This window comes from Lytechinus variegatus, chromosome 12 (assembly GCF_018143015.1).
Source record: "Lytechinus variegatus isolate NC3 chromosome 12, Lvar_3.0, whole genome shotgun sequence".
NCBI lineage: Eukaryota > Metazoa > Echinodermata > Echinoidea > Temnopleuroida > Toxopneustidae > Lytechinus > Lytechinus variegatus.
In genome coordinates, this window is record NC_054751.1 from 27,016,482 (window position 1) to 27,258,448 (window position 241,967).

The 241,967-nt window shown below is 35.3% G+C and overlaps 7 protein-coding genes across 10 annotated transcripts; 4 read left to right on the forward strand and 3 right to left on the reverse strand.

Annotated features, from left to right (window-relative positions):
* The first annotated feature begins 2,326 nt into the window (after positions 1 to 2,326).
* Positions 2,327 to 53,818, forward strand: LOC121425018 (pentatricopeptide repeat domain-containing protein 3, mitochondrial-like). Its single transcript, XM_041620951.1, has 24 exons — positions 2,327 to 2,443; positions 6,300 to 6,377; positions 7,659 to 7,704; positions 9,323 to 9,391; positions 9,839 to 9,946; positions 10,480 to 10,600; positions 12,552 to 12,673; positions 13,625 to 13,749; positions 15,473 to 15,560; positions 16,601 to 16,744; positions 17,441 to 17,585; positions 18,440 to 18,490; positions 19,246 to 19,326; positions 20,063 to 20,091; positions 21,831 to 21,937; positions 23,942 to 24,020; positions 26,071 to 26,161; positions 26,858 to 26,946; positions 29,519 to 29,598; positions 32,662 to 32,730; positions 34,500 to 34,541; positions 51,473 to 51,536; positions 52,792 to 52,886; positions 53,686 to 53,818. Exons 1-24 carry the CDS (start codon positions 2,343 to 2,345, stop codon positions 53,726 to 53,728), a joined length of 2,067 nt encoding a protein of 688 aa, XP_041476885.1. The 5' UTR covers positions 2,327 to 2,342; the 3' UTR covers positions 53,729 to 53,818.
* Positions 53,819 to 61,247: 7,429 nt separating this feature from the next.
* On the reverse strand, positions 61,248 to 68,393 carry LOC121425621. Of its 2 annotated transcripts, XM_041621745.1 has the most exons (6): positions 68,288 to 68,393; positions 65,770 to 65,922; positions 65,158 to 65,346; positions 64,389 to 64,808; positions 62,271 to 62,639; positions 61,248 to 61,466 (listed from the first exon to the last, which is right to left on the reverse strand). In XM_041621745.1, exons 1-6 carry the CDS (start codon positions 68,382 to 68,384, stop codon positions 61,441 to 61,443), a joined length of 1,254 nt encoding a protein of 417 aa, XP_041477679.1. In that variant the 5' UTR covers positions 68,385 to 68,393; the 3' UTR covers positions 61,248 to 61,440. The 2 variants fall into 2 exon arrangements, with proteins under 2 accessions (XP_041477679.1, XP_041477678.1); XM_041621744.1 differs by lacking the exon at positions 61,248 to 61,466 and having other exon boundaries at positions 62,168 to 62,639.
* Positions 68,394 to 79,263: 10,870 nt separating this feature from the next.
* Positions 79,264 to 99,391, forward strand: LOC121425098 (sperm flagellar protein 1-like). The gene is made up of 7 exons (XM_041621073.1): positions 79,264 to 79,527; positions 90,324 to 90,435; positions 92,809 to 92,968; positions 94,089 to 94,164; positions 94,732 to 94,810; positions 97,065 to 97,191; positions 98,127 to 99,391. Exons 1-7 carry the CDS (start codon positions 79,395 to 79,397, stop codon positions 98,229 to 98,231), a joined length of 792 nt encoding a protein of 263 aa, XP_041477007.1. The 5' UTR covers positions 79,264 to 79,394; the 3' UTR covers positions 98,232 to 99,391.
* Positions 99,392 to 104,863: 5,472 nt separating this feature from the next.
* Positions 104,864 to 115,438, reverse strand: LOC121425100 (protein FRA10AC1 homolog). Of its 2 annotated transcripts, none has more exons than XM_041621075.1 (10): positions 115,364 to 115,438; positions 114,398 to 114,462; positions 113,196 to 113,285; positions 112,801 to 112,846; positions 111,092 to 111,171; positions 109,856 to 110,027; positions 109,004 to 109,163; positions 107,318 to 107,629; positions 106,253 to 106,328; positions 104,864 to 105,608 (listed from the first exon to the last, which is right to left on the reverse strand). In XM_041621075.1, exons 1-10 carry the CDS (start codon positions 115,376 to 115,378, stop codon positions 105,566 to 105,568), a joined length of 1,059 nt encoding a protein of 352 aa, XP_041477009.1. In that variant the 5' UTR covers positions 115,379 to 115,438; the 3' UTR covers positions 104,864 to 105,565. The 2 variants fall into 2 exon arrangements, with proteins under 2 accessions (XP_041477009.1, XP_041477008.1); XM_041621074.1 differs by having other exon boundaries at positions 106,253 to 106,331.
* A 2,823-nt stretch (positions 115,439 to 118,261) lies between these two features.
* Positions 118,262 to 159,585, forward strand: LOC121425101 (complexin-like). Of its 2 annotated transcripts, XM_041621076.1 has the most exons (5): positions 118,262 to 118,362; positions 133,544 to 133,684; positions 151,682 to 151,848; positions 153,980 to 154,112; positions 154,920 to 159,585. In XM_041621076.1, the coding sequence occupies exons 2-5, from the start codon at positions 133,630 to 133,632 to the stop codon at positions 154,988 to 154,990; spliced, it is 426 nt and encodes a 141-aa protein (XP_041477010.1). In that variant the 5' UTR covers positions 118,262 to 118,362; positions 133,544 to 133,629; the 3' UTR covers positions 154,991 to 159,585. The 2 variants fall into 2 exon arrangements, with proteins under 2 accessions (XP_041477010.1, XP_041477011.1); XM_041621077.1 differs by lacking the exons at positions 118,262 to 118,362; positions 133,544 to 133,684 and adding an exon at positions 139,194 to 139,306.
* Positions 159,586 to 163,496: 3,911 nt separating this feature from the next.
* LOC121425077 lies at positions 163,497 to 231,943 on the reverse strand. Its single transcript, XM_041621040.1, has 31 exons — positions 231,576 to 231,943; positions 226,876 to 226,971; positions 225,915 to 226,010; positions 223,519 to 223,692; positions 222,501 to 222,632; positions 221,379 to 221,507; positions 219,287 to 219,415; positions 218,557 to 218,685; positions 217,451 to 217,576; positions 216,266 to 216,526; positions 210,394 to 210,522; positions 209,456 to 209,544; positions 208,665 to 208,866; positions 207,739 to 207,924; positions 207,225 to 207,420; positions 206,688 to 206,788; positions 205,057 to 205,258; positions 204,503 to 204,568; positions 203,500 to 203,684; positions 202,715 to 202,807; positions 202,191 to 202,294; positions 199,827 to 199,952; positions 197,864 to 197,977; positions 183,297 to 183,369; positions 178,613 to 178,698; positions 176,657 to 176,771; positions 175,176 to 175,263; positions 174,157 to 174,639; positions 166,607 to 166,709; positions 165,491 to 165,572; positions 163,497 to 164,640 (listed from the first exon to the last, which is right to left on the reverse strand). The coding sequence occupies exons 1-31, from the start codon at positions 231,730 to 231,732 to the stop codon at positions 164,450 to 164,452; spliced, it is 4,443 nt and encodes a 1,480-aa protein (XP_041476974.1). The 5' UTR covers positions 231,733 to 231,943; the 3' UTR covers positions 163,497 to 164,449.
* A 119-nt stretch (positions 231,944 to 232,062) lies between these two features.
* Positions 232,063 to 240,639, forward strand: LOC121425316 (zinc finger protein 37-like). Its single transcript, XM_041621345.1, has 4 exons — positions 232,063 to 232,135; positions 235,342 to 235,932; positions 237,022 to 238,186; positions 238,883 to 240,639. Exons 2-4 carry the CDS (start codon positions 235,383 to 235,385, stop codon positions 239,475 to 239,477), a joined length of 2,310 nt encoding a protein of 769 aa, XP_041477279.1. The 5' UTR covers positions 232,063 to 232,135; positions 235,342 to 235,382; the 3' UTR covers positions 239,478 to 240,639.
* Positions 240,640 to 241,967: the final 1,328 nt, after the last annotated feature.

Consider the following 241,967-nt stretch of genomic DNA (forward strand, 5'->3'; position numbering starts at 1 on the left):
ATAGAAATGCAAAGGTTCCGATGATTTTAACCAATAAAAAAACAGCAAAATGTATTTCTCGCTTAAAGGACAAGTCCACCCCAACAAAAACTTGATTTGAATAAAAAGAGAAAAATTCAACAAGCATAACACTGAAAATTTCATTAAAATCGGATGTAAAATTAGAAAGTTATGACATTTTAAAGTCTCGCTTATTTTTAACAAAACAGTTATATATGAACCAGCCAGTTACATCCAAATGAGAGAGTCGATGATGTCACTCACTCACTATTTCTTTTGTTTTTTATTGTTTGAAATATGAAATATTTTGATTTTCTCGTCATTGTCATGTGAAATGAAGTTTCATTCCTCCCTGAACACGTGAAATTCCATTATTTCAACATTTTGTGCTTCAGGCAAGGAGGTCCTAATCATCAAATTCGTAAAAATTGAAATATTGTATAATTCAAACAATAAAAAAACAAAAGAAATAGTGAGTGAGTGACATCATCGACTCTCTCATTTGGATGTAACTGGCTCGTTCATATAACTATTTTGTTAAAAATAAGCGAAACTTTGAAATGTCATAACTTTCTTATTTAACATCTGATTTTGATGAAATCTTCAGCATTGTGCTTGTCTGATTTTTCTCTATTGATTCAAATCAACATTATTCTGAGGTGGACTTGACCTTTAAGCGCTATGTTGCAAGAATCGGAAGGAACTTTTTGCGGGGGAGAGCGAAAATCCTTTGCTCAACCAATTTGTACCTGAATGGAATGAACTCCATCATCAATGTAAACTGGGATAGTAAATGCAGTTTCGATTGAAAGCTTCCAAAAGCTCCTGTAAAATCACCTTGAAAATACTCCTCATAACGAGCATCCCAGGGGTGGTTGAAGTTGAAGGTGGGGGAAGGGGACACTTTTTCTGTCGAAAAAGGCAGTATCTTAAAACAAAGAAAAATGACTTATCTATCATATGAGCAAATAATTTTGAGGGGACTAGATATGTTGTATCGTGTCGAATTTATAAGAAGCTGTGAGCGAGCGAAGCGAGCAACAAAAAATTTGAATTTTTAAAACGAAAATCCAATCAGTGATAGATTTTGACAATATAATCAGAAAATAATATATATCTCCCTTCTCTCTTTCTCTTCTTTACTTTCCCCCTTTTTTTGGTTTAGATTTGTTTTTTTTTGGAAGGGCCCCTAGCGCCCCGGTACGCCACTGCTGACCTACCTCACTCAAACTTAAGACACATATAGGATTATTCTTTGAAGTTCTTTCCTTCATAACTACAACATCTAAAAACAACGATATTGTTTTCTTGTTTCAAAGGGGCACTTGTTAACCCATAAAGCAGGTCCTTCTCACAGGTGCACAGGGGCACAGAACAGTGTGAAGGGCTTTGGTTAAAAGGGGGCACTGATACGAGAAAGAGCACTACATTCAGGAGCACTTGCTAATGGCATAAAATTGGTCCTTCTCGGTAATTAAAGGGACACAGAACACGTTCGTGGTTAAGATCGAGATAATAGATAATTTACAAACCTTTTCCAAATAAAACTCTCCTGTTCTCATTTTGCCATCTGTGTCAGCATTTCGTTTCCTTATTTCCATCAAGAAGTCTTTTCATCCACATAACACGCTGAGCACAAACCATGTATTTAAATTTTTACATTTTCAAACCTCCTGCATTTTTTCCTTTTTATCTTATGACCATTCCAAAGGAAATTAAAACAGAGCTTCTCTACTTCTTTGAACATCCATTATGGTACAGACATGGAAGATAGGCCTATATGTAACAATTTTGATATTCCAAAGGCTTTGATTAACTGGATTTTCCACAATAGGGTTAAATCCCATTGCCTCCACCAGCTAACATTTTTTAAAAAAATCTTACTCAGTATTTCTTTATAATTCATTTCTTCTTTAATGTTCATATTAAGAGAAAAGTACATGTATACAAAATACTCCAAGCACCTTAATGGCCGGGAACCAGTTTTAACGAAATATCAGGCAATTAAGCTATCACTATTTTTACTACAAGAACCTAGTTTCATAATGTAAGTCATGTCCCTATTAATTTTCAATCCAGGAATATGGTAGAATAATTCAATATTATATCTAATTCTTCTATATCGTTTGTATCATTAAAAAAATAGAACAATCGTCTGCATTTATTATCTTATTTTCCATATCACCTATTCTGTATTGAAATACAAATGACTCTGGCGAAAGACAGAGCCGAGTAGTCTGGCGTAACACAGAGATACGATCTTACGTATACTTTTTTTACGTATACGTAAGCTCCCGAACATCTTACGTATACGTAAGCTCCCGAAGAGAAATAGCGCCATCATGAGTTTGGGTCTGTACTATTCCAAGATGGCAGCCTCCATGTGGAGAAAAAGTGGATCCCGAATCCAGGGAAATGTCGTACAATTCTTACGTTTTTCGAGGTACGTGTTCTGAAAGATCTAATTCAAAGGTTTTCTCCATATTTCTGTAGCTAACATGCATTACGAATAATACCACTGAATCCTATAAAAGTTTGGAATAATGATCTCCCCTCCTCAATCCTCATGTCATCAGTAGAGGTGCACGGCCAATATGGGAGACTCTCTCCTATAGGGGAGACAATCTCCCACATTGGAGACTTGCTTTGCAAAAGGACAAAAGAAACAACACCAACAAAAGCATGATTTTTTCCACCCAAAATTTTGTCTCACTGAGGTCAGAAGCCCATTTGTTCTGTGTGTGATTGACAACAAAAATCCTTATCAAAACAAAAGTAGACGGTGAATTTTTAAAGTAGACGGTGAAAGGGGTAATTTTTCATGAGGAATCTGCTTATCACATTTTTATTTGCCGCCAAGGTAATCCTTTTGCCGCAAATGTAAACAAAGGAAATTGGTCTCCAAAACTGGAGACTCACTGTCTGAAATTGGATACCCAAATACCTAGGGATACCTAGGGAAGTTTCTGAATGTAGGCATGTTATGCCTCTGTATTCAGTTCTAGGTTTTTCCTCCTCAAGATGGCTGGCTCACTTCCGGGAACAGGGCTTTCGTAGTCATATTTTATTGGCTCATTTTTCCAGCATCTATCCAGGGCAGCTTCAAAACTGTGCACACTTGGGGCAGTGACAACATCATTATTTAGGCTGTTCCATGTCTTACGTATTCTAACATAAAAAGAATTCCTATATTTTTGGGTCTTTGTCCTTGGTATGAACAATTTTTTACTGTGACCCCTGGTATGTTCACTATATTTTTCTTCTAGATTAAGTTTTGTACATTGATCATAACTATTAAAGTGTTTATATGTTTCAATCATATCACCCCTAACTCTTCGATACGCCAGAGTTGGGATTTTTAACCGTTTAAGTCGTTGTGGATAGGAAAGCTTCCTTAATTCAGGGACTAATTTTGTTGCCCTTCTTTGTACGTTCTCTAATGCATGTATATGTTTCTTCAGTATATGGTTCCACACAGCATGGGCATACTCAACTTGTGGTCGGACAAGCGACTTATATAACAGAGCAAAGTTATTTTTGTCAAGATAAACAAAAGTTCGTCTGATCAAGCCCATAAGCCTGTTGGCCTTGTTTATTTTTGATTGCATGTGTTCTTCAAAGCTGAGTTTATCATCATTTACAACACCCAAGTCCCTTTCGGAGGTGACATGTTCAAGCGCATCATTCATTAATGTGTATGGAAAAGCTTCCTGCTGGTCTTGCGTGTTACCAATAGAGAGTACACTACATTTCTTGGGGTTGAATTTCAGCAGCCATTTTTCTGACCAGCATTTCAGATGGTCAAGATCTCTCTGGAGTGAATTGCAATCATTCTGATCTCTTATAAACTTGAATAGCTTGGTATCATCAGCAAAAAGATAAACATTACTTTCAGTAACAACGTCTGGAAGATCATTGATGTATAACAAAAATAACACAGGGCCAAGGACACTCCCTTGCGGAATTCCGCTTTCTACATGACCCCAACTTGAGAACTCGCCATTCACACACACCCTCTGTCTCCTTCCAACAAGGAATGCCTCGATCCAACTAACCACATCTCTGATATAGGAGATAATCTCCCACATTGGAGACAGTCTCCAATATTGGCCGTGCGCCTCTACTGGTCATGGGTCATGGCTCATGCTCCTTGATTATTATACAACAACGATTATTTTGAACTGCCCTTCCCTGCCTAGTCTGGCAGCCGTCTGTTTCGAGGAGTTTTGAAACATTTTTTTTTTATTTCTCCTCGTACACAGATGGCTCGCTATCGTGCAGCCACCATTATTAGGGGACTTGCAGTCCTTCACGTTTATAATTTTGTGGAGCTCAATAAATCGCTCTCCTTATTTTTTTGAGGAGCTCAATTGAGCTCTTCAGAATCCCCGGTGGGGTCACTCAGCCGCAGAGGGGGACACGTATGACCGTTACCACAAATGCAAGTCAATTTCAAGGATATTTTGTGAAATTTACCCCTCTATTTTCACGCAAAACAAGGACAAAATTGCGGTAAAATGGTACCTTGAAACACCCCTAATTATAAGATTGTAAGGACACTTTTGCCCATTTCGCAAATTTACCCCTATTTACCATATTTCAAGGACAAGGCATTTACACCCTTTCCTCATTAGAGGAAATTGCAACTCAGCTAGGCGTCAGAGTGCTTCGTCCTTAAAGATGACCAAGAGCCATGTCATACTGATACAATAATCCAAAAGAACTTTATTTTTCTTGAAAAATAAGAAAAGTAGAATTCTTTCTAAAAATAAATGTAGAGTTGTCCATATAAAGATACAGAGCATGATGCGTGCGCCCTCTGCAGCTGGTGACTCGGCGACGGATTTTACTTCCCGTAATCGTTCTCCCCTTTTTCCTGACCCCTATTTCCATCAGATTGAGGACGGTGAGCACCCCTATTTTCATTACTTCGAGGAGTGTTCTGTCCGCGGACGTTTCGTGAAATTGACCCCTTTTCCCGCGATTTTGGTAACGGTCATGCGGTCCCCAAGTCATATTGAGTGACCCCACTGGGTCAGAATCGCTCTCCGTGAGGAGCTCAAATCAATTCATTACAATGCATGTTTGATTTATTGTAGATTTTTCGTAACATTGTAATGCAATAGCTGTGTTAGCTATTAATGATATGATCAATCAATCATTTAATTTCATAAACTGGCGCCTAGATGACGTCATCATGATTTGATAACCTTGAAAAGTTTCGTTTCGCATGTCCATAATGATTGCCATACATGACATAAAAATCAAGGAAATCGACATGCCCGATATTGAGATAAAGTGGTCACTAGCTTTGGCAATAAAAATAAAGAAAATTCTGACGAATATAATAGGTGATCTGTCATATACATGACAGACCACCTAGGCCTAATTAAAACAATAGTTTTGTAAAACCAATACAAAAACCGGCATTGACCTAATTAGTTTATTGATAAAATAATAATCGGGTAGACATATATCGAACTACCGTTAGTTTTTTAATTGTCAACTATAATAATATTTTAGGGATTGGTGACTGCATCCCAGGTTAAATTTGAGGCCATGCTCTTGATACTCTTGGATTATAATTCTTACATTTTATTTATTGCAGTGATGCATATTTTTGGGCACCAGTTAACAGGAACATACATTTATTTTTCTACATTGTATTGAATGAAATCTGGTACAATGAAATAGCCTTATCCTTGTTCATCAAGTTGGTATAGGGACTATCCAGGTTGCTGCATTGGGTAATAAATAATCCTATTCATCCACTTTACAGAGAGAGCAGACTGGCAGAGCCTATTTTAAATTAGGAGCTGTTTATAATATATCTACCTTGTTCGATCATTAATTTATTATTGGTTATTCTGAGTTCTTTTCTGTCAATACCCAACAGGAAATTATATGTATTCAAAATTGAATTTCAATTTACTTTATACTTTGAGTTTTTATTGAATTCATTACCAAATCATATCATATAAATTATCCAACACTTTTCATAAATTTAATGATATCGAACACATCATTCTTAGATGTCTTACAAAATTGATAAAACTTCCACCCTAAATACACAAAAAGATCTACCTACCTTGAACCTTGAAGATTAATCCCTTTTAGCAGCTTCAAAGCTATTCCATGATGAATAATATAAAGATGTAAAAATTTTGTCGAAATCGTTTTTCTTCTTTACGAAATCAGCCTCTGGTCGCACCCCTCTTTGCAAGCTCTTTAAAGCATATTATAATGTTTCTTCTTTACTAATGGTCTACTTTACTTATTTATTTATTCTTTCTTTTCAGATTGGCCTTAGCCTCAAATCACACCAAGGAATATTCAGATCAAACACAATCAGTGGTCATTCCAAATAAAGTCAAGAGGTAAAACAATGCATGAAGCATCTTGCACCCTCTGAACTCTTTAAAAACGTTGCACTAGTGATATTTGAACACCTTTATAGGTGCAACTTTACACATTGTAGAAGAATTGCAAGATTGCATCTGAAAAAGGGGCTCCAAATATGATATCGCAAGATGCCAACAAACTGTTCAATTCAACTTTTTTTTTCTTAGTTGAAAAGGTTGAGAAGTTTTGATGGAAATGTGTAACTATTTTTGTTTTTTTCATTAGTCCGAGTCCTTATTTTTATTTTGAAAAAAAAATTAACCACCTTTTATACCTGGATGGCAGGAAAAAAAAAACAATTCCCTAAAACTTAACGAAAATTCACCTGTCATATTTTACAGCTATGAAATGCCCATGTATTGTCCACATTACCTTGAATTTATTTTTGAATTTAAAAATAACCAATAAAATGAGGAATATTTCCTTCTTTCTACACTTTGAAACTAAAAGATTAAAAATTCAGCTGATGTTGTACAATAATATGTATATCTAGAGTAGCCAACAAAAATTGTCATATTGGCACGAAAAGTGTTATTCCAACAGATAATCTAAGAATTAGTCATAGGATCATCAATTTTTGACTAATTTATGCTTTTAAGCCCCTTTTCTTGTTTTACAAAATAAGGAGATATAATCAGGTCCAAAGTGGAATCATATTGCAAAAGATCATTAATTAGTACCATGCTTTTGGTTCTGATTTGATCTTTCAAGTGAAAGAAAGGAATGCAAAATGATTCAAAGAATGAGATGGATAGAGCTTTAAAGAACTGAATGGATAGAGCTTTAAGGAATGGAGTGGCTATAGTCTGCTGGGCCAACCCAACCCTTCACTCGAAATAAGGGTCTGAATGTGCAGCCTACTCATCCCTTGTGTACTGAAGGCTCTCTCGCTCAGGTATTGGAACAGCAAGTTTTGTATGTGCTAGCCTTTGAGTGGAGGCACACTTGTTGATCAAAGTTCCATTGAGGGTCTGTGCCTGCAGACTAAAATGGATATCTGAGTACTCATTTCAATATAAATATGGTCCCTGGTGGGTGTTTCATAAAGCTATTCGTATATAAGTTAAGAGCGACTTTAAGAACGACTGGTGATCCTTTCTTATAGTAAATGAATTTCAACATTAAATGTTCAATAGTGATTATTTAGCGGGTAAGAAAGGTTCACCGGTCATTCTTAAAGTCGCTCTTAACTTACGAACATCTTTATGAAACGGCCCCCTGTTCTTATTAGTTTTGATTCTTCTCTCTTTGTACAGGGATGATTTATCTGTATTGAAAGCATTAAGTCAAACTGTCAGCAAGGTGAGTTGAATGATTTCTGTTTCTTTAACTGTTTGAATTAATCGTGCTTCTTCAGTAGGCTATTCTGAGTTGAAAAAAAAAACTCCTCTGCACTGATCCTAATATTCTGATATTTAACAAAAACAAATTCCGACTTGGTCCAAGTTTGCATGGAGGACTGACAATGATCTGATTAGTTTTTTTAATACCAAGTTCTAAGACCACAGAGGACATTACTCACCCAGATTTACATTTTAACATTGGTACAGATCCTCTTAAGCAAGTGACAATATAACTGTCGAAAAATATTTCCGCTTGAGTGAGCACCACTTACTTTTGAAAAGTTAGTGAAAAATGATTTGCACAGAACTTTGAAATAGTTATGCGAATAAAAGTAGACCTTAATCACAAAGAACACGTTGCTAGGGTTAGGGTTAGGTAGTAAAATGTATTTGTAGATATCTTTTACCCCTTTTAAAGGAGAATGAAACCTTTGGAATAAGTAGGCTTTTGTCGAAACAGAAAAATCAAAGAAACAGATCAACAAAAGTTTGAGAAAAATTGGACAAACAATGAGAAAGTTATGAGCATTTGAATATTGCAATCACTAATGCTATGGAGATCCTCCCATTGGCAATGCAACAAGGATGTGTGATGTCACATGTGAACAACTTTCCTTTGATGCTTTTTCGTATGGTGATATAAACTCTTTATCCATGATGTATTCTTTAAAAATCTGTATTACATGATCTTCTGATAAATGTAATAAAAGAGGCAATTTAAGTTTAATTATACTGAAGTAATGGGGGAGTTGTTCTCCTTTAACTTGTTTCCTTGTCCAAAACACTTCGAAGAGTGCATTGTGCCCCACCCTACTCCCTCACACACCGAGGCCATCGTGACAATATTTGCTTTATCGTGTTTACAATGACCTGTGATTTACATGAAATGGCTTAGGCTTCATTTTCATTTTGTTAATCATTGTCAAGCTTGGAAAAAGTGTGGAGAAACAAGTATTAAATGAAGAATAAAATGTAAACCCACTTTAAATAATAAAAACTTAGTGAAAAAATGCTGGAGATGTCTGATATAAACTTTTGTTCAGAATAAGTTATGTCCTCAGATCTAGCTGGCACAAAAAGGTTGAGGTTGTGCTTACTATGTGTTGGAGTATCAATTCGGGTGGCAAAATTGTTACAAAATGCTTGAATATATCTGTTTTATTTCAAATGACTAAAAGTGCAAGGGAAATATAAGAGAAATGTTTTGTAGGGTAAGTTTGATTTCACCCTTTCCCCTTGACACAGCGTGAAAATGAGCATTTCTGCAAGCTTTACACAAATGGATAATGCTCACTCAAGTGTAACAAACCTTTTTTTGATATGCACTGTATACAAATCCTTCACCCATAGTGATGTAATATTTTGATAGGTAGCCATTTAAGAAGTGTATATTTTTTTAAAAGCACTGTATATAGTGCACCACGGAAAAGTCAACAAGATAATCAAGGCCTGAAAAGTACCTCGTGCATGTAAATGTAATTCCTACTAGATGATGTGTATCATTACATACTATCACTCTCGCGTTGACATCCCTTACACTGCAGTATTGTGATAAATCTCTCTTATAACCTGTACAGGACCCTACTGCCTTGCCGTATGTGTTTATAGATGACCCATATCTTCTTCCAAAGTCAGCCGCTGAAAGGGTAAAATAATTTCTTTACTCCTATTGTATTCACCAAAGAACTTTTCTGTAGATCTCGGAATAAAAAGATAAAATATTTAATCAAAGTTTATCTTATTGTTGTCCTCTTTGTCACAATACATGAATTTAAATATATTTCTGCTTGTAAATGAAATGTTTGAAGTTTTAATTTGCCATTATATTGGATTTTGTTATCCGGTTTTAATGGCACAAAGTTTATTCATTGTCTGTCTTCATCTTCTGTGTCAATCAGGCAAACAATTTGTCACTTTGGGGGCCACTTTTCACAAACTAATGCCTAAATCTGCTGCATTGGAAAAGAATTGACTTTGAGGAGAATGAGGATTTTTCTGGGCTCTTTGGGGTGAAATCACTGTGTTAATGTTTTTTTTCCCTGCTGTAGATGTTCTTTCATATTGTAACAGCTGACTTTGTTTAATTTTTGCAGAGAAGATACCTTCTTGCCAAGGAATCTGGAAGGAAATCAGCTCAGTATGTCATCAACAGCAAGCCAGAAGTATTCTTAGGGTTACAGAAAGATGAACCAAAAATTGAGGTTTGTCATCGGATTTATTCATTTATTTATCGATTTATTTATATATTTACTTATTTATTTATATATAATATAATTTATTTATCTATCTATTCACTTATTCATTTATTTATCTATTTAGTTATTCATTTATTTATTTATGTACTTATGTATTCTTTTATTCATTCATTCACTCATTCATCATTTATTGTTTATTAATTAATTCATTCATATATATATATATATAAAGAGAGAGAGAGAAACCATTAAATTCAATTTAATGAAACAAGGTTGAAACTTTCATGCTTTAATCCAACAAAATGTATATGTATATTTATGTATTCATTTATTTATTATTATTTTCTTTTTAGGGGTGGACATATCTACTCATGTTTTCAATCCACGGATATCACCAAGCACTCTACAAGTGGAACATTTTTGTAAACCATAATCCGTGTTTTTTATTGAAAACTGTTATAAGCTATAGTAGTCTTCAGTATCAATCTTAATCATCTTCATCATTATCATTATCTTCTTTGATTTGTGAACATCTTTAGGCATTTTATCCACCCATTGACCGTGCAGTGAGTGAGGTCAACGAGGCAGCCATCTTAGAAAGGATAGGTGTGAGAGACATGGAGGGCGCACTTCAGGTTCACGCCCAACTTATAGAATCAGGTACAGTTCAAAAAAAAAATCTTTGGTCGTATAGTGAGTGAATGTATCATCGACCGACCTTGTATTACCCCACGCGCACATCGTACGCGTCAGAAAATAATTTCATATGCTCAAAACTTTGCAACATCCTTAAGGGAACTTGAATAGAAAGATGATGAAAAATGGTCAAAAACACATTTTCAAAGTCTTAATATTCTAAAAAATAATAAACTATGGTCAAAATAGCTCATCGGTGATTTTGTTGTTTTCTCAATTTTTCCCATAGAAAACACACGTTCGGTAATACGATACCTTTTTCAAGTGACCAAAATATTTCACATGCGAAGAGGGTTTGATTGGAAGCTAATATCGTAAAAAAGAAAATAGATTCCTGCAAAATTTTTACATATTTTTATTTTGTAAGTAATTGTGTATTTATGGTGAAAGTTTGATGAATTTTATGAGAATAATGTGTTTGATATCAATTAATGTCAATTGATTCTTCTGAGATAACCCCTCATGTATCTCAAAGAGAGGTATAAACTCTCAGTGGAATGGTTGAAAGAATGGGTAACTTTGACATGCATTCTCAAAAGAGGTTTCAATTGTACTGTGGTACAGATTTTTGGTATAATTATGCTCATTTTACCGCATAAGCTAGGAAAAGTCCAATCATAAATGTACGCTTTTGGCAAAGGTCACTAAATTCATGATTGAATGAAGCATGTTAATACAAGAAGTCTTTATAATCCATGGTTTTGTATCATGGTACCACTGAAACCTCTTTAGAGAATACAGGCCTTCAAGTTTGGTGTTAATCATTTGGTTTCAGCATTGGGTTGGTTGATACATCAACACAGTCCCCAACTAGTCTACAAATGTAGACCCACATCTGCAATGTGTGTACCACAGCTGATTCAACGAGTCTGCATTGCAGACTAGGTCTACTGTGGCTGCAGATGCTTTGCTCACCCTTTAAGGCTGCGTTGCTTCACAAACCAGCATCAGCGCGCTGCACACGCTGAGATCCCACCATACAAGCCATTCAGAGTCTGCATACCAGACTAGTCCCCAACTTAAAATGATGCTTTGAATTAGATGGTTCTCACTAGGTGTTATCTATAATGTGAATTGGAATACCAGTATGGAATTCACATCATTATTTTGTGTAACCAGGGCCCCGTCCTACAAACAGTTACCGTTGATCCAATCAATTGTAACTGTGGAGGAGCCGTGGTGTAGTGGTTCTGACTCTCACCTTGTAAACAGAGGGTCACCGCAGTCTGGCGTCCTTTGGCAAGGCGTTAATCCACACTTTGCCACTCTCGACCCGGGTGCTAAATGGATACCCGGTAGGATGTGAAAGTCATTGTAGCTTGTCCAGTACCGTGTGCGCCTCACAAGTGACTGACTGGAATACTCCCCAAGGAGTGGAGGATGTGCACATAATATGTGCGGGAATGACTGATTGAATCCGATGACCGGGGTAATAATATATCTGTAAAGCGCTTAGACACGTCTTTCCAATGTATTAAGCGCTATACAAAAACGGATTATTATTATTATTAAATCCATCTGTGTCATAAGATTTTCTACAGGAAATTTGTAAATTATCCTAAAGTTGTAAACAAAGGAGAACACACCAAATTGTCAAGAAATCAATGAATTAATGGATATATATTCATATCTAGAAATTTTTTTGAACAAACATGCATTTTAAATCTTGACATTGCTGGCCATCCATAGTTGCAATTGATTGGATCAATCGCAACTCTTTGTAAGACGAGGGCCCAGTTTATCAATACATCATAATGTAAGTGTATTCATTGAGAGCAACTTCCTGTTTTGTAACCTTGTTGAAAAACAGTGAATTTTGTTTATTTTTACAGCTTGGTTCACTGTGATTCTTTTATAATTCCCGTTATCAAAAGAGAATTGTTGATTGACCAATCAGTCAATTTTGTCATTGTAGGTCATCATGTATCCCTGGAGGTGAATAATGTCCTTCTTGATTTTCTCTGCTACCACGGAGGTCACCTTCCAACAGATGATGCTGTTCTCAAGAGAATGTTGGCTCCGAACACTCAAAAAGAGGTAATTAGTCACTATGAGCTTGTTAGCTCCGAACACTCAAAAAGTGGTAATTAGTCACTATGAGCTTGTTGGTTTTAAACTCTCAAACAGAGGTAATTATTCACTATGAGCTTGTTGGCTCCACTTACTAAAAAGTAATTAGTCACTATGGAATTGTTGGCGTCAAACTCTCAAACAGAAGTAATTAGTCATTATGAGCTTGTTGGCTTCAAACTCTCAAACAGAGGTAATTAGTTACTATGAGCTTGCTGGCTTCAAATATAGGTAATTAGTCATTATGAGCTTGTTGGCTTCAAACTCTCATGCAGAGGCAATTAGTCACTATGAGCTTGCTGGCTTCAAACTCTCAAACAGAGGTAATTGGTTACTATGAGCTTGCTGGCTTCAAATATAGGTAATTAGTCATTAAGAGCTTGTTGGCTTCAAACTCTCATGCAGAGGCAATTAGTCACTATGAGCTTGCTGGCTTCAAACTCTCAAACAGAAGTAATTAGTCATTATGAGCTTGTTGGCTTCAAACTCTCATACAGAGGTAATTAGTCACTATGAGCTTGCTGGCTTCAAACTCAAACAGAGGTAATTCGTCACTATGAGCTTGTTGGCTCCACTCACTAAAAAAGTAATTAGTCACTATGAGCTTGCTGGCTTCAAACTCTCAAACAGAGGTAATTAGTCACTATGAGCTTGTTGGCTCAAAACACTCAAAAATAGGTCACTAAAAGAGGTGGTCTTCAGTGTAGTAATTTGTTAGCTTGGATTTCTTGATTTGATAAAGTTTAATTTATCTAACAGTACTAGTTCTAGATCTGCAGTGATATCGTAACAATCAAACTTTGTTTTACAGACTTTCTCATGAAATCAATATTTACTGCAACTACTTTCATTCATTTTAAGTTAAATATTTAGGTAAGCAAACATGCCCTCCTCTTTGATTTTGAATTGGTATGATAGGAAGGAGAAGATGGAACAGCACCAGAGATTAGTGAGGAGAGCGGCGAAGATGTCATCAAGAGTGGGAAGGAAGAAAATAGCAACCTGAAAAGATGGAAGAATAGATACAAGTCAATCCAGTGGAAGTGAGTACTTGTCGGTCATTCCGGTTTTAAATCCGGTTTAGTTTTTAGCTTCTGGGCCCTGGTCTTACAAAGAGTTACGACTGATCCAATCAATCGTAACTCTATGTAAATCCATTAGTGTCATAATTTTTTCTACAGGAAATTTGCGAAATGTCCTTTGTGAACAAAGGAAATCAAACCAAATTGTTAAGAAATCAATGTATTTATGGATACATTCATATCTAGAATTAAAAAAAAAATGCATTTTATATGTTGACTTTGCTGGCTTTTATTTTGTTGCAATTGATTGGATCAATTCTCATCACACTCACAGAGATCATCCTCGCCCCCCACCTCTCTCCACTTTTCTCTATTCATTGCATCCCTTTTCCTCTATCCAACCCTCTTGCCTCCAAAACTTGCTTCTTCCATATCTTCTTGGGTGACCATCTGACCAGCCACCTCAAACTCAGGTGCCTTTCTCAAGACGTGATCAATAGTTATGTAATAACTGTGTGGTGATAACTGAAGATTTAAAATGTTCTAATTTAACAACTGTTGTCAGATTTTGCTGTTTGAAATAAACATTTTCTGACCACCTTAAGCATTGATGATATCTCAACAAAAAATAAATTTGGCATTGACTTTATACACGAAATCACATTTTTGAGCAATTTTGGGGTTGACATGCATACATAAATAAAATCATTCAATGTCGTAATGGTGTGTCTGATTTTTGAAACAATGGTCCCAAAAGATGCGCAAGACTTGAAAAAGTTGGCAAGTGATGCAGTCACAAAATTTTGAGTGGCTAAGTTGCAAAATTTGTTGAGGGGGCAGGTTAAATTGGAATTTTAGCTGATCCCCCCCTCCCATCAACTTAGGGTTTAACTGGTTAATTGTCAAAGTCATCAATACTGAATGTCTTATGAATTTTGCTATTCATTTGGGTTTCCAGTCTGAAATAGAGTGCACCTATGATTAGCAGGATCAGTCAGGCATCCATGGTTCAACTCGGGCCTAATCTAAAGGACAAGTCCACCCCAACAAAAAGTTGATTTGAATAAAAAGAGAAAAATCCAACAAGCATGCTACTAAAAATTTCGTCAAAATCGGATGTAAAATAAGAAAGTTATGAAATTTTAAAGTTTCGCTTAATTTCACAAAACAGTTACATGCACATCCTGGCTGGTATGCAAATGAGGAGACTATGATGTCATCCACTCACTGTTTCTTTTGTGTTTTGTTATATGAAATATGAAATATTCTAATTTTCTCCTCATTGTCAAGTGATACAACGATTAATTCCTCCCTGAACATGTGTAATTACCATTGTTTAAAACTATATGGTTCAGTCAAGTTAGTCCTTATTGTCAAATCTATAAAAAATGAAATATTGTATAATTCAAACAATAAAAAAGCAAAAGAAATAGTGAGTGATGGACATCATCGACTGACTCACCTAGTTGTGCATATCACTGTTTTGTGAAAAATAAGCGAAACTTTAAAATGTCAAAACTTTCTTTTACATCCGATTTTGATGAAATTTTCAGCACTATGCTAGTTTGATTTTTCTCTATTTATTCAAGTCAGCATTTTCCTGGGGTGGACTGGAACTTTAATACCTTATGCTCTGGGGTTCTCTCTGAATTGAGACCAACTGGAATTCAGATGAAATAAACGACAGTGACATTCAGTATGCATAGAATAACAAGCTTCATTCGTTCATTTTCTTCCCATTTAGAGATGGCAATCCTGCGGATAAGTTGTTTGATAGCATGGAAGAGAGAGATTCTAGGAGCTATAATAGCATGATCAGAGGATTAGTGAAGGTGAGTAATTATTCAATACTCACATTGATCAGTACCGGCCTCACAGAAACATTGATAGCGTTAATAGAGGTCTTGGTGCACCCGGTAATTTTTCATCAATGCCTAACAACACAACAACATGTTATTTACATCTTGGATAAACATTTTGACATCACAATCTGAAAGATGTGACTGAGCCCACTGCTTGCACTCTGTTAGGCTAACAAGTATTCTGTGCAGCCGGCACTAATTTTTTCAGAGTAGAAAAGAAATGCTAGGAGCTAGGGGTAGTGCTCATTCAATATTCATGTTGATCAGTTGTTTGAAAGTATTGAAGAGACAGATTCTAAAACAGTGGTAAGCAACGCATGCTAAATGCCCCTATTGGACCCTGCAACATGATTCTTCACTCACCAGTGAGATGCTGCAAGAAACTTGCAATTGATTGCAAGTCAATTTTTTTTAGGACCAAAATGAAATGAAAGTTGTGAATTTCATTGCAAGTTTGCAATCGATTGATGGTTTACTTTTTGAGTGAACATGTCTGAATTGATTTACTTTAATATTTTAGATCTATCACTCGTAAATTTGCATCTAATATTGCAATTGATTCCAATCACAAATATTGCACTTCAAGAAAACTCATTGAGAACTCTTGGTTTTAGGAGCTATAATACCATAATCAGAGGAATAGCCAAGGTTGTTAGACTGGTGTAATATACATGTATTGGTATAATATATATTCATATGATATATAATATTTTTTTCATTCATTTCATTTATTTGACCATCTAAAATCAACATAGTACATGAACATCATAAAACAAGTATCATACAAATTAGTGAGAGTATTGTACTTTCTTATTACATCATATAGATGAATCCACAGTATATCTCTTCTTTTCTTTCACTTTGATTTTAAGCAGATTTTCTGTGTATTGAATTTTAGAATAATTTGCAACCAACTCAAACATGCAATTCAATGTGATTTTGAAAACCATTAAAACAAGGAGATGATATGAGATTATTTGCTTAATAATGGTATGATTGCGTCTTCATAGCATGGAGCTCACTCACGTGCATACACCCTTTACAATGAGATGCAGGAGAGAGGGATACAAACTGACGTCCATGCCTATAATGCGTTGATAGAGGGCAGTATCAGCATCAGAGACGATTATAAAGAACGGTGGTCTGTAATGGCAGTAAGTGATCAAGGATTCAAAATAATCACAGCTCTATTTATAAAGGCAAAAAATAATAATAAAAATAATTTCATGTATGGTTTTGTCTTTTTAAAAGTTCATAGTACATAATGTCCCATTCCTATTTAATAAAAATCACAATGAGATTAGAAATATTAGAATAAGAAATAAAATAGGCATTTATGAACTGAAAAAAGGAAATAATTAGTAAGAAAATAGTAGGGTTGAGTGGGAGAATGACATGGAATAGAAGTAGTTGACTTTTAAAACTGTTACAGTAGTCCACATACACAATGAGTATAAAAAAGACCTTTTATATGTATTAAGGAACATTCTCTGCTGACAAGCTTTTTCATTCACTCATATTATGTTGTCATAAACAAGTGTATAAACAGGTCGGGGCATACTGATTTGTCATGACAATTACGCATGCATAGGTGTACAGTACATAATATTAAGAAAACACACTGAATGGGCATGTTCATTCTTAATGACCTGTTCACTCACATTCCATAGTTAAGATCATATCACATCAATCAAATTCTTATATGAAATGGGGACCCAGCTCTGCTAAAGCCATGGTAGTTATATAGCGTTATTGTACACTGCTGAAAGTCTTTTGATAAAGTTAGTGCTGTGTTCTTTGTAAGCAAGTTAACTTCTCATTATTATTTATTCATTGCTTGCCCCACATAGCAACTGATGAAACAGATGGATATAGAGAAAGTACAACCCAATCTAGGTACATTCAATACTCTGCTTGACAATCTAAGAATCATGGGTGCCCTTGGACGTAAAATGGGCCTTAAAACGGTAGCAGAGATGAAGGCATGTGGTGTTGGTAAGAAACATTTTAACTAAATACCTTTCTATGACTTTTATTTCTTTGCAGGCAATGTTTAATTTCTATGTCTTCAGATACTCTGATCTAATCTCTGATTTAGGCCAAATTAATTTTTTTTTTATCTTCAGGCACTTTTTTTCACAACTTACTGCCTAAAATCTGCGACACTGGACAAGCTACAAGCTAACTACAATTAATGGGGATTTTCCAGGACTACATGTACCTTTTTAGGTTCCAGGGCTCTTTTGAGCATATTGAGGGCAAAATCACCCTGAGCCCCCACATAATTTTGTCCGTGCTCTGATTTAATAATCTTAGGAATTGGTGATAAAGGCAGAGGTTAATATTGATTTGACTTTAGAGAATCTGAGCTGCAAGATCCCACTTCTCACCTGGGAATGTGAAAACATTATGCCAGAAAGTTGGTATTTAGTACTCCAAAAAGTGAAATATAAAGTGACTGAAAAAATAAACATCTTAATTTCATGTCATATTAATCTCCTGAGAAGATTTAATACATGATGATTTTCCAGTCACAGATATCCTAGAAGTGTCTGCAGGAATTCATTTTTTTTTCTTCCTGGGTGTTTTTTTCTTCTGTTTGAACAAAATTAAATAGAACATTAATTAAAGCTCAGTATTTTTTAAATACAACCTTTGTAATGTGAATTACAAAGGTTTTAATTCTGCATTGATGTTATTGATCAAATTATGTAATGTTATTTGCAGTTAAAGGTTTTTTAATACTGTACTTCATTGATGCTATTGCATTGGTGTTATTGATCACAGCACAGTTTGATTGTCAAGTTACTTACGTAATAATAAATCATAATTGTTTTCTTTGTTTTCAGAGCCCAGTCTTGGAACTTACAGTTTGCTGCTTATGATCTTTTATAAAGACAGTAAGATATCACTTCTTTCTCTTACTTGGGGAGAATGAAAGAGAAGAAGAGAACAGGGAGAAATGAGGAAATCAGCTTTGGTCATGGGACATTTATATTGAAGTATGGTGGACTCTCATCTAACATTTCAGCATTACAAATTTTAGTGGCCTTTGAAGCTTCAAAGACTATATCCTGAAATTTGCAGCCCTTGTTGTAGGAGTAACGAAAATTAAGAAAAACTTAATGCAGATTTTATATCTATTACGCACCTGGTCAAAACAAATTGTAAGTTCATTCACAAAATTTGTTCTAAGAAAATAATGTTTTTTTGTGTGTCATCCTAATTTCTGTTCTAGGGCATACACAATATAGAATTTAGTATTGAATTGTGACTGCACATTTTTGGGGACTAACCAAACTTAAAATTTGCTTTAAGGAGAGAGGAAAAAGAGAAGAAGATAAAAGGAGGAGGGCAAGAATGGAGGGGAGAAAAGAAATAAGATAAGGAGGAGGAAGAGGGAAAGGAGAGAGGGGAGGGATTATGAGAAAGAAGAAAAAAGGAAGAGGAATAGGAAACAGAGGGTAAAAGATAGATATCAATGAGTATGTATGTAAATAAGTATCAAATGCCATGTAATATGAATTTAGCAGTATTTGGGAGCAATTTATGAAAATTATTACTCCATTTATTTGTACAAACATTCCAGAAAAATTACATATATATTTTCAGGACAAGAACTCTCAATAAAACTGTAAACTTTAATTTGTTTTAGGTCTTCCCCCTAGTGATATCTTGTATGATATAATGGATACGATAGAAGGACAGGAATTCTCAATGAGACATCCTAAAGATGGTAAGTGCTGCAATTATTCTTTATGAAGGAAAAAAATGCTAGGTCAAAAGTCAAAGCTCTCAGAAGTTAACTGAAGCATATTTTTGAACTGGCAATGGTAGAGGCATAAATTTAAAATCCATCTAGTTTCTTTAAAATCTAGCCAGGAAACTGAAAATACTGTTGCAAAAAACAAACATTGAATGAAATTGTGTTCAAATATTGGCTCTAGGTTTTTTTTTCACGTATTAAGATTTTTTTCCCATTGATATTGCAGTATGAGCATTTTCTGATTGTTATTTTTAAAAAATATTTTCAGTTATCAGAATTTTATTAAAATCTGAAAAATATTTAACCAATCATTTAAATGTAAATAATTAGTTTTTATTCTGTAGTATTTGAATTTGATCCTGATTAATTGAGAGTAAACCAGTTTGAAGCAGATGGAGAGTGACACATTTTTAAAAGACTTTTTTTTAATGGATAAGTAGGATAGATTATATTACATACATGAAATTTAATTTCTTAATTTTTCAGTGAAAATAGAGCACTGTAAAAATTAATATGTAATCTCTTTGTGTTGTGTCTGCCATTCTTTTGTCGTTGCCATTACATTGTGCAAAGTCTAACTTGAACATGTATATGAGATACTTTTGAAAGATACTTTTTCATATCAAAGTTGCCAAATGATGGCATCATTTTATTTCTAACAAGTTGTTCTTATTCCTGTTTATTTCCTATTGTTTTCTTTTTCTAGTGGAATTCTTCAAAAATGCCATGTCTGTGGTAAGAATTATCTTAAATTATTCATTTGTAGAGAAGTAAAAGAAATAGTATAATGGTTTTGATTGTTTCAAATATGTACCAGTTCGGTTTATATTTTAATATATCAAAGTGCCAACAAGTAAGAAGGTAAATGCATAGATATATGGATAGATTTAGTAGGTGAATATATGAATAATTTGTTTAGAAAAAAAATGACAGAAAAAGAAATATATACTTGTAAATATTGAAAAAGCGATCATATTAAATGTAATCCAGTTAATTTATTCTGTTATTAGTTATTGATGATGTATACAATTTATATTTTTCTATAAACATTGATTTTGACTGCTGCAATGTGAAATAACAGGAACTGATATGGTATGGAATTGTCACTAGGTCATCAGTGCAAATACATTTCCTTTAAGTCACTGTACAGGAAAGAAAGAGTGGCAACAAAGAACACAGTGGGAAGATAATCTATCAGGAGCAGACAGGTTTTAGGCTAAGCGAAACTGTGAGGAAAGTAGCGCAACAAGAAACGTGGGAAAGACTAGTTGTCTTGGGGGCAGTTTCATAAAGCTGACTTTAAGAATGGCTGGTGATCCTTTCTTACACGCTAAACCATCACCAATGAGTATACCATTTACCATAAGAAATGAACACCAGTCAATCTTAAGTCGCTCTGTACTTACGAACAGCTTTATGGAACACCCACCTGGTTCTGTGGTGTTGTCCTGATATATCAGACTGTGCGACAAGTAGATGGATTCTGTAAACCGTGAATGAAGGACATATCAAATATACGCTACCTACCAAAGCAATTGTATTGCACACATAAACATAACATTAACAAAACATTAGGAATGGGGGCTGCTGTAGAAGATTTTGTGAGTAAAGTGCCCCTTGATAAATTTTAGTAACATGAATGAGATAAGGAAACACATAAGGGCCCATATTCTGAAGTCGGGTTTAACTTAAACTCACGTTTAAACTTGTGGTTTAAGTATGGATAGCCAATTGTTACATAAATGACTAAGAGTAGAGATATCATACTTCAGCTCATTAGGCTCTCAAATCATTTATAATTGTCTAGGAAGTATAAATATTGTCTTCACCATCAATGAATCAGGAAAGAGCACAGTATACATAAGAAACATGCAACTTAATAAAAATTTTGATACTTTTGACTTCCCATAATTAAACTACAACTTTAAACCTGAGTTTAAGTAAAACCCGACTTCAGAATACAGGCCAAAGGGTTTTGACAAGAGAGACATAATAAGGAAACAAGATTGCACACGCAAAAAGAAGGGGGTGAAATGAAAATATAAGCCTTGTATTCAACTGTTGGGTAATAGATTTCCAAATAATTACACTTCATAGGAGGATTGAAACCCCTTGGCCCGTATTCTGAAGTCAGGTTTAACTTAAACTCAGGTTTAAAGTTGTAGTTTAAGTATGGGAAGCCAAAAGTATCAAAATTTTTTATTAAGTTTTATCTTATGTTTACTGTGCTCTTTCCTGATTTATTGATGGTGAAAACACTCATCTATTGATACTTTCAGACATTCATGAATGATTTGAGAGCCAAGTGAGCTGAAGTATGATATCTCTACTGTTAGTGATTTATGTAACAATTGGCTATCCATACTTAAACCACAACTTTAAACCCGAGTTTAAGTTAAACCTGCTATCAGAATACGGGCCCTTTTTTTTCAACTATTCAGTTCAAGTTGGTGTTTGTTTGATTGTGTATGTAGTGTTTATCACTGAGGGACGTGGAGCTGGCATACAGGGTAGACCTTCTTCTTAACACTGGAGAGAATTACAAGCTTGCCGGTGATTACACTGGTCAAAATGTCTACTAGTGAGTATCATACCAACTCAATAACTCACTCTCTTTCATTTTCATTTCTAATATTTGCGACCTTTATTATTAATCTAGAAGTAGTAAAAGTGTGTTTGATTATATGTGTTATGATTATTTCACACTACACCCAGATTATTTGTATACATCTGAATTACCATTTGCTGAATTCTACTTAATTGTTTTTTTGATATTAATTCTCATTGTCTTCCTTTAAATTATTTTGATTATTCTGATTATCACTTTCAATCATGGGTAGAAATATGTCCCCGAAGGTAGGGGGGACCACAGGGGCTGGAAGATTTGACAAGCAAAAAAAAAAGTTATCACCTAAAATGTAAAGTCAATTTAACCAAAACAAAATTGACAAGCGAAAAAGAGAAAAAAGAAAAGGTTTTCACCAAAAATGTAAGATCAAAATAGGTGTATTATTTTTATTGTGAATGATGTATTTCCCTCCATCATAAAAGACTAAAAATAGTAGGGGACATTTGATATTGTGTTCCCCCCTACTATTTTTGGTAGGGGGGACATGCCCCCCCCCCCCGGGATTTCTGCCCATGCTTTCAATTACACCTCACTGACTGAAATAATTTGATGAAAATATTGTAATTATAAATCACCCTTTCGTGTGATTTAGAATATTCTGCAGTTTATGAAGAATAGAGTTGTCATAGCTTGATGATGGTTTAGGTACTTTTTCTTTTAGCTGATATTGTTGTCAGTGATAATGAGTCAGGGTTCACGATTTTTGTCTCACCTGCATAGCAGAGTGAGACTAAAGGCACCGCTTTTCTGACGGCGGAGGCATTAACACCAAATCTAAACCGAAGGTTAAGTTTTTGAAATGACAGCATAACTTAGAAAGTATATGGACCTAGTTCATGAAACTTAGCCATAAGGTTAATCAAGTATTTCTGAACTTCCTGCCTGAGTTTCAGGTCACATGACAAAGGTCAAAGGTCATTTTCGGTCAGTGAACTTAGACCATGATGGGGAATCGACATCAAAATCTTAACATAATGTTAAGTTTTTGAAATGTCATAACTTGAAACTTGGACATAAGGTCAATCAAGTATTAATGAACAACCTGCCTGAGTTTCAAGTCACGTGACCAAGGTCAAAGGTCATTTAGGGTCAATGAACTTTGGCCAAGTTGGGGTATCTGTTGAATTACCATCATAACTTTAAAAGTTTATGGATCTGATTCATGAAACTTGGACATAAGAGTAATCAAGTATCACAGAACATTCTGTTGTGAATTTCAAGTCACACGATCAAGGTCAAAGGTAATTTAAAGTCAATGAACTTTGGCCAATTTGGGGGTATCTGTTGAATTACCATAAAAACTTTAAAAGTTTATAGATCTGATTCATGAAACTTAGACATAAGAGTAATCAAGTATCACTGAACATCCTGTGTGGATTTCAGGTCACATGACCAAGGTCAAAGGTCAATGAACTTTGGCCATGTTGGGGTATTAGTTGAATAATTATCATAAGTCTTAAAATGTATGGATCTAGTTTATAAACTTGGACATAAGAGTAATGAAGTATCACTGAACATATCATGTTAGTTTCAGGTCACATGAACAAAGTCAAATGCCATGTAAGGTCATTTAACTTTGACCATTTGGGAGGTAATTATTAGATTGCTGTCATAACTTTCAAAGTTTATTGATATAGTTTATAAAATGCAGATATAGGGGTAATCAAGTATCACTGACAAGTCTTGGGCTGCATGATCAAGGTCAAATATCATTTATTGTAAATGAATGTAGTATTGTATCTTTATATGAATGGTGTTTTTTGTGAATAATTATTTTATAGTAGTTTTCAAAGTCAACACTGCTGCTATATTAAATCATGTGATGCAGGTGTGACTGCCAGAGGCACTCCACTTGTTCTGTTCAAAACATCGTCAAATTAAGCAATGGCAATTTGGGATTTTATGTCTTTTTGTAATTAGCCATCTTTCTTTTGTTTTCTTTTCTTCTATTCAAAGTGGAAAATTCTTTCATTTAATCTGTCTGATGGACAATGCTGAATCCATGTTTGAATACTACAACAAGTTTGTACCATCAGTAAGTTTCACCTTGATTACAATTTTGTACCATCAGTAATGCACACTTTGATTTTAACCCATGTTTGATTACAATTTCGTACCATCATTAAGTCACACTTTGATTACAATTCATGTTTAATTGCTAAAACAAGTTTGTAATATCAGTGAGTAACACTATGTTTGCAATACATGTTTGATTGCTCCAAGTTAAAAATGTTAGTAAATCACACTTTGATTACAATTCATGTTTAATTTGCTAAAACATTTTGTAACGTCAGTAAGTAACACGATGTTTGCAATCCATGTTTGATTGCTTATACAAGTTTGTAACATCAGCAAGTCACATTGTGATTTTAGTCCATGTTTGATTGCTAAAAACAATGATGTAATATCAATAAATCACACTTTGATTGAAATCCATGTTTGAATACTACAACAAGTTTGTACCATCAATAAGTTTCACCTTGATTACAATTGTGTACCATCATTAATTCACACTTTGATTTAATCCATGTTTGATTACAATTTTGTAACATCATTAAGTCACACTTTGATTACAGTTCATGTTTAATTTGCTAAAACAAGTTTGTAACATCAGTAAGTAACAATATGTTAATAACCAAAGTAAGTCACACTTTGTTTGCAATCCATGTTTGATGCTACAAGTTAATAACCTAAGTAAGTAACACTGTTTGCAATCCATGTTTGATGCAATAAGTTAATAACCTAAGTAAGTCACACTTTGATTGCAATCCATGTTTGATGCCAGAAGTTAATAACCTAAGTAAGTCACACTTTGATTGCAATCCATGTTTGATGCCAAAAGTTAATAGCCTAAGAAAGTCGCACTTAGATTGCAATCCATGTTTGAAGCCAAAAGTTAATAACCTATTAAAGTAAGTCACACTCTGATTGCAATCCATGTTTGATGCCAAAAGTTAATAACCTATTAAAGAAAGTCACACTTTGATTGCAATCCATGTTTGATGCCTATAGTTAATAACCTATTAAAGTAAGTCACACTTTGATCGCAATCCATGTTTGATTGCTTAAATAAGTTTGTAACATCAGCAAGTGACATTGTGATTTTAGTCCATGTTTGATTGCAAAAAACAATTATGTAATATCAATAAATCACACTTTGATTGAAATCCATGTTTAAATACTACAACAAGTTTGTACCATCAGTAAGTTTCACCTTGATTACAATTGTGTACCATCATTAATTCACACTTTGATTTAATCCATGTTTGATTACAATTTTGTAACATCATTAAGTCACACTTTGATTACAGTTCATGTTTAATTTGCTAAAACAAGTTTGTAACATCAGTAAGTAACACTATGTTAATAACGTAAGTAAGTCACACTTTGATTGCAGTCCATGTTAGACGTACAAGTTAATAACATCAGTAAGTCACACTTTGATTGCAATCCATGTTTGATGCTACAAGTTAATAACCTAAGTAAGTCACACTTTGATTGCAATCCATGTTTGATGCTACAAGTTAATAACATCAGTAAGTCACACTTTGATTGCAGTCCATGTTAGACGTACATGTACAAGTTAATAACCTACGTAAGTAACAGTATGTTTGCAATCCATGTTTGATGCTACAAGTTAATAACCTAAGTAAGTCACACTTTGATTGCAGTCCATGTTAGACGTACAAGTTAATAACATCAGTAAGTCACACTTTGATTGCAATCCATGTTTGATGCTACAAGTTAATAACCTAAGTAAGTCACTCTTGATTGTAATCAATGTTTGATGCTACAAGTTAATTACCTAAGTAAGTCACACTTTGATTGTAATCCATGTTTGATGCCAAAAGTTAATAACCTAAGTAAGTCACACTTTGATTGCAATCCATGTTTGATTGCGTAAACAAGTTTGTAACATCAGCAAGTCACATTGTAATTTTAGTCCATGTTTGATTGCTAAAATAAGTATGGAATACCAATAAATCACACTTTGATTGAAATCCATGTTTGGTTTGCTTATCAAACAAGTTTGTACCATCAATGAGTAACACTTTCATGTATTTCTTTTTTTTCTTTGTATATAGGCTTTGATCCCCAGTAACATTGTTTATATGGACATGTTGAGATCATTAGAAACTGCCTGTGCATATGACAATATTCCTCAACTATGGAATGGTAAGTCAGTGTATGTAGAGAACTCGTGGTGCAACCTGTATAAGGATATTAAGCATTGATGTACAATGAATAAAATAGGGGGAAAAAGCAATGCTATTTCACCACGTTCTACGGTTGTCCTCCACAATATTTTGCATGGTGGGTAGAAATTATGAAATGATTTCATGATGGCATTTCTGAATTATTTTCTTTAAGTGCAGCACATTTTTAATTTTACATTTATTAAATATTTTTATATCTTTATTTTTTTTGTGTGTGTGAAATCGTGGCCCAGTGGATTAGTCTTCTGACTTTGAAACCAAGGGTCGTGGGTTCGAATCCCAGCCATGACGTAATTTCCTTCAGCAAGAAATTTATTCACATTGTGTTGCACTCAACCCAGGTGAGGTGAATGGGTACCTGGTAGTAATTTATTCCTTGAAATGCTTCCAAGCTGGAAAAAGCGAGGGTAATAATATCCAAGTCATTTGGAAGCACACAGGTGCATTATATTATAGTGTGATATGTACTATAAAAGAACTGCATTATTATTTTTTTTTCCTTTCTCTTTCACTTTATCTACTTTCTTTTTTATCCCCTCTTTCTTTTTTCTTCTTTCTCTTTCTTTTACTTTACCTCTTTGTATTTGTATTCTCGTTTTTTTTCTCCATCTCTTCTTCTCCCCCTTTTTCTCCTTCTTTATCTCTCTCCCCCCAGATATGTGTATGTATGGTCATCGATATCGTCAGGATGTTTTAGAGACTCTCGTCCAAGTTATGGCTACCTCATCCGATGCAAGCACAGAGGTAATCAACGGTCCCTTGTTCCCACCATCCCTGCTCTGATCTTATAAACATTTATATTCGGGACTTTTCGCATCATCTATGGGGAAACTCTCTACAAAGCATCGATTCCTTTGAAAATGCAAAAGAAATCACAATGTAGAGCTGAGAGACTTTTGTCGAAAGGTGGTGGTCTGGGACAGCAGATCATCCAAAGATTTGTGCCCGCCGAACAATTGCTAATATGTCATTGTCTCGAGTCAAGAGATTCCGATGCTGTCCCGGTTCACCAACTTTCGACAAGAGCCCCTCAGCTCTCCATTGTGATTTGACTTGCATTTTCAAAGGAATTGGTGCGTTGTAGAGAGTGTCTCCAAAGTAAGTGTTAAAAGTCTGGAGTATTTACAAGTATGTGATTGCATATAGCCATGAATACAGGTGGGTGTTTCATAAAGCTGTTCGTTAGATACGAATGACTTTATGCATGACTGGTGATCCTTTCTTATGCTATGTGATATCTCTATGTAATTGAGTTATTACATAAAAACATGTTCCACTCTTGCGTAAAGTTGTGCGTAACTTTACCAGCAGCTTTATGAAACACCCACCAGGAATAAATAACATCTTTGCAACAACAGTCTCACCTTCATGGCAGAGGCAGAGGCAATGCTATTCTGAAGGAAGTAGTGGATGCATCGATATGATAATCTTAAAGTGTCCGGCAATTGACAAATCATGGGGAAATTGAATCAATACGAAATTTGCAAAAAGGCCAATTGACTTGCATAATATAATCCATCTTTCATGAGCGCCCACTGGACTAATGCGATAAAAGTTCAGACAGCACGAATTTGACAGAACTCGTGATGGTTATTTACTTTGGGTCGTTGCAGTTCTCTTTTCCAACAATCCCAATTCCTGGACTCTTTGCAGGTCTCTTGATTGCTTAACCAAAATGAATAATCTCTGTGCAGTTACATGTTACAAAGTGAAAACACGCAGTTTACATTTGGTTGGTTAGTCTACTAACTAATGCTCTCCTATATTAGACCTCCCAGACATGCCAACGTCTATTACATAACACCCCCAGGCATGTAGCCGAGCGAAAGACTTGAATCCCTTCTCTGTTCTGAGATTAGCCTTGATTTCCCCATGATTTGTCAATGTAAGGTCGCTTTAAGATTAAGTTCATAACACGTCACCAGGGTTTTGCAGAGGATGAGGTTATATTTCCTAGACCATAGGCAGAATAGCAATCGAGTAGTCTAGGTGGGAAATTTAGGTCATAAAAATCAAGGTCAAAGGTCATTTTAGGGTTATGAATGTAGACTATTAATTAAAGGTTAAGGTTTTTTTATGTTAACAGTCAATGAAACTGAGACTTGGTGGTTTTTCAATTATCACCAATTATTCAAGATTAATATCTTTCACACAACATACATTTATCTTTAAAACTTCACATGCACTTTGATAATCGTGGAAGGTTGATTCCGAGATATTCTTAGGATGCAAAAAGCATATGGTTTCAAGGTCTATTGAAATGAGCAAATGCATGGGCTAGTGCTTTTCAGTAGTTACGAGAGATTTAAGGTAGCCCATTGAAATAAGGAAAGTGATATGCAAGATTTCATATAGCACTTGATACAATGTTTATCACTTGCATCGAGTGATCAAGCATTCAAGGAATTCCTTCCTAATGGATACCCTTTTACTACACCTGAGCTGAGAGTAGCAAATGTAGTAAACTGCCTTGCCAAAGGACGTCAGTGTTAAAGTGGGATTTGAACCTTAGACCTTATGGGGAAAAGACTCATCCACTGATCCACAATAGTTCTACAGTCCTAAGGAGTAGAAAAAATATCAAGCATTCAAGGAATTCCTTCCTAATGGATACCCTTTTACTACACCTGAGCGGAGAGTGGCAAATGTAGTAAACTGCCTTGCCAAAGGACGTCAGTGTTAAAGTGGGATTTGAACCTTAGACCTTATGGGGAAAAGACTCATCCACTGATCCACAATAGTTCTACAGTCCTAAGGAGTAGAAAAAATATCAAGCATTCAAGGAATTCCTTCCTAATGGATACCCTTTTACTACACCTGAGCGGAGAGTGGCAAATGTAGTAAACTGCCTTGCCAAAGGACGTCAGTGTTAAAGTGGGATTTGAACCTTAGAGACCTTATGGGGAAAAGACTCATCCACTGATCCACAATAGTTCTACAGTCCTAAGGAGTAGAAAAAATATCAGCAGTAGGGCTCAAATCCAGTGGCAGCATTTATATATCCTTTGAATTCTCTTTATATCCCTGTGCATTTATAATGATAAAAATATAGGGTATTGGTATAGCCACCTTGTTACTATTAGGTGCCCATAGCCTTTTTAGGAATTCCTTCTTTCTGGTACCCTTCAACCTCACCTTGGTCAAGTGCAGCACATTTTTGATCAATTTCTTGCTGAAGGAAATGATGCCATGACTTGTACTCCAACCCATGAACCTCTGTTTCAAAGTCCAGAGACCAATCCACTTGGCCACAATGCTCCAAGTGAAAGCTAGTATTCATATTTAGTTCTTTATAATATTTTCATACATTTTGTAGCATAAATCCCAGTTTTGCTCTGTTGCACTGGACATCATATCAGCAGCCAAGGAATCAACCTCAAGAGCAGACCAAATCAAGTAAGTAAAAATGATAATAATCATCATCATAATGAGGATTATAATAAAGATGATAATAATAATAATGATAATAATAAAAACAATTATGATAATAATAATGAATATAATGTTAATAATGATAATAATGTATTAATAATAATGATGATATAATAATAATGATGATAATAATAATAAGGTGATAATAATAATAAGGCCTGGTGGCCTCAAGTGCTATACTAGAGCTTCTGTGAATGATGTGCTGAATTGATTTGTCCCTTACATTGTTGGTGAACGGAGCAGCAAGCAAGAGGCAACCAGGCCTCACGAGCCGCAGCTGAGAATACAGATAGGTGATTTTATTCAATGTACACAATTTTATTTTTATTTTTTTGTTACTTAGATTTATATTCATTTTCTATGTCTAACAATTGTAAGTGCTGTGATTCTTTTTTGTATAGGATATATAAATAACCATTATTGATAAAGATAATGTTAAGAATATTAATGATAATTATAATGATGAAAGGAAAAAAAATTCAATATCTCATATGAGAGGCTTTAGTATATATAATTGAATGAATGATAGATCTTTTAACTTAAAAAATAGAACAGATTTAGATTTTATTGTGAGATCACAAGAAATAAACAAAAAATGAGAAAGATTGACCTCAGTCTTATCAAGTATAACATGAGAGAGAGAGAAAGAGGATAAAAAGGATATCCATGTAATACAAGCAAAATGAATGAAACAAATATAATATCTTAAATAAGTAATTATATAGAATAAAAAAAGTAATGCAAGATAAACTCAGGAACTGGTAACAACAAAAAATAAAATGTTCACAGAATTTAGCAAAATTTATACAGAAGGATGAAAAAAAATTACATCTGCCAAATAATTTTCCAGGAGAATTTTTAATTAAAGAGCAAGTGAAGATCAGAAAATGACTAAAAAATATCATGTCTATAGTGTGGTCCCACATGTTGTTTTCTGTGTTAGCTACACCAGGAAAAGCATGTGGTAATGAAATTAATTCAGTTTCAAGCAAGCCTGAAATATTTTAATTGTTCTGAAATAAGCATTCTGGTATATGATAAACACTTTAGGATTGTTTCCAACTATTTCCTGTCGAAATTAGATTTCCATTCCAGAACCCGAACTTAGCTTTAAGAAGATTTTGATTTTCCTTGATTTATTCCATAGTATGGGTCATTTGTTTTCAATCGATGTGATTGACAGTGAGGTGCAACTCTAGTTTCATATTTATTCCTGATATCGATTCAGTGGGCATTTAGGCTCAGGGTAAACATTATTCAGTGATTTTGGCAAGAGGTTTCTTTGAAATGAAAACACATTATTTTATCCACCTATCAAATTCCTGTCTATTTATTGCCAACATGCTTGATCTAATTGTTTGGTATACTTGTAGATTTATTTGTTATTCAAACTATGGGTTAAAGTTATTTTGGTTCTTTCACTTCTTTGTCAATGCCCAACATACATCCGCTTTGGATACAGTCCATATTGTTGACATAGCTGTGCTATAAAGAAACAAAAAATTGAACAATAAACGGCCTTTCTACATTTATTGCATATATTCCATCCAACTTTTTATTTCATCATCAATGTCGGAGGTTAAATCAGTGAACCTGGTGTGTAGATATAGTTTTGTTTTTTGCCAAATATTTGACCTAAATTCTGACACAGCACGTTACTCCATGAAATTGCCTTTGAATTCTCTGGAACCATATGAAGTTCTTCTCCTCTGTTGATATTGTTGAGGCCAGTGACACTTGATGTGTAATGAGTGCTAAATTAAATTCTTATTATTCTCATGTGGGAGGGGGAGGGATTTAGAAGGGATTACATTATATTCAAACTTCAACCATCTGTATATTTTTATATTAAGATTGATGTAGTAATTTATGGCCTTATGCCATATATTTTAAAATGATTTAAAAATAAACTAACACCCTGCTCAGTGCCAAACCGAAGCATTCCACTTGAACAGGAAAAAATGAAAGTTCATAAATTATTTCCAAGAAACAAGTTTGCTTTCATCTGATACCTAAGTTTTTATGTGCCAACTTTGATAAACAAATTTTATAGGGTATTGAAAAAAAATGTGAGAAATACTTGACCCCTGCCAACCTTCTCGGTCACTTTGATCACCAGACAAGATTCTTTTGGTCATACCCAGCGCAACCTCTCTCACATGGTGACAGAGCCTTTTCAGTTGTAGCTCCTACACTCTGGAGCTCACTCTCCCTTTGCTTTAATAAGATATGATTCCTTTCTTCATTCATTTAAAGCAGCACTTAAACATACTTGTATCTCTTCGCAAATAGTATTCAATCTGATTTTCACAGTGAATTACATGTAGTTAAGTCGGATATTAAGTTATTTAAGGTAGTTAAGTTAGGCAAGTTGTTGAGTTTAGTTAGGTCATATTATTAAGTAGTTTGTACTATGTAGAGTGCTTAGAGGAATTTTAATAGGTGCTATATGACTATTAAATTATCATTATTAGATATTAAATATTTCATATCTATAGTAACTATGGTGGATGAATTTTACGTTAAATTCTTTTTGATCAAATGGGAAATTTTATCTATCACCAATTTTTCTCAAACATGACTAGTTCCAATAATTTCATTCTTCTTTAATATTTCAAAATAAATCCAGGCCAAATTCTTCTGAATAATCTTCCATGAGTGTTTTATTGTTTTTGGCAAATATTCCTCAGTGCAGGTCAAAGGCCAAGGTTTATTTTATATTTCATTGAAACTGTTTTCTGGAATTCCAAATATCTTGGGCACTCATCCAAACTGTTTGTTTATTTTCTCTCATTCTTCCATTCAATCTTGTGTTACTTTATTAGATGTATGGTTATATGACATTATTATTCTGGTAAGCAATACATTATTCCAACTTAGATGTAAACATTCAATTGATTTACTCTAATGAAACTTAACTCCTCAATTTACACAACATACATTTATACCATGCTAAAATGAATTTATTTCATTATTAGTGATGCGACATGTTGACATGTTGTATTTTTCTTTGTTTTGATATTTTAGGTTTGGTTCATTGACGCTTGAATTCATCATGAGTATTTGTCTTCAAGCTAAAGAATTGGAAGCATCATGGTAAGCTGTGTTGGTATTCACTCACTAAACATTATAGAGCAATATCACCCTGACAATAAATTGAAATCAGTTTTGAAGCCTTTAATTTGTAATTGTCAATTGTTTGCAGCTAGCTACCCCATGTGTGGTCTTATGAAATAAATTTCATTCATATTAAGACTATCATTAAATTGCAAGTTTGTTTTTTTATTTGGCAAGGAAGAAGAAATTAAAGAATAAGTGTGTTTATATAAAAACATCTTACAACTTCATATACATAGGCTCCAACAAGATAACAATGCAGCCGTGACAATTAATGCAAACATTATTTAACTTAAAATTTTGATGTTCCTCCGTCTTCTTCATGAGTTTATTAGTGCAGTATCAGATCGATCTGTACATCCCAGAAAAAAGTAACCAAGAGTTATTGATGTTTTATCATAACTTAATCACAAAATGAGTGACAAATGGCATACTATATGAAAGCTTAGTCTCCTTATTCATATGATGTGACTCACATAAAACATGTTTTATCCATTAAGTAATAAGAACTTGAAAGGATATAAAAATATTATTTGGTATAAGTATCTGAATTTCAAAAAGAAAGTCACATGTATGGAAAGTTTCATATCTATTTACCGCAATCAACAGAAATAACTAAGGAATGAAGAAGTTATGTTTCTTTAAAATAATGCTTAAATTTCGTAATTTTTATGAATTAGCAATAAAAGAGCAATCAATGAAAATTCATTCTTATGGAATTAAGGAAATGCAAGCATCATTTTCAAAAGACAGAACATTGTTATTTCTTGGTTATTATTTTTATTATTGAGGTACATGTACCACATTAAAGAGCAGATGTGAAACTTGCAAGACATGATTTTCATTTTGAAAATCATTAAATTGCAATTGTGGAGTGTTGTGGCCCAGTGGATTAGTCTTCTGACTTTGAAACAGAGGGTCGTGGGTTCGAATCCCAGCCATGGTGTAATTTTTCTTCAGCAAGAAATTTGACCACATTGTGCTGCACTCAACCCAGGTGAGGTGAATGGGTACCCGGCAGGATTAATATCTTGAATGCATGAGTGCTGAAAGGCTGCTCGAGCTTAAGCTAGGGTAATAATAATAACAGCGCCTCAGAATATTTCAAGATAGATGGCGCTATATGAATGCCTGTTATTATTAATTCAGATACTGTCCAAATGACTTGGTGGTATCCTTTCAAGTTTTTTTTACTCGGGTCATGCATGAAATTGGATGTAAAATAAGAAAGTAATGATATTTTAAACTTTTGCTTATTGTTCACAAAATAGTTATATGCACAATTTATTCACATGAAAATGAGAGCATCAGTGATGTCCCTCATTACTATTTCTTTTGTTTTTTATTGTTTGAATTATACAATATTTCAATTTTTACAGATTTGACAATAAGGACCAACTTGACTGAACCATATAATGTTGAACAATGGTTATTCCACATGTTCAGGGACAAAAAACTTTGTTTCACAGGACAATGAGGAGAAAATTAGAATATTTCATATACTAAAATGCAAAAGATATAGTGAGTGAGGGATATCATCACTTTCCTCATTTGCATACTGATAGGTTCATGCATATAACTATTTTGTGAATTTTTTGTTGAGATGGACTTGTCCTTTAAATGTCATTTATGAATTGTATATGTGATAATGTTAGTTAATCTTGTTTGTACAGTATGTCTGGAGGAACTGTACATAGAGACTGAAATACATGACACATATTCATGATAGATTTCATTTCATATTACAGGAGAGCAATGCAGTATATAGAGAAGAAGAACAAAGTACCAAGGTAAGTAAAGCTTATTATTGACTATTTGCCCGTCTTGGACACAATCCCTTCTGTGACATCCTTGGGAGGGGTTTTGCATGGACTCTGCAAAATCAGCTCACAATAAACCTTTGATTGGTTTATTGTAAAGAAAAATTTGCGTACAATGGACATTGCAATGAACTCGTCACTATATATTGGGTATGACCAGAGGGCCGTTTCATAGAGCTGTTCGTAAGATAGAGCGACTTAAAGAACGTCTGGTGATCCTTTCCCACGCGCTTAACCATCACCAATGAATATAACGTTTACCACAAGAAAGGATCACCAGTCGTTCTTAAAAGTCGCTCTTACGAACAGCTTTATGAAACACCCACCAAGATGAATTGGCCAGGTGGGTGTTTCATAAAGCTGTTAAAAGTTAAGAGAGAAATTAAAAACGACTGGTGAACCTTTCTTATAGGCTATAATCACCAATGAACTTTAATGGTGAATATCATTTACCACAAGAAAGGATCACCAGTCGTTCTTAAAGTCGCTCTTAACTTACAAACAGCTTTACGAACCACCCACCTGATTCTCATCTGCTTTCTTGAACTGGTTTCCTTTAAGCCCGGCTCACACTTGAGGTCCGATGCGATGCGATTTTTTTTAAAATCGCATTTTGCATTACATAAAGTTCCAAGAAGTTAAATTATTGTATCGACATAATGTTAAGAATACTAAATCAGAATTCTGCTTTGCTGGAAGCCCTGTGGTTGGAGTAAAGTCGAAATCTGCTTCAAGTCGCAACCGATGATGACGTCATTACAATTCGGAAATGAATTTGCTTTTTTTTCCTTCAGGGAGGTTCAAACTGGACTTAATTTTCATTTCGGAAGTCCTCCTGAACTTTCTTAACTTTGATCGCTGTGATTTTATTGGTTGGAAAGTTCATATCTAATGTTATTACAATTTCTCTGAAATTCGGATCACAACGAATTTTATAGTGTGAGCCGGGCTTTAAACCAGTTTAAGGAAACCAGTTGAAAGATTGCTTTGCTAGCATCCCTATCACCATCTCTTGTTCTTGTTTCCAGAAACATTTCATGTAGAGTGGTCTTGTTGCTATGGGAACGTTCCTAACATGCATGCAATCTCATACTTCCATGCGAAGATCACTTCCCAAAGAATGGTTGTGTCCTCTCCTATGCTTTAACATAGATTAACAAGGCAAGGTGGCCTTGAAAACCACATCGCGAGGTGATTTTGCAAACTGGTTTAGAAGACTTCTTAAAGGGGAAGTTCACCCTGACAAAAAGTTTGTTGTTAAAATAGCAGAAAAAATAATAAAAAATATTGCCAAAGGTTTGAGAAAAATTCATCAAAGAATTAAAAAGTTATTAGAATTTTAATTATTTGATTTGTGACGTCATATGCAAGCAGCATTCATACATAGCGAATGGCAAAATAATGATGAAATCTCATTTTCTCAGAAAATTGAAAATGGTTTTTACTGTAGTTTTCGTATATCAATATATATCAATCATTTCACACCCGATCATGAATAGAAACAAAATTAAGTCATCAGGGCCCTGTTGCATAAAAATTTATGTCATAATGACATAAATTTCGATCATGACATAAAATCATGCATAGCTTATTCCGTTGACATAAATTTCGTTGCATAAAATCATTTATGTATTGTTTTAGCTTATGACGCGATTTAATCATCATTACATAAACTGAATAGTCATGAACGAGCCTGTTGACATAACTTGGCATAAGTTGTCATTTTTCAACCGCAGGAAGCTCTTGCGAAAAAGGGTCTTCAGCTTTCTATTTGGACGGGATAGAGGCCTATCCTGGTATGTATCAAATTTTCATTGTTGTATATCGTAGATAATAGATATATCTCACGTTCTGACCAAAATTAAAAGTTTCTAAGTATGAGGAGATGTTTTAAATAAATCATTATCGCCGTCAATTTTATGTAATGATTGCTCGGATACTCTCCGGCTGCTCTTAGCCGTACAACGCTGGCAGTGCTAGCCGGAGGTTCCGGCGTCTGACAAAGACAAATAATGCATGGAATCAACAACAACAGAACAGTGCTAAATAATCTTCACGACATTGAACATTGATTTTAAGGTTCGGCGTCGGATAAACACAAATAATTCATGGGATGAACACTGACAGAAAACAGTTTTAATTAATCTTCACGACATTTTATTGGACATTTTCATTCATTGATTTGAAATTAAAGGTTTTTTAAGAGCATCACTGTTCTTCCTGGAAAGATCTATGTTAACATTACTCGTTAGGCCTAGTGTAACGTTAGACTTCGAGCCGAACTGTCTAAGATTAGACTAGAAGTCTAGACTAGACACTCTATAGAGTCTATAGTACTATACAAAACAGCTCTGTGACTCACCGTGAGGGCCTAGCCCAGGCCTAAATAATTAGTTGTGCTGAGCCTATGTTCGGAGATTTAAAAAAAACCTTAAATTTAGGCATGTCACTGTCAGTGTCAATGCAGGGCCAGGCCCTAGCAAGTAAAAGCTTGGCCCCTTTATTAAGTGCTAGTCTAGATCTAGATCTATTGTTATCTAGTTTTCTATCTAGGACTAGATCAAGTCTAGGGTCTAATTTAGACTTAGTCTAGCTCTAAAATAATATAAGTTAAACTTGTCTTAGTTTACTTAGGTGAGCTGAGCTGGCCATACAATTTAGTCTAGACTCTAGTCTAGGCCTACCCTGGTTTGGGCCTTGGTCCTGGCCAGTGAATGAGGTAGTGCAGCCCTGCCCCTGGACTGAGTCTGGCTGGGGCTCCTTCCATTCATATTTTTATTAATAGATCAAAATCGAGACCTAATCTAGTTTAGCAATACAAGAGATCTAGAATAGATCTAGCTCAGGGCCCCAAAATTGTGTTTACATCATTAGTAAACTAATCATTTGTGGGGCCTATATATCATTTATATGAAACAAGTAACATTATAGATCTACTAGAACTACAAAAGTTACTTTAGATCTATTCTATGTCTAATCTTTAGCCTGACTTTTTAACTCTGACATCAAAATTCAAATACAATCTTGTATATGTGTAGGTTATAACTTAGACCTTTGGGAGACGAGTCCTCCGCTGCCGACGCTACGGTGATGGAGCCCCCTGGGTTTATGATAGAGCTGTGGAATAGGGTGTCTAGCTCTAATATGATATTAGTTTCTAGTGCCAGGAGTAGAGGCCTAGATGATTTATTAGTTGGTAGATGTGCACTTCAATAACATGTGTAGAGTATAAGACCTTAGCAGCGAGGGGGGGTTCCCTCTTCGTTCAGAAAAAAAAACAGCAAAGTGATTGGTGTGTAATAAAGGTGATAAAATAATTTAGAAAATCCTGGGTCACCCTCTGTGTTAATGAAGAATGGAGACTACTGAACAGGAAGGTAAAGAAGGGGGGGGGGGAGAATTACACACTGAACTAATTAAGTTAAACACTGAACTGAAAAGACATGTAACTTCACGAAAAACTGATGACTATGTTGTATGTTAATATCTAATAAAGATATTAATGTACATCTATGATGGATTAATTTCTATTAATTTTCAAATCAGTGCACAAATAATATGCTTGGAGAAAAGGCATTTCAGTTACTGGTAACTACAGGATTTGGTTTCTGATCTGTGAATAAAAATAACCATGACAAATGAAATTCTCTTGATGACTGTTATTAAGAACTCATAGTATATTCTATTCCTTTTACCTATTTACTGTAAAGAGGATTTCTTTTAGATCAGTTACTAGAGGGGTGCTTTTTTAGAAAACAAAAACTGGCAATTTGAAGTAAAGAAAATCCCTAATTGTATGAATAATAGAATTATAGGGCCTACAATTACTTATCAAAACCTATCTTCACTAGAAGTATTCATACATTGAGTGTGTAAATCATTTTTCTAACATAAAAAAATGAAGCCTAAATGAATCACTTGTACTTTCCTTAGTAAGTGATAAAAGGTGCAAAAAAGTGGCCTTGTTATTGTTTGCACTCATAAAGTTCGTTTGCCCAATAAAAGGGGCAACATTCAACCTTTTAAGGTGCATAATACTTAAAGATTAAAGATGTTCAAATTTTTAACCTCAATTATATGGTTCAAATCTGCGCCCTATATGATGATTAATATAACTTATGCTACACCCATAAAGGTGCACAAATGGGTATAATTGCTCTCATTAGCACCCCTTATTGTACCAACCCCTAAGGTTCAAATTTGAATCCCGATTCTTAGTATGTTCATCAAACCATTTCAAGGTTGAAAGACTAGACCTCATTTGCCTTAAAATAAAATATTCTGTATAACTGTACCAACACCCCTGTCAAATATATTTGACAAAATCTGTAATGATAAAAATATATTTTTTTAAAGAAGGGACTTCAGTTGTTGTTTATACAAAATGTAAATATGAATTCATTCTCATCTGTTACTATATGAAAAATTTGGTATTCACTTTTTAACAGGTGACCCACACAAACGGTGAGAAGAGGTAAAGAGAGAAAGGGGCACAGCAACTGGAAGGAGAGGGAAGTCCAGACACTCTACCACTGTCTGCGATTGAATAAGGAATTTCTCTTTGGATCAGGGGGTCAAGCTTCTAGTATGAAGGTGAGTCTTTATATAAAGTTGTGTTTATTGAATATTCTACTTGTAAATACAAGTATACTACTGTACGGTAATATTTATTCTTGTCTAATTTATTATTCTTAAGAGCAGTTGCAAATGTGATGTCCTGTTCTAGTATTTTTCAAATATAAATCTCTTAAAATTCATCCACATCTTGTAATAAATACATCTTAATTTTACTCACAAAAATGGATATCATGAATCTCGTGAATTTTTATAGAAATTCAAGTTTTAATTGGCAACTGAGCCCTCTTAATATTTCAATTAATGATATTATTATGGAATGCATTCACAAAAATATGTAAGAGCAACAACAATGCAACTCGTCAAAGTGAAAACAAAATCTAGGAAGGCTATTGGATCCATACTATTGTAACAATTATTTTCCACTTAACTTTTGCAAGAGATTCAGATTCAGTTGATTTATATTTTTTATTAGAATCTCAACAAAGAGGCTAACAATGAGAGCTTAGAAGCATAAACGCAATTTAAGTGCATTTAAGAATAAATAGTAGTAGTAGAAGGGTATATTTTCATTTTCAAGTAACACCACATATGAAAATTTTTACAAATGACTTGATTGAAATTAAATATATTCTGACTTTAATTATAAGTATATAAAAAATGATATTCGAAAGCTATTTACCCAAGTTGTATTTAACATTCTATATTTTTTTTAATTATGTCTGTGATTGCAATCTCAAAAGGCTCTTTCATAATCTTTTAGAGATACATCATACATGTAAATGTATGTGAACACTTTACTGTTATCAAGTTGAGTTGCTAAAGTTGTTTTCACTGATTCTTCTTATTTCAGATTGTTCAAGAGTCAAGACTGTTGAAGAGGTGACGTCATGGACCTGGTAGCACCTGGCAAGGGAACTAAATTATATTACTGTTCACCCTCAAGTATCCTAAAAACGGTTTAAAAATTTGAACATTAACAAAAGTACTAATTTTCATTTTTTCAAAGATAATAATCATTATATTGACATTGTGGATATATTTTATGATTATCATAAAATTATTATAATGTTAATGATGATAGGTCATAATAATACAAATGAACAATAGGTAGAAAAGAAGACAACCAAGGAGGAAGAGAAGAAGAAAAAGAAGACGGCTGGAAGAGGAGAAAAGGAGAAGAATAAATTACAACACTGTGAGTTCCTCTTCATGATATTACAGAAATCTTCATCTCTTTTAAGTGGAAATATCTATGAATAATATAATATATAATGATATGAAAAATACATTTTATTTAAATCCATGTTCCACTTTTAATCATGTTTATAAAGTCATAGGACAGGTGACAAGATTAAATTGTTTCACAAATTTCTAGTGTGTATCTATTTTTAAAGTAATAAATTTACATAAAATGTCATTCTTTTTGCTTCATCTCTTTGTTGCTTTTATTGAATGGGGGGTGGGTATGGTCAAAATATGATTTGCCCCTCAGAACACACTTGTTTCCCTACTAAAAATAGTAATTAATATTTGTAGAAAATTGTAGGATTATTTTTATAAACTCTAAATATTGTCCCATGAATTGTCAAATTTGGAAAGTAATTGATTGAGGGCGAGAAATGAAAATGAGATAGATCTATGTAGAGATGCAAAGATTACACTGTATAAGTAAAAGTGAGAAAGCGGGGGCGAGGTGAATTAGAATGGGAGAAGGAAAATGAAAAAGTTTAAATGTGAAGGAGTCATTAACAGAGATAGAGAGATGTATAGAGAATTGGTTAGATAAATTTCGTGAATGATAGTGGCCTAATCTCGGAGGGAGATAATGAAAGCGATAAAAGGATAAAGTATTTTTTTTGGGGGGTTACATTTGATGAGAGAGAGATAGAAAGAAAATGGCCAGGTGCTCAAAGATGAATAAATATAAATGATTGGTGACTGAGGTATGGATTAAGGGATACAAGTGGTATGAACGTGTCCCAATTAAGGCACAAAGCCGTGATGAGTAGTGGCCCCTCATGTGCACTCCTCTTGGAATTTGGGCAATAAGTGAGCATATTCTAAAGTGGACCCCCCCCCCATCGCCCCATCTCTAATGGCCAGTTTTTGGCACGGATTAAACCCCGTCTCTTCTTTTTTTATTTAGGCTTGTTTATTTGTTTTTTTTTTCATGTCAAATATTTTCTTGAAGAAATTCCCCCATTGTGCTTCCACGTTTGTAACCCTCGCCGCAACTGCACTGTTCCATGACATGCTTATATAATACAAAATTGAAATTATATAGAAAAAATAATAATCATTGATTACAGGGATATATGCATGGTTGTCAATCGGTGTTCATGGTTTGGGGATGACTGACACAAATATTGTTCTCTGTGAAGAAGTTTTCTTTCAATTAGGGGCTTTGGAAATCTAAATTGTTATGGGGCAGACATGGCATAAAGGACGAAATTTATAAAAACTGCGAGCGAGCAAACATTTTAACTTTGTAATACAAAATCTAACTTTGTGATAGATGTTGATATGATATGAAATAGCATATATCGTATTTCACTTTTTTTCTTTTCCTTTCTTTTGTCAGACCAAATTTTTCATGATGCTACCTTTCTTTCTCCAACGAGACTATTAACTAAGCCTAGATGAATAATGCAAGCGGGAAGCTGCATCTGAGATTTTCGAAAAGAATTGGATGACCTATAAATTATCAATTTTGATGACCTTTCATATTTCCTTTTTCTTTCCTCTTTTAAATTACAATTCGTATTTCCTCTAGGCCTACCATTTTAGACTATGAACCTGAATAAAGAAAATTAACAAAGAAAAGGCGATATTAAAAAGGATGATGAAATGAACGAGGCACGTCCTATATGCACTTTGTTGCGGGGAAGGAAAATTAAACTAGAACTATCAATGAAGGTGATAAATACCCTTGCCCTTAGCCGTTACAAACTTACAATGGCAACAGTTTCAAACTATGAAAAAAATATGTCTTGCCCATCTTTACCCAAGACCTCCACGAGCAAGACATGAGCATAACTGATGAAGTAGTTTGAACCTCAAGATTTTGCCTAATTTTTGACACATATATTGTTACCATGGCAACACGATTCCGACACATTAAAAAATATGTCCTGCACATTTTTACCTCGAGACCAATGTGTGAGTCAAATTTCATGAGAATTGGTTTAAATCAACCAAGAAGCAGGAACCAATATATTTTTACCTAATTTAGGGCAAATAGTATGTGGTAACCATGGCAACATGATTTCCGACACACACAAAATATGTGTCTCTCACATCTTCACCTTAAACTCAATATGTAAACCAAATTTCATGAGAATTGGTTGAAAATTGATCTAGTAATTAAATCTGAAAGTTTTTTTACCAATTTTATGTCATATAATATGCCGTTACCATGGCAACATGATTTCTGACACACAAAATAGATTTTAAACCTACGGGAAGCAATTCAAATTCCAATACCAACGCCAACACTGGACTTGAAATCACCCAATGTATGTACCAAATTTCTTTTTAATCACATTTGAATTAAGCACAAAAGGGGCGATTCTCGACTGAAAGTCAGAGTTATTATCATCATTTTGGGAGGTAGGGTGGTGCTTGAAAAATATGTGGCGTTGATATAAATTATGTCATCATTCTAAGGAAAATGTCCTATCCTCAACGAAGTAAACACATTAACTATTATGCTTAGGCCTAGTTTTGCTTATAAAAATAAGGGAAAGATTTATGATTGTTCGTTTTTCAAATATTGAAAGAATACATCATATGCTATCCAATGACACAAAAATTATTTCGAAAGTCCAAGTAAAACTCAAAATATCATCAAATTACAGAGGGCATAATTATAGAAAATGATCGTAAAATTACCCTTAAGTCACTTATTGCAGAAAGCCGCCGTTTATGTCTTGATTTTAATCACGACATAAATTTATGTCATTCAAATGGATTTATGTCATGATTTTATGTCGCGATTTCAGACATAAAGCTTTATGCAACGGATTTATGTCATTATTTGTGTTTATGTCATGATTTATGCTATATGACGTAAATCGTGACATAAATCATGACATAAATCAATACATAAACTTTTATGCAACAGGGCCCAGGAACCATACAAAATTTGAAATTCATCCATTTTATATTACACAAATCCAAATCTTTAAATTCTAATAACTTTCTTCATCCTTAACAGATTTTCCTCAAACCTTAGGCAATATTTTTTATTATTTTTTCTGCTATTTTTACAACAATCTTTTCTTCAGGGTGAACTTCCCCTTTAAGATTGCTTCTGAAAAGGCTTCAAGCATCCCCATTAGACGTTAAACTGGTTTCCAATAAACTATTTTAAGGAAGTGGTGTGAACGGGATGTGTGTACAAGAGACTTAATGCACTGTGTGTGTCATGTGAATGTCACTTGTGAAGTGTGACTGGAGTTGAAATTGGCAGCCCACTGTACATTGTTACTCGAGACCAGGGATTCTCGAATGGTGGCGCACAAAGCCTTGTGGAGTGGGAGTGGTGCGTGGGAGCCGGTATGAAAAGGAACAAAACATGAGAAAATACAAGTTTGATCCACTAGTAACCTGGAATTGAGTTTTGATCATTTTGTTACAAAGGGAAAACAAAAAATTTGCTCTATTTGAAATTTATATCCTTATTGATTTCTTCGCATTTTGTGTAATCTAGCATTCGATTGCCCCTATTATTGAGGATCGATGGTATTTTTTTCTTATTCATCCTATTCTTGGTGTGTTCATGTATGACTAGTACAAAGACTATGTACATGTGTTAACATACATTTTTGAACAGTGATTTGAATAATAATAAGGATAACGTTTTATTCACCAAGGGAGGCCATTTTGGTTAGGGAACTGTAGTGGGCCCTGCGTATACATGTATGCCTATGTTATTACTACCCTTCTCCAATCGAAATGCTAAGCGCCAAGCAAGAAGGCACAAGGTCACGTTTTTATATTTGTTTTGGTATGACTCGGTTGGGGATCGAACCCACGACCTCTCATTCATGAGGCAGACGCTCTACCACTGAGTCGCAATGCCCGGTTTGCTTTCCAAATATGAACCTCATCAAGAACAAATACAGAAACATAATAAAAACATTCATTTGACCTGGTCACTAATCATTGTTTTTTTTTTAAATATATTATGTAGTATGTTGGCATTTGTATTTCTTCTGTTGATATAGAACCCTTCATGGCCATTTAAACTGCTCCATAGTCAAATGCTTCACCAACACAATATTTCGCTTGTTCGCATGCTGGATAGTGGAGCAATCCAGATTCTCAACAAAAAAATTGGAGCTCCAACAAGAGTTATTGAGAATGGCTGCTCTAGACGAACAAAGCGGGCAAAGAATTGATGTGCCATATCGTCAGCTCATTTCATCTCTGTTTGAAGTCGGTTTTGATATCTCCACCCACTCACTGGACACTAGGTCATTTGCAGTATTTTTGGTTTATTTTTCCATCTGCCCATTTGACCTTTAACAGGGTTGAAGATAAGAAATAAGAATTCTTGAGGAATTCATTAATCCCTGGAGTTCAAAAGTTTGCAGAACATGGGAATTGGGAGAGAAGAAAGAGGGGAAGGTCATTGTTTGGTAAGCTATTTTGAATCTGATCACGATCCACTCCTCTTCTTAATGCCTTTTACCTTTTACTATTGAGTCCATTTGTTAAATATGTATTAAGAGAGTGCTTGTGCCGTAATAGTTATAGATTCAGTGAAGTCCTAGTAGTTTTCTGCTTTCACCCAAGTCATTTTAATTACCTCTATTATTAACTTCTATTATTCTTATCATTTTCCCTTTACTTGTCCAATCTTTCTTGTGATTTTTTTTACTTGCACCCTAATGCATCAATTTAGGAATATCTCAGTTTCAGCGAGAAAATGTACCGATTATGGTTTTCCATTAACCTCTTCATTTTAATAGCAAATATGATGTGAATATTTCACACATAGATGAGCAAGAATGATTGAAATTGTAAAATCAAAACTAGGTTGCACAGAAAAATGGGTAGGGTTTTGATAATGATGCGACGACCTTGCTAAAGAATATGATGACTCATTAGTGTATCTTTTGTATTTTATGTCAAGTTTCTTTCTTTGATGTATAAATGAGAGTAGATTAGAATCACTTGTGAGTTTGTGCGCAAATTGTTTCTGTCATGCCTCAGCATTGTTTTTACCCTGGAATGCATGAAAAATTCATGAGGTACTTGGTTATTATAATTATTATGATTTGTTTGGTGTCACCTGTGCATGGGTCGCGAAAAACAAACTGAATCACTATAACCCGCAGGTTTCTCCTCCCTATATAACTGAATCGGGGAGTGTGGGTGGGCCACTACACCAGGATTTCCCCCTTCTCTAATACAAATAGTGCAGTGGGTTCTTAACATGCAAAGGTGGTGACTCTTCTCTACTCAGAGCCTCCATTTAACGTCCTATCTGAGGGACGGAGTGTTTTCCAATGTAACATAATCTGAAACCATGGAACAGGGGAGGGGCATATTTACACCCAACCCAAGCTTCAGTCATTAGCCCAAGGTGGACTCGAACCCACGATGTTTGTTTCTACTGCCAGATGCTTAAGGACTGAGCTAACTTGTCTTCAATCACAGCAGCGATTTTATTCTTACTATTAATGTACAATTTTTGATTGAAACATATTCAAATATGATGATATTTATCTCTAAAGATGAGTTTTCTTTTTTCACGGGATGCACTTTATGTAGTGCTCCATGTAGGAATATATATTTTTCAAGTCGGTTCTGAAATTGGCTATGTAAACAAGATCAGTTTGAGATGTGTGATGCCTTATTTTTGAAAGACTTAGATATATATTGTGTAATTGAAAATTCTGAGTTTCTTGTAAAGTATTTCAAAGCTGTGGTGAATTTTGAAAATCCAATTATTCAGGATATTTTCTATCTGATTCAGTAGCTTACGCTTCTTTATATCTCAGTATCAAGACCTTTATATGTATTTTCACAATGAATCTTAAAGGCCTCTTTAGTTTTGATAATTTTCCCAGAAATCCAATGTATTACTGATATAAGTGTGTGTTTTTTAAACTGCTATGGTCTGGATGATACAAATTATTTTAGTGTATATTTCTTCTGTATTTACATGGAAATTTATTTTGATTGGGCAACCAATTATTATGTAAATAATTCCATACATTTTTTTTTTAAATTTGATTTATTCAGTTTAAAACATAAAGACAATGTTGAGAAGGTCCAAGGACCAAAATGAACATGTTTGCAAAAATTACAACATAATTGGAGATGAAAATTAATTACTGAACATCTAACAAAGAAAGTATAAATGTATTCAGCAAGAAAGCTATTATCAACCTATCAACAAAAAGCCAGTATAAGAGTAAAATTATTATAGTTTATCAAATCATTTGCAGTATTATATGTTTTACTTGAGCAGACAAAATAAAACTATATACAGAAGAATATAATATATGATAAAGGAAATAGGTGGCAAACAAAAACATGATTCTAAGAGGTAGGCGGTTATTACAAGGTATTATATATATCGGTAACGTTATCGAAAATAAAAGAATTTAGGAAAGCTACAATTACAACATCAAAGGTGAAAAAAATGAAAAATACATGGAGGAATAATGCAGAAAATTTCCCAGTCTCATTTTGATAAAAACAATATTTCAGGTGTGAGATGGGTTGAGGATGTTATCTTTGTAGCTTTCTCATATGTGATCACTAAATTTGGTAAATAAATTTTCAAAAGGCCCATTTCAAAGAGAATATAAAATACATTACAGGGAGAGAGAGTGTTTAATAGAAAAAAATGTGTAAAGTGTTGTAAGAGATGTCACGGGACAGATCATACTAATTACTTTATTCACTAATAATCATACACCAAAAATATAAATTATTAAATTTCTTGACCACAAATCCCCAAGCATACACTTAGTAATTTTGAAAAGTGACATTTTAAAGGTAAATGCCAGTTGTGGTACATGTAATGATATCAAAATGAGTTCATACAGAATCCAGTGAAATGACCACCAAAGTGTCTGTATAAGTAAAAGATATGTGCCAAAGGATTCTGAAAGAAGTTATGTAATTGCCGAGAAATTAGCAAATAACCATGGGTATTGGGTCAAGTGTTGGGCCTGATATTCAAAGCAATGATAAGACACTGTCCCACATGCGCTTATCTGTGATCTTCAGTGTGAAAGTTTTTCAGGGTAGATTTCAAGATTTCACAAAGTTCATTTTATGTAACTGTACCAGATCTAGATCCTCGATGATATACTGACAATTAAGCCTGGTTTTACATACTTTCTCATAAAATCAGTGTTTACTGCAACTACTGGTATTTCTCTTTAATCTCAAAGATGTGCTCAGTCATGCTTGACTTGACATATTAATCTTGTTTTCACACAGAAGTTAGTCAATTAGTGCCACAACTTTCTTGCCTAAATTTTATGCTAAAATTACAGTTTATCAAAAGTTATGGAATTTTTTAAAAGGGGAGGGGCTCTACTTTTTTATGTGCTGTAATATATTGTTTGTTATATTTAAGTTTTGTGTTAGCTTGGTTTCCTATGTAGCTTTTGATGATTTGATAAATATATATCAAATGCCCTCATCAAATCTTAAAAAAATGTCTTTTCTGATCATTTCAATCACTTTGGTAAAAGTTAAGGCTTTGAAGTTGTCCCCCACTTGGTTATTTGCGACGTCTTATGCAAGCAGCTTCCTCATATATCATGTAAAAAATCAATTGAAATTTGATTGTACCTTCTGTATATCAACAGACAATTTCACACAGTCCACTCCTGAAAGAAAAAAATGAAATTACCACTAAAAAAAATGACATTTATGCATTTTACAATACATATGGGGCAGCTGCTCGCTTATGATGTCACACATCAATAACTTAAAAATTCTAATAATCTTTAATGAATTTTCTTCAAACCACCAATATTTTTTCTGGTAATTTTACAACAAACTTTTTGTCAGGGCGAACTTCCCCTCTAAACTCTCAGGACCGTGATATGTCTTGGAAGTCAACAAAGGATTTAACAGTTTTTGTGCTTATTGATATTTAAAGGGAATATATGTACTTTTGAAGTTGGACAAATCTAAGGTTTAGTCATTATGGTTTTTGATGGATGATGCTCATGCATTATAAATATTTGTATGAATTTATTCAAGAGCCAAAACTAGTCTCGTTCTCTGACGTTTGCTGTGGGTGGTAGGAAGTTACATTTAGGGAGAGACAGGAAATGATTGTTTTCTGGAAAATCATAGAACTTCATATATGAACAAATAAGGCCATTGTGCACTTGGCAATCTGCTTCCTGATTTTGCAAGAAAATGCCTAATTCGATGCAAATATTGGGACAAGGAACATCTTACTGTTCAAAGTTTTAAATCATAATATACTTTAGTAAGAATAAAAGCGAATTAAATATCTAGTCATAATGATGTCATAGCAATAATATGATTGGCTAGTATTTAAAACCAATCTGACCTACATGTATACTCCAAAATAAATGCAATCATCCGAAATTGTTATATTAATATACGGACAGATAATTTGACCCCAATTAAACCCTTCGCAATGATAAATCACCCGGTATGGATAATAATTTTACTCCGAACCTTTTGAAAATGTGCTCGAATTCAATTTCCCCTGTTTGGTGCAAGTCATTTGACCATTCTTTGTCTCTTGGTCAATTACCAAAGTTCTGGAAGCAGGCTGTTTCCCCAATACACAAATCTGAATATTGTTTACTTACATGTAACTCAAACCAACATGGCGTTGTTAAAGGTAACTGTGTATTTCCCAACTGCTAAATCTTACAAACTATTGGTTACTTATCCCTGATGTACCATCTCCCCCTCCCCCCCGAGATTGATGCGATATTTCTCGATTTCCAAAAGGCCTTCGACCTAATGCCTGATGATGTTTTACTACAAAAGCTAAATTCAAGGTATTTCATTTCAAGATCATTATGGAATTGGATAAGGTCTCATGCAATAGGGAGCAAAGGGTCATTCACAGAGGTGCAGTATCATCTTGGTTCCTTGTTTTATCAGGTGTCCCACATGGAAGTGTGCTGGGGCCGACCCTATTTAATCTATTGACGACATCTCCACTCAAACTATATTGCCAATTGTACTATTTTTCGATGATACACTTATTTATAAACCCATCTCGAATAACCATGATATCCTGATTCTCCAACATGAGCTGGACAAAGTCATTGAATGGTGTGCAATTAATGAAATGTGAATAAAAAAAGGACGAAGGTAATGTACATTACATGCGCTAGGCATCCCGATATTCTCAATTTATGCCCTTGAGGAGACTATAATCAAACCAGTTTTTTATTCAAATATCTAGGTGTTGTTTTCGAAAACAATAAGCTCACGTTGCATAACCCACAAATACACATGTCATAAAGCAAAACATATGCTAGGCTTTGATTTGATAACGGGCGTGTTTTGGTCTAGTGGTTCTGACTCTCGCCTTTTAAACAGAAGGTCGTGGGTTCGAATCCTAACCTTGGCGTGACTTCCTTCAGCAAGAAATTTATCCACTCTGTGCTGCACTCGACCCAGGTGAGGTGAATGGGTACCCGGCAGGATTAATTCCTTGCATGCACTGAGCGCCGGTGATGGTAGCTCCAGTTTAATCCGGGGTAATAAAAGCAGCGCTTTGTATCCTCAGGCAAAAGGCGCTTTATAAATACAGTAATTATTATTTTTCGGTCACTAGCACCTCACACAATATTTTCTATCTATAAATCCTTCATAGGCCCGATACTAGAAAATGGTCAGCCAGTCTGGCATCTGCGCACACAACTTCTGATAAATAAAATTGAAACAATACAGCGTCGAGCTACCAGAATTGCCAGAAAGGCGCCGACAAGTGTGCTATGATGACCGACTGCCGCTCTTAAATTTGCAGTGTTTTCATTCTCGCTGTAAATATTGCCTTATCTCTTATGCTGTGAAGTCATTGTTCCATTTAATTAAATGTGTTGGGCGTGCCATTTTTGTACATACTCCCCAACTGATGAGGCGAGTTTCGTCCACCTCCATGTGCGTATTCAGCAGTTGCATTGTTAGGCAATCAGTGCATTTCTGATGTTACTGGGATGAGCCTCCTGAGTCCTTGTGCACAGGGATAGTTGAGACTTCCTTATCGAGATGGCTTGTAGCACTTGGGCTTTTGCTGTTACCTCCGCCAGCGCCCGATTTAAATGAGTTGTTTAATGTTTAATCACTTCAAAGTTAAGTCTTAATGAGTTTGATTTAAGTATTATTATACCATTTTGGGTGTGTTTTACAATTCCTTTGACTGTGTCACTTTTTCTTTTCCTTTCCCACCCACCCTCTCTCCCAACCTCTCCCTTTCTCTCTCTTTGTCACCTTCAGTTTTCTTCTCATTCCCCTCGTCATTTCCACTAATTTTCATTGTCTAGTAATTATGAATTCATTTAAAAAATGCCCATTTGTTTATATTGTTTTTGGTTTTCAGGATGTCATGGGTTTTTTTCACTCAATGTCTAATTTCAGAATGTTTCAACTTTTGGGTTTCTGTATCCCTTTTGAATTTGAATTTTTTGTTAACTCTCGAGGGGGTACGGTTATCACTTCTCTTTGCCCATAATTTGTCCATAGTTTTATATTATCACATATTGTTGTCGATCAATCATGTCGCATGCCACACCCCTTTGTATCACTAGTACTTTGTTATTGTTTAGTTATCAATATATATTGTAAATTAACCATTGGAATTGGGAGGCTATATGCCACATTGATTCAGTTAATTTTTTTTCTGTCCCTGGTGCTCCAGTGGTTGATATTTCTTATTTTGTATTGTACTGAAATATATTTGTATTGTTTGCCGAATAAATATTAATAATAATAATATAAAGATACCTTTTATTCACATTTAAAAGAGAAAAGCGAAATTTTCAAAATCCAATCGTGGAACCAGACGTTAGGTATTCGGTGGTCTTTAATCTGATTAATGAGCCTCAGACCAGGGCTCCCTTAACACAAAGGTTAGCGATTAATCGCTAATTTGTCAGACTACCTAGCAAAATGTGCATGTACATGTAAAAGTGATCTTAATAGGCCATTTTATTAAGCAATTAATGGCAAACCTTTGTGTTACGGGACCCAGGTGGTACATGTACCTATCTTGTGTATTTCTTAAGAACTAGCAGGGGGTGACCCCATGCTACTGAATTGTTTTGCACGCCTATTCCTTTTTCTTTCAGCATTGCATTATTGGAAGACTTCATCCAGCTATGTGTAGACGAGCAGGATATCACTAAAGCCTTAGTAAGTTTTATGAATTCCTCTTGGGATTTCCTCCAACCTTTTTTACAAATTCACATTCATTTACCCTTCATCCTCTTCAAGTACCCTGTGTTTAAATCCTCCCATGTCTGAATATCTGTAATTTCTTCTCCCTGTTTAAAAAAATATATAATTCGATATTGATCTTCTTGCTTCTCCACCCCAAAATTTCACTAGGAAAATATAATTTTCTGTTTACGGTGATGTCTAATTGAAATTTGTATTACTGTATGAGGATCCAAGTTTGATCACCTTCTGGTTAGGTGGGGGTTTTATGAATTAATGAGAACTTCATTTTTTAGTGTAGAGTGCCCTTAACCCTAAATCTCCCGGGGTATTTTGATTCTTGTCATTCCCGGGGGGAGGGGCCATTATGTTCCCCCCTTAAGATCTCGGCCGCCGATCGCGCGAGCGATGCAAACATTTGCACGCTGGTAGTGTGCGATGTAATCTACAAGGATGTATGGTAAAATTTTCCAAAATAATGAGATTTTATTTTATATGAATTAATTATGCTAATTTATGCATAAATCATACTTTTTGCTCTAATTCACTAAATAAAGCTCCTAGAATGCTAATTTTTGGTAAAAATTTTCTTTGTAGCATTCTTAACAATCATAATTCAAAAAACTTTGGTTTGGAAATAAATTTCTTATGTATTTTATTGTTTTATGAATGTCTTATGTATTTCTTTGTTTTTTACTTTTTGTTTTTTATTGTATAATTCTGATCGTAAACAAGGCAAAATTAATTAAGTTTAATCAGTAAAAGTAGAAATAATGATACATTTATGAATTTTGGCTAAATACGCAATTTGCATTGGATTTGTACATGAAATCACATTTATGAGCAATTTTGGGTCTGACATGCACTTGCATAATGTTGCGTAATGTCGTAACCGCGTACCCGGGCGTCACAACTTTGGTCTCAAAATTTGCGCGAGACTCGAATGTAAAAAGTCAGTGAGCTGCGAGGTGAAAAAATTTCACGCAGCGGATATATCGCGAAAAATTGTTGAGGGGGGGGGCCATTATGCCCCCCCCCCGGGAGAATTAGGGTTTTAAAAGATGTAGGATAGCTCTGTTGAACCTTGATTAAAGCTTATTCCCATTTATTTCTCATCTGTATATACAACACACACATACATATATATGTTTTATTTTGACTGAAAACTGAATAATATTTGTTGATACATGGTAAAAGGTAAATGAGTAAATTATTGATTTGATCCATGCAGGGTTGCGTAAGGTTGGCCGTAGGAAGCGGATTACCAGGATCTGTTGGGTTAGCTGACAGCATCAGAACAAATCTCAAGCTTAACAGTCAACAAAGGTAAACTTCCTCAACCTCTGCAACTTCTATGTGAAGATGGAAATAAATCTTCTTATTCTCCGTGTTTTATATTTCTCATTTCTCTAACTATGAATCATATATGGAGATGATAAATGTGCTATGCATCCATTTGATTTTATGAATAGGAAGTCCTGAATTACATTGTATCTTTGGAAAACTTTTTATAAAAATAGCCGTAGAAAGGTTTAATTTTTATTTTTATGTTGGTTTGCAAAAACAAATGCCTTTTTTTGACGAAAATGAGACTGCCATAAAATAGTCAATGTGAATCTTTGGTTCACACACAGTTCATACTTATGTTGTAATAATTATGTGTTGTTCATGAATATTTCTTTATAAAATGTTATTATTTTCTTATCCCTTTATTTCATGTTATTAAATGTTCCTATTTCACAAAAAGTTACTTTATGAAAAAGACTTTGGATACTTTCCTCATATAATTTTATTCTTTGTTCAGTGGAGAATGCAGTTGTTAATTTTACTCCCAAACTATTTTTGAAAGCTTTGTGTAGTTTTTATCAAAAGAACTGAAAATTTGATAACATACGTGATTACGTGGAGTTCAGTGTAAATCTCAGCTCTAGTTATTTTTATTTTATTGATCACAACTTTATATCTATATTTATAATCATCATACTTTCAAGCCAAATTGTTATGCTTTTCTCTTTCATCTGCAGTCCTACCTGTCATATTTGTGGTTCTCACATTTAAATTCAATGTAACTTTGATACTTCACCCTTTCGCATTTTCAAATATGTTTCCGCTTTTTTTATTCTAGGAAACTATTGGAGGATATAATGATCGAGGAGGATATGTTATGAAGCCCAGGTTTTTGACCATACCCATCTTACAAAGAGTTACGATTGATCCAATAAATTGTAAATCCATGGAAATCCATCAGTGTCTTAATTTTTTCTACTGGAAATTTGCAAAATGTCCTCGTTAAAAGGAGAACACACCAAATTGTCAAGAAATCAATGAATTCATTAATATACATTCATATCAAGAAAAAATTTCAACAAACATGCATTTTATATGTTGACTTTGCTGGCTTTCCATAGTTGCGATTGATTGGATCAATCACAACTCTTTCTAAGACAGGCCCCGGTTGTGGAATAAGTTATCTACTTGCCTTGTAAAGGTTGCTATTCCCCTGTTTGTTATACCAATGGCACAAATGTGAAAGGTAAAATTTCATGGTATGCATGCCTCCAAAAGAAAAATGTCCATCAAAGTAAATTCAGCTTTCGATGTTTACAACAAAAAAGGGTTTTGGAACAATTTAATTGCAAAATAGTCAAACATTCTGCATATTCATGCTTACTATCCAGATACATGTATAAAGGAGAATATTATGCAGAACTTGGCTGCCTGGAGGTTTAATATATAACACTTTACTTTCTAGGAAGAGGTTTGAAATGCCCATGTATCAAGGATTGATTTTGAAAACATTAGAGTACACAGGTTTTTGAAGAATTTTGTTCAGAGGTTTTTGAAGGTAAAGTATGAATTAAGAGCAAGAAAGAAAAAGGAATTGGTATCAAGAAAAAGTATTATGAAAAGAGATAGAGAGAAAGAAGAACAAGATGTTTTTAAAAATTGAAATTTTCAACCAACAAAAAGAACATTCTGAAGGTTTAGGTCAGTGGTATGTCACCTGTTATAACGTAATAGCTAGAGTCAGTGTCGCCAAGACTATAGCACATTAAGGTCCACCGTATACTTGTTCATAATTCTTGAGACAAGTTTGAAGCCTGTCTGCATGCACTGTACTGTAGCTTGGTGAAATAGTGATGTAAAGCTTGGGGAATTGTTTTGTCAATGCCTGTCCAGACCAACTTTAAAGCCGATCAACTCGGGCAGATCAAATAAAGTGTCCAATAATTTCCTCATCATACACTATTTGTAATAAGTAATTCATGTTAGGTATTGCCTTTCTGTGATGACTTGACCAATACTTGGTTGACACTTGCATGCATTGTGGTTCCCGCATAGTTTGTGCATGGGCATGCACTCATGCCGCCAATGCGCGAACTATGTGTGCCAGCTTGCAGTTAGGTGCGTGCCAGTGCATGAAATGCGTGCCAAAATTTTCAACATGTTGAAAATTTTGGCATGCTTTACAAATTTGTGAACTATGCGCAACCTAGTCGTGCCACTGCATACCACTGCGTGGCATAGAAATAGAAATTTTGTGGCGCAAAGAATAGTAGGCACACCCCTGGGCTAGTGGCACGCAGTTCACGACAGGGTCGCGCATACTTTGCGCATAGGCCAAGCATACTTCACGCATAGTTTGCGAATGATATGCACAAAATTGTGAGTGCAGATCATGTGATCAGTGTAAGTCGTCCTAATCAACAAACGTAGAGGATGTCAACACTAGAACGCTGAATATTTAAATTTGCGCTAGATACGTCACAGAATAGGGTTTCGAAAATATTTGCTGAAAGCACGTCGGGACAGTGCGTGAACTATGCGCAAACATTGTGCAACATGTCGGGTTATTGCGTGAACTGATATAGCCAAGTCGTTCCATAAAGTGTCCCGCACTGGCATGCATCAATGCGGGGCAAAGTGGGCACCACAATGCATGCAAATGTCAACCGGGCATTATTCTGGTAAACCCTCTTTGCGAGATTTTGGGGAAAAGATTGTTACTTTGTGTTTTATTATTTCCTGAAGTCATGGACACTCCAGGTGAAAGGTTTATTCTTGATGGATCGCGGTGCATTCATATAGTGGATTGTGTGAAGATATGGTTCACACTGTAAAAATGCTCATATTTCAATGTGAAGATGATTCCACACTGTGAAAACCTTTCCAGTGTGAGTATTTACAATGCATTCACACCGTGGTTTATGAAAAAGATGTGATTCACTGTGTTCAAATGCTCAAATTTAACAATGTGAAGATGATTTCACACTTTGGAAACCGCTGCAGTGTGAGTGTTCACATAAGGGAATATGTGAAGATGACATTCACTTTGTTAAAATGCTCAAATTTAACCAATGTGAAGATGACTCCACACTGTGGACAATGCTACAGTGTGAGTGATCACATAGGGGATTATGTGAAGATGTCATTCACTTTGTTGAAATGCTTAAATTTAACCAATGTGGAGATGATTCCATACTGTGGAGACCACTATAGTGTGAGTGATCACAGTGCATTCACGTAGTAGATTATGTAAAGATGTGATTCACTGTGTTAAAATGCTCAAATTTAATAATGTGAAGATGATTTCACACTGTGGAAACCACAGCAGTGTGAGTGTTCACATAGGGGATTGTGTGAAGATGACATTCACTTTGTTAAAATGCTCAAATTTAACCAATGTGAAGATGACTCCACACTGTGGACAATGCTACAGTGTTAGTGTTCACAAAGTAGATTATGTAAAGATGTGATTCACACTCTCAAAATGCTCAAATTTAACCAATGTGAAGATTATTTCACACTGTGGACAATGCTACAGTGTGTTCACAATATGTTTACATAGTGGATTATGTGAATATGAGGTTTACCATGTCTGAGCATTTGAGTATTTTAAGTGTGAATAAGATTTCACTTTGTGTTCCACACTGTAAATGCCCTATGAACACACTGGGGTAACCACTGTGGTACCCTTTGTGGAACACTGTATTATATCCAGCAGGGGTGTTGAGCTTCAAAAATGTAATTTGTATACTCCCATTTGTTGTTTAGATCTTGGGAAGGGTATCTAAATTGTGCTTCCAACACCAGCACCACCTCTACACTTGAAATCACCCAATGATGTACAGTGCTAAATACCACTTAAGTCTTTCTACACGTTGAGTCACACCTAAGACAAGATCAGTTCATACTTCAATATCCAACAATTGTCTCTTGTCTCATTTTACACATTGACAATTGTTTTATGATTAACAATCAGAAGGGGCTGTATTCTTATTTCTAAAATCAGTTGATAAATTGGGATATTTATTATGCAATGTGTGTTGTCATGTATGTATTATTTCACTTGTATTGAGAAATGAAAAATGAATAAATTGTACTAAACTAGAGCTGGTCAAAACTTTTTTCTTTATTTTGTTGATTGTATCCCATTACATTTTATTGTCTTTTATTTGTGTGTACTTCATTTTTTGTGTGCAAACTTCAATTTTTGGTGGACTGATGGAATCATTCTAAATGCATCTACTTTACCCCTCCCTTTTACACACATCATGACCTTCCACACATCATGACCTACTTCCACACATCATGACCTTCCACACATCATCAGCTTCTTCCACACACCTTCAACACATCTCTTTCCTCCACACATCATCTTCCTCTTCCTCACGTTCTTCCACACATCATCACCTTTCACACATCATCACATTCTACCACACAACATCAACTTCTTCTACACATAACCACCTTCTTCCACACATCACATTCTACCACACATCATCACCTTCCACACATCATCACATTCTACCACACATCATCACCTTCCACACATTAATTCTTCCACACATCATCACCTTCCACACATTACATTCTTCCACACATCATCACATTTTCCACACATCATCACCTTCTTCCACACATTATCACCTTCCATACATCATCACCTTCTTCCACACATCACATTCTTCCACACATCATCACCTTCCATACATCATCACCTTCTTCCACACATCATCACCTTCTTCCATACATCATCACCTTCTTCCACACATCATCACATTTTCCACACATAACCACCTTCTTCCACACATCATCACCTTTTTGTTTAACAAATTTTCGGTATTACTCCTATTTGTTTAAGATCAGTATGCTCGATCTGTAATGATAATCATAAGATCAGTATGCTTGATCTGTATGAAAATCACACATCATCACCTTCTTCCACACATCATCACCTTCATACATCATCATTTTCTTCAACACATCCAATTCTTTCTCACATCACCTTCTTGTGGAAGAAGGGGATGATGTGTGGAAGAATGTGATGATGTGTGGAAGAAGGTGATGATGTGTGGAAGAATGTGATGTGTGGAAGAAGGTGTTGATGTGTGGAAGAATGTGATGTTTGGAAGAAGAAGGTGTTGATGTGTGGTAGAATGTGATGATATGTTGTAGAAGGTGAGGATGTTTGGTAGAAGGTGATGATGTTTGGTATAAAGCATGGCATCGCTTTTTCCGCATAACACTTTCCGAACATCCTACACATAGTATACTTTTATACATGTACATTGCTCCAGGAATTAAATTTCAGTTACATACATGTATATTTCGATTTTCGTATAATTCATCATAGCACTTAATTTAATCAAAATAAATAACCATAATATTTATCATGCATATTCTCAGTGCAGTCAAACCATGTTTGGAATCATTGAGAAAAAAAATAATATCTGTCATGTCATAAAATATAAATATATGTACTATAATACAGAAATATTAAAATAACAGAAAAAATGAATGTGTGACGCCAGTTTCCCTATTTTCATACCACCCATGTTGCGCGTAATACAAATGAAACTAAGCGAGTCTTGTTTTTTTTTCTTCTCATTTTACATCTGGTTTCGGGAAAATAACATACATGTTTGTTTGGCTTGATTTATTGAAATCAAGTTTTTTAAAGGGCTGTCTTCCAGTACAAAAACGCCTTGAATTTAATTGGATTGGATCGAATTAACAGGAACACGATATCCATATGATCATGACTTTTAAATGCCACTTAAAGTCCTGAACATATGGTGATTTTCAGAAATCAAAAATGTATCTAGCCACATTCCAAGTCATTCACAAGTCCACGAGAAACTTCACGAGCATTTGCATAAAAAGAGCCCCATCCCAGAAAGTCCGATCCCTGTCCATCTCCAATCATTCTTTGCTAATCTTACACATAAAATACTTCAATTTTTTCTTTTTAAGGGATATATTGATACCGCCCGTCATTTTATCTCGCCTGCAGGGCAGACGAGACATGTATCGGAGCCGCCTTCTCTGAAGGTGACGCGTTACATCGTTAAAAGTCCAGTCAACAACCTTTGAAGTTTGAAATGTCACAATTATGAAAGCGTTGGGTCATTTTGATTAATTTTATAGGAAATATTAATGAAGTATCACGGATCATTTTACATTAATTTCATGTCACAGATAAAGGGTCAGAAGTCAATTCAGATCACTGTATCTAAAATATGATGTGGCATTGATATAATAATCTAAGCAAAATTTTAAGATTGTACATGTAAGTTGTTCAGATATTTTGGAGGTTATAGATTGCCTTTCTATGAAGCTTAGTTAAGTTATTATCATTTAATAATTTGATTAGAATTTCAGATCATGACACAGGGATTGCTAAAGGTCAGTGGCGGACCGTGACCCGGAGGAGACAATTGATTGGAGGGGCACTGTGTTCTTTGTGACCAAATGCTGTGCCCCTCCAATTCTTTGTTTCCTCCAGATCACGGTCCGCCACTGCTAAAGGTCGAAGATCATTTCAGGTCAATGAATTTTGATAGAAATCTATATAGTTTTATGGCATCAACATTGAATCTAATGAAAATTGTTTGAGATGACTATTAGATATTACAACTTACTTGAATAACATTCATCAAATCAAGGTCACAAATGTTTGAGGTCGATATACTTCCTATTATGATGAAGAAAATTATCGAAATTCGAAAGTGTACATTTCTAATTTGTTTTCATATTCTATAAAGATCATGCACATGTATGTTTCTAGTGTTCCATATGGGAAATCAAGAGTGCCACATTATTCTGGTCATAAAGTATAGGTCAAGGGTCGATGCAGGTTTTAATCCGAGGTCGAAAGTCGAATGTACATGTTTTTTTTTACATTTGAATTTGATTCCATATAATTGCCGTATGGTTTATTACAAAAATATTTTTGACATTAATATCGCGTGGTTAAAACTATTGACCTATGGAATTATTTTATGCAGGCGAGATGGACAGGGTCCAAACCCAACCCAACAGGAAGTGTATTCTAATGATAAGATAAAAATGACCAAGAATAGTGTAAACTTGATGTAAAATAAGAAAGTTGTAGCATTTTAAAGTTTTAGAATTTTAGAGAATACATGTAGTTATGCAAACAATGAGGACAGTACGCAAAATGGGAAACTGATGATATCACACACTCATCCTTATCCTTTTTTAACACTTATCCTGTACTTGCTAGTCTGATATAAATTATGGGATTTAGTGTGGGGGAGGGATGGCACGCTATACCCTAATTGTTGGATGGGGGGTTCTGTTGTACTTGTATCTATCTCCAATAATTCACCATGAAAATGACTCCCTATGATCGGGAAAGGAAATGATTTTTATTCTTTAAATAAATATTAAAGTATTAAAATATTAAGTACATAAACGACGCAATCCAAATCTCGTACATACGGTATATACTCTCAACTAAATTTCTCCCAAATCCCAAATCCCATAACACCAAGTCTCTACCCCAGTGGCGTAACAGGCGGGGGGCAGGGTGGCTAGCTGCCCCCCCCCCCCGGGTGGAGTTCACCAGGAAAATTTAAAAAACGGGAAAAGGAAAGAAAGAAAGAAAGAAAGAAAGGGAAAGGAAAATGAGAAGGGAGAAAGAAAGGGGAAAAGAACACTAAGAACTTAGGATGATATATACGATAATGTCGTATGAAAGTCTATCATAAACTTGCTAAATTTCCAAAGCTACCGGGGTTCAATCTGTCCAAGACCCCGTGCAGTGGGGGCTTTTCATCTGTAACCTTTAAAGGGCTTCTGTATGGACCATTCCTGCATTAAACTTTGCGTTGAAGCACTGGCGTACCGCGGGGGGGGGTGGTTCCACAGCCAAGGGGAAATAAAAGAAAATATATGACATGGTATTTGCTATGAAGTAAAAATCTATCACATAATTAGAATTTCATTTCAAAAGGCCATTTTCCTTTCTCGCTCGCGTCGCTCGCTCGCGACTTATATTAAACTACTTCTTGCCACACCCGCCATACTGGGCCCCTCGAGCATATAGAGCTTCACCCTGATGCGCACAATCATAAAAGAAATCCTGTTCACAGAGAAGGGTGAAAGATGATATTATCTTTTTTCTAACATTGTGTCAAAATCTATCACAAAATTTGATTTTTTTAATAAAAATGTCAAAATTTTTGCTCGCTCTCTCGCATTTTTATTTTTTGCCCGACACACCATATCACCCCCTCAAACTGTTTGCCTCATGACACCATTGCCTGTTCCATGATGTGACCTGGATTTGTTTGGTCTTGCCCCCCCCCCGGCCACCGACCCCTGTTACGCCCCTGCTCTAGCCCTCACCCCCCCCCCCTTCCAACACTGCGAAAGTTGCCTGCAAAGGCTTCAATACAATATCTTTTTCATTGAATAAATGGTTCCGAGTATTGTCAAGGTGATAAATCATGTAGAGGCAAAATAGATGTATATATCAATATCATAATAATCTTTAATAAAAGAATATGTTAATGTGATTGAAGGCATTCTTGGTTTTAATTTCTCTCTTCCTCCTTGAATCATCAGAAGTCTATCCATCTAAAAATCTTTGGCGCTCTTGAGGCAAAAGGGAGGAAATGAAAGAGACAAAAACTGTCACTCTTCGGTCAATATACACTATATCAATTGAAATTTAATGATAAAATGAGTTAAAACGTTAAGAAGATTAGGAGTCTCAGTTACATTTGATTTATTACTATGAAGTGTATGAACTATCAATGCACCCCTTATATCGGTGTGCTAAAGTCACTGATTCGATTAATTTTAACGGGCTACACATCATTCTCATCGTTTTAGCCACTTTGATGCTTCGGTAATTTTTTACATTTTTTTATTCACAGATTTGTATATTTTAATAACGTTGATTCTCTTTTAATACATACAGCAACATGATGACTATACATCATCTTCAAATAACATTTTTTTTTACCAAAGGTATTTCAAATTCCTGACAAATCAGGTCAAATTTTCTCTATTCCAAGTGAACTGGCAAGTCATCTTTAAGCGAAAATAATGCAAAGTAGTGATATAATTTTTAGAAAGAGAAATTCATAGATATTATGACGCCAACACATCTTAAAGAACATAACGGAAATTCATTAAAAGTAGATGGCAAAAAAAACTAAAAATCTCAGGGCGCCGATTTCTTATCACAACTGGAGTGACGAAAATTTTTCATTTTTATATGTGAAAGAGTGACGTGACTGAACAATAAATATTGCTCACATATAATCTTTTCCATTTTGGGGGGGTTTTACTGCAATCAGCATTATTCTGGAGATCATCAATCAGTAAATATAAATGATCACCGCCCCTAAAAGCGGTGTTAAGAAAAAAGGGATATCACCTCCGAATTCGTACCTGATAGATAGCCTTTTAGGGCGTTGCCAACCTCATCAGGCCGCTCATGGATCCCATCGCTGCCATAAGAAGGGTTGATACCACACGATTTGCATGATTGCCTCTTCGAATTTCTTTTGCTGTTATCGCTTTCTGCGGCAACACGACGCCCTCCCTCTACAAAACAGTAGCCCCGATGGCGTACAGCTATCTGGATGCCCAGTCGCTCTTGCTCTCGGCGGAGGTAACACTCGCTGGCATAAGAGAGCCCATCGCTCCCACATAGTGGGTGATATCCGTTGTCGTAGCAGGGGTGATTGGAGTTGCATCGCCGATGACCTCCCCCTGGTTTGTTCCTCAGGCGGAGCCCTGTCCTGCATCTTCCCGCCTCTGATGAAACACCAATCACATCAAAAATTAAAAGAACTCTGAATAGAATCACGCAATCTAATCTTTCAAGAGGATTTGTGGATGTCTTCCGAGTACACTCCAAAAGATTTATAAAATTTTTGGAATCTACTGTATTCCCTTACTAAAATATTGCTACTTATAAATAGCTATAAAGACACTTTGTAGAGTGCTCGAGGACATTTACTATATAGTCATTAAAACAGAAAAGAGAAATATTTTGAGTAGATCTTTAAAAGATTCATCAGAGATGCAAGTTTTGATATCTTCGGGAAGGCTATTCCTCCGGCTATTCCCCAAAGTGTGGCATGTGTGAGCAAATGATCTCCCATTTGATGAGCGTAGAAAATTTCTGGTATATAATAATTGATAAACGAGAGACTTCTGGCGCATTTAGTCACTTATAAAAATCACAACATAATATATTATGATTAGAAACAATACAGATACAATGGTTTAACGAACGGTGGAACGGTGAAATCACAACATAATATAATATGATTAGAATAAATACAGATACAATGGCTAAACGAACGGTGGAACAAAATTATTCAGAACGGTAATCCTTGTTTTGGAACATGTTAACTGCATTGAAATTAAGCATCATGAATAGAGAGAAATTCTTATTTAAATGCAATTGATTTAAAAGTTTTGTCAAAAGATATTCACGTTATATGTTTTGGTTCCCATTCGCTTGGTGGACCGGAAACGGTAGTTTCGTCCTATTGCCAAATTATCATTTGTCCAGAGCCCCGGACGAAACTGCCGTTTTGATTCATACATTTTTGACAAACATTTCTTTGTTTTTCACTGTAATGAAGGGCATGTGACAATACATTTTCTGGAATCCGTCGTGTTTCGTTGAATGGAAACTCTCTAATGTTGCACCGCCAAGAGGTCTAGGATATTGTACAGCATGGGCATATCCACATCTCCTCAGTCACGCATAGGCCTTAAGTCGGCACATCGGACATGTCGGGTGCAGGGGCGTCGATCCATTTTTCAGATTGGGGGGGCAAAATCATGAATCAATTTTCCAAAGGCGCTCGATCACACAAACACACACATATGCCTATATATATGTGTACATATATATATATATTTATATGTATATATATATATACACACACACACACACACATACACATACACATATATATATATATATATATATATCACCAGCAGATTAGGAGCTGAAAATTTTGATATTTCGATCTGAAAAAAAAATTGAGTTTAATGCATGTTTTTAATAGAGAACAAGATATATATATCCAACAAAATATTATTGCAAATCGAAGTGGGAGTTCTTTTGAGGTTTAGAACTGAAAGCGGGACCATATTCACCTATTTAATCATGGAAAGTATGGGTTTTTGTTACAAAAATGATGCGAGCGCGAAGCGCGAGCTGAAATTTTTTGATATTCCAATCTGAAAGGTGGACATTTTGAGCACGATTTTAGACGAAGAACGAGTTGTGTATCTCAATCTCGCTTGCTGATTTCTGTGTAACATTACAATCTTATTTTATTTTTAGCACATGCGGAATTATTGGGGGGGGGGCAAAATGATGTTTGCCCCCCAATATTTTCATTGGTGGGGCGATCGCCCCCCCTGCCCCCCCATAATCGACGCCTCTGGTCGGGTGACACCCATGCTTGTATAATTATTGGTTTTACTTAAGATTTTTGAGGTGCAAGGTTTGATCGGTGGATAATCAAAAGAAGAACCTACCTCTTGATGACCTTTGCTTATTTGAATTCCCGGTGTTACGACCGTCACCATCATCATCCTCATCGTCATTCATTACTGGCTCCAAGGTCGTCATGAAATCAGATGTGACTTCAGTCGACATTTCCGTCTTGTTTTCAAAGTCCATCCTTGATTCGTTGTCACTCCGTGCCATAGAACCCATCGAACCATTCAACGTCGAAGATGTCATCGTCGTCGTCATCATCGTAGATGGTGTTGCCGACATTGAATCTATATCGGAGACGGCGAGCATGCATTTCATGCCGCATGTCGACTGACAGCATTTCATGTTTTCATTGTCCAGGCAGTGGGCGTCATGCATACAATCCATTCTCAGTCGACAAAATACAAAGTCGTAAATGAATGTTGGTCGAGGGCACCTCCCTGCCCGGGTATAAGGAACTAAAGATGTTTAGAAAAAAAAAATAAGAAAATAAATTCTAATAATCATCATTTTGTCGTGCAGAAATAAATCAATATCCCACCCAAAACACGCACGAACACCTCGCACTCACACCCACACCCTCACACATTTGCATGCCAACCATAGCTAAAGACATCATGAAGGTGATGTTTAGGCGACAAGAGAACAGATTACCAAGTGGCGCAAATTTGAGTTGACATTAATATATAGAAATACTCATTTGGAGAAAAAGACGGCTTTCTTTTCACGTTTTATGTGTTTAAGTATTATTCATAAATGTGCACAGTACCTGTGACATCACCTGGATATTGTATGCTATTTGCTTACCTGTTGGGGTACCATGACACACCTGACCGCATCTCTCTGAGCACACACACTCGTATGTGACCCCTTTGGTTGATAACTCTGTGCAATCTGAATCACGCGAGCAGGCTCTCTTATCTGAACACCTAGTCATACTGACCAACCCTCCCACCTTTACCGATGGTTCATCTCCACGAGCTGGAGGGCATGAACCTAACATCAACAGGCAAGAAAAAAAAGGAACGATTAATGCTAATCATTATGGTAATTGATAATGATAAAATGATGATGATGGTGATTTTTTTTTTGCTTGTCAAATTTTCATCGGAAAAAAATGTGCCCCCTTTTGAAAAAAAAATCCTGGATCCGCCCCTGATGACGATAATAAAAATGAAAAATAACAACGATAATTATGATAATAATGATTATGATAGTATTAGTAGTGGTGGAAGTATAGTAGCTAGTAGTAATAGTAGTTTAAAACTGTAAACATAAAATATCAATTATAAAGGAATAGATATGAAAAATTTAACATTGCCGTTTAGTTACACACACACACCCTCACACACACACACACACACACACACACACATATATATATATTTACAGAAGGTTGTATAATATGTTTATACTTACACACCATACCACATTGGGGGTTACATCCACACTCAAAGCCTGGTATTGGGCAGTCACTATGTTTACTACATGAGGTATGAAGATCACAACGAGGTATCTCAGAGGAACCCACAATATGAAAGATACCGTACACTTTACAGGCAGGTAAACTATCTGAAAGATTGAACAAACATTACAAATATACCCTTACGAGTAAATGTTCTCGTTCTCTCTTTAATTTCATATTCTTAAGATCTTGAATAACATTTACATTTTTTTTAAAGTAGAGAAATCTAATTATACTGTTTAAAAAAAAGGATTATGTAATATAATATCTTGACCGAGACACCGTTGAAATTCTTATTGAAAAACATTACAATCTGATGAAAATCACTAATATGACAATGAAGGTTAAAGGGGTCAATGACACAAAACTATCAGAAATGTTTTCCTTTTTAGATCGTTTTCATGTTCGAAGGAGACAAGATATTTCATGCTTTTCTCTTAAAATTGCTTATAAAAAGTGTTATAAAGCGAGTGATTTTAGGTTGATGGAACCTAAATTATGTGAATCCAATATTTCATTACCATGGCTATCAAGATCTTTAGAGTCTGTACGGTAATGTTTGTACCTTCCATTTTGATTTACTATTCAATGTAAAAGATATGTTTGTTTTAACGAGGCCTTCTTACACTCATGATTTCTAAGCAATGTAACGGTGATTTGAACAAAAATCTTGAAAATACCAATCATGGCCATCGTGGCACCATTCATGTTTGTAAAATATTCTCTTAATCCAGGGAGTTAGGATTCACGTGTTTAACAGAAGTATCATGTAAGTGAACTGCTCATAGAAATGAAATCGACATGTTTGAAAAGGATGATGATCGTCGATCCTATACACATTAAATATGCTGTTTAATATTTTTTCATGCAACGCTGTTTACTTTAAGAACACTACATTAGTTGTTTAATAGTTGAAATACTTGATATATTGAAGACAAAATATAAAAGAACTAGTACAACATTGTTGTTTAATTTTTGCACACTCGGTTTAAACTGTTAAACAAGTACTGTAAAATTCCTGTAGTAAAACAGCGTTGCATAAGATTTTTAATCACCGATTTTACTATGTAAACTATTCTTCATTTCAGGTAATTAAGAAAAATCTTCGATCACTAACTAATACGACGTCATCACGAATCAATATAATTAAGCGAGAGTATGAGACTTAAGAGGGATAAATATTGTGCATCACTCCATTTTAATCACGACCATTTCGCTAGCGTTTTTTTTTCTTTGGATGATAGACGAAATTTGAAGACATAAAGAAAGGGAACCACATAGGTTTATCACAAGGCCATTTCATCTTGCAATTAACACCAGTATGATGGGATTGCAAGGATCTGGAGGAGCACACACTCTTTATTGTGTGTGTGTGTGCGTGTGGGTGAAAATTTTGGACAAAATGTATGGTTTAAAAACAAATCGGGATAGGGCAATCCCCTTTCCCCGCTACGTATACAGCCATGATGACAACATCACCAGCACTGTCCGATTTCTCCGTGTGTTATTAATCCATAATAGTGGAGAAATTACTACATCGATTTTTGCATGTCTTTAATAATTACATGATAGTACGGTAGTAATTGATGAGTAAGTAAGTGATTGATACGAAACTTTTTGCTCATTCAAAGAATCCATATTCGAGCTCATTAATTACAGCGGATACTGGCAAATCAGCGTAGATAAAAGACGACCTCTCAAAATGATTTTGCCTCTTAATAGAGAGAATCGCTGTTAATTCAAGCTCATGCTAGCTGACTTATATTGTTACTGGTCAAAATTTGTATATGAAGTATGAAAGCTTTAAAGTGCCATTGACTTGACGAGATGGCGGGATATTTTTATCTTGCCAAGTCGACATAATATCAGTATTGTATGACCAGATACGTTTTGCTAAGCTGACTTAAGAATCTTAAGTTAAGAATTGTATGTCGACTTGGCGAGACTCCCTCGCCACCATGGCCACGTTGACTTGTGACAAGTTGGATGTTGACATGGCGACACGGCTGTATGCAGCGGGGGGGGGGGTCAGGGGATAGTTGCCCCCCCCCCAGATATTTTGAAAAATTACATTTTTTACTGAAATTTTTCACAAACTTCACCAGAAGTATGCACTTACTCCTTCAATTTCACTTGACAAAATGCAAAAAAAAGCCCCAATAACAAGCTCGGACGCTTTGCTCCCTCACTTTCAAGTTTATTTTCGAAAAAAGTTTACGCACGCTGCCCCTATCCCCATCGAAAAGTTTCCGCGTACGGCCATGCATGGCGAGATATGTCAAAACCGACAGTACTCGGTGACCCTATTTAAAGTACCACACCATAAGGTGTTAAAATTGCATCCTAGAGTCTGAACGTAACACCAAGAGTGTTTAAGTAACGACCAAATGTGTTATCACGGGTGTCTCTCTACGTACACCGGCTAAGACCAAAGTTTTTACTGTTGTAGCACTATCAGTGTAAACAACTTACCTATTAGTCTTTTGTGGACAGGACTCTCATGAGATAAACGTAGATGATGATACATCATGAGAAAGCTGATGATGATTTTACTCCAATAGTTAATCATCGTAAACTATATCATAAAAAGTATAGAATATTGCTTTTAATACTCCAATAGTTCATCACCGTAAACTATATCATAAAAAAGTATAGAATAATGTTTTTAATACTCACATAGTTCATCACCGTAAACTATATCATAAAAATGTATAGAATAATGTTTTTAATACTAAAATAGTTCATCATCTCATAAAAAGTATAAAATAATGTTATTAATACTCAAATAGTTCATTATCGTAAACTATATCATAAAAAAGTACAACATAATGCTTTTATACTCCAATAGTTCATCATCGTAAACTATAAATCAAAGAGTTAAGAATATTGTTTTTAATACTCCAATAGTTCATCATCGTAAACTATATAAGCTAAGAGTTTTTTTGTAAGCTAAGATAAGCTAAGACCTTTTGCAAGGACTCTCATCTATCAGAAGTCCTTCTTTCCAGACACCATCAGGTTATGGAATTCCTTGCCAGATGAACTACCCAATGTCACCTCTGTTAGCCTCTTCAAACAAGAGGTACAGAGCATCCTGCTTCGCTAAGAGAGGAGCATGGTTTTTTAGCTGCACTTACAAGTAGTAACTTTTTAGTATATTTTAAAATGGCACTGTACATACTCCACACCAGACCTGCCAAATATAGTACGATAATACACCAGTCGGTGGACTGTACTTTATCAGAAGAAGAAGAGTATATATACTCTTAAAAATATTCATTATCCTATATTCATTACACTACATATAATATAATGAATTAATTATACTATATATAATATAATGAATATAATAATATAATGAATTTACTCTAATAGTTCATCGTCGCAAACTTTATAACGAAATAGTATAGCATCATTATCAATTTACTCCAATACAGTCCATCATATTCTAATGAAAGAGTTTAGTAAAATGATCTTGATCCAATAGTTTATTATCGTAAACTATATAATCAAAGACTAGAGTATCAGGATTTTCCCTAATCATAAATCATCATAAACTATAATAAGAGTTATTCCAATAGCTACCATCGTAAACTATATAATGAAAAAAAGTATATAGTATTATGATGAATGTGTATGAGTGTAGGCAGAATATTTCATGAGGTAAAAGAGGATGATCCGTTCAACAAGGCTTAAGAAGGACATTCTGTATCTCCAAATCAACAAATGTATATTAAAAGGTAAGCTGTTGAAAAGGTTAAAGAATCTCAAATATATAAACAATATAAAATAATGGTTCTTGACAAGATCACATGACTAACAATAGTTTGAAGTACGTCACATTATGTTCGTTTTTCTAGATGCTAATTTCCTCTAAAAACTTTATGAGAAGCATTATGAGTTTTCCTTCAGCGATATACGGAGCTTCCAAGAACAGAGTAAATATATTGTCAAATGCCCATCATATGATAAAGAACTATAAAGAAGTCTTTGTCGAAAATTGGTGAACTGCCGAACAGAAGTTTCGTCCTAGTTTCAGAGTTGATGAAATTTGCAAATGTATTGTAAGTCCAAAATCAAGGACAACTGCTATATAATTCACCAATATTCGAGAAAGACTTCTTTTTACCTGACTATTATGTACCAGTCTGATTCTGATAAGTTGCTTCAATTCTCATTCATGCAAGGATGCCTGTCATAATATCTGTAGGAAAAAGGTGGAAAATATACAGAAAACTCACATTTAAAGTCCGAATGCTGGTATATAGATCACTCGACGACACGCTTTAGTATGTAACTGGTCACACTAAATTGAGAGGTTTTCAGCTCTTCCTTGAATTCTTGTTAAAATCATTTGTTTTTATATCATAGGATCCATTGCCAAAAAGACCGGTATTAAACCCAAACACTCCTTTTTTGTTGCTTAATAGCTGTGAAATTTCCGAAATAATACAGGTCTTTTCATAAATAAGGTGATAATAAATCAATATTTGATTCGTACTCCACTTAGATGACATTTCTGGCATTGCTATAGTTTAATGACATATTTATGAAGCCCGTAAGAGTTGTAGAATGTTTTGAACTAGTGCCAAATAAACTATGGTGATAACTCATATAGTTTGTTAAGAATACTTAAAGACAATAGCAATTTATTTGTAAATAGAACGGAAACAATGGGACGTAGACCTCTACAAATGTTCTTGACCCAAGAGAATTCATGCGCAATAATCGGCGGAAAACAATGATATCCTTATTATTACTTGCTTTTCTCTGATTTTATTTTTACATCTATATCTATCTCTAGAGACAATGTAAGAGTTTTCGGTGTTATTTTCCCGAAAAGCGTTTCCGATTACATTTCATTCATATTTCTTTGATTCGAGTTTGTCACATGCATTTCGAACGACAATGGACCTATCCACGGAGGATTATCTATTGTTACTGGGGGTGCTGTGACAATGCTCAGCACCCCCAGTAACAATAGACTAATCCTCCGTGGATAGGTCCCTGTCAAACGACCTCTTTGACAATAAAAGAGTTCAAGAATCATGAATGAAAAACGAAAACCCGGAATGAATTAGTTTTACAGTTTGCATTGTGTTATGACAGATTGGATTTGCTATGTGTATAAAGTCCTAACCCCCCCCCCTTTTTTTATATAGGTCTATATAAACAACTTTATGAAATAACATTTCATTTTCTACTTCAAGGAATATAAGACGTATAATTTTCCAAGAGTGGAGTAAATATTGGATCATAATTATTGATATAACGCAATTTGATACAATAATGATATAATGATACTAATAATGATGATGGTGCACAATGATGATGGTGATGAGGAGGATGATGATGATCACAATGAATATGATTAAATGGTATACTTTAAAACATTTGTGACTTTATTATCTCAGAGAAAAGTATAATCATAGAAGATCGCATGAACAACAGCATACATCAGGAAAGGTAAAATGAATGAAAAACATTAAATATCAGGGGCAAAGGGGTGTTTTTCGGTGGGGGGGGGCAAAGCCAAAAGGGCATTGTATGTCAAAAGAGGCATTGTCTGCGAACAGGTATTTTCACCATCAGATAATGCTTTTGTCTGAAGTAGCTGCGTGATCCGTGGTAAAGTAAATCGAGCAAAACACGGCTCGACATGGATTCGAATCCTGGAGCTCTGGGTGGGGAAACCAAAATCTAATCCACTAAGCCTGACGCCTCCAACAATCCTTCAAAATATATCATTCTATCTTCATTTTCGTTGAATATTATTCGCCCATTTATGTCTTCTGTGTATTGCGTACGTGCCCATCCAGGGCGCCATTTCACGAAGCTGTTCGTAATAAGAGCGACTTTAAGAACGAATGGTGATCATTTCTTGTGGTAAATGAATAAATTGGCGATGGTTTAGCGCGTAAGAAAGGATTACCAGTCGTTTTAAAGTCGCTCTTAACTTACGAACAGCTTTATGAAATGGCTCTCTGGGAAGAAAAAAAGAACTTGAATGAAAAAAAGGAAGGAAATGTTTTAGTGTCCAAATTACATAACAAATAAAAGAGCCCGGTAAAAGAAATTTAATTCAGGGACAAAAATGTGCAGGTTGAAAAATTACTTTTCAAATGGAATATTTCATTTGTAAAAAAAAATCATATGGGAAGTTTTTTTTGAGCAAATGCCACCGGTTTTATCACCCCTGTAAATACATATTACCAAATTTCAAGCATTGTTGATTTTATAGAACAATAGAAGGCGATTCTCTTTGTTTTCTAAATATTTAATGTAGCCAAAATCAGTCAAGATGAATTCGAAAGGTTAATTCGTGCACGAACGGTAAAGGCGCCTTGACTTTACAATTCTTTTTTTTTCTTTTGCTGTGTGAGGGTTCATTCACACACAATGGAGAATGGTGTTTACTCCTTTTACCCCAGTAGCGTACAAATGGGGACTTGGGGGCTTTGTCCCCCCCCAAAAAAAAAAATCCTATGTCGATATGAAATGGGTCGCTCCCTCCCAACACCTAATAGAAGAAATCACTGTCTCCGAATTCAAAATAATAATAACCATGACTATTGAAAAATTAAAACAAATAAAATAAATGTTATCATACAAAATACCTGATTTTTTGAAGGCTTGAACCATGTGAAGGAGATGGCGAAACAACTTTGAGTTTGTCAACTTTGATCCTGATGGATTCTTGATGCTGAGACGTCTCTCTGTGGTTATGAGCACCACTCGGAAGCGATGAAGCCATTTTATGCTTCATGACAGGCAAGCGTTGGCGTAGACCTATTCCCATCAACAAAAGGCACGGGTGAACGTCAGCAAGATGCAGTCATAAGGCTCGGGACAATAGCTTCATGGAAATATACCTCTTTGTTCTTCTTGGGCGAAGGATGATTACAAAATTATACAGGAAGCATCAATTATTAATCATCGGTCATTAAAATGAAAGATTAATTTACAAGAACACTGGGATATTGCTTTTTTAGTTATATATATATATTTCTTAATGCATTTTGAAGAAAATTATTCATCAAAGAACAGTAAATCAGCACCAGACAATGTAAATAAGGGGAATATAATATACGAAGGTTATGATTATATAATCCCTAATATATGCAGCCTCTTGTATATACAAAAAATATATATATAATTTTTTTTTAATGTAAAAATAGTTTATCCCTTAGTAGTTTTCAACGTCAGTACAGTACTACGTCAGTACAAAGTCAGTACAAAGAAATTTTGTTAACAACGTTCGCATCCAACAACAACTAAGTAATTGTAACATGACTATAATTTCTGTGTTTGCCCTTCTTCTACACTTATTCTCTCTAATTTTACCTGTCGATTTTCTGTGACCCTCCACAAACGCTAGTCCTTTACTTTTTTTTAATTATTTTCCTAGAAAGGCAAACACTTTATTTTAACTTTATTAATGTTTGTTTTCCCTTGTATTCTTTTGTCCTTGTATGTTCTATTTTGTATCCCTTCTTTTTCTTTCTTTACTGGGGTGGACCTTCTAAGATCTAACAGATCTTTAATGCCAGTCCACACTCGAAGCCTGCTCTTTATACTTACTGTATTATCATTTTATCATTTTGTTACTTTAATTGTTTTGTTATTGCCATTTTGTTACTTAAATTGTTTTGTTATTGCCATTATTTACCTGTATATATGTTATTTTTATCGAGTGAAATAAATGAATTGAATTGAATAAAAAAACGTCGTCAACCCCTTATTGTTTCCGCTTGTAACGTATATTAAAGTATATTAATTTGGATTCACACTGCTTCATAATCTTTTGCGTGTTTGCTTGTCTGAATGTATCAACGTTATGTATGCATGCATATATATTATATATATATATCATATATATTATATATATATATATATATATATATATATATATATATATATATATATATATATATATATATATAAAACAAAGTGGGAATGTTCTGCTCGGAGTTGGTCCAATGAATAGTTAAAACAGAAATAAATACTCCGTAATGAAAATATTTTTTCACAAATTTTCGCCCATAGGGCTTTGTCAAGTGATTTATTGAGATCAAATGCGTCAAGATCAACAACATTAAAGAGCGCACTCTCTCAAGGAGCGCCTTTGATGGAAGCGCACCCGACAGAGGGGCGCTCTTACGTAACAAAGGAAAGAGTGGAGGGAAGGATGCGAGGAAATAAAGGAGAAGGGATCAGAGAATAAACGAAAGAAATTAAAAGAAAAGGTAAAACGGGAAAGCAGAAACAAGAGAGAAAGAGAAGCATTAGGAAAAAAGCAAACATAAGAGGAACAAAGAGTAGAATGAACAGAAAATGGATAATATATATATATACATATATATATATATATAAATGTGTGAAGCTATACATGTACAACAGCTTTGGCAACTCGTTTATTTAAATATTGTAAAGAAATGGATGAAGAAAACAATGGTAGACGTAGCTTAAATCAAGGTTCCCCAGAGCTATCTACCCTTTGGAAAAATTGGTTATGCCGAAAAAATGTCTCTGCCGGGAATCGTATATATATATATATATATATATATATACAAATATAAATGAAGGTCCTGTGTCGGTTGTGGTAGTATAAAGCAAAATACAATGTGAACAACCGTAGATATATATATATATATATATATATATATATATATATATATATATATAATGTATAGTGTGAAAGAAGTTGGGGTTTTGAACAATGACAAGCCGCCATGCCTCAGCTGGATCAAAGCTATTGCTTTGATACAGTACACTTATGGGAGAAATTATACGAATGTGTGAAGTTATACATGTACAACAGCAATACCCAACTTCACCCGAAAAAGGAAATTATAATTGGTATGGTGTCGAAAATCTGTCTATTTGACGGTCGATCGGATCGGGGTCGCCCTAGCTACCAACCCGTCTCTGTGGTCTAGTGGTTAAGGCACCAGCCATGCCAGCGTTCAAAGCTGGGGGCCCGGGTTCGATTCCCGGCAGAGACATTTTTTCGGCATCACCAATTTTTCCAAAGGGTAGATATCTCTCTGGGGAATCTTGATTTAAGCTACGCCTGCCTTTGTTCTCTTCATCCATTTCTTTCACACAATATTTACAAAAACCCTCAAACTCTAGTTCAGATCATGAATTTGGAACTGCTAAATTTGACTCAATGGATACGCGCCAATAAACTATCTCTTAATTCAAACAATCCAAATATATGATATTTAGTAATTCTATTGAATCTTTACCTTCTGACATTATCTTTGATTATACACCTTTACAATGTGTTTTCCAAATTAAATTTTTTGGAATTATAGTTGATAATAAGCTTTCTTGGAAACCCCAAGTTCTTAATGTGAGCAAAATATCTCGTAATATTGGTGTAATTAATAAGTTAAAACACTTTTTTCCTTCGGTCACATTACTCATGTTATACTCCTCCTTGATTTTACCCTACCTTAATTATGGAATATTAGCATGGGGAAATACCCATAATTCTTTATTGGGCAAAATATTAATTTTACAAAAGAAAACACTACGAATTATATGTAATGCACCAGTTCGTTCTCATACAGCTCAATTGTTTCTGGAACATAAAATCATGAAAATAAAAATTTTATATTTATTTCAATTAGGTCAATTCATGTATAAATACAAAATAATTCGTTGCCACGCATATTTGATTCTATGTTTCACCAAAACCAATCCCTCCATAACTATCCCACCAGGCAGTCAAATGAATATCACTTGTCCCTCCTCAGAACGCATCTAGCACAAAATACTTATATACAGGTCCAAGATTTTGGAATTCCCTTGACGATGAGATTAAAGATGCCCGTTCTTACTGTCCTTTAAAAACAAATTAAAATTTATGCTCCTAAAATCCTAATAAATTATATTCATTATTTAAACTAAAATTTTGTATCCTTTTTTTGCTAATCTTTTATCTATTTTTATACAGAACATAAAGCCTTATTTTTTTCCAGTTAGACATAATTTTTGAAATATAAAAGTTATAGCTTGTCTATACATTATATTGTACCTTTTATATTGTATATGTGTATGTCCGAGTGAGGGTGTGTGGGTGTGTGTGTAAGGGTGTATTTGTATATGTATATGTTTATGTATGTGTGTGTGTGTGTGTGGGTGGGTGCGTGTGGGTGTGTGTGTGTGTGTAGAAATAGAAATAATTGTGTAAACAGTATAATCTTTTTCATCAAACATGCCATTTTCCAATCCAGAACCAATAGTCAGGTTCCTTCCTGCCATAAAATACAAAAATATATTGCGGAACGTAGGGAGGAAGAAAAATGCTTAGCTATAAAATCAGGCAAATTGAGTTTGCATGTAAAGAAATGGGAAGAACTGAAGGTGAATGAGACATTGAATGCAAACAGGTGTGATGTGTCTGCTGGTGTTGTGAGTGTGTAATGGTATGTCCGCGTGTGAATGCGAGTGTGCAATGGTATGTTTGCTGCCTGGGAGGGGGGGGGGGGGTCTTCTGTGTGTGTGAGGGCGTGTGTGTTTATTTGTTTTGGGGGGTGGTGTATTGTGTGGTAGGGAGTGTGGGGTGCGTGAAACATATATATGTAATCTTCCTCTTGAAGGCTTGTAGAGTTTCTTATTTGATTTGACATAATTTTGATATTAACATGATATTGAGGTAATTTTTTTTTCTCTTACAAAAAAAAGTTTCATATTGTTATAGAAGAGAAATTTGGCGGTTTGATTTCATTTGTAATCATTTTTAAAATATTTGTAATCTAATTGATATTGATATAATTATTTGTTTGATTGTTAATTGATTGTATACATGCAAAGAATCTTTATTTATATGAATTGTGATTGTCAACTTATTGTTTTAAAAGAGAAAGAAAATAAAATATTATTTAAAAAAAAGTGTGTGTGAGTGTGTGTACGTGTGTATATATATATATATGTGTGTGTGTGTGTATTGTGCATGTATGTGTAGACATAATATATATGCAGCAAATTAGCTTTGCATCCCTCTCCCCATCTCTATATTTTCTTTCTATATTCTGGGCAGTTGTCATCGTAGTATTGTCCACCTCACGTTCCTGTGTTGTGTTGTTTCGTGTTATTTATCATTATTATTATTTGCCCTTTTCGTTACCTTGATGTATTACTTTACGTATATTTCTATATTCCTTGTATCTATTTTAACCATTTTTTTTACTTGTCAAAAAAAATTGTCCCTTTCTAAAATTTTTGGCTTCCGCCGCCAATGACTGTGGACCCCTCCATTTTTCTTATGATATATAATTGCATTGATTTAATTATGTTTAATGATATTGATTATATTGATTTAAACTTGACATGTATGTTAATTTATATTTAAATCACTTTCGAATATGTATATCTTTTTTTTCAATGTTGAATTTTGTTCATGGTATATTTAAATTGAATCTATCTATCTTGTACTTATTTGTATTATTTTGAATAATGAAAAATAAATTGAATTGAATTAATAAAAAACATGTTGAAAACAAAGTGTGTGTGTGTGTTTAATTTTGGAAACTCAGTTGTGTCCCCCGGGGACCCCACCTTTGAGGAGAGATTTCGATTAGCTAGCACCCCCACTGAAAAAATCGTTCCCAGGTCCCTGACTAGTATCAGATATTTTTAGAACAAATTGAATTGATTTAGAATTTATGCATGACTTTGTTTTACTTCATTTTCGTTAAGAATTGTCAAATGTATGGATGTGTTGATCACAATAATTATTGTAGGATATGATGGGGGTCGCGGGTGTCCGGACAGTTTATATTTTTGAAGCCTTCTTTTTTTTTTGTCTTTGGATTGCACTAAAAATATGAATTCAATAGTTGTAATTATCTTCTATTTTGTTCTCTATAATATTTCCTACCATTTTGTTATAAAAGTTGATGAATTTCAACTTTGCTTGTAAATTTTTCCAAATGACTTTCTAAAATTGATCGTCCGGACACTCAACCTGTCCGGACACACAACAACTGGGTATACGTTCAAAACAAGCTTTGTGATTATGGTATAATTTGATTTGATACCATTTTTAATTTATGATCATGAATGTGACATTTCAGGCGCGGATCCAGGAGGGGGCCAAGCCGGCCCCGGCCCCCCTTGGACAACCTGCTGAAAAAGTGTACTCTTTATCTTCATAGTAACTACGAAAAACAAAAAGAAAAGTAAGAAAGAGGTATAATACCCATGATGTGCAATTTACAGCCTCGTAACGGCCGGCCAGACCCCGAAAGGAAACAAGAAAAAGATGAGGGAAAGAATTGAAAAATATACTTTATATAAAAATTTTCGCTCGTGCTTCACGCTCGCATTGCCTGTGTAATGAATCCCATTTAACAGGATTAAATGACACTTCATATATCCAGTTCTGAAATCAATTTGCACGCAATATTTTAGCTCGCACATCAAGCTTTCATTATTTTGTTTGATTGACACAAATTGTTATATCAAAATTTTCAGCTCGCGCTACGCGCTCGCATTGTTTGATTTGTGAGATACCTATCCTGTTTGGAAATTCTTGCCAAAATTTGTCAAAATGCTTCTTTATTATGTCAGTATAAAAAAGAATTAAGCTCGTGCTTCGCGCTCGCATTTAATTGTTTGAGACACACAGCTTGTTGTTTATTTAAACGCGCTTATAGACTGTCCAGTTTTCAGGTCGGAATATCAAAACTTTTGAGCTCGCGCTTCGCACTATCATTATTTAATTGGTGATACTTGTATCCTCTTCATTAATCACAAAAACAGTCCTAATTGAGTCCCTTTTCACGTTACTGTAATAAAATTTCGGCTTGCGCTTCGCGCTCGCATTGTTTAGTTGGATACTTATCTTTATTCATGATTATAAAAAACTGCTCAGAATCTTCAGTTCTAAGGACATAAAATATCAAAGGATTTTAGCTCGCCTTTCGTGTTCGCATTATATATTAAGACCACATGAGATACCTTATCTTGTTTATAACAATAAAAACTAACTTTTGAGTCTTTAGTTAGGATTACCCCCTGATCTGACCCCCCCCCAAAAAAAAATCAGATTATAGCGGCCAATCGAGAAAAATGTTGATGAAAATATTTATCGGCCCCCCCCCCCCCTATTGGCGAAAGCTGGATCCGCCCCTGCATTTTACTAAGTTGAAATTTGTTTGATGAGAGAAGAGAATAAAAGATCCGAGCTAGCTGCATGATACCGGTATAGTCTGCAGGCACAGACCCTCATTGGAACTTTGATCAACAAGCGTGCCTCCACGCGAAGACTAGCAAATACAAAACTTGCTGTTCCAATACGAGAGAGCCTTCAGTACACAAGGCATGAGTAGGCTGCACATTCAGACCCTTATTTCGAGTGAAGGGTTTGCCCAGCAGACTACCGGTATGCGCTTCTACGTACAGTTACATGATCCAGCCGGCCGCGCCGTCGCGCGTGTGTGACGTCATTGTTTTGGCTAACAACAATCATGGCGACGTGAAGCTAGATTGGAGATCGAGATCAAGTGACTGAGCTCCGAGAACGAATACACACGTTGAGCTGAAGAATTACAACAAATTTATTCAAATGCCTGACGAAACAAACGCAGAGGAAAAAATGGAGCCAGATGATGAAGAGCTTCAAGAACTTTACAAATGGCTTGACGAAATTCCGTTGAGCAGGGTGAAGAAAAATGTCGGCAGAGATTTCAGCGATGCAGGTGAGCTTTCATCTACGGTCATTGACGGCAGGCCTACCGCTAACCCAGGCCAGGGGGCTCCCGGCCGCGTAGCGGTCGGGAGCCCAGGATCGTACGTGCAATTTGGCATACTCACCTGACAAGCGTGAAGTATGGTCAAAATAATTCTCCGAATAAATAGTTAAAACAGAAATCAAGCACTTACCATGATTATATGGATAAACGAGTGCAGAGATGCCAAGTTCAAAGACCAGCCTATGCGGGAGATTTTCTGTGAATGTGAGTGAGATCACAGACATTAATGTATATGGGGATAGGCTCACTCAAGGGTTCAAATCGTCTCGTGTGTGAAGGATTCATATGCACCGGTGCACGCGAATCTTTCACACCCTTTTTACTAAAATAACTATGACTTTACATCGTAGCTAAGCATTATATTTGAGCTATGACACTTACCGAACCATATGGATCGTTTTTTTGAATTCTCCTTGCTGTTTTTTTTAATAAAATAAGAGCATTTTTCGTGATCTTCACGTAGATGCCTCTTGATCAGCGTTGATATCAACTTTTGCCTAAAGAGGGCGCGCGATATTATTTCAAAGTCGGTAGGCACTTAAGAACCAAGTTTGAAAGGATACTCGTAAAATTATGTCACTCTCGCCGATGAATATTCATTAGATCGTGGTCGTGCGTGTTCAATACACACTGAGTGCATGCATGCAGAGAGTTTTTATTGAACACGCACGTCCACGATCTAATGATTATTCATCGCGAGAGTGACGTAATTTTACGAGTGTCCTTTCAAACTTGGTTCTTAAGTGCCTACCGTACCTTTGTTTACGGTGTTGCAAGCTAGCTGCATTCTAGGCGATCAGCATTATTTTCTTGCTCGTTCAATCCACTTTCATCATCATCTTGTCAAAAGATGGCGTACTTTACCAATAAGTATATACATGAGATGCAACCTGTTGATTTTTGGTACAATTTCCTATTAGGCCAAGTAAAATAAGAAAGTAGTTGATCGTCCTCGCGCGCATCACTTTTGGCCGCCGCATGAAAATTTTTGCTATTTACTATTTTCTAAAAAAAAAAAAAAAAAAAAAATTGTGTTGTTTCTCGTCCTCGCCATCTTCCCTTTTAATTGCAGCATCAACAGCATCAATTTTCTTGTTATTAACTATTTTTATGGCTGCTGAATAACGAAAAAATTCACAAGATTACTCTGAGATCTCTCTCGCAACTTCAATAACAATTGCAAAGTCCGATATCGCCGTAATTGCAAGAAAGAAAAAAATTCTGATTTGTTATTTTATTGGATTTTGAAGATACCATCATAAATTAGCGAGGAAATAAAGTTTGCAAACTCCGAAAAGATCGCGGATTTCTTCATTTTTAGTGCATTTTCGGGGACCCCGCTTACTGAATCTGAACTAATCCGTCGCATGCTCTTGAAATATGGCGCAGATAAATCAATTCTAATGACGTAATTTGTATTTCAGCGGGTTTTTTTTGGTGAGTGATAGCGCCTGTACTTAGATGTGTGTTACGGTGATTGTGTGCTTGTGACTCTGTTGGGAGAACTGCATGTGTGCTAGGATGATGTGATTGACTGTGCTGGCGTGACATGTGAATTTGTGAAATGCATTGAATTTTTTGGCGAGTTTTCTAATGTCAGGAGGCAATGCATCGAATATTCAATGAGGGATTTAATATTCAATATCAATTTTAAAAATGAATAAGAATTGAGCAGTAGTATTAAACATTATGTAAACGAACAAGCACCCGAAAACTGCGATGCGAAACCATACTACCCAGAGCTAAAAATGAGATTGGCTCTGGAAAATTGAACAAGACTCCACGACAATAAAAAAGACACCCCCATGCATTTTTTTTACCCTTACATAAATTAAAATGTTTAAATTATTCACTTGACATGAACATTCTGTTTGACAACAATACAGTACCAGTATACATCAGTAATAATACATCAATAGATTTTATTTTCCATAGATTTCCAATCAATCGTAGATATTTATTCATATATGGCTCCAAATAATATGTATATATATATTTCTAATCATTTATTATTACTATTGAGCATACATCGATCACATAATTCGAGCTTGACATGGCCTGACAATCATTTGAATAAAAAATAGCCAAAAAATAGTAAATAGTAAGGACCTCCCTCATCACTGATGTCAAAAATCGGACCGAGAAAATGCCTCCGTGTTCTTAAAAAAAATAGTAAGATAGCAAATAGCAAGGACCTCCCTCATCACCGCTCTAAAAAAACCCGGACGATCAACTACTATCTTTTTTTACTTGGCCTTATGCGCTGACGACTTGAATTGAGAATGTTCGATACGAAAAATTGCTTTTCGATTGTTGTTTGCGTACTTTCCACCGCAGTATTAAGGACGGATCGAATGGAGTATCCTGGTTGAGACTTGGAGGTAAGCGATAAAAATACTTTTATAAATAATTTCCAATTCATTTAAAAAAAAAGTTAAATCATAAAAACAAATTTCCATTAGTGGAGAAATACTGAAATGTTTGGCGTTTTTCATTCCCTCACATTCGTGTGATGAATGAAAACGTCAAAGTCCACTATGAAACCACATGCGTTGTGCGAGGTTAGTATTACTAACCTCGCATGTTGTGTGAGTGGGGATAGGCTATGATTGTTGCGTGAGACAGAGATTTGAGGGGATGAACAAGAGTCCAAAATGCTTGAGTCCCACGCATAATGCGTGAGACTTGGTAGCTCTGCGAGTGGCAGTTTTTCTGACATCTGGGCACAGACTGGAACCTCAAAAAACAAAAAGTTCTCTCCTTCTAAGACTAAGTTCTAGGCCTATCCCCGTCTCGATCGGCCATTTTTGTTATGAATTGTAACAAAATGGCCGATCGAGACGGGGGTAGAAGAAGAGAACTTTTCGTTTTTTGAGGTTTCAGTCTGTGCCCAGATGTCAGAAAAACTGCAACTCGTTAGACCATCATCCATATAATCGTGGTAAGTGCTTGATTTCTGTTTTAACAATTTATTTGGAGAATTATTTTGACCATACTTCACGCTTGTCAGGTGAGTATGCCAAATTGCACGTACGATCCTGGGCTCCCGACCGCTACGCGGCCGGGCGCCCCCTGGGTTAGCCTACCGCCGGCTTTAGCCGGGTACGGTACCGTACGTTACCGGTCCTAAGGACAGGGAGCTCCGCTGCGAAGTTCTCGAGCTCAAGAATCCAATCAGATCAAAAATTGGAAATAAATAGCAGTTTTTGCCTCGTTGATTATGCCTTGATTGGTAGATAAGACCTGGGGGCGTTTCCAAATGTAGCTGTCTGTTGCGAGGCGTTTTTATTTTTTATTTCTCCTCGTATTTCGTAAAATTAACTGGCTCGCGATTGTGCAGCCGCCATTTAATAAGCCTAGGGCGTTAATATTTTAATGCAAATCCCACCGACAGGGCTCATTGATTTTTTGTATTTATTTCATACTGGACCAAAGTAAAGATTTCTAGATCTATCTAGATCTAGTAGGCCCCCTACCGTATTCCTTTTTTGCCTGAAAGTGAAATGGATCTGCTCCAAAACAGGAAAAATAAACTGATATAGAAGTGAAAAGGAAATACAAACAAAAGTGAAATGCACCAAAACAGGAAAAAGAAACTGAAATAAAAGTGAAAAGGAAATACAAAAAAACAGTGACTTGCTTCAGCTGTCGCGCAAATTACTCCCACTTCCATGGTTTATCCGAACTTAATACAGAAATTTATGGCCATTGAGTAGAGATCAAGTTAGAACTTTGGTCTCTGTAATTGGCGAGTGGAGCCAACACCGAGTTCAGCAGAACAACCATAACAGAGATCAAAGCTTTTGTTTTGGTCTACGTGGGTCTTAACGAGTAACGTTAAACTTCAGCTATGCACCACTCTATATCGGGCGGCGAAATCAAGTGGTTTTCGGAAAACATGGTGGGATTTTGTATAAGTGAGTTTTGTGATATTTTCTTCTTGGTTATAAATGTTCTTTAAGAATGTTTGCCACAAATTAGTGAAAGATAATTTGTTAAAATTTGTTTTTATCGTTAGTAAACAAAGTGCGTAGCTTTGGGTCCCCCATCATACAATTCTGCCAAATAGTCACTCGTTCACAATAACAAATTAGTTAGGCCAATACACAAGCATAATCTTGCATTTAAAGATAAAATTGATCTGTAATCTATATTCATAAAGCAAACTGCTTTCTTTCCAATCTTTTACTATCAATAAACAATATCATACATGAATTCCTTAAATGAACAATTCATATTAAGATACAATCATAATGAAAAAGACAATTTTCAATTGTTCAAAAAGTCTTATAATGCAACTGCATGCTTATCAAATGGTATATACCGGTACCATATCAGGATCCCAAAAAATTTAAGTTCGATTTTAAGTCTAAGTATAATTCCAAAATGTCAAAAGATTATGAAAAATTGACTGTTATATCTACAAGTCAATAATATCTTTTATCAAATTTCTCCTATAAAAAGGGGTAGGCCTACTGGTGAGGAAATATTCCAATCTCTAATTCACTTTGAAATCATTAATAACATGAGTGCTCAAGGGAAACTACAAGTAATTAATGGTTGAATGCATGCATATTGCATTGAATTTATACTCAATAATCACTATACCTCAAACTATGCTATCAGAATATAACACATTATAGGCCTACAGATATACAGTGCATCCCACAAAAATAAATCGAGATTTAGCAATGATTTGTCATAACTCAATCATAAAAACAATAGACAAATGACCTACATGTACATGTACCAATGTAAAGCTTAGAATCTCCTCTTTTATCTGAAATTTCTTAGATTATTCCTCATTCACGCATGAGTGAGCAAAAACAATTTGAAGAAACGATACCCAAAACTCATTTGGCAGGGGGTATCTGAACCTCAAAAAGAAAACCACATGCCTGAAAAGGTAGATATCTGCTCTTTTACTTGATGCCATAATCACAGAAATGGTCAAGAAGTAAAAAAGTTCTGTTCCCTTTAAAACAATGCTTGTATCTCCATAATTTCATTAAATAAACGCATGTTTTACAAAAGACTTAATGTATGTATGGCTGATCGTCAACAAAACAGAGCGTCGAGTGAGTCTGGAAGTTAGCCTGTAAAACCTCTTCGTTTTATGAAATTCTAGCCTTATTTCAAATACCCAGAACTCTGTTATTTCTTGGCCATTTTTTGTAATTGAGGTTTCAAATTAAAGAGCAGATATTGAACTTTAAATTTTTTTTTCTTTTTAAAACCCTGATACAGCCCGCCAAGTGACTTTTCGGTATCCCCTCTTCAAATTGTTTTTGCTCACTCATGTGTGCATGAGAGATAATCTAAGTGATTTTAAATATAAGAGGAGATTCTAAGCTTTACAATGGTAGGTCATTTGTCTATTTTATTTGTAATTAAGTTATGATAAATCATCGATAAATTTTTTCGGTTTCGTTTTTTTGTGGGACGCACTGTATATACATGTTCTATACATTCACCCAGATTTAACTCAACACATAAAATCATAATGTCCACGAATTCCAAGGCTATTATTTTATAGAATAATTGGGCTGCCAATACTTATCGCAAACGGTCGAACTGCGTTGAACTTTCATGAGTTCACCAAGTGTTGTGATCGACTTTAAAGTGCTGATGACCGATGAACAAACATGACGTTGACAATGCCATGTCCACACAGTTCCACAAAATGGCTGTCTAAATTGTGGAGATGTAGACTGGTCTCGCTAGAGGGCTTAAATGTTGTCAACCAAGGCTTGGTGTCTACCAGGACAACTGGAGTAAGGAATAATTGAGGATGAACGGAAACAAGCAGAAACTGAAGCCTAGCTCATCCATAAACGACAGCTGTTAAAAATATTACAGAACCAAACATAATCATGACAACTGCCTACTATCCCTAACTCTATATTAATGGAACATAAATAATTTCATTACAAAATGACAAATTGAATACTCATTGTGTCCTTGGAAATAACCTTGAATATATATCAAAGTGTCAGTTTAAATATTGTAATTTCCACAAATCAGTGATTCAAAATCCATCCTATCCTCGGATTATACAATTGTCAAAATCATATTTCATTTCATTTCATTTATTTGTCCGCTAAACGGATAATTGTATAACTTGACAATTCTTGCAACAAACATAAAATTCACAGAATAACATAACAATGAACATACCAGTAACATAATAACATGAACATGAACATAATCATCGTGATTGTACTGAGTTATAAAATACATGGAATGTGTACATAAATTAAAATAGATGACTTTGGCGACAAAGCTATTGAGCATTTATTTATTTATTCAGCTATTTATTCATTCATTTATTGGTTGATTATATTCTTAAAGTTTTTATGGTATAAACGTTGTGAATATATATTATGTATTAAACATTATTTATTTTCTTCATTCTGAAAGTGATATAATTAAAGCTGTAGCTAAATCTTGGTTTTACATCTTCCTTCTTTCAAGTTAAGACGTGCGGGCGGGGGGGGGGGGGGGTAGAGAGACATAAAGGGGACATACCTTCCCAACTTTCTCATCCCTAAAACTCTACAATTATTATCGACATGTAAGTTGCGGAGTTGTCTGCTGCATTTTCTCTTTGTTTCTACAAATAAACCATACTCCTTATTCTACTGTATTTCATTGACAACTCTTATGGAGAAAGGGACAAACGAATTAATGCGGCGACTGGTTCTTGCTTTTACAGATATCAGTCTTCGTCCGCTTCTTAATTGAACATACTGGCTATTCAGGGGGTGGGTTTGATCAGACATAATGGAGAGAGCTTTCGAAAGTACTCTTTCTTTCTTTACAGATTTCATCTAGATCAACAGTGTTATTCATTATTTTGCTGGCTTGCTTAACAAGTCTTCTAAGCTTTATTTTATCTCTCTGTTTTGCATTATTAAACCAGATGATTGAATCAAAAGTAATAATACTCTGGATGATCGACTGGTAAAATAGATACAAGATCCTATCATTTACGTGGAAGTACTTTAACTTTCTGAGGAAATATAACCGTTGATTGCATTTGGTCAAAGTGCATTTTGACTTTGCATCCCACGACAGTTTACTGTCGATTTCCGTTCCTAAGTATCTATAGCATTCAACATTGTCAATAACATCACCATTTATATGTACTGGTCTATCAGTTGGTTCAAATGATTTCTTTTGCCTGAAGTCGAAGACAATTTCTTTTGTCTTCTTGGAGTTAACGAGTAAACAGTTTGCTTTACACCAATTTTCGAACGTATAGATAGTATCCATATAATCCAATTCATTTTCATTTTCAATTAATCCGACTATCACCGTATCATCTGCATATTTAAGTATGTGAGTAGATGGGTTATATGATTTACAGTCGTTGGTGTATAGGGTGAAAAGGGTCGCAGAGAGAACACACCCTTGTGGAGTACCAATGGTTGTCGTAATTTCATCAGAGAGAATGCCGTTGACCCTAACTTTCTGTGTCCTTTCATGGAGGAAATCATGAAGCCACATTATAAGAGATGGCTGAACATCTAGATTTTCTAATTTTTCCAGGAGTATATGGGGTTCTATAGTATTAAATGCTGATGAGAAATCTATAAAGGTTGCTCTAGCATAACATCGTGCCTTATCTAAGTGTTCATATAACAAATTTGTCAAGGTTAGGACTGCATCAGTAACGGAGCGTTTTGTCTTATAAGCAAACTGGTTTGCATCAAGAAGCGGGAGAACTGAACGTGTTAGTTTTGCAAGTACCAGTCTTTCTAAGCTCTTCATAACAACTGAAGTCAGCGCGATGGGGCGAAAGTCGCTATTCGTGTTGGGGCGATTGTTCTTGGGTACTGGTGTAACTATGGACGCTTTCCAACAGCGAGGTATTCTTCTTTCTGTAATCGACATCTGAAATATCTTAGAGTATGGGACGGCGAGTTGGGATGAGCATTTCTTTACAACTCGTCCATTTACGCCGTCAGGCCCCGATGATTTTCGTGGGTTAATGAACTTAAACTGCTTACGAACGTCCGATTCGTTGATCACAAAGTGTTCGCCGTCATCAATTCGATTAAGTAACAATGTTAATTGATTGTTGAGTTCTTCCTGGTGTTCTTGGTTTTCAAACCGGCAAAAGAAAGAGTTCAGTTCATTCGCTTTTTCTTTTGCATTTTCTTCGTGCTCAAAACAATTATCATGCGTTTTACTTGAATAGTCCGTCATTACTTCTAAACATCTCCATGCGTTCCTAGGATCATTAGTCATGAAACACTGCTCTAGCTTTTCTCCGTATTCTCGTTTTGCTTCGTTAACTTGTCTTTTTATTTCTCTGGACAGTTCTTTCACTCGATCATGATTTCCATTCTTGAATTCTTTTCTCTTTTCCTTCATGGTTGCTTTATTCTTCTATTAAACCAAGGCTTGCCATTCGGATAGACTTTAATTTCTTTAGATTGGATATGTAGGTCTTCACAAAATGTAACATAACTGTTTATTGTATCGGTTAACTGATGTATGTCATCACACATTTCATGAAACATGTCCCAATCAGTGATATCAAATGCAGTTTGAAGCATTTCACTCGATTCACTGTCCCACACTTTCATTACCCTTTTAATTGGCTTTTCGCGTTTAATCTTTTGTTTGTACCTTGGCATGAGAAAAACAGTATGATGGTCTGATGTACCAATTCCAGGCCTAATAAGAGACTTATATGCATCTCCGACTGAACAATAGCATTTGTCCAAAATGTTCTCTCCCCTTGTTGCTGTATCAACATATTGGTGATAGTGGGGTAAAACAGTTTCTAAGTCACAATGATTAAAATCGCCTAATATTATAACAGGGGCGTCAGCTGACCTTATTCCGAGTTCATTCACTTTTTCCTGTATAATTTGCTTAGCGTTTTCCTTATCTGAGCTAGGAGGTATATAAACTAAGAGAAGATATACCTGGGGAAATTCTCTTGGCAGATAAAATGGACGAAATGAAACACTCATGAGTTCAATATCTTTGGAAGAAATATTCGATATGTTCGTAATATTGCTGCACCATCGTTTATTAACATATACACAGAGCCCACCTCCTTTCGTTTTATTTGTCTCTTGTAGGCAGCGATCTAGTCTCGTGGAGTAAAAACCATCTATTTCAATGTTATTAGATTGAATGTCTGAACTCAGCCAAGTTTCTGTAATACATATTAGACTCGATGTTCTGTATTCATAATTATAACTCACATTTGCTCGTAGTTCGTCTATTTTATTTGTGATTGATCTTACGTTGCTAAGGGTGATAGTGGGTAATGCGGTGCGATGACCTCTTCTCCGGACCCGCTGTCTGATCCCTCCGCGCTTCCCTCTTCGGCGGGTTTCTGGTGGGGGATCATCTCTTGTTGGTACCCATTCGGGTAGGTTCGGGGGTCGAGTCAATGGCGAGGGCCTATCGGCGAGATAGAGCAAGAATTCTCTATCATATTGTATATTGGCAGCCGGCAGTCCATTTTGACAGTTTATCTCACAAACAGCACATATAACAAGCACAATAAAACATAGCCAGGTGAAGGAGACTTTTCCTGATAACATCCTGGCAAATATACAATTCAACACATCACCAAAAATCCAAATTTTGGGCCAAAAAACTCAGGAGCAAGAATTAGTAAGTATTGGTCGCTACAGTGCAGCGCCCTCGATATAAATCTAATGGTGTTTTCCTTTAATACAGACAGTTTCATGGCAAAAACTGCATTAATACACCTAGTGAGTATATTCTCCATTTTTAATTTCAAAGTGCAACTTTCAAACTTGAAATAATTTCTCTTCCAATTTATAAAGAAATCCTTGATAACTCTTTCAGGAAAATTACACATGAAATATGGAAAACATATCCTTATTCTTTCTCCATTTCTTCACAGTGAACACTCAGTAAAGTTGTAAAGAATATCAATCAATTCATCTCTATGAGAAAATGTAGAGTGCCTTTTTCCTCAAAAACTTTTGAGAACCATCGCAAAAAATATCAAGGAAAATAGTATTGGGAAAAAATCATTATGTACTGACATAAGTCTTCAAATTAAAGGTGAGTTGTGAGGAGCCTTCTCCTGGCCTGAGTGCCTGAGAACATGATGATGCCACAAGATTTGCAGCGCATCCTAGCTTTTTTTAAAACTACTCTCACAAGCACACTAGTAGGTCATCAATATCACTGGTGTTGCAATCTCAAAATTCTATGGTCGCGAAAAAGGTCATCTTTGGCGATGTTTTGACAATATTTTCACAATAATTTGTACACTACTGTCGTCGATCTAGACCTTATCCTAAAAAAATTACTCAACCAGGTAGTTTTAGGTTGCTTTTTCTGTGGGTGTTAACAGATTTTCAAGATATTTTTTATTCTTTATGTGTCTGTGAGCAAAATATGGTAGCGCGCGAATTATGGTCGCACCCTCATATTTTTTTCCCCTGTTCCCTGGTATTATTTACATGTTATCTTTGTATACTATTTTATATAACTGACGTACATGTAAATACTTAAAATGTATCAGTCCCAGTATGGCTCACATGATTACATATTTAGGCTACATGTACATATCATTCTCTGTTGTATCTGTCTCATTCGTCTATCACAATGATGCTTACAATGTATAATGATTATAATAATAATATTTGTAGGGCACTTTGAAACAGCGTAATATAAGCAAATGTTCCATTATTGTGAAAAAAAAATGCAGTGCTAATGAATATATATATATTTTTTAGTTCTCATCGCAGAAGTTGTCCATCACTTTTATCCTCGTATGGTGGAGCTCCATAATTACACACCGGCAAGCTCATCCACACACAAGATTGAGAACTGGAAATTACTGAACAGGCAAGTATTATCATCTCTCGTTTTCTCTATCTGACTCAGCTAGTGATGTCATGATACAATGAAACATGTTCATGTACGACCACTGAGCCAAGATAAGGAAAGTGGCATCAATGAGCAGGTTGGTTGCCGAGGGTGGGGGGCCACTTCCATTGATGAGTGGATACCATGCGCGACCATGAGATCCCCATAAAAAGCACCCTAAACACATATTTTTCATATTCTGAAAATGCACCCCTTAACAGGTATTGGCATTTGAAACCCTACCCTTAACAAGTATTGGAAACAAAACAATACTATTGGCAAGTATTCCCTGAACTGACCCCCTGAACAAGTTCAGTGATATTTCAATTGTTATATCACGGACGTCGGTCGTCGGTTTTACCTTTCCCTACATCATTCGGTTTAGTAGAGCCCCACTCGCGCAAATCGTACTCCAACCACGTAGTGTTGCCTCAATTAGGGCAGAAAGTACATCCTTTTTAAAACATTTCTATAGTCTTGATTTTTTATACCCTCGCAAATTTGACTCTAAACACGTAGCTTTCCGATCGAAAATAGATACCATTTTTTCAGTATTTTAGTGTTTTTGACACCTTATTACGTTACGTACGTAACGTGCCCTATCTTGAAAAAGACATCCTTTTTACTTTTTTTTTTTTTTGTCGCGCATAGTATCCACTCTTCAATATAAGTGCCCCCCCCCTGGGTTGGTTGTCCTTCATGGACAGAATCCTGTAATACTGTTTCAATGAGGAATACTGTTCAAGGGAAACCAAACTCATGGGCCTGTATTCTCAAAAGGGGTTTCAGTTGTACCATGGTACAAAACCATAGACAATGTAGATTTCTTGAACTATCGTGCTTCAGTTAGGTTCCCTTTGCCAAAAGGGCGCATCTGTAATTGGACTTCTATTGTTTAGTGTACACGATTAAATTATTGTAATTATGTACAAAAATGTCAAATCTGCATAGTCCATGGTTTTTTGCCATGATACAATGGAAAAGTGCTAAAGCAGGTGGGTGTTTCATAAAGCTGTTCGTAAGTTAAGACCGACTTTAAGAACGACTGGTGATCCTTTCTTGTGGTAAATGGTATTTACATTGTCGATAGTTAAGCGCATAAGAAAGGTTCACCAGTCGTTCTTAAAGTCGCTCTTAACTTACGAACATCTTTATGAAACGGCCCCCTGGTTTGATTGTATTTCAAGGTATTTAAAGAAAACTTCTGAAAAATGTTAAAAACTGTGATTTTACTTTTCATACAGGCCTTACTTTCCTCTTCCCCTCCCCCTGCTCTCACAGCATTGAGGATCATAATGATAATAAAAATTCAGTTCTTTTTGCATAACACATAGCCATGCATGTCCCTATGCACTTGGATGAAATTAGAAAGTAAGTGTTGGACACTGAATTGATTACATGTGAAACAGATACTTTTTTAAGGGAAGTCTTAAACTTATCTAAATCATGTATATATCTCATATAATTAGGAAGTCCATTCCTTAAGACAGAAGAGGCATTTCCAAATGAGCGCTTACCGTATGTTTTGGTAACAATGGGAGGAATAGCAAACAGCCACTTTGTGCTTGAGCTTAGAGTACCATTAGTCTGATGTAAAGTTAATAGTTTGGTCAAATATGATGGAGCTATCTCATGGAAGCATTCATATGCAAAAACTAATAATTTGAAAGAAATACAAGAATGAACAGCAAGCCAATGTAAGTTTCGTAGTACAGGGGTGATTGATTCATATTTTCGAGTCTGAGTAACTAATCTTGCAGCAGAGTTTTGGATAGTCTGTAGTTTCTTTATTTGTCGCTGTGGTAAACCGAAAATGAAGGTATATAATATATATATATTCAGACTAGGTGATATATTGAGTTATTTGCGATATATCGAGACATCAGTGATATTTTGCTTTGCTTTGCTAACATTGAAATCAAATATCAACCAGCACTAATTAAAGGTATTGTTTAACTTTGTGAGCAGCCGATTTAAAAAATTCTCAAACCAAGATGAAACATGTGTACAAGTGCATGTATTAGAACTAATAAACCCTGAAAACAACCATTATTGAGAATGAAAAGCTAAAACTACAAGGCAAACCCCGATTTTGTAAATAGGCATCTTATAGACACCTAGATAGTACACATAAGTGTATGGGATGAAATTAAGATCGTGTTTCCGGTCACTTTATATTTCAATTTTTGAAGCACTAAATAATAATTTTTTAACGCAATTTTTTCTGGGCTTCATTTTTGTAACATATCACAGACACAGGTGATAAGTGTGACCTTCTAGCTCAGATTTTTTTTAAAGTCAAACCAATGTTAACCAATCACTTTAATATCTTTCTCTGACTTTGATTTGCAGGAAAGTGTTGGCCAAATTGAATTGCCAAGTACCAGAGAGAGATATCCGTGGTTTGATAACAGCCAAGGCTGGTGCAGCAGAAGTTTTCTTGATCAAACTCAGACAAAGAATAGAAGCTTTACATTTGAAAAAGAAGAGTCAGCAAGCTAATAAGGCACAGGTAAAGTGATACTTGTACCTACTTGTAGTTAGTCCAGAGATGCATTAGTGTAGGTATGATATTGTTTTTCAAAGAAAATTTCCAGAATTATAATGGCAGTATCATGTCTTATCCGTGATACCAGCTTGATTCATGAGTAATGAAATACCTTTGTTGCATCAATTTTATTTTTAATCTGGGTGCAAGACTGCAAATCTGTTTAATGTATTATTTTCCAAACGTAGCCACTTCAGTCATAAAACTGCTCTATCAGCTGGCCCTCAATATCCGATATACATGTACTTTCTTTTTTTTATATGAATATTTACTTGTACCTTCTTACCAATTCAATCCTAATTTTGTGACCTCTATCTATACTAAATCTCATTTGTACAACATGTAGTTACTGAGCTCAATCTTGTACCCATCATGTGTGTTTGTCACATATTGAATTGAATGGAATTTATCACCCAATCTTGTTACTATACAATCATCAATGCAACATAAAACCTAGAATTTGGCAATTGGAACCTACAAAATATAGCCACATGGGAAACGCGATTCGGAAATTTGCCTGAAATGATTAATGAAAAGACGTCTCTGTTTCACAACTTCCAATGAAATATTATGCTTTGGCCTAGTGCCAATATGTAGGGGAGACGGGGGTGAGTTGGAACATGGGGTAAGTTGAAACATTGTGATTTTCTTTAAAGCCTGTAAAATAAATTTATGAAATACTGCCCTCAATTTATTGCTATTAATAATACAACAGTGTTGAATTATTATTGCAATTAATTGAAGGCAGTATTGCATAAATTTATTTTACAGGCATTAAAGAAACTTACAATGTTTCAACTTACCCCATGTTCCAACTCACCCCCGTCTCCCCTACATATCTAACAAGAAATTTACAAGATATTGACAAGATGTTTAACAAGAAACCTCTGATATTGATATTGATACTTTAACATTTGTGGAACCAACTTGCTGTGTAATGTTATGAGAGATGTCACATTCGTGATCCTTTCACTGTTCTATATTGTGTATTTAATTGTTTTGCCTGTCATTATTGTTCTTTTAATTATTTAAATTGTTCCATTTTTATGAAATATTTGATATACTAATGTATTTTTTTTTCTAGATGTCCCCTGATGGTTATCTAGATGGGATGGAGGTTGGTTCTGTTCCCGCCAGACCACCAAAAGTTCACAAACCTGGTAAGTTATTCTCCCTTTTTCTAATGGGGCCATTCCTCTACCACGATCCAAAACCAAAAATATTATGGTATGAACGTTGCAATGAACAATGGAAAATATTATTCTAGTGGGTATAAATTACAAGAGTACATGATCAAAAATAATATTGCACTCTGGGGGAAATGAGGGTTATCAAATATGGCGTATATGATGAGTTACAGATGAACGTCTGGTCAAGAAGTCAAGGTCGAAGGTCATTTGAAGTTAATAATTGAGGTCTTTATTCCAGTTAAACTTATAAATTTGATAAGGAATAACCATTATTACCCTTCAAGCACAATGGGATGAAAATATAAAGGTCAAAGGTAATTATTGTGTTGAAAATAAAACTCAAATGTTTTTAGATATCCTCTCATCCATTTCTTTTTAACTGTTTAACTTTTATAATGTATTTATTTAGAAATTCATATTTTGTATCATCAATCTTTTGTGAATGCTTCAGCTGCAGTTTTATTATTATTTTTTTTCAAGTACGATCTTGTATGATCATCGATGAATACTATTTTCTAATTGGATTGAATTCTGTAGGTGCTGGAAGACCCCCAAGGGCAGCTGCCCCAGCCCCTAAAGCTCCCACGGTGCTCAACCCTCCACCACAGGGCTTCAGGTAAGATGTGAAAGAATAAAGTAATATTTACTGGCCTCGGTGCGATACGATATATATCGCCCAAACTAGATTAATATTGCCTGAGTCGCAGACGAGGGTGATATCAATTTAGTGAGGGCGATATATGTCCTTTTGCCCCCAGGCCAGTCAATATTGCTATTATTAACCAAATCAGACATCCAGAGCAAAAATCGTAAAAAAATTAGATATTTTAGAGTTTAAGAATGGGAATCTATTTTGTCATGTTGAGCAGACTGGGCCTCTGAACTTTACCATTGTGACGTAATTGAAATGACGTATCCCAGGCCTGGGGACGCAGTATTCAGCGTTGTCTCACCTTGATTAACATCGTGACGTATAGCACTAAGCGGTTCAAGAACGCGTACAAAAAACACGTACAAAAAACACGTAGAATACCCGGATGTTGGCTCTGCCTTATTGCCTGCTACATTTCCACGCATTTTCTCATTGACTTTCCTGAGTGGGCAATAAATTGGGTCCGTGGATAAACAATTGAAAACTTATTGACCGACTGACCATTTGATCACAATCATAAGCAGCCAATAATGTATGAAAGATGCCTTGCTCAGATGTCTGCTACGGTGAATAATATACCATATTACCTCCATTGACAATAACACCCATGAAAGTACATGTAATTCTGCACCCGAAAGCAAACGTAAAACCTCAAACCCAAACCAAACTGTAACCCATGTGTGCATCAATGGTCCCATTTCATAAGAGCTTGTTATGATAAAAAAATACAATTTATGTAACAAGTTTACTTATCAGCCATTCAAATTGATTGATTTCAGTAGCTTATAACTGTTATCGCAAAGTTGTTATTATAACAAGTGTTATGAAATGGGCCCCAGGTAGTTGTTTCATAAAGCTATTTGTTAAAAAACGAATAATTTTACGCTTGACTGGTGACCTTTCTTTGTGAGTTGAATCGATACCAATGACAAATTATGAGACTATGAGAAAGGATCACCAGTCCTGTGTAAGAAACTGTAACTAAAGGCCACCGCACACCTTACGACCCAACCATTAGCCGACTGGCTTGCGACTGAGTGAGGGGAGATGAGTCGCAAGGCAGTCATAAGCCTCGACACCGCACACCTTGCGATCCGATCTGCGACTCACTCATGCCCTTTTTGCTTTTTGGCATAGCATCTGATAATTTGTGCTTACTACTGCGTATGCGCGTTGTTTATCATAATACGCGTTATGCAACTCCGCTGTCTGATTGGCTGGAGGTTGGATTGAGCTTGCCATCCAGTCATAAGGATTCAACATGTCAAATCCTTCCGATTTTCCTTGTGACTTGTCTCTGACCGGTCTGCGACTGTGAAGCTGACAAGCGCTGTGACGTCACCTCTCCCCTCACCCAGTCGCAAGCCAGTCGGCGACCAGTCGGGTCGTAAGGTGTGCGGTGGCCTTTATGAACAGCTCAATGAATCGCGCCCCCCTGATATTCTGAATCCACTACTACATGCAGGTCTTATAATTGAAAACAGAATTTTTTTGCATTGGTGTGAAAAATTAACTTGTTAGTAATGGTTTTATTATTGTTCTATCATAGCAGCATGTAGGCTGAATTACATTCTGTTTTACAAGTACAATCGTGAAAATAGATATTTTAATACATAAAATGAGTCACATGAATCACGATCTTGCATGGTATCAAATCCTGTGATAAAAAAAGAAAGAGCATTGAGCCGGGCAAGCGTGGAGGAGAAAGAAGAGAAAACAGATCATAGATGCAAGAAAATAGATAGAGTGAGAGGAAAATAGACGGTAGTGTGGTCAAGTAGAGAAGATAAATGAGGAGTTAGAGAAATTAGGCAACTGGGAGGGGGAGATAAAGAGAATTGATTTTGTGCAAAATCTACAGTTTTATGGTTTGTTTGCTATCAATTATCTGCTTTAAATTACATATTTTAACATTATCAGGGCCCCGAAACACAGAGGTTTAAATAGCGATAAATCGGTAAATGAAATGGCCTATCAAGATCATCGTTGCATGCGCATTTTGCTCTGTAGACTGACTCGGAACCAATCAGAATTGTTCCTTCAAATTAGTGATCAATCGTTAATCTGTGTGTTACGGAGCCCAGATCATCTGATTTGGAATAAAGCTCAAAGTGAAAGAATGTCAATGAGATTGGGAACATAACGCCTAGAAGGATTATTGGGTTATTGTAGTTATCAAAGATAAAATTATCAATTATTAATTATGATTTTTTTTCAGTGATCCAAGAGGAGCCTCCTATAGACAGCAACTGAATGGAGGGATTGAACCTGAGTTGGCGCCAGCCGTTAGGATGGTCATAGAACAAAAAGAACAAGCGTTACTCGCATCACAAGAAACAGTGCAGGTAAGGTGTTGTCAACCCATACAAACTGGTGGGTGTTTCATAAAGCTTTTGAGTAGTTGTAGTAAACCCTGATTTCCAAAGAAAGTCTGTAAAACCAAGATTGTCACTTTATCCTCATAGGCCCATTTCATAAAGGACTTGCAACTGTTGTAACTTTATCATAATGGCAACTACCATGGCAACAGGGCTCAGCAGCCAATCAAACTCAAGGTTTCCATGGTAGTTGCCATAATGGCAAAGTTACAACAGTTGCAAGTCCTTCATGAAACGGGCCCCTGGTATAGTGACAAAATGAATTTTGTGAAATCATGATATCTAAGCTGAAAAACGATCATGCTGTATAGATCAACAAAACAGATACTCGGTAAGCATATGTTGGATAGTAGTATTTTGCATGGAAAAAGACCCCAACATTTAGGTTGAATCTTATGCTTATTTTGCTAATTTCTCAGCAATCACACATTTTCTTCCTGAATCTTTTGGCAGATTTTTTTTATTTATACAATAACAATGATAATAATAGGCATTTATATTGCGCCATCTATCTAGAAATATTCTATTCCGAGGCAGGATGTTATGATTATCATTACCTCGACTTTAGCTCGAGCTGCCTTTCAGCGCCCATGCATTCAAGGAATAATCCTGCTGGGTACCCATTCACCTCACCTGGGTTGAGTACAGCACGATGTGGATAAGTTTCTTGCTGAAGGAAAAACGCCATGGCTGGGATTCGAACCCACAACCCTCTGTTTCAAAAATGAGAAGACTAATCCACTGGGCCAAAACGCTCCACAATTGGAGCAATCACACAATTGGATTGTCAACTTGCATTTATCTTTAAATTATCAATGTCATGTGATGCAGAGAGCTCTCTTTCTTTGTTGTTTACCTAGCAATAACATCTCATGTTCCTGTTGTTTTCCTTGTCTGATTAGATTTTACAAGCAAAGGTGAGGCGATTAGAACATCTCCTGAAACTGAAAGACGATAGGATAGAGGAGCTGACGAAATCGGTGCAGAGGGCGCAAGGACATTACTGAACAATTTATGCTCTGTCACGTCTAGCGGGTCTGAGTACAGGCAATACGGCAATAATAAATAGAATTGTTCTGCAATCATTACAGCACAGAGAGAGATAGACAGAGATGGAGAGAGAGAAAGAGAGTGGGTGCTAAGGGAGGAAAGCCTCTTTCACATTTGGTGGTGCGACTGCTAACAACTGTTGCGATTCTGTGCATCATATACTGTGACCAAAGTATTGCATACGATCACACAAACAATTGTGAAAGCCCCTTAAGACAGACTAGACATAAAATGGGGAATAAATTAGAAATACATGTTCATGTAATCCAAGGGATAGAGAGAGAGAGAGGGGGGGGGGTGCAGTAAGAGAGAAACTGAAATTGAAAAAGAATGTCTAGGACTCGGCAGGAAGGAAAGTAATGCAAATTCGTGGATTTTAAAACAAAAATCATTCAAAAAACTATTTTTTCTACTTGAAATGTATATAAAGGTTTATGAATATACTTCTGAATAGATGCTCCAAGCTGAAAATAATGTGATTTGAAATAACTAGAGTAAAATGGAATTGAAGCAAAACACTAAAACTGTTATTGAAATGAAAAAGAAATGGGTTCTTGAAGCTTTACCTTTTAAGCCCAATGCACACTGTGAGACGTGAACGAATGCAACTTTTTAATATATTGCATTTTGCGAAACATATGAAAGTTTCAAGAAGTAAAATTATTTTGTTTGAGGTTCGGCATGATGTTGGGAATGTGGTCGGAGTAAAGTCCAATTCAGCTTCAAGTAGCAGTTGAGGATGAGGTCGGTACAATATGAAATAGATATTGCATTTATTTCTGCAGGGAGGCTTAATAGTCCTTACCACTATTCTAAACTCTGATCACTAAAATTTTATGGGCTTGAATGTTCATCTCAAATATTATAACTATTTCTGTGAAATTCGGATCGCAGTGAATTGCACCGTGTGCGCCAGCCTTTACACTCTCTGAAATCCCAACATGTTTCATGTGAATTGTCTGCAACACACAAATCAATCCACATGGCATTTCATGATCAGTTTTATGACCTGTGTCCATGAAATTTGGCACACACATAGGTCTTGAGCTGAAGATGTGCAAGACACAATTTTTGCATTTGTCAGAAATTGTATTGCCATGGTAGCCACATATTAAAGAGAAATTCCAGTAGTTGCAGTAAACACTTATTTCATGAGAAAGTCTGTAAAACAAGGCTTAATTGTCAGTATATCATCGAGGATCTAGATCTGATACAGTTACATAAACTGAACTTTGTGAAATCTTGAAATCTACGCTGAAAAATGTTCAGACTGAAGATCCCCAACACAGATAAGCGCACGTGGGACAGTGTGTAATTATTGCTTTGAATGTCGGGCCCCGACACGCTACCCGAATCCTGTGCTTATTTGCTGCTTTCTCAGCAATTACACAATTTCTTCCAGAATCCTTTGGCACATAATCATACGTTTTATTTATACAGACACTTTGGTGGTCATTTCATTGGATTCTGTACGAACTCATTTTGATATCGTTACCAAAACTAGCATATACCTGAAAAGCCCAGAAAACTCATCATGGATCAAACTACTTCCCCAGTTTTTAGTCAGTGCTCATGAAATTTGGCTCAAATATTCATCTAGGGGGGTAAAAAGTACTTAATCTTAGTTGTTTTCAAAGTCTGCTCTGCTGCTCTGTTGAATTGCATAATGCAGGTGAGACTGCCAGACCTGTGCATTCAACGTGTTATTCAAATCTTACTGTTTCAGCCTGGAGTACCCATCTATGTAGTTTTAAATTGTTAAGGTTATTTGTACATTACATGAATAACTTATTTCAGGGATATTGTGATACATTCAGTGTCTGTATGCATAGAAGATTCCATAGTTGTCATGTATGTATTTAATATTAGCATTCACCTTGATTTATGTTGATGCCATTTTGGTACATGTACTCTTGGTACAGATTGTGATTAAATATTTATCTACATGTATGTCCAAATTAAAATCTATTTTAATAAGACAGATCCCTTCGTCAGGCTTAATTGTAAAGATGAATGTCCTATTTATTAGGCTAGTGATTTCATTGTAGTTATATGAAAATTTTAATATATGTACAGTTTTTAAGCACTAATGTTAAGAGAAACATATCAGGTTCTATGTCATTTGCTCTGGCGACAATTGCTCCCATAGAAAATCTACACATTAAGCTAAACCTAAACTCTTACCTCCAACGCTACATAAACCCTAATCCTTATCTTTACATTGTTCTGAATAAAAAAACCCTCTACTACACTCGTAACTCTATGCCCTCTGAGATATTAAGACCGGAGCAAATGTCGCAAGAGAAAATGTTGTGTCACTGTATAATCAATTTGGGTTTAGAGTGATTTATGTGATGGTAAAGGTATGTTGCCTCTACGATGTAGAATCCTAAATGTCTTGCCATTTAGCTTTAACTGTAGAAGTCATACAGTTACATGTATATTGAATGTGAATATGCATTTACGAAAGGCTTTATTTTAATGAAAAATACTGTAACAGCAGGATTTGAAGTATGATTATTACTCCTATTCCGTATTTCAGAAAGAGATCATCACAATAATTCATAATGAGAACAATTTTTTGTGGAGATTTTTGGCTTAATGGATACATTTCTGGACTTTGAAACCACAAGGTCTGGTGGTCCTTTTCCTAGTCATTATTTATCTATATTTGCCACTCTCCACCCAGGTGTAGTAAATGAGAACCCGGTAGAAAGGAATTCTTTGAATGTTCAAGCGCCCGATCACACTAGCTGTGCTAAACCTGGTGTAATAGTTACAGCTCAGAAATCTTACTTTAAGCACTGTATAAATGTTGCATATTATTCTTATTATCAATCATGTAATTTCTTTACACAAAAGTGAAACATGTTGGTTAACACTATATCATACAAGCAATTCCCAAAGCATGCAATTAAAGTGATAATACAAAATGATTTGTATACATGAAAATAAGAACAACAATTATTCTGCTTTTCTTTCCTACATAATGATATGTAGTTGGGAAACAATGAATTTGGATTCTTTTTTCTTAACGTTACAGATCAAGAATGATTATCTTTAACTCTTGTTAAAATTGTGGAATTTTCATGGTGTAGTGGTTATGATTCCTGTCTCCTATTCTCAGAGGTATGGGTCCAAATCATAAGCCATGTGTAAATTTACTTCAATTTATATGTATACTGCATTTAAGCAAGGTGAAGTAAATGAGAACCTGGCAGGAATTTCCATTTATTCCTTGAAATGCAGAGTGAATGCCACTTGTGAAAGCTAGGGTAATTACTATGTATAGTTAAAGGGCCCCTAGACACTTCTGCAAGTTAAAGGTATAATATTGTTTTGTTCCGTTTGCTGTATTTTCTCCTGTTTGTTGCAATTTTAACTCTACTGTACTTTGCTTGTATGACTGAAATTTATGATTGAAATTAAGTGAATTTCATGATCATATCATTTGTGTAGAATAGTCAGCAAGCCACCTGCCATATCCTGTAATTTGCTAGTCATACTCTCAGACACAATAATATATTTAAGAATTCAATGTTGACGGTTGTAAAGAAGAGCTAACAAGCATGCTTGATTGAAGGCTACACATGGGTTGAATTCATGGCGAAAATAGTCAAATTGACTGGTTGCCAAATAAAAAGAAGACCTCCCCAGAGGTTGTATAAAGTGTCATTAAAAAAGATAACGTTGCTAAGTTTTCAAATCAACTTTTTATTGGGTTAAACTTCCCCTTAAATAACAAAGATGTCACTTTGTATCATGCATATGTTTTCGGAGACAATTTTTAGTACAATCTGCAAATTCACAACTCTTCATGTTCTCAGCATAATTAAAAGTTTATACAAATTTAATTTTGCTAATTTATGAGTTATGAGCATTTTAATTTTGAAATCACTTATACCATTGAGATCCTCCAATTGGCAACATGACCAAGTTTTTTGTATCACATAAGTACAACTCTCCCTTTTTTATACTGAAATAATACCTCAAAACGTTTTTTTTTCTTCTCATTTCTAATGATATCACAAACTCCCCTGAAAAAACCCCACACCTGTGGGTGTTTCATAAAAGCTGTTCGTAAGTGCAACTAGTGGACCTTTCTTATGCGCTAAACCATCACAAATGAACATTTTGTTGGATGTCATTTACCATGAGAAAGGATCTCCAGTTGTTCTTTAAGTCCTCTTTACTTGCGAAAAGCTTTATGAAACGGCCCCAGATCTATGGATAGACGTGATAAAGTGAGAATTTGAATGAAATATATAGAAGAGTAATTGGGGAGTTGTAAAAGTGTGACATCACACATTTTGGTTGGTCGCATTGCCAGTGGCAGGATGTCCACATTATTAGTGATCTCAATCTTGAAATGTTTACACAATTTTCATATTCCTTTGTTCAATTTTTCTCACACCTTCATTGATTTGTTTCTGTGATTTTTCTGTTGTCACCCAAGCTCACTTGTTCCTTTATGAAATGCAATGGTGCAGGCTGTAATCTGCCAAAATAAAATGTTCTGTATATATAATATAAAATCATTTTAAAAAAAATTCACCTTCTTGTATGTATTTATGTAAGGTATGTACATTAAACCTTGAACAGAAAAACCTCAATTTGTTCTTTTGATTTTAGCATGTTCGGTGTTCTTGTCCACAGCTTAAATTGATTTTTTTTCATGCAGATTGCAGACAAGATATTTCTACATAGCTACAGACTACTGTCAATGTGCTTTTGTAATAAAAAAAAAAAAAACAGCTGCCCTCATTTATTTTTTAATGAAATAATATAATAAGAAAAGAACTTTGGGAAAGATCTGTACCGACTGCACAGAATAATTGTCAGTGCCAACAATGTGCTAACAGAGGCCCCTGTTACATCCAATTTGGTTGCAGTGATGCCTAATATGGTGTTTTTTTATATTGGATAAATCCTTGACATCACAATCCAGATGTGACTGGGCCTACTGTTAACCCTGTTTCACAATACATCCGCCGCGCAATTTTATTTTTACCGCATCGCTTGCTTACTTTACTTTCAAGTCTCGTGCAACTTTTGAGACCAAAATCACAACTCCCATGTATGCAGTTCCGAAATTACACATCATTCCGTGAGTGCATGCAGACCCAAAATTGCTCAAAAAAACAAATTTGTGCACAAATCTAATACAAATAGTGTTTTTAGCAAAAAATTCACAAATGAATCAGTATTTTTTCCTTTTTAGTGATTAAAACCAAATCAATTAATTTTTTCTTGTTTATGATCAAAATAAAGTCCCTGACAATTTCCACCGAAAAAATATAAAAACAGTCGAAAAACAAAAATACAGAAGAAATTTAGAAAACAATAAAATACATAAAATAAATGTGATGTTAAATTTTTTTGATACATTTGATCAGATTCCTATAAAGAGTCTGAACCAAAAATGAGCATTTTAGGGGCATTAATTAATAGAGTACACTTGATTTTACGCATAAATTAGCATAGTTAACTAGCATTGAAATTTTTTGCATAATTTGATCTTATAGTTTTGTAGATTATGCCATGGGTAACACACGTGTCAATTTTCGTCATGATGGACGGCAGAGATCATGAGGGGGACTGAATCAGCCCCCTCCCAGTCTTCTTAGGCATCAAAATAGCCCAGTCTATTTAGGGTTAAAGCTCTGTCAGAGCTAACGTTCCTGTGCGGCCGGCACTGGGCTTCACACATCACCATCACAGGCAACAAGGTACTAGTATAATCATCTTCTTTACAAATGAGAAGCTGCATGAATCAAGTTTGTTTTCCATTGTGACCTATGCCTTAAAAACCTCTTTGTATTAAAGAAGTTTTGTAAATTAGTTTGTACATCAACCTGAACTGAGACATAACAAAAATCAAACAGTAAATAATCATTTCTTTCCATAAATTCAACTTTATTCTGCATTTCATAGTAGTGTCAACTGTGACACAACATTTCCGCCTGCATCATTTGCTCCGGTCTTTAATATCTCAGAGGGCATATTGTTATAGTTAGGTTTGTAACAGTTTTTGTTACAGAATAATGTAAAATAATGATTAGGGGAAACATGTTTGAGGTTAGATTTTAAGTTTGGCTTGACGTGCATATAATTCATCAGAGCAATTGTCACTGGAGCAAATGTCTTGTAACCGTATACAGTGCTGGTAGCAGAATATGTGTGCTTTGCCAGTTTAACTACAACAACACACACACATATTTGAGAGACACTAGAATGACTGCATACAATCATGATAATTTTTATGGAAATATATTTATATTTTGTTACAAATGGGAATTTAAATACTTTCAGATATTTTCTTACAAAATTGATTGAACAGTAGTTGAAGCTCAGATGCCACATCCTCAGAGAAGAAAGATAAAAAGGTGCATTCTCCGGTAGAAAACTAAAATCTGAAGCCCACTTACATAAGACTCTGGCCTACATTCATGGTTTGAACAAGGGTTTACAGGGATTTAAATATAGTCATAACGCTACATGTAGTGCAGTTGTTGAGAAAGATCCCAATAATGTGTGAGGGGGGGAGTGGCTATTGGTTAGGACTCTGCAATTTAGGACTCTGTGTTTTCCTTCCGTAAGAAATTTACCCACATTGTGCTGCACTCAACCCAGGCTAGGTAAATGGGTACCCGGTAGGAAGAAATTATACTTTAGGGAGTATATGGGCAGCATAGCTAAAGACGGGTAATAATAGCAGCGCTTTGTATCCTCATGTGTATAAGGCGTTCATACTGTACAAAATGCTCCTAACCCATCGGTCTGACCACCATGGAGTTGAGTAGACATTCATGTATATAAAGTGTTCACCCTACAGAAAAAACGCTCCAAACCCATGGGTCTGACCATCATGGTGTCGAGTAGACATTCATGTGTATGAGGTGTTCAAACTGTAGAAAAATGCTCCAAACCCATCTGTCTGACCATCATGGTGTTGTAGACATCATGTGTATGAGATGTACTGTAGAAAAACGCTCCAAACCCATCAGTCTGACCATCATGGCGTTGAATTGAAATTTATGTGTATAAGGTGTTCACATTGTAGAAAAACACTCCAAACCAATCAGTCTAACCACCATGGTGTTGAGTAGACATTCATGTGCATGAGGTGTTCACACTGTAGAAAAACGCTCCAAATCCATCGGTCTGACCATCATGGCGGTGAATCGAAATTTATTTCACACTGTAGAAAACACTCCAAACCCATCAGACCAACCATTTCAGAGTTTAATACACATTCATGTGTATGAAGTGTTCACAATGTAGAGAACGCTCATAAGAACATATCCTTGAGATAGTCATCAAATTCATCCTCTCTGTAGAAAGACAAAAAGATAGAAACAAACATAGATACAGAGAGATAATGTGTAAATGGGTAACACTGTGGAGACGCTTTAATCTAAAGGCAAACAGATAATATGCCCGTCTGTAACACGGAACATAGAGTTATTGATCAAACAAGAAAAGTAGAAGGTGGCGACTTCACCTTTGACCTTATGGCTTCAAAATCAATAGAATAGGATCTATGCTAGTATCATACACACCAAATTATATGAGCCTAGGTTAAACTGAAGTTATCGCATTTACAAGGACTGCAGAAGGGTAAGATGAAAACATGTCACTGTGATCTTGACCTTTGACCTTTTGACCTCAAAATCAATAGGCTTCCTGGGATCCATGCTAGTATCATACACATCAAATTATATGAATCTAGGTTAAATCAAACTGAAGTTATCACGTTTACAAGGAAAAGTTAACAGACGGACACCGAGCATGATACCATAATACGTCCTGTCCTAGGACGGGCATATAAAAACAATCATAATGGAATGTACATATAACTGACGCATAAAAGGAACATAAATTTCTTACTGAAGGAACCCAAGACCATCTGTTTGAAAGGCAAGAGTCAGAACCACTAGACCATGATTTACCAAGAAATAAGGATTGAATGACGTACCTTGATTTATCTTCTGTTACAGGAGCAGGGCCAGCCCAGAACTCACTCTCAGATACATTACTTCTGTCAGTATCATCTCCTATCATTGCAAAATAAGAATAAAATTCCTTTAGTTTTATCTCATGGGATCAATATCATATTCTTCTTCCAACTCATCTAATGAAATCAGAAGTACTGCACTAAACAATGTCATGGTGTACATTGGGCTAATCCAGTTTTCTATAGGTTAGCACCCTAAAACATTTTATCTATGGGGTGTTCCACAAAGATATAAGAGTAACTTTTTTCATAAATTGCCACTTACATTGACGAGTGGATACCATGCGCAACCCCCGAAAACACGTAAAAAGGATGTCTTTTTCAAGATAGGGCACGTTCCTTGCTTAACGTAATAAGGGTGTCAAAAACACTAAAATAATGAAAAAAGGGAATCTATTTCACTAGGAAAGCTACGTGTTAAAATATTGCTGTACTTGTTTAGGGGTTTAATTCAGGAAATACTTGCCAAGGGTATCGTTTTGTTTCCAATACTTGTTAAGAGTAGAGTTTCACACACCAATACTGCATTTTCAGAATATGGAAAATACTTGTTTTAGGGTGCTTTTCGAGACCCCATGGTCGCACATGGTATCAACCCGTCAATGGAAGTGGACCCCTGGGATAATGCTTCACCGCATTGGTCAAATGATGCACATTGGACGCATACTACTGCATATCCATCAATCAGATTACGCCTTGAATAACATGTGCACATGTTTCAGCACGACTCCTTGAGAGATTTTAACAGTCTATCGACAAAATAATTATTCTAACCCTAACAGGATGTAGATTTAAATATATATTTTCAAAATCAACCGCTGTGTTGGCTCAGTCGGTAGAGCATCCGCCTCACAACCGGGAGGTCAGGAGTTCGACCCCTATTGCGTCAGACCAAATGATGTTAAAAGATGTGATTTGCTGGGATAGAACAAAAATCTGGTGCTGCTGGGCCCATGATCAATTGGGGAAAACAATTTTTTTGAAGATTTCTATTTCTGATTTTATTGCAGGATTTGTTAAAATCACCTTTAGAGCTGTGTTTTGTCCTTTTTTGTCCAAGTTCATCATCACTTAAGCTATCATCCGACTCTGATCTCCTCTTTCTCCTTTCCTTGTGGTGTTTACTTCTATGTTTCTCATGCTTACTCTCCTCATATTTGTCCTTGTGTTTGTCCTTACGTCTGTCCTTATGTTTGTCCTTGAGTTTGCTTTTATGTCTCTTAGGAGAAGGTGACTTTGAATCTCTGTCTTTGCGAGGCTTGGAGCTTGATGACCTTTTGGTGACCTCCTTGCATGTCTTGTGGTAGTTGAGCTTGTAAGAGCAAGCCTCACACAGTCCTACAAGTGAAAGTTATATACATCATTCAGTATATCACTGGCATATAGGGGGTATGGGAGGGTATTGCTTCATGAAAATGAGAAATTCTTGCTCAATGACACTGATACAGCTGTCGATCAACTTCTCTGAGAGCTGTTTCACAACATCCTACTTCCCAAGATAAGTGAAAAGCTCTCTATACTTAAACAACAAGTTCACCCCAACAAAAAGTTGATTTGAGTAAAAATAGAAAAATCTACCAAGCATAACACTGAAAATTTCATCAAAATCGGAATAAGAAAGTTATGACATTTTAGAGTTTTGCTTAATTTCACAAAACAGTTATATTCACATCCTGTTCGGTATGCAAATGAGGAGACTGATGACGTCATCCACTCACTATTTCTTTTGTATTTTATTACATGTACATGAAGTATGAATTATTCTAGTTTTCTCCTCATTGTCAAGTGAAACAATGAGTAATTCCTCCCTGAACATGTGGAATTAGCATTGTTTAATACTATATGGTTCAGTCAAGTTGGTCATATTTTCAAATCTGTAAAAAATGAAATATTTTATAATTCAAACAATAAAAAACAAAAGAAAGTGAGTGATATAGACATCATTGACTGTCTCATTTGCATGTCACTGAGTTGAGCATATCACTGTTTTGTGCAAAATAAGCGAAACTTTAAAATGTCATAACTTTCTTATTTTACATCCGATTTCGATGAAATTTTCAGCATAATGCTTATGTAATTTTTCTCTATTTATTCAAATCAAAAATTTTCTGGGGTGGACTTGACCTTTAACTTTTTTCATTGTAAGCAGAAGGCTTCTACAGTTCCGGTTTTGTCATTCTACGATATATACAATATTATACTATTTTATTGAGGGCAATTACTAGTTTGTGAGTAAGCTACACAAAATGGCTAATTTCAGGCATAAAAATCACAATTTTTTTTATTGTAAATAAAAACTATCAACAATAACCAGTCCATATCATGTATCAAAATTCTTTTCATTCAGTCCTTTTATTCAATTAACTGTCCAATAAGAAATTTTAAGAAAAAATACATTTTCTGGTTATGTACTTATAGAATTCAACTTTGTTGCATTCTTGATTTGAAGTTTGCTACTTACATTTCATATTATTCAACCAGTTTATCAAACCCATGAAATATCTGATAATAAAAATTGGGATTTTATTTAGATTTGATTTATCTATTTTTCTTCTGCATAACAATATAATACGGTAACACATATATAATAAGATAATTTGAAAATACTTCAGAGATACACATCATTGAACATGCGGAAGATGGATTGTCACTGTAGGCAAATACATACAGGTGTGTTAGGACAAAACTTTAAATTTTCAATAATATTCTTACTTAGTTTCACAAGTGCATTTTTCTTCTCTCCATGTTCCATGTAAGCAAAGTTCACTTCCCACGTTCTTAATCCTCCCTGCTCGTTACATTTCTTATTGCCACATGTGAAGTGACCTTTGCCCTCTACTACCTCCTTCTCCACTCGCCATCTCATTGCAATCTGTAAGAGAGAAACAAAAATAATGAAAAAAATGGTGATAATAATTTAAATAAAATGTAAAATATACAATGTATACAATCTGTCAAGAGTCAGAATCAAATGACCATGCATTGTATGTGTGCTTGATGGCAAGTACTGCTTATATACAAACAAATTTATTAACATATATCATATAACTCTCTGATATAGAGTTGAACTTATCAATGAAATTGACAGAGCACAAATGCAAATTGAAGATAAGGCAAAATGTCTTTTCAATCAGGAGTATAAATAATTGGAATGCTCTACCAGAGGAAGTGGTTTCTGCATCTAGTGTGAATATGCTCAAATGAGCTATTGAGAGGCACTGAAAAAAAAAACCATCCACTAAAATTTTTTACCCTACCAGAGACTATCCAACGTGACGAGGTGCAAATAAGCTACAAGCTTTACATCTCTACATCCAAGTATTAAAAGTAAGCATTCCATATCATAATCATTTGTAATCTGCTTTTATATTCACATCAGGGAACTGCCAACTACTGAGTGCAGATAGAGCATGCACCTTGTCTATCTATATTCAATTTAGGCTACAAAATAATCCCGAGTCTTGATTTTCATGAATTTTGCATTTTTGTTCAGAATGATCCTTACAAATCTATACCTTGTTGTGGCTCACTTCACCACCTTGATACTACTTATCTTTGACTCACCTTATTTTCTTTATATCGACTCAAATCAGCGATGCAGTACTCTTTAAAGAGCTTATCCCAGTACTTCTTGGCTAGCCTCTTTCCCCAGGAGTTTTCTTGCTCCTCATCCTCCGCATCCCATATGAAACGATGGTTCTCCCTAATCACATCCAAATCAGTTTTGTCCTTTGACCTTCATATCGAAACAACACACAGGCATTTGAACCAGTAAATGAAAGACGTATAATATTCCTTATTCGCTGTGAAAATTATGTAATTAATAGGATGCTAGTTAGTTTTTAATACTCCAATGGCCTAAAAAGAAGCCAGCATATGTAAGAGCCCCATACACGTATATGCTGGACAATATCAAGCCTAAAAAACCTGAAATAGAAAGTTGTCAGGGGCTGAAATTAGGCAAAAGCATAAAGGCTCTGGCCATCTCTGAATTAACTATCAAATTTACATTTTTATCCAAAATTAACATATTTCTAGCAACATTTTTTATGTGATTGACATAGAATATGTCCAAAATATGGACTTTCATTGAACAATGCAGCCATATAATGAATATAATACAGGAGTTATATTCATACAGCGTTTAATGGGAAATTCATCAGGGCAGTTAATAAAAGCATAAAAGTGAGAGAAAAAGTGAAGGTGTGACCAAAAAAAATCCATCAATGAACAACATGAATCTTTGAAGAGTTGACTACTAGTATGTGATATTACAAGCAGAAACATGAATAAATGAGTTTGAGGATATCACAAATGTGCTGATAAAACATTTTGGATTTCTTTTGAGGGGGGGAATTATATCACATAGCATAATGCATGAACCTTTTTTTGCTGGTTTTACTACAACATGCCTGACATAGCACCTTGGTCTGCTTTGATTGCTTACTCACAATTGGCTGATAATATCACTGCAGGAAAGAGATCTGGGCCCCATCTTTATTAGTATGGATAGATCTTATCAACCTGAACTACGTGAAAATCGTAAGAAAATTCATAATTTTTTGTAAACGAAATTTGTACATTGTCCTTTGTAAACAAAGAAAAGCACACCAATTTTCAAGAAACCAATAATGACTTTACACCATATCTAGAAAATATTTGCAACAACAAACATGTATTTTAGATGTTGACGTTGCTGGTTTTCATAGTTGTAGTTGATAAGATTAATCGCAAATCTTCGTAAGATGAGGCCCTGAAGACCCTTTTCTGTGTCAGAACCATCAATGGAATTACACTCACGTGTCTCTCTGAAACAGATCTTTAGTGGCCCCTGGATAATATAACAAGTAGTCATTCACTAGCTGCTTATGACGATTGTACTGTATTGCTTGGTCAAGGAATAAAAAATTCATGTTTAGCAATATATGGATCAAGGAAGCAGCAATCTATGGACTGGAATCTAAGTGTACATGTACATGATTCATCATTTATTTTGCAAAAGACATCATTAATCATTTATATAGTATTGGATGCACTCGAGTGGTACATGTATATTCATGCCGATGAATGCAATTTATCTGATATACCATGAAAGAGGTCAAATATTATTACTGTTTATACTAACAATTTTCTGTGACAACAGTAATGCATTAGTTACCCCCCCCAAAAAAAAAGAGAAACAAAAACTATTTTGATCATTGAAATGTGACTTGCAAGTAGCTCTTCATGATGTCATATAGTACCATTGCATGTTGCATTCCATTGCTTATTACACATATCTATTTCACACATAATGACCTTCCGGAGTTGACTATTATATCCCCATGGATATGGGTAGGACAAAACACATTGGACAGGTAATATGCTACCAATATTCGGGCTCCATAACACAAAGGTTGACATGAATTGCAAATATGAAAGAACCGCACTCATTGGCTCCCAGTCAATATTTTAAGCAGAGTGCGCATGCAACGATGATCTTGACTGGTCATTTGTATTTAGCGATTGATTGCAAACCTTCATGTTACAGAGCCCACGCAAGCAAACATCTGAAAGGATAATGAATTAAAGGGGAATCCAACCCAAATAAAAACTTGTTTTTATATGAAAAAAAATCAGACAAGTTGATAGGTGAAAGTTTGAACAATATTGGACAAACAACAAGAAAGATATGAATTTTTAGAAGTTGTAAATATTGGCATCACTATACCCATGGAGACTTCAAATTGGCCGCATATGGGATGTCATAGTGATGTAAGGCACGGTCTACTCTTCCATGTACTCCAATACATATTATGGCTAAAATGTCATTTTTCCCAAAAGTTTTATTTCAAATTATATTTTTCTTTCATGAGGACATAAAACAATATACTACCTGGATTATATTTAGATTACTGCCCAAGGGTAATCGGTACTTAGAAGAAAACCACAAATCACTGATAATAAAGTACATGGCCTATGGGAAAGTTGTCCTTGCCCCTTTTCATAATTTACTTACCCAGTTGCCAATTTGAAATCTACATACTATTAGTGATCTCAATTTTATAACTTTCTTATTGCTTGTTCGATTTCTTTCAAACTTTCGCCATTCTTGTTTAATTTATTTTTCTCCTTCCCAACACAACATTTTATGGCCAAGGCTGGATTCCCCTTTAATTGTATAAAAAAAGTGGCTTGTATGTGAAATAATAAGAATCAATTCACTTTTTCAGCAACAGAGAGTATAAAGGATTCAATGTTGGGTATGGTACACATACTAAATGGATTTTGGACAGCACACACAGTATTTTCTTTACAATAGCCACATCATGAATATATTACACAACTACAAACTTTGAGTTTGAAATAACGACCTCTGTGAAAAAGAAGTTGCATCAGACATCATGCCTGGCCCCCTCAAAACTTTTTGGCTCATAACGCCACTGACATGGGCCGTGCCAGAAATCTATGATGAAGACAACAGAACAATCATTGACAGTTCATTCAATCTGAAATAATGAAAAGGATACGGCATCTAAGGCAAGAAAATGGAACCGCTGGTTTTTACTCTCTTCTCTGCATATTAAAGAAAAAGAATACAGGAGAAATTCAAAATTATGACATGTTGATATACCAAATATTCATCATAATGCTGTATCACCAAAAGTAACGTAAAAAGCTATTGTATACAATCTTGATTCCTTACAGAAATACTGGTAAAAAAAATCCTTTCTTTATATTATCTTTCTTTCCTAAAAATCCTTTACCAACCTGAGTCATGAAATGGCTCACTTGAATTTAACCCAATAAAATAATCATGGACTTTGCATAAATCAAAATATACCATGTTTACAACCCGGAATACCATGGTGTTTTTGTGAGTAATAGTATAAATGTAGAAGATTAAATGAAAGTGATGTATTACCTGTCATATTCTGATGCTGCTAGACGCTTTGATGGGAGTCCACCTGTGACTGTACTCTGACCAGGTTTGGTGGCTAGATCCTGTCGAGATCTAACAAATCAAATTCAAGGTTTACAATTTCACTTCTAACATATTTCATTTCAAACATCTTCTTAAAAAAAAAGACTATAAGATTTAAAAGACATTGTATTCATAAACTACATTTCTGTCTTAGTCTAAAAAAATGTTGCTCTTTTGTTCTTTATCTAAAGATTTAAAAATATTGAATTGAACTATTGGTATATTCTACCATTCCAATCTTATTAAGCTGCAGTGACTGATACATGTATATCATTTTCCATTGATTGAATTTCCATCATAATTCCAATTCAGTATTTGGCCATTTCAAATTCATGCACAAATCAAGATTAACCTTTTTTAGGAAGGGGGGGGGGGGGAACTTGATCATAATTTTACATTTCAAACCAGTCTTAAAGGGGAAGTTCACCCTGACAAAAAGTTTATTGTAAAAATAGCAGAAAAAATACTAAAAAATATTGCCAAAGGTTTGAGAAAAATCCATCAAGTAATTAAGAAGATATTAGAATTTCAATTATTTGATTTGTGACGTCATATGCGAGCAGCATTCTTACACAGCGAATGGTAAAAAATCAATGAAATGTCATTTTCTCAGAAAATTGAAAATGGTTTTCACTGTACCTTTTTAAATCAATAGACAAATCATTTCACACCCGATCATAAATAGAAAACAAAATTAAGTCATCAGGAACCATACAAAATTTGAAATTCTTGCATTTTATATTACATAACACATGGGGCAGCTGCTCGTTTATGACGTCACAAATCCAGAACTTTGAACTCTAATAACTTTCTTACTCTTTAACGGATTTTCCTCAAACCTTCACCAATATTTTTTATTATTTTTTCTGCTATTTTTACAACAAAGTTTTCTTTAGGGTGAACTTCCCCTTTAATTACTTATCATTATGTGAGTATGTCCCTAATAAGAGAATTCCATGATTATTCATATGAAACTATTGGTATCAGATTTCAATTGATAACAGTTTGCAATTATAAAATAGGGTGGTGGGGGGGGGGCAAAGCAGACATAGAAAACAATATCAAAGAGATGATTTTGATTTGTCTGTTTACTGTTATTATTTCAGAAAATTCTGCATTAGATGGTTCCATCTTGTTCTTACCTCTTTCTTCTTTCAGTTTCACTGTCGTATTCAAATTCAGATCCATAGCCCCCTCCTGCATGACTCTAAATAAAAATGAGGAATTACAAAGAAATAAAAGAAAGAGAAAACTTTGGTATAATATGGGAAAATGGTCCCAGTCAAGCAGCACTAGACCATTAACTTGAAAACACTGAGCAAGCAAAAGTTTTGGGGTTGAACCTCAATTAATGCACAATAGCTTGTCATCTACTATTAAAACCTTTGTTTGGTCTGTATGTTTTAGGGTCACTGACCTAGTGAGTTTCCTTTAAAGCCCATTTAGCACTATGCGTGGCAATCGCACTGATATGTGATTAAAACAAAGTTGCCAATTGCATATCGGTGCAATCGCATTAGCATGCAAGCATCTCATGGCGCCTCTCCTTTTGCGCGTATGGTACGTTGTCTGTGCTGCAACAGCGCAGCAAATAGGCCATTGTCTCTGAGGACAAATTTGTCTGATTGGCTGAAAAAAGCAAAATTGCTTCAGGACAAATCGTGGACAAATCAAGACTAATTTCCAGTTCCACCTCCATCAGATCATGTCCATTCACTTTGTACACAAGTGCGCGTACGCAAATCTACGAGTGTACTTCCCAAAACCACGATTTGGCCAAAAAATACCAGAGTTTTTGCTTGCAGTTCCCTAAAATAAAAGCACGAACTGGCTACATCTTTCAGGTTCTGTGCAGTGATCTCAGACTTGTAACTTTTCGTTAGGCTTCAAGTTCAACAAACATGAAAGCGAGTGCCTGGGCCAGGGGCACGGCGTAGACGTAACGTTCGTTGGCCATCATTATTCATATTCATTTTTGGAAGGGAAAAGAAAACATATTTAAAATTGCACAGGATATAAAATCTCTCTATCTTCTTCAATCATGTTATACGTAACAGATTTATGATCAGCCAAAGGTTGCCTAAGAGATGCAAGAATCAACTGTTTACCTTCCTAAAATCCATCGCTCGGCCTCAGACAGCAATTCACCTACATTGCCGATTACGCAATTTTGGTACCGTGATCTTTATAAAGCAAATCAAACAGAGAAAGCGAATCGACATAGCTCACCCGTCCGTCCAATGCTATAAACATGTCATTAATTGTCCAATATGCTCATAAATCAGAAATATCTGCTTAATAGCTTTACATAATCGTCAATAAAATAACAAAATGATATTATATCCATTTTTGCTAACAAATGCTCTGTTGAACTAAAATAATTTGACGGTCCTCCGCGTACATGTATAGGCCTATACCTGAGTTTTTGGCCAAAAAAATCCATTAACATTAATGTTTCTACCATTTCGTCATACATGAACATCATTAAAGTCTTACAAAAGAACTTAGATAGTGGTACGGTATAATTCTTGGGTCGATGTCCAGGGCAGGTGCATAGCGAAGGGGGGGGGGGCTGTTGCCCCCGCCCCGCCAAAAAATCCCCACGAAGAAATAACAAAGGAAGGGATCTCAGCCTGGAGAAGAGGATCGAAGGCGAAGGGAAAAAGGAGAAGAAAGGTTTAGCTTTGAATGTGGGAGTTTCTTATGTTTTTTTCCCCAAAAGAATAAACAACAAAGCGATTGAGACGTACTTTTCTCCATAATTAGTCTTCGGCCTATAGTACGGTCACGCATCCTCCGGGCATCAGGCGGGAACGATAATGCCTTTTGCCTCATTTTCCCCTTTTTATTAAAGTTCTGAATCATTAAGGAAGTTTAAAATATAGATATCACAACTAGGGGTTTCCGCACTTTGCTTGAGAAAGGAAATTTCTTGCATGTAGACCCCTAGCTTCCCAGAGTTTTGTTTCCTCGTAATGATTTTTCATAGCAATTAAAGCAAAATAAGAGTGGATGAAGGGTGGGTGCCACTGAATACATTTTTCTGGGGGGGGGGGTTGAGATTAAGGTGAAGGCCAGCAAAAGATAAAAATAACTTTACATGTATTATCAAACATTTAGGTCTAAAATTGCAAGTGATAAAATACATGATATTTGATAATTGAGTTTATCACATAATAATGAACATAATACAAAACAATAATCGAAAGAACTAACACGAATCAGAAATCATCGGACATGGCATCATTCATCTCAATTGATTAATAGCGATATGAAAATCAAAGCCAAATCATGACGAAATATATAATTATGAGGGAACCTGCATGAAAAGCAAATCTTTTTCATTAGACGGTCTGCACCTTTGGTCTGCACAGTAGCGGACCGTGACCCGGAGGAGACAAAGCATTGCGAGGGGGGGGGCACTGCATTGTTTGTGAACAATGCCGTGCCCCCGGCCCCAATGCTTTGTCTCCTCGGGGTCACTGTCCACCACTGGGTCTGCAGGATCCCCAAAAATTATGAAATTAGAAACTTTTTTTAATGTTTAATCTTCATGCAAATTCTTGGTAAGTTTCCTCTTTTTTATACAATTCACAAGTCTCCAATGACAGTGAACGCCATATATTTACACAAACCAGTACATCTCCCCGGCTTTCATCGTCGCAGTTGTTTTAAGTTTTTTCTCCTTGAATACCCCCCCATTCATCACAATTTTACATACCTTTTTTTTAAAGAATTTGTGTACTAACTTAAATCTTTTGTTATTTATTTTTACACTTGTAATACTTTGTTAAAGGTCAAGTCCACCTCAGAAAAATGTTGATTTAAATCAATAGAGAAAAATCAGACAAGCACAATGCTGAAGATCTCATCAAAATCGGATGTAAAATAAGAAAGTTATGACATTTCAAAGTTTTGCTTATTTTCAACAAAATAGTTATATGAACGAGCCAGTTACATCCAAATGAGAGAGTCGATGACGTCACTCACTCACTATTTCTTTTGTTTTTTATTGTTTGAATTATACAATATTTCAATTTTTACGAATTTGACGATTAGGATCGACCTCCTTGCCCGAAGCACAAAATGTTAACATAATGGAATTCCACGTGTTCAGGGAGGAATGAAACTTCATTTCACATGATAATGACAAGAAAATCAAAATATTTCATATTTCAAACAATAAAAAACAAAAGAAATAGTGAGTGAATGACATCATCGAATCTCTCATTTGGATGTAGCTGGCTCGTTCATATAACTGTTTTTGTGAAATGAAGCAAAATTTTGAATTGTCATAACTTTCTTATTTTACATCCGATTTTGATGAAATTTTCTGTGTTATGCTTGTTGAATTTTTTTCTTTTTATTCAAATCAAGTTTTTGTAGGGGTGGACTTGTCCTTTAATTATTATTAGCATGATCTTCATTTGTATCGCCAATTTGATGCCACTTTCTTCAATATTGTGAATTCGAGTTTATTTAAGTTTTCGTTCATTTATTGTTTTATTTTGTATTAAGTCCCGATATAAAGTTAAGACATGAAGAATCAGGCCCGGCCGCGAAAACGGGGGGGGGGGGGGTTACGGTGAGGGCTTTAGCCCCACACTTTTTTTTTTCCATAATCGTGTTAAAAAACGTACAAATGACCACTTGAATATGATTTTTGTATGGTCTGCCTCTGCCTACCACCCCCACTTTCATGTCTGTTCCGCGCCCCTTGAGATGATAGCCTTGGTTTTTTGCTTGGACAATATTTGATTAGTAAATCAAGAGCTAGTATCATATTGATCATAACGTATTGTATATTCCGTTTAAAATGATTGATTTGATTTTTTTTTAATTAGACTGACAGAACTCATGCATGAGAAATAGTTTAATTCAAATTTAGTTTAAAACTGCAGTTCCACTAAGACGAAACCATATTTCTGTGGACGAAACAGAAGTGTTTTCTTCGAAATTCGAGGATACCATAACATTTTTCCCCCTAAACAAACGATTTCCCTGCCTGCAGCTCAGCTGTACACAAACAACACCCTCGTTTTGCTGTCCACAGTCTGCACAGATTGATTTTACACTTTGACTTGTGCGGAAACAGATTCAGAAGACGGTGAGTCCTTTTTTAGTTATGAGTTAAATGTAGCCTTCTTTTAGTTTCACCATGAGTTATAAATTGTAATTTAGGCTTTAGCTGATCAAGCGCCACGGCGTCTGTGATTTTGACTGCGAGTGTGATTGAGTGCCTGGGCCTGGCAGGCCTGTTGATGGCTGTTGCTTCGCCTGTGCGGTGCGATGAAACTGCCTGCATGCGCTGTCTGGCGTCAAGGCAAGAGCTTGTCGTTCTTCATCTACCGTAGATAAACTGATATTACGTTAGGCTCTTTTTGTAACGTTAGGAGTTCATGTTAGCTTTTTATATTAATTATTGTTATTATTATTATTATTTGTTTGGCGTCACCTGTGCCTGGGAGGCGAAAAGCGAACTGAATCACTATGACCCGCAGGTCTCTCCTCCCGATATAACTGATTGGGGGGAATGCAGGTGCACCACTACACCTGGGTTACCCCCTACTCTTATACGAATAGTGCAGTGGGTTCTTAACGTGCAAAGGTGGTGACTCTCCTCTACATGCTCTGAGTCTGACATATAGTGAATGCATGAAGAATTAAAGAAAAAGGCAAAGAGATCAAGGAGAAAAACCCCAAAGGAAAATAGAGTGTGGAATGAAAAGGAGAAAAATACAGAGAACGAGAGAGATCAATCAAGCCTTTTAATTTATTCAAGGCAATGCCAAGGGATGGGATTGATGTAGAAAACTTTGGTGTAACCTGTGAATGTGTTGGTGCATTTGTAGATGCGATATGCAGAGTCTGTCATCAGAGATAATATGCCTATTTTGCTGTAAGTTAATGCTGCCAGGCACAGGGCTGTTGAACTGTACCTCAACTTGTGATTTTCCATATTTATATTTTGAATTATTTGCCTCATTATACATGCAGTTCCTAAAATCGAAATGATTTTTTATCTCAAATTGACAGGCATAAAAGTCACCCATTTATTTTTTGATAGTTCAATCTTTTAATTACATGTTCTGCCTATTGCTTAGTTTTATAGAGAGGACATTTTGGACAGAATGGATGTTTGGAAAGTGAACATATTAAAGTCTGTTGAATATATGTTTTCAAATGTTCTTTTTAATATGGGCTGCTTGGTATTATAAGAAGAAATTTTGTACATTTGGATAAGACCTCTATTAAGCTTTTGTTAAGGGTATTATTCGCCCTATCTTAGAGTATGGCCAGGCTGCGTGGTTATTGTATAAGCTGGGTGAGCAGAGGCAGTTCGAAAGTGTCCAACGTAGAGCTACTAAATTGATCCCAGGTATTAAGCACCTATCATACTCTGAACGTCTTCGCCTCCTGAAATTGCCATCACTTAGTCACCGACGTAAAAGAGGTGACATGATGGATGTGTACAAATATCTGCATGGTTACTATGATTCAAGTTCTGAGCTTTTCTATCTGAGACATGGTGGTAAAACACGTGGTCATTCCTTAAAGCTTGAGAAAAGATATTCGCGTCTTGTTGTGCGTAAGTTTTTCTTTGCTAACCTAGTGATAGATGTGTGGAACAGTCTCTCAGAAGATGTAGTTACTGCTTGTTCAGTGATTGCTTTTAAGAATAGACTGGATAAGCATTGGGAGAAGATTGCCTATGACTTTGAGTAATTTTCGTTTCTTGTGTGTTTCCATGGAATTTTTCACTGTCTACGATACCCCTGCCACCCCTCCATGCCAACATAAGTAGCGCATCTAATTTTGTCTGAAGGAGAGCAGCAATAGACATTTCTACTTTGATCGATGAACAGGCTTCGTCCTACAACATCGTTGGAGTAAACTAAACTAAAACATAATCAAGTAGTGTCCAATTATATGTACCGTAAGTAACGGTGTATTAACTGCACCTTTTTCTCGGCGGGATAGAAGCAAAAGTCGGGGGTGCAGTTTATACACGGTGACGGGTCTGAGCCAGCCCGCCGTAACCCCTCCCGTACATGTACGATGTCTGCCAGTTCACAACACATCGAGTGGCCGGGCATAGCCGCCCAGGCAATGTCGTTTAGAGGGGTATGAGCGGCGGGTAATGGGAAGCAATTATTACGATCTTAATTAGATATTGTCCATAACAAACGCACCCAACTTCATGACACTAATTTTGACTTTATTCTCGATTCAAAGTAGTGAAGTTCCCTGGCTAAGTTAAAAGAGACACCAAGCATACTCGGTAATATTTTGTCACTGCTGAGCGAGAGTTGGGTGAGCTTGCGCTTAGAGAGTTTGCGTTGCTCTGAGTCTGACATATAGTGAATGCATGAAGAATTAAAGAAAAAGGCAAAGAGATCAAGGAGAAAAACCCCAAAGGAAAATAGAGTGTGGAATGAAAAGGAGAAAAATACAGAGAACGAGAGAGATCAATCAAGCCTTTTAATTTATTCAAGGCAATGCCAAGGGATGGGATTGATGTAGAAAACTTTGGTGTAACCTGTGAATGTGTTGGTGCATTTGTAGATGCGATATGCAGAGTCTGTCATCAGAGATAATATGCCTATTTTGCTGTAAGTTAATGCTGCCAGGCACAGGGCTGTTGAACTGTACCTCAACTTGTGATTTTCCATATTTATATTTTGAATTATTTGCCTCATTATACATGCAGTTCCTAAAATCGAAATGATTTTTTATCTCAAATTGACAGGCATAAAAGTCACCCATTTATTTTTTGATAGTTCAATCTTTTAATTACATGTTCTGCCTATTGCTTAGTTTTATAGAGAGGACATTTTGGACAGAATGGATGTTTGGAAAGTGAACATATTAAAGTCTGTTGAATATATGTTTTCAAATGTTCTTTTTAATATGGGCTGCTTGGTATTATAAGAAGAAATTTTGTACATTTGGATAAGACCTCTATTAAGCTTTTGTTAAGGGTATTATTCGCCCTATCTTAGAGTATGGCCAGGCTGCGTGGTTATTGTATAAGCTGGGTGAGCAGAGGCAGTTCGAAAGTGTCCAACGTAGAGCTACTAAATTGATCCCAGGTATTAAGCACCTATCATACTCTGAACGTCTTCGCCTCCTGAAATTGCCATCACTTAGTCACCGACGTAAAAGAGGTGACATGATGGATGTGTACAAATATCTGCATGGTTACTATGATTCAAGTTCTGAGCTTTTCTATCTGAGACATGGTGGTAAAACACGTGGTCATTCCTTAAAGCTTGAGAAAAGATATTCGCGTCTTGTTGTGCGTAAGTTTTTCTTTGCTAACCTAGTGATAGATGTGTGGAACAGTCTCTCAGAAGATGTAGTTACTGCTTGTTCAGTGATTGCTTTTAAGAATAGACTGGATAAGCATTGGGAGAAGATTGCCTATGACTTTGAGTAATTTTCGTTTCTTGTGTGTTTCCATGGAATTTTTCACTGTCTACGATACCCCTGCCACCCCTCCATGCCAACATAAGTAGCGCATCTAATTTTGTCTGAAGGAGAGCAGCAATAGACATTTCTACTTTGATCGATGAACAGGCTTCGTCCTACAACATCGTTGGAGTAAACTAAACTAAAACATAATCAAGTAGTGTCCAATTATATGTACCGTAAGTAACGGTGTATTAACTGCACCTTTTTCTCGGCGGGATAGAAGCAAAAGTCGGGGGTGCAGTTTATACACGGTGACGGGTCTGAGCCAGCCCGCCGTAACCCCTCCCGTACATGTACGATGTCTGCCAGTTCACAACACATCGAGTGGCCGGGCATAGCCGCCCAGGCAATGTCGTTTAGAGGGGTATGAGCGGCGGGTAATGGGAAGCAATTATTACGATCTTAATTAGATATTGTCCATAACAAACGCACCCAACTTCATGACACTAATTTTGACTTTATTCTCGATTCAAAGTAGTGAAGTTCCCTGGCTAAGTTAAAAGAGACACCAAGCATACTCGGTAATATTTTGTCACTGCTGAGCGAGAGTTGGGTGAGCTTGCGCTTAGAGAGTTTGCGTTGTAATATGGTTATAGTGCGACTTAAGCTGGCACTATTTTCGCGCCAGCTTGTTTATTTTCCTGATCTTGTTTGCTTTTCATAAGATACCATGTAAACCACACGCACGAGAGAGACGGCACGAAGCCGTAAAAAACGACTGGAAAAAATGTCAATTTCTTAGTTTCTTGAACCATCCTGTAATCCCGTATCCAAAATTCATGCTAAGACATCAAATTTCTGAAAGTGATTGTGAGGTTGTGATGCAAGAAATGTGAATGTTTCTTCCTCTTATGCTGGGAAAGACACAGATCATAATTTGATAAGATGTACTGTCATGACTGTTACTGTAACATAGTTTGCAATGTAATGGCAGTGCTGTGTGTACACTGTGACTGTGAGGTGAGTGAGTGTGTAAGTGGCCAATATTGTTGGATCCGTTCTTTTTTTTAAACATTTGTAGATGAATTGATCAAGAACAGCAGATTTCCGCATATGTAATCTCTTTGGATACTTTGAAATCTTAAACTTAGTTTTTGTTTCTTCATACCTCAAATATGCATGTATATGCAGGCCTGTGAAATCTCCGCTATTTAGTGGAAATCCGCTATTTTCATTTTTAAGACCGATTTCAATTTCCGCTTTTTTCCTGTGTTCCATTTCCGTTTTTTCTTAGTCAAAATTCCGCTATTTTATCCAAAACGGCTGGAAAACAAGTCTAGGTAAATGGATGCGAGCAGAATATGTGTGTTGTGAATATACACGTTACGGGGCCTTGTATTTTGCCTTCGCAAAGTTTCGAATTAATACCGTATGTAACTCTATGAAACTGCTGCGGATCACATTGTGCACCGTTGCCGTTGTTGGCATACAAACGCAAAGCAGCGGCTCAAATCGCGATATTTTGCGACTGGTAAATACGTCTGTAAGGATGATGACGTCATCCAAGATGGCAACTTACGTTGACCAACGAAAAGATCGAAGATGACGATGTTTGGATCATTATATCAAAGGAATTAGCGGTAACTGCGGTCTAAGTTACGATATTTCTGAATTTTGAACATTTTTTCGTAAATATGGATGTGATTTCTTTTTCATAATGTGACATTTTATGTACAAAAAATGATCGGAAAATCGGGTTTCCACTGTTAGATCTAACGTTACTGCTAAAATACGTTGTCTGTACGTACGGACCTCCAAGTTCTTCAGTCTATGTATTGGTGAGTGAGCCAACGCAGTTAATCGGAACAACCAAAATACAGAGACTGAAGCTTTTGGTCTAATACACCGTGAATCGTGATGGGCGATAGTAAATAGTAAGGTAAATTTTCAGATTTTTCCGCTATTTTTTTGAAACCCCACTCACAGGCCTGTATATGTGAGAAGAATTTTTTTTTTTTTTTTAGTCCAAAGTTGGGGGTGCGGTAATACACGGGTGTGGTTAATACACCGTTACTTACGGTATGCATGAAAATATAGAATTTAGAGAGGACATTTTTGGACACAATCAGAAACCCATGTGTGTTTGGTCCTAATAGTCACAAAAATAATGTTATTTTGGAATTTCAGCTTTCAAATAATCACATTTGAAGTTGAACAATCAATTAATTGATTAAACAATTAATAGCTTAATAGAGATGCATGGGCTTGAAATCAGAAAAAAAATTGGTCCTTACATGCCATTATTGATAACATGTAGTTTAATAAGTTTTTCTTTTGCAGGCTGCTCTGAAAGTGCCCAATAGCTTGGTATAATAAATTTGGGATTACAGTACACATAATTTCATTTTGTGTTGCACCAAGCATTTTTGGATAGGTAACCCTGATTTTAAAACAATCCCTATTTAAAAGATACACAGCTTGTTCCTTTTAAACTGCTGAAAATATCCACTCTTTATTGGTATATTGAAATCTTTTACTTCTACTTCAGGCTTTTTTTTATTTAGGAAGATATCCATTCTTTCCATTACAAAAAATGTATACATATGTAGAATATCTTGTTTTTTAGGTCTAAATCTAAAAAAAAATTCAGCACACCTCTCGCTTGTGATACGAGTTTGAGATATGCCATGTTCTTTAAACTGTCCAGTCTTTCAGGTCAGAATATAAAAACTTTTAACTCGCACTTTGCATCAATTATTCAGTTAGATACCCACCCTGTTCACGATTACATAAAGTGCTAAGTCCATTCTTCAGTTTGGAACAGTTTTCAGGTCGGATAATAACAAATTTTCTGCTCTGGCTTTGCTTTTATATTTTATTTTGTTAAACAACCATCCTATCATGTATAAAAAGTGCTTAAAATGCCAATTTTTCAGGTCGGAATATGATTTTTTTTTCAACTCGTGCTTCTTGTTTGGTTGTTTGATTAGTTACTCATCCTGTTCATGGAGAAAGTCCAGTTTTCAGGTCAGAAAATCAAAAACTTTCAGCTCTCTGAAAGAGGCCTAGTCTATGCCCCAGTGTACATGTACATGAACAGTATATTAACACAGTTCTAATCAAATCATACCCTCTCAATGGTGAAAATTAAATCTCTACGTGCTGTGAGTGACACAAGATAAACATTGTGAGTTATGACAGAACAATGGCAAATTACACATCATTCATCTTTAATATCAATCCATTATTTTTGGCATAATATAGAAGATTGAGGTGACAGAGCCACTTGCTGTGAAAGATGCATATCCACAAGTCTTAAATCTCAATGTTTTTAGGCAAGATTATTTTTCATTAATAAAAAAGGGTACATTTTTGTCTCACCTGCGAAGCAAAGTGAGACTATAGGCGCCGCTTTTCCGACGGCGGCGGCGGCGTCAACATCAAATCTTAACCTGAGGTTAAGTTTTTGAAATGACATCATAACTTATAAAGTATACGGACCTAGTTAATAAAACTTGGCCATAAAGTTAATCAAGTATTACTGAACATCCTATTAGAGTTTCATGTCACATGACCAAGGTCAAAGGTCATTTAGGGTTAATGAACTTAGACCATGTTGGAGGAATCAACATCGAAATCTTAACCTGAGGTTAAGTTTTTGAAATGTCATCATAACTTAGAAAATATATGGACCTAGTTCATGAAACTTGGACATAAGATTAATTAAGTATCACTGAACATCCTGCATGAGTTTCACGTCACATGACCAAGGTCAAAGGTCATTTAGGGTCAATGAACTTTGGCCGAATTGGGGATATCTGTTGAATTCCCATCATAACTTTGAAAGTTTATGGATCTGATTCATGAAACTTGGACATAATAGTAATCAAGCATCACTGAACATTTTGTGCAAGTTTCAGGTCTCATGATTAAGGTCAAAGGTCATTTAGGGTCAATGAACTTTGGCCGAATCGGGGTATCTGTTGAATTACCATCATAACTTTGAAAGTTTATTGGTCTAGTTCATTAAACTTGGACATTAGAGTAATCAAGTATCACTGAAGATTAACTTTGAAAGTTTATGGATCTGATTCATGAAACTTGGACATAATAGTAATCAAGCATCACTGAACATTTTGTGCAAGTTTCAGGTCTCATGATTAAGGTCAAAGGTCATTTAGGGTCAATGAACTTTGGCCGAATCGGGGTATCTGTTGAATTACCATCATAACTTTGAAAGTTTATTGGTCTAGTTCATTAAACTTGGACATTAGAGTAATCAAGTATCACTGAACATCCTGTGCGCGTTTCAGGTCACATGTCCAAGGTCAAAGGTCAATGAACTTTGGCCGAATTGGGTGTATCTGTTGAATTACCATCATAACTTTGAAAGTTTATGGATCTGATTCATGAAACTTGTACATAAGAGTAATCAAGTATCACTGAACATCCTGTTCCAGTTTTAGGTCACATGATCAAGGTCAAAGGTCATGTAAGGTCAATGAACTTTGGCCATGTTGGGTTTTTTTGTTGAATAGCCGTCATATATCTGTAAGTTTATTGGTCTAGTTCATAAAAAGTGGACATAAGAGTAACCATGTATCACTGAACATCTTGTGCGAGTTAGAGTAGTATTCAAGTCAGCACTGCTGCTATATTGAACCGCGTGATGCCAGAGGCATTCCACTTGTTATGATACAGCATAGATGGGAAATATTAAAAAGAGTATAGAAATATCCATGGCCAGTAAAAGAGGCATTGGTGACATTCGATAGGGTATCCAAGCCAAGGTGATTGTCTTTGAAGGCCTATTTATTGATTTAATGAGAAAGGACATGTAGTCGCAGGAAACACTGATATCATGAGTTCAAGTTTAATTGTCCCCACATCATGCTACATACATGTATGTCTATGTAGGTCTGGTACAGTTAAATTTAACAAAGTAAAATCATAAAATTTTGCCAATTTCTCGGCAATTGTGCAATTTCTCCCAGATTCCTTTTCCACATATTTTTTATTCATTAAATACTGACCCTTCAGTGGCCATTTTATTGGATTCTGTACAAACTTATTTTGAAATCGTCACCACAACTGGCATTTATCTTTAAAGGGGAACTAAACACTTGGAACAAGTAGGCTTGTGTCAAAACAGAAAAATCAAAGAATAAGAACAAAGAAAGTTTCAGAAAAATCTGACAAATAATGAGAAAGTTATAAGCATTTGAATATTGCAATCACTAATACCATTGAGATCCCCCATTGGCAATGTGACTAGGATGTGTGATGTCAAATGTGAATAATTTTCCCTTTGATGGACTATAAAATGCCCTTAAAATGTCTCTTTTTGCTTCTCTTATGATGAAACAAACTCTTTAACCATGATTTACAGTATTCTTTAAAAATCTGTATTACATGCCCTAGAAAGAACACATGATCTACTGATAGATTTGATAAAAGAGGCAGTTTAAGTGAAATACATGTACTAAATTAATGGGGAGAGTTGTTCACAAGTGACATCACACATTTTTGTTGCATTGCCAATAGGAGGATCTCCATAGCATTAGTGATCGCAATATTCAAATGCTCAAAACTTTCTCATTATTTGTCAGATTCTCAAACTTTCGTTGATCTGTTTGTTTGATTTTTCTGTTTTCACCCAAGCTATCTTGTTTCAAAGGTTCCATTCTCCTTTAATTCCTGTAGTCAGTGCTCAGTGAAAGACTTGGCACAATTAAAAGTCATTATTATTCATGTGATAGTAAAAGACCCGTCAGTGGTTTGGTTTTCAATCTTGCTTCCTATGCATCATGGAGGGACAATGATCTGTGCCCTGTAAAAATATCTGAAAAGTAATTTTTGATCCTTCATTCTTGTCTGAATGACTGGCATGTTGATTTCACATGTAAATACTCTGTCTTTCTGTATACTTCAATAAAAATGTCTAATAATAATAATGAAACGTTTTCGTATAGCGCAAAATACATAAGCAAAGTTGTATGTCTCTAAGTGCTTTTTACAAAAGGAGTGGAGATTGAGGGAAGAGCACTGGGTTCTTACATTTTTTTATTTTACAAAACGGTGAATAAATGTGTTTTCAAGCTATTTCTTAACTTTTCGTATGGTTGTATATTTCTAAGATCTTCTGGCAGATTATTCCATAAAATAGCAGCTTCATGTGAAAATGATCTTTCCCCGTTTGACTTTGTCACAGTATGTAGGACCTGTACTAATGACTTTTTACTATTCAATCTCTTACTAAAAAATGACTTACACACGTACTCATCACTAATCCAGTATAAATCGTCTATCGAGCATGAAATGAATAAAAAAAATTGAGCCAACCTACATATACATGTACATGTATGTCACACAGTATGTCCATACAAATACCAATTTTTTGGATGTGAATTTAATCAGTTGATACCATTTTCAGTAACTCATGATTTTTTGGTCTGCACCAGGCCCGCACTAAAGTAGTCAGCACCACAGGCGTTCAGTAACTGAAGCAGAGCCGTGCTACTTTTATACAATGGCGTTGGTCTGGTGCTAATAAAAGCAGCACCAGAATAGCCCAGGTATGGCGCTGGCTATTACGGAAAGTGGTATCAGACTGCTGCTTTCATCGTGCTCATTTCTTTCACTTTCTTTCATTTTGGGGAAAGTCATTTGCTCTATTTAAGTACAAATTTCATCTGATTGGGTATAAACATTTATCAACATAAGATTTTGTTTCATATTTTGAGATGTTATTCAACATATTTAAAAAAAAATGTACATTTTAAAAGAAAAATAGACACTGTACTCAAATTTTAGTCTGTCATTTCAGCCATTTGCATGCCTGTGTATTTAATCCTGGCTGAAATAAAAGTGATTGTACATGTAAAATGTCTCTTACTTACGTACACAGTTCTTTTTTAATCAACATTAAACATATCCCGTATATTTTAGACTAATGATTTTGACAGATTAAAACATTAAAAGTTGAATGAAAATAACAAAAAGATGGTGAAAAGGATTCATCTATTGAACAACGTGACAAACCAGAGTTGAAGAGATCAGTAAATATTTCATCTCCCATTGCACTAGAAATTACAATCTTGGCTTATTTTTAGTTTTGCAACACCTTGGAAGTTGAAATATTTATACAAAAATGAATTCTGTGAAAAAGAAGTAGGTTTTCAGATATTTTAGAAGTATTCCCACCTGCATGTAACTTAGCTGATACTGCAGTCTGCATTGACTTTCATTGCATTTTTCATGTACATGTAAGAGTGAGGTTTACAAAAAAACAAAAACAACCCACAAAACAACAGTTTTCACCCTCTACCCCGCTGGAGCCTTTAGCGCTTTGGGTTACTTGATTCACTTCACTTGCATAGTCTGTAAGAACAGACTGGCACAAATATACATATACACAGCTTGTTTCACTTTCATTTGAACGAGAGAGGCCTTCTCTACGCAAGTCATTGGTGGGGATTGCAATTAGGCTGCACTTTCCTTGAGTGAAGGGTTTCCAAAGCAAACTACTCAGCTACCTGCCTTTGATAGTGACACATTACAGAATTCTGATAACAAATACAACAGTTCAGCAAAATGAATTGACACTCCCGAGAAAGTGTTTTTCTCACGATTTTTATTTCAACCAAAACAACAATGTTGTTATCCTTGTTCATGCTGTGTTGATACAAATCCCAAACTACCATGCATGTACACCAACCACCATTGCCTCAAGTATACTTTATACTGGAATCTCTGCATTGTGACAGTAATAGGTTTCCTTGCCCCCAGTCACATACCCATATACATGTACAGTAGCACTGCATCTGGCTATGGTGTAATATGAGCGATTTTCTGCCATCCACTTCACTCTAATGTATTCAGGGAGAAACCCACGTCAGCCCGAAATCTGTATTAAGGGTTCACCCTGGCTATTAGCATTTCACATCACTTTCACATAATCTGGGGAGTGTGTGCACTGTATTGGATGACCATGTAAATGTACTCATGAATTTCCCTCATTTTTGCTCCGATAGCCTCCTTTAATACCATAAATTTTAAAAGACTGTTTCTTCGTCCATCTACATGTACATGTATGTTCATTTTGGTTTTTATTCAGATTTCAATCATTTTGATATTATAGTTTCCCTTCTGTTTTTGTAATATTGTATGCACTGATGTGCATTATGGGCAATTCCATCATAAACCTGTTTTGTTCAAAGTATCATACTTATAGATTAACTATATTCAAACAGTTTATGTTGGGTTTATTAGACACAGCAAATATTCATTATAATGCATTTTTACAAAATTTTATATCAATGAACTATTGTAGATGGATGTAAAATATTCAAATCTAAGATTGCATTTTTGTTTATGAAAAGAAACATTTGTGAGAAAACAAGTATTCTAAAAATTTGTATGCCTAAATGCATTTTAAAAATATTTATGTGCTCAAATTTGAAGAGACTGTGCGATAGTAAAGTTAAGGTATTACATATATTTCATGAATTTTAACAATAATCACTCCAATCTTTTGTATATATTTTGATTTATCGTTGTTGTTTTTTTAATGTAACTATTATAGTGGAATTTGATGTAAATGATTTGTATGTTGATGATTTATTAATAAAAACATGAAAAAAGAAATTAACAAAATAATTTTTCCCAACCTTTACATAGCATCCTAAACAATTTTCTCTTGCAAATCAATTTCAAGAAGATGACTGCATCTGTGCAAAGGATATGGCTTTTTCATATAAATAGAAGTCATATAATAATCTATTTAATGCCAGTATAAAAATTTCAGTCATGTTGGATGAAGCCATATACAAATCTATTTTCTTTCAAGTCACAGAGTCCAGAGTTTGTCTACCCCTTGAAAAAAGTTTGAATTCATAAACATTATATAAAGTCCTTCTCACATTAAATGTACATTATGTATTTTGGAGAAAAACAAATTGCCCATGTTTCGTTTTAAGTAAGAAATCATGAAGTTGTAACATATTCTAAAAAATAAATGAAAAGAACATAAATTGCAGAAACAGAAAAAAAGCTACATTATCATCATCAAGATAAATTTCCCCCATTAAACTTTGAAAAAGAGTAATCCGTCTACATGTACAATGTATTTTCATTTCCAATTTTCTGTCAGATTGGCATCCACCAATCCATTAATGATGATTTTTTTTTGGTTAGTGCCTGGTTATATCAGAATTGAGACTCTAGGCAAGGAATAAAATCATCAACAGCTTCTCGAAGAGAAAATGTGGGAAGTAAAATGAAAGCTCTTGTAATCAAGGGATTCACCATTTGCCATTAGCGTTAATCCATGGGAGTCCATATAAGTTTTCTAGTTCTACCTTTTCCATGTCGTATTTAAAATGAGTGGATCAAAATGTTGGTCATCATCCTTTCCACTTCTTCCACTATGAGGCTTATCTTGATAGGCCGGTGCATGTTCTCTAATTTCATCCTCATGAATATTTCCGAGGGTGGTAATTTGAATGTAGGAATTGCCGGGTAGATGAAATGCTTAAAAAAACAGGTGAAGAATATTGCTTTCTAAGCCTGTCTCATCCATCATTTTGCTCACGTACATGTAAATGCATTCCAAGGAGGCAACAAGGCAGCTTGCAGGAGAACTCGAAACTGATCAAATCAGAAGAAAAGAAATGCATGCAGGAGGGACAGAAGGATGGATTGGAGGAGAGAGGGAAAGAGATAGAAGGAGCAAATGAAGGATAGAGGGAGAGAGAGGGAAGGGAGGAGAGAGGGAGATAGAAAAGGAAGGCGGGATGAGGGAACGGAGGAGAGAGAGATGGAGGAAGGGAAGGAAGGAGACGAAGGGAGGAGACAGTGAGGGAGAAAGGGATGAGGGAGAAGGAGGGAGGAAGGGAAAAAGCAAGGGATGGACAGAGAGATGGAAGTTGAGTTTATTTAGAATAGGGGGACAGTGAAGCCTGGCGCATATTTCAGTACAGCACAGTTTTTGAACAAATATCATATGGCATTAAATGTGACAGCTCCCATGAATAAAACGGGCATACATGTATGTAAATGCTATTCATGCCATAAAAATCAGAATCGTTATTTGCTGCAAGCCTTGTGTAATATAGTAAAATGTAAACCAGCTTTAAGTCATAGCCGATTTGGTACTGAGTTTGCTCTTATTTTTTTTACAGAGAATTACAATATTTTTATTGAAAAGGATCTTACCAGAACTGTTGTCTAGAACCAGAAAGGACCTAATTTGAGACCCTTTTCACCTTTCCAATATGATGTTTAGCCTGTTTGGAAGGCTAGAATGACCTTTACCCCTCCCACTTCATGTTTGGATAAGGAAGAGGGTAGTTAGGAGGGCTTGTCTGTCTTGGGACAGGCATGTGTGGGTGTATTATGAGATCCTGCTGAACGCTTGGAGGATGATGTGCTGCTTTTATTACAGTATACTGACATACAGGTACATGCTCATGTGACTTATTTAGGTATTGATATAAAGGATTTTCACTATTCGGATAAAGGGGTGTGTGAAACTGAATTGAAATGAAAGAGAGAGAGAGGAGAAAGGAAGGAAAGATGAAAGGAAGGAAGGACAGGCGGAAGGAAGGAAACAAAAAAGGATGAAAGGAAGGAATGAATGAAAGAAGGAAGGATGAAAGGAAGAATGGAGGAAAGAAGGGAGGGAGGAAGGAAGGATATAACGAAGAATGGAGGAAGGAAAGAAGGAAGGAAGGAGGGAGGAAGGGGTGGCTTGAAGAAAGGAAGGGAGAAAGAAAGAAAGAAAGAGAGAGAGGAAGGAAGGAAGGATGGAAGAAAGAAAGAAAGGATGGGTGGATGAAGTGATGATAACGATGATGATGATGAGATGTGAGGGGTATATTTCAGAAATGAATTCATGACGTGTAAATCATCAACAATGCTTCATTTAAAGCAATTTTATACCCAAATTCTGATTCCCAGAGTCTATACTTATCTTTATTAGATATGAACATAATGTACATATTAGTATACAGTGTTAAATCAATATATTGCGAGTGAACATAATGTATACCAGTAAAAACCCTTGAGATCTATTTGATGAAGAAGGATTTGGGTGGGGTAAGGACAGTCTGAGGGGGTAAGGGCAGAGGGATGGGGGTGGAGTACTTTCATGATTTTCATCGTCATTGTACATGTACATAAAATATGTCAGGAAATGAATATTTTCATGCTGTGTACATGTAGTAGCTGATTCCAGACAAGATATCCTCTTTTTTATGTTATTTGAGAAACCATAGACTCACCTAAATATATACTCTTAAATCTCACCACATAAAATTTGTGGAAAAAATCAGTATATGCTCTCCAAATATTAACAAAAGAATGTCACCAAACAATCACAGCTGGTTATAGTGAGTTATTAAGACAGTAGATTTCTTGCTGTACAATTATCACCCACTGTTTGTTCCTTCAAGCCAAGCATTACAATGATGATAAACAGATGCAATTTATTCCCCTCCTTGGGGCGTTTACATGCTGGAAAAACAACAAATCTCATCAGTGGTTTGTGCTCCTGGCAAGAAGGTTCTAGGGATGGCAGACTGCATAAATTTGTCATCGTGATGCAGAGCTATCAGAAACCACCAATTATAAGTGTAATCAGTGCCCTCTCAACTCAGATACAGTATAAGTTGATTCTTATTGATTTGTGGGGATCTGTCTTACAAAATTATTTAGTATGTGTTTATTCTAATGACCTGTGTGCCCTATGGTGAAATTATTGAATTGGCTGTGTTTTTTTTATCATACCAACCATATTTTGCTGATGCTGAGATACATGTAATTTATAGTGACCATCATTCCTTATATATTTATCTCTTTTTTTTGCATTTCAGCTTTCCGGCATCTACAAAAGGGGAGAGAGCAAGAAAAATTTCCTTTTTTACCTTGATCAGTATAAAACCAATCAAATAATTGAAAGATGGCTGGTATGGCAGCTAAGATGATACTTGGTAACAAGCTGAATAGCGTGAAAGGTAAGATCCTTCATTCATTGCCCTCAGGATAAATACTCCCTTCAATCATGAGACATTGGAAAATTTGGCTCAATTTCACTGCATAGGGAACTTAAGATTTATATTATCACAAGAATGCACCATTTTTCCTTCCTTTCTTTCTTGTCAGATATTTTCCTTGATACGGGTGTCGGATTATTGCCTTGGGGACTTTAAAGGAGGTATCAGTTTATGGTGATTTTTTTTCTTAACAATAAATACTCTTGCAAAATTCTTATAATACTAGAAGTACATGTGCATATACTACGAAAATCTAAATTGATATACAATGAAACAATTACTTAATGATTTACCTGAAAAATTAACTCTTATTGCATCCTTAAAAATATCCATCCACATCAATTTATTTTGTTTGTTTTTTGTCATTATTTGATTTATCTGATATTTCACTGTATTTTTAATAACAGATTATGTATTATACATATTCAGATACATGTTACGTCTTGACATAATGTGCTTTATATTTTCTTGCTTTATTGCCATTTTTTTCAATATTTTACCCATACAACGTAAACTTTTCTGTTTTTTGTTGTACAGTATTTATTATAAATTTTCATTCTGTCTGTGGTTTTGAAGTGGTTTGCCTTTGCCCTTTTGCAATTTCCATCAATTTTGTGGGATCAAGGGAATTCATCATCCCTGAAATTTATATTGACAAGGATGATAATAATATTAATGATGAAGATAATGTTTCTGATCATCATCTAAAGAGATAATGCAGAATCTTGTCAATAAGAACTCTGATTCAATCCCGAATGCTTCTTCATGTCATCTGAGTCAAATATTCCTATATTGTAGAATACTAATGATGATGACGATTATAATAATAGTGATTACAGAGATGATAAATGATAGTCATGATGACTATACTGTTGAAAAAGAATTCTGTTGGAATCCCATATAACAAATTTGCATTTATAAATACTTTGAAATGCATTTTGAAAACTTAATACCCAAGAAATGAGAAAAAAGTACCCCCTTTGAAATACTGCCCTTCAATAAATTCACAATGATGACCATGGCATGGAGCACCTTGTCTGCATTTCAACAAACTACATGTACACTAGTATGCTGGAATTGTGTAGAGTAAAGATAAAAGATATCATCAGAGATCTGCCGCAAGCCACTGGAATTCATTGACCAAATTTGTGATGATCAAGGGATGTGAATATGGGCTGCAGTGATGCATGCAATTGAGAACGCATCATCATAAAGATGATTCTTACAGATGTGCTAGACTGGTAAAAATCATCATGGATGATAAAGGTGAGCTGAAACCAAATCTTCCACAGCTAAAGGGGAAATGAAGAAAAAGGACAGAAATGAAACCGAATGTATATGAAACAATTTTTTTCTCATCTGCATAGCAGAGTGAGACTACATGTACATGTATAGGCACCGCTTTTCCGCGGCGTCAACATCAAATCTTAACCGAAGGTTACTTTTTTTAAATAACAATATAAATTAGAAAGTAGAACCTAGGGCGTTGTGGCGTGCGCCTGTAATCCAAGCTGTGGGGAAGTTACAAATTGATGCAGAGGGTCGAGGTTCGAGCCCTGGTCACGTCTTTCGGATGGTGACGTTAAAGGTCGGTCCCAGACGTAAATAATCATATCTGATTGATACACGTCTGACAAAACTCAAATACACACACACACGTTCATGAAACTTTTACTTAAGGTTAATCAAGTATTACTAAACATCCTGCTTGAGTTTCAGGTCACATGACCAAGGTCAAAGGTCATTTAGGGTCAATGAACTTAGACCATGTTGGGGAATCAACATAGAAAACTTAACCTACATGTAAGGTTAAGTTTTTGAAATTTCATCATAAGCTTCGAAAGTATATAGACGTAGTACATGTACATGGAACTTGGCCATAAGGTTAATCAAGTATTACTGAACATCCTGTGTGAGTTTCAGGTCACATGACTAAGGTCAATGGTCATTTAAGTCCCTGAGATTCGATTTGTTGTTGTGTTAAGGGGCTTTCATACTACTGTACCACTGGGGGTTCGCCAGAGATAAGATACTTGAAATCATGAGAAAGATGATCGAATTACAAAAAAAATTGACAAATAACTCTTTTGGTCTCATAAACGACTCCCTGTGGCTGTGTATGATTCAAATAATCCTTCAAATGATTTTGTTTGTGCTGTAGTGCTTTAATATCTTTCTTGTCAAGTTTCGTGGTCTATCTCTGCATTGAGTTCGTGGAAAACAAGAAGGGGAAAACCCCTCTTTTTTTTGGACTAGATACACACCCCTGGGGAATATCATCATGCAACCGTTAAGTATGTGATTTGCATACCGTAATGATTTAGATGAGACAATGAAACCTTTCCAAGGCTTCTATCTTTAATATTGATGGTTTTAGGAACTGGGCATAAATGACAGTTATAGGGGTACTCCAGGGTGAAAATAATATGATTTGAACAGATATAAAGAAAAATCAGAGAAGCAAAACAACAAAAAGTTGATCAAAATCGGTCAATCAGGTGAGGAATACGAAAGCTACACATAGATGACATTTTAAAGATTTGCATTATTTCAGTGAAACAGGTTTAAACATGTTTTCATGAATATATTCAATGGGAAAAGTGATGATGTCACATCCACACTTTTTCTTTTGTATTTCATTACCTATGTTTATTGAACAAAAAAAAATTTGTTGTTCAAGAACCAAAAAAAAAAATGAAATGCATGATCATCGCTGGGTCATTCCATGGGGTTGGGGCAACAAAATAGTGTGATGTCAATGTACATGTAACGTTTGTATCAGCCTTTTCATTTCACAGACAAAATCAGTTCAAACGGGCTTAAGTTTTGATGTGTCAAGTTGATGTCCAATCATAGTAATTCAGTTGGAAATTGGGGATCTTAAATGGATTTGCTGCAAAACAAATACAAATTTTTACCACTGTTACATGGACATCACATTGGCAATAAATTTTCAGGGGTGAATCTGCAATACACCATGATGCTTGAGAAGTACAACTTGGTGAGACACCATTTATTTTTGCCGGTGATTTTATACATAGGCCTACATTTGCCTTCTTTACATGAAACACGGTTTTGGAGTTCTGGTATATCACAAAAATTGCCCTAACCCCATGGAATGACCATACTGCAACATACATGTATTTTATTATAAGGGAGACATAATACACAAACAGTGTATACATTATATGAAAATATGATTTCATGTAATAACGTAAAGAAAAAGGAAAGTGGAGATGTGACATCATCAGCCCACCTAATGAATATTGATGATGACAAGTATATCCCTGTTTTTGTGGCAATTTTTAATCATTCATTTATATCATACATACATACTGTATCCATCATTCCATTGAATTGAGACTTTACAAATTATCAAGTTTTCATAGTAGATGGATTGACTCATTGAGGTAATGTGGTTCTTGAATTAGAGTAAAGAAATATCATTATTCAAGCTCTAATGCTTGATGGAATCATAATGACACAGCAAATACATGTACATGTATCTATGAATCTGACAAAGTTTATTCATTTTTTAAAACTAAATACATGTACATGTATGAAAGCATCAGAATTACCTGTGGTGTAAAACTTCTGATGACTTTTTTTTTTTTGGGGGGGGAGTGGCGAGTTGGATGAAATGAAATCACAAGTATTGAAAATAAATCATTAAACAGAATTTCAACAACAGTGTACATGTGCATCTGAATGAATTTCAAGTTTTATGAAGTGTATCCCATTGTCTACATGTGCTACTGAATAAAAGATGGAATCAATTCTATGAATGAGTCTGTAAGTAACACCAATTTATGAAATTCTTACTTCCACTACTTAATTTACAAATATTTTTGCTTCACTAATTAATACGCTGTTTCTTTATCAATAAAATAACTATTTTAGAAAGTGATGCATCATCTTGATAACAAGATCGTAATTGCAAGAGGATATAAGGTCAAATCCAAGCCTGCATGTGGTTAGAGTTAGAAAGGCACTACATGTAATTCTGTGTTAATTACCGAAGTTAACGCCCTTCTGGTTCCATTAAACAGGGACTTTATATTGCAACTGTAATCAGTATGCTAATATCAACATCATTTATTACTCTGTCCTCTAGACTATAATCTTCAAGATAGATCAAAATTCGTTAGTTATTGGTATAAAGGGGAAGGTTGAGAGAGCCTTGGGGTGTCTGTCTTTTCCCTTCTGTATTCATTTTCCACTATCTTAGCCTGATATGAAGATAGTGCACAGCCTTCAGAGTTACTACCATATGGTCACGTCCAGACACATACACACTAACACACAATCTCTCTTTTTTTCTGTCTCACACCAAAGATTCATTCCCTTCCATTCTCCACCACACCCTCTTAAAAAAAATGCCAATTCCCTCTGCTTTGCAATTTTAGTTGTTTGTTTATTTTTTACCTAAACCATTTTGAATTTGTTTTATTTTGTTTTAATCTCCAGATCTCAAATTCAGATTGAGATCATTGTGACCCGTATGAGATAACCATCTGTTTGAGCATTCTGTACCCCACCCTTATTGCCCTCTCTCTCTCTTGGCAAGCTCTCTTTCCTTTTTAAAAAATGTAATTTTCTTGTATTTCTCTGCTTCTTGTTTGTTTTACTGTATTTAATTCCCACTCTTTATATCGCTGTTTATCAGTGTCTCACTGTGATTACTACCCGCTCACAAACGCTCCCATAAAACTCTCTCTCATTTAATTACTTCAAGATCTGCTGTAATATTCAACGTAATACTGACAACTCATTAATGTTTAGTCTCAGTATTCATACGCGTGGCCAAACAAGGTCCTATCAATACTGGAATACATTCAGTGAATTTTGTCCTGTCGAGTGACGTTCCAGTTCATAAGAAATATCATTTGGGATCAGTCCAGCTCATTTGAATTCAGCTTTGTAATCTACGTACACGTACATTCATACGTGAACATATTCATGTATAGTACCGTAGATTAGAAATCATTCCCAATCAATTACTTTTGGGTGCATACACAATCACATTGAGTTACATGTATATTCTAATAATAATATAGGGTATTTATATTGCGCACATATCCACTTTGTTACTTGTAGGTGCTCAAGGCACTCTTACATGTACATGTATATTACCCGGCTAAGCTAGGCGTTCATAGCGCACACAGCTTTTTAAAGGAATTACTTCCTACCGGTACCCATTTACCTCACATGGGTTGAGGTCTTTGAAATCTTTGAAAGTGAAGATGAGTTTATAACTTTAAGAGTCATGTATGAAAAGGAATTTTCCTCTCGAAAAATTAAATATCATAGACTTGAGTGGAAATAAACCTGCATCCCCATCCTGCAGTGGGAGTCTGAATGAGGAGACTATCCTGCGGTGCCGCATGAGTTCACACAGTGCATACCTAATAGTAGAGAGTAATAGCAGGCTAGGCCCGTGCAGGCTGCTGTGAAACCAATAATGCCCAGATGGCTATTAATATTCATGAGGCTAAGAGCTCTCTCTACGTGCTACACTCTGAACATATTGGATTCATCTTGAGATCGAGGGTGTTGTGTTTTGTGCTATGGCTTCGTTATTAGGTGAGTCCACATATTTACATCTTGGACAAGAACCATCACGGCAGGCTATATAAGTTTAAATAAAAAATATTGCTTTATCTGGTGTTATATTTGTACATGGTTTTTACCAGATGGCATTTTGATCAGGTCCTTAAGTGCTTATTTTAGGTGTTTTTTTTTTTAGATTTTGCAAAATGACGTCTTTGCTATTTGGGGTCTATACCTTATTGGTCCTTTAAATGAGTTTTTGGTATTTGAATGGTATTGGCTCTCAAGCTATTGTTTCATGGTTACATGTATATTCATGCTTGTAGTGTATTAACATGTAGGTCTACACATACACTTAAGGAGTACATGTGGGCCTAAGTTAATAAACCATGTAGCATGCTCATTTTGATAATGGGCTGTTATCTTTGATTTGATTTGAAATTTACCATTATTTATTTTTGATAAAGCATGTTACTGTAGCTTAAAGTAAATTTTTAATTTATATCTGAAGGCATATATCAAAGTAATGTTATTTGTGTCAAAATTGATAATCCAACATTTACTTTACAATACTAAAAAATGATCTCTTGGTCTCTGTTTTGACAAATATTTGAAATATTGTTGAGGCCTACATGTCAATTAATTTAATTCTTGAATATGAATGAATTCAAGGAATAATTCCTTTACTGCACCAAATTAAATTTAGCTCAAGAATTGGTAATATATAGTGCGGCTTTGAAAGGAAAAGTGTAAACAGCGCTTTAAGCGTGATAGGCTCGCTAACAATATTATTGTTATTACAGGTGTATAAAGTACATGTAAATGCTGATATAAAGTTGAAGAAATACGTACCTGAAACACATAAGCAGTCTGGTTGCATTGTATGTGGTTGATTAAATTGGTTTGAGGCATATTGATCGCCCACTTTGTGGGTTGCATTACCTTAAATATATGCATTGAACACCATTCTGCCTGACCATGTATGTCATAAGCAGGAAAGCTAGTCTTAGAAGGCAAGGCATATAATAATACTCATATATTACCTGATAAGAATACATTATTTTATCCACCAATATATATCACTTATTGGTTTTGTACAGTCCTGTATATCAAGCTACACTGTACATGATGCCTCCCGACTATTGGAGCAATATGCATTTGTATTAAAATGGAGATAAACCATGGCTGACTGAACACATAATATCATATGCTTTTCTCTTTAGCCCTATGGTGCAATGTGCATACACAGGGATAGCTGGTATATGGATATGACTGTTTTATTTGGCATCAACCAATGATATCAAGCTTAGGTTTGGCAAATGTACCATGAACGGGCACCTGCCAATGTAATCCATCACGATTCTTTGGTCACATGATCTTATGTTGGGGTTTCATCTTTTACAGATAATTTGATTAAAAAAACACACTGATTGTTCAAGTTAAAGTGTAATTCATTTAAGAAATAAACCCTGGTTAGACATATGAGTAAAACAAAATCAATGATCCGGCTTCCTTAACACAAAGGTTTGCAATGAATTGCAAATATGAAAGAACCGCACTGATTGGTTCCCGGTCAGTATTTTAAAAAGAGTGCGCATGCAACGATGATCTTGATTGGTCAACCACCACACCATCTTTCACAGGTCTTCATTTATCATGGATCATCCTACATACCGATATCTATGTTAGATGTAGACCTACCAAAATGAGCACATGCATACAGTCCTGTCCAGGGATGCTTGTGGCACTAGTCCAGCAATAAATAGTAAAATCCTTCCCTGTGGAACATGTAAAATATAAAGTGCACAGTATATGAAATTATAGTGTAAATATTCACAAATGATGATCTCAGTGTTATTTTTTTGAGCAGTAAGCAAATTTACCAGATTGTGAAGTGAGGGATGAAAGCCAAATTACATGGAGGTCCCTTTTTATTTCTTAAAGGTAAATGCTAGTTTTGGTAACGATATCGAAATGAGTTCATACAGAATCCAATGAAATGACCACCAAAGTGTCTGTTTGTATAAATAAAACGTATGTGCCAAAGGATTCTGGAAGAAATTGTGTAATTGCTGAGAAATCAGCAAATAAGCACAGGATTCGGGTAGAGCGTCGGGCCCAACATTCAAAGCAATAGTCATACACTGTCCCACGTGCACTTATATGTGTTGGGCATCTTCGGTGTGAACATATTTTAGCGTAGATTTCAAGATTTCACAAAGTTCAGTTTATGTAACTGTACCAGATCTAGATCCTCAATGATATACTGACAATTACGCCTTGTTTTACAGACTTTCTCATGAAATCGGTGTTTACTGCAACTACTGGAATTTCTCTTAAAATTGTGCTACATGTATGTGCATGGCTGTGTGGGAGTTCTTGCATAAGTGCATTCTTGTGAAAGGACATGATCAATTGCATAATTCTCCTAGAAACTCTGTAGAAGGCATATTGGTTATTAGCTGTAACATTATTCATTTATTACATTCCCATTATCTCTCACATAAAAAGAAAAAATGGAATGTGTGAAATCATATTACAAAGAATAGACATGCTATAAAAAAGGCCTGCATCAGAGACACCTGCATTGAAGAGAAAGAGAGAGGGAGAGAGAGACAGATTGAAGCGGAGGAGACAAAACAAGAGACAGAGAGAGAAGGGGGGAATGAGAAAAAGGAAAAGAAAAGAGAAATAAGGGGGGGGGTCTAAAATAATGTAATAGAACCACTCTTGTGGATACAAATCTAAAGAGACGATAAAAAAAAGAAATACACTCATGAGTGAAATGTTCCGATTGCAGATGATGCTGGCAAACAATAGAAGACGTGAGCTAGAGCGGTTTGGAAATTGCGAGGAGAAACCTCGGCATGGGCAGAAAAAACAAATCCTCCTATCCCATTAAGGATAACTCCATCGACAAGTTAAAGCCTGCATTGGAGAGACCTAGATGGCGATAAGAGGAATTGCTCAGAGCTATACAGCAAAATCTGGAGTTCAGTAGCATCCCGGTGAAAGTAGGTCATTGTTGATAGAGTTTAAGTTTAAGAAAGGTCTGCAAATATTGGGAAAATGTTTCTAATCAGAAGAAATGCATAGGCTGCCAATAGTAGCCAAGTTATACATGTATGTACATGTATATATTCACAATGCAAAACAGTCTAATAAACTGATAGAGCTGGGTTTTGTATTGGTTGAAAAGGTACTTAAAGGAGAATGAAACCTTTGGAACAAGATAGCTTGTGTGAAAACAGAAAAATCAAATAATCAGAGAACGAAAGTTAAAAAAAATCAGACAAATAATGAGAAAGTTATGAGCATTTGAATATTGCGATCACTAATGCTATAGATATCCTCAAATTGGCAATGCGACAAAAATGTGTGATGTCACTCGTGAACAACTCTCCCCATTACTTTAGTATATATTTCACTTAATCTATCAGTAGAACATGTGTTCTTTCTATAGGAAGGCATGTAATACAGATTATTAAAGAATACATCATGGATAAAGAGTTCAATCACCATAAGAAATAGCAAAAAGAGACATTTTGAGGGTATTTTACAGTCCATCGTAGGGAAAGTTGTTCATCAGTGACATCACACATTCTTGTCGCATTGCCAATAGGAGGTTCCGCATAGCATTGGTGATTGCAATATTCAGATACTCATAACTTTCTCATTTGTCTGTTTTTCTCAAACTTTCTTTGTTCTTATTCTTTGATTTTTCTGTTTCCACGCAAGCCTACTTTTTCCAAAGCTTTCATCCCATTAAATATACAATGTAGGCCTGAACGCTTCCTCCCATTAATTGTGCAGAAAAATATTGTTTACATATTTTGATTGATCACATTACAACATAGACACGATATGATGTCAAGCAACTATCATATGATGATATGCTTCCTTTTTAACAGACAAACTTGTATCTTAAGACCACCCAATTGAAAAAGAAAAGAGGTCTTTATGTAATAGCAGGTGGACTTCATGGATAGGAACCGGTACATTATTGGGAAAAATATTCAAGCAGTGATCATTCTAAATGGGTTGTCCCTCAAATCCATTTTGGCAGTGTTTGTTATCTGTCAATATTATGATAATGATGCTTGGCACTTTATAATAAGATGTGAGGATTAAACCATTGTTATGCAGTCAAACGGTTGAGAGCAATGCTTTGTAGGTATCGAATGATATTAGACAGAGAGAGAACATGCTATTTAGTTCAATGATTTTGCATCAACCATTAGACTCTATTAAATGGAATTAACTCTGTCTTTGAAAACAACCTTGATATCATTTATTCCCAAGTATACTATACTATTGATAATTTCCTGTGTGTCCTACACGTATCTGCTATTAAAATGTAATATTTTATATACTGCTTACAATGCATTTTGATACTCTATTTTATTGTCTGTCTACTGCAGATGTGGACTCATTCAACTGCTAGTCTTCAAAATCAGACATTAGACAGGGATAAAACTCTTCTTACTATAGGATTTTTTTCAAGCTTCTGTTGATGTGATTGTTATATGCAGCTACATATATAAAGTATGTGTTACATGTACCTTGTACATGTAGCTGTTTTTCCTGAAGTCCTCACCTGGAAGTGTTGCTCGGGGAATCACCAGTCTCTATGTACATGTAGGTGGAAACTTTCAGGTGGAGTGACTCATCGCATGTCAGAGCCGAGTAATAGCAGTAAAAGAATATTGAGTTTAGGATATGAGCATTGGTTTTCTGATTCGCATACCTTCACGTTATGCATAATTCTTTGTTTTACACCCAAATTGCATTGACTTGATGTTTGTTTTTTACATGTACTTGACCTTTCATCACTCTCTTCAGCCTTTGTCAATATACATCTAAAGTGGGTTTGATCTATGTTCGTTGTTACAGTAGTAGTCTACACATTCAGGCTGTAGATGGTAAAGGAAATCTTCAGTATTGTGACTAAAATTTAATATATTTGCAACACAATTTACATCTGACCAACCCAAGCCCACTTAAAAAAAAACGAACTTGAAAGTTATGTTGGTTATGAAGAAATTATTATTGTGTTGAACTTTAGTTGAATCAAATAGTTCCTCTTTATATCTGGAAACCAGCATCAACCTCTTCTCTTCATAAAATTATGCTTAATAAAGAATGTTGAAATAAATTGTGGTTTTTAAATCTGTCTGTGGAGGTTAGACTAGTAATGCAACGAGGGTTCCATGCTCCTGCAGCTTTGATGTGTTATTACCTAGAGCATAGCGTCCCCGTCCGATACCAGTGCTTTCTGATGATATTGATCTGTTCCCTATACACACTCTGTCTCTGCTGTCTATACATGTAGCATTTTACCATCCACTTTCATTAGATACATGTATTTGGTCATAGAGGCATACTCGTATTAAGGGGGCAGTGATGGCCACGATGCACCGTTAATTGCATTGCATTATTGATTGATGTTATGTAATAATGTGGCTTCTATTTTTGTGTGGTTGCATGAGTCGTTTTTGTGATTTAGATCCAAACTTTTGTTTGAGAAAAAGGGGGAATAATTAGTGAAGGAGGGAGAAAAGAAGCTTATTTTTTTTCTAACCATCTGCTTTTTGTAATGGTTGAATAATTGAGGGGTGATTATGATTGATAATGACCTATGCAAGTAATTTGCAATCTAATAAAAAACAGAGGAACAAAAGCTTCCGGTCCATGATTAGATCCATCACTGTTCCACACATAAAGTACACCATTTCAACACCTTAGGGTGCATCCTGATACCTTACAAGTAAGAATTCTTTTCGCCGGTGCACACATGCCAGTCTACGTAATCACATTATAGATGGAACATCTGTTTCTAATATGAAATTATTGATACAAATTTTGATTCCTTGGAATCATTGAAACATGGCTCAAAAGATCCTGTTCATGAAGACCACTTTTCTTGTCTCCTTTGGGTGTTCTTCATCTAGAGTACATGGCTTACTGTAGGCTTATGTGTGCACTCTCCAATGCAGCCAGTAGTTGGAATGAATATGATGTAGTCATGCTCTAATTTGGGATTGGGGGTGGGGTATTATGGTTATGACCAAAAATTTCCTAGGAAAAATTTATGATGACCCCAAAAAATTATGACCAAAAATTTCCTACTACATGTAGGAATACCAAAGTTATGACATTTTTAACATTTTATATTCTATTTCAGTGATACAGTTCTATGCATGTCCTTTAATATGCAGTTAGCAAGCTTATGATGTTATATCCCCACTTATTTTTTTAATGTTCATATGAAATTTATGTTCATGTATTTTTTTTTCCTCCAAGGGTAAAAAAATAGGAGTGACAGCTTGTTCACTGTGTGTGTACAAGAATTCATTGCTGAATCTTATTCCATAATACAAAGGAGACATATTTTTTAACACTAATGTACAGTATGAAAATGTGAAATAATTAAAATCAGAACATGGAAAAGGAATTGGGGACATGACATCTTCAGCTCACCTACTGAATAGTCATGAAGGCATGCATATTTCTGTCTTCACAAACTGTTGCCAAATTTTAAAATTCAATTTTTTTTTAAATTTTTAATCAAATTTTGATGGAATTTTCAGTTTTTCTGGATGAATTTCACTCTACAATATTTAGATATGATTATCTTCAGCATGGACACTAGCATGGAGCATACATATACCCCTTTAAACATTACTCCAATACAACCTGTACATTAGGACAGTATCCACATTGACTTGAGTGACATAAATTGCTCATACAGCTCTCTCCAATTATTGGCGTTGTGTGTTTCTCTTTACACAATAAATCAATTTCCTGGTCACAGGTGTACTGAGTGCCTAATAGCCTTTCCGAAATCCTTTTAAGCGCTTGCACCGTGTTGTCACCTGTGCTCGTACTTGACACACAAAATGAGATCAATTAATTTGATTTATTTTGCAAGACAGTGTTTTACATACATGTAGCATTAATTGGATTTAACACAGAGGCAGGGGATCGGAAATTAGTTGTGATAAAAAAAGGTTTTCACGCACACAATTAACTTTCAGGGGACATCAGTATTAATTTTGTTGAATTAAAACAACTGGAAATAGCCTGTTCTGTGTTGATTATTTTTACTTCCATATGTTGCGTTTCTAATGATTACCTGCATCTTCTGTATATGTTTGTTTATAATTTGTTTTCCGTGCAAAGATCTCTTCCCGAAGAACGGTTGTGTCCTTACCTATGCTTAAACCACATTAACAAGGCAAAGCAGTCTTGAAAACCACAACGCTAGGTGGTTTTCCAAACTGGTTTGGGAGACCACTTTAGATCGCTTCCAAGATGCTTACATGTACATGTAATGCATTGCCATAACCCATTAAACTGGTTTCCACTAACAGTGTTTCCACAGCTCCAAAATAAATTTCCCCAAACTGAATCCCAAATTTCCTGAAATTCATAGATATTTCCTGGAATTTTCAAGTTTGACTTTAAAAAAATCAGGCAATAATACAGCGAGCGTCAAGTTGGTTCAGGTGGCCAAAATCAGGGAATTAAGCATTTTTTTGTTCATGCCCTCTGTAAAAATAGGAACGAAATTACAAAATGCGAGCGCGGAGCACGAGCGGAAAATTTTGAGCTATGTATGAAGGTAAATATAACATGAATATCAATAGTTGCTATGTTTAATTGTAGTTTAACTGTGATTTTCTGATTTCCTGAAATTTCATGAAATTTTTTCATTTCCCGAACCTTTCCTGGAAAAAGTAAAAATTTCCTGAAATTTCCAGAATTTCGGGAAGAGTGGAAACACTGCTATATAATAAATTAGTTTGAGGGAGTAGACGAGAAAGGGGTATATCCCTTCTCTCCCCTTCCCTCTCCGCTTTCCCCTTAGGCATGCTAATTTTGACTAGTTATTGTATCCCTATTTCCTTCAGATTTCATTTTTTTATTCTCTCTCACTTTCAACAGGGCAGACTCCTCCTTTCTCTTTTCATTGTTATGTGGCTACTTACCTCTTGGATGGTGCAAGTTACTTGGCATAGAGCCAATTTTAAAGGTCACGCTCATGAAACCTGAGTAAAAACACTGATAGAATTTCTTATTTCGTAGCTTTACTTGAGGGAAAACGATATATCCATTTCCAAAGTTATAAATGGAGGAAAATAAAGAGATGCATGTAATAACATTGCCTATGCCTTTTGTAACTTATTACATGTTTTCTTGTTGTTTAGATTAAGATAATTATCTATTAAAGGATAAGTCCACCCCAATAAAAAGTTGATATAAATAAAAAGAGAAAAATCAAACAAGCATTACGCTGAAAATTTCATCAAAATTGGATGTAAAATAAGAAAGTTATGACATCACAAAACAGTTATTTGCACATCCTGGTCGGTATGCAAATGAGGGGACTGATGACATCACCCACTCACTATTTCTTTTGTATTTTATTATATGAAATATTTCCATTTTCTCCTTATTGTCATGAGAAACAAGGTTTCATTTCTCCATGAACATGTGGAATTACCATTGTTTGAACATACTGCGGTACTGTGGAATATTGAATGTGAATTAAACCTTACAGACTTTAACAACATTGTGTATTTAATATTGTTTCATTTGAGGGTCAAGCAAAGGAATAGGATGTTTAAAGTTGGTTAAATACAGGCCTGCATTTATCAATGCCTTTATCATGTGCAGAGAAGGAGTGTTGTTAGGTTTAAGACTCAGGTTGGATTTAAGAAATGCAGAAAACGAGAAATAAAGTAATATTTATTTATTATAACTATATTTAACTGCATTTCTTTGTTTTTTATGCCAAATATGTAAATTTTACATATATATATATACCAATGATTAAACTGTTTACAGTACAGGGACGTGATTGTCTCAATGAGCTTCCAAAGCCAAGCTGCATCTGCATGTCAGCTGAAGGGAATACTGTACTGGGGGTAAAATCACCTGCTAAAAGAAATATTTCCAACCTGAAAAGTAATGCTAGTAGATCCAAGAAATAACAAGTGTGTTGCATGACGTACAACGTGAGAAAAATAATTTCCTTTAGATTTATTAGTTCTGATATTGAAATTTTGACTTATGTTTATTTTTTTACTTCTTTAAATATATGTATATTATACAGTATAATCAATTGCTGTATTTATCAAGTTATTACCTTACATTTACATACAGATAGGTATGGAATGGAATGTAACAGAAGGTGGTTTCAGACTGCCTTGAAGTTCGTCAGTTCCAGGTATTCTCTGAGCGGGATATTTACCCCGATCAGAAAATACCAGGTATTTTGATAATGTGAAAGCAAACTACGCATGATTTCTCTGAAAGAAAATACCCGCTAAATAGTAGGTACTTGGCGAAATTACGAGAACTTTCTCTGAGATTTTTCCAAGGTCGCAGGTATTTTGGCAATGTGAAAGCAATTTACGGGAACTTTTAGCCCAGCGTGTAGTTGGGCGCGGGTGCCGTGGGTGGCTGCTGGGCTGGTGATTTTGAATCTCGCGCCTTGCCTGCTTATCAGACCATACTGCGCATGCTCGTAACTTCAGGAACTTATCCCGAAGGGTACGTTTCAGGGCGTTGTGAATGCAGGAATAATTAATGGGTATTTTTTAGCTTAAAAAAGTTCTTGTAATTTAACAGGGATTCTTATGATTGAGGCGGTTTGAAACCACCTATTTTAAAACAAATTCTTTGTAGTACAGGAAAAGAAACAAAATGAAGATGAGATGATTGAAATTTAGGAGCTATAATTCAAACAGTGATAGTAACAAAGCATTTTTATATAATAGTTCATATGAAACCAGGACACAGTATAACCTGAAGGCAGGATTTCAGGCTTCAGGAATAAAGTGCTTTCAAAGCCACTCAATCACCAAAATACCAATAAATTTACAAGAACTTGTTCAGGACTCGTATTACTGCATTCCTGCATACCCACCTTGAACAGACACTTTAGGCAGTACGGCAGAAAAGATTCAAGCAAATTAGTGACTCAAGTGCCTTGATTATTTATGGCTCTTGTGCCCAATTAAAGTAATCGCATGTAATTTGCTTCCATCTGCAATAATAACCGTGACGTTGGAAAATCTCTGAAATTGTTCTCATAATTTTGAAACACACCTATAAAGTACAGATTATGGAGTATATTCTTTCACTAAATAATGTCTGCAATAATAATTGTGACCATGAAAAAAAAGGAGAGGAACGATTTTAAAGGACACGTCGAAGAAAAGAAAGAAAATTATAATAGGCCGAACAAGTTGGCGGTAATGGTCAAATATGACTGGTCGCCATTAATAATAAAAAAAAACAACAAAAACAACAATCTTTGAAATTGTTCTCAGAATTTTGAAACACACCTATAAAGTACAGATCATGGAGTATTTTCTTTCACTAAATAATGTCTGCAATAATAACCGTGACCATGAAAAAAAAGGAGAGGAACGATTTTAAAGGACATGTCGAAGAAAGAAAGAAAATAATAATAGGCCGAACAAGTTGGAGGTAATGGTCAAATATGACTGGTCGCAATTAATATTAAAAAAACAACAATCTCTGTAATTGCTCTCAGAATTTTGAAACACACCTATAAAGTACAGATTATGGAGTATTTTCTTTCACTGAATAATGTCTGCAATAATAACCGTGACCATGAAAAAAAAGGAGAGGAACGATTTTAAAGGACACGTCGAAGAAAAGAAAGAAAATAATAATAGGCCGAACAAGTTGGAGGTAATGGTCAAATATGACTGGTCGCAATTAATATTAAAAAAACAACAATCTCTGTAATTGCTCTCAGAATTTTGAAACACACCTATAAAGTACAGATTATGGAGTATTTTCTTTCACTGAATAATGTCTGCAATAATAACCGTGACCATGAAAAAAAGGAGAGGAACGATTTTAAAGGACACGTCGAAGAAAAGAAAGAAAATAATAATAGGCCGAACAAGTTGGCGGTAATGGTCAAATATGACTGGTCGCCATTAATATTAAAAAAAAAAACAACAAACACAACAATCTCTGTAATTGCTCTCAGAATCTTGAAACACACCTATAAAGTACAGATTATGGAGTATTTCCTTTCACTAAATTATGTCTGCAATAATAACTGTGACCTTGGAAGATCTCTGTACATGCCATTGTTCTCAAAATTTTGAAACATAATACAGATTATGGGGTATTTATTTCCACACTGGCCAAAATACAGATTCAAAATCTTAGAAATTCATTATGATCTTATTCTTTGGGTTTTCAATCCTTTTTTTTTCAGATTCTCACCAACATGTTCCTCTTATTATCGTGCTTTCATTTAAAACCAAATTATTTTCAGGGTCTCGTATAAGCCTAAAGTAAGAACGCGTACGTAGCTATCCTGAAAAATCAGAGGTTTTAAAGGGGAAGTTCACCCTGACAAAAAGTTTATTGTAAAAATAGCAGAAAAAATAATAAAAAATATTGCCGAAAGTTTGAGAAAAATTCATCAAATAATTAAAGAGTTATTAGAATTTCAATTATTTGATTTGTGACGTCATATGCGAGCAGTATTCCCACATAGTGAATGGTAAAAAGTCAATGAAATGTCATTTTCTCAGAAAATTGAAAATGGTTTTCTCTATACCTTTTGTATATCAATAGACAAATCATTTCACACCCAATCATGAATAGAAAACAAAATTAAGTCATCAGGAACCATACAAAATTTGAAATTCATGCATTTTATATTACATAACACATGGGGCAGCTGCTCGTTTATGACGTCACAGATCAAAAACTTTGAACTCTAATAACTTTCTTACTCTTTAACGGATTTTCCTCAAACCTTCACCAATATTTTTTATTATTTTTTTGGCGATTTTTACAACAAAGTTTTCTTCAGGGTGAACTTCCCCTTTGAGGCCACCGCACACCTTATGACCCGACTGGTCTGCGCCTGAGTGAGGGGAGATGTGACGTCACAGCTCTTGTCAGCTTGATATTCGCAGACCAGTCAGAGACACGTCGCAAGGAAAATCATAAGGATTCGATAATCAAATCCTTATGACTGGATCGCAAGCTCAATCCAACTTCCAGCCAATCAGACAGCAGAGTTACACGACGCGTGTATGATACACAACGCGCATACTCTTTCTCAGATGCTATGGCAAAAAATGCATGCGTGAGTCACAGACAGAAGGGTACTCGGATTGTAAGGTGTGCGGTGTCGAGGCTTATGACTACCTTGCGATTCATGTCCCCTCACTCAGTCGCAAGCCAGTCACAGACCAGTCGGGTCGTAAGGCATGCGATGGCCTTTATACAAAGTGCACATAAACCAAAATGACTATACATGACGTGCAAGATATTTTTTTTATAGTCCAATCAATATTAACCAATGCCTTCAAACATTTGTTAATCGTTTGTTGAACCCAGGTGAGCTTGGAAACTTAGCTGGAGGAGAGGGAGAAGGTAACGACAAAGATGAAGAAGAGGCCGCCCTCATTGAAGAAGCGCGACAGCAGCAAGAGGAAGAGAGGAAAGCAAGACATGCTAAGATGGAAGCAGAAAGAGAGGTGGAGAGACAGAGGATAAGAGAAAAGGTGGGTATATGGGTCTTTTTTACACATAAGTATACCTGGGACAAATACCCTTATTGCCATTTAATTGTTTGCAAGGGTAAGCAATTGAATACATCGAACAATCAAGATTCCCGGATTATCAGAAATCACTAAAAATTTTATCTATTTACGTGACCTGCCAGTGGTAGTTGCAATAGGGTTTTATGTAACAGGGTAGGGTATAGTGTTATTGGAGTGTGCAGAATTAAAGAAATGGTCCAGGATGGAGATATATTTTTAGCTCAATAAATAGAGTAAAATTCACTCTATTTGTGGCTTTGAATCTAGTGTACAACCAGATTTCATGTATTTTTACATTTAATTTCAGGGTCTGCATTGAAGAAGTTTGAAAGTCTGTGAACTAGTAATTATCTTTTTGAAAAAAGAAAAAAAAAAGTTAAAAACTGCAGATGTTAAACAAATCCGTGGTTCATATTGATTTTTGTCATTGGATTGTGTGTAATGGAGAAAGATCTCCCTTTGCCCTCAGTAAAATTCTTCCTGAAAGGTGAATACATGTCTTAAAGTTGGCACATGACATGTCTGCTTACGTACATGTAGCTTTTAAAGGTCAAGTCCACCTCAGAAAAATGTTGATTTGAATCAATAGAGAAAAATCAGACAAGCATAATGCTGAAGATTTCATCAAAATTGGATGTAAAATGAGAAAGTTATGACATTTCAAAGTTTCGCTTATTTTTAACAAAATAGTTATATGAACGAGCCAGTTACATCCAAATGAGAGAGTTGATGATGTCACTCACTCACTATTTCTTTTGTTGTGTATTGTTTGAATTATACAATATTTCAATTTTCACGAATTTGACGATTAGGACCTCCTTGCCTGAAGCACAAAATGTTAAAATAATGGAATTCCACGTGTTCAGGGAGGAATAAACTTCATTTCACATGACAATGACGAGAAAATCAAAATATTTCATATTTCAAACAATAAAAAACAAAAGAAATAGTGAATGAATAACATCATCGAATTTCTCATTTGGATGTAGCTGGCTCGTTCATATAACTTTTTTTGTGAAAATAAGTGAAACTTTAAAATGTCATAACTTTCTTATTTTACATCCGATTTTGATGAAATTTTCAGTGTTATGCTTGTTGAATTTTTCTCTTTTTATTCAAATCAAGTTTTTGTTGGGGTGGACTTGTCCTTTAATGAAATGATAGGTAAAACACAATATCAGCCATTCATTAAAAATCATTACAATCCAAACAGTATTATGAAGGAGAGTTTTTAAATAGGTCTGTATGCAACAGACTACATGGTTGGTCTATGATATGAATACCAATTTTGTATGCCCCCGCAGACGAAATCTGGAGGGGCACTAAGCGTTGCCCCTGTCCATCCTTCCTTCTGTCTGTCCGCCTGCCCCCCACTTGGTTTCCGCGGGATCACTCGAAAAATATTCAGTGGATTTAAAAAATTGTTGGTGTGTAGGTAGATGACACCAAAATGCAGGCTAAGTTTGAATTCGGAGTCCGCAGGTCAAAGGTCACAGCTCAATAGATACATGTATGTGAAATTGTTTCTGCGCAATAACTCTACAAATATTTAATGGATTTTCAAATTTTTTGGCGTGTGGGTAGATGACACCAAAATACAGGCTAAGTTTGAATTCTGAGTCCGCAGGTCAAAGTTCAAAGGTCACAGCCTTATTAAATATGCAAATTAGTTTCCACGTAATAACTCTACAAATATTTAATGGATTTTCAAATTTTTTAGTAGGTACTGTGTAGGTACATGACACCAAAATACAGGTTATGTTCAAATTCGTAGTCTGCAGGTCAAAGGTCACAGATCACATAATAGTCGAATTGGTTTCCGCCCAATCACTCGACAAATATTTAATGGATTTTCAATTTTTTTTGGTGTAAGTAAATGACATCAAAATACAGGCTAAGTTTGAATTCAGAGTCAGCAGGTCAAAGGTCACAGCTCATAAGTTTACGAGTTGGTTCAAAGGTCTAAATCCATGTTGGTTTCTGCACGATATTAAGTTCAAGTGTATTGAATGAATTTCCGATTGCAATAAGCGGGGGCATCTGTGCCTTTGGACACGTCAAATTTCTATTTTTTTGTTGTTGTGTTATTTAGTATGGACTGAAGAAGAAAGTGGCTGAAGAAGCGGGGATGCCAGAGCCTGATGATGCTGGCCGGATTACAAGGAAGAAGAAGACACCTGCCGAGATGCAGCAGGCATTACAACAACAGGAGGATGAAGAAGAAGGTTAGTCATTCTTTTGACTCCAGTCTCATTTTACTTCCAATCATTCCCCTCTTCTTCGTAACTGTCCTCAAGCTATCGTGTAGATATGAAGAAAGTTGCATGTTTGAAGCCTTCCTTGAAGTACAAGTAAAATCATCAAGCACCAATCTTTTTGTTTTGTAGTGATCTTTATTATTCATTCAAAATAAATTTCGTACATACATAATCAAGAAAATATAGAATCTTGTTGTGTTTATTATTATTAAAAGAGATTGTGAGTTCATTGTAAAAGATATCTGTACAATGTCTTGAGTTAAAGGTGTGCAAGATAAATTTTCTTTTGTGCATGTTGGAAAATGGGTTGCCATGTTAACAGCATATTATTGCAAAAAAAATTAGGTAAAAGTATTGTGGATTGAACTACTTCCTCAGTTTTTGACCGGTGCTCATGAAATTTGGCACACACATTGGTCTTGAGGTAAAGATGTACAAGACAAATTTGTACATGTATTGGAAACTGCATTGCCATGGTAATCTCATACAATAGCATTAAATGTGTAAAAATCTTTACAGCTTCAGTTTCTGACCTATATGCTCCTGAAATTTGGCACACACTTTTAACAGGTCTAGAGGTAAAGATGTACAAGACGTAATTTTTTGCATGTGTCAGAAATTATGCTGCCATGGTAAGAGCATATGGCCAAAACCCCTGGAAAACTAATTGCGAATCAGAAATCATTGCCTATTTTCACTTGTTTGCTTAAAATTAACACTATTTCAAAGATTTTCTTAATCCCAGTTTTGTATTTTTTGGTTATTTTTGCCCAGGTTTTATGGATACAGTGAAAGGTTTTGTTGCACCGTTTGCAGAGAAACTTGGACTGGACCTCTTTAAATAGGTAACCTTTCAGGGATGAAGAGTTTCATTATCGTCAGTTGTAACCCAGGCCGAACCTACTTTAAAAAAAATAAAAAATTGACATTTATTTTTGTTGGGTAATCGTCTAATAAATTTATGGTCAATCAAGAAGTTGTCATTCTTTGCCCAATTGTCCATTGTTTCCAATGGATTTTAGTATTGGTATCACTTTCTTGTGATTTCTATACCTAATAGACAATAATTTCAAAATAGTATCAGTTTTAGGGATAGTACATGTATTTAATTGGAATGATATTTTGTACTAAGTACCGGTAAAATCTATCTGGAATATGGTACCTCTTATAGTGTAAAAAATTGTTCTATTAAGATTATGTTAAAATTGTATCGAGGTTTTCTTTAAAAGAAACAGAAAACAACTTTATATTTCTTCATCCTATGCACTATAATCATATTTCATGTTTGGAGTTTCATCACTTTATTTCAGGACCAAAATGTGAAGAGAAAGGGTCCCTGAAGGTCTATGACATTGCTAGAGCAATATTTTACTTTCTAGTCCACTACTTAACTCAAAACAAAAACAGTGTGTGTCTATTTTGTATTCGACATATAAGGTCTATTTTTTCAAGGCCCATTGATTGGTGCCAGTAATGCACAAAATGAAGTAGCACCAGAGTTATATTAAAAAAATGGCACCTCTTTTGAAATGAATGCTGTGTATGGAAGATTCACCGTAGAATGATAATGATTCTCCAGGTGGGTGTTTTGTAAAGCTCTTCGTAAGTGACAAGCAACTTTACAAACGACCGATGACCCTTTCATGGGAGTTTAATCAACACCAATGAAACTTTGGTGCACATAAGATTTACCACCATATTGGATTTGTATGGTTGCTCTTACTTTAATATGTACAGTTTTATGAAACACCAACCAGGTCACTAACACTTTACACTTAACTCACTTGCCTACACCACAGTAGTTAGATCTTACACACACAGCATGCTCGTCGTCGTTTGTTGTCTGGACATGGGCCCCAGCAACCCATATTAAAGTTCATGCAAAACTAATATGTTGCCATTTAAGTATCCAATTATGTTTCATAGTTTAAAAATAAATGTAAGAATTTTTTACAACTTGATATGTTCCACCCTTCGATAAAGGAGCTTCAGATTTCATTCGTGAAGTAACAACATCAACCTTGACCATCTGAAGATGCAATGCTCACTGGCATAAGAAACTACATTGATTGAAAGCGTGGAATTATATTGTGTGCATTCACTACAAGTAAGCTGTTGGAAATTAAATGTACATACCATTGTCAAGTGTAAAATATTAGTGACTCTGGGATGGGGCTTACCAAGTTAAAAAATATTCTTTCAAATAAAAAAAAGATACGAAATACAGATATACAAAGATTTAATAATATACTTGGATACCTAAATCACAATATACGAGTCCTATTCAGCACAAGGTTAAGAACTCAAACAATTCTCATTCTTGATCCCATGATGATAAAGCTTCTTACAAGAGATAGACTTTAGTTGGGGTTCATGGTCTTTGCAATCATTGAGCATTAAACTAGTCCTTGACAAAATGTAGCAAAAATAGGCATGACGTACCACACCTCACCTTTTGGATGTATTACACTGCATGTGTATTCACTCTGTACGTAAGCATTGCTTTCACATATACCACACATGATATTTCCTTGTTGTTGATTAGTTTTTATCTGCAATCAAAATGTAAGCTTAATTCAAAATGTTCAAAATTAGGTGCTATTACAAAAAAAACAATTGTGCAATATGATGATAAATCACTCTTGAACTGATTTCCTGACCCTGTATAAAGTGATATCTAAATAGAAATTGTTTTACAAGGGAAGGGTAGAGGAAAATTTTCTGATTTCATTCTTTTTTTATTACTGGTATTGTTTGAATGAGACCAAATATAAAACCATTTTAGGGCAAATGACAAGAATTTTATTAGAACCATTGAAATATAATTAAAATCTTCACAGATTTAATTGATAGTATCGGATACACAAGTATACATCTTCATCCAAGTTTTGAAGACCAAAGAAAAATATTGAGAATTTTTCTAATGATTTTAGATTATAAAGTGCAATAGATCTTTTCTTGGTTATTTTGTTGGTTTCGTAAACTGAAATAAAGTAATACTGAGGTAAGGCCAGGATGGGGATTTTCGTGTAAATAAGATAGCAAAGAATTATGGCTGTATTTGAAGTACATGTAGGAAACTATCTTTATAAATTGTTTCCAGTGTATATTGTGCATACTAAAAAGAATGTTTATTTATTTGCCAATTTTTCCAATGCATTATATGTAAAGCTTATAATGTCTTACTGTGGCTGATTGTACATTGATATTATGATAGCTCTTGATATGTCTTCGTAAAAAAATGTTTGAAAAGATCTAGTACATTTTTGATATACATGCTATTAAACAATTGTAATATTCTCTGTTGTATTCTTATATTGTTATGAATGATGAAAGTACTGGTTAAAATGTTGCCTTTGTGGTTGTCAAATTGTTATTTCATCCATCTACGTACTTACATCATATGACCTCATATAACTTTGTATTCTAGCATTTAATTATTAGATTTCCTTTATGATTGTTTGATTTCATTATCACTTCTGCATTCAATTGTACATTTATCACAAAATCAGTCACTTCTTTTTTTCTAAGTTTTAGTTCTTACCTTATACCTCATTCCCACTTGACCTTTTGTAACTGATCACAAAATTTTCGAACTGTTCACAATTTTTCTACGATCAATACGATTGCCATAATATCGTGTACACTTTCTTAATTTCTTCATAATAATTTCTTTTGTCTTCATGTAATATATTCCTCAAGTGATTTCAAGAATTGCATTTTTTTGTTCTTGCCACTTTAAACATTCCTATTGAAAATTCCAAAGTGAAATTACCTCTGTAGTACCTTATACGTACTTCAGGTGAACAATTATTAAAATGTTAGTCGACTCATTGTATTTGCCAGATTTTTTACCAGACATTTCTTTGTGTACTACTAAAAATTCATGGCATGTACATGAAAATATACGTATAAATGCATCATTATGATGTAATTTTGACCGATGGGCCTTTCCCCCCCACTAATTTAACCCCATAGGTATTATGTAATTTACACAAGCCACGTTCATTGTTGTGATAATTCTCTCTTTTCTTTCATACACGTCTTTTTTTTTCCAGACACATTGATGATGTGTATTAAATTCATTCTCCTTGTCTACTAGCATTATGGTAGTTTATGTCAACCCAAGTTATTGAGTTGTCTATGAAATATTCTTGCCATTGCACACACAAAGCCTTGTATAGTCACATGTCTCTGCTTTTAAATATGTGTACCTATAAAGGGGGAAAAAAATTCATAAAACAAATAGAAATAGAAATGGGAGATTGCTTGGAATGAAATTGGAGAAGCACTTTGCATGCATGCAAGCACAGCACAAATTATGCCTATAGTGCATGTATACAGTGCAGGCATATGTCTGATGAATTCAAAATAAAATTTCATTTGAAATTCATCAGCGTCATTGAAATGTACACCGAGTCTTCACTCATAAATCCAGGAGGAAGATATTGTCTTGGATGTACGGTACATTCACAAATTTGTGTGTTTGACATTTTCAAACAATTTTACTGTCAAAAGGGCCTGAGGGAAAAACATTTGTAGCTCATGATTTTCATTAGGGCAAATGCTAGCATCAAACAGTTATCATGCCTCGGAGAAAGACGGGTGCATGTGGCTAGATAGATCATATGTAGAGATTGGGCTAGACTATTTTATATTTAACTTCACAATGTTGGAATATCTGACACAGGTGATTGGACTCTGACCGTCTTTGAACATACAAACTTCATGTCATCTTTGGTAGTAATCATTGGCGGACTGAGGCCCGGAGGAAAAAAGCATTGGAGGGGCACTGTATTGTATGTGAACAATGCTGTGCCCCTTAAATGCTTTGTCTCCTCCGGGCCATGGTCCGCCACTGGTAGTAATGGATTAGGAAGTTCTAATGCAAATCTTAAATTGGAAAGTTCTTATTGATTTTGGTTATTTATTAATTTGTGTGATGCAATTCCGAATAGATGGTGCAAAATTCTGTTCACAGACTGATCAATCTACTTTAAGCTGAGTTTTGTATTCTAGAATCAAAGTGTGTGCAATATTGAATGTTTTGATTACATAGTAATTTATATCTTTCTATTTGTGAACCCTGTTTTAATAGTTGTCCTTTATAAGGTACACTTATTTCATCTGTTGAGCCAGAAGAGAATCGCCTTTTTGACTTCATTTGAGTGGAGCACAAATTCACTCTTTTGATAGTATCTTTATATATGATTCATGAGATTATTTCACAATGTTATCATATATATGTTACAAAGGCACGGATCCAGCTGGATTAGACACAATACCATTTTAGGGGCCATATTGTTTTTGTACAATTGAGTCAACCTCTCAAAACTATTGTATTAAATCTGGCTAGATCCGCGCCTGATCTAATGTTACTTTAAAAAGGTGTGAACATGCTTTTTCAATGACACTAGGAATACTTGGGATATACATGCATGTACTCACACACATGTATATTTAAAGAAAAGTAACACTCTTGTGGCTCACCAAAGACGTTATACATATATATTCCTCATCTTACAGTGTGTGCTATTCTTACTGTGTGATCATTTGTCATTCTATCTTGTTATGTACAGTTGTTTATCTATATTAAATTATTCGATAGTATATGTACAAAACACAAGTTATCTCGTTATTCAGGCGTCACTTTTGCTGAGCCAAGCAGAGGTTTGGGGACATACTGTAGTAGGCGATTTGATTTACAAATGTGAAAAGATTTCATGATTTTCGATCCAGCTTTTCATGGTTGCACTGCCAATGGGAGGATCTCCGAACTCCAAACTCTTTCGCTCTCTCTCTTTTTCTTCCTCTCTCGGTCTGTCTCTTTTATTTCAGATTTGCCTCATTTAAAAATCAGCCGTCTAAATGATAAAACAAAACCAAAATACGATTTCTGGGAAATTTCAATAGTCAATGATTAATATCAAAATCCAAGAGTCCAAACACTGCACTTTACATTATATATCTCACATATAAACAATCATTAGAAATAAATAACCAAATGATACAACTTTATACACATAACTTTCCAAGCAAGTTGATGAATATCATATATCAAAATATATCCACTTATCAATGTAACATTAATCAAAATATAAAAATTTCCATTGATGCTTGAAGCCTTGCAATATTTGATTATCAAATATGCCAGCAGACAAAATTCTGCCTGCACCACTGCCATATCTCAAATATATTACACATTTACAATTTCAATTCACTTTTGTTTCTACAATTCAATACAAATTGATGGCAAAATTGCACAGGACAATAAATAAAACAATACATAAATGTAGACAAATACAATACACAACTTCTGAAGTGAAGTTTCTGAATCTAAGCAGGATTCAGTTTCATAAAAAAAACACTTATTATAGTGACATTACTGTCAAGGTAATAGTCTTGGGTTGAGCAGCCAATCCAAAGGTTTAATATATATCACACCTAGAAAGGTCCTTGTCATTTGATTGTTTGATGTTGATCATTCAGCCCATCTTACAATGACGTCATCATCCATGCAATTTTGGATCCATGCAATTTTGGATCCATACGATTTTGTCCATTGCACGCGTGCTGAGACCACCAGTGCTACACTACAAACACATTGCGCAGGTTATAATGCCACAACCACAGACCATATTCACACTGAATGCATTTTTATTCAAATTTACGTATGTCAAGGATCTATTTTTAGGTGTCAAATAAAACAAATAATGAATGTTCTTTTCAATCGTGTAATGTACAGAGTACTTCATTAGGCGAAAGATGAAATTAATGATCCATTCAACTCTTTTTACCTCATGAAGGATTCTGTCCATTGCACTTATATACATTCATTATTTGTATACCGTGGTAGTCATAATTATATATTTCTTTGCTAGAGGACTTACCTTTTCATTAAAATGTGAATATATAAATACTGAAGTTGATTGGATTTCTGATAAAACATCAACTACAGGTGAAGTTCATCCTGACAATGAGTTAGTTTTGATATAAGTAAGAAAATGAGAGATTTGTGGATAAAGGTTTGATGCATATCTGTCAAAACATAACAAAATTTTGAATTTTTAAACTTTTAGGGGCAATTTCACCATCACAATCTGAAACACTGATCATTAGATCGGCAGAGAGCGGAATAAAAATTGGGAGAAGTGTAATAATAATAATTTGGTTTAAAAAAAGCGCTTAATACATCGGTACGACGTGTCTAAGGGCTTTACAGATAAATTATAACCCTGGTTATTGGATTCAATCAGTCATTCTCGCAGACAATATGTGCACATCCTCCACTCCCTGGGGAGTGGATAATGATGTTGTGAAGACGGTGAGCATATTATTCACATCGGCGTGATCGACTTAAAATTTGGAACATGTTCACGATTTCATGCCGATCTTCCTGATCAGGAATTGCGCATTTTGAATCATGGGGGAAGCGGAATGAGCACATTCACAATCAGGGCCCCGTAACACAAAGGTTAGCGATTAATCGCAAAATGAAATGACCAATCAAGATCCTCGTTACATGCGCATTTTGCTAAGTAGACTGACTATGAACCAATCAGAATTCTTCTAATAAATTAGCGATCAATCGCAAACCTTTGTGTTACGGGACCCAGGTCTGTCCCGGCGACCAACAGTGGCACATGGACGTAATGAATCCCCCGTTCCTAAAAGAAAACTTATTTCACTGCAAATAATTTTTCGCCAAGTCCCGGGAAAAATGGTTCATTTTCTCCCGATCCTGCCTGATCTGAAGGTATGTCAAAATGAAACGGGCTTTTGATACTGTGATGTAGCAGACAAGTTTCATGGAATTTATTTCACATGGTATAGGGGGGGGGGGGAGCTTCTTGCATATGATGTAAATCCAAAACTTTCTTAACCCTCATATTCTTTGATGGGTTATCATCAAACATTCACATATATATTTCTGTCTAATTTGTCCGGTTTTATCAAAACCAACTTTAACAACCCATATGACACATAATTTTATGGGTTTCACTTGAAGACATCAATCATACAATAAATACCTGTGCCTCCCCCAACACTGTGTCTCAAGTCAATCACCATACCGTGGCTGAGGTGATAAAACCTTGTATCTCCAAATTAAGAAAAAAATTGAGGGTAGCTTACAAATATAATCTAGCTTATAAAAAGGCTGCATTTCTAAATTTTGGCAATGGTGACAGTTTCATAGTGTCTGAAAATAGTTTCCTGGGGGGTGTTTCACAAAGATTTAAGTATGACTTAGAGTCGCACTTAAATGTCTAGTTGCGCGCAGTATAAAAGGCATGACAGCATTGGTCAGATAATGACAGAGGACGCGCGCTACTGCGTACTGATCAATAAGATTGCATGTTGCATATCATGTACACGTCGACATTTAAGTGCGACCTAAGTCATACTTAAATCTTTGTGAAACACCCCCCGGATATATGCAAAGAACTCTTTGGAGGCAAAAGAAGGTTGCTACCCATGTTATAACTCTAAAATCTAGCTTATTCTGAGCTGTGATCAAATATTCAAATTTTGAGATATGAGGTTGTATCAGCCCAGCAGCGATATGTAAATTTGACTCCCACAAATCCTTTTTTTTCATAACATGCCATTTTGAAAATTTAACAGTTGAACGGATTGTTGGAAGGTGGCAGGTGGTTTAAATCTAAATGTACAGTCACATTCTGAACATAAACCAGAAAAATCAATCTTAAAAAAAAATTGGGTGATTTTCAAAATTGGGCATTTTAAGTACTTACTGTGGACAATATATATATATTATGTTGTATTATAAATAAATGGTGATTCTTAAGACAGTCATTCATGACTGTGTGTGAATAAATAAGATATTGGAAAGAGGAGATTTGATTAAACATGTTACCACTCACTTGAGACTAAAGCTTAAAAATCTTCACAAATCTCATTGCATTTTTTTATACACACTGGATGGTACCATATATATTTTGAAGAAAAAAAAGTGAATACAAGGATGAACTCTACTTTTCTTATAAAGAATAGTAATCAAATGGAAACAAAAATATGTCGAATGTTGATTGAAGGTTTGCATGGTGGCAAGTACAATCGCTGATGTGGTTTACGGTACATCGGGTAGGTTGACTGTCTGTCTTCAGGAGACAAACTCACTCCTGAAGACGGACAGTCAACCTGCCCGAAATGTTGAGTCTGTCTATCGCTTCTGCTCATCATCTCTACTCGCCGACTCAAGCCAGCACCTCCTCATCCATCCTACTACTCAAGCTGTTTCACTCATCAATCTCTTCTGGTTTACAGTCCTTTTCAGAACTACATTCAAGAAAGATTACTCTCAAATTTCCACTTTCTTGCCTATCCATTTCTTTTTCTTCTTCTATAACACTCCACATGGTGTACCATAAACTACATCAGCGAAAAATATGTCAAAAAGAGAGTCCCAGTTCTATTGGCTAATTTCTCCATGAAAATTAATAAAGTAGGAATATTAGGTATCATTTGAAAGAGTATTAAATTCCAACAGCTCGTTAGTATAGCCTTATTAAGGCCTTGTCACATCATTGTATGTGATTTGGGGTTGACTATTTTTGGTACCAGCAGGTCGCCTGCATCAATAGTTTTTGCATGTACATGTATCTCGCATGCAGTTGCCAGCAGGAGCACACGCAAGTCTTATTTGCCACATAAAAGTTTTGAAAATTCTTATAAATTTGTTTGCGAGTGAGTTGCGTGTGATTGCCACAACTTAAGACTTGCATGAAACAATGTGACAGAACCTTAATGGAAGTGACTATTAAGAACTGCAGGCATTTGAAGTAACCACAGCTCAGAGGAAGTCATGTCATCTGACAAACAATCCTTGATTTCGATTGGCTAAGAAGTACAGGTGTCTGATTGTTACTATGGTTACTGTCAAATAATGAAAACTTGTCAGTGCTGACCACAGTCCACATGAAAACTCCTTGCTACTGCATAAGTTGAAAGTACAGATAAACATCAATGCATCAAATATTTGCATAAATTGAAGCAATTTTACAGTCCAGCTTAAGCAATCAGTCAAGTCTCTGCCTCGTCTTTACATAGGAATCCCGCTATATGGATGCTATGCGTCTTTTCATTGCCGCTTTCCTGCAGTCCCCATTGTTTTGTCTTTAGTGACTGTGCTGATTTGTAATTAAAAAGCTGCAGGAAAGACACAACTCTGACTTTCTGACAAGTAGCCTCATGCAAAACATGGATACCTACTCTAAATTGAATGTTCTCCTACCTATGGCATATGTTTGTGGTCCCATAAGGCATCCCTGAGGTACAGTAAATCATTTTGAATTGATAGTTTGTTGGCAGTAGTCATGGAGAAGTGCAGCCATGTAGATCCTTTGTTCAAACTCATTGGCCGGCTGATATAGGAAGAGATCTTGGCCGAAATTGATGCTGAGATGTGGGCTATTGGTGAATGGTGTTAAAGGCTGGCTTGGTCTATCGTCTTGAACAAAGTTGAATAATCTCCCTGCAAATGAAATCATATTGTAAAGTGATTTGATACAAATATTGCCTACCTGGAGTTTGAATATAACATTTCATTTCCCAGTTTTTTACAATACAATGCAGTTATATTCATTGAGGTGACATCAAAACCTAGAATATAACAAACGCAATCCTTGCAGCTATGGTCTAGTGAAGGCGTATTAACCTAACATTGATTCAAATCTACATAACATAAGTAATATTTACCACTTTATTCTCCTTTTGAATGCCTAATAACATCAACTTGATTTCTATGAATATAGACAAATCAAACGAACACAATGTTGATTTTTTTTACATCACAGCATTGTTTTAAACTTTTTATAAAAGTCTCACACAACTTTGGACACCAAATATGCTATGCCCTTGAAATTGCTTCCGAAGTTACACAACATTATGGTGCATGGCAGACCAATTTCTTTTTCAGTTACCGGGTATCTTTTTATCTGAATATTAATTTATTTATTTAGTTCAGTTTTATTTAGGGAGGGTAGCAACGTGATTTGCGAACAAATCATATATTGCATTAAAAATATTGAAGTTGCGAATTTCAGCATAATGCTACAATACTGAAATCAGATTTCTGCTTTGCTGCAAGCCTGTGGAAGTTGTGGTCGGGATAAAATCCAAATCTGCTTCAAGTCGAAGCCCATGACAAGGTTATGAGGATTTGGAAATGATTTTACGTTCATTCCATACAGGGAGGCTCGAAATAGACTGGGATTCAATTTTTGTATTGAAAAATTCAGAATTTTGATCATATATAAAATGCTGTAACGATTTTCTTTGAAAATCGGATTGCAACAAATTGCTTAAGGAATGAAAATGCTTACTGATGGGCTGACCATTGATGGTAAAGAAAACCACTCCTGGCGGTATGAGAAGAGCACAACCAATCGTCACTCCAGGACAAACCTAGAATAAAGAATATGAATAAATAAAAAATACATACAATAAATTGACGAATCAATGAAGAACAAAACAGTATCACAAGTTCTGATTTCTTGAAGGAATTTGAAAAAATACATATGTGAGATATCACTATGCCCAGAAAATTGGTATTATTAGGAGATTTTAATGTCCATTGGGAAGATAAAGATTGGGAAATGATGTAAGAGAAATACAATATTCAATAAAACTCCAAATAAAATTTTAACCCAATTTAAATATAGTATAAAAGATAATACCCATACATATAGTATAAAAGATAATACCCAACAAACAAAATAAAAAAGAAATTAAGATATAAAAGATAAAATAATGTTTCTTCTCCGCAATCTCCCAGATACAAATGGTTTCCACCCCCCTAAATCAGATAATGATAATGATTTTTGATTCGTGGAATATAATTAATCATCACATAAAGCTTGTCTTGTGAATGATGATATCATGGGATTGATATATCCAAAGGCCCGAATTCACAAAGGTGGTTTTGAAAACCCACGGTTGAGTCCATGGTTTAAACAGATTTCCTGTATAAACTACGCTTAATTTAACGTGTATAGGGTGCGTGCATAGGGTGCGTGTATAAAAAATTCCAATGCTGATGCGCTCTTTTGTCACAATGCACCAAATTGAGGCCCGTTACCGTGGTTAGATACACTATTTTATTCATAAGTCCACTGTTTTTATTCATGAGTCCACTCTTCAAACAGTCGACTCATGAATAAAAAAGCGTATCTAACCATGGGAACAGGCGTCAATTTGGTCACTGTGACAAAAGCGCGCATCAGCATTGGACATTTTTTTTTTATACACGCTAAATTAAGCGTAATTTATACAGGAAATGTGCATAAAACATGGACTCAACCATGGGTTTTCAAAATCACCTTTGTGAATTCAGGCCATAATGTTTATCTTGTAACTGACATAATCTCCCCACTCTAAAACTCAAAATATCCTGGGACTGTAAGGGTTAATATATGCTAGAAAGTTTGAGATGATCGTACCTGATGGATTGTCTGGTCTGGCATAACAAGTTTGTTATCTTCTGTTAGTACTGCACAAACTTGAACACTGGCATCTCCACTACATAATCCTATTACAACAGGGCTGGAAACAGAACAAAACAACATATTACTCGTCTATCATGCCCCCCCCATCATTAATTACACATTATGTCCAACTTTATTGGAAAACCCTCTTCATATCTTCATATATCTTCATATTTTGTGGAAAATCCAGCATTTCTTATGTGATAATTGAAAAAAATTGGTGTTCATCTCTATCTTTGGCCTTGGAAACGGTTGGATTTTTAATTCTCTATATGAAAACGGTGACTAAAAGACATATTAGTGGAATGTTGTGACATAAGACACTGCCGACCCGTGAGGACCCCTTAGTCCCACTTACATGTGACTGGAACTATATATAACTTCATAGAGTTACAATATTTTTGGTGAGTCAAAACTATGTTTCTAACTGAACAAGGCATATTATAGACATGACACGCAAACTTAGAATGAACTCTTGTCAAGGAACTGCTGGAAAATCAAATTTTCGCTACAAACTCCCTAAATATGTGACAAATAAATGTTTGCATAATGCCGTTATCTATTTGCACCAGGCATATGAAAATCTGAAGTTAGATGTGGATATAGAAGAAAATGAGTTCATAACTGAAGCGCTCACATCGATTCTCCCTAGCTTAGATCATGAAATTTGCAAACATTTCACTATAACTGTGAAACCTGTTCCACACATTCATTCGGAACATGGTAAAATACATGAAAATGATGTCGGCCATTTTGAAAATGATGACCTTGATAATGATCTTGATGATGTATCCATGGTCGAAGAATCAACAATAATAGATGGATCAACTGCTGAACCATCCCAGTGCATTTGGTGTGGATCATCTTTTGTTGAATACGAGGGAGTACTTTGCCCTAATTGTGCGACGATTCCGGATAGACTAAAATCAATGGAAAATCGATTAATCCAGATAAGTAACTCCTTATCTAACAAAGCAAACGACTCTGTCGTATATCAAGACGGATACAAAAGGAATCCCCCAACCCAGTCACAAGACATCATGCCTTCCCGTTGCTATGAAAATTCTATCCCTAGGAACCCGCTGGAAACTGATGTGCAGTCAGGCAGCACTACGAAGGATCTCCATTCAACATCCCAAACTAATTGTACTCCGATAACAGATCAACTCAATGAATATAGACAGGCCCAAAGTGTAAAGTTCAAAAATTTGAGGAAGGGTCAAACTAAAAAGGTCAAAAGTCTTATAATTGGAGACTCGATGACTCGTCGCATTGAACCCCGTCGTCTTTCCAAACCAAATCCTGTTGGAATACGATCGATCGCCGGTGCCCGCGTCGAGGATGTATCCGACATAACGACAAGGCTTGCCAATGAACGTGAAGTTGAAGAAGTGATCCTCAACATAGGAACGAACAACATTCACGACACTGATAGTCAGGAAATAGCAACTCAGATTGAATCACTGGGTTCACACATCATTGAAAAATGTCCAACAGTTACCAAAATTGCTATATCTGGCATCATACAACGGACCTCATTAAGACACCAATCAAAAGTCAAAGATGTCAATTCCCACCTGACTTTACTAGCACATAAACATGGGTGGAACTTTATCAATAACAGCAACATTAAACCTGATATCCACATATCACATGATGGTATCCATCTCAACAGTGCAGGAGTTGAGATATTTACTCAAAACTTTCTTAACTACCTTGAGCCTATCGTTGGAAATGTGAATAGCATTATCCCATCTATAGAGAGTGTGAAGCAACCACCCTCCTTGCCTCATCAATCTCAGACTTAACGAAAAAAGTCTGAGTCGATCGCTTATCATCAGGGCGAATCTTATCCAGCTGCCACACCCCTCTATTCCCAAGTTACACAGGATAGTGTATACCGCCCTCTACCGGATGATCATAACTTCAGCCTTGATTATCCTCAACACCAACCTTACGGTGGATGTTATAATTGTGGTGAATTGAACCATAACAGGTCAAACTGCAGACATGGAACCAGACTACAATGTCATAAGTGTTTAGCACTTGGTCACAAATCGAAATTTTGCCCGAATTGGTATTATTAATATATTGGCCAGGAAGAGAGAGAGCCGTTCTATGCCCATCATCAAACATTAGACCATATGAGCATATTGAACCTCAAGATTCGTACAAACAGTCACCAACAGACTTTAGTGTGTCAGGCCAATATATTACCCGTCCAAACAGCGATTATAATAATCAATTCACTCACAGAAATAGAAAAGAGACCCTTGGAAAAATCAAAGGAAAAGGTCGTATTGCCAACGGAACTCAACATGAAAATAATCATGAATTAATTAATGTACTTGATTTGAGTAGCGAATGTCAATTAAACACCAGGAATTATCTCTATGATATTTTCGAACCAGGAAGAAATCCTAATATCGATCATATCAACCAGCCATTTAATGGATGTGAATCTCAAGTAAATTTTGATAAAAACATGGATTTTGAACTGGACGCACCATATGAACATATGCCTTGTAAATACAAATTATATTGTCTTGAACAGGAAAATGACATTGACATACGCTTCAATGAACATGAAATTATAACTGAAAAGACCTGCATGAATCCAAACATAGGACAGTCATCAACAACCAAAGACACTTTGATTGTGAAAACAAAGAGATATTTTATGGTACTCATATGTGCAACGAATATAAATGTGGTGATAATAATGCTGTAGATATTAAACAGAAATTATATAGTAGTCATGAGTGTATTGATATATCTTATTCTGATAATATAAGATATGATTACAGTAAACTGAAAGACAATCATATAAACCTATGTGGTAATATCAAATTTCAACAAGGAAATGCTCATTGTGAAAAAAGGTATTGTAATCCAAATGATGATACTCATGAAACTAATACAAAACGTAAACTCAATCAAAATACAACTGGCAAAGAAAGCAGTGAGTATTGTGGAAATAACAAGTTATATACATACAGAGAAAAATCTATAAAAAGTTGCTTTTATTCAAAATGTAAATTACATGAACATCATCAATGTGGATTACAAGACAACTCTTATGTTCAACGCAATTTGTATATTACTTCAAATAATAAGGAAAATCACGTATCTGATTTACCATGTAAACTTTATGAATTCGATCATGACACAATTATCCAATGTGGATTACAATGTGATGATTATGATAATATTGAATCTGATCCAAAATGTAATGTCATTAAAAATGAACGTATCTTGCAATGTAAAGATGTTGAAATCAACCAATATGAACTAAATGTAAACAATAATGAGAGTAGCAAATTTGATCCCCATGATGATCTTGAAAGTGAATGTAAAGATGATGAAAAAGGTCAAAATGATCAAAAAAGTAATGATCATGATAGTGAATTTAATGTACAGCGTACCTATAATGAAAATGAGTATACCTTACAGTGTAAAGATGATGAAATTAATCAATGTGAACTACAAAGAAATGATCATAAAAGCGAATCTGATCCCCATAATGATCTTGAAAGTGGATGTAAATACGATGAAAACGGTCAATATAGCCAACAAAATAATGATCATGATAATAGTGAATTTGATATACAGTGTAACTATGCTGAAAATGAATGTCCATTACAATGTAAAGATGTTGAAATGTGTCATGATGATCCACAGAGTGATAACCACGAATACGAATTGCACAGTAAGCGTATGAAAATTGGTCATATAAATTGCCGTAGTATTGTTGATAAGCATGATGAAATAACATTTTTATTGACCAAATTTAATTTTGACATTTTATGCATATCGGAAACTTGGCTGCATAACCTTGTTAGTGATGATACAGTCAAAATTGATAATTATAACATTATTCGACGCGATAGGTCTATTAAACGCGGAGGGGGTGTTTGTATTTATATACGCAATAATCTATCTTTCAGCCTCAGATCCGACCTGAATCATGAAAGTTTAGAGGCAGTATGGCTCGAACTAAATAATATTAATCATGAAAGTATAGTATTATGCTGTATATACAGACCCCCAAATTCAATTAGTGATTCTTTCCATGACCTATTTGATATTCTTGAACCTGTATCTATTGAAAATAAAAAAATAATGATTTCAGGTGACATTAATATAGATTATCTTGACTCTGAATCCATAGGTCGGAGTTCGATTGATGATCTCAAAAATCTCTTTATGCTCTCACAGATAATAAGAAAACCTACTAGGCTTAGTTTGACAACATCAAAATGTATCGATCACATTTATACGTCCACTCCTGATTTGCATTTAATATCAGACGTTGCATGTATTTCTTTAAGTGATCATTATCTTATATATACTTGTCTAAATATCGATGTTCCTAAGGTCAAACATAAAACTCTTCGTTTTCGTAACTATAAAAACTTTGATGAAAATCAATTTCTTACTGATTTGTCTAAATATGACTCTGAAAATGAAACAATTTTTCAGGATGATAAGACTGACGTAAATACATTATGGAATAAATGGAAATCTTTCTTCTTGTTTGTAAAAAACATGCCCCTATAAAAACTACTCGAGTTAAGGACCGCTACTCCCCTTGGATAACACCGGACATAATAGGATTAATGTACAAAAGAGATTATCTTAAAAAGAAGTACGATAAGAAAAAGCTTAACAAAGATCTAATTGAATATCGGAAAATAAGAAATAGGATTACAAGTCTAATACGAACAAATAAAAAAGAATATTATAATGAAGTGTCAGATAAGTATAAGAATAATCCAAAGAAATTGTGGAAGGAATTTAATATGGTAATAGGAAATAAAAAATATAATGATAATATACCTTCTGAAATTGACTGTGAAACAATGAATGATTATTTTCCAATGTTGGTAAAAAGATGAATAAGCTTTACACCGATAATGCTATTGAATGGAAACACCCAAAATGCTTGTATAAATTTACGTTTACAGATATTCAACCTGATGAGGTCCTTAAATTGCTTCGTCAACTCTCATCTTCTAGTAATTTAGATATTCTTGATTTTGACTCAAAGCTCTTACGACTTGCTGCCCCTTATATCTATAAATCTTTATGTAGACTATTTAATATCAGTCTTTCTCTTGGGTCAGTCCCCGACGATTGGAAGATTTCTAAAACGACTCCTATATATAAGGGGAAAGGGTCCAAATTGGACAAGACAAATTATCGGCCAATATCAGTTGTCTGTCATATTGCAAAATTAATTGAAAAGATTGTTAAAAAACAACTCATTATTTTCTTGATCATGACCTTTTTAGCGTTGATCAGTTTGCCTTCTTACCAAATCATTCTACAGTCTCTTGTTTACACAGAGTCGTCGACGACTGGTATGAAGCATTTAATGAACATGAAGTTGTTGGAGCATGCTTTTTGGATATATCAAAATGTTTTGATTCAATTGACCATAATCTACTTCTTTTTAAAATGGAGAAATATGGAATTTATGATATCCCTTTGGAATGGTTCAAATGTTATCTTCGCAACAGAAAACAAACTGTATATTGCCACGGTCTATTATCATCCTAACAAAATGTAACCGTTGGGATCCCACAGGGAAGTGTTCTGGGCCCTATTTTATTTCTCATAATGATTAATGATATATCTGAAAGTGTAAGTGGCACATGTAATATATTTGCGGATGATGTTGTCATATATAATATTGGTCCAAACATAACAACAATAAATATTGATATGCAAAATAACTTAGATAAAATAAAAAAATGGTATGATGCCAATCATCTTACAATTAATGTTGATAAGACAAAATTCATGTTGCTTAAAAATGGATCCACTGATAAACTTCACCTATTCATTGATGATAAGCCAGTAGAACAAGTTAAAACTATTAGATATCTTGGGGTAGAAATAGACGAAAATCTAAAATGGAATTCACATATTGCTATGTTGTCTAAAAGTTTATCTTATAAGATACGTCATATCCTTAATGAAAACCTATTAAATATATTATATAAATCCAATATACAACCCTGTTTTGACTATGCCATATCGGTCTGGGGAAATAAAATAGGTTATAATGCCCTCTCAAAACTTCATAGACTTCAGAAACGAGCTGCCCGATACGTTACTAGTAATTTCGATTTTATAAATTATAGTGGGGATCAGATTGTTAAGGATATCAAATGGAGATCTATTGAACAAAGAAGGGATTATTTTTTAGCAAACTTAATGTACAAATGTATTCATGGAATGGCCCCATCTCGTTTATGTAATAATATTGAAATAGTTTGTGAAAGGCATAATGTTAGAACACGTAATTATAATACACTAAATGTTGTTCCCCCTAAACCAAATATTGAATGCTTCAAAAAATCTTTTATGTTCTCCGCCGCACGGGTCTGGAACAATTTACCATACTCACTTCAGAATGCAGTTACAGTAAATTCTTTTAAATCATCCTTTAAAAAATGTATTTCCTATGATATCATGTCAATTTTCAACTCACAATGGCTGCCACAATCACTATGAACATTTGACTGCATCTCTATTCTTCACCTCTCCTTACTTTTATGTTACCATGGTTAATACAGATATTCCTATACTTTTAAATCTTTTCAGATAGTATTAGTAATCCAATGATTTTGTCCATAATAATCCTTACTTATATTTCATTTGTTGTAACATACAATTCCCCTATTCCTATTTAATATTGATGTTACATTGATTTTATGTGTAATGATCCTAACCCTTTGATATCTTATAGACATACATTTATAACTGATTGCCATTTTTTTATTTTTTTTTTATTTTTCACTCGATTTTCTATTGTGCCAGGATTATTTCATTGTTCATTGTTTTTATCAGCGAATAAATTATACAATTAGTAGTATCAAAATTAGTTACTGTTCCTTTTAATAATTTAAAATATTTTAGTTTGATTAATATTACCATTTAAGTAACAATATTTGTTTATTTATGTTACTAAGTATTGTTATCTTTGATTTAGATTTTGATGTATGTATTTTCATGTATGATGTGATGATTTATGTTATTCTTTATGTTTTCATCAGGTCATTGATGAAAAACAGTTTTATACTGATCTTTTGTACCTGAATAAATATGTTCTAATAAATAAATAAATAAATTATATAATGAAAATAGTGAAAAGAATCCAGTTCTCACTTTCCTTGGTGTGCTAATTTAAAAAATACACTTGGAAATATCACATGCCACTTTGTCATTGAATATTTCACGTATTGTATCATTGCAAATGATTTCTTGCAACACTTCCTTCCATTGGCATCTTGTCAAAAGTTAGAGCAGTGTCTTTCCCACAAAAATCCTGCAAGCGGCATTTTTTCAAAATAACAAATCATCAGTCACTATATAGACAAAACAAAGGAGACTGCAGGAAAGCTGTAATGAAAAGAAACCTAGAATCCTTATAACGGGAATCCTGCTAACTATGTGGCAAAGACTAGTGATGTGGTTTCTTAGTATATTCAACTTACCGATGATCAGTATGATTAACATTGACTTCAAAATAAAGAGATGGTGGGGGTTGGAACTCTGCTGCTTCTCCACCTCCCTCCGTGTCCTGCATTGCTATTGGTCTTCTCTGGTCACCTGACCCAAGCTCATCACGAGTCATTGCGTCTCTGTAGGATTCCTGCTGCAACGATGCATCTATCTCGGCAATCTTTGCCACAGCAATGTGTCTTGGACTGTCTGTCATCTCTGCAAAGGCCTCTCCGCCCATCTCAGGATATCCAAAATCACTAGCTGCCATATCATTGATGTAGTCTTCGGACACAGCGTCTCCAGAAGTCTGCGGTTCTTGCAGGTTTAACCTTTCTTGAAGATTCAACCTTTCTGGAAGGTTCATTTGTGATAAGGGTTTGATATCTGGAAAAATATTGTATTCATCTGGGAATGATGGACCTTGGTGAGCTTGGCAGAAAGGAATGTAACCATCTGGAATGACATCAGAATACCTGCAAATAAAATAAAATTAGATGGATTCTCAACAACAGTCTCCACAATTGCCAGATCGAGAATAAATTGGTCTTTACTATATTGCAATGCCTTATATGTAGAAAGTAGAAAGTCTCAACTGTAGTCTAAATTGTAGAAAGTCTCAACTGAAGAAAGAATAAAGTGTATCTTTATTCTAAATGCTAACAATCACACAAAGTGAGAAGTGTTCTGAAAGTCTTGCTACAACTTTCAGTGTGGTATGTGGTACCATTCCTGAAAACATATTGTTTTTTTGCTATAATTTAGACCAGAAGACCCAATTACAATTAAAATTATCGTCATGAATTATATACATGTACTACTTGTAACAATGTCATTTTGATAATAATCACTGTCATATGCAAACAAAATGTTGATATACAATATTAATGCTACAAAATTAATTACAAATACTATTAATTTCTGTTGCATATTATACAAACACACACAAAAAACTAAACATATGGAGAAGTTTCATGAATGAGGTAAAATATTTTAGGTGAATGTACACTACCTGAATTTAGAGGTTCCAAAGTTGAATCTTACATGTTGATCAGTAGAGAGAGAGCAGGCCGGATACCACCCTTTACTTAGATCTAAACCTGTATCAAGTAAGATTCAATAAAACATTTGAATAAGTATTCTGAAACTTTCTGCGAAAGAAACATAAAAGGTTCACTGGCCCAGGATTCAGCTTCACCTTTCTCTCCTCGTCGTCATCTTCGTTGTGAAGATCATCGATGTAATCTGCATGCAGATATCAATCATCTGCCATTAGCGAAGTACGTGCGCACATTCACAGTACACATACGCTTTGGGCTACATCAGCATTGGTCCAAAGATCTGCTGACGTCACTTCACTCAGCAGTAGGAGGCAGAGAATATTTGCCAAGATCTTCGAACAGCAGCAGAAGCATATGTGAACTGAGAATCGTCAGAGCTCAGGCATTTGCCTACGCTACATAAAACCATGATAACATTGGTGTCAATGGGCATCTGGCGCCGTTGGCGATGCGTACGTATGTCAAGCAGCACCCTCTCAATCCGGGGACGGTGAACCTTTAAATAATGCTGGTAGATTCACTGACCCCTGTTTAATATATCAAAAGGATTTAATAAGTGCTTTCTAATGTGTTCATTTAGCAGTATGAGAGGAAAGATGGCTCTTCCCTTATCCTGCCCAAACTTCCCTTTGACAATTCAAACTTTTGTTTTTAGTCTCTTGAAAAATAACACTGAAATTCACACTTCAGGGGCCTGTAACACAAAGCTTAGCAATGATTGTAGAACATTTTTCTACAATTGATTCCATTGACTACATTGTACAATCAATTGTGAATATCAAGCGTACGATTAATTGCTAACCTCTGTGTTACGAGACCCTGGTCAGGGAAAGAAATGAGATGTATGAAACAGGCTATAAGTGTCTTTATTCTGCCAAGCTTTTGATCAATACGACCTCCTCCAGAAAACACGACAGCTAATTAGTACTGGTCAATTTCCCATTTCAATGTTAGTCGATTATTGCCAACAAAATATCACAGAGTCTGAAAATAATCAAAATTCATTATATTTGTTCATTATGAGCTTCAACTCCATGAGAGTAGGAAAGGGGGAATAAAAGTAAGGTTTTTATCAGTGCTTGTCCATGAAAAGTGGGCATTTGGGTAACAACTTACAAAGTTCTGAGTTGGTTGAGAGCAATATAGGACAGCATTTTGGTCGATAACTATTGACAACATCTTGGTAATACCATGATATATCAACATAATCAACAAGTCATTATTGAAAATTCAATATTTTTTCAATATCGCACAGCAATACAGCTCACTGTCGGTATGTCGCTGAGGTGATCTCTATACTTTAATTTAAAGCATGTCTTTTTTATTTGATGCAAAGCACAGGAGATGATGATTTGTTTGCAACTCGGTAGACACATTACATGCACAAGTTATTTTAATAAATGTGAATTATTATTCTTATCATATAACTTACCATGAAATGCAACACCCATATTAATGCCTCGAAGCCAGAAACTTGCGTTACCATGACGATCCATCAAGCAGCTAACCACATCTCCAACTTGCCATTGCTGACCATACTCATTATTCTGATAGGATGAAATCATTTGGATAAAACAAATGTGGACTCTCAATCAAGTATGAAACTGGGTGGAAAACTCAACTGCATGAAGTTCATACAAGTCATACAAAGATTCTTATCATTCGATTGGTTGAATCGTGTTTCCATAGTAGTTTGGTTTATGCTGCATGCATGTTTTGCTTTCCACTGCACGGCAACAGTGGATATTTTATTTTCACCACAGCAACACTCTCTCCACTGAGCATGTTTTTATCAACGAAATTTTTTTTTTAATGTGTGTTTGTGTGCGTGAATGACATCATACTGCGTGTAAACTGATGTGCATGAATTTATGCTGACTTTGTGAACTTAGATCCATGAATCAATTCATGTCATCAACATCTTTGTGTCGTAACTCTTTCATTTCTCTTTCTTAATCCTGCTCTTTTTTTAATTTTCCATTCTTCTTCTCTACTGAGGACCCCTCGGTAGACCAGCAGCACCATGATTGATGCTGGTGAGTAGGGCCATCCTCCCGTTTTTCATTTATCAATTCACATCTATCATTTTATATGTATTGTTATTTGTTCTTTAACAGAAATAAATTCAATTCAATTCAAATCTTATTCTTTCTTTCTGTACACTGTTGTAATGGCCCTGTCACGCTGTTCCATGCAAGCCTTGCGTGTGACTTCCGGGTAACCATTTTTGCTACCCGCAGGTCGCCCTGATTGACAGTATCTCGCACAGATCTCACAGGCAGAAGCGTACACATGTCTGATTGCAAGCAGAGAAGTTTTGAACATGCTCAAAACTTTGTTGCGGATGAGTTGCGGGCAATCACCCACTAGGCTCGCACAGGACAAAATGACAGGGCCTTAACCCTTACTGTGCCAGCAACATATATTCCATGTGCCAGGTTTATTGCGGTGGTACTTAGAGGACAAGTCCACCCCAACAAAAAGTTGATTTGAATAAAAGAGAAAAGTCCAACAAGAATAACACTGAAAATTTCATCAAAATCGGAAGTAAAATAAGGAAGTTTTAAAGTTTTGCTTAATTTCACATAACAGTTATGTGCACATTCTGTTCGGTATGCAAATGAGGAGACTGATGACATCATCCACTCACTATTTCTATTGTATTTTATTATAAGAAAAATGAAATATTCTTATTTTCTCCCCATTGTCAAGTGAAACAATGATTAATTTCTCCCTCAACATGTAAAACTAACATTGTCTAATACTATATGGTTCAGTCAAGTTGGTCTGTATTGTCAAATATCTAAAAAGTTAAATATTCTATAGAACTCGCAAATAAATAACAAATGAAATAGTGAGGGACATCATTGACTGCCTAATGTGCATGTCACTGAGTCGTATATCACTGTTTTGTGAAAAATAAGAAAAAATTAAAAAATGTCATAACTCTTATTTTACATCCGATTTTGATGAAATTTTCAGCATTATGCTAGTTTGATTTTTCTCTATTTATTCAAATCAACAGTTTTCCGGGGTGGACTTGACCTTTAATATGCATGAGTGAAGCTGCTTATAAGTGCATTTGGCACAGCTACAAGCTCGAGCAGGCTTGTCAGGACAACGTACTAATACAGGGCAGGAGAGGTGGTCTTGCACAATTTCCTGAGAACTTTTCCTTCCTATCTTTCTTTTACTTTTCGAACTGACATAGATTGAACAAAGAAATTATTCTATTTTGAAAAAAAAAAGGAAAGCAAATTCATAAGGCAACAATAGTCAAAACTGACTAGTTTGCCTATTCAGAATAACAACAACATATATAGATGACTGTACAGAGCTATGACAGCTTAAGGGTCAATGGATTAAAGTAAAATGAATCTTTTCTTACCAAAGATTCTGTGACTGGTCCATTCCATTTCTTACATCTAGCTCCATCAAATGCACATGAGTTTAGGTCATCTCCAACTCCAAGACCTATAAGAAAGAAAGAAAGAAAGAAAATGTCATTTTAAAGCCAAAGTTAAGTAGATCCTCTGATCAATCTGTGACTGAGAAGTCCTCCATATACTGATAAAGTACATGTAATATGATATTCATTGTATCTATGATATCTTCTTACCATCTTACATAGGTTTCTTTTAACTTGATCATATACTTTTTTTAAATAATGACCCTCCCCCACCTTGCTGTCTTACACAAGTTTCTTTTAACTTGATCATATACTTTTTTTTAATAATGACCCTCCCCCCACCTTACCGTCTTACACAGGTTTCTTTTAACTTGATCATATACTTTTTTTTAAATAATGACCCTCCCCCCACCTTACTGTCTTACACAAGTTTCTTTTAACTTGATCATATACTTTTTTTAAATAATGACCCTCCCCCCACCTTACTGTCTTACACAAGTTTCTTTTAACTTGATCATATACTTTTTTTTAAATAATGACCCTCCCCCCACCTTACTGTCTTACACAAGTTTCTTTTAACTTGATCATATACTTTTTTTTAATAATGACCCTCCCCCCACCTTACTGTCTTACACAAGTTTCTTTTAACTTGATCATATACTTTTTTTAAATAATGACCCTCCCCCCACCTTACTGTCTTACACAAGTTTCTTTTAACTTGATCATATACTTTTTTTTAATAATGACCCTCCCCCACCTTACTGTCTTACACAAGTTTATTTCAACTTGATCATATACTTTGTTTAAATAATGACCCTCCCCCCACCTTACCCTCTTACACAGGTTTCTTTTAACTTGATCATATACTTTTTTTAAATAATGACCCTCCCCCACCTTACTGTCTTACACAGGTTTCTTTTAACTTGATCATATACTTTTTTTAAATAATGACCCTCCCCCCACCTTACTGTCTTACACAAGTTTCTTTTAACTTGATCATATACTTTTTTTAAATAATGACCCTCCCCCCACCTTACCGTCTTACACAGGTTTCTTTTAACTTGATCATATACTTTTTTTTAATAATGACCCTCCCCCCACCTTACCGTCTTACACAGGTTTCTTTTAACTTGATCATATACTTTTTTTTAATAATGACCCTCCCCCCACCTTACTGTCTTACACAAGTTTCTTTTAACTTGATCATATACTTTTTTTAAATAATGACCCTCCCCCCACCTTACTGTCTTACACAAGTTTCTTTTAACTTGATCATATACTTTTTTTAAATAATGACCCTCCCCCACCTTACTGTCTTACACAAGTTTATTTCAACTTGATCATATACTTTTTTTAAATAATGACCCTCCCCCCACCTTACCCTCTTACACAGGTTTCTTTTAACTTGATCATATACTTTTTTTAAATAATGACCCTCCCCCACCTTACTGTCTTACACAGGTTTCTTTTAACTTGATCATATACTTTTTTTAAATAATGACCCTCCCCCCACCTTACTGTCTTACACAAGTTTCTTTTAACTTGATCATATACTTTTTTTAAATAATGACCTTCCCCCCACCTTACCGTCTTACACAGGTTTCTTTTAACTTGATCATATACTTTTTTTGAATAATGACCCTCCCCCCACCTTACCGTCTTACACAGGTTTCTTTTAACTTGATCATATACTTTTTTTTAAATAATGACCCTCCCCCCACCTTACTGTCTTACACAAGTTTCTTTTAACTTGATCATATACTTTTTTTTAATAATGACCCTCCCCCCACCTTACTGTCTTACACAAGTTTCTTTTAACTTGATCATATACTTTTTTTTAATAATGACCCTCCCCCCACCTTACTGTCTTACACAAGTTTCTTTTAACTTGATCATATACTTTTTTTAATAATGACCTTCCCCCCACCTTACTGTCTTACACAAGTTTCTTTTAACTTGATCATATACTTTTTTTAATAATGACCCTCCCCCCACCTTGCTGTCTTACACAAGTTTATTTCAACTTGATCATATACTTTTTTTAAATAATGACCCTCCCCCCACCTTACCGTCTTACACAGGTTTCTTTTAACTTGATCATATACTTTTTTTAAATAATGACCCTCCCCCACCTTACTGTCTTACACAAGTTTATTTCAACTTGATCATATACTTTTTTTAAATAATGACCCTCCCCCCACCTTACTGTCTTACACAAGTTTCTTTTAACTTGATCATATACTTTTTTTTAATAATGACCCTCCCCCCACCTTACCGTCTTACACAGGTTTCTTTTAACTTGATCATATACTTTTTTTAAATAATGACCCTCCCCCCACCTTACTGTCTTACACAAGTTTCTTTTAACTTGATCATATACTTTTTTTAAATAATGACCCTCCCCCCACCTTACTGTCTTACACAAGTTTCTTTTAACTTGATCATATACTTTTTTTTAAATAATGACCCTCCCCCACCTTACTGTCTTACACAAGTTTATTTTAACTTGATCATATACTTTTTTTTTAATAATGACCCTCCCCCCACCTTACTGTCTTACACAAGTTTCTTTTAACTTGATCATATACTTTTTTTTAATAATGACCCTCCCCCCACCTTACTGTCTTACACAAGTTTCTTTTAACTTGATCATATACTTTTTTTAAATAATGACCCTCCCCCCACCTTACTGTCTTACACAAGTTTCTTTTAACTTGATCATATACTTTTTTTTAATAATGACCCTCCCCCCACCTTACCGTCTTACACAGGTTTCTTTTAACTTGATCATATACTTTTTTTTAATAATGACCCTCCCCCACCTTGCTGTCTTACACAAGTTTCTTTTAACTTGATCATATACTTTTTTTAAATAATGACCCTCCCCCCACCTTACCGTCTTACACAGGTTTCTTTTAACTTGATCATATACTTTTTTTTGAATAATGACCCTCCCCCCACCTTACCGTCTTACACAGGTTTCTTTTAACTTGATCATATACTTTTTTTAAATAATGACCCTCCCCCCACCTTACTGTCTTACACAGGTTTCTTTTAACTTGATCATATACTTTTTTTAAATAATGACCCTCCCCCCACCTTACTGTCTTACACAAGTTTCTTTTAACTTGATCATATACTTTTTTTAAATAATGACCCTCCCCCACCTTACCCTCTTACACAGGTTTCTTTTAACTTGATCATATACTTTTTTTAAATAATGACCCTCCCCCCACCTTACTGTCTTACACAAGTTTCTTTTAACTTGATCATATACTTTTTTTAAATAATGACCCTCCCCCCACCTTACTGTCTTACACAGGTTTCTTTTAACTTGATCATATACTTTTTTTAAATAATGACCCTCCCCCCACCTTACTGTCTTACACAGGTTTCTTTTAACTTGATCATATACTTTTTTTGAATAATGACCCTCCCCCCACCTTACCGTCTTACACAGGTTTCTTTTAACTTGATCATATACTTTTTTTAAATAATGACCCTCCCCCCACCTTACTGTCTTACACAGGTTTCTTTTAACTTGATCATATACTTTTTTTAAATAATGACCCTCCCCCCACCTTACTGTCTTACACAAGTTTATTTCAACTTGATCATATACTTTTTTTAAATAATGACCCTCCCCCACCTTACTGTCTTACACAGGTTTCTTTTAACTTGATCATATACTTTTTTTAAATAATGACCCTCCCCCCACCTTACCGTCTTACACAGGTTTCTTTTAACTTGATCATATACTTTTTTTAAATAATGACCCTCCCCCCACCTTACTGTCTTACACAAGTTTATTTCAACTTGATCATATACTTTTTTTTAAATAATGACCCTCCCCCACCTTACTGTCTTACACAAGTTTCTTTTAACTTGATCATATACTTTTTTTTAATAATGACCCTCCCCCCACCTTACCGTTTTACACAGGTTTCTTTTAACTTGATCATATACTTTTTTTAAATAATGACCCTCCCCCCACCTTACTGTCTTACACAAGTTTCTTTTAACTTGATCATATACTTTTTTTGAATAATGACCCTCCCCCCACCTTACCGTCTTACACAGGTTTCTTTTAACTTGATCATATACTTTTTTTGAATAATGACCCTCCCCCCCACCTTACCGTCTTACACAGGTTTCTTTTAACTTGATCATATACTTTTTTTTAATAATGACCCTCCCCCCTAAAGAATCTAATTTCATTAAAGTTAATTAACCTTGAGCTGGTGATCTCACGTTATATCCATCCAAATACTGATCATTTTCAAGTTTCATGGAATAGAGAACTATAACAGTAAATTTATCTTAAACATTCAGTCATAGTAATTTTTCATTACTTTGTCCTTTATGGAAAGATTCTATATAGGACAAAATAAGACACAAAGAAAAATTCATACATTTTACAGAAATATGACGAAGCAAACATCTTTACAACAGTGTCAAAGTAATTTTACCTAAGCAATATTACCTAAATTGACCTATGGCCAGAGTCTGCTTGACTAACTTTATAGTACAGACGAAGACATAACAACACCAAGGATATCAATGCTAAAGACCTCATTTGTTCTTATTATGAATGATGTACCATCAGGATCAATAAAACAAAAGTCAAGGCCAATAACCTCATGCTAAATGTATGACCACATACCTTTTTCAGGTCCAAATATACACTGTTTGGTTGCCCAACCAACTTGAATGATGCCAGTAGATTTTATCTCCACCTGTTAGAAGAGAATAAACCTTGACCTTAAAGCCTGTCTTTAGCATTGGTAAATGGTCAGCAACATGAATTAGACAAGAGTATCATCTAACATGTCAATATTACAAAAGTGTAGCAGTCATTAACGTCTTTTTACTCATTTGTAATTAAAATTTGGTGGTAACTTTTGTGTTTGCTAGAGTTTGAATGTAGCATTTAGCTAGTCTGCTGGGCAAACCCTTCACTCCAGTAAAGGGTCTGAATGTGCAGCCTACTCGTGCCTTGTGTACCGAAGGCTCTCGAACAGCAAGTTTTGTGTGTGCTAGTCTTTGCGTGGAGGCACACTTGTTGATCAAAGTTCCAATGAAGGTCTGTGCCTGCAGATTAGCATTTAGCACCCTCTCTTTTTTAAAATCTAAAATTGCACTTTGAGCATTGATTTTACAGATTTAGTAATTGCATGTTAATGACTGAAGATGATATTCTGAAATTTTCAGTACATTCCATGCTTGAAAAGGGGTTTATATAAGACATCAATATGCAGATATCTTATTTTTATCACTCAATCAAATTATATTTTGATATTTGACAAAAAAATCATTAAATTTATCCAATAAAATACATTTTTAGTTAGTATCCTTCACACACACACCCATTTCGGAGCACATGCATTCATATACTCTAGTAATGAAGTGGAAGAGTGACATTCACCAAATTTACCAAAACTAAAGATAGGCTTTAAAGATCGTCAGGGGGCATACAATTCACATCGCATTTTAAAAACAAATCCTCAAAATATCACGACTTATTTACTCTGAAATCTCAATCAACTGTTAGCAACCAAATATAGATACAGACATTCATGTAAGCATCTCACTGCCACTACTTTTATGGAGACAGCATCATGCTAAAAAATGATTCCTTTTGTGATATGTGTACATAAAACTGGTGTCAGTCTTAAATTCAGAAAAGGGTGATTAGCTTTCCTTGCAGATGGTCTACGTACATGTAATAAATTTGAGAACCATTTTGGTCATAAAATGGTCTTACATATCTTTAATATACCAGGGGGGTGTTTCATAAGCTGTTTGTAAAGTTACGAACGACTTTACGCACGACTGGAACATGTCTTAGGTCAGAACTCAATTACATAGGGATAACACAGGGCACAAGAAAGGATCACCAGTCGTTTGTAAAGTCATTCGTATCTTATGAACAGCTTTATGAAACACCCACCAGGAAAACCAATCCTGATTTTATTATTTGCTACATGTACATAAATCTATGTATCTACCCATTATGCTAATTAATTTCTGAATTTGCCTCTATCGAACGAATGCAAGTTGTCAAACGCACCCCTCCCGCCTGTATGTAAATAACGTGAAGCAGAAGATGCCATATTCCTCTTCTGACCTGTCCAGACAGAGCTAGGACATGTTGTGTAACAAGGAGAGGGGATGGAGGGTGGGACATAATTGGTTGATACACATATTTATTTAGCAACTAATAAAATCAGGACTGATTGTCCTGATTTTCTACAATGAATCATATGCATGGCAGTAAGTTCAAACTTCACACATGTCCATACTTCGTGGACGGTGATCATCTCAAAAACTAGCCGACATCCTTAAAATCTGACATCACCTAAAATTACCCTTTGGTGTAAGTTTATTTAGGATGAGTTTAGTATTCATTAAAATATTGACAAAAGATCGGCAAATTTGTCACCGTTAGCGCCCGTTTTTAAGAAATCTGATATTCTCAACAAGCATTACGATATCATCATTTTGCAAGCAGAAATCATCAAAAATGTGAGTTAAACCGATTCTATAGCATTTTGCCTTCAATCTGATATAAATATGTCACTTTTGAGCTTGAGTTTTTGATTAAATCTCCACAAAAACTTTGGTCTGCGAAGTTAGGTCACACTTTTCATAATGGTTTTCCAGTATTCCAAGGCAGAGCCCAGAAAGAGAGCCCATGAAGAACCAACAATGCGAGTGTCATGAGCTCTAGGCCTTTCGCATGACATAAGAGCCTCTTGGCCAGCGGCTGAAATAGCTTTGGCTATCCATTTGGAAATGGATTGCTCTGAAGCAGGAGAGAACGATTTTGGTGTCATCAAGAAAATTTGATTGTCCTTGTGATGGGCTTTTATCTTGTTGAGATACCATTTCAAGGTCTGCACCGTGCACCAAACCTTGTCCTCTACAACTGAAGAGAGGTCAGAAAAGGGACTGAGAAAGAATATCTTGTCCAGTTGTTAAACCAAGTTCTATGGGGAGAGATCATTTTGTCATGCAGCCCCTAAACTTTGGAATACGATCCCTTCTTCCATTAAGGAGGCATCTACATGCTCTGCACTCAAAAGTCTCTTTAAAACTTATTTGTTTCAGCGGTTCTATGATTGAGACAGTCTACAAATAGCTTAATCCTCTCTCTTCTTTGTCTATTTTTCTATTAAGCGCATAGAGACGCCCATGGGTAGTAATATGTGCTACACAAGCAACGTCATATAATTATTATTATTATCTTAACAGAGCCTGAAGAAGCCATATGGTTCTCATCAACGAAAGAAGCCATGGGGAAAAGCATAAACCATGAGGTTCCCAACTTACATGCCTCTGGGGTCATACACAGAGCATAAAGTGGGGCTTCTTTTCTGACCCGAAGCGATCGCAAGTCTTGCATGTCAGGTGGAGCGATGCTTTAGACAGAGGATCGAAAGGTTGTTTTGATTGAGTGTCGTGCAACTTGGGAAGGTTCCAAGATGGAGCCAACTTCGGGTTAGAAGAAAGTTGACAGAAGAAATAATCAGAGTAGACTAGTCCAGACTGGAGAATCAGGGGAGAAACCCCATCCTCAGGTACTGTATTTCCTGGCACTGCTGCAATATAGGTGAGTTGAGTGAGGCAAGCAACCCGTAGGAAGCTGGTTCATGTGCAACTGGACCCAGTATCCTGACAACCACTGTCACGACGCTGTTCTCCCCCTGGAGAATCAGGCTGTCCCCGTAGACAACGGGACACTGGACAGCCGTAGCGAGTTGTTATCCCTTGAGGCCTTAAGACACATACATACATGTTCACTAAATATTTATATAGCGCCTTTCCATTAATATGCTAAAAGCGCTTTACAATAATATGATAAAAAAGTAAATTCTGTTCTCCAAGTGCTTACAAATAATATAAAGGGGATATTATTGAGAAAACAGATTTGTCTTTAGCTTATCATGAATATGTCTTTTATTTATTCTAAGAATCTTTTGAACATTTCTTTTGAAATTTGATTTTCTCTTTTGTTGAAAAAATGTATAAGCAGCTAAATTGATACATTAAAAAGTGTAGATTACCACCATGTCTACCAATCATAGTGTTTTAATAACCTACAAGCATTTTTAGTATTTAGATAAATGTTAACACAGACTTTACTGAATTTTAACCAAAGGTCTAGAATAATGACAGTCATAAAATAAGTGATAATTATTATCATTAGTTTTACACTTAAAACAAAGTGGAGATTCTGCCAATTTGAACCGAAACTGATACTTATTTGACATCATTAGTTCATACAAGAATATTTAAATTCAGCTAAAATAAATTCTTCAGTGAACGTAACTTTTCCTTTCCACATACTGTTCAAAGCAGATTATCTTTTGAACAAGGTGACCAATATTGTTCAACATTTAGGGAGATGAAGATTTTATACATTTATTATTGTATAGCCTTACGAAAGTTTAACAGATAAATGTTTACTTACTCTGTTTTATATGTAAAACAGGATCATGGTCCGATAATTGGAAGTAGCCTAGCAGTTGAATAATTTGGGCAATGCTTATAAATTTTCAGGAATACAACTCCATATCAATTTCTATTCATATACATGCAAATAATTTCCTTTTTTTCTTTTTGAATGAATACACAGTATATCTAATAATCCATCATTGTTGACAATATCTCCAATAACAAAAGTGTCTGAGCATACACAATGCTTCCAAAACAAACACTTATTCTTAAAATATTTTTAATTACCAAGCTATTCTTCATTATTGTCTTATGGGGCGTTGCAAGAAACTTGCGATCAATTGCAAGTCTATTTTCGTTCCCGAAATCAAGCATATGCCGTGCAATTTATTATAAATTTGGGATTGATTGCTAATCTGCTCTATAAAACAAGGAGTGTAATCTGATTTGTTATAGTTAAACGTGATCAATCAATTGTGAAATTGCAACAGAATATTTGCAATAGATTGCAAATATTTTCTTGCAACACCCCCTTCAGACTGGAAAAACACACCAAATCTCGCCCCCAAAAAGGCAGATGTCAGACAATAATTTTGCTTTGAAAAAGCTCTACATATCTGCAGACTGAAGTCAAAGTCGCGTGCAAGGAGCTTCACCATCTTAGAGGCAAGTCCACCCGGTGCAAGGCTAGCCACCAAACATTAAGGTTGCTTAAAGTCACTGGGGAACAGGACGCCTGAAGAGTGGCGGCCACTCCGGAAGAGTAGTGAAGCCTAGGTGTTATCCACCTGAATAGGTTTGTACACCTCCTGCATATACTTAAGAAGCAGAGCCAGGGCGCTGTTTCATAAAGCTGTTCGTAAGTAAAGAGCGACTTTAAGAAAGAACGGTGATCATTTCTTGTGGTAAATGGTATAATAAATTGGCAATGGCTTAGCGCATAAGAAAGGATCACCAGTCGTACTTAAAGTTGCTCTTAACTTACAAACAGCTGTATGAATGGCCCCTGAGCTCTAGGTACAAGGTCATGTGGTGGTGACGGGGCACTATCAGACTGTGCATCTTCTGAAGATTCGTCGGCGGAGGCTGGAACGAGGCTCGTGTGGGGGGATGGGCAGATCCCACTGCCAATAACAATCAGATTAAGTCTGGCGGGGCTGAGCAGGACACAGAAAACTGGCAGCCTGCCTTGAGAGAGGAGAGGCGGATTCTCTCCTAGCGGCAAGAGCTGCGAGCACCACACCTAAATGGTTAACCTTGATTGAGAATGAGATGTTGTCATAAGTGGCCCGAAGCCCACTGGACGGCTCAATTGCGCATTAGGGCAAAAAAAATTACATGGCCAGGTCTTCCATGTCAGGTACATGTAGGCTTGGGCATCAGAGCCAAGCAATCGAGTCGGCAACAAAAAGAAACCCAAAGGTTGATTTGAGAATGAATGAGAGAGAAAGAGAGAGAGGAAAATGCGTATCAGATATTGAGAGGAAAAGTCTACATAAGCTCCATTCACTATATGGACATGAAAAGAGCTTGGTGTGTAATCTGGTAATTCACTAGTTTGTTAAGTGATAATGGACTCGACTTCTCTTGTAACCGAAGCCTTGGATCAGAACAGGATTCGATTCTGGGAAAGCTGGGAATCGCCCGGGCCTAATGCAAGGAGGGTATGCCCCATTATACGATAATCCTGCTGCGATGTGTGACCGTGTCAACACCAACGGCAGTACCCTAGCAGGGAAGGAAAGGGTTACAAGTCTACAAAGTCCCATCGGGGCAGCAATCTCCAATGGAGGGATGTTAAGTAACCCGATATCTGGCCTTTGTCATGAGGTATGGTGTGACCAGGTTTGCCTTCCACAGAAGACCCTGCTCACTGGTAGCACATTGGGTAGAGCCAGTGTGGAAGGGGGACGGTTCAAACCTAGACTTTTCTGCCCAAAGCTTCATGTAGGCAAGCAACTCGCCCATGTCCACTACATGTCCAAAGGGAGCAGTTCCGATAAACGGACAAATTGGAATCATTGTCTTTTTGGTCTTGAATTGAGCAGGGATAATCTCGTCCTCCTCAGACATGATCAAGACATCTCTGCTGGAGTGGACAAAAATCTCATATTGCTACCTGTGACAGGGCCACCTGTACGGCTCTGGCGAGCCATTACCGATGTGTTAGGAGCTGTAGCTACTTGACTATTGTTTTGGCTGCGAAAGAAACTCCCCACCTCATGAGTTCGTGACCAAGTGCCCTCAAGGGATGGAACGACATGCTACGGCTGTCAAGAGCCCCGTTGTCTATGGGGACAGCCCGACTCTCCAGGGGGAGAACAACGTCGTGACAGTGGTTGTCAGGATACTGGGTCCAGTCGCACATGAACCAGCTCCCGACGGGTTGCTTGCCTCACTCAACTTACCTATTCCAGCAGTGCCGGGAAATACAATACCTGAGAGGGGAGGGGGGGGGTTCACCCATGAAATTCTCAGCACTATTCTACCTCGAATCCTCAAAAGAGGGGGAGAGGTGGTAAGTCAAAGAAACTCATCATGATGATCATCTGCAAAAACAAAACAGTTGGCAGATAAAAAAGCAACTAAAATAATCTAAGGCTCTTAGTTTAATTAAAGGAAAGAACAGCAGCAGGTGAGAAGCCCAGATAATACAAGATAAGGGAATTTCCATCCCACCCTGCGATGAGTGAGCATCCCATTTCAATGGGAAGTTCACCATTCCTGTGTGCGAGGCATCTGTGTGTAGCTAATGGGGAGCTAACAGGGAGAAAGCATGTACTATGGCAGTCAATTCAACTCTCAAGGGGAAGCAAAACTAACCTAGTTTGAAATAAACCTGTCTAGTGCAGGTGGTTAGGAGTTGGCAAATGCCCCTAAAAAAAACTTGCAAAAGGTAAATATTTACAAGTAGCGATATCGCAATTGTGAAGATAAGGCACCATAACTCAAATTGGCGGAGAACTTTTCTGTATTTTATAAGTCTGATCAGGTTGAGAGCAAACAGAAAAAGAATATGGCATCTAGTGCATCGCGCAATTTATGTACGGGAGGCACACTATCAGGAGGGGTGTGTGGGTGTGACAACTTGCAAAAGTTCAATTGAGGCCAATTCAAAAATGAATTAGCATAACTGGTAGATATAGATGATTTATTGTAGTAAATAAAGGAATACAAAGGAAAAAATGTTACTTTCAAAACTGAAACCCATTAAGAAATTCATTTTCAATTTAATTCAATTTATTTATTTTCAATTTCAATAAAAAGAAATGTACAAAAAAGAAGTAACATATACAATCATAATCACATGATCAATATATATACATGAAGTCATAGGAACAATGATCAATATATATCTCAACATATATAAATAAATATATATAAATCCATTATTATTTTGACATAAATATACAATCAAGCATGGATGAAAAGGGACTTGGATGAAGGATCTTGAGTTGAATTGAGAAAATATACACAGAAACAAAAAAGAGTGACATCTGTAAAAAAAAAATATATATATAAATATTTCTGGTGATATCAGATGTTTTAAATGCAATAGCTATACACTGATCTGAAAGTGGGTGCAACTTGACAAGAAGGCACAGTTCAAGGCTGCCATTGCACAAAACAATGTGATGCATGTCCCTGCCTGCTGTTATGGATGGGCATTGCTCCTCAGTACATGCTGGGTGTTTGCATTGTGTGTTGATGGTTTTCTGGCATACAATGTATGCCCAACCTAGCAGCAGAAGTTGCTCTATTGGGATAGTTTTATTCATAAATGTCATAATAATGATAATTGGCTTTTTTATATAGCGCTCAATACATCGTAACGAGACATTCAAGACATTCATAAAAATTAATCTATGAGATCTAGAGATCTTAACTTGAATTTATTTGTACTTCATAATACAAACCTTGCTGTAATCTATCTATTAACTTGAATTCATTTGTACTTACTTCATTATACAAACTTTGCTGTAATGTATCTGTAACTTGAATTCATTTGTACTTACTTCATAATACAAACATTACTGTAATTTATCTGGTAACTTGAATTCATTTGTACTTACTTCATAATACAAACCTTACTGTAATGTATCTGTAACTTGAATTCATTTGTACTTACTTCATAATACAAACCTTACTGTAATTTATCTGTTAACTTGGCTTCATTTGTACTTACTTCATAATACAAACCTTACTGTAATGTATTTGGTAACTTGAATTCATTTGTACTTACTTCATAATACTAACCTTCCTGTAATTTATCTGTTAACTTGAATTCATTTGTACTTACTTCATAAAACAAACCTTACTGTAATTTATCTGGTAACTTGAATTCATTTGTACTTACTTCATAACACTAACCTTGCTGTAATTTATCTGTTAACTTGAATTCATTTGTACTTACTTCATAATACAAACCTTACTGTAATTTATCTGGTAACTTGAATTCATTTGTACTTACTTCATAATACAAACCTTACTGTAATGTATCTGTAACTTGAATTCATTTGTACTTACTTCATAATACAAACCTTACTGTAATTTATCTGGTAACTTGAATTCATTTGTACTTACTTCATAATACAAACCTTGCTGTAATGTATCTGTAACTTGAATTCATTTGTACTTACTTCATAATACAAACCTTACTGTAATTTATTTGGTAACTTGAATTCATTTGTACTTACTTTATAATACTAACCTTCCTGTAATTTATCTGTAACTTGAATTCATTTGTACTTACTTCATAATACTAACCTTCCTGTAATTTATCTGTTAACTTGAATTCATTTGTACTTACTTCATAAAACAAACCTTACTGTAATTTATCTGGTAACTTGAATTCATTTGTACTTACTTCATAACACTAACCTTGCTGTAATTTATCTGTTAACTTGAATTCATTTGTACTTACTTCATAATACAAACCTTACTGTAATTTATCTGGTAACTTGAATTCATTTGTACTTACTTCATAATACAAACCTTACTGTAATGTATCTGTAACTTGAATTCATTTGTACTTACTTCATAATACAAACCTTACTGTAATTTATCTGGTAACTTGAATTCATTTGTACTTACTTCATAATACAAACCTTACTGTAATGTATCTGTAACTTGAATTCATTTGTACTTACTTCATAATACAAACCTTACTGTAATTTATCTGGTAACTTGAATTCATTTGTACTTACTTCATAATACAAACCTTACTGTAATTTATCTGTAACTTGAATTCATTTGTACTTACTTCATAATACAAACCTTACTGTAATTTATCTGTTAACTTGAATTCATTTGTACTTACTTCATAATACAAACCTTACTGTAATGTATCTGTTTACTTGAATTCATTTGTACTTACTTCATAATACTAACCTTCCTGTAATTTATCTGTTAACTTGAATTCATTTGTACTTACTTCATAATACAAACCTTACTGTAATGTATCTGGTAACTTGAATTCATTTGTACTTACTTTATAATACTAACCTTCCTGTAATTTATTTGGTAACTTGAATTCATTTGTACTTACTTCATAATACAAACCTTACTGTAATGTATCTGGTAACTTGAATTCATTTGTACTTACTTTATAATACTAACCTTCCTGTAATTTATCTGTTCACTTGAATTCATTTGTACTTACTTCATAATACAAACCTGACTGTAATTTATCTGGTAACTTGATTTCATTTGTACTTACTTCATAATACTAACCTTCCTGTAATTTATCTGTTAACTTGATTTCATTTGTACTTACTTCATTATATAAACCTTGCTGTAATGTATCTGTTTACTTGAATTCATTTGTACTTACTTCATTATACAAACCTTGCTGTAATTTATCTGTTAACTTAAATTCATTTGTACTTACTTCTTTATACAAACCTTGCTGTAATGTATCTGTTAACTTGAATTCATTTGTACTTACTTCATAATACAAACCTTGCTGTAATGCATCTGTTAACTTGAATTCATTTGTACTTACCTCATAATACAAACCTTGCTGTAATCTATCTATTAACTTGAATTCATTTGTACTTACTTCATTATACAAACTTTGCTGTAATGTATCTGTGACTTGAATTCATTTGTACTTACTTCATAATACAAACCTTTCTGTAATTCTTCTATTAACTGAGTATACTGATTGTAGTTATTATTGCTTAATTTGAACAACATGTATTTGTATATTGTTAATCACCTGATTGCACCGAATTTCCATTTACTGGACAAGAAGTCAAATCAATCAAATAAAAATAAAACATTACATTTGGAACAAAGTTTGAGATTAACACCGATAAGCAAGCCAACTCAATATCTTCACACAATTGTCTGAGGGTCATTTGTACTTACTTCATAATACAAACCTTACTGTAATTTATCTGGTAACTTGAATTCATTTGTACTTACTTCATAATACAAACCTTACTGTAATGTATCTGTAACTTGAATTCATTTGTACTTACTTCATAATACAAACATTACTGTAATTTATCTGGTAACTTGAATTCATTTGTACTTACTTCATAATACAAACCTTACTGTAATGTATTTGGTAACTTGAATTCATTTGTACTTACTTCATAATACTAACCTTCCTGTAATTTATCTGTTAACTTGAATTCATTTGTACTTACTTCATAAAACAAACCTTACTGTAATTTATCTGGTAACTTGAATTCATTTGTACTTACTTCATAACACTAACCTTGCTGTAATTTATCTGTTAACTTGAATTCATTTGTACTTACTTCATAATACAAACCTTACTGTAATTTATCTGTTAACTTGAATTCATTTGTACTTACTTCATAATACAAACCTTACTGTAATGTATCTGTAACTTGAATTCATTTGTACTTACTTCATAATACAAACCTTACTGTAATTTATCTGGTAACTTGAATTCATTTGTACTTACTTCATAATACAAACCTTACTGTAATTTATCTGGTAACTTGAATTCATTTGTACTTACTTCATTATACAAACCTTGCTGTAATGTATCTGTTTACTTGAATTCATTTGTACTTACTTCATAATACAAACCTTACTGTAATGTATCTGTAACTTGAATTCATTTGTACTTACTTCATAATACAAACCTTACTGTAATTTATCTGGTAACTTGAATTCATTTGTACTTACTTCATAATACAAACCTTACTGTAATTTATCTGTTAACTTGAATTCATTTGTACTTACTTCATAATACAAACCTTACTGTAATGTATCTGTAACTTGAATTCATTTGTACTTACTTCTTTATACAAACCTTGCTGTAATGTATCTGTTAACTTGAATTCATTTGTACTTACTTCATAATACAAACCTTGCTGTAATGCATCTGTTAACTTGAATTCATTTGTACTTACCTCATAATACAAACCTTGCTGTAATCTATCTATTAACTTGAATTCATTTGTACTTACTTCATTATACAAACTTTGCTGTAATGTATCTGTGACTTGAATTCATTTGTACTTACTTCATAATACAAACCTTTCTGTAATTCTTCTATTAACTGAGTATACTGATTGTAGTTATTATTGCTTAATTTGAACAACATGTATTTGTATATTGTTAATCACCTGATTGCACCGAATTTCCATTTACTGGACAAGAAGTCAAATCAATCAAATAAAAATAAAACATTACATTTGGAACAAAGTTTGAGATTAACACCGATAAGCAAGCCAACTCAATATCTTCACACAATTGTCTGAGGGTCATTTGTACTTACTTCATAATACAAACCTTACTGTAATTTATCTGGTAACTTGAATTCATTTGTACTTACTTCATAATACAAACCTTACTGTAATGTATCTGTAACTTGAATTCATTTGTACTTACTTCATAATACAAACATTACTGTAATTTATCTGGTAACTTGAATTCATTTGTACTTACTTCATAATACAAACCTTACTGTAATGTATTTGGTAACTTGAATTCATTTGTACTTACTTCATAATACTAACCTTCCTGTAATTTATCTGTTAACTTGAATTCATTTGTACTTACTTCATAAAACAAACCTTACTGTAATTTATCTGGTAACTTGAATTCATTTGTACTTACTTCATAACACTAACCTTGCTGTAATTTATCTGTTAACTTGAATTCATTTGTACTTACTTCATAATACAAACCTTACTGTAATTTATCTGTTAACTTGAATTCATTTGTACTTACTTCATAATACAAACCTTACTGTAATGTATCTGTAACTTGAATTCATTTGTACTTACTTCATAATACAAACCTTACTGTAATTTATCTGGTAACTTGAATTCATTTGTACTTACTTCATAATACAAACCTTACTGTAATTTATCTGTTAACTTGAATTCATTTGTACTTACTTCATAATACAAACCTTACTGTAATTTATTTGGTAACTTGAATTCATTTGTACTTACTTTATAATACTAACCTTCCTGTAATTTATCTGTAACTTGAATTCATTTGTACTTACTTCATAATACTAACCTTCCTGTAATTTATCTGTTAACTTGAATTCATTTGTACTTACTTCATAAAACAAACCTTACTGTAATTTATCTGGTAACTTGAATTCATTTGTACTTACTTCATAACACTAACCTTGCTGTAATTTATCTGTTAACTTGAATTCATTTGTACTTACTTCATAATACAAACCTTACTGTAATTTATCTGGTAACTTGAATTCATTTGTACTTACTTCATAATACAAACCTTACTGTAATGTATCTGTAACTTGAATTCATTTGTACTTACTTCATAATACAAACCTTACTGTAATTTATCTGGTAACTTGAATTCATTTGTACTTACTTCATAATACAAACCTTACTGTAATGTATCTGTAACTTGAATTCATTTGTACTTACTTCATAATACAAACCTTACTGTAATTTATCTGGTAACTTGAATTCATTTGTACTTACTTCATAATACAAACCTTACTGTAATTTATCTGTAACTTGAATTCATTTGTACTTACTTCATAATACAAACCTTACTGTAATTTATCTGTTAACTTGAATTCATTTGTACTTACTTCATAATACAAACCTTACTGTAATGTATCTGTTTACTTGAATTCATTTGTACTTACTTCATAATACTAACCTTCCTGTAATTTATCTGTTAACTTGAATTCATTTGTACTTACTTCATAATACAAACCTTACTGTAATGTATCTGGTAACTTGAATTCATTTGTACTTACTTTATAATACTAACCTTCCTGTAATTTATTTGGTAACTTGAATTCATTTGTACTTACTTCATAATACAAACCTTACTGTAATTTATCTGGTAACTTGATTTCATTTGTACTTACTTCATAATACTAACCTTCCTGTAATTTATCTGTTAACTTGATTTCATTTGTACTTACTTCATTATACAAACCTTGCTGTAATGTATCTGTTTACTTGAATTCATTTGTACTTACTTCATTATACAAACCTTGCTGTAATTTATCTGTTAACTTAAATTCATTTGTACTTACTTCTTTATACAAACCTTGCTGTAATGTATCTGTTAACTTGAATTCATTTGTACTTACTTCATAATACAAACCTTGCTGTAATGCATCTGTTAACTTGAATTCATTTGTACTTACCTCATAATACAAACCTTGCTGTAATCTATCTATTAACTTGAATTCATTTGTACTTACTTCATTATACAAACTTTGCTGTAATGTATCTGTGACTTGAATTCATTTGTACTTACTTCATAATACAAACCTTTCTGTAATTCTTCTATTAACTGAGTATACTGATTGTAGTTATTATTGCTTAATTTGAACAACATGTATTTGTATATTGTTAATCACCTGATTGCACCGAATTTCCATTTACTGGACAAGAAGTCAAATCAATCAAATAAAAATAAAACATTACATTTGGAACAAAGTTTGAGATTAACACCGATAAGCAAGCCAACTCAATATCTTCACACAATTGTCTGATGGTCATTTGTACTTACTTCATAATACAAACCTTACTGTAATTTTTTTGGTAACTTGAATTCATTTGTACTTACTTCATAATACTAACCTTGCTGTAATTTATCTGTTAACTTGAATTCATTTGTACTTACTTCATAATACAAACCTTGCTGTAATGTATCTGTTAACTTGAATTCATTTGTACTTACTTGAAAATACAAACCTTCCTGTAATTCATCTGGTAACTTCAATTCATTTGTACTTACTTCGTTATCCAAACCTTGCTGTAATTCTTCTGTTAACTTGAATTCAATTGTACTTACTTGAAAATACAAACCTTGCTGTAATTCTTCTGTTAACTTGAATTCATTTGTACTTACTTCTTTATACAAACCTTGCTGTAATGTATCTGTTAACTTGAATTCATTTGTACTTACTTCATAATACAAACCTTGCTGTAATGTATCTGTTATTTCATTTGAACTTACTTCTTTATACAAAACTTGCTGTAATGTATCTGTTAACTTGAATTCATTTGTACTTACTTGAAAATACAAACCTTGCTGTGATTGTTCTGTTAACTTGCATTCATTTGTACTTACCTCATAATACCAACATTGCTGTAACTTATCTGTTAACTTGAATTCATTCATACTTAATTCATAAAACCAGAATTCATTTGTACTTCACTCATAATATCAGCCTCTCTGGTGTTTATCTGTAAACTTCAATTCATTTGTGTGTACTTTATTATACCACGATTCATTTGTACTTACTTCATAATATCAGAATTCATTTGTACTTACTTCATAATACCAGCCTTGCTGATGTTTATCTCTTAACTTGGATTCTTCATTATTGATGAGAGGGAGATGACTAACAGCCAGAATGCTTTCAAACGTCCAACTATCATTACGAATCTGAAAACAGAACAAGTGGAATGCCTCTGGCCGTCTCACCTGCATCACGCGGTTCAATATAGCAGCAGTGCTGACTTTGAATACTACTCTAACTCGCACAAGATGTTCAGTGATACATGGTTACTCTTATGTCCACTTTTTATGAACTAGACCAATAAACTTACAGAGATATGATGGTTATTCAACAAAAAACCCAACATGGCCAAAGTTCATTGACCTTACATGACCTTTGACCTTGATCATGTGACCTGAAACTCAAACAGGATATTCAGTGATACTTGATTACTCTTATGTACAAGTTTCATGAATCAGATCCATAAACTTTCAAAGTTATGATGGTAATTCAACAGATACACCCAATTCGCCCAAAGTTCATTGACCTTTGACCTTGGTCATGTGACCTGAAACGTGCACAGGATGTTCAGTGATACTTGATTACTCTAATGTCCAAGTTTAATGAACTAGACCAATAAACTATCAAAGTTATGATGGTAATTCAACAGATACCCCTGATTCGGCCAAAGTTCATTGACCCTAAATGACCTTTGACCTTAATCATGAGACCTGAAACTTGCACAAAATTTTCAGTGATGCTTGATTACTATTATGTCCAAGTTTCATGAATCAGATCCATAAACTTTCAAAGTTATGATGGGAATTCAACAGATATCCCCAATTCGACCAAAGTTCATTGACCCTAAATGACCTTTGACCTTGGTCATGTGACGTGAAACTCATGCAGGATGTTCAGTGATACTTGATTAACCTTATGTCCAAGTTTCATGAACTAGGTCCATATATTTTCTAAGTTATGATGACATTTCAAAAACTTAACCACAGGTTAAGATTTCGATGTTGATTCCTCCAACATGGTCTAAGTTCATTGACCCTAAATGACCTTTGACCTTGGTCATGTGACATGAAACTCTAATAGGATGTTCAGTAATACTTGATTAACCTTATGGCCAAGTTTCATGAACTAGGTCCATATACTTTCTAAGTTATGATGTCATTTCAAAAACTTAACCTCAGGTTAAGATTTGATGTTGACGCCGCCGCCGTCGGAAAAGCGGCGCCTATAGTCTCACTTTGCTTCGCAGGTGAGACAAAAACGGACAGAGCAGTTAAAAGACTCATAATTTGGCAGAAGACAAAACATATGAAAAACCCTTGAGATTGACAGAGAAGTTCAAATACTAAAACTAAGAGGTCTTATACACCGTTGGTCATAATGCTTGGATATCTTTTTGTGGGCTCCAGCCATATAATTTTGCTCTGGCTTTGATTTCTAGAACTTGTTTGTCCCTGCTTTCACTTTTTAGTACCTTTACTATCTCTTGAATGTTCCACCAGCCATTCTCAGGTATTTGAAAATGAAAGAAAAAAATGTTTGTCAACCCGTACAATACCAATTTTAGACATTTTTCTTCATTTTTTGGCCCCCCCCCCTTTATTTACCAACTGACCAAGGTCCCTCAGTCCTATCCCAAGAGGTATAGGGTTGTATATGTTCTGAAAGTTACCACCCAGCTTTGGTTGTAATAGAACCAGCAGTTGCCAAATGATGCATCATAAAACATTTGTGATGGATGGACGGACGGACGCCATTTAGATCCATAAGTATCGCCTTCACTTCCAGTGGGCAACACATCAAGAGATGTCAATAACAAATTACAGGGAATAATTTTGCTTTACAAATTTGAATAGCATTTTTTGTCATTCATAAGAGAAAAGCTCTCAACTAAGTCCTACGTAAAAATATGCTATACAAAAGACTTTATGCATAGCAGTCTTTCAAAATGTGGAGCAAATTGCGATGCAAAACCAGGAAAATTATTCCCTGAATTACCTCAAGATGATCAGGACTAAGTAGAAGAGCCGGAGTTCTTGTCGTGATATCTAGCTTGACTATATTATCAGGTAATGATGATTGGTCTGTAGCAGCAAGCTTTGTCATTGCAATACCAACAGGCAGCTAAAATATCAAACAATAATTATTTCATTATGGATAGATATAAAGCTAAAAGTACATTCTCTTTGAACAACTCTCTTTGAAGCAAACCTGGATTCCAATTTCACCATTTACATATCCTCATTGAAAGGCTACAACTAAAGATTTTTGAATGACAGAGAAACAGGGTTCCCACAGAAATTTGAAAACAGAATTCCATGACTAAATTGCTGCTTTCCATGACATCCTGTGAAATTGCAGGAGTTGTAGAATTTAGGATGTCACAAAACTGAGAAAAATGGAAATCATGAACACCAATGATAATAGCAGAGTATGATCAAAGAGTATGAGAGTTGCGAGACACTACAAACTGGAAAGCTGCCATATCCAAGAGGTTAATGTAATTCCATGACTTTTCAAAAATTTTCCAAATTCCCTGACTTTCCATGACCACAAATTTTTCCATGATTTTCCATGACTGTGAGAACCCTGAGATAAGAGAATACTAGATGGATTCTTGACAAAGTACATTCAGAAGTTATGACTCCATACCTAACTACTTACACTTTTGAAAGAAAAAAAAACCTTTTCTAAGCTCATACAAGTTATTTTAATGTAAAATCATTAACTGCTTTTAATTCTGATAAATTTACATGTACCGGATCTATAATTAACTGTGCAGCAAGTAATGATCGTTGACCTTTGACTCTCAAATCAAATCATATACACTTCCATATGCTTACAAGAGCCAAGTTGATCTGTCAAATAATTCTTCATTTAAATATTGCACAAATGAGCCACTTTCATGTATATAATAACCACTATGACACGAGACCTATAACCTTGGGACCCACTGTCACATCAGGGTCCTGTCTTACAAAGATCGTCAACAATTAAAGGAGAATGAAACCTTTGGACCAAGATAGCTTGTGTGAAAACAGAAAAATCAAAGAAACAGATCAATGAAAGTTTGAGAAAAATTGGACAAGTAATGAGAAAGTTATGAGCTTTTGAATATTGCAATCACTAATGCTATGGAGATCCTCACATTGGCAATGCGACACAGATGTGTGATGTCACTCTTGAACAACTCTCCCCATTACTTTAGTATATATTTCACTTAAATTGCCTCTTTTATTATATCTATCAGTAGAACATGTATTCTTTCTATAGGAGGGGATGTAATACAGATTTTTAAAGAACACATCATGGATAAAGAGTTTGTATCACCATACGAAAAAGCAAAAAGACACATTTTCAGGGTATTTCATAGTCCATCAAAGGGAAAGTTGTTCATGTGTGACATCACACATCCTTGTCGCATTGCCAATGGGAGGATCTCGTTAGCATTAGAGATTGCAATATTCAAATGCTCATAACTTTCTCATTATTTGTCCGATTTTTCTCAAACTTTCTTTGCTGTTATTCCTTGATTTTTCTGTTTCGACACAAGCCTACTTGTTCCAAAGGTTTCATTCCCCTTTAAATGCATGTTTGTTCAAAATGTTTTCTAGATATGCTGTATTTTCATATATGCATTGTCTTCTTGGCAATTCAGTATGCTCTTTTTCGTTTACACAGGACATTGTTCAAATTTCCCATAGAAAAAATTATGACATGGATGGATTTCCATATAGTTGAGGTTGATCGGATCAATCGCAACCTTTGTAAGATGGGGAGCAGGTCATCTTTTCTTGCATATGCATACATATGCCAAGTCTGAAGTTGAACAGTAACACAGTTATCATAAGAAATTACCAGGACATACAAAGGCTACTGCACACCTTACGACCCGTCTGTGACTCGATTTTAGAACAAAACATTGCAAAATCTGATGGGAATATTGAGGCATGGAACATCTTACTGCGTAAAGGTCTAAATCATTATACAAATAAATATGTTCAAATCTGTGACTATGCTAGAATAAAAGCGAATCAAACATCAAGTGGGAATGATGTCATGACAATCGTACAATTGGCTACGATTTGAAACTAATTTGGCCTTAACTCCAAAATAAAGGCTTTCAATCGTCCAAAATTGTTATATTGGTATTCTAATGTTAATTTGAACCTCAAATAAAAAGATGCAATTTATTCCAAAATCAGATCGTGGACCAGTTGTTAGGTGTGCGGTGGCCTTTAGGGCCGTCTCCAAAATTTACAATGCATGTGGTGCGAAAGCCAACCCCTCCCCCTGCCCAAATGATGAATTCACTTTTAGCCATAATTGCACTCTACAATAATAAAGAAAAGTATGTGTTACCGCAATAGTATCTTTGATGGTTTTTGATGAGCATAGAAGGGTGGCCCACAGAGCATACATAGCCCCAGACAGATGAAGAGAAGACTGTACTGCTCTTGAAATATCTGAAAAAAAAAGAAAAGAACCCAATACTCATGCCTCACTACATGTATAAACATCATACCAAACAATAGTCATATCTAACTACATTGTTTAAACACCAGAAACAAAAGCCATGTCTCAATGTATGACAGCAGATAGTCTTGTATTAGAAGTATTAAATTAAGGTTGCCTACTGGAGACATCTTCGTGTAAATAGTATCTCTCAAGAATGAGTAATATTGACCGACTTGGGATATTTTTTCAAACTGGATAATCTATAAGTCAAAGTAACAAAATTTACTTTCGTAAACGTACATATTTGATTAAATATCACTTGCAGATGACTTGGTCTTCACTTCCTCGCAGCAATATTTCGTTACTTTTTAGTCCAGTCTATTCATGATAATCTATGCATTAAACTTAAGCATAAAGCAACAACTTACCATCATCAGATGTGTTGAGCAGGTGAGCTATGGTAAGTACAGCAAATTTAGAGAGATGAGCTGTCATCTGTCCTTCTTCACTTTTATCTTCACCTGTTTGTCGTAAAACAGTTAACAACACCCATTATTGATGTGTAAAACAATTCAATTCAATTGTTTTATTTTCCACTTTCAATTCTATATTTACAATTATGATACAATTGACATAGTAACAAATAATCACATTTGATGTATATACAAAAATTGATAACATAATAACATTACAATAGACAATTATCAAATTGAAATATAAATGATTGAGAGGGAGGGCAAACTGAAAAGCAGAGCTTGTATAATATAGGCCCCCTGATATTGTAATTGCATGTTTATAGCAACTGAATTGCTCTTTTTGTACAAAAAACAATAATTTTGAGTCAGTCAGGCATGAAGAATAAAATAAATAATTAGATGAATTATCTACTGAATTCAATCCTCTGACAGTGATCGATCTGATATACATTTCACATTTGAATTCTAAGATTTAAAAAACGTTCAAGTTGCATAAGCGCAGTGAGATTACTTATGCACTGTGAGCACTTAAGAACACATTCCAGTTGTCTGTAAAGTCTTGCATAACTCTACAAACACCTTCATGAAACAGAATACTAAGATGAATGCGGCACAATATAGACAAATTTCGTGTTGATGGAAATTGATGCCCAGAGTAGGATTTGAACCCACAACCCTCTGAATAAGAGTCGGGAATCAGCACCGCTAGACCATGATTGTTAGGGCAGCTGACTCACCATCTTCCACCTCTGCTGCAAGGTTGGAGTCGGTTGCCATGGTAACAGAATTGGACCTGGTTTGTGTTTGCTGAGGGTAGCCCAATGAAGTAAGTTGCTGGACAGTATTAGTAATGGCAGACACAGCTTCGCTTAGGTTTTGTTCAATTAGTGCCAAAGATTCAGCAGTGGACTCCAAGTCATCGCTGCAATACACAAAATATCAAAGAAATAATAGAGTTAATCCATTCCTATCAAATAATTATGGAAAACAGAAAATTGAGACAGATGTCATGCATCATCTTGACTGCATGTCTCCATACCCGAGAAAGGATCTTACTCATGCCACACACATTCTAGGGCATAAAGGTAACACTAAAGCCTCATTCCATTTCATAAAACGACAAAGTCTTGAATCATATTTCGATTCAACTCAACTTAATCTTTTTCTATAAAACACCAACAGGACTGTACAGAATATGCTGAAAATATCAAATATTTCAGGATATAATTATGCATTCAAATCATTTCTTTTGTTGTTTCTAGACATAATTACGTATGAGGTAAGAAGTATTGAAGTGTAATGCTGATCTCTTGGTATATTTTGGGGTATATGATCTCTGTAACCTTTGGCCTTGACATCGATATCCCTAAAACTAATCAGATCATTGCCACTCCTACATGCACAGTTGGATAAAGTGTGAAGATGATCTATCACATGATTCTTTAGTTATTAATAGCATGGCAACCAGAAAGTTGGCTAACCTGAAACAAATTCTTACTTTGGGCAGGTGCATAAAATATACATGTACATGTGTACACTCTATAACTACTATTGATTCTTACTTGTCTACTAAACCATTTTATGCATAAGTTATTTGACTTCCAATGAAATGTGTGTTCATGTTGGGAAATGACTTGAAAGTACACCTAAATAAAAGACAAGAATACAGCTCGAGACTGATAAAACACACACACTAGTATACAAAATATGCTGAAAATATTAAATGAGACATGCTCTTACACAGAATCACAGTCAAGACCGAGTGCACTTGGAATTGCTCGACTTTGAGGCCTGGATGGAAAAAGGCTGTAAAAGACAAGATATATATATCACTTCAAGATTTTATTTTTTTTTAATAGATTTTAATAGTATTTAACAGTAGAAGAATTTTTTTTTGAGAGTTTGCTAAGGATTAACTCTAATACTCTTCCCCAAGGGAGTGGCCATTATGGCACCCGCTTGATACCCTTTATTACATGACCGACTTTTGACCGATCCTTTTGCAAGATTCTTAGTATAAAGATTATAACATGAAGGGAGGATACATTAGATTAAAGATATTCTTAAGAGCTAACACAGGATTAAGAAATAAAAAATAAACCATTTTACCACTTCGGTATTAAAAAAATGGTCAAGATTTTACGAATGGTCATGGTAATGCAATACATTCAAGCATTATTCGTGAAAAATAAATAATGCAAAATTTTTAATACATCATTGAGCTACTTAGCTTTTTTAACACTCAAGAACAGTTCATATAAATATGTCTTTATGCAGTAAAGTTCCTACATTACCTTGCCATGTCTGTAGAATCATTGGTTCTATATCCAGCCCTACTGACCGGCCTACTACCGATTCTCGTCATGGGGCGATGGTCTGATTGACCACTCTGCTGGGTAGATAGAATAGTATTGAGCCAGAAGTTGACCAGACCATTGAGAAGCTTGACCACTGCAGCTATGGTATCAGCAGTCAGTAGACCTGATCTGTAGTGATCTGATATAAAAAAAAATAATAAAAAAAACTTATGGGATGATTTTTTTTTTTCATTTCAAGCATTTAAGAGTCTTACCAAAATAGGGAGTTTTAGATTGTGTTGAGAAGTAATGTGTTCCAGTCAACATGACTCAGCATACATGTATAACACCTTCGAGATGGCATTCGTCACACATGCATGCAAAAGTCAGTGGATGCAAATTCCAAATTTTGAAGGCGGAAAAGGGAGAGAGAGCATGACAAATGCCAAGTGCCCCAAGATAACTTCCCTAGATAGCAGACACAATGCTGTCAAGCAAATCCTTATCTCATTATCATGGTATATGATTAATTGGAATACAGATTTCAGGTGTGTCTTTATTTTCTTTATAAACAATGCAGGACAATATCTAGAACATTGCTACAACCCTCAATACTTTCAGTGTTGCATGTGAGTGGGTTAAAGAAAGAGGTGCTAACTTACCATACATTGCTAGAACCCTTAATACTTTCAGTGCTGGGAGGTTTTGACTTACCATACATTGCTAGAACCCTTAATACTTTCAGTGCTGGGAGGTTTTGACTTACCATACATTGCTAGAACCCTTAAATACTTTCAGTGCTGAGAGGTTTTGACTTACCATACATTGCTAGAACCCTTAATACTTTCAGTGCTGGGAGGTTTTGACTTACCATACATTGCTAGAACCCTTAAATACTTTCAGTGCTGAGAGGTTTTGACTTGCCATACATTGCAAGAACCCTTAATACTTTCAGTGCTGGGAGGTTTTGACTTACCATACATTGCTAGAACCCTTAATACTTTCAGTGCTGAGAGTTTCTGACTTAGCATACATTGCTAGAACCCTTAATACTTTCAGTGCTGGGAGGTTCTGACTTACCATACATTGCTAGAACCCTTAATACTTTCAGTGCTGCATGAGAATGGGCCACAGAAAGAGGTTGTTGACTTACCATACATTGCTAGAACTGTTACTACTTTACGAGAAAGGGAAAGAGAAAGAGGTTGTTGACTTAGCATACATTGCTAGAACCCTTCATACTTTCAGTGCTGAGAGGTTCTGACTTACCAAACGTTGCTAGAACCCTTAATACTTTCAGTGCAGAGGTTCTGACTTACCATACATTGCTAGAACCCTGAATACTTCCAGTGCAGCATGAGAATGGCCATAGAAAGAGGTTATTGACTTACCATACATTGCTAGAACTGTTATTACTTTAAGAAAGAGAGAGGGAAAGAGAAAGAGGTTGTTGACTTACCAATACATTGCTAGAACCCTTTATACCTGTACTTTCAGTACTGGGAGGTTCTGACTTACCATACATTGCTAGAACCCTTAATACTTTTAGTGCTGAGAGGTTCTGACTTATCATACATGTACATTGCTAGAACCTGTAATACTTTCAGTGCTGGGAGGTTCTGACTTACCATACATTGCTAGAACTCTTAATACTTTCAGTGCTGCATGGGAATGGGCCACAGAGAGGGGTTCTGATTTAAGCTGATCCATACCTTGCTGAGCAAAATAACTACAAGAAAATAAAAAGAAAATAAAAAAAAGCTTTGCATTATTTTCAGGGCACCCTTTCTGTCTATAATTCTATTCATGTAACTTGAAATCCTTATTCACAATTCTATTTAATACTCCATCCTTGAAGCAATCTCCCTCTCTCCTTTTTAAGATTTCCCGTCTTGCTTAAAACAAAACATACTTTGATTGAAATGAAAATGATCAAACATTATCCGTTATCAGGTTTAGAAATCCAGGTTTGTTTCATCTGCCTCAGAAACGTACTTTCACTAAAGAAGTTTGCTCTACTTTAAACTCTATCAAGGTGTATGAAATAACACTCCTGGACTATATGAGCAGGAAAAATCCCCATGCTATAAATGTGTATAAGTGTCATTTCAAAATGTTCAAATTTATCCCATTAAATTTTCAAGAAGAAAACAAGTTGAACTCACCTGACCATTGCAACAAGCTGGTGTACAACAGCCTGGCATTCTAGAATCAGGGTTTTCTGTGATTCATGACGGACTAACACCTCCAGTAGTTCAAGATCAGAGACACGATTGATAGGGCTATTAGCTGGTACTCCCATGATACGATGGAGTAGAGGTAGAAGGATCAGCCCACGTATCCGTTGATTCACAACCAAAGCTGTGTTGGATTAAAGATTAATATCATCATGCTTGTATCTAGCAGGGATGTGGTCGAGGCCGGTCTTAGCAAGATTTTGCCACCCTAAGCCTCGGCACGAGTACAAAGTCTATGAATATGAGTGTTTTCAATTTCAATTCAATTTATTGACCATTAAAAAGACATCAAAATATTGACAAAAATAACATGATACAAACAAATTCAAAATATAACAGGTTACAAGTAATGTATATGAATATAAAAAAAAATAATATTTTTAATTGCGTCACCAGGTAAATTAAGTTTAAAAAAAAGTTATATTTGGAATGTCAAACTCACCTCCTGAGACCTGAAGCTGAACAGCAATCGTTTCTTGATTCTTTGAAATATGCATAACATCCAACAGACCATGGGCGTCTACCATAGCTACTATACAGCATGACAAACCACGATCCAAGTCCAACGGGTCACAGGTCACGACCCCTGAACGGGAATAATTCTTGAAATGTAGACGATTCTCAAGAGCTAGATGTAAAAAGAAATAAAAATGCCATAAAGTGCTTGATTATTGGACACAAATGTAACTAATTAAAATGATGAAAATAACTTTATCTTATTTAGTTGTATTAATAATAATACATATCATGTATGAGGGACTTATTATTTAGTTGCCTATTCAATGGCACAAAATATATTACCCCTGCTTCTCTGCTGCACGAATATTCAATTCATTCAAATGAACTGCACGTCCTTTATTAACCTAAAAGAAAACAAGGAAATGTCACCTTTTAAAGTTTGTCATAGAAAAATAATTGCTGTTGATGAAGCTGGATTTAGGTATTTCTCAAAGCAAAGCTGAGGGAAGATAGCGAGTACATCCAAGGAAGTCATAGTTTGCCTCGTCACCTGAAATCATGAGGTGATTGTATGCTTGAAATTCCATAACGGGAACCATTACATAAGAAGACGCGAACACTTGTACTTTTCTACAAGAAGGTCGGATAGACGGTTTAGCGTGAGGGTAGGTACATGAACTGTGGGTAGTATATCATGTTTTGAGTTGGCCAGTTGGTCAGAGGGGAACGGTACGGCCAAAGAAGACATAAAAGAAAGAAGTGTTGGAGGAGATTAGGAGGGCTGGGTTGAGGAAGATGCACCTAATAAAGTGGTAGGAGGGGGTGAGGGTGGGAGGTGAATTCGGCCACCCCTGCAGTCGGGGAATCAAACTGAATTAAAACCTGGATGACTGACATTATAATTCTCACCTCTTAAACAGAGAGGAGCTTGCGGTCCATTGAGTGTGATGACCACCATATTACATTCACAAGTTCTCTTCGACTGTTGATCTAGTAGCGGTATACTTGATAGCTTCCTCGTCACGAAAGGAAGATCATTTTCCATGGTGGGTGTGTAATGCCAAACCTCAAGTTTCTTAGCTATGAGAGTCTCCCACATTACTACGTTGATCTATAGATAAAGTATAGTATAATGATGATCCTATTATTAATAAACTTAATTCCGCATCATTTCTAGTGCTGGTTGATATTTGATTTTAATGTTAGCATAAATACCAGTTGTGGTAAAGATCTCAAAATAAGATCAAACAGAATCCAATAAAATTACCACGTAAGAGTTTGTACATATGAATAGAAAAATATGTGCCAAATGACTCTGGAAGAAAATGCACATTGCTGAAAAATTAGAAAAATAAGCACGGAATTCCAACAAATGTCGGGTATTTTTCCAAGAAAAATAATACACTGTCCCACACATGCTTTTCTGTGGTAAGTGATCATCAGAATTATTGGTTTTTAGCTAAGATTTCAAGATTTCACAAACATAAGTTTAAACATTAATGTACCACATCTAGATATATAATAATTTTGTGACAATCAACCTTGATTTAAAGACCTTTTCATGATAGAATTGTTTGCGGCAACTACTTTCTTTTACATTCAAGAATCACAGTATGATCAAATGCTAAACATGTTGTGATATAGGATCCTAAGATAAAATTACAGTATAAGGATGATAAGGAAATGTTAAAGCTACAAACCCCAGTATGTGGCAGCTGCATAGACTTCTTTTCCATGACAACATTAGAGGAATCCTTCTCACATTGGACATGCACATGAATCGGTTCATCTGTAACAGTGATATATGACAAAATAGAACTTTGATGGGAATATTACAAAGATATTACATAATACTTACACATGGATAGGTTCATCTGAAAAGTGATACACTGTATACGTCAAAATATAACTTTGATGGGAATATTACACAGATACTGCATATTGTACAAACACATAAATGGGTTCTGAAAAGTGATATATGACAAAATAGAACTTTGAGGGGGAATATTACACAGATATTGCACAAACACATGAATGTGTTCATCTAAAAAGTGCTAACAAACCTTTGATGAGAATATTACACATTGTACTTACACATGAATGGGTTCATCTGAAAAGTGATATATGACAAAATGTAACAATGATGGGAACATTACACAAATATTACACATTGTGCCTACACATAAATGGATTCATCTGAAAAGTGATATGACAAAAAAAAATTCTCAAAGAGAATACAATTTTCTAAATAGATAATATCATTATTTTTTAAAAAGAAAATCATAATTCATTAAGAAAAAAATAAACGGCAAAACTGCAACAAAAATATAAAGGCTGGTAGCTCTGTGGTTGAAGATGCTACCAACCAAAGAGAGGTGCCAATAGTGCTACATTTATGAATTTTGGCATGAAATAGAATTTACATTAAACTTGTATGATATCACATTTTAAAAGAGCAATTTGGGATTCGACATGCACTTACAGAATATTGCATATTTGGTCTCAAATGTTGTACAAAACTCTGTTGTGATAAAGTGTTTTTCATGTCATGGATTTATCGTGAAAATGTCAAGGGGGATACATAAGCTCCTCCCCCAGGCTGTATAGGATAAAAGGGTTATACGGTGACTTGTCTTACCTAATACTGCCATCATGACAAGAGTTTTAGCAGCCATAGTATTGATCTGACCATTTTCATGGTCACCTAATGAAAGTTCAATCAGAGTCTTTAATCCTCCTGAACTCAATATCTCTCCTTTCACCGAATCTGAAATATTAAACAAGAACCAAAATCAAAGGATCAACCAAGATATAAACAAATTTGTTTGTTAAAATTCTCAAATGCAGTTTCAAACTAGATGGATTCTGGATAGCGTGCAGTTGAAATCAGTTATAGAACATTCTTCTTCTTCTCCCGCTCTCCCCCGAGGGCCAGTTAGTGATACCTTTATAATCATAGTTACACACTGTCAGGTTAATAGTGTTGTTTTTGTAATCAAACAATGTCAGTTAGTGATACCTTTATAATCGTACACACGGTCAGTTAGTGAAATTTGTAATCATACCCATGGTCAATTAGTGATACCATTGTAATCACACAGTCTGTTAGCAATACCATTGTAATCAAACACAACGTCAGTTAGTGATACCTTTATGATCGTACACACGGTGAGTTAGTGACACCATTGTAATCAAACACATCGTCAGTTAGTAATACCTTTATAATCGTACACACGGTCAGTTAGTGACACCATTGTAATCAAACACATCATCAGTAAGTGATACCTTTGTAATCACACAGAGTCTGTTAGCAATACCATTGTAATCAAACACATCGTCAGTTAGTGATACCTTTATAATCGTACACACGGTCAGTTAGTGACACCATTGTACTCAAACACATCGTCAGTTAGTGATACCTTTGTAATCAAACAGTCTGTTAGATATACCAATGTAATCAAACACATCGTCAGTTAGTGATACCTTTATAATCGTACACACGGTCAGTTAGTGACACCATTGTACTCAAACACATCGTCAGTTAGTGATGCCTTTATAATTATACACACGGTCGGTTAGTCATACCTTGTAATCAAAAAGTCAGGGAAACCTTCGAAATCACACATACTGTCAGTTAGTGGTACCTTTGTAAACTCAAACAAGGTCTGTCAGTGATATCTTTGTAGTTCCACACACAGTCAGTTAGTGATACCTTTATAAACACACACATGGTCAGTAAGTGATAACTTTATAATCATACACAAGGTCAGTTACTGATATCTTTATGAACACACTTACATGGTCAATTACTAATACCTTTGTAATCATACACAAGGTCAGTTAGTGATACCTTTGTAATCACACACAAAGTCAGTGATACCTTTATAATCAAACAATTGGTAAGTTAGTGATACCATTATAATCATACACAAGGTCAGTTAGTGGTACCTTTGTAATCACATCCAAGGTCAGTTATTCATACCTTTGTAATCACACATACACGGTCAGTTATTTGTACCTTTATAAACACAAACACATGGTTAGTTAGTGATACCTTTGTAATCACACACTGTCAGTGATATCTCTGTTATCATACATACAGTCAGTTAGTGATATATTGGTAATCCCACACACAGTCAGTAAGTGATACCTTTATAATCACACACACGGCCAGTTTGTTATACTTTTCTAATCAATTAGTTAGTGATATCTTTGTAATCACACACATGGTCAGTTACTGACACCTTTGTTATCCCACTCACAATCAGTTAGTGATACCTTTGTTATCACACATACGATCACTTAGTGATACCTTTGTAATCACACACAAGGTCAGTTAGTGATACCTTTATAATCACAAACACAGTCAGTAAGTAATAACTTTGTAATCACAAATGGTCAGTTAGTGAAACCTTTGTAACTACAAACCGAGTCAGTGAAACCACACGTATGGTAAGTTAGTTATACTTTTGTAATCACACACAAGGTCTGTTTAGTGATACCTTTGTAATCACATACACAGTAATTGTTAGTTAGTGATACCTTTGTAATCGCATACACAGTAATCGTTAGTTAGTGATACCTCTGTAATCACATACACAGTAATCGTTAGTTAGTGATACCATTGTAATCACACAAACGGTAAGTTAGTGATTCCTTTGTAATCACATACATGGTAATTGTCATTAAGTGATACCTTTGTAATCACATACACAGTAATCATTAGTTAGTGATACCTTTGTAATCACACAAACGGTAAGTTAGTGATTCCTTTGTAATCACATACACGGTAATTGTCATTTAGTGATACCTTTGTAATCACAAATGGTCAGTAAGTGATATCTTTGATGTCACATACATAGCCAGTTAGTGATACCTTTGTACTAAATACACAAGGTTAGTTAGTGATACCTTTGTAATCAAACACAAGGTCAGTTACTGATACATTTGTAATCAAACACATGATCAGTTAGTGGTACCTTTGTAATCTCACACGGTCAGCAAGTGATACCGTTGTAATCACACACAAGGTCAGTTAATGATAACTTTGTGATCACACACAAGGTCAGTTAGTATAACTTTGTAATCACACACAAGGTCAGTTAGTATACCTTTGTAATCACACACGAGTGATACTTTTGTAATCACATGGTAAGTCAGTGATCCTTTTGTAATCACACACAAAATTAGTGATACCTTTATAATCAAACACATGGCAAGTTAATGATACCATTATAATCATACACAAGGTCAGTTACTGATATCTTTATAAACACACTTACATGGTCAGTTACTAATACTTTTATAATCATACACAAGGTCAGTTACTGATATCTTTATAAACACACTTACATGGTCAGTAACTAATACCTCTAATCATACACAAGGTCAGTTAGTGACACCTTTGTAATCACACACAAAGTCGGTGATACCTTTATAATCAAACAATTGGTAAGTTAGTGATACCATTATAATCATACACATGGTAAGTTAGTGGTACCTTTGTAATCACATCCAAGGTCAGTTATTCATACCTTTGTAATCACACACTCACGGTCAGTTATTGGTACCTTTATAAACACAAACAAGTGGTCAGTTAGTGGTACCTTTGTAATCACATCCAAGGTCAGTTATTCGTACCTTTGTAATCACACACACACGGTCAGTTATTCGTACCTTTATAAACACATACACATGGTCAGTAAGTGATACCTTTGTAATCACACACTGTCAGTGATATCTCTGTTATTATACATACAGTCAGTTAGTGATATATTGGTAATCCCACACACAGTCAGTAAGTGATACCTTTATAATCACACACACGGCCAGTTTGTGATACCTTTCTAATCAATTAGTTAGTGATATCTTTGTAATCACATACATGGTCAGTTACTGATACCTTTGTAATCCCACTCACGGTCAGTTAGTAATAACTGTGTAATCACACACGGTCAGTTAGTGATTCCTCTGTAATTATACACACAGTTAACATTACCTTTTTAATCACACACGCAGTTAGTGACATCTTTGTAAATACACATGGTCAGTTAGTAATACCTTTGTAATCCCACACACAGTCAGTTAGTGATACCTCTAAATTATACTCATAGTCAGGAAGTATTACCTTTGTAATCACACACACGGTTATTTTGTGACACCTTTGTAATCCCACAGGGTCAGTTAGTGATACATTTGAAATCACACACGTTTAAGTTAGCTATGCCATTGTAATCATACAATCAGTCAGTTAGTGATTACTTTATAATCATGCACATGGTCAGTTAGTGATAATCTATATTCAAACACACACTTACTTGATGATACATTTGTAATCACACAAGGTCAGTTACTGGTACCATTATAATCACACATGGTCAGTTAGTGATAATCTATATTCAAACAGGCACTCACTTGATGATACATTTGTAATCACACAAGGTCAGGTAATGGTACCATTATAATCACACATGGTCAGTTAGTGATACCTTTGTAATTGCACACACAGCCAGTTAGTGACACCTTTATGATCACACTCACGATAAGTTAGTAATACCTTTGAAATCACACGTTCGCCATCAGTTACTGATACCTTTATAATCACACACATGGCAAGTTGATGATAAATGTGTTATTACACATATGGTCAGTAAGTGATACCTTTATAATCATACACACGGTCAGTAGTGATACCTTTGTAATCATACACATGGTCAGTTAGTGATACCTTTGTAATCATACACAAGGTCAGTTAGTGATACCTTTGTAATCATACACATGGTCAGTTAGTGATACCTTTGTAATTATACACATCGTCAGTTAGTGATACCTTTGTAATCACACAGTCTGTTAGCATTACCATTGTAATCAAACACATCGTCAGTTAGTGATACCTTTGTAATCACACAGTCTGTTAGTGATACCTTTGTAATTATACACATCGTCAATTAGTGATACCTTTGTAATCACACAGTCTGTTAGCAATACCATTGTAATCAAACACATCATCAGTTAGTGATACATTTGAAATCACACACGGTTAGGTTAGCTATGCCATTGTAATCATACAATCAGTCAGTTAGTGATTGCTTTATAATCATGCACATGGTCAGTTAGTGATAATCTATATTCAAACAGGCACTCACTTGATGATACATTTGTAATCACACAAGGTCAGGTAATGGTACCATTATAATCACACATGGTCAGTTAGTGATACCTTTGTAATCGCACACACAGCCAGTTAGTGACACCTTTATGATCACACTCACGATAAGTTAGTAATACCTTTGAAATCACACGTTCGCCATCAGTTACTGATACCTTTATAATCACACACATGGCAAGTTGATGATAAATGTGTTATTACACATATGGTCAGTAAGTGATACCTTTATAATCATACACACGGTCAGTAGTGATACCTTTGTAATCATACACATGGTCAGTTAGTGATACCTTTGTAATCATACACAAGGTCAGTTAGTGATACCTTTGTAATCATACACATGGTCAGTTAGTGATACCTTTGTAATCATACACATGGTCAGTTAGTGATACCTTTGTAATCACACAGTCTGTTAGCATTACCATTGTAATCAAACACATCGTCAGTTAGTGATACCTTTGTAATCACACAGTCTGTTAGTGATACCTTTGTAATTATACACATCGTCAATTAGTGATACCTTTGTAATCACACAGTCTGTTAGCAATACCATTGTAATCAAACACATCATCAGTTAGTGATACATTTGAAATCACACACGGTTAGGTTAGCTATGCCATTGTAATCATACAATCAGTCAGTTAGTGATTGCTTTATAATCATGCACATGGTCAGTTAGTGATAATCTATATTCAAACAGGCACTCACTTGATGATACATTTGTAATCACACAAGGTCAGGTAATGGTACCATTATAATCACACATGGTCAGTTAGTGATACCTTTGTAATTGCACACACAGCCAGTTAGTGACACCTTTATGATCACACTCACGATAAGTTAGTAATACCTTTGAAATCACACGTTCGCCATCAGTTACTGATACCTTTATAATCACACACATGGCAAGTTGATGATGAATTTGTTATTACACATATGGTCAGTAAGTGATACCTTTATAATCATACACACGGTCAGTAGTGATACGTTTTCAAGCACACATATGGTAAATTGGTGATACCTTTGGAATCACACACATGGTCAGTTAGTGATACTGTTGTAATCCCACACACATTCTGTCTGTGATACCCCATGTTATCACACACATGGTCAGTTAGTGATACTGTTGTAATCCCACACACAGTCTGTCTGTGATACCTGTGTTATCACACACATGGTCAGTTAGTGATATCTTTGTAATCACACACACATTCAGTCAGTGACACCTTTATAATTAACACACGATCGGTTAATGATACCTAATATGCTATCGTACACATGGCCAGTTTATGATACCTTTGTTATCACACACACGATCAGTAAATGATAGGTAAGCTTCTACCTGATGTCATGGCTAGATTGAGAAGCAACGCAGAGGCCCAGAAGACCAGGTCCGGGTCATGAGATTGGGCCAGGCCTAGTATCATGTCTAAGGCCCCAGCCCGGACCAGGCAATGGGGAAGATGTTCACACCCACAGAAGAGTCCCAGAGTCTCTGCCAGGAGGCGTATCATGACATTATCACGAGTGTTAGACAGAGAGAGTAATGACTTGATCAGCATATCATTGGTGTACTCAAGCAGGGCCTCTAATGTTTGTCGACCTGCATAAATCAGAGAACAGAGATAGATTAGTTACCATCTGTATGTTACATATACAGTTTCATGAAAAATTAATACCCCCACCCTCATCAAACAATGACAACAACAAAAAGACCTGTATCCTGAAGTCCAGTTTAAATTCGGTCATGGTCTTAAAACTTTGTTTACATTGGTATGTTTCTGATGTGGAGTGTTGTGGCCCAGTGGCTTAGTCTTCTGACTTTGAAACAGAGGGTCGTGGGTTCGAATCCCAGCCATGGCATAGTTTCCTTCAGCAAGAAATTTATCCACATTGTGTTGCACTCAACCCAGGTGAGGTGAATGGGTACCCAGCAGGATTAATTACTTGAATGCATGAGCGCTGAAAGGCAGCTCGAGCTAATGCCGGGGTAATAATAATAACAACGCACCTCGTAATAGAATATTTCTAGATAGATAGCGCTGTATAAATGCCTATTATCATTTATTATTATTATTATGGGTTTAATTTGTTCTGTGCTTTCTCCTCCTGTTTTAGTCAAAGAGCTCTGAACTTTTTTTTTCCCGGGCATGCTCAATCTTGAGCATGTGGAGTTCTGCCCAGGAAAAAAGAAGTGAAACATTAAGTTCTATCACATGAACACCATTTGACCAATCATTGATTTAAAGTACTTATGAATATTCATATGAGGGATATCATTTCTATGATATATTGACAATTCTTTTCTTTCTCTTTGGCAATGTATTATCTATATACTTCTTGAATAAAATGATAGTAATCATAAAAATAATTATATCAATAATTATACCAAAGATTATAACAATAATTACACCAATAACAATAATTATACCATATTGATTGTAAATGAAGGAATCAGTAGTTTTCAAAACAAGTTTTTCTAAAGCATAATTATCTATAACTCTTGATTAATGAAATTTATTCTTACCCATCATTGCTAGATCATGAACAAGCACCAAGGCCCAATGTACGACATCTTTGTTTCCACTAGCAAGACAGGTAGGTAAGTGACCTATCAGTGCCTTGTTCTTCATTAGCTCTCTTGCAAACAGATCTATCATATAAAACAAAAGAAAATAAAATTAAAAAAAAGTTATTCTTTCCATCCAATTACTTCTTAGTTTTAAATTTCACCCATAAAAAACAAAAAAAAAAAACCTAAAACCTATTTATATATTGCAAGCATACCGCATAAGAGAAAACAGCAGCCAAAGGAGAGTATACCATTCATCGCAGTGGTCAGCATACATTTTGCAACATCATCCAATCACGATCGCAAGCCAATTCATGAATGAAGATATAGCATTCGTAGTGCAAGCCTCCCAGTGTCATTCCTTCAAAACAATGCTACAATTCTCTATCACCTCGTACTAAAATAAACATAGAATTTTACTTTGGTATATCTGATAGGAATTATGAGAGGAATTTTCAGACGATCTGTTTTCTTACCACAAAGGTAAGCACATTTCAATCACTTTTGCTTTTACGTCTGAACCATACAAAATAGCGTTAGTTTTGCACTGCATTCGTTAGTGCTTACTGAATCTATTGCAACATGTATAAATCTAATTGAGCACGACGTTTTGGAGCAACGCATGGATATGCATGAAATTGATCTCAATTCTTTTCAATCGATATTAAAGTGATCCGATCACGAGCCAAGACCATTTCGTATGTGGAATAGGGGGCCGGATATCATTTTTGCAATCGATACATTTACATGCTTTCGCTCAAATTATTTTGGTGATTACATGATAATGATAAGATCTGCACAATGAACCAATCAGCAGTTTCCAATTTGCTGTTTGGAGCTTGGCTATCCATTGAACACAATCAATGGGTGATTTGGTGTTTTGCGTGGAGAGCATAACTATTCTTTGTTACTTTATCTTGTAAAGCTCTTTGGTCATGTCAATGCAGAGAAGTGCCCTATAAATGCCAAAATGTATGTATGTATTCATCAGATGGGCATTCATTGAATAAAACCAAACTGTTTTATATTTCACTTTTTGAAGTTGCTATGAAATATCTTACCATTTCTGAGAGCAAGGAAAGCAAATATCCTAAGAATAAGCCTTTGGACTGCTGCTTCACTAGCCATCAGTGTGACCTGAAGGTTTGTAATCAGACAAGGTAATTCACACAGCTCTTTCCTACAAACATCTGGAGAAAAAAGACAACAAAAACATTAATGCTCATAAACTGCTTCCAAGCTAATGTAATATCAGAGTTTCACTTTAACATATGAATAGAAAAAACAAATTCACGTACAAGCTGTTATTTATGCTAATTGCTGTTGAGGTGCAATTTAACAACCTATTCAAAACTGATGGCATTGCTATCTATGATATGAAGTGTGTGGGCGTGTGCGTATATCTAATTTGAGTTTTCACAGACATATATCAAGCAGATATGATCATTTGCATCTGGGGCTAATCAAGGGCTTGATCCTCAAACCTCTTCATCAATTATTAACTTTTCTCAGTACCTTGGATTGCAGGTGCACACCACAACACCCATTTAAAGCTCTTGTGTCATCACGAACATGTGATATTCAATGTACATTAATTTAAATTGGGAAAGTGGGTCAGATAAAGCTTGCTAGAATTGCACCATTTTCTTTCTCAAACAAGGCAGATCCTAAATTTAATCTTTGAATGTATTTTCAAGTATACCAATATAGATTGTTCTTTCACTGACTGTGGTTTTTTTTCTTGAAATTCTTTGATTTTGGGCATTCGATGGACAGTATGAATATACTTACTGTGAACAGCAAACTCATGTAGCAGAGCTACTGACCAGAACGATACTTCTACATCCTCTGACTTGGTAGAGACCACCATAGGAATAAGAATGTCTTGCTTTCCTGTCTCATGGATCAACAAACTGGAATCTATGGTTCAGAGAAAGATTTTATCATTAATTTTCAACCGTAAACTATTATGTCAATGACACAACATTTACTCCTGCCACATTTGTTCTGGTCTTATCTAAGAGGGCATAGGGTTAGAATTCGGATTGTCATAGAGTTTTTGGTAAAGAATAATGTTAAGATAAGAATTGGGCTTTTTAAGTTATATGGAGACCAAATATTTTAATTTGTAGCTAAACGTGGAGATTTTCCATTGGAGCAAATGTTGCCAAAGCATGTATGTCATAGAACCATCACGTTTACCATCAGAATATGTCATTTTACAATGTACTACATGAGAATGCAAAATAAAGGAACCAGTTCATTTCCATAAAGCACACAAATCAAAGAAATGAATAAATGGGAAGAATGTTGAGATCACAAATACTATGTATATCATCCAAGAGGCAATGCATCTAAGATGTGCGATGTCATTCAGGAACAACTTCTCCACTACTTTTGCACATATCTCAAAATACAGGCTATAAAGAGATCATGTGCTATTTCATGGCAATGGGAGGACATTACTTGGTCAATTAGATTTGAAACTGCTTGTCCATTTTTTTAAAAACATTTTCATTTTCATTCAATGAAATGGTCAAGACATATTGATGCACTTGTAAGCAAACTCTCTGTTTCACTGCATGTATATGTCGAATTAAGAATTATCTAACACAGAAAGCAGTAACTGATTTATATTATTCTGTTTGTACCACACCTTGATTATTGCAGTATTATTTGGGGAACCTCAACGAAGCATAATATTACCAAACTACAATGAGCCTAAAATTGATACGCTAGAATGATTTTGAATGTCGATAGATATACACCAAATAAGGTTCTGTTACATACCCTAAACTGGCAATCCATCCAACGTATAAAATTCAATTACTGTATAATGATGTATAAAATAATTAATAACCTTGTACCAATGTATCTAACGAGACTCGTTTGCTATAGACCAATTTATTACTCTACAAGATATGCTGCAACCAATCCTTTACATGTCCCAACACCTAGAACAGAATATATGAAATCAACTTTTTCTTATCAAGCAATCATCATTTTTAATACCCTTCCTTTAAATATACAAACTTGTGGATCATTTGTTATTTTTAAGAAGCATTGTAAACAACTAAGTTTAGAATTTTAGTTCATTTTTAAAGTGAACTGAATACATATTAACTGAATTCCAATATAATCATATGTGATAGTCATAGTGGGCTTTTAGTGGGGTTGGGGATGGGGAGGGATTGTTGTTGTTTTCTTTCTTTAAATGTTTTATTGTAATCTATATTTTTATATATGTTTACCTGTTTAGCATTAACTTTTACTTGATGTTAATAAAAAATCGAGGATAAGACCGCCATTATGACGTTAACTGGCGTTAACTGATTTTATTGTATTACTCTATTTTAAAGTATTTCTATTTCATCATGCTGGTGTTATTTGTTGTTGTTCTCTGGTTTTTATAGTTGCTTTCTCTGTATGTTGTATGCAACGTTTTACTCTTTTTACATTGTATGATATTGCAATATGTTTGTTAACATTTTAACATGGCTCTCTTGTAAAGCAGTTGTATACTGAAGAGACTACCCTGGGTAAATAAAACAAAATAAATAAATAAAATAAATAAATTACTGGCCGTCCACAGTTGTGATTGATCGGATCTATCGCAACTCTTTGTAAGACATGGCCCTGAGTTGACAACTTTCCTTGATTTTGATTGACTGAAAAGCAGTGTTTACTAGAGCAACAGTCGGATAAAGTGTCTAACAAGTATCATGAAACCCTCCCCAGGTCTCACCACTGACATAGCAAACACAGGTAACTGTTTTAAAGACTATCGATATATAACTACATCACTGAATATGCACTTTAAAGACATGAAATGATAAAAGCTTAAGCATGCTAACCGATTTTTTTTTTTTAATGTAGAGCTTACCTGTACTTTGTGCATTAATCAGAGTCACTAGCAGCTGGTAGCAAATCTTCTGGAGCATGAGATCACCATGATGTAATACACTCTTCTCACCAATAATCCTGAATGCATCTAAACTGGCACAATTCTTTCCTGTTTGTAAACAAGAAGAGAGAAAAATAATCTACTTTACATTGAGTGAACCTTTCATCAAAAGTAACTATAAACTTCATCAGATCAGAATCAAGATTTATTTCTATTGATCCATATTAAAAACATAGTTTTCCTTCCAGTGGCAGTACATACAAAAGAATATAAAATAAATAAACAAAACTACATACTCTAAAATTTAAATTGGCACATATGAAACATGGAAAGGAAATATAAATAAACATGCATTACAAAACAATATGAAAATGAATCAGCCATTAATTGCCATTTCAAGACAGTGAGAGAAATAAAAAGAGAGAGAGGAGAGAGAGACTGAGGCTAAAGAAAAAAAAGGAATAGAAATTAGGCAATATAAGACAGAGAGAAGGCAAGCAATTGATCTGCAAAAAGCTTGATTAATAACAAAAATGGGACGGACAAACATACAGATGGAAAGACAACCCAAGGTAATAATCCCCCATAGCCACCTATGGTGGGTAGATCCCAGATAAATTTCATATACATTGATGTTATCATATATAAATGACATCAAACATAAAAAAAATGTTTATTTCAATTCATTTTTTCATTTATTGATTTAACCATTTTAAAAACAACAAAATTACAATGTTCAAAAAATACAAATGCAGCAAGAGAATTAAATACAAAGTAGATATTCAAAGATACAAATATGATTACAATAAAACATACTACAAAAGTAAAATGGTTAGGGAACCCAGAAGAAGCAAAAGCTTGTTGATAGGGCTCCCTGCAAGTAATAATCCACACACCACACTCATACACACCTGCGCTGCAAGATGAGAGAAAGTATAGGGAGAGAGGGGGGGAGACAACAGTAAATGGGGAAAGAGAGAGGGAAAAGAGAGGAAAGAGTGAAGAGAAAAATGGAAAGAGATATGACGAAGGAGAAAGAAGGAGTATAGTATGAAGTATCCAAAATGAAGTATCCAAAATGAATGTTATCAAAATACACACCTTGCATTGTCATTTGTAGAAGCAAGAGCAGAGAGTATCTCTGGACTTCCTTGTTCTTAGATTGATCTAAAAGTTCTAAGATGACACTAACAAGATCTCTGCACTTGATCTGTTCCAACTTGGATAGGAATGCTGATTGAAGAATTATAAAGACAAAAATAAAAATTGGAATAATCAATATGTACATTTGGCTTTGCAAATGGTTCTTTATAACTCTGTCACATTTGCTCTTCAGCTGCCGTACGGCGAGTCGAATACAGCCGTTTTGTTCATTTTTATTAAAAAAAACCTTTAATAGCTGGTACAAAAAATGTTACAATGGCTGTTTTCGACTCACCGTACAGCCGCCATAGAACAAGTGTGACTGAGGTATTAGTCATCACGAGAACAAGATATTTTGGGGTATATAATGACTTCCGAGACCTTTGACCTTTTCAAAACTTCACCAATACATGTATTCTTCTCACCTTTCCTGTTTTTAGTATTACAAGCATGACAGTGTCATTAAAGATACACTTTTGGTACTGGTAACAACAGTAAAATTAAATGTTCATGGATTTATAGAAAAAATATTTATACATGTCATATGGATCCACCCCACAATTTTTCAAGAAAATGTAATGAGCAAATGAAGTTCAGAAATATTTAAAGAAATGCCAGTTCGTGTATATAGTGGTAAGCCACGTTGTTTCATGTTAAAAAAGAAAGAAAATCATGTTTTCAAGCAAGCCTGAACTATTTTGATTAAACTTGTTTTTCTAAAGCATTCTGGCGTATTACCGTACAAACAATTCTAATAATTTCCTATTGAAAATAGACACTTATACCAGGGGAGTGTTTCATGAAAGTTGTCAGCACTGAAAAGTTGGCTTTCTCTGACAGTTACCATAGTAACAGTCTGAGGCCAGTGCCTTTCAGCCAATCAAAACCAAGGATTTCACTGAAATTGTCAGTACTGACAATTTAGTCAGTACTGACAACTTTCATGAAACACCCCCCTGGACACTTAATACATTACCTGGGTCTGTGGAGAGATCATAGATGGTTGCTAACATCATGCGTTGCATTCTATCAGGAAAATCTACATCAGGTATGTGGGAGTGATAGTTGTTCCATCTATCCATAGAACAGCAGAGGGATGTCAACAGAGTTTGCAGGATAAACAGATCAACCTGGAATACCCTTTGATCAACTGATAAAAACAAATAATAAAAAATTACGACCTTCTTCTACTCTCCACCGGGGTATGATTACCATACTATTCATGTGTCAGTTATCCATGGAAAAGCCGCAGACATTATACAGATGGAATCATTTCAATTTATTTTTCTGAGAAATATTGACGTACCAATACATGTACGTGTACCAATACAACCGGCGCGTTGGATCAGTTGGTAGAGCATCCGTCTCACAACCAGGAGGTTGGGGGTTCAAACCCCCGCTGCGTAAGACCAAAAGACGTTAAAAGATGGGATTTGCTGCTACCCTGTTTGGCGTTCAATAATTAAAGGAATAGAGCCTCGTCGATCTGGCGCTGCACAGCGGCTGCCGGGCCAACGATCAATTGGGCAAAACAAATTTTCAGAGTATTTCATTTCTGGTGTCTATTTCAAGCAATAAAATATGTACAATCAGTCAGACCGCAGGTCCCTATGCTAATGAGCAAAAAGGCCAGATTCATCCAAATCATCTCGTGGCTGAATCCTCCTCCTTACAAAATTTCGTGATTCGTGAGATTTTCTTTCTCTAAGAATTTACCTGTTTTTAACCTCAAGTTAAATGAAATATTATTGCACAATCAGATAGAGTAAAAGTTACTCTTTCATATTGGTCATTTGTTTTGTATACAATATTTTGTTAAATAAGTAAATTTCTGGCCTGAAAGTGTGCCTCAAAACTGAATTTTCTTCCTCTGTTTTCTTTTGCAAATTGTGCAAAACTTTTTATTTTGAGCCTCAAGGATATCTATATCACCATAAAGCTGAAATTCTGTACTTTCTCACAATGCCACTCTTAATATGCGGCACCTTTTAATCGGGTCAAGATCACACTTTTCCCACCAAGGTACAAGACGAGATTTCTGAAATTTTGTACTTGCATGAAATCCAGAGTCCTGATTGGCTGGATAAGGTTCACAGAACAACAGGCACGGGGTATTTGAGGAGATTACGACATGGGAAGTGTGACCTTCCCACCAACCCAGGCACTGGAACCGTTGGAATTTGCCACTGGGTGGTCTCTCTGACCAATCGGAGTGCAGTATTCTTGTTTTCAAACTGCTTTATGTACTTGGCAAATGAAAAGTGTGATCTTGACCCGATTAAACCAAGTCTTATTTTGAAACCTATATCATTTTAAAGCATACATATTCAGCTTTATCATGATATAAAAATCATTTGGGCTCAAACATAAATAAAGTGTGAAAATAGCAGCTTTTTTCAGGTGAAAATATTTATTTTGTAGCATATTTTAGATAAAAATTTTAACCTATATTACAAAATCTTTGAATAAATCCAATCACATGACCTGAAAGAATGATTCTTCTTCTTTACAATGGTACCAAATTCATGAAATTCGATGCACAATTAGAGCAACAATGACCGAATGAAAAGAGGTGTTTTGGTCCGCATCAAGCTCATTAAATATGCAAAACAACTCAAATCATGAATATCACTTGGATGAAAGAAGCCACTTTCTTGGGACCTGCAGTCTGACTGCAATGTAAAGTACTCTCTTTGACTTAGTCGCACCAAGCCTTCTGGTTTTTGCAAACGTGTATCAATGAATACAATTCTAGGAAAAATCACTCTTAATTTTCGAATTTCTAAATTGATCAATTCAAACTAATTGGCTGCTACCCGTTCACTTTTCAGTATAATACTTTATATATGTCTTTGTTTGATTTATGTCATGTTTGTACTATAACTTGAATTGAATTACCAAGATGTGTTGTCAATTGTTGTGTAATAATGGTTGACTGTACTGTTACACACAGTATGAAATGCTAAATTCACTCCTAATAGTTTTTAAAAACTCTTCAGGTGAACATTAAAAAGTGACTCGCATTTCACCCTAATAGTAGTCCCAGGGTATGTTTAGTCTTGTCACTCCCTGGGTGGGACACGGGGGCACTATGGCCCAAATTCACACAGGTTTTGACAAACCATCTGTCGAACCAACGATTTATGCAAATTTACGATATAATTCACATCTAATTTACAGTGCATGTATGTTAAGAAATGTCCAATGCTGATGTGCACTTTTGTCAATTGCTGCTTAGACATTCTTCAATATACACTCTTTGTTGGGCGTAAATTATTATGAGATCTGCACAAGATTGCATTCAACGAAGGTTTTCAAAACCAAATTCAGGCATTATGAGTCCGAGATTGTGAAGTTGTAACACATATTTACCACTTTTCAGGATAACACACAAGGCTGTACAAGCCTGAAGAGCCTTCTCTTCATCTTTGCTCCTGCAAGCTTTCAAGACGTATACAAAGGCCTCTCCTATGTGAATGAAGAGCAGATGGGGTATTGATACATTTAAGGAACATTATTCTATGATCAGGGGTGTGAGAAGTCACAAACAAAAAGATCTGAAAAAGCTGAAGAATATTGAAAAAGTCTGAAATAGAAAGAGCTCCCATACTTTTTGTACAGAGGAAAGCCAAATATAAGCTGAAATTCAGCTGAAAATAAAAAACAAATCTGAAATCAGATATAAATCTGAACTCTCACACCCCTGTATGGTTTATTTGTGTACATCTTTTACTAAATTCACATAAATAACAACTACTAGTATTCAATTATTTGAATATCCAATGTAGCGATTACTAGCAAAATAAAAAAAATAATCAAATTGCAAACAAATGTAATCTCAGTCCATTCAACAGGACATTGAGAAATGCAATAAAGCCCATTTCAAGATTCACAAATTTGAGTATTTCTAAAGAAATACTCTGTGTTTGGATGCAGAAAATATACTTGTCTTGAAGTGATGTATTTTTTCTTCATAACTTTCCAATGGAGTATGTTGTTTTTGATAATTATAATAATTGTGAAGTGCTTTGAACAGTCATACAATGGCATCGCGCAATTAAAAAGCCAATTATCATTATTCTTATGTTTGAATCCAATGTGTGGTCAATATTAGGCATGGGATGATTACCCCGCCGTTACATGCCTACATAGTATATGCGGCTCAGGCAAGCATACATCTATCGGAAATATTCAATATTGCACAATTAAGACATTTCACCATTTTGTCTGTCTATTTGTTCATGTAATGTCATATGAAGCACTTTTCTGATTAATAAGAAATATCAATAATTTGGTGTACTTTTATTTGTTGTACTGCAACTTTCATACTTACTCTTTGTAATCCTATCAAGTAGCAATTGTTCAGCACTCTGTCTTAGTCCAACATTGGCAGATTTAGCCAATTCTGAAAGAGCTTCATTGGAAATTGCTGCAATAAAAACAAGTGAACATTACATTGTACATATCAGTGAATTACAGATTACATTATTAATTTCCCCAAGATATGTTTCAACAGTAAAATATGTACCACAATAAGGAATTGGGTGTGGTGACTGTGTTCAGCAACAATAAAGAACAAAAAAAATATATACATCAACCTGTACCTTGATTACAAAGAGCTAGACAACAAACTATCAATAATCAATGTCATTTCAAACCTCTCTATACATCCGACCCTCATTTTTCTCAAGTTTTACTGCACTTCATAAACTGACCAAGTCTGGGTCCTTTGAGAACATTACAGACTGTCAAAAGAACAAGAAATCAGAGACAGAGATTTCATGGGGGTCCCACATATAGGGGGTCGGACTTACATATTTTATGGAATTGCCCATGTCAAAAAAATCTGCATTTGTGAAATAATTGTCAAAACATCAGCAGATTTTGCTAACAGACCCGATTCTGTGCCGCTAGAAGGAGTTTGTATGAACCCAAGGTTGCATTATTTTAGTAAAGAACAAAATAAAATCAACCTGTACCTTGATTACAAAGAGCTGGACAACAAACTCTATCAATGCTTGTAAGTTTACTCGCTTGTAAGTTTAAGCTTACTCTCATACGAAGCCAGGTCTTCCTGGTCATTGACCCACACGACGGAAGCCAAAACCTGAAACTTTCACCCCCGAGATTTCTACTTTCCTTCTAAAAGATCTAGCCCTAAATCATGTACATGGATAAATCTTCATGTCCGACATTTTCTACACTCTCGTTGTTATTTTTTAAACAAGAATTCATAAAAAAAAAACCGACGCACGCGTCTGTAACGTTGGCGAAGAACAATAGGAAGCAAGATGGCGGCGTAAACATCGGGCAAGTCTCTTCCATCTTTTCACAATTTTTTTCTCATTTTTTTGATGAATTCTTGGCTTCGTATGAGAGTAAGCTTACGTTAGTATGGTCAGTTCCCCCATGTCTGCGCGGTCTCCAAAGTCTGCGCACCCGCGTATCTGTGCGATTCTAGTAAAAAAAGATACGCAATGAGCACGAACTTTACACATGCAATACATACATGTAGACAGGTATTCATAAAAAAAATCCGACTCAAAATGGTGGAAAATAATGAATTCAGGGCATTTCATGCGAAAGCCTCAAAATGTAGCCTTTGTCATCAAAATCCCTGAAACGTGTGCAAAGTAAATGAGTGCGCAGACATGGGGTAAGTACCATTTTTTTTTAAATCTGAAAATGACAGCCCAAGATTTTTTCCAGGAAAATCATATATTTCTTTCAAATTTTTATGAGATATTCGGCACACTAACTCATTATAATGTAAGGAACATTATCAAATGAAAGATTTTGTGAAATAAAAAGAAATTCACTTTAAATCTTAACTCAAATCGTCAGGTGTGCAGACTTGGGGCCCACCATCATAAATGATTTTTACTCTCTAGAACTTAAGCCTCCTGGGGCCCGTTTCTCAACACCGTCATAAGTCTAACTTCTTGACTAAATCGGAGATAGTGAGCTACTTGTCCGCTAACTGTTTCACGAAGCCCTCTTTACCAAGATCGGGTACAACAACCTCACTAAATATTTATGACACCTCCGAACCTGTCATAACTTCTTTCTTAATGACGTAGTGGCATCACGTGGGTAGACTATGACATGCGAAAGTGCCGAGAAATTTGAAAATTATGATCTTACGTAATCAATCATAGAGGTTGAAATTACATCCCAGTAAGTGGGATAATGCATTCAATGATCATTGTAATACAAAGTAACTATGAAAACTGTTGGTAAAACGCCACAAAACCATTCATTTTGAAATAGTAAAATATTTTAAACGATAAAAATTCTACCACGTCAGGCCATCCATAACTGGACTTGTATTTGTCGTTTTCAGACCCTATTGACATTTGGATAAATTCTAATCTGTAATTTATGCATAGAATTTGTCAAATCGTAAGATCGGTATCAAAGATTAATAAAAAAAAATGTTAAACAAATTTCGATGATGTTTGGAATCGTAAAACATTGTATAATTATCATAATTTTACAAATAAAACCGTTACTTTCGTAAACTATTAAAATTGGATATCCCGGGGGTACCCATCTCAACGTAAACGTGATTTATTAGTCATGAAATAAATTATTCATAATTCCATTTTTCAACAATTGAATGCCCCAGTCTTCATGGTATAAGTATGTATGATGCATAATTTACCTGTGCTATAATTTTTAAAAGATGTAATTCCCAATTCATCACAATATTTGCAATTTCGTCATAATTTTTCTTTTTGAAAATTATGCTTTTTTGTGACTAAGGCTACGTCTCGTCTGCTCTTTTTACCGATAGTATCGATATCAAGGTATTTTAGTTACGAAGCCTTTCGTGAAACAGGTTTGGAAAGATTGGAACTAACTCTGTGGTTTGTGGATAAAGATATGACTAACTTGTCCAGGTCTAACCCAGGGAACTCTCGCCCGCTATGCGGGCGGGAGCCCAGGACCTTACGTGTAAGGCATACTCACCTGACAAGCGTGAAGTATGCTCAAAATAATTCTCCGAATTACGATTACGATTCATAACAAAAATGGCCGATCGAGATGGGGGTAGAAGGAGAGAACTTTTCGTTTTTTTTGAGGTTCCACTTTGTGCCCAGATGTCAGGAAACTGCCACTCGTTAGACCTTCATCCATATAATCGTGGTAAGTGCTTGATTTCTGTTTTAACTATTTATTCGGAGAATCATTTTTACCATACTTCACGCTTGTCGGGTGAGTATGCCAAATTACACGTAAGGTCCTGGGCTCCCGCCAGCTACGCGGGCGGGAGTTCCCTGGGTTAGTCCAGGTGTTGAGAAACGGGCCCCTGGCAGTAAAGGCGCACGGCCAATATTGGAGACTGTCTCCCATGAGAGAGATTATCTCCAATATCAGAGACTTTCATAAAAAATTTTGGTATCCAATTTCAGAGACAGTCTCCAGTTTTGGAGACCAATTTTCTTTGTTTACATTTCATTTGCTTAAAAAGGATTACCTTGGCGGCTAATAAAAATATGATAAGCAGATTCCTCATGAAATATTACCCCTTTTCACCGTCTACTTTAAAAATTCACCGTCTACTTTTGTTTTTATAAGGATTTTTGTTGTCATCCACACACAAAACAAATGGGCTTCTGACCTCGATGGGACAAAAGTTTGGGTGGAAAAAATCATACTTTTGTTGGTGTTGTTTCTTTTGTTCTTTTGCAAAGCAAGTTTACAATATGGGAGATTGTCTCATGCATAATTTATTGGAGAGAGTCTCCCATATTGGCCGGCCGTGCGCCTCTACTGCCTGGCTACGCACGGTTCCCTATTTTATTTAAGGCAGTGTATACAGCCACACGCGTGTGTCTTTACCATCCAGCCACACGCGTGTGGTTATATCCAGAACACCTATCTGTGGATACCGCCACACACCGCCAGTTATAACAGTAAAACACGTATGTAGGTCTGACCGTCTATATCACGATCAAAATAACTTCATTTCTTCATTAAATTCTTACATTCTAAACCCCTTTGATTTCTTTAAATCGTTTCAATTCATTCTCACCGTCTTCTTTCCTTGCTTTTCTTGTCTTGTTACAAAAGGCCGCCTGTTAAATAGCAAATTTCCACACTTTTTCTACTTGTGTCGATTCTCTACTGACTCTAGGCTATGTGCGCGTACGTGCGTACGTACGAAACCCAAACTGTGTATGTCGCTGCGCTAACGCTGTATGGGTCTGCCACCGCGAAGGAAAGCCAGAATTGACACAAGTAGAAAAAAGAGAATTTGCTGTTAAACAGACGACCGTTAACAAGAAAAGCAAGGAGAGAAGAGGGTGAGAATGAAATTGAAACGATCTAAGGATATCAAAGGGGTTTAAAATGTAAGAATTTAATGAAGAAATGAGGTTATTTTTATCGTGATATAGACGGTCAGACCTACATACGTGTTTTACTGTTATTACTGGCGGCGTGTGGCGGTATCCACAGATAGGTGTTCTGGATATAACCACACGCGTGTGGCTGGATGGTAAAGACACACGTGTGTGGCTGTATACACTGCCATTATTTATTATAAGATGGCTAAATAATTTGCAGCTTGCTGATTGGTCAAAGCGTACCACGTGATCATTCGCGAAAAGTGTCTATCCCTGCACGCCCGTGCAAATTTCGCGCACCCAAATTGTCTAACCCACGGTAAGTGCAATTTCAAAATTTTTGATATTTGATTTAGATCTATTTCATTATTTCTTTCTCATATAAGGTGCTTAAAATTGCGATCGAAATTACTTAGCCATCTTATAAAAGGAATAACGCATTTTACCCGTCGTTTTTCAGCGATATGCAGTGCACTCGAGGTTTCTTCTTCGCATGCACACTCCACACTCGCCTCCGGCTCGTGTGGAGTGCGCATGCTCAGAAGAAACCTCTCGTGCACTGCATATTCGCTAAACAACTCCGCGGAATGCGTTATTCCTATAATTTCCACCTCCATCATGGTGCGCGTATATCGACGAGTGGTTCCCGAAACCACGATTTGGCCCTACGATTCTATCTTACCATCCTCGATCTTCTGCTCAAGATTTTTACTGACAACATGACGCAACCAGTTCCGGAGATATTTTACAAGCGAAAATCCAGCTATTGCTACCCCGGTTGTTCCGCAGAGAATGAAAACGAAGCTCCGTACACTCCTCACAGCGGGTACCGACGACATTTTAGAAGCTTGAAAAGTTATTCTTGATTATTTCAAATGAGCACAGCAGGATATCTTCGGCATTATCGTGATATAGAGCCATATTGGTTTGGTTAGTTGAGATAATTTTAGTTGACGACAAAATGCAGAGACATTTTTCTTTCGAGTTTAGCGCCGTGCATTTCGTATTGCACGATTTCGCTGCTCCACTGTCTGCGAGTGCTCGATGACCTCGATCGAGCTCATAAAACTGTTCCCGCGATCCGATACATCGAGGCACTTGCCAGCCGGCTACTCCGGCGTCCCAAAGACCGATCTAGCTACGCTTGGCAGCAGCGCTCGCATAAAAAGCTAGATCAGCTCAGCGAAAAATTAGCAACAGGGATTTCTTCGGAATGAACATTGTCCACAACTTGCATTGAGTGTAAACATTGCCTTTTCTTATTTCTATTTATCGTTGAATGGTTGTGATGACGTGTAATTATTCAATTCATATAATAATGTGTATTTTGGCTGGAGGATGTGTTAAATTTCATTTTCATTCATGAGATAAATAATGTCAAACTTTACGGGAACCGTTGTGTTATTCCGGTGGTTGGAGAGTGTCCCTTTGTGTTGTGTCGCCAGAGTGCGTGCAGTCAAATATACAAGGGTATCTTTGGTGCAGTGCAGATATTTAGGCTGATCTGAGTGTGTGAGTGACAGTCGAGTCAACAACATCATAATCATGGGCAGTGCAGTTCTACAGGGGCACAGGGAAAGAAGGGCACCTTTTCTTATGAAAAATTAAGGGTACTATCTTAAAACAAGACAAAATGACTTATCAACAGTGGCGTAATGAGGCAACATTTTCAAGGGGCTAGATATGTTGTATCGCATTACTTCATCTGTTCATAAGATTAAGATACTCAATGTCCGTGAGCGAGGGAAGCAATTGCGAGCAAAAATATAAACCATTTTTATAACAAAAATCCAATTGTGTGATAGATTTTGACAAAAGTAACATTCAGAAAATAATATATTTCACCCTTCTCTTTTTTTATCTTGGTCATGAAAAGTCTTGGGAGGGGGATTCCGATTAGTCTATTAGAGCCCCCCCCCTCCAGAAAAAATCTGTACGCCCCTGCCTATCATGTCATGTCATACCGAGGTTTTATACCTGACTGATAAGAAAGCACGAATGCCTGTGATCTGCTCCAGCTCCAGTCACATGACTTGTGAAGCTTAAAGGGATGACCGGGCTGAAAATATTTACATCTCAATAAATAACACTTAACAGTTCAAATCTGGACTTGAAAAAAAATTTGGTACAACCATCCACTGAAGTACAGACCTTCAAAGTTAAGAAAATCAACGAGGGGCACATAAGCATATTGCTTTACGTCTCAACATCCAAGTAAATACAAGTTATTAAGTAATTAATAGAGTAAAATTCGCAGAGAAAAATGCTGAAAATTTCATCAGAATCGGATAACAAGTAACGAAGTTATGGAATTTTATAAAAGTTTATTTTGTGAAAACAGTTTATACGCACATCGTCATGAATATTCATTAAATGGGCTGATGATGTCACATCCCTTTTTCTTATATTTTTACATGAAATCATAAATGTTTCATTTATTCACACATGTGTAAATGGTGTGTCTCCATTATGATGGAATGGGTTGCGGCAATGAATAACTTATGCACTTAATCAGTTGTCAATCCAATTTTTTTAATTCTTGGTTAAAAAAAAATTGAATAAACCTAGTTTCACATAATAAAATACAAGAGAACAAGTGGGGATAAAACCTAATGAATATTAAAAAAAGACATGCCTAGAACTGTTAATTTCACCGGAATAATGTGAATCTTTAAATTCAATAACTTTCTTATTTGTTATCTGATTTTACTCAAATTTTTCATCATTTTATTTTGCTCTGTGAATTTTACTTATTTTATTGAGATAAAAATATTTCCAGCCTGGACCATCCTTTTAATGCATGTATGATTATCCTTACTTTTTTTTTAGTACTTGTTTTCTTGTTTCAAAGGGGGTCCTTCTCAGGTGAAAGAGCAGAGCTACCAAGTCTCACGCATTATGCGTGAGACTCGAGCATTTTGGACTCTTGTTCATCCCCTCAAATCTCTGTCTCACGCAACTATCACAGCCTATCCCCATATACATTGTACACAATGTCTGTGATCTCACTCAGATTCACAGAAAATCTCACGCATAGCTGGTCTTTGAACTTGGCATCTCTGAAAGAGGCACAGAACACATTCAAGAGAGGGCATTTTTGCTTTTAAAAAAATAGGCACTTATATGAGAACGGGCACATGGTAACACCTATAATGGGTCTTCCTCAGGTGAAAGGGGCACAGAATACATTCGTGATTGAGGGGGCATTTTTACATAAAAATTGGCAAAGATTTGAGAAATGGCACTTTCTTACCGTATATAAATTGGGCCCTTCTCAGGTGAAAGTGGCACAGAACATGTTCAAAGGGGGGCCTCAATAATTTTCACATACGAGAAAGGGCACTTGGTCACATCTAAAATGGGTCCTCTGGTGAAAGGAGCACAGAACACGTTTGTGAGGGGGCATTTTTCTTGAGTAAAAAGGGCACTTTTTCAGTGCTTCAAAAAGTGGGGGCACTGTGCAACCCCCTCGCCTTGAATCTATGCAAGATTTTCTCTGACATCAATTTTCACTATTAAACTGCTTGAAAGTATCACTGATATTGTACTCTGTGCACATCTCATATGTTTGACTGAACTTCAAACCTTGTTTTCTCCTTTTTTTTTAAAGGGGAAGTTCACCCTGAAGAAAAGTTTGTTGTAAAAATAGCAGAAAAAATAATAAAAAATATTGCCGAAGGATTTTTGGATTTGTGACGTCATAAACGAGCAGCTGCCCCATATGTTATGTAATATAAAATGCATGAATTTCAAATTTTGTATGGTTCCTGATGACTTAATATTGTTTTCTATTCATGATTGGGTGTGACATGATTTGTATATTGATATACAAAAGGTACAGTAAAAACCATTTTCAATTTTCTGAGAAAATAAGATTTCATTAATTTTTTACCATTCGCTACATAGGAATGCTGCTCGCATATGACGTCACAAATTAAATAATTGAAATTCTAATAACTTTTTAATTCTTTGATTAATTTTTCTCAAACCTTCGGCAATATTTTTAATTATTTTTTCTGCTATTTTAACAACAAACGTTTTGTCAGGGTGAACTTCCCCTTTAATACACTGTACTTGTGTCGATTATTGTTTATCAATTTTTACAAGATTTGTATCATTTTAAATCTTAGAATCTGTTTGATGTCATCAGTTTCCTCATTTGTATACTGAACAGAATGTTCATAAATGTTTGTGAAATTAAGTGAACTATAAAAGTCACAACTTTATTATTTCACATCTGATTTTGATGAAAGTTTCAGTATAAAATTTGTTTGATTTTTATTTATCAAAAAGAACTTTTTGTTTGGGTGGACGTACTTTGAAATGGAAAGGGTTACTTTTTTGTGCATGTACATGTATACAACATTTACCGGTACATGTATCTGCACAAATACATAGTCATAATCATGTTTTCTAAATTTATGTTGTTTATTTTTTATCTTACACAGAACGTAAAGGTTTAGCACTACTCCACACCTGAAAGATCGTTATGGCATCGTCTTTTCAGGTAACACAAGGTGACGATGGGAGTCACATATACAAGGCTCCAAATCACTGCAGGAAAGCCTTGGAGATGCTTGCCCAATGCTGGCGCCAGTACCCGAGCCTCTGTGACGCCATCATCAATGTTCAAGACCTGCAGTTCAATGCTCATAGGGCCATCCTTATGGCATGTAGTAATTTCTTCAGCGATATATACAACGCATTGCCTTCAGGCAGTCACAATCCAGAACTGCTAAGGAAGAGTGTCCGCCTATCTCACCTGGCTCCCGCATCTTTCCACATGTTCCTAGAGTTTGCTTACACGGGAAAGCTTGATCTGAGCATAAAGACAGTCGAGATGTGGTTGGAGATAGGGTTTACACTGAAGGTGCCTATGGTGAAGGATGCAGCCTGTACCTTCTTGAAGAGTCAGACCAACACAGATAACTGCATGGATATCATTGGTATTGCTGAGAAATATGATTTGTCAGAGATAAAACACCATGCAAATCGGGCAATGTGTGAACGCCTCATTCAACTTTCTCAATCATTTCATGGTAATTGTTTTATATGATTCAGCAATTAGCTTCTATTCATTGTCTTGCAAGATTTGCCCCATATATTTCGTAAAGTATTCTATAATGAATAGTAACGGTCCCTGTGTACCATACCTGATGGCTGTTGCATGACTGGTGATCATTTCTTCAGGGGTAATTCTGCAATTATGTAAATTTGGTGTGCATAATTTACCTCAAGTAAGGGTATAACCAGTCATTTGTAAAGTCACTCATAATTAACTTACTAACAGCTTCATGAAACATCCACCTGGTGGATGTTTCATAAAGTTGTTCGTAAGATAAGAGCGACTTTAAGAATGACTGGTGGTCCTTTTTTTTTTGCTAAATGATATACCGGTACACCATTGGCGATGGTTTAGTGCATAAGAAAGGTTCACCAGTCATTCTTAATGTCGCTCTTAATATGAACAGCTTTGTGAAACGGCCCCCTGGTAGGGTTCCTATTTTTCAAATGATATTAAATCATTGAAGAATGTTTGCTTTATTGCCATAGTTAATGATAGGTGTGATAAATCCCTTGGAAGAGTTGACACAAATTGTTCATATCCACTAAATTTCATAAACCACACCCCAGAATATTTGATGAGCTTTTCGGTTCATTTAGGAGGAGGGGCTGGACGAGATGACCCTCTACCATAGGCAGCTGTGTAAATTTAAAATCCACCCAACATCTTCCCACGATTGCTAATTCATAGATGAATCATATTTTTTGCTCTGATTCAGTAAATAAAACTCCTGGAATGCTCACTTCTGGTGTGCTATCTTCGTAAGATATGAAAGAAGCACTGCAAAACATTCAGCCACAATGTTGCCATATTTTTCAATCAAAAATTTGCTATAGAATGATAACATTCAAACCACCAAAATTGGTGTAATGTCAATTTCAAGCAATGTTTTTAAGGTAAAAGGAACCTGTTTATCCCACTCTACAAAGTTAATAAACACACAAAACAATTATCTATTGAACATAGATTAAATGATATTACTAGCTATCGTTTGAAACAATTGAAATGTCTGTACAATTGTGATGTGGAGTATTTTTTGTTATAATTTGTTTCTTCTGTGCAGAAGGAAATCGTTCAGATGAAGCTGACATGTGTTCAGACACAGATGATATCAATGATGAAGGAGGAGCAGAGGACATTGAAAATATTGATGAGGAGGAGGAAAATGAGCAGTCATCAAGGATACCCCAAGCCCGACTAGCCAGCAAAGACAAGGCATCTCCTCGAAAGGTGGAAACCAAAGCTGCCTTGAAAGCAGTTAACCTCAGACCTAGGAAACCTAAGAAATCGCCAGAACCAAGGGCTCCATCACAAAGAGTCCTCAAACAACGCGCTTTAAAAGCAAAGCAAAATCCTATTGTTACCACTGCAAAGGTGAAGAAGGAGTATCCTTGCAAATTCTGTGATACAATCTGTAAGAGACATAGTGAGTTAAAGAGTCACTATAGGATCGTCCATGCAAAGTGCAAAAAATGTCAGAAGGTGTTCCACAATGATGAGGAACTCAAAGAACACCTAGAGGTTCACAGACAGCGTGAGTTGAATGCCAGGAAAGTGAAGTCTTACATTTGCCCATACTGTGGAAAGAATTGCCATGTGAACTCGGCATTGAAAATTCACATACGCACACACACTGGGGAGAAACCATTTAAATGTGATATTTGCGGTGCCCGATTCATTCAGTCCATCAATTTGAAAAGGCATATTCTGTCTTATCACAAAGATGGCGAGCCTTATGCTTGTAGTGTCTGTGGAAAGAAGTTCAGGGTTTTGGTGTACCTGAAAAGCCATGAAATAACCCATAGCAAGGATCGGCCATTCCAGTGTGAGGCCTGCGGTGCCATGTTTAAACGCAAGAGTGACCTACGAAGTCATAGACGCGTACACAACTCTGAAAAACCATACGGATGTAGCATCTGTCATACCAAGTTCAAGACTACTAACGATCTCAAGGCTCACATGCTTATTCATAATGACCAGAAGCCACATGTATGTAATCAATGTGGAGCAAGTTTCAAGCGAAGTGGTCACCTCAACAGGCATGCAAAGATCCACACCAAAAGCAGACCATTTGCCTGTGATCAGTGTGGGGCTCAGTTCAATCGTAAGGAGAATCTTCGCAGTCATCAGCGAATCCATACAGGAGAATATGCATATAGTTGCAAAGTTTGTAACACTAATTTCAGACACATCAGCAGTCTCAAGATCCATGAAAAGAGTCATTGGCCGTGAGTGTAGAATGCTCTTAAGTTTTGGTACACCCCCCTCCCTTCCTGACTATTGGTGACTATTTCAGTTTATTTTCTAAGAATATGGGCTCTCTTCCATACCTACATGTAATTTGTCCAAGCAAAGCTTGTATTTCTCCTTGGCATGTGCAGGTTACATGTTTTGACATGGGCATATCCAATTTTTCAGACTGTGTAAATGATGAAATACCAAAAGAAATTGTGGGCCTCTGAAGTCATAACGTTGTCTGTACAAACTTAAGTTTGTCACATTTGTATGAAAATTTACCCCTCCCTAAAGAAAATAGATGGATTCTCAACTGCTTACAATAAAAATCTACACCTTTGCCATTGCAAGAACAAAATTATTCAAGACTTTAGTTCTAAAATTGTGAAATAGTTAACTCTGTGACCTCTGACCTTGTGACCCCTGACCTTGTGACCCCTAAATGTAATCATATCATCTTCACTTACAATTGCGTACATGAACTATGTGACATTTTATCTCATAAAAAGTCCCTCATTTATTGCAACAAAGATCTTCTATGGATTTCCAGAAGCATACATGATTTTTCAAATTCAGATCAATATGTATGAAATATAAACTTGTGTTTGAATTTTTGTATGCAAATGTGTATGAAATATAAATGATTTGTGTGTGATTTATGTGGATAAATTTTCATATGTTCTTTTCAGGGTAAAGACACCGCAACCACAGAAGGAAGAGACACAGGAAGGTATACTGATGCATCTTCTGACACCACCCAATAGAACAACCACACCTATGGTACCAACAGGTGACCAACAATCAATTCAATTCAACACATCACAACAGGCGACAGCAGCAGCTCCCATCCAGATAAGGGTTGCACCTTCCAATCTACAAGAGCTAACCGGAGGAGTGGCTACTTCAAATGGCATCGATATCACTCTGGTGAACTTAGCAACGGGTACCTTGAACCAACCGAGACACTCGCCCTCGCCGCCGTCAGAACCAGCTCAGCTACAGCCTGTCTTGCCATCTCATCCTATGATCCAGCATCCTAGTCCCAATCCGGCTGCGTTACTGTCCCTTAACACTACACAAGCCTTGGCCCAGGTCCAAGCAGAAGCCCAGGCTCAGATCCAAGCTCAGATCAATTCACAGACTGTTCCTTTGCAACTGACTACCCATCATCATCATGGTAATCATGGTCATCACCATGGACATCAGCAGACTGCCCAGTCTCTTATCGCCGGCTCAATCCCAACAGCTACAGTTCAAGAGACAAATCAATTTATCTTGCAATGAAGAAGGAATAATGTATTGATGCGATCTGAAATATCTCTATGACACAAAATGTAATCAAATATTTTTTTAAAACTGTATATAGACATTTCTATCTACTATACCAAATTAACACCATGTACCATATTTTAAATGAACCAAGAATGACATTTTTTCTTTGACCACATCATGATTGCCACCACCCGATTTGACCTAAAAAAATTGTTCTATTGTCCTCATCATCATCATCATCGCTGTACCGAAGAAGTAGGTAGTCCTGTAGTGCTTCCGATCATTCCTTTGAGGTTACTTAAACTGGTCTTTAAAAATAAATAAACGTGTGTGGAGGGCGGATATTTATGGAAGAATTTGGTGCATGGAAGACCAGTGTTTGTCCAGTCTAGTTTTGCAAATGTTTAAAGTGGATGCCGAGATTACAGAAGAAGGAAGACTGTTCCAGGAGTCGATCACTCTCTGACCAATGCTGTTTTTCCTTAGTGATGAGTTGCTTCTATATTTGTACAGCTTCATGTGATGACCTCGAGTGCTACTTTGGCCTACGGGTGTAAAGAAGAGATCTGGATCAAAGTATAATTGGGTTGGTTGGTCGGTTTTATCTTTTTTTTTTTCAAATACCTTTTCTGCTGTACTGCACACAGATAATCATGCATGGGATGATTCATGTATGTAGTCAAGCATGTCAAAGCACATATGAAAGTGCTTTTTTAAGCAAATGAAAACTAATTTGAGCAAAATCCTTGCCCAAATCTGACGATCTCTTTAAAAAAACATTGCATCTGCATATTTTGGGTCTGCTAAAAAGAAGAGAAGAAAATAGTAAATGATTTTTGCATTTTAATTCGGTCGGATGAGGGCAACAGAACAATTTTTTAGGCCTCATATTGATGAGAACATTCATTTACAGAAACAAAATGTCTGTAAGTTATTATTTACAGAAAATATTTAATGTTCATTACATACTTGTATGTACATCATGAATCATCCAATACAAAAGAACCTGTATTTATTACTCAGATTCTTTTCGCTGGAGTGATAGAACCAATGATTGTCAACCTAGTTGGAGCAGCGGCAAAGCCCATTCTATGTTTGAAAAATAAATGATTATTACAGCAATGGACACTGGCGGACATACATGTAAGGTATTACATAGTGTAAAAACACAAATACCTTTATAATCCTGAGAATTTGATCAGGGGCCCGTTGCATAAAACTTTTTACCTGAGAAAACTCTGGTTGTTTTTACCGGAGTTTTTGTCCTGTGTAAAAGTAAATGGCAGAAATCAGACTAATCTTAGTTTTCAGTTTTTGCCAGAGTTTTCTCGGGTAAAAAGTTTTATGTAACAGGTCACAGATATCTTGCAGAATGGAGTTTTAATAATTGTGTTGAAGCGCAAAGTACAGGTTTTCTTTAAAAGAATACTTGTACTTCAATCTACTTTAAAATGAATTATGCTAATTTATGCATGAAATAAGAATGTGGCTGTAAATCTGTATGCACAGGCTTAAAAGATTTTCATGTATATCTCACATTCAATATATGTGATTTTTCACTTTCATCAATAGAATGGAGTGAAAGCCTATTGAATTTTCCAAGAGTCCTTCATTTCCAACATTCACTTCAAAAATTCAATAATTTTTCAAACAAAAAATAAAGTAATATTTTTATATTTGCACCTGAAAGAAAAAAAAAATTAATAGCATCTTTTGGAAGATACTATCCATTCTAAGTAATCAGTGTGGCTGATATATGAGTGGTTCGCATGTGGCACATTCTAATAGATTTTGAAATGTTGAAATAAAGCTGGTCTTTTTATCAGTTATTGTCTGCTGCATAGCAGAAATGAGACATTGGCACTGTTTTTCTGACTTCAGCATTGCCATTGTCAAATATTGTTCAAGTTTGATGAGATTTCAAAAACTTTTCCTTGGTTAAAGGTCAAGTTCACCCCACAAAATTGTTGATTTGAATCGATAGAGAAAAATCAAAGAAGCATAAAGCTGAAAATTTCATCAAAATCTGATGTAAAATAAAGAAAGTTATGACATTTTAAAGTTTTGCTTATTTTCACTAAATAGTTATATTGACAATTGAGTCACATGCAAATGAGGGAATCGATGATGTCCCTCACTCACTATTTCTTTTGTTTTTTATCGTTTGAATAATACAATACTCCAATTTTAACACATTTAAAAAGGTACAACTTGACTTGAGCATAAAATGTTAAACAATTGTAGTTCCACTTGTACAGGGAGAAATAAAACTTTGTTTCAAGGACAATAAGGATAAAATTAGAATATTTCCCATTTTCTTGAAATCAATTATTTGCTGGGGTATCCTTGTCCTTTAAGAATAATGACTTGACTGGCCTGCAATGACTCCAGCGTGTGTGGATGTTTACCAATTACTATAGTCTCCAGAGTCATCTGAGAACCAGTACTACACCAGGGTCTTGTCTGATAAAGAGTGGTGATGCAATCAACCTAAACTATTTA

Bases quoted from the DNA above. Each gene is read 5' to 3' on its own strand.
- LOC121425018 (XM_041620951.1), top strand. From the start codon at position 2,343: ATGAGTTTGGGTCTGTACTATTCCAAGATGGCAGCCTCCATGTGGAGA. The intron at 34,542-51,472 runs GTAAGTAAAGCT...TTTTTCTTTCAG, and splicing joins AAGAAGAACAAAGTACCAAG to CATTGCATTATTGGAAGACT. The intron at 51,537-52,791 runs GTAAGTTTTATG...TGATCCATGCAG, and splicing joins AGGATATCACTAAAGCCTTA to GGTTGCGTAAGGTTGGCCGT.
- LOC121425621 (XM_041621744.1), bottom strand. From the start codon at position 68,384: ATGATTAACTATTGGAGTAAAATCATCATCAGCTTTCTCATGATGTAT. The intron at 65,347-65,769 runs GTAAGTATAAAC...TGTTGATGTTAG, and splicing joins CCCCCAATGTGGTATGGTGT to GTTCATGCCCTCCAGCTCGT. The intron at 64,809-65,157 runs GTAAGCAAATAG...AAACATCTTTAG, and splicing joins GTGTCATGGTACCCCAACAG to TTCCTTATACCCGGGCAGGG.
- LOC121425098 (XM_041621073.1), top strand. From the start codon at position 79,395: ATGCCTGACGAAACAAACGCAGAGGAAAAAATGGAGCCAGATGATGAA. The intron at 92,969-94,088 runs GTAAAGTGATAC...TTTTTTTTCTAG, and splicing joins AGCAAGCTAATAAGGCACAG to ATGTCCCCTGATGGTTATCT. The intron at 94,165-94,731 runs GTAAGTTATTCT...TGAATTCTGTAG, and splicing joins ACCAAAAGTTCACAAACCTG to GTGCTGGAAGACCCCCAAGG.
- LOC121425100 (XM_041621074.1), bottom strand. The intron at 113,286-114,397 runs GTAAGAACAAGA...TTGATTTGTTAG, and splicing joins GAAACTGAAAGAAGAAAGAG to ATCTCGACAGGATCTAGCCA. The intron at 112,847-113,195 runs GTAATACATCAC...TTTAATATGCAG, and splicing joins GCAGCATCAGAATATGACAG to AGAAGAGAGTAAAAACCAGC.
- LOC121425101 (XM_041621076.1), top strand. From the start codon at position 133,630: ATGGCTGGTATGGCAGCTAAGATGATACTTGGTAACAAGCTGAATAGC. The intron at 133,685-151,681 runs GTAAGATCCTTC...TGTTGAACCCAG, and splicing joins CAAGCTGAATAGCGTGAAAG to GTGAGCTTGGAAACTTAGCT. The intron at 151,849-153,979 runs GTGGGTATATGG...TGTGTTATTTAG, and splicing joins GACAGAGGATAAGAGAAAAG to TATGGACTGAAGAAGAAAGT.
- LOC121425077 (XM_041621040.1), bottom strand. From the start codon at position 231,732: ATGTCGTCGGTACCCGCTGTGAGGAGTGTACGGAGCTTCGTTTTCATT. The intron at 208,867-209,455 runs GTTTGTAGCTTT...CTTTATCTATAG, and splicing joins TGCAGCTGCCACATACTGGG to ATCAACGTAGTAATGTGGGA. The intron at 178,699-183,296 runs GTATGTGGTCAT...TCTTTCTTATAG, and splicing joins TATATTTGGACCTGAAAAAG to GTCTTGGAGTTGGAGATGAC.
- LOC121425316 (XM_041621345.1), top strand. From the start codon at position 235,383: ATGGCATCGTCTTTTCAGGTAACACAAGGTGACGATGGGAGTCACATA. The intron at 235,933-237,021 runs GTAATTGTTTTA...TCTTCTGTGCAG, and splicing joins ACTTTCTCAATCATTTCATG to AAGGAAATCGTTCAGATGAA. The intron at 238,187-238,882 runs GTGAGTGTAGAA...TGTTCTTTTCAG, and splicing joins CATGAAAAGAGTCATTGGCC to GGTAAAGACACCGCAACCAC.